Source organism: Corvus moneduloides, chromosome 1 (genome assembly GCF_009650955.1).
Source record: "Corvus moneduloides isolate bCorMon1 chromosome 1, bCorMon1.pri, whole genome shotgun sequence".
In the NCBI taxonomy this organism is placed as follows: domain Eukaryota; kingdom Metazoa; phylum Chordata; class Aves; order Passeriformes; family Corvidae; genus Corvus; species Corvus moneduloides.
This window is the reverse complement of record NC_045476.1, coordinates 143,026,305-143,302,276: the sequence shown is the minus strand read 5'-3', so window position 1 is coordinate 143,302,276 and position 275,972 is coordinate 143,026,305. Positions and strand designations below refer to the sequence as shown.

Here is a 275,972-nt window from a genome sequence, read left to right as displayed (position 1 = left end):
CACAACTGTCTATTACACTGAAGGTGGAACTTTAGTCTGAACTTAATACTTACTGAAAGGTTTCCCGGGGCCAGATTCAAATATACATTCTTGTTGACTATTTCCTTTTGTTCCAGATGGACTGGAAAATCCTGGAGTCTTAATGTGTTAGTTTAACATCAATAGATAAGGTCTGTTTTTCTTTCCAAAGGTGGCTGAGACCCTTCTGTGTTGGCATTTCTACTGTCACAACTGTTGACTGTGGCCAGTTAGCAAATATGTTTAAAAGAAATAAAAATAGTTTTGTGCATCATGCTCACTAAATACCAGAAAAGGACTGGTGCAGAACATCACCAAGTTTATAAGAATGAAGTTGAAAATGGATTTAAACAAATTCATAAAGGCTACATCAATTTCTGGATAATTTATCCAAATGATCTGAGTACAGCCTGAATTTGACAGAAACCCTGACTGAGAGAGAACATTGCAGAAGAGGGACCCTTCTAAACATACTTTGTTCTTACCCCCTCATGGCAGCAAGGTAGCCACTCTCATGATGCTTGGTTCCTGTCAGTCTGTGGCCAGCCTTTTCTAACTGGAAGTTTAATGAAAGCTGAGATTGTTCCTGCTTTTTTCATCTTTCAGTCATTCTTAAACCCCCATAACCACAGGCAGAAAAGAAGTGCCATTTGTTTATGAGCCTCCTCATTCTGTAAGTGCCCTGACTGACATGCCTGCTTTTCTTAGGAGGCAAAGGCTTTGCACAAGCTCTGTGGCATTTGCAGTATACAACTGGGGAGGGAGGAGAGTCAGACACTTCACTAAGCTATATGTTTACAAGGCAGTGATAATATCTGAAAACAGGCCTTCACTGTGACACAGTGGAACTCAGTAGACCACAGAAAGACCATCTGGCAGCTGAAGAAACGGAACCATGTACTGAACATGAATGGAACATTTCTTTTTGGCTGACAGCACCTCAACAGTGTGACAAATACTGTTCTTTTGTGGTGCAGTGATTGCATGAGCATTGAAGTTTTACTGTGATGACTGTGGTATTCTGCCTTTTGTTGTGAGTTGACCTCCTTAGTCACTGTTGTGCCTGCTCCACCTGATTCTTGACTCTGAGGGGCATGTGGCAGTATTTGCTTTTGGAAGCCCAGTGGGGAGAACTGTCTTCCTTAATAAATCACTATATCCCAGAATAAAGGAATGCAAGGCAAAAAAAAGGATTATTAGAAAATTGTGACTTTCTTTTAGTTAGATTGTAGAATTTCAACCTTCTTTCCCCTACTGAAAACCTCTGTCTGAGACAGGTGAAATGAGCCATACCTACAGAGCCCCCAGACTCCAGCTGAGCTGCAGCAGTAAGCATTGCCAGTAGCAATGAGCAGTGGGAAAGAGAGGGTTTCAGAGCTGCATTTTCAGATGGGCATTTGCCTGAATGGAGGTGGGAAGAAAGAGGATCTTGCTTGGATCTTGCAGGTTATGGCTATTAGTTTTAAAATGTGACTAAAAAGCCTAGTTCTGTTATGTCAGTCAGCTGACATGGAGCATTTGAAGGCTATTTCGCTTGCATTTGGAACTTGCCCCTGTGTTTCTTCCCTTAAGATTCTCACACTTGTATGTATCTAGAAAACAAAGCCATGGGAAATCCAGCTACAAAATAGCTCCTCTGGACAGATCCCCAGATCTGATATATTCTCAGTTGATTTGTTCTCACTGAGAACATGCCTTATGCTTAGATAGTGTGGTGTGTTTCGCCTCCATTTTTCTTCTGTGCACTTTTAAAGAAGATGGGAGAAATGCTTCTTGCTCTATGCAAATGAGAGAAAGCTCACCCAAAGCTAATCTGGGCCCTTTATCCTAAAAATAGAATTCAGATAATTTCATCTATCTATCTATCTATCTATGACACAGGAATCTCCAACTTAAATAAAAAAGCCCCAAGTTGAACACAAGCCGGAAGAGCAGTTCCTACTTGGAAACATAGTATTCAAAGAAAGCATGAATATGAGAAAGCCCCTCCTAGCTTACATCTGTTTCAGTCTGGGAGGAAAACTGATTTTGATTATGAAACCAGCATGCAGAAGGGCAGGAGTAGCCTCTTGAGCTGGGTGACCCAGCCTCACAGACTGTCCTTACTGTCAGGAGCAGCAAAGGGCCATGCCATACTTTACACAGGTTAGTAAGCTCCAGGTCAGGGTTGTAAGGTGTTGTAATGCTGGGCCAGCTCCAATGTTGTTACCATTGGACATGTGGATCAGTATTATCTCCTTTCTTCTTCCTCAGTTTTTTGGGGGGAGTTTGGTGCTAGGATACTCTTAGCTAATCCCTTGTTTTTCAAATAAATAGTAACAACATTGAAATTGCGTTGGTAACAGCCAGAAGAGACTGCTTCTGCTGCCAAACATAAATTATTAATCTGTTGACTCTCCCTCCTGACTCCCTGGATGAGTTTCTGCTGGGTGTCCAAATCTTCTCATCCATATAATCACACCATACAGCATATACCCAGGCATGAAACCTGCCACACTGCCCTTGCCTTTTGTTGCCCACCCTCATCACTAGGGATATTGGGAAGGATGGACTGATCATTTCATGGCCAGCACATCCACACAGTGTGAAGCCAGTCTGCAGTGGGCCAGGTAGAGCTTGGAATCATAATCATCTTTACTAACCTTAAAAAAAATTAGAGGAGCATTAAGAGAATCTTACATGTCATCTGTCCAAATGTATTTATTTTGCAACTGAAAACCTTAATGCCCAGCTAGATCAATGAGTGAGATAAAACAAAAAAGCAAAAGAAATGCAAGGCAGCCTTCCCTGCAGCTCCCAAAGGTTGTTTCTACAGGGAGAGGGCAGAAGGTGCACTATCTGCTTTCCATGCCTGAGTTGCCACTGCCATCCCTCCCTGACTGCCCAAACAATGATACGATATCTTGGTGATACAATATCTGTTGTCTATAGCCATATTCTAGCTTGAGAGAAAGCTTTACTGGATCTTCAGATGAGGCCATAGAGATTTAACTGGAAAGATTTTGGGGAGCTGACTTAATTATTAAGACCCAGTTCTGACCATAGAGGACCATCAGGGGCTCTAGCCTCCTGCATCCCAATATTTGTGCAGCTCAGCACAGATTCAGAAGCTACTGTTTCCTGGCTTCTAAACAAAGGTCTCAGCTTCTTAAATATGAAATATTAGCATAGTCTGTTTTTTATGAAGCCACCCAACATCATATCCTTTGTTTTATCTTTGTGTTACTTGTGAAGGGTTTAGTTGTTGCCCTGAGGGCTCTGGTGTTCACTGTTCTTCAGTATCCATTTTATTCACTCTGTTTGCTCCATCAAGAGAAGAGCAAAGTTTGCCTCTGAACTCAGCCTGAGTGCAAAGAAACTTAAGGGTCCTGGATGACTAAAGAAATAGCAGCATGGGTCTGAAAAGGAGTGGTCCCAAAGTGACAGTACAGGTATATCCTTTTATATGCAGCCTAGTGTCGCCAAAAAGGAGTGAGTGAAAGCACATCACACTTAACCAGCTTCCTGAAGCTTCCCAAAACAGGTACTGTGAATATTTTCTCTCAGTTTGTGTGAACCATTTGCCACCACCTCATAAACCATCACATCCAGAGTTTGCCAGCTGAGATAAAGGTAAATCTATCTCTCCTTGAGATGTTTTTAGCACACTATCTGGAAGATATATGGCCATCACGTGCTGCCAACAAAATATACTTCTGTACTGGCATCGCCTCCAGCAGCTTCTTTTTTTTTTTTATAACAATACAAAGAGAAAGATTTGTGTTGCACAAAGCCTTACTGTGAGATAGTGTAGTGGTTTGGGTTTTTTTAAAATTCTGTTTAGTGAAAAACAGTCAACCTTAACCATATATTCATTAATAACTGCCCACACAGCAAAAGGAATTTTAAAACTTCTCCATAACCTGCATAATGCTTATGTCCCATTTCTTAGAATGGGAGAGCACCTTCCACCCCTTTAGAAATACTAACAAATTATTTGCAGTAACAGTCTATCTCTGAGTCATTCACTGTATAACTTTGCCATGGCAGTACCTTGCTTGAAATGTATCTCAAATGCACTTTGGTCCGTAATTTATCCAAAAGGTCAAACTTGCCTGTCTAAGTATCTGATTGAGACTGTGTACATTCTTATATGCCTCCAAAAAGATTCTGGTTATAAAGAGGCCTCTCACTATTGGATGAAGGATAAAGAAACTATTTTCTTTGGATTCGATTCACTATGATATTTTTGGATCATATTTAAAGCAAGAACAAGTCAATTTAAAAAAAAAAAAAAAGGATCACTAAATAAGACTCTAATTAATGTTTCCCACTGTTCCCATTGCTATCGTGGAACAAAAGGTTTTAAAATTTCTGAAACATGTTGGGACATCTGTGCTCAGTTTCTATACACAATGCAGAAAGTCCAAAACATCATGGGAAACCTTATTCTGAAGGGATGCCAGTCCAGATCCATGCTCTGAAGAGTTTCATATGGTTCAGATCAGTTTATAAAAAAACCCTCTGAACTGTTTTATCCTTAGCTAACATGATTTTAAACTTCAAATTTTTAACCTCTATTCAAGAAAGAACTTAACAATATGCTCAATTATAACCCCCTCTGCTTTTCAGAATCGTGCTTTTCTTCACTCTCCTGGAGTTTATTATTCCTATAATAAGGAGTAAGAGGAAATAATGAAGTAATTTTTTTCAAGAGCATAGACTATGGAATTATGAGAAAACAGCAGTAGTTCAAACTTCACCATTTGGTTTTCTGACTGATTCATATGGTATACAGTCAAGTGAGGGCCAATATGTTGTGAGGAAAACCTGAATTTTGTTTTATTTGTTTTTCTTTTCAAGCTGCTGCTTTGTGGAACAATTCTGAAATTCACTGCAGTCAGAATATTACTCTAACCAGCTGCAGATCAAAGACTTCACTGAATCTAGGTCAGGTCTAATTTGTGAAGCTCACAGAGTTAGTCACTATGGCAGCTTTCTGAAAGGTACAGATGGAGAATCCATGAGCTGTGGGAACAGAATTACGGGGCTTCTTCTCACCATCAGTTTTAATACAGTTTGTTTTATTTCCTTTTCCAGGAGTTTCTTTTTTTGGAGTTCCTAGTAAAAGAGAGATTAAATGTGACAGCCACATCTGTTTTAGGAAATTCCTGTGGAGATATCAGATTGGTAGCTGGCTCAAGCGATGTTAAAAGTGAATGCTTCTGGTCTGAGCAGGTGGTCTATGAATGTCATGAAAAATCTGTAGCCTTTTATAGTGACTTTTATCTCAGGATCTCAAAGCACTCTGTAAATATCAGTTGATCAAGCCTTACAATATCCCTGGGAGGTGATCACTGTAATTGAAGGGAGGGGGTTTTATGGCTCACAAGTTTGCTGCTGGCTGTGAAATCCTATTTGTGACTCAGACAATCTGCTGCAAGTAGAGCAGATGTATTGCTGCTGTGCCTGGATATAAGAGCTGCTTGAGAGGGAGCAGCACTTTTGCCACTGGCACACAGATTTTTCTTTCTTCTGGTCTGCTTCACTGTCCCTTGTTCTCCCATTCTCATTTTCTGGTACCCTCCATCAAGTGACATCACTTTTGTAAGTCATCTTGAGCAAATATTTTCTGGAGAGCACTTGACATGGATGTGTGCTTTGCAGATTGTTTTTCTGCAGTTCCTGGGACAAAATGATGATAAGATGTACTTCAGCCAGTCTTTTCCCAGGTGTAGAGGGGGGAATGCAACCGGGATCTCCCTTTGCAGTATTGTTGGGGTTAATTTAAAGGAGTTTAAAATATAAACTTAGCACCACAGAGCCCACGCCAGTAGTCAGAGAACATCTGTCTGAATAAGGCCCAGCAGACAGGAGAAGCTGTCTTGTAAAGCATTCCTCTCTGACCTACAGATGGGCTGGAGCATAGGCATCACCAAGGGCAGGTTTGCTTCAGTGAATATTACTTCTGTAATTCACAAGAAACAATGAACACGCTTATTTCAGAGTCCAGTCATAACATGAAAAATATTTGTGTGCTTGCATCCACATATATGTGTGTGTGTAGGCACTGCTTATATGGTAACCACCAATACTTAGAATTTAGGACAGGACTTTTCTACAAAATGAATCTTCCTGTGGTCTGCTTGTTCGGTTTGGGGTTTTTTGTTTATTTTTTTCTATAGCAGTAGAGGCTATTTATGTAGAGCATACTTTGACTTGCACTGAACATACTTAAAATTCAGTCATATTCTAGTTCTAATTGTGACCTCTTGGGATTTTGGCATTTGGGCCCTCCAAACACAGTGTTACTTCCTTTAGTAAAAGCTGGGATGGAGGGCATGGACGAAGATCAGTATTTCCAGATGAAAATACATGCAGTTGCTTGGATAACAACATGAGACTTTGTTGCTTGTGTGGTAACACTCAGATTATAAATATCAACTTTGGACAATGTTGACCCACAATCCATGATGTTGGCTGGAAAATCACCATTTGTTGTTTAAGTATTCTGGAAAGTATGATTGCCATCCAAGGCTGAACACAGAGTACTCACCACTGTTAGTCTGGAACTTGTTCTGCATATTATACCTCTTAGTATAATAAGGTTAATAATACCAACTCTATCCCCAGCCAATATTTATAATACAAAGAAATTCTCAAATGCAAAGACATTTGAGGGCTTTACAGTGTTACAACAGAGGAGAACTTGACATCAGACATTCAAGTGGTTATAATTTTTCAATTTGCTTTGTAAAGGACTTTACCTTCCCATCCTCACAGCAGTCAGCACATCTGGATCTCCACCCTTACTGTGACCTCTGGATATTGCCATTTTATAAACATTAAACAAACATAATTATTGCTAAAAAGTGGGTAGGTTATTTCTTCCCTCAATTTGTTGCTTAAAAGATATCCATAGGCATGTGTTGTTCCTAATCTAGAGCTACCAACAGATTAATACAATGACCAGTGTGTGAGGATAGTGTCACAGAATTTAAAAAGCTGAGAATTCTTTCCAATAGCTAAAACAAAATGCCTTAGCTCAGCTTTTGCATTTTGGCTATATCACAACATTTGTTTTAGCAAAATGAATCAAGTGGTCAGATGGAACTGAAAACAACCTGGAAGAAACTGGAAATTTTACTGGGGGAGAGGAGGAAATTGGGAAGCTTACTATTGTAAAAGTTTGTTCTGTACCCCAAAGAGGGGAATAAGGAGAAGAGTTTCTTGGAGATTGAAATGTGTAATAGCAGGCAAACCTTTGTACACTCAGAATATCCATTTCTCAACATAGCAAACAGGAACATAGAAACATATGTGGTCAGCAATAACACTCATAAATCTTAAGAGATTATGTGTTCCTAAAGTAAGACTTCAGACTGATCTATTTTGTTAAGTGCCAAACTTCAGCATGATTCAATCAAGTTTTGCTTAATCGGAATTTATTTACTCTTTGTGATGATGAATCACTGAATATGTCTGTAGTCCAGTCTGTTGAACTAATTTATCAGGTATTTTGATGGACTGGTGATTTGCCTTCCCTGAACATTTCATGGTTTGTTTATTTATTTATATCATCTGGATTGTGTAGAACAAGAATTGGAATTCTGCTAAGAATTAAACATTCCCCAGTGGTGCCTTTAGTAAAGGAAACACTCTCTAGATAGGTAGTCTTGTTGCAATATAGCCAAACAACTAAGACAGGAAAACTCTTATCTACAGACCCAATACCACTAAATAAAGTAATTTGTTAACCTGGGTGGATTTGTATCAGACACACAACCAGGCAAAGATGGAGGGATGACGGCAGTGAGGTTCCTCTGTGCAGGACACAGGGATTTCCTGGAGGCTGGCCCAAGAATATAGGTCATCCCAAGAAGAAAGAAGACATGGGGGAGTTGCTTACATAGCCCAATTAACATGCAAGTACTATGCAGAAAAGCAGTCTCACACTAGCTGTTCCCTGGTTCTTGTGGATAATGATAGCATGAGACAGGCCAGGCTGGACTTCACCGTAAGTTGGCAATGTATGTACATTCCCAAACTGTGCTTGAATTGATGTTCTCTACTGAAACGTGTGCCACTGTGACCACACTGCTGTGGCTGCATGTTAAAGCTAACTTCAGAAGAGATGCAAGCAGCTGGCATGCCTACCTTCAGTGCAGGTACGTGGCTTTGCCTTCACTTTTCCAAGGGAATATATCTTATTGGGTATTTTTCAGAAAGACTTCCAACTCTCTACCTGTGAAAGAATGAAACAATAAACACATGGAAGCAGCAAATTATTTCCCAGAGTGGAATGTTCTGATTTTCTGTGCATACAGACGCAAAATAAGAATCCTCTGACTTACAAGGAAGTGCAGTCTGCTAGGTCTGGGCTTCCCAGTGCAAGGTTTATGGATATAACTCAAGCAAGTCCAGAGAAGGGCCATTGAGCTGTTTAAGGGACTGGATCATCTGACATATGAGAAGTTGTGAGAATTTGGGCTGTTCAGCCTGGAAAAGAGAAGGCTCCAGGGGATCTCATAAATGCACAGGGGATTGTGCATAAAGCAGCCGACTGGGTAAAGAGAAGAACAAGAGATGGAGCCAGATTCTTCTCACTGGTGCTCAGTGACAGGACTAGAGGAAGTAGGAACAAACTGAAACACAGGAAAGTTTACTAAAACATAAGAAAAGAAATATTCAATGCAAGGGTAGTCAAGTGTTGCCACAGGCTGCCCAGAGAGGTTGTGGAGATATTCAAGATCTGATTGAACATAATCACAGGCAACATGACCCTCATTTGGCCAGGGGATTGACTGGAGGCTCCCCAGAGGTACCTGCGGCCTCAACCATTCTATCAGATTAAATTAAAAAATCCTAAGTATTAGTGCAGATTTTCCTGAGAATTTATAGTGGCAAGCAGAGCATTTCAGTTTATCAAGTAGATATTAGCCCTCTAGGGTCTTGGGCACATAATGTTCTTTTGGTGAGCACTCAAACAGTGGATATAAATTAGAGATCAAACACCATTAACGCAACAATGGTACTAGAACTCATGTGGTACTAACTGTGTGCACAGGTATGTAACATGAATACCAGTTGAGGGTATAAAAAGAGGTAGAGATGTGATTATAATACCAATTAGATGTGCTTTATTAGCTCCCATTCAAGGAGGTGTTTCTGCCATAGCACTGAACTGGATCAGTGGCATCAGGTTTTGGTCTCTTCGTTTATTGTTGCTGTTTCATGGGCTTCATCAGCCCTGGTCTTTGCTGAAAGCCTTCCTTAAAGTCGTGTCACTTAGGGATTTTGCCTAGTCATTAGAAACAAAGAAATTGTCAAAATCTGATGTTACATGGATTTTTGACATATGTCACTGGAGTTGTAAGTAGCAATAGTGAGACAAAAAACTTGTCTTTTTTTCATCTTATGCTTTCTTCTGGCCTCACAGTGTACTGAATTGCTTTGTAGGCTAGCTAGTCCTAAATGACAAAAACCAATCAGTTTGTATCTGAGGATGCAGAAATGCTTCTGAGATATCCCAAACACATTTGGCATGTTTAAACATATCCTTTCAGCTTGTTGTCTTTCACACAGCTTCTGAATGATTCTTATAATAATATCCTTTATTTTGCATGATTGGTCCTGTGATTCTTGCTTGTACATCCCAAAAGCAGTAATTCCAATCTTAGTTTCTTTTCTTCTGCAGGGAAATGCATTAGACTTCTTCAGTTATTCTAGATATTTAGAGCCAGAAGACCAAGACCCATGAATATACAGGCCTAAAGTTATTAAACAACCAGAGATACTTCAGATCTAATTGCTTTATTGGTGCTTCTGTATTGACTTTATTGTGGTAAGAGATTTACACTGCCAAAAAGAAGAAGTGAGTTGGGCTTTTATGTACAGACATGTATTAGAACATTGGTGAATTTTTAACATGGGAAAACAGCCATGTTTAAATGACAAAAAATGTTTTTACAACAGTACTGTTACTTACTGGTGTTACTTACTTGAAATTAACTCTTTAGGGTAATTGGAAGTATATAAAACCTGTGGAAGGTCAGAATGAAGATCTATGCTTTCAGTCTTATTTTAGGTTCAGAAAAGCAGCACAGGAACTACACACAGTTTCAGGAAGAAGGTACTTAGCTTTCCTATCCAGTTACAAATCCACCATGGGTTGTTTGGCCCTAACATCTATGGAGACAATTGTAGCCAACTGACCCTCTTTTAACAATACGGCGTTGTGGTTTTTTATAACAGGAGGACAGCCAATATGCTGGTATACCTATAAAATTAACCAAACGTGAGGGATGAAAGCTGGAGTAAAAGCAGGAGATTAGTCTGAAAACTACCTCTTTCAAGAAAAGAAGTGCCACTGTTTTCCTGGGGAATGCACGAGTCATGTCTGAAGATATGCAACTGCTAACACCATCTGAGGATAACAGAGTATCAGTATTAGCAGCTCTGCCCCGTCTCTCCTCTCACCCGCTGAACTGGGATGAGGATACGAAAGTTCCACTCTGCTGTTTACCCAGCTGTGGAGCAGCAGGTTCCATGTGAAGAAATTTGTCTTTCCAGTTTGCTTTTGTAAAAGCCTAAGAAACTACTTGAAACAGTAAAAAAAAAAAACCCAACCCAGAAAATCCTGTAATAATTGCCAAGCAAGGTTAAGGAATGCCAGAACTAAAACTGCAATGATTCAAGTCCTTTGTACATTATCTTCCAATTTCTAATCGCATGACCACAAACTAGTGGTTTCTTTGCCTTTTTTTTCCCCTCACTGCAGAGGATGGATCTGCTGTGGGATGAATCATGGTTACCTTATTGCAGAAGCTGTGGAATTTGGAGGGTGATGGCCGAGGACTTCAAAATAGGAAAGGATTGTACTGTGGTTTGGGAAACTGAGTGTTGTCCTGGTATTGGATTTTGTTGCTATTATGGATTTTGTTGTTACTCTACTTCACCTCATTCCAAATGTAATGCTGGGCTAGTCACTGAACTCACAACTTTTCACAGATGGTAACTGATTTTCTGGAAACCCTGACAACTGGAATCTGATATGGGATATGCAGAACACTCACGATTATGGGAAATTTGATTTGAAGATATATTTTAGATGCTGAAAAAAATCTGTTCTTAAGCATCTCAAATGAGAAGCCAAAGTCTGTGGTTTCTTTTGGGAATTTTGACTCAATGACCATGAGTAAACATAGAAGAATATTTTCTTCTCAACTTCAGGAGTACCGGGAAGATAATTTGTTAGTGTTTGTAGAACACCACGATCCTGCAGAGGAGAAGACCATAAAGTGCGTGGTTTTGGAATAAGTAACTGTGTTTCAACACTGTGTGAGATGATAGGTGCCATTCCTAGAATAACAGGGTAAGATTTTTCACATATCGATGCCATTATTTTTGTGTGGTGAATCAGCACAAAACTGTGGCAAAGGCCTTGACAGTTCATTAAATCCACCCCTCTGCTTGGAGTGGAAAGCAAGATCAACTAGGCCTAATATTTTCCTGTTAGATACTTGTATAAACTCTAGTGACAGAATTTTCATGATTGCATGATTTTCCATCAGTTTACTTTCTTTACCATTAAAAAGTCTTTCTCAGTAGCTAGCTGAAATCTCCTCTTTGCTTGCCTAGTCTGCAGGGCTGACAGAGAAATGTTCATCTGTGGGACTGTCCCATAGTGCACACATAAAGGGTGCAGAACTGAGATTATCCCTTTATTTCCAAAGAGATTAAAACATTGTGCCAGACCAGTGGTCTGCAGCAGTTCAAGCTGGGGGCTGACTGCCTGGAGGGCAGCTGCAGGAAAGGCCCTGGTGGGGCTGGTGGATGTAGGCTGGCTGCGGGCCAGCACTGTGCCCTTGCAGCAGAGGCCAACAGCCGCCGGAGGTGTGCCAGACAGAGCACTGCCAGCAGGGTAAGGATGAGGAAGGTGATCCTTCCCTTCAGCTGAGCACTGGTGAGACAGGTCTGAACTGCTGGGTCCCCAGTACAAGAGAGATTTGGATATTATGGAGCTGGTCCAGTGAAGGGCCATTAAGATGTCTAAGGGACTCAAGCATCTGACATACAAGACCAGCCTGTGAGAGCTGTGGCTCAGCCTGGAGATGGAGTCTCATCCATGTGTATAAACACCTGAGGGAGGGGGTGTGAAGAAGATGGGGCTGGACTTTCCTTGATGGAAGGACTAGAGGCAATGGGAACAAATGAAACACAGGAAATTCCACTAAAACACAATAATAAATCTTTTTCATTCCAAAGGTTGTCATATACTGGCACGAGCTGCCCAGAGAGGTTGTGAGGTCTCAATCTCTGGTAGAGGATCATCATCACATGACCCTGATTTGGGCAGGAGACTGACAAGACCATCTCCAGGGGTGATTGTCAGCCTCAGCTATTGTGTGATTCGATGCCTCCAGGAGCTGTCCATAGAAAGCATGACCCTGGCACTTACCTCCTGCCTAATGAAGATATTGTCCAACCATTCTGTGCACTAAAACTGGAAATGGCTGCTTCACTCATGGACTGTCTGTATAATAAAGGGAATCAGAGTGGAAATACCTAATGTTTGAATACCTTTGATGATTCTGTATGGTGAGAGTTCTCCCTTCTCATCTGGAGTTTGGGTGTCTTCCCAGCTTTCTGAAGTAAGGAGTAATTGGTTTTGTTTGCTTGTTTCAATGATTTATTTATACCCATGTGAGGTTTTTCAAAAACACTGACTAATACCTAGGTAAAGAAATACAGCTTATTGCCAAGTCTAATGTTTGCCTCACCAGTGATTTATTAAAATGCTTCTCACTTTCACTTTTGTCCTTATCTTCTTCAGACAGCTGGGAAGCCAATTCCTGGTGTCTTATTCTTGCAGACATGTTTTTCAATAGACTTCTTTTTTCCTTCCCTTCAGCCCAAAGCATGAGATATCGTTTTATAAGGCATTATAGCTACTCCTCTGGGGAACAGAATTATCTAAATTAAGGGTGATTTTCCAGTATGTTCTGGACATTCATCTGGCACAGGAGAGAGGATTCACATCTTAAAACAGTGATCCTGTAAGAAATTGGTGCTAGATTAACTTACATTGCAACCAATACTACATCTCAAAATTCCTTGCCCTTTCCTCTCCACCCTCAGGTTGCCTAAATTCCTGAGCCATCTGCATGTCTACCAGCCAAGTTCCTCTTAATCATCAGCTTCTAGGCCTGCTTCCAGAGCCAGCCAAATCCATATTGTGCTGAGCAGTCAGCTTTAAAGTTCACCGTCCACACTGCCACCCTGCCCTTTTCTTCTGCTGAATGTTTTTTTGATTCCCTGTGCATCCTCCCTTCTCCTGGGGAAGAGAGTAAATGCATAGAAGAGAGGATTGGTAACCTTGTTCCCTCTCCCAGGCTGTGTGGCTAGGGCAGTCTTTGGGCAGCTGGAAGATGTGGGCTCAAATTCAGCCTGATGAAAGGAGCAGAGAGCTCAGGTTTCTCTTTTATCTGTGGAATAATCCAGCTCCTAAACCCTGAAGCATCCAGGTCCCTGATCTGAATCTGAATTTTTCCTAGGTGGTACCTCCTGAGAGGTCTTTCACTTTAGTTCCCTGGCCTCTCTCTTCTCATGTTTTTGCTTCAGCTATCCCCTGGATTTATGATTTTTTTTTTTTCCTTCCCAGGCAGCTGTATTGTGAGGGCAGTTTAGGAGAGAGAGGCTCACTTCTTAGGATTTTACAATGGACAGGATGCATTAGCAGAGAAACCCAGGCTGCCATTGCCCTCTACATCCATTCAGTCTCTCCTCTCAAAGACAAAAACCTGTTTCTTAGAAACTATTTTCTCACATGTTTGTGTGCAATCTACTTTTAAGGTATTCAGAGAGAGAAATGTCATACCGCTCCACAGGTAGCTGTTTCACAGGGCAGTACGGCTCACCCTGTCAATGAGTCAGCCTATATTTCTTTTAGCTTGTTTTTGACCTTTGTTCCTCCTCACTCCATAAATCAGTCCTTCTCCTCCTTTGTGATGTTTACACTGTCAAAATAGATAGACGTCCCCAGGGTATTTCCTCACCTCCAGCAGATTGTCTCAACATTAACGCCTGAGCACACTGCTCTCTTTGCTCAGCTGTCCTACAGCCAAACTCGTCTCTTTGACTTAATTCCTCATAAATCAATAGGTCCAGATACTTACCCCATTGCTTCCTTTGGGATGAGTCTGCTCCACAGGATCACAGTTTGTTGGTCTCTGCTGTTATTAGGACCTTCTGTCTCCCTTCTTTAAGCACATTTCTCCAGTTCATGTCTGCATTTGAGGTTGAGCCTCCTCCTGCGGACTATTGCTTTGTGCCCATCCACTTGGCTGTTGTTTTGTTATTTCCAGCCTGTCTTAGTTTCTTTATGTTTTGTGTCTGTCTCCATTGGTTTACACAACACCTCTCTAATTCATAGGAGTTGTTACATCAAATATAAATTGAATAATTGTGGTGTTTATTGCTTCCTTCCAGATCATAATAGACATTAAATAAAAACAGACTTAGGACAGATTTCTAGTCCTTTTTTCCTCCCCTCCCCACACCCAATCCTTGCCCCAGATATTCTCCCATCAGCTCTGTATGTTCATGTTTATCTTTTGTTCCTCTTTGTTTATGGACTTACAGCCTGTGTTCAATCTCTGTGACACTGCTCATTTCCCAGCCAACTTGCATGCATTTTTCAAGTAATTTTGTAGCTGAGACTGTCTCAGGACTGGCTGTAGGCTGCTTCTTCATTCTCTTCATCAGCTGGTTTTGTAAATCAGTAAGTGAGGAGTGACCATGTTTGTTTGGCAAGATTTAGCTTTTGTTTACTCTGGGGGATGACTTTCATGCTAGTCCTAAGCAAAAGCACGGTCGCTTGGGATGGGAGATGTACTCCCTTTTGCACAAGCAGTGAAATTTCCCTGTGCTCTTCACTTGCTGATTTTATTCATCCTGTTGTATTTATTAATCCAGTCCCTTAACAATGTAAAATATGGGTCAGCTGCTCATTGTTCAATGCTGACTCTTACCTACCTCCTACTAGCAAATATTTTATCCATCTGCTTAGGAATGTATCAAATTTATAGCAGAAGTAAAGAGATTGCCATTGAAAAATTCTGAGAAACAAATTGTGACAGATCTAGAAGAGTGGAGGCAGGAGAGAGATTCATGTGGTGAAGATGTCCTCTCCAGCAGAGCCTACATCCCTCCCACAATTGCAGTAGGACCTGTAATGTGCAGCTGCAGCTGCAGCAACCTGTTCTCTGAAGGCAGGATTGGGTAAGAGGAGTTCTTGCACCCCATCACTGATTGTTGGCACCCCACAACTCTCCACTGCTGTGGCTCAGCTGTGCAGGTTGGTGCAGAGAAGACACTGAGGAGAATCATTGAGATCTTTCAGGAGAAACAGGCACATGGGGGTAAGCATCACTGAAGCCTGATGTGGCATTATGAAGAGAAACACTGTGTAGGGTTTCCACTCCACTGTTAGGCATTTCTGTTCATTTTTCTGTAGTCCATCAGAGCTGAGAAATGCAAGTTAAAAAAACCTTGTCTTTCCACAAGAAATATTATTCTCCTGCTAGTCTCTTCTTGCTCCTTATCTTGGGGCAGAGTTCAAGCCTTTCATCACAAAGAAATAATAAAACAGTCACAGTCAACCTGATCAGTGGTAGCTCAGCCCATTAATGGGCTACTTGCTGTAAGTGTTTGCTGGGTAGAGGATTTGAAAAGACAGAGGATTTGCAAAGAGGACTTTCAAGGTGAACAGGGTACATGGATGTTTATGGATCTTGAGTAAGAAAAACCAATAGGTAGTATAGGAAAAAGTATAACCTTCCATACCAGGGGAATCAATGGGGGGATTCAGTGGGAGCAGAAGTATGAGCCAATGCCTGTTGGAGTGGGGTGGTATAACTGAATGTTTGATCCTGCATTGAGCTGGGTAGGGAGAAGGGCCAGTGACCACAGTACATGCAGGGTGATATCCAGAATTTTTTTGGTGCAGGGGCACCATGCTCAGTGGCCAAGTGAAGAGTGCAGCGCCCAGGGAAGGGTTCTGTGCCTACAGCTCGGTCAGTAAATTAAATGTGTGCAGGCTAAATCTTGGGCACTGAAACTAACTGGCAGAGGAGGGGCCTTAGGTTTGCTTAGCTTCCAAAAAAGGATGACTGCGTGCAAACTTTAACTTGAGCTACATCCCAAAGCATGCCTTCAACCTGTTTGGGAGTGTTTGTTGGCACAGACTCAGGGCACAATGAGGGTTATTCTTACTTTACAGTTACTGTGATTGGGTTCAGGTCCTAGGAACAGTCTCTGGTGCTTTTCCATTTACTTACTCAGGTGATGTTTTATACACAGACAGAGTGTAGGCCAGGGTGAGGAGCATGTCCATCCCTCACAGACACACACGTTCCCCCCCAGTCCCCTATGCACAATATGGATCCCCTGTAAGGTCAGACACCAAGCTCAGCAACTCACCCTTGCACCCTCTTGTGTCCAGCTGCCTCATGCCCAGAGACTTGCACACACATGACTCTGGGACCCCATGGTCTCTTCAAGAGTTGACCTGGACCTCCTGGTGCCTCCAGTAGCCAGTTCCTCCAGCTCTCACAGATATGCATGTACCCAGCCCAGGCTTATGGCCACTTTGGTACTTGGCTCCCAGGCCACTTCTATCTGCTGGCGTGTGCTGCTTGACAACAGCTAGCAAGGACACATTGTTGTATGGACCCTCACTTGCTGGGGTTGTTGGCACCCCAGGTACATGGACTTTGTGACTTGTAGTTCAAATCCAGTTGCTGGCACTTAGATATGTATGCATATCTACCACTCATGTATGCAGGAAAGAGTCCCCCCCACCCAGGTAAATAGAGATGGAGGTTAATAGGAAGACAAGACAGACTGTGCTGGTCAGGTGCAGGACATGACCCAACAAATATGCTGACCAGCCACAGGTTTGCATGCAACCAGCTCCTTTTATTTCCTTATCCCTCTCTTTATTCATGCTTGTTCCTCCAAAACAACCGTAGTCTATCCCTTTTCTCATCTGTGGTACTTCTAATCATCCCATAATAAGTTCCAGCCTCAGCTGGAAGGTCCTCTGGAGATACTTTCCATTGACTCACCTTACTGGGTGCTACCCCTGGCCCACGGGGCTGCTCGTGCCCTATTGTCAGCCCTCCAGAAGGTTTTGGTCAGTGGCTCTGGTTCTCTGATAATAAAACCTTAACGAACCTAAAGCAGAATTCCATGGTAAAGGTCATGTTTTAGAAATAAAATACAGAAAAAATAGTGGGAAAATGTGAAGGAGTGTATGGATGAAAAACTTACAAAAAAGCCAAAAGCTGGTTACTGATTGGTCTGTACTGACCAAGGCAGAAGGGTGATCTGTTGGGCTCTCCCCAAAAGCTTGTTGTCCAGTAGTCATGTCAACAAGACAGGCTGGGATGTAGAAGTCAGCTCTGCATTATTTTCACAAAGACAGAAACTGACTGGGTGCTTCTGGCTGAAACTAGAAGTGCCTGTCTAAACTCCAGCACAGTGTGTTCCACTTAACCCACAAACAACTGTACAGTTTTCTTATGTCTGGATTGTTGGGACCAACATATAATTTTAAAAGTTACTCAGAAGCAGACATTGACCCTTTCACCCTCTGTCACTGCTCTATGGCTGGGAAGTCAGGTTATCAGTGAACACATCTAGTGCATCAGGTTCTATGTCTCTTTCCCTCAACTGCATGAGGAGGACAGGCAGTGGACTGGTCACCTTGTGAAACACTGTTTGGGAAGATTGGGCAAGGAAGCTGCTGGGATGCACATGCATGGAAATGAATGAACAGAGCATTTCCATACCTTGCATTGCACCACTGAATGCATGGGTGGGTTGGTTTCTGTTGCCTGAGTTGTGGAGCAGAGAGATCATGGACCTCCTGTTCCTTCATTCACAGGTGTCACTGTAATGGTGGAGACATTGATTATCACAAATGAGATCTGGATCTCTTGGCCTTAACAGAATTCTCTTTGTAGAATCATATGCTTTATGTAAGGATGTTTCAAATTATAAGGGCTACAGGCTGAAGATACTGCTTTTGTGCTGAAAGTTACTGGTGATTTTGTCAGTCCTGTGTAAAAAAGCAAGTGCCAAAACAGCTGTATCTTCAGATCCACCAACTGAGGAACGAGGAGATCAGGAATTTTTGCTCTTTGGCACAGATAGCATAAATGTTGCACAGAGATCCTGGTTCTTGGATTACATAGGAATAACAGTGCATAAAAATCATACTTCCATTACTTTTAGGGAACAGATTTTCAGCTTTATTCTCCACATAAGCACATAGCATGAATAAGCATATTAAGGTAAGGGGGTGGGTGAAGTGCTCTGTCTTCTAGTGAATCCTTTAGGAGTTAAAGCATTAAATGGTATTAAGCTTCTCCAACTCAGTTTGAAGCCAGAGTATAACAGAAGATTAGAAGCCACTAACTAGTCCCTGCTGTCCCTACTCCTCAGTTTTACAAAGTAGTCTCAGCTGCTAGGGAGGATCTGGACTTTTCTGTTCACCAGGGAAATATGTTCTCAAGGACCACACTCTGTAAGGCACAGAGCATCAAGTGCACCAAGCCATGTAGCCAAAATGCCCTGTTCAAATAAGTAAAGCCAGCCATTGTTTGAGTGATATCTGCAAATGTCATTAAAATGTTACTTTTCAGCCAAAATGGTGATTCTAATGAGAGGGTCCCCAATGCAGATATACAGCATTAGTGAGCTGCCAGTGCAATTCCCAGCCCCATGCACTGTGCTGAAACCACATCTGCAGGAATGACACCAGACTTGGACTGCCGGATGTGGAGAGTTATAGCCAGCTCTGGTCTCCAGAGAGAGGAAAATGAAAGGTTTTAGAGTGACTTTGCACCTGTGAAACAATGTGCTGCTATTAGAATGCCCAGCACCAGCCAGCCTTTGCTCCAGGGAGGGCTGGAGTACTTTAGAAAGCTTTTTGCAACAGCTATGGTCGCTATAAACACATGCGGAGAAAGCAGCTATTAAAAGATTTTGAAAGGCTCTCTGTTGCTTTCTGCTGCCTTTGGAAAGGTTAAGGATGCAGTGAATGCCAAATGATAAGCTTTGCAATCCTCAGCACTGCTGAGACCTGAAAGAAATCTGCTGGCAATTGTTTTTTGCTAATGATTCCCTGCAGGTTGATTGGTGCTTATTTGCTGAGGGGTGAGAGCTGTAGCTACAGAAGTTATGAAAACAAATTGCCTCTGTGTTAAGGAATGCCAAGCTGCCTGCTCAGTCTAACCCACTTCTACATTTTTTTATTTTAAGGTCTGTTTGCAAACTCTGAGCTTGGTTTCTGCTGATTTAATAGCCCCCTGCTAGGATTTACTGGGATAAATATCTGAACCACAGTAGGACATTGAAAGCAGTATACTGTCTCTCCTAGTTAAATTAAGGGGGACCAATGTGTTGCATTTAATGCAAATCACATTGCCTATTAGGTTCTTGGGCACCTCTTTCTTTTGGAACTATATGGGAAAAGATGATTTTTTCAACATATTAGAGCTGTGTTTAGTCCCTCTCTGTGACTAATCAACTGCCTCCCAAAAGTATGAGGTTTGCATTGAAGCTGAAAAATCACCTGGTCTCCAGAAAAGCCCACAAGGAGACTTCATTCAGGGGCTGGGTTCTACAAAAGACTTGAGTACATGGATCCTGGCTGTGTCAGAGGACAAAATGCAATTCCTAAGCAGCCTGGCTCTCACTGAGATGCTTGCTGTGCAGTGAGTGCAGTAACACTGTCACCTCCCAGGACACCCCAGTTCTGAGACAGAAAGCTGACACGGCTTCTGATTTAGAGCTGGTTTTAAACAGATATGTGTGAATAAAAGCAAGGTTTGAAAGAAGGCAGGGAATCCTCTGATGGGGGAGAGTTCTTCAAAACATTTTACTGAGAGTTAAGCTTGGCAGTCCACCCAGACCAGGCAGAGAAGAGAGCTGCTCCAGTGAAGGGATTCCTGCACCCTCACACAGCCTAATGACCAGCAGTGCCATAGATGTATGTGCTTGCCAGGAACATTTTTGCCAGAGAAACCAGGTCATGCCTAAAGCAAGGCATTAGGCTGGAAGGCTAATCCAGTGACAAATCCTGTGCTCATGTGGCCACCAGCCCCAACTGAGCAGTTGCACCTTGATGTTGGTAATGCACAAGGACCCAGTTAACTCCAGAAGGCAAAGTGGGAGCAGGCGGACCTGCAGGAGATCCAGCACCAGAAATTCAGGCAGGCTAGCAAAGAAAGTCCAGGCTTGTCAGGCCATATAGGCATAATACCTGGAATTCCAGCTTCCTTTGGCAACTAGGCTTCATTTGGTCAGTTGTATTTTCAATGGTCCATCAGTAAAAGTGCTATTCCCATTATTATTTCTGTCATTATGTTTCTCATCATTACCAGCCTATGCATTAGTTTTAACATGAGCCCTGAATTTTTTTCCATCATGTGCAGGCATCAAAATAATTCTGTAAATGCCTCAGCAAATAGGACACAACCTTCGCTGGGAACCTGTACATTTTATGTAAGATGAGTATGTGATCATTTTGAACTCAGAGGCTATTTTTGTGATGTGGGGGAGAGAAAGGCAGTTAGAGCTGAGAGCCTGGATGATTTCAGAGGCGTGCTGAGCTTTACCAGGGGAGGTGAACTTTTCCCCTCTCTGGAGCTTGAGACTTTCAATGCAATTGCTGCTACATTTTCTGATGAATCCAGCTTTGGGAGAATGGTTTTTATTATCCAGTGAAGGAAGAGACACACAGATGATACCTACACACAAGAACATGTTCTTTTCCTGAAGAATTTATACTGATCAGAGTGGGAAGCAGAGTCTTGAACACAATATTATTATTCAATCTGTTGACATGAAACCTGCTCTTTCAGAATCAGCAGCACCTTCACAAATCTTGTAATAGGCAGCTGCTGCTTAAAATAATGCAACACAGACCAGCAAGGCAGTTGAAGGCAAGAACTGTAGATTGCCTATACATTCATGCTTTTCTTTAAAAATTACAAATTGATTACACCCCTCCCTGAGAAATATTCCTCCTATGGCAATGCACTCTTCATCTATATCTAGGCATAAGCTTCCAAGTCAAATAAGCTAGTAAGTGCGTACACATTTATGTTTCTCTTGGTGATCATGACCTTTCCCCAGTACTCTGCAGGCAAATGCTCTAGCTGTCAGTGACATAATACAGATGCAAGCTTCTCTGTCAAATAAAGCTGTGCAGTAGACATGCAATCTCATTGCTCTTGAAATAAAAGCAACATGGAAATATTGTTATTCCTACAGTAACTTTAATTAGCAGAAAAATTACAACTGACTATAATCCCTAAGCAACTACATGGCATGCATTTTGGACTTGCTTCTCTAGTAAATTGACTACAACAATCAATATGGTCTGCATCATCTACATAAAAACACTGCTTTCTTCCCATTCTTACAAAAAGACACATAATCTCTTCTTGCAGGCCAAGAAATCCTTTGGCAAATATACAAACAAAGAAATATAACAGCAGAGGCTTATATATATATATATAACAAACATCTGAACAATTTCAGTCAGTGATGTTTTTGATGGCATCTGTCACCTCATTTTAGATTTCATTAAGTGATATGTATCACTGATGTAAAAAAATTTAAAGTTGTCCATTCCAAGAGCACTTCTCTGCTTATTACACTTGTTAGGAGATGAGACAAAGTTTTTAGCAGCTCAGTTCATAGATGCAGGGCATTTTTAAGCCTGGAAGGGGCTGCCAGTTGAGCCTGACCTCTTGTCTGTCTCCAGATTTTCAATTACTTCCCACTGAGTTGGAGTCCAACAGCTTTTCTTTTAAACTAAAATTTAGCTTGCAGAAAAGCAAATTCAGACTTGAACGGGGGACATTAGGAGGAAATTATGGAAAATCCATCCTTTCCAATTTTTTTGCTTCCAGTGGTTAATTGTTCTCACTGCTAAGATTCTGTGCTTTATTTCCAGTGTGAATTCATTTGGCTTCATCTCCCATTCATGGTTCTCATTATGCATTTTTCTATGAAAAACGCCCCTTCAGATTGTGTATTTTCTTTCATTAACATGCCTATAAATTAGTTCTTTCTATTCTTCTTTTAAATCAGGCTGATCTCTTTAAGTCTCCCAAATTAAGGCATTTTCCCTGGCCCTTCAATATTTTCATGTTTCTTTGCGTCCTTTTCAGTTTTCCTGAAGCCTTCTAAAAAACTTGAGAAGAAGAATGTTGATGATACACAGTATTTTGGTTTTGGTGCCCACACTCAGTGTCAGACTTCAGTTAGTTTTGCTCACCATCAATTCCTCTTCATATTGCACAGGAAATTTCTGGTAAGGTATTTCTTTATTGGGACCTATTCTGAGTCACTCATCCCAGACTAGGATACCTCCTCTCTGCAAAGATTTGGTCTCCATTCCTTGTTTAGCAGTGTACAGTGTATTAAAGGGTGTTTAGATAGAATGAGCACAGTCTCAGTCTTGCATAACTTTCAGCCCACACAATTACTTACCTTTCTGTTACCAAATATCTTATTAGTAATGATTTTATGCTTCCAGATCACCAGTGGAGATATCAAACAGTGCCAGACTCAGCACTAAGCCTGACAGAGCCTTAATAAAGCCAGCCTGATTTGATAATGGATGTCACCATGATATGTTGGTTCCTCATCAGCTTAGTGTTCACTTTATTGATAATTTTTAACATTACCATCAGAGCACTGTGTAACACTAGATCTAATAACTTGCCGAAGTTGAAGTGTATTATTTATAACGATTGCCTTTACAGACAAGATGTGATGAAAAATAAAGTGGGGATGTTGGAAAAGAACTGCTCTTTACTCACATATAGTTGTGAACTTGCTGAATAAACCTTGATCAGATCTAGAAAATTAAAATGTAACATCCCCTCACTCTGTAGAGAGAATAACTGCTCAGTGTGTGTCTAGGTGGTGTGGTCCCAGCTGTGCGGTCATGGCCACCAGCAGCTCCCAGAAACTGCTGAGGCTCAGTTTCACCCTCCACAGCCCATCCCAGAGCAGCTGTACCCACCATCGTGCTCCAGCTGCTTGTCTCAGTTCACTTCAGCAGATATGGTGCTGCTGTGCAGGAGGCTTTTATTTACATTCTCTTCAGTAAGGAAAAGGACACAAAATGGGGGTTTGGGCCAGTCTTGTCCTCTGAGTGCCTGTTTAGCCCCAGGATGGTACTTTCTCATCTGTGGTTGCCTTTTGTGAAAGTCCGTATGAGTCTCCCCTGTGAAATGCCCTCTGCTTCCCTAAGAGCCAGAGAGACTTAGGCAGATTGTGGTAGCCCTCCACGTGACCTTCTCCAGTCCTCTGCAATCACAGAATCACAGAATGGTTTGGGTTGGAAGAGAATTAAGTTTGGTGTTGGAAAGGATCTCTGGAGATGATCTAGTCCAACCTCCCTTCTAAAACATGTTTACCCAAAGCAGGCTGCACTGGATTGCCTCCAGGTGGGTTTTGAATATCTCCAGAGAAGGCAACTCCACAACCTCTCTGGGCAGCCTGTTACCCAGGTTTTCTGTCACCCTCACAGTAATGATATTTTGCTTCATATTCAGATAGAACAACTGGTGTTTCATGTTGTGCCTGTTTCCTGTGCCTTACTCTGTAACTGGGCACCGCTGAAAAGTCTGTCCCCATCCTCTTAATGCCTGCCCTTATGGTACTTGGATGCATTATAAGATGCCCTCCCAGCCATCTCTTCTCCAGGCTAAACAGGCCCAGCTCCCTCAGCCATTCCTCGTAAGAGAGATGCTCCAGCTCTCTTGTCTTCTTCACAGCCCTCCACTGGACCTGGTCCAGTAGTTCCTTGTATTTCTTGAATTGGAGAATTCAGAACTTGACACAGCACTCCAGATGTGGCCTCACCAGGGTTGAGTAGAGGGATCACCTCCCTTGACCTGCTGGCCACACTCTTCCTATCACCCCAGGATATCACCCCAGTGGCCACAAGGGCACACACACTTCTGGCTCATGGACACTTCATTGTCCACCAGGACCCACAGGTCCTTCCCTGCAGAGCTACTTCCAGCAGGTCAGCCCCCATTCCGTGCTGGTGCATGGAGTTATTCCTTCCCATTTATTCCTCCCCGGGTGCAGGACTCTGCACTTGCCTTTATTGAACTTCCCTCCAGCCTGTCCAGGTGTCACTGAACAGCAGCACAACGCTCTGGGGCATCAGCCACTCCTCCCACTATTGAACCACCAGCAAAGTCGCTGAGGGTACACTCTGTCCCTTCGTCCTTCACTGTGAGTCAGGTGAACAGACTGGGCCCAGTGCTGAGCCCCGGGAACACCGTGAGCTGCAGCCTCCAACCGGACTCTGCATCCGCTCACAACGCGCTGAGCTCTGCTGTGCAGCCAGCGCCCAATCACCTCACTCTGCTCATCCAACACACGCTTCCTGAGCTCGCCTGTGAGGACGTTATGGCAGACAGTGCCAAAAGCCTTGATGAAGTCGAGGCAGACAACATCCACTGCTCTCCCCTCATCTACCCAGCCAGTTGTGCAATCACAGAAGGCAATCAGCTATGTAACCCAGCTTTAGGTTACCTTCAGAGTGTTGGACCAGTTCTGAAAGCACCAGTGGAATTTGCTGTGTAGCATTTGGCTGGCAAGTGCAACAAACTTTTGAGTGGCCAAAAAATATTTGCATGTGGGTTGCAAACCATGTGAAGACCCTTTTCTTCACTTTGAATTTTGTCCCCCACATTTGATGATTTCTCCTTGATGGTAGGCCTCTGCTCTTTTCTTTTGTAACTGAAGAAGTTTATTGCTAGTTTGTGAGTTTCTGAAGTAGTGCCACTCTTTATTGCTCATGTGCAGCCATGATATTAAAAATAAAACAGCCAGTTGTCATAGATCAGAAACATGCATATGAATTAGAAACAGACAGTAAGCAATATCTGGGAAAATCTAAATCATCAAAAGCTTACAGGGTTGTAGTCTAGTTCAGTTAGGTCACAAGTAAAACTTTTTGAAAAGGGGATCAATAAATAGGTTTGTATGAACTGTGAGTGTATTTTAGTGAAACAAATTTTAACTCAATTTAACCATTTTCCTGTAGAATCTGCAGCCAGAGTGAGCCCTGCCATGCTGGGTTACTGTGGGAAAGGCAGTGAGAGGAAATTGAGCAGAAATGAGCAATAAACAGAAATGAAACTAACTTGATTATTCTAAGTCCTGAACCTGAACATAAAATGGATGGTATTAAAATATGGAAACTTTACACCATGTTCATTTATCTTTCTCTAGGAACAGTCTGGGGAATTCAAAAAATTTGTCCCTCACAGACAGTTCAAAAGTACCGTTGCTAACAGTGAATATTCAGCATTGAGTGCTGTCTTCTCTACAGGATGTGATACCCTTGTGTTGACTATATATATATATATATATATATATACATATATATAAAAATCAGTATGGTACCTCTTCTGAGAGCTCATCTCTGCACAGAGGAACTCTGGTGCTGAGAGCTTTTCTTCAACTGGGAATGTGATGTGAGGGCTGTGGGAGAGGTTTGGAGGGGTCATGACAGGATGATGTCAGTGGGTCTTAGTGGCTCATCTGCTCAAAAATTTTGTGCACCCATGAAGCGTAGGTTCATTTTTTCTCATCCATATGACAGCCAAGGGAATTTATCTAACAATATAATAAAAGCCTGGAATAAAGGGTATTTGGCAACCAGGCTGTGCTTCTGTGAGTAAACTACATATTGTTCCATATTCTGGGTTATCAGCAAAGTTACTCTATGTCATGGAAAAACTCAACAAATGAGACTGTGCTGCCAACACTGATTTTAACATACATCTCATGAAATTTGTTTGCTGTTTTTGGGGTGTTTTTTAGACCTGCACAGGAAGGTATGTGAGCAGGAATCTTTGGCTTTATTTAAAAACGAAGGACAGTAGAGGAAGGACTCAGAATATGAAGCACACACATCCTAATGCCTCAGAAAACAGAGATGTAAAGCAATAGTGAAGGCCTTGACTGATCTGTTTAAAATCTCCTACTTAAACTAATTTAATTATTTCTATTTTTCCAGTATATCTCCTAAGTGTTTGACAGCTTAGGGTGATTCAAATGCTGTGGCAAGAATCCAAATGACAAGCAACAGGGGAACCTGAGTTAGTGAACTACATTGTCATGGGCATTCCTACCAGCCCAGGTAAGAGAGCAGTCTGGCTGTGTCTGCATGCTGTTTTTAAGCCAGCATCTGTGCTTATAGACACTCGGGGAGCAGGTCCATTCCAGCTGGGTACAGGCCAGGGTGCGGCTGCTTCAGCTGTGGCCCTGGCTGGACCCAAACCCAGCTTCTCCTTGAGCTGGCCATGGTGCATGAGTGGTATGCGGGGGACTCATGCAAGACCTCGGGGCTTGAAAATAGTGGGGAAAGTCTGAGAACATAGGCTGGGATCACACGGTCTTGCGTGTAGAAGGGCCAAGGCTCCTTGCCAGCTTGCCTGACTGTGAGCTGCTTCTGCAGGATGGGCTTGGGAAAGGCAGCAGCCCTTTCCACTGGCAGTGGGCTGTGAGTGGTATGTCTGGCCTGTGGGAAACACGAGTCCCTTGTCCCCAACTAGTGGCTGTGACGGATGTCCCCATGACAGCTGGTGGTGGTCCTGCCTACCCCGCAGGGACATCGTGGGATCTCTAATGCCCACCTCTATGGTCCCTGGGCTGCAGAGTTCTGCAGGGGCCAGAAATGACACTTGCCTGTGACAGGGGCAAGTAGGGCTGCTGGGTGAGTGTCCTCCTTTTTCACTCAGGAGGCACAGAGACACAGACTGTGGGATGCCTCTTCAAGCATTGAAATGTGATGAGCGTAGGGGATGGCTATGAACAGGCCACAGCCAGTTTGGGTAAGGAAATGAACTCACTGCCAGTAATAATATCAAAAGAACAGTAGAAAAATCACAGCTGTGAGCCTGGAATACAACACAAACACAAAATAAACCATAAAAGCCCCCAGAGAGAATTGCAGAGGTGCCTCCGCCCTTTTAGGTTGTCAGCAAATATCTCAATGGCAAAGTGAGTGGAAGGCATTGAAATGCACTCAAAATTCTGCATCCCTTCAGGCTCACAATGTATGCACCTCGTAACTCAAGAAATGCAGGCACCAGCTGAATGGGCAGACAACGTTTTTTAACCTTTTTCTATGTAATTTTGTTTTTTCAATAGGAGAAAAGAGGCAATTGGACTAATGTATTAACAGGTTTCATTAATTTGTCTCCTTGAATAGCAAGATGAATGACAAACTCATGTTCGGTTATCTTCCAAGTCAAAGAATAGATTTAAAATTTTCTTTACACAAACAAAATTAATGGGGCCAAAATTTGTCAGTTGCTGCTGGCATGTCTCTTCCAATGAAAATAGATGTCCTTCACATACCAAAACCCTGTGCAGAGCCAGAGCCTGTAAGCAGTGCCTTGCATTTCTAAGCCTTTTTGAGCATGGGCTATGATCATGAAATCAGTAACATAAGGACTGTGTTCTGATTCACAGCATGGGGAATAATTGGCAGTGACTGACTTGCCTAGTGAATACTACTGGCCTTCCAAGTAGACTTGCCCCAGCATTCCGAAATGAGTTCAATGTGAGCTGCTCATGCACAAAGCTTTGCGTCGCTCTGGCTTTGCTAACTCGGTTGGAAGCAATTAATGATGTTAGCATTTGATGCTCAAAATTCAGGCTGCAGAGGTCTCAGGAGTTTCTTTCCTCCCTAGGAGCGAGTGGTTTGTGTTGCTTTGGAGCCCAGTTACAGGAAGCATTCAAGCATGTGCTGATCAATGGATGGGGCTGAAAGCAGGCTCCCAGGATAGAAGTGTGCAAAGTTCTTCGTTTTTCCCTGTAGCATTTGCTGATGCTGCCCCATTCTGGTTCAAAAGCCTGCAAAGATACTGATTGGCCAAATTCAGTGCTCCAGGCAACTTCCTTAACAAATTTGCCAGAAATTCATGTTCCAAAAGTCTCATATTTCACTTCTGGAAAAAAAGGATGTTTATAGTCCTCATTACTGTGGAATAATGTGAAAAATGTATAAAACATATCAGTGCTGTCTTTAAATATTTGTTTTTGACAAGTGGAGCTCATTTGGTACTCTAAATGCTCAGAAGGTCATGCATAATTCCTGTCTCCCAGCTCAAACAATCTTTGAATAAAGATTTGCGTGTCTTGGACTACATTTTCCACTGTCTTGTAACAGCAATCTCACTCTCTCCCATCAAGAAGGGCTGTGCCAGCCACCCTTACTCCTACTCTCTTTGACGTGATTGGAGGTACAACCCACACATACACTCCAGGGGATATTGGAATACATGTCCAAACACAGCCACATGGTGACCAGCCAACAGAAGTGACCGGCCAGCGGTCACTATCGCAGACAGGTGACCCAGAATGCAGGGACTGCTGAGTCCATCACCCTTCAGAGCCATGTAGACACAGACTGTGAGATTAAATGCCAAAATCATGGGGAAGACAGATGAGTAATTGAGCCCATAGTCTACTGAGAATGGAGCAAAGCACTTAAGAAAAGCAGCAGCAGGGCAAGGCACTTAGCATGCACTTAACTTTAAGCCTGTAAGCAATTCATTTTTGAGTATTCATAACTATAAGGAATCAAAAGAAGAAAAGCTCTCCTATATTATACTGGTGAACAGATTCATATGCAGTATAGTGTTCTGAGGATGGCCATATATTTTCCTTCCTTATTTTGTAAAGTTAGACCTTCCAGAGCTTTAAAAATATCCTGTTAATAATTCTTAGATTGATTAGTAGTTACTGAGAAGGAAAGTAAAATGGTGATTGGGTCTCTATTCCTCAAAATCCACCAGGTAAACAGCCACTCTCCTTCCCCAGGGCTCTTATCAATGCGCCCCTATAACACTGCATACTACAAGTCTGTGAATATATAATGCTGAAAGAAACTCCAGCCCTGTGCAGTGTACAATCCATCCTTGTATCTTTATGCTGTATGAGTCACAGTGCATTTAGAGATCTCCTTCCATCTAAGTGTGATCTATTTACAAGCATGCGTAGGTTTTCATAGTTTCACAATAGCTGACAGAAGAGCATAATTTATCTAAAAAATGTTCTGGCCTATTTGCTAGTCATGTGAGCACAGCTTTTTTTTTTCTTCTTTTTTTTTTTATTCTGTGTCTGACTCTAAATGCAAAGTAAAATTTTGTTCCTGCTCTGTTTGAGGTGATTTGTTTTCAAGAAACTTTCTCCTGACAGGCCTTTGACATGGTGTTTTAACACAGAATAAATGAATAAATGTGAATTTCACCCTTGTATTTCTTGTAGAATCTGCCATCTCCATGTACTGTGCTTATTTCAGAAGTCAAGGCTATAAAGGCAAAAGCCACTGGATTGTGCCTAACACAAAGCTGGTACAGAATATAACTTTTACAAGCCTCCCAAGATTAATTTAGACTCAGAAATCTTTATTATCCTCATTCCTTTGTTGAAAGTAATAACTGAAACCACAAACTACCATCAGAAGAACCACCCAAGCAGTGAGTTGGTCCCTGGCAGATCTTTTATATTAGACAACTGGGGCTAAATTCCATTTGTGTTTCTGTGCTTGATGTTCCTATTGACTAGCTCCAGGCAGCTGCCTGCTTACTGCCTTATTTAGGTCCTATGAATCACCCTCTGAGGCTCCCCCACTGCCATAAGGAGGTAGGTGAAATTTAGTTTTTTCTACGCCTACTCAAAGACAAGGCCGGTTTCAGTGCAGCTGTGCATGAGTGTGGGGCTGGGCCCACACAGCTGCTGGCTCTCTCTTCACTGACCTGGCTGCACCTACTCCTTCTTGCAGGTTCTCCATCTGTGTGTCATAGCAGTGATGTTGTCTTAGGTTACAGCAGCAGGCAAAGGCGTCTCTCTTTGTCTTTTCCTCCTGAATTGTATCAGACTATATGAAGCAGTGAGATAAATTAGAAATATGGAAATCCCAGGGGCTATGGAAATAAAAGAGATTAGTGTTGCTTTGTGAAACATTTTGAGATGTATTGTTGGAGCATCTGGTATACAAGTTGGGTACTTTTAATCATTATCAATGACTGGTAATTCAGCAAGACAATAAATTAAAAAAATGTAGCACTATGCAGAAAAGTGGAGTTCTCATTTTTGAGGGCTTTGCAGATCCTATTTACATTCACAGACAGTGTCCCTAGAATATATGTGTCCCATAGATTGTGTTAGCATTAAATAAAGAATAACAACATAAAGCCCTGCAATGGATCATCACTAGTCATTTCTATAGGCAGTAGTGGCCAGGCTGTATGATATGACTCAGATATAGTCACTGATTATTCACACCAGGTACCTGGACACAGTGGGTTCTGCCTACACCTCTTTTGTGGATGTGTTTCTGGAGTGTGGGAGCATGCAGTAATCATCTGTAGGCAGCTCTTTGCCCAAATACAGAAGAAGGACACAGCTTGGGTGTGTCCCTGGTCCAACAACAAGTCCAGGAGTTCCCACATAACCTGTGTAATTTTTTTATCAAAAGAAGTGATTTCTGCCCTGAGGTACCTGTTCACAGCTCACACTTTGGAGTTTACTCCTGTGTATCTTATAACAGAATTTAAACGCAGCACAGATCTACCAAATGAGAAACCATGAAGAATCCCTCTCATGAGGCAGCAATCCCCAAATCCCATGAAATAGCTTAGTGAGAGCCTCCTGCAGCCAACTATGCAGATAGTCTCTGTGGATTCAGGCAAGTGAGAGCTGTGCAGTTCTCACCCTGTTGAAGTAAATAGAAAAAGCCTCAATGACTAAGTGCAGCCAAGATTTCATCCAGAAATGTAAGTGCTGCAGTGGTTTATAGGTTTCAATCCTGATAACTGAAACATGGACAACCACTTGTTTGGCCATATTTAAAAATATACTGTTGAAAGGGAACATACAAGTGTTGCTAAGACCCTTTGGGCATCTCCCTACTTGTGCCATAAAACCAGATGCTGAAAAACAAGAGGATTTGTTTCTAAAGGTTAATGCTCTTTCCTTCATATTCAGAAATAGCACCAAGCTGCTTGGAGGAGTTGCTCCATCAAGTACTTCAGTTATATTTTGCCACGAATGGGAAGGCTGATTTCTTTGCTGCTGTTGGAAGTGCCCAGTCCCTGCATATTGTTGAATCATTCTGTTGATGAGGACATATTTTCAGGGACTCTGCCTCTTGTATAGAGGCGTCTTGTGCTTTTTGGGAAGGCTCACTGTCGGGGTCCCTTCCCCCCTGCCATGTAGTCCTGGGAGAGAGGCCCTGGGGGGGGGAGGCACGGGGTTTCCCTGCCCCTGGTCAGCCTCGTTCCCCATTGGTTGTTTTGTGTTCCCCTGTGGATAAGGACCCTCAGGTCCTGTGATTGAGCAGTTCCTCGGCAGAGCTCTGGCCATGCGGCTGGAGAAATAAACATCTCTCTGAAACATTTATCAAGAATCAGTTCATAGATATTTCTTTTCCACCGGTCTTGTTGTCTGATACACGTGTTGCAGTATCCCCACTGTAACAAATGGTGGAGAAATGCTGGCAAGACACCGATCCGTAAGGACAGAAAATTCATGAGTAAAAACCACTCTAGATCTCTCTCTTCTCGCCTTGGCTGGGATATTCTCTCTGGACTATGGAAGAATCGTGGGAAATGCGGCTCTCTGAGCCACAGAAAGAAATGTATCTAGAAGTTAAAGGAATCCTTGAACAACAAAACAGGAAAGTACTTGTTCTGGGAGATCTAGAACATTTTTTTAACTGGCTTTTCAAACATTTCTTTTCTATTTCTTGAGACTTACTTTTTGATATTGATCCTCCTGGAACTAATCATGGGTGTTTTTGGTATGAGATCTGGGATGAGATAAAGGATCAAACAGAATATGCATTAGTGATAGAACCTCTCCATGCATCCTTTGTAATCAGCGAAGCTCTTGAGGAGCATTTGTATGGTCCCATTATCCCTAGAGCAGAGGATGGCCGTAATCCCGTGGCCGAGACTGCGCGGCCGCCATCCCAGGAGCGCGTGACTGCAGCCGTGCCAGTGGATGCGCCCGGCCCCCTCGGGAGCGCGCGCCTTATTGCGGACCCCATCCCTGTCTCGGGGTCCCCGGCTGCACGACCACGAGTGAGGGAGCGACGCCGCAGGCGCCGCGGGTGCCGTGGGCCACAAGCAGCAGAGAGGCAGCCCCCATGAGCAGCCAGGAACCGGGGGTCGGTGTGGAAGCCCGCTCTGAGCACACGGCTCGGAGAGCCCTGTGGAGGGAGAAGCGGCGGCTTCCACAGTGACACGAGAAGCCGCGCAGCGCCGAGCTGAAACGGGGCCGCTCTCAAAGCAGTGTGGAGTTGGCGGAGCGGAACCGCTCACAGGGATCGGGTCCAGCAGTGATGGCAACGCGGGGCCGCGCAGAGCCCAGACACGTACCGGAGCAGTGCCGCTCGGAGGGCGCGGAGCAGCCGCAATGCGAGGCCCTGGCCGAGACATTGGAGTCAGCGAGGCAGCAGCCATGCAGGAGAAGCAACCACAACAAACACGCAAGCACGTGATAGGAGAAGTTATAGCAATGAAAATCACAGGAACTGTGAAATGGTACAATGTAAAAGACAACTATGGATTTATAACACGAGATGATACAGGGGAAGATTTATTCATCCATAGAACTGCCATTAAAAGGAATAACCCTAAAAATTACCTGCAAAGTGTAGGAGATGGGGAAGTTGTACAATTTGATATAGTGCAAGGAAAAAAAGGTTTACAAGCAGCAAATGTTACTGGGCCTGGGGGTATTCCAGTCAAAGGCAGCCATTATGCACAAAATTATAAACAATATCCATCCCAGCAATTTCCCTACCCACAGCGTACTTTCCCCTTTTACCCTATACCCAATATGAACCTTTTCCTAAGTTTACCCCATCCCCAATTTATCCCTAATCCGTTTTTCACCCCATGGCTTCCCTATACAATTCTCTTTCCCTACAACTCCTCTCCAATGCTGGGGGGGGGGGGTGGGGGGGTGGGAATGAAGAGGGGGAGGGAAGAAACTACTATTGTTGTTTAGAGTTCCAACAGGTACAAATGGAAGAAACCCTCTCCTGCCTCAGTTTCCCCACAAAGCATGCCCGGAGAGTTCTGTCTCCCTTCTGTCAGCCTTAAGATGTTCCACAGAATCTGTTTGGACATTTAAAGACTCAGGAGGGTGGCTTGTTTTGTTTTGAAACTGTCCTTGTTATCTCATGTTTATCCAGTTGTTTTCAATGTTAAGTTTCAAATCTCTTTTGTTAAAAGTAAAGGGGTGAAATGTTGGGGCCCTCCCCCTGCCATGTGGTCCTGGGAGAGGGGCCCCGGGGGGGAGGCACGGGGTTTCCCTGCCCCTGGTCAGCCTCGTTCCCCAGTGGTTGGTTTGTGTTCCCCTGTGGACAAGGACCCTCGGGTCCCGTGATTGAGCAGTTCCTCGGCAGAGCTCTGGCCATGCGGCTGGAGAAATAAACATCTCTGAAACATCTACCAAGAATCGGTCCATAGATATTTCTTTTCCACGGGCCTTGTTGTCTGATACACGTGTTGCAGTATCCCCACTGTAACAGCTTGCCTATACCACATGACAAGTATTTCCAAATGGGGGTAAGGTGACCCTGAGCTTCCATTCAGGTTCCTATGAAGTCCATTTCTGCTCCTTTGCTTGTGTTCTTCATCAAGAGCATAAAACTGTTCCGTATTTATTTTGCTGATATTTCTCTACAGAAATGTATCCAACTCAAAACTTCCCAGGCACCAGAGAGGTGAGAACATTGCTGTATCTGGATCTTGAGCAAAACTTGATAACTTACCTTAAATATTTTCCTTTGGCACACCATTTTTAAAACAGATCTAACAAGGAAAACACACGCAGACACATTTGTGATACTGGGGAGCATTTAACTTTGGAGCAATTTATTTAGGGAAGTGTTTATGTTGTTCAAGCCTCTATTAGGGACATGTTCAACAAAAAGTTTGAGACATGATGCAGAGATCGGCTCCTGAGATTTTGTGTGTCACAAAAGATCCAGCTGCATGGCTTAAAAGTATCCTTCTATTCTTAGACTCTACATCTGTGTTGCCCTTGCCCCAGAGAGAAAAAAGGGTTGAACATGAAAAGAGTTGGCACACACACACTGTGGATCAAGTGGGTTGGGGCCTGAGAGAGACAGAATCCTTTATATTTATGTATGAATTAATTTTTTAATATATTTTTCCTTGTATGTTAAATACTTTTATTTTCCGGCTCCTGTGCTCTCATTGCACACCAAAAAGTGTTTTTCTTTAATTTCTTCGGTTTTGAGAACTACTGCATGGACATGAAAATTTTGCAATAATTTGGTAATATTTGTGTCATTCTCACTAAAAAGGTAGCTCCAGTCCAAATCTATTAATTTCCATTCCCATAGTCAAGCATGTAATTCATGCAAGTGCGACTCAGATGCAGTTCATAAGAAGTCTGTATATATGCCAGGGAAGGGAATAGTCTCTTTTAGGTGGCCTCTTTAGTTTGGAATAGATTCCTCATTTTAGTCCTGCAAGTCATTTAAACATGTGAGTTTTGTTGTGTCACTAGAGGTGATCCAAAACAAGAAAATCTGACCTGACAAAAAATTGTCAAATATTGTCTAGGAAAAAATTGACCCAAACCCTTTTTTCCTGCCTTTCCCACTTACATTCAGGAGCTGCAACAGTCCCACCCTCCTATCTTCCTGTGTAGACAAAGTCACTGGGGCTTGTCTCGGTCCTCCCAGATCTTGGCTGTGCAGCTGGGAATTGGGCAGCTCCACCTGGGGTGCTGTGGGATGCCAGCATCTTTGCTTGGACACAGGGAGCCAAGACCTGCTCTGAGCCAAAACTTGCAAGCTTCTCACATTTTGGAGTCACTGGGTCTCCAGGCTCAGGGCGTGCTGCCTGGCATCGCGCTCAGTCCCGCAGGCCGGGGCTGGCTGCCAGCATCGCTCACTGCACAACGTCCCTGCCTCCAGCAGAAGTCCCAGCTGCCAAGAGCCCATGGCAGACCCAGCTGTCTGGGCTGGCCCAGCATCACAGACGCAGAGAGAGGGGCCCTGCTTGTGCGTATCCTGCCCAGAATCCAGGCAGGGGTTTGCTTATTTAATTTGGTGAAAGCTTGAACGAACAAGAGATTTTGCAAACAGAAACTTTGCAGGAGTAGAAACAAAAGATTTTCCCATGAAGTATAGTTCTGTCAGGAATGTTCCTTGCCATGTTTTCTATGACTAGGGTAGCCTCTAGAGTCAGCAAGATGTTTCTTTTCAAAGAATGCACATAGAATCTAGGATATGAAGGAATGAGCCCTCCTCACTGGTGTTTCCTATTAGCCACTACAGCAATCTGTACTACCATTCTCACCTTCCACAGATCTTTGAGAGATAAACTAATCCCATCATGATGGAGCCTGCCCAGTCCAGACCAGATGCCCCTAAGAGCAAGGAGTTGGTCTAAGGATTCTTTCTGATCCTCAAAGGTTTGTAATGCAAACCTTTCATAATTGTGCTGATTTTCAAAGAAGGGATGTGAAAATTCATGATGGGAATGTCAAGTCACAAGAGTCGATATTTAAAAAAATATATCATTTGCCAGGACTGCCGGCTGCTGGCCAGACCCTGAATTAGCTGCCTTCCTCAAAGAGAGATGTCCCCCATCTGCTGAATAAAATGCTCCTTTTGTGCACATTTTCACAGCTGAGGTTTGAACTAAAAGCCTTGTGGTCTGTAGACATCAGCTTCACAAAGACAGCCAAAAAGTTTCTTGCTCTGGACTAGACAGGCAGGAAACTAAAACCTTTCTCAGCTGGAAGCATTCTTTGCCTATCTCACAACATCCCTTCCAATCATATAAAAATCTTTGAAGGAGAACATCTCCCTGCAATCCTTCACAGAGTGAATCCACTCAGGCAAGGCATATTTTGGGGAAGGAGCCAGATTTGCTTGGTGGTCCTGGCTTTTGGCATCCACCATGACTCAGTAGGGAAGAGAGAATAAATAAAATACTATTAAGAGGTACAACAATGTTACCAAATGAGATTGTGCCTTTCCCAATTAGAGTTGTTTTTTCTATCTCCATATGTTGCATATTACAGAGCCCTTTTGTTGGTAAACATATCCATGGCTCCCTGCAGGGGTGCCAGGGCCACTCACCAGCAACTTGGAGACTGAAATTGTGCATGATGTCTGATATGCCATGCAAAGACGGTCTTGTTTCCATGTGTACTCTACTATAACACAGAGAGGCTCTGAGAAGCTGGAAGCTATGGCAGCTGGCACAATGCTTCTTCCACAGGTAACTCTCCCTAAGAGAAATGAGGGAGGTTGGGAACAGTCTTAGTGATTTTTGTTTCTTTGTATGGCAGATCCACAGTAATAATAAAGCACCTAAAAAATTTCCAAACACCCCTGAGCTCTGAGCCCTTACCAAGGCCGGTGGCAGCGGTACATTTGTGAGTCAGGCAATGTCAGCACAGTTTGTAGTTGACAGATGAAGAAGCAAAGTGATTTTTCCCAGCACTTAGACACAGGAGCTGGTAACAGAGACTTAACAACTCACTGTGCATCAGCCAAGCTGTGTCTGTGTTTCTGCTCTCAGCCCACAGAAGATCTAGCTTAGCTGTCTTTCTCTATGGACCAAGTAGAGTTGTTACCTGGCCTTTAGTGGCAGACTTAGAGGTTTTAAACACATGTACAGACAATTACTGGGGCTTAGTCAGTCCATGAGTATCTGCATATGATGGTAACTTGCTTTTGTGCTAAGCTTTGAAATTACCTGGCACGTTGTTGGCAGACCATGCAATAAAATTCCCAAATCCTGGTCCTTGGAGCTGTGCTTTAAGCACTGGCCTGTCAGTTCATTTAAAGCTGCAGCAAACCAGGCACCACTTTGTAACAAAGCTTGAGCATGAACCACAGGAGACTGAATTTTCTAGTGTAGGTACAGTATGGGCTTTGAAATAGGATCTGTTTCTGACTCCAGCTGTTTCTTCATTAGCCTTTCCAGGCGGAGTAAAAGCTGATGGGCACCAGAAAATTTCTTTGTCATCTATTTCTCCAGTAATTGCTCCACATGTGTGTGGTTCAAGAGTGATGTAAATCATCATCTCCCTCACTCTATTTATCTGTTTCTTGAACAGGCTCTCATGGTAACCAACAACTACTGTATTTAAAGAATGCACTGTACCACACCTACTCGGTACAGCATTTTGCAATGGAATAGTGAGAGAAAGAGGGAAAGAAAGAGGGAAAGAAAGAGGGAAAGAAAGAGACAGAAAAAGAGAAAGACAGAAAGAGTGAGATAGAGATGAAGGTAAAAAAAAAAAAAAAGTTTAGATTTATTTCTGGAGTGACTATGAATACCAGATCAGCTAACTGCAGTTTAGGAGGTCTTTCTATATGGTCTACCCAGTCCCAGTTATTTTAATTCTGTGTTGCCAGCTGGCCTCTGCAGAAATCTATTCAGGGTTCAATTCTAAACAGTAATGTTTGGGAAAAGCACAATCTAAACCAGACAGATCTGTATGTGTTTAGGTTTTGCTTTCTTTCCACTTTTAAATATTAAAAATTGACTCCAGCTGTGGGGTAAAGTAACGCCCAACCTATAAAGACACCGACAAATAAATCACAATGCAATTTGCTGTGCATTTTCTGAGGTCTAAACACCAGCTCTTGAAAGGAATTTTCCATGATTACATCTTGGGAAGATATCTTAACTACCAGCAACTTGTTTTGGCTTTTATATTTCTTAAAAGTCATCCCATTCCAGCAGGGCCAAACCCTGCCATTACTTCTTCTCTGTCACATATCTCAGGAGTTAACTGAGCTATCTGATGCTACTTAGGACACGTGCAAAGCTTCACTCTCCCTCTCTAGCATGCTGTTAAGCAGAATAGTTACCTTGTGTGTCTATATTCCTCTTTTTACAAGGGTAAATCAGTGATCAACTGGTCACTCCTCTCAGCTGATCAATTCTGTTTGTGTCCCCATCTTTGCTGTGGCAAGTTCAGGCAGCCTTGCCTGAAGATAAAGCTTTTATTACTGTTCATCTCAAAGTCACTGAAGAGCAGAAGGTTTCCCACTTCATCGGGGCGCTGCCCAGAAAAGTCAAGTTTAGCTCCTGAATTATGATCCAGCTCACCCTGGTTCATTTTGTGGCTCACAGCAATCACTCCTGCCTGTCCTACATTTCCTCCTCAAAAATGCATTAATATTTAGTGTTTGAGAAAGGAAGGAGATGGAAATTCCATCGTAAAGGCACAGCACTTCTCTTTTTCAGGGAGCAGCCATTAATCCACAGAGTCCTGTTAATCTACACAGCCGGGGTAATAATCTAGAAATAGCTCTGATGTTGATATCATTTTTTAAATTTATAAATTAACTTACAATTGAAAAAAGCTGTCTTTGAACCCAAAGCCCTTGAACTATCCTATTTCAATTATTTACAAAACATTAAAAAAAGAAAGTTTCTGGCCATTGCCCTGTTCCTGCCAAAAGTTTGCAATGTAAATTTTTTGTGGGGAAAAAAAATTAAAGTAAAAATTCCTGACCAGTTCTGCTCTGCATGGCATTTCACTGGCGCTTACTCCGGATCTGCAAGTTGGTCTCCCCTTGAGAGCCAGCCTGTGGAATGCCTGCCCCACAAGGGAGGGGATTTAAGAGGTTCCTGCTGTTCTCTGCCTCCAGCTACGCTACCGCTGCCTTTGTGGCACTGGCTCAGTGCTTTGTGTAGTTTTGTTCTGGACCAGATCAGCAAAAAATAAAAAGAAAAGCATCTGCTAAAATATGGTTTTGTTTCTACTGGATCAGTTCCCTGATTCAGCCAGCTTTACATTGTCCTGACGAGGGCAATAGAGAAGAAATTGCTGGTGGAGATACTTGGAGCCTCTTGCACATCAGCCTGGTCACTAGAGGAACCCTGAAGTGCAACTTTATTATTAAAACACATTATTGGGCCCACAAACTGGTTTTGTTCCAACACCTTTGCCATCCCTGTTTGAACACCTATGCACAGATTCACTCCTGAGCAGTGTCAGACCATTCTTCTGAGCACCATCCTCCCTGCATTTAGCTGATTTTCTAATATATTACTGGTTACTCTCAGGAGGAGTGGTAAGACCTCTTCTTCATCTGGAATTCCAAAAAGAAGAAACAAGAGCATGTTCTTAAGATGATAAGAAAGTGCACCCATAAGAATAAGGTAACTGTGAGAAAGACTTGAAAGGTCCAAAGCTGTTGCCAACAGCAAGAGTTGCAAAAATATCCAACCAAACCAAAAAGGTTTCAGTGAATGCAGCTGATGTAGAAGGTGAAGAAATACCACCAAAAAGACTGGAAAATGCAAAGTTTTAAAATAATGCATAGTGCATTTAATAGTAACAAGGGGACAAAGCAGGGGTGATATATATGAAGTTTATTGTGATGAGTTAGATATTTCATGTTGGACAGTTTAATAAAACTTGAGAAACAAAAAGAATTATCAAAAGCAATCTCTAACCAGAAGGAATTGACTCCAAATTGTGACAATATCACAGATCTAAGAGAGATAAAAATACCTGCGCTTAAAAAGGGTGAGAGGTGGAGAGAGGGTCTGGAAATTTATAACTTAGAGAGCTTTGCAATGATTTAAAGTTATTCAAATAAATGCACATATATAGGAGCACCTAGCGAAAAAATATAAGAAACAGGAGCAGGGAATTGTCAGGAACACATCATGTTAAAGTAATGTTCTTTCCCTCTTTGAAAAGAAATTTACATCATGGAAAAGGGAAAGTAGATGTGATGTGTCTCAACTTTAGTAATATTTTTCACATTTTTCTGATGTTCTCATTCGGAAACTTAGCAGTCAGGCCTAGCTCAAACTGCTATGGGAAGGATGCACAAATACTTGGAAAATGTAATTAAAAAGGTACTCAGAAGGTAGCTCTTAAGAATTACCTGACAAACAGGAATAGTTGCATATGCTAGGTTTCATAGAAATCTGTCCTAAGCTTGGTACCATCCTGCATTTTCATAAGTGACTTGAATGATGGAAGACCAAACATACTTGTGAAATTCACACATGACCACCACATTGGCAGGCTTTGGGGGGGAGGGGGCGGGGGGGGGGGGGGCCAGGAGAGGAATTTGAAATGATATTGATAAATTTAAGAAATGGTCTGAAAGCAGTTAGGTGAAATTCAATAAGGGCAAGCACAAAGTCCTAGACTCAGGATGGGAAAATCTATTACATAAAGACAAAATAAATGCAGGAATGTCTCTTTCTAAAAATAAGACAATTTTTGAAGCAGAAAGGAATCAAAATTGCAGTCCAATTTTTGTGAATCCTGTGGGCATTGAGAGTATCAAGTAATAAATGGGCACTCCTCTAAGACTTAAGCCTTAACATTTTACCTCCATGAAAGGTCACGGAAGTTCTCACATTTCCATTTCCTAAAAGACTGGAAAGGGGCAGTAGGCTGGCTTTGTTCTTCCCTGATGCTGAAACTCTTCCTTACTGTGCTACTGCTATAAGTTAAGGTGCATTTGGAAACCCTAGGAGGAAAGAATGAGGAAAAATATATGCCTTTTGTTTGCTTCATAAATATCACTATATCAGTATCGTGATCCTCTATAGTTTGCTGGCTGATAATATCCTGCTTGCATGGAGTTAAATCAAAGCAGGCTGTGAGAAGCTAGCAGGAAATTAAACAATGTAGGGCCATAAGTAAGTATAAATATATAAGGTCCCATCATGGAGAACACCAAGAGTCCCTGAGAAAGTGATGGAATTGATCCATGAGAAACAGCCCTTTCCATGGCTCTGAGTGTGCATGAGGTTTGTCACTGGAGAGAGATTTTGTTTCCTGGTGGGTAGGCACAATGGCCGCCACAAGAAATCTTTGTTGAGCACCAGCTCTGCAAAGAATAATTCTGCCCTCATCCCAACATAAGATCAAAAGGAGAGCAGCAGGCCAGGGGGACAGTAGAAGGTGTAGAAGGAAATTTGAGCAGGAGACCTGGAAGGAGCTGCTGCAGGACAGGCCCTCCCCAGGGAGGGAAGGGGGCCACCTGTCCTCTGCCTGCGCAGGAGGAGGAAGAAGGAGCTGCTGCTCTCACCTTCTGCTCTGCAGCCTGGCAAGAATGAAGAGATGAAGCTTCGTTTTAGTGGTGTTGATGATCTTGACTCCCTCAGACTTGTTTATAGTGTCGGCATTTCAAATATCCTTATACAGATCAAGGCGAACTCGGCTTTTAGAGCAACAGGAGGGAGACACGGGAAGCTTTTTCTGCAGAGCAAGATGTGCTGCCTACAGCTTCCTCTGCTCCCCAGGGAGTGGGTGTCCTCTGCCTCCCCCACTCTGTGTGGTGGAGCTCTGCATCTGCTATAGTTTAAAAAAACCCCAAAACATTCTAGTGGATATGAAGGGCGTAGGCATTTCAGAGACCTTGGGAGTTAAGTGGGTGTAGGAGATAGCGTGTATGTCCTACACAGACCGGCAGAGAGAAAGGGAGAGACGGTGCAGTGCTGGAAAAACTGAGCAAGTGACAAATGTTCTCTCTCTTAGTAAATGAGTAAGCAATAAAAGAAAATAAATACAAATTCACTGTTTTAACTCAGAGGCAGCTTTTGCTGTCTTCAGTGTGCATGCTTGTTCCTGAGCACTGCAGCCTCCAGCATCATGCAGTTTTAATGATGTCTCCACAGGCATGCAGATGAATTTTGAGGAGATCAGTGGGACACATGGGTTGGTACTGTCTCCTTTGCAACCTATAAGAAACTGGTGGCAATTCTGCGAACAAGCTAAAGATCTCAATATTAATATGCCACTTAGAGCTACTCAGAAAATAACACCCACTTTTCCAAGGATGGCACTTGATTAAAATAAAAGTTTCCCTCAAACCCCCAAAGAATCTCAGTATTAAATCCAACTATTTTGCAAGCAGTGGCACATTTTTTTCCTTGTCATTATGCTTTAATGACAAAATAGAGACATTATTTTACCTTCCAATAATTTCTCTGGGTTTGATTACATTATTAGTCCTGTAAAGACTATCAACTGCTCCTAGAGAGAACCAGGTTCATGACAATATGACTGGCTGATATACATGAATTGTGGCTGTGTGGTCAGACGTGACAGTGTTAAACCAGTATTTGCTGCCTGAAGAGAGACTCTATTTGCAGAGGAAACTCTTTCCTGTGCAGAGGTGTTTAAATATAATTCAAGCACTTAAGATTTTGCAGACGGGTGATTTTCACTCTGTGTGTATTTACCTTCTCTTCTGCTGATAGCAGCTGAAGAGAGATCATTGCTGTCAGCTCTGAAGTGTCAAAGTGGATTGGAGAGGGAAACATCACCTGAGTCTGTCAAACCCACAGACCTGCACAGCAACACTACAGGTAATGGGGACACCTGCACCTGGGCTTTCCTTGCTGCCAGCAAACATTGCAGGAGGTGAGCTGAGGGCATCAAGCAAGGCCCACAAGGCTGTAGCAATGCTGGTAGCCTGGCAAAGAGACATTGAATTCATATAACATGTAAAGGGAATACATTTTCTTGCAGTTGTGGGTAGGACAGCACTGAAATACAACCACCAGCCTTTCCTATAGTACCCCTTTCTGGGCCCAGGTTTTCTGTGTTTCTACCATAAACACAAATATATTGCCCCTCCTAGCTGCAAAATGTGAGAAATCCAAACATAGGAGTCAGGTGGTATCAAACACTATGGAATTTATGTTTCCTAAATTCTTCAGCTGAAATCATGGTTGTATTCCAAGACCATGCTGTCTCTAGAAGTATGGGACTTCAGGTTGTGGTGCCTTTGCTTGCCAACTCTAAAAGAAAAAGGAAGGATAAATTAATCTCTTATGTGCTGAGAATGTGTTCAGCGAGCCACCTAGCTTGGAAGGGGTTTATGAAAAGGCTCAGTTCTACAAATATTTACTGCTATATTACTGTGACATTGTTCTGACAAAAAGTGTGGGCTTCCTATCAATTACCTAGGAGAGAGAGAAACATCATAAACCAGGATCTTAACTCTAGATTCTGTTTTTCTTTTGAGGAGTAAGTAATTGCAACAGCTTTGGCTTTTATTTGTTCAGGTCTAAATCAGTTGTAGCCGATTAAATTTTATGTAAGGGAAAAAATCACAAATGAGACCAAGCAGATCAGATAATCCCTTGGTCTCCCTGTGGGCAGGGTGAGGTCAGTTCTTGCTTTAACCTTGCACCATACCAATTGCAAAGTATTGTTATATAATATCTTTTTCCTCCTGCAGAATGCACCCACATGGCAAGATGCTAAGTACATCTAGGTTATTTTCAATGTTCTTTCCATGCTTCCGTTTCTGCTTCTCTGTCCCTCACCACACTGTCCTGAGACGACTTTTTGTCACATGTAAATGTTCAGTTGTATGTAAGGCTGAAGTCTTGTGATTTTGAAGTATCTGCTTTTGCCTTTGGGAAATCATTAAGCACCACTGGTCAGCTAAAGAGTTGGGGGAATGTTAGTATTTGTTGGTGTACATCTTATAAATCATAAAGTAACTCAGAGCTCTGAGACTGTGCAAGTGCCTACACTACATAGGTGAAAGTTGCTGCTAAGCTCCCTGCTCTCCCTTGCGCTGCTCACCCTTGGAGGTATTTAGTGTGAGTTTCCCATCCTCTGCATGGACAGACATCCTATTTAAGATCAGCTGTGTTGATGAAAAAGATGAAGCACCTGTTCATGTTCTTCATTCCTGTGGCTTGCTCTTGGGGATGCAGGTGAACGTGCTTTGGAGCCTGACCCAAAGATTGGCTCAGGCCAGCAATTTTAAGTGTCTTAGATCATACAGTAGGATTTGGGCTTGCCTGCTTGGAGGGACAGGAATGCTTACATCCATCCCCTTGGGTGCTTAGAGAGGGGAGGACAGCAATCACATCTGCACCCAGAAAGGCAGTCTTGAATCTGACAAGTGCTCTGGCTTAATGGAATCCATTTAACACTGCCATAATTAATGCAGATGCAGAACAGATGTGAAGTTTCACCTGGCTTTTTACAGTTGCATGAAACTGAATTTGAAGCACATGAGAAAAGAGCTTGCACCTTCCTTGCTCTGGCATCTTTGGACACTCTTGCAATACTTGCAACTGAGCCCAACGTGAATGTCGTTTGTTGGTCTTGAAACTGGAAAGAGACATTAGCGTGAGATAGTTTTCACTGGGAAATTACATCATGTTAGAACATGTTGCTCGAGACTCCTGGTGACTACTACCACAGTGCAACTTCCTGCCATAAACAAGGCCTGTGAGACAGCTGTGGGGAGGCCAAGCATCACTGAGCTGGGCTGGTCCTGCTGTTGTTTGGAGCTCCTTGGGCAGAGGGTGACTCAGCTGCCACAGGCACTGCAGCCAGGACAGGGCTGAGCCCCAGCCCTCAGCATCATTCCAATGACATGGTGCAGGCATGCTCTGCTTGCTGGCTCTAAGTGCCAACAAGCTTTTTGTTTGGTTGGTTGTTTTGGTTTTGATTTTAATAGCCTATAAAGAAGTAGATCATGCTTTCTTTTTTAATAGTCTCAAAATAAGCAAAATCTCCCCTCTTCTAAAAACTTTGCCTATGAAACCGTTAGTAAATTCAAAGTTTTTGTCTATGATTATTCTCACTGGATAAATAGGAAGCATAAACTGAGGGTAAGAGTTTAGGTCTTGTAGAGCTACAATACTTGAGCCATGTCTTTGGGAGTTTTCTCTACTTAATTTAAAAACACATCCCTTTCAATTCTCTTGTGGTGAGTATCACACACAATTTTAGTGAGAAGCAGCCCACAGTGAACCACTTCAAAGACAACACTACATTTGCAAAACAAGGAATTTCTCTCTGACAGTTCAGCATCAGCAGCATGTGCTGGAAAATAAGCATGCATCACGAGACAGTGTGCTACACATGGGGAATCCTAAACAAAAAACTGCTTATAATGACACTGCACACAGAGAGCTCACATGATTCTGAAGCAGCTGCTTTCAATGCCTTGGAGTTTTGAATTAAACTGCTGACAGCAAAGAGAAGTTGCTCTTCGGCTTCCTGTGAAAATCATTATTAGGGAAAAGAATTATCATTTTGCCATATTTGTACTGTGGAGTCTTAATCGGTGTTGCCAGAGTCAAATTTTTAACAATGACAAACACCAAGTGCCCCTTTCTTTCTTGAGAATATGGAGATTACAACTTCAGACGACATAAAATTGATCAATTGGCACTGAACTAATTTATTGCAAAAGCTTGATGTTTGCAACAGGCTGTTTAAAACCACTGACACAGGGAACACTTGCAACCCACACCTGAGGATGATGGGTGACCTACAAAAGCTAAAATACCTGGCAAATAAGTTTTCCTTTGGCATTTTTCAAATTAGATATTTACTTTTCTTCATTATCCTTTATCTTTTTTTATGGGAAGATGTTCTTTCCTGGCCAGTTTTCAAATGTTCATTTGGAAACTTGAGACTGAGTTCTGCTTTTTATTAGGTTTAATGTTAAAAAAAAAAACAAAACAAAACCATTTTACAAGCAGATTTATCAATGCTATGACTGCTAATGGTAGGAAATCTACATCTGGGGATATGCAAGACAAAAATAGCTCAAGGTTATTTCAGACCACCTAGACCTGAAGGTGTGTGCAGTGCTACAAACCCAATCAGAACCCGTCCAGCAGCCTGCCCTGACCCCCGTCCTTGCACCCTGCAGCTCTGCAGCACATCAGGCAGCCTCCCCAACAGGCTGCAGCAGAACCTGCCATGCAGCAATCCCAGCTGAAAGGCAGTGTGTCCCAAACCCCTTTTCCTCTTGCCACCAGGGATGTACATCCATATTTGGACTAGGAAGGGCTTGTGATGCTGATTGGTGCCTGCCTGGCCATTGGTTTTTCTTGTCTAACTATGTAATACTTTTCACTAGCAATTAGAATTGGTTTTTTCTTCTTCTCTTCAGTAGGCTTTGTCTACACTTGGATTTTCAAAATTAGCAACCTCAGGAGCTATATAGGCTAAAAAAAATGCTATCTCAGAAGGATGGGATTACATACAATGCTGTGATGTATAAAGGATGGCTCAGAAGCCATGTTCAGGCTTAAGGGCATAATCTCTACTTTGCCATTCCCATATCCCAGGACAGAGGGGGAAAGGGGGACGTATTCATACAAAAGATTCATCCTGACAGATAGCTAAAAATAGAAAAGACAAGGGGCTGAGACAAAACTTTACAGATATGACAAACACAGCTTGCATCCAATGTAAAAAGTTAAGGAAAGCCTGTTATACCCTGCAAACTCCAAAATACTGTTTCTCAGGGAATTAAAATCACCCTCTAGGAAAAAAGGAAAGAATAAAACCTCCTCAAAATGTCAAAGACATAAACTCCCCCTGGCTTACAGTTTCTGTGCGGATTTGAGCTATTTATAAAGCCAATCTCCACGGTTTCTGTCATACATTGCTGCTACGCATGTCCTGAGCTAGCAAACTAGTGGATACAAACGTGATCTATATAACCATGGCAATAAGTGAAGATATCTGTGCACACTCCATGTTGAACTTATTAAAATAACAGGAATTGCTGCATTTGATTTATAAAGAGATGAGTAGGTTTCTGCATGAAACTCTACTAATAGTTGAAAAAGCCTGTTCTACTATGGACTGAAAATGGTCTCTCCCCACCCACGCATGCATCTGGGATTTGATCACCAACCTTTAGGAGAAACCCACAAAACCTGTTCCACTTAGCAGAGTATATTACAGGGCAAAGCAAAACCTAGCAGGCTCAAGATTTGGGTGGAATCCATTTATTCCACATGTGCAAAGACTGGATGGGGAATTGCAGGATCCACAACACCAGAACCTCTCCATGTGCTACACACATAAGCTACTCTTGATTGAAATCCTGTAAATCTTTTCCTCATATAATATGTTTCCTTGTCTGGTATAGCTTGATTTCAATTTCAACTGCTCTTTTTTTCCTTTCCATCATGTTCAAAACTATCATAAAGAGTCTGTAAACTCTGCATCACAAACAGCTTTCTACTAATAAAAAAAGTATTTTCAAAAGAAAGATCAGTTCATCATGTCTAAGTTGAAAAAGGACAGTATCATGCAGCCAGAGGTTAAAAAAAATAATCCATTAATCTTAAAATTATTCTAATACGGCAAAAATGTAATAAATACAGAAAGGAATGTTCTGCAGACTCTATATGAGAAACCAAATTTCTGGCAAGAAAATAAATACTCCAAAGAAAGTTAAAACTCATGAAACATCCCTGATGGAGGTATTTTCTATATATATTATTTCTGAGAACTTGAGTACGTATTCTAACGAAACTGTCTATGTCTAAAAAATAACCCAAATCACAGGCAAAAGTATTTTTCTCCACCAACAAAGTAAGGCTGCTCTTCAGTGAAGTACCTAAAATCCACCATTTGCCTGAAGAAAATGTAATACACCCCCAGGACATACCCTTGCAAAATCCTGTTTACTTACATGGCCATAGTGTTCCTCACCAAAGAAAACATCTGCACTTCTGCAGCAAATGCTTCAGGGATCTCTACTTGCTCTTTCAGGAAACATCTGTGTCAATATACCTCATTGAAGATGTTCCCTGCAAAAGAATTCTATCACCATGTTCTTGATTTATTATTATTTACTGTTGTTCTATCCAAATATTTCCAAATTTTATCCCCATCTCTGAAGATCTGTATGTCCTTTGCTTGTTTGGATGGTTTTACAAGGATGAAAGCATTTCCAAAACACTACAGTGAGTATTGCTTTAGTTATAGCAAAAAAAAGGGACTTTGATCTTTGGTATTTATAAAAGCTAGTTTGTAATCAGGGTATCTTATCTGTTCTTAGAACACAAAATGGTACATTTATGAAAACAGAACTCCTGGGGAAATGAACCTATTGAATCTTAATTTAAAATGCATAGGCATATAAAGGTTTTGTCCTTTGTAATGTGAAGAAAGCTTGTTTCCAATTCTTCAAATATTTTAACAAGGAATATTGTGTATATACAAGCTTTGTGATATCAATTGACTGGTTATCAAACATATTTGAGCTCTTCCCCTGCTCCCAGCACACTCACACACTCACAGACCTATGTGATATTCATGTTAACAATTTATTTCTTGGAGGGAAGAAACCAGTGTGTTCTCAGGCCAGTTATCCTGGAGGTTGCCTCAGGTTATTTTATTCTTTATGTTTAATATTGCAGGGATTTTATGGATTTACCAAAATACCATAATTTTTATTTTTAAATCACTATTTTTTTAAAACAGATTCAATCCAGATCAGACCTTATCATACTCTGTTTCAGTTCACTGCCACCATATGTAAGTGTTGTCAAGGCTTAATACATAAGGTATCTGGCTCCAGGGCTGGTTTCAGTGTGGTTTTGGAATACAGATTTTATAATATGCAGTTTCCTTCCTCTGAAGTTAGTGGGAATAAGGTTTCTGAGGCACAGGTCATCTCTTCAAAGGCACATAGGCACCCAAATCCTGTTTAAGGATGTTCCACTGATTCAAAACAAGGTGCCCTTGGATTGCTTGGGTTTCAGTGATGTTACTGCATACACATGTGCAGTGAGCTTGCTGCACAGACCATCTGCATACACGTGCCTCTGGTGTGGACATCTGGTGCTTCTGGGAAACACCAGATTTGCTGAGCAGGAGCAAAGCAGCTGAATAGCATGCAGGCAATGGCGTTGATAGTGTCCAGAAGCACTGTGCCTTTTGTGTCTTCTCTATGAACGTGCAACCTCTGAAGTTGCCTCAAAGCACCAGATCTGCTATGTTGGTGTGTGGTGACAACAGCACGTGCCTCCAGCAGAATTTATCTGCTGCAGCACAGTAGTCACGGCTGTGAAATCTGGAGGCATGCCAGTGCACTTGGAGCTGTTGTACTGGACCTTCAACTAAAGCTGCTGTACACCCAGAAAGTCAGCCAAACATAGTAAAATCTTCAAAACGAAATTAAAACTCCACAACAGAAAAAGAGGGCAGGTTTTGGGAAACTCGGATGTATGGCTTTTTGACTCATAGCACCAAAAGTATGTCACTTTGCTCAGTTGTCCCTTGGGTTCTTACTTTCTTATTTGGACTTTCTGATAGATCAATGTTTTGTGACTTCTTGGGATGTGTGTGGACAATAGCAGATTTAGGTCAGAACTTATAGTGGCAGAATAATGGTTTCAGCTCTGTACATGTTTATTAGGGAGAACAGTTTTGAAGGGGCCTTGTGGCTTTAGCTGTTTTAAATGGTGCATATGACTGGAGGAAGAGGAAAACATACACACAAGAGTGTGTCAATGTGTATACAGAATTTAAATCATCAAGCCATCAGGATGTGGATTGGGCATGTTTGGCTGCAGTACAGGTCATGCCATAAGTCAGGTAATAAGGAGCACGGAAGAAGCCTTGCTGCAGGTTATGTTACTCTGAAGAGCTGTGTCACTGATTTCAGGAGGAGAAAATACAACCCTCAGATACCTATATTAAAGTAGAAAACTTCATTTGAGCAGCTATTAAACTGGGTCATCCAAAGAACAGCCTTGGGCTTCTGGCATTTTCCAGACTGGGAAAGAGTATGTCAGGGAATGAAAAATAGTTTTCCGGCTATTCATATTTTTTCCCTAAGTCATCACAAAACACTCTCTGTGCCCACCTCCTTGGTGAATTCTCCTGTTCATTCATAGCCAGAGCAGATACTGCTGCAGCATTTGGGGTCGAGGTGTATCTCCCCTAACTATACAGGGAAAAGCAGGGCTCTGGATCCTCAGCAAGTTCCTCTCTCTCCTCTTGTCCTGGATTTGAGGAAGATGCAGGTCTTTGGATCCATGCTAGGAAACCCCATGGAGGTATAGGTTGAGGACAGGACCAATCCAGGACACTCACAGACCTCTGGATGGGGAGAAGGGTTGAAGGCAAAGCAGATGGGCACGTCCCAAGAATGGAAAAAGTAAGCAGATATTTGAGCAAAACCTCACAGGCAATTTCTTCCAGCTAATCCCTGCCATAATTCTACCCCAGCAAAGCTGATCTGGTTCATCATTTCCATGAGACAGAAGGCATTTTCTTTTACTGCTCACTTCTCAGAGGTCTTAGACACTTGCATTTAATCATATAGTGTATGCTGACATCTGGTGGCATTCAGCAACAAAATCTTCATTAAACAAATATGTTTCAGGTCTAAGGAGTCGGCATCCTTACTTTCCCTTAGCCGGGTGCAGAAAAGAATTCCTCCCAGACCGCTTCAGACTGGGGATTACTCTAACACATGTGTATGGGACGGGCATGGCCCTGGAACTCTTGTGGGACATGTATGTGGGCACTGACCTCCAGATAAGGAGGGGACTGTCAGCCAAGGAACCATCAGCCAAGGCACCTGACTGTGTTCAAACACAGTCACAAAATGGAGCACACGGCATCTTGTCATTCCCTCTTCTGAACAAAGGGAATCAATGCACTAAAAAAAAGTGATGCAAAACTACTATGTGTTTTAGCAGGAACAGAACTACTGTAAAATCTTAGGTGGTAACTCTTCTGTAATTTATTTTCTTTATTTCAAATTGGAGAAAAAGAAACAAAACAGCATGTATGAATTGCCAGAGATATGTACCAAAACCTTGTTTCATGATATGTAATAAGTAGCATGGAATCAGCTGTCATGGTTAAAAGATACCCATGATGTAGCTGTTCCATTAAAAGCTGGATTAAAATCATGTTTAAATTTCATTTCCTTCAGTCCTTATCCTGCTTTTGATTAGTTTTAAGAGCAGTTGATGGTCTTGTGAGTTGAAGATTTTGCATTTTAAATTTTGTGTACATGGTCTGGAATTTTATGTGAAATTGTGGGTTTGATCTTTGACCTCTGTTTACTACAGTCCTGATTTGCCACTAATTTGATAGCAAGACATGAGGGCCTACTGTAAACAAGCCGCTCACTTTACATAGCTATGTTTGGCTCCTAAATGAAGAGGTATGTATGGAATATACTGTGGGTACTGTAGCCTCCTAAAGAAATAATAAAAACCACATCACTGCTTAGCTCTCCAGGTAACGTTTACATTTGGAGAAAATAAGTTGCATGCCTAATAGAGAGAGAAAATGCAGTTCTTATCCATTTTGGGTTTGTTTGCTTAAAATTATTCTTTAAAGTATTTGAAAGCTGAGGCTGTCTCTTTTGAAGTCAGCAGGAACTTTGACATTGATTTTAAAAGGATCAGGATTAAGCCTAAATTGGTAGGGTCTAAAAGGCAAAAATGAAAATGTCCAAAATCTACAAATCTCTCACTGATCCACCATACAGAAAGGAAGAACAAAAGCCTTCTCCAAGGTCTGTAATGTACATCTTGATTCCAGGGCTTCTCTTTTTTGCAATTTGTAGACTTCAAAATGGAAAGCAACTTTCCAAAGGACTAATTGCTAGCATATGAAGTAGTACATACTGCACCATGGTCTTGTAAAGCTGCTGCAGGAAGGGAGATGAAGGCTACTTGTAAAAATCAACTGACTGTTGGTACACATCTTCCACAAATTGTCTTGCACTATCCATTACACAGTATTCCCTGTCTGCAACCTGCCCTAGGCAGATTCCCCAGTTCACAGGTACAGCCTTACAGATAGTGAGTGACCCAGCAAAAGTCTGCTTGTAGACATTTAACTCAAACACATCTGATCATCCTGCTCAAGCTTAGCACTTCTTGCACTCATCTGGCACTAGCAGCCAGGTCCTCTGAACAGCAGGTAAAAGCAAGGTCTTCAACTCTCTCCTGTACCACTCAGCTAGAACCATCCATCCCAACACTGAACTTCCCATCACCTGGGCTCTATCCTCACAGTGGAACAGCTAAGTACCCTGAACGAAGGGCTGTTTTCCTATTTGGCAGAGAAGGAAACCATTACGTCTTTAATTTTCTGGCTTAGGAAGTCTCAGTAACTGACCAGAGCCCAGCAGTCAAGGATGGGTACTCTTCTCAGCTGAGAGTGTGGCTCATCTATAATAGCAAAGTGTAAGCTCGGAGAAGTGATGGGGCACGAGCAAGCAAACATGAAAAGCCCTCTTATTTCTTCTTCAGACACCCAAGTGCATTGAGTATCCCAAATGAGGCGGTGCCAGGTCAAGCTCTTCATGGATGACTTCCAGACACTAAAGCAACCAGGGGTAGGAAACTGCCTACTCTGTTGGTTTATGAGGTCCCAATGTCATACAAGCCAGGGAGACACGCAGTTCGGGCACTGTCCCAGATCAGCTGAACCTGAGGCTGACAAAGCATCCATTGCAGTCTCCAAATCCTTGTGACCAAACAGAGGAACATTATCTATTGTTAACAGAAACCAATGCTTGGCCCAAGAATATCAGATAGAAATGCAGCATTCAAGTGAGGGAATCCACTCAATTAACACCCAAAACAGTCTCTTGCACCTCCATTGCTCAGAAGTAACCCAAGTGTTAAGAATTTGATGGGAAGCGCTAGAGAAGGTGGATGTAATCTCCAAGGCTGTTAACTCCCTTCTCTTCTACCCAAAGTTGACTGGCAATTGAATGAGAGGAGTCAAAGACTGCCCCCTTGCAGATTACTCCATTTAACTAGCCCTGAGATTTTTCAACAAACCAACTGAAGCAGCATCTACTCCATCTTCACAGGTGGTACCTTTTACTGTGTGCAACTTCAAGGGAGCGAAGTCCTACTCACAGAGAGAAACAGTCCTGTTCTGATACTGATGTGCTTCAGCCACCACAGAGACACAAATCTGCACTTCTGTTGCCTTTGTCCAGGTGTAAAAACAGACAGATCCAGCAATAGCAAATCAGGTCACGTTTCTGAAGATACTTTGCTTAAGGTATTTTTTGAGCTACCGCAGTTTTCCATAACAGTTTTTCCACAATCTCAGTCTACAAGAAAACAACCAAAAATACACAGAGATTTGTACATGGTGCACTCTGCACATATCCCCAGTGATGTGAGCCTGTTAATGTGTTGTAGTACCCTCTGAGAACACCTTATATTTCCATGTTTTTGAAGTGGCTGGAGTCTATTCTGCTGGCCCAGCTGGAAGAGGACACCCCTGATTTGAAGGACCCTCAAACGGAACTTGACTTTGGGCACAAACTTTCAGCACAGCTGTGCGCCACTGAAAACTGGGAGTAATGTTCTCAGCTAAAACATCCTGCAGATCCCATCTTCTGCTTCCACTTCACAGGACATTTCCCCAGGATATTTCAGGAATCAGTCCTAAGGACTTAATACCTTTATGCCAAACATGTCAGCATCACTTTTAGCCTGAAAAAAAATGCACAAGTACAGGGACTTTTGCACATAGTTAGTCGTTTTCCCTAATGGAGGGCAGTAACTGAGCAGAAATAGTTTTTAAAATATTCTTTAATATGTTAATAGGGCTAGGTTACAATGTAAAGAAAAGTTAAACTAATCTGAATAACTGAATAGCAGTTGTATATGCAAGACTATCAGAGTTCTGTAATAACCAAAGCATGCCATAAGGGCCCCTGGCACGTTTAGACTAAGTGGGTATGTCTGGACCCAGCTGTGGAACAACGATCTGTCACTGCTAGATCAACTTCAAAAGCAATTCAACAACGGCACCATGTAGACAGCATTACAGAAAACCTGTTCCAATAGCTTTCTTATGTAAGAGAAAACCACAGTCACATTTGTATTTTAGGCAGTGAACCAACAAGAATGAAGCAAAACAACAGCAACTGTCCTCAAGAGGTATTTTGGGCTGCTCCTCTCCTCCAACTCCCCTTACACTCCTTTTCAATCTCCTGCCAATCTGGGCATTTTTGGCAACAGAGAACCATACTGCAAAGGTCGTTGGCAGGCTGGTAGGGACCACTGTGGCTTTTGGCTACCAAAGAGAATTTCTCCACTCCAGCCTGGGGGATCATCAACCTCTTTGCTCCCCATTTTGAGCTGAGGCAGAGGTGACTGTATGAAGAAAGGTGAGGAATGGGAGAACTTTCCTCAGCTCAGCAACCTTTGACAATCGTTGCTGCTTTTTCCTCTTCACCCCAGGATCTGCTATACAACAAGTGCAAATTGAGGATGACAAATAAGAACATTAGCCTGGTGTTTCTGCTCAAATGATCTGCCTTGAAGTAGCTGATGTTGACACTTAAATTGTCAGCAGACTTCCAGTTTAGTGCTCCAGTTAGAAGAATGGGTCCTTTCACACTTCCCTCTGGGCTATTGTTTCAACTCTCTCTAGACAGGGCAAATATCATTGCAGCAGTTTACACTCCAGTTTCACTGCACTGGTTTTTTTGCAACCATAACCCAGATTGCCTAGAATTTTTTTCTATAATGTAAGCTTAGACTGCAGAGAATAATTACACAACACTGTAAAAATAGTCTGCAGCAATTTACACAGCCATGAAATACTGGAGCTGTTTTTTTTCCAGTGTACCTATATATACATGGTTGCAACTAATTCCAATATTTACAAAGGACTCACTGGAGCTGTGATCACAGAAACTGGTATTTCAAGTTAGGCCACATACATGAACAAAATATTTATTGTTCTAAGGCAAGATTTTGTATTTTGGGAGGTTATACCATCATCTCACTGAAGCATTACCTTGCCACTTCTGCCTTTTCTATATCACCTTCTGTCTGGATTCAAATAACATCCTTGTGGCTAAGACGTTAAGCATTCAGGTTGGAAAGTATTAATTTAACTACAGTTTCTTTCCTGTAATTGTGTGTTTCTTCTATTTTTGACCAAATTAATCATACTGAGGGGTTATAGCCTCATTTCTTTCTTGGCAGTCAGCTTTGCTGCTCCTCATTTCTATTAGGGATCATATCTCCTTGCCTGCTGGAAGCTCTGTCCCCAGCCTGCTCTCCTACATGCTGACTTGTTCTCTCTCTTGATGCATCTTGCGGATGGTAGGACCATGGGCCCTACTGGGACTAAGCAATCGATGCCAGTTCTTCTTATGAGTAGGAGAAAACTGTTGTACCAGGGAGCAGAATAACTGCCCACTGACCCTCCTCTGCTGCAATAATTGTCAGGACTTTGGGTGTTTTCAAGCCTAGCTAAGCAATGGAATGAACTAATACAAGTCAGTTCCTCCAAGGTACAGCATGAGCTCTCTGGATTGCAGCAGTTGTATTGTCCGAAGCCTGAAGATGTGGTGTCTAAATATTCCTTTTTATGCTTCTCTAGAAGCCTGCTTCTGTCTCTTATGTAATTCTGCCAAGCTCCCACCTTGCTAGCTCTACTCTCCTTTTAATGAGCTTGTTTAGTTGTTGTTTAACCCAGAAGAACTTAAATGATTAAACCAAAACTAAAAGAATTAATGAATAAAGCCACAGACTTTACTCATGGGAACAAACCCATTGTTCGAAGTCTCTGTGAAGAAACTAATCAGGAAATAGTTATGAGAGAAAAATACAGAACATAAGAATTTGTGTAAGTGACTATCTGCCTTTGGGAACAACAACTTCTAACTTTTGCAATCTAGCAGTGAGGAATTAATTCTTAAACATTAGATTTAGGCACTGATTTGAAGGAGTTAAATTCCCAGGCTGCCTCTTTGGAGCAGGGTGGGGCATTGGGGAAGCCAGAGACAGAAAAAAAGGCACCTGAATGCACTTGGAAGGAGCAGCAAAACCTTCTGTCAAGCTCCCCTTCTCCTCGTATGCAACAACTGCTCCCCTGCTGAGGGAGTCCAGGTGCACACCAGCATTGCAGCCCTGGTGGCACATGCCTGCATGCAGAGTGACCCGTGTGTGCAGCCTTCCCCACACCAGGAAGAGAGTGCCACGTTCACATCCTGTTCGCCTCTCCTCAGAGCCACCCCTCCCCACTGGTGGGACAGTGCATGGCATGGCCAGTGGCTGGGGCCTGAGGGCAGGGACATGGACATCATCCCAGGCATCTTGGAATGCATCCTTTGGGGGACTGGGAACCGGGAGTGGGCCCCTCTCTGGCCCCTGGTACAGCACACACAAGGTAAGTGCCCACCGTGCGGCACCATGGTGGGGCCCAGGAACAAGAGGGCTTGCGGAGAGGGGGGTACTAATTTCAGCCTCTTCCCTGTGTCCTCTGGAGAGCCCCATTCCAGCACCTGTTTGCTGCTGGCGCTGCTCCTCTTCACCCCATTGTTCAGCCTGCACTGCCTGGCTTCCCCCTCTGAGCAGTCCTTTCTGCATAGGAACTGGGCAGAGCTGTGCTATCCTGTGCTAGAGCATCACTGGGTTTTGTCATCTGTGTTTCTGTCGCAGTCAGTGCTGACAATGGATTTAGGCAACTGCAAAAGAGAGGCTGAAGCAGTCCCTGAGAACTAGCAATTTGAAGCATCTGCTAACAATAAAAATGAATTGGAGGTACATTAAACCCTTTACCTTTTCCCTGCATTTTATTTCACAAACTAGAAGGCATGGAAGGATACCCACCATCCTTGATTTTCTCTGCATAAGAGGCAAACCACTTTTTCACAATGTAAAGTATTGGTATAAATTGTGCATAAAATGACTTGCAACTACCTGCTCTCCTTTCTCTAGGAGCAGCTCAGTAGCAGCTGATAGCCTGAGGAAAGTCCCAAAAACTTTCTGCTCTGGATTCTGCATTTGCTACTGGGTGGATAGCCATTTGGCAGGACACATTTTTCAGCCCCATGTTCTCAGAGCAAAGGAAACCTGAGAATTCCTGTGCATAGCTCCCTGGTGAGGAGGACTCCTGGCTGATGGCTGGTGGCAGTGCTTCCCAGGACCAGAGCTGGGTTCTCTTATTGGGAGACAAGAACGTGGAGCCAGTGGTTTTACTGTGGGTTTGTGAATTACGGTCCCAAGGCTGCGAGCTTGCACGGCTGCCAGAGGATGGCAGCAACAGGGAATTCCCTTGGCATGGGGATACTCACCCACCCTGGCATGTCAAGGTGGGGTTTTTTTTTTGCTTGGCAAACCTCCCAGCCCTGCTCCTGTACTCCTTGGGGTTGTTGCATGAGTGTTGCTGTTTTTTAAACATGGTGGTTTTCTGGGTAGACCTTAATAATTTTTTAGAGCTGCTTGGGTGTCTGTGTGTGAGACTGATATTCTGTTCTTTTTTTTACTTTAGTTGTAGCTTTGGAGCAGAAATGGGTAACTATGGGTCATGTGTTGATGCCAACCTTAATTTTTCCAACAGTTAAATTCTTCTGTCCACCCCCATTTTCACATTTTACATTTTTGGAAGCCTCAGAAACAATTTCCTCCTCCCATTCATGGCTATCCTGGCTGTGATTCAGTGGATCAGCCCAGTTTCAGGTCTTCACACAGGGGCTCTTTCCCTTCCCCTTTCCTTGAGGTCATTTTGTCCTCTTGGTTTGAAAAGGAGCTCTTTGTTTTCTCCCTCTACAAGAGACCATAACTGCACTGGTTCTGATCTGCCTGGAAACATCCCAGGACAGCTGAGGTGAGTTATTTTTCAGGGAGTATTTTTCAGCCCCTTCAACCCCATCAGGAGGTGAAAGAGTGAGATACGCTTTCAAGAGCTCCTAGACATGACTGGCTTGGCGTGGCTGCCAACTGCAGTTGCCTAGTGCCACATGGCACATCTACACAGGAGCAGCAGATCTGACACATTCCTTAGGGAAATCCATGGCACTAGAGTAAGTCTTAAATGATATTTGTAAACACTCAGCTCCCTGGAAAAGGTTAAAGTGGCTGTGACCACGTGGCTGTGTCCACGTGGCTGTGTAGTATAATGCCTCTTTGTGCTGGCTTTACATTTCTTTGTCTTTTGTTTTAATTGGGATTATTCTCCTGAAAGGTCCCTGATCAGGCTGATTGGATGCTAGCTGTTGGCATAAGGGTAGAAGGGGGCCCACACGGTCATGGGGAAAAAAAGGTGGAGATAGGATTTCTCCTTGGCATCAGCATGGATATAGCTTGGTTTATACTGCTTGAGGAACTGCATCTCTGAAATCAGCAACACCCAAGCCCGTGCTCCCACAGCCTTCCCTGTATAGGCATGGTATGTTACGGGATATGAGCGTGTTTAATGGTGCAGTAAAATCTGATGAAATATGTACTTAGTTACCTGAAGTATTTCCTGCAAACTAATATTGTAATATTTTTTGTGTCTGCTGGAGTAATGAGTGTAAGAAGCCACAACATGTGGGCTTTGTCTGCTTAATAGGAAGTGTATGTAATTGCCTCAGTGTAATACATCTTTATTTCCCTCAGGACTTCTCATAGGTTTTTGCTTATTTACAATATTGTTGTTTATGGGCAAAAACAATTTTCAGGATTAGTTGAGATTATTATCTACAGTATTGATCCTGGTTTGACTTTGTATCAGAGAAGGAGAAAACAGCTGGGTGAGAACAGTCACTGAGAGCTCAGATGTAATAGAATCATAGAATAGTTTGGATTGGAAGGGACCTTACAGGCTGGCTAGTTCCAAACACCCTGCCATGGGCAGGAACAACTTCCACTAGACCATGTTGCTCAGAGCCCCTAACAATTCTTCTGTAACTCAGCATTTCACATATCTGTTGTGTGTGGACACTGTGTGTAGTCGTTCAATTGCAGAAGCTGAGCCAGAGGTAGAAATTTATTTCACTTCTGCTTCTTTTTCCCTCTTTACCTGTCACTTCATAGACTCAGAGCTATTATTGGCTGCCCAGACACTCACCTTGAAAGATTGTCTTATTTTGTGCATTGTAGTAATAAATAATTTCTGCTCTGTATTTAGGGGTTGACAATGCTGACAGTTCCTTCAGATGGATCTGTGGCCTCTTGCCCCCTCACAGTGTATCACAGCCTGTCAAGCATGAGTATGTGCCTGATCCCTTGTGTGGTCTCATCAGCGGGTGGCTGTGGCTGATATCAGGTGTGATGAGAAATCCCACAGATTAAACACATTCTTGCAGAGGTCTTTCTACTCTGCCTTCTATCATATAGATGAAATCTAGATTTTGTGTGGAATGCCACAATTGAGGTTTTTAGCTCATTCTGTTCAAGAAGAACATCTTCAGTGCTTCAACTCACCCCTCTTTACTAGGGGCTGGATGTCTAGCCTCAGCAAGGTGAGAGCATCATTTGGTCTTGTTTTTTTCCAGTGGCAGCACAGTGCCTGCTGGTACTTCTGATGCCGTGGGGGCTGCTTCACCTGTGCTGTGAGGGACCCAAGGCAGGAGGGCAAGGAGCTGTCTCCATGGAGAGAAAGATTTTGTCTCCATGGAGAGAAAGATTTTCTCTCCATTTGCCTTGGCTTAGGAAGCACCCTAGAGACAGTGAAGGTCTCTTTAGCTGGCACCATCACCAGAGGAAAATGTTGTTGTGGTACATCCCTACAAACATTCACCAGGGTATTTTGAACACTTAAGCAATGGCATTTCCAGCCATGGCTTTCAATTAGGAAAAGCTCTAGAGCAAGTCAAGGTGTCCATAGGATGTGTGGGTGGGAGTCAAAGGGCAGCATGGCCACAGCACAGGTGGGTTTCAATCAGGACATCTTTCCTCTGCAAGAAGGAAGAGAAAGGCTGTTAAAGGTGAAGGCAAACCCTCCTAAGTTTTTTCCCCCTTCAAGTGTTTTGTAGGGGTTTTTAATGCTATTTTCTCAGTCTCTGTAGGATACCTCAGTCTCCAGTCTGCTCCCTGATGCACTGCAGATGTTAGCTTTTTCAGGTTAATCAGTAAACCAGTCCCTGAGCATGGGGAAAGTAGAGGCAAACGTCCTCACCCAGCTTTCTGCTGGTGTACTCATCTGTGAAGACTGCAGTGAAGTTTTTCCAGTTCAAAACCATCCCCCCAGCTCTTTAGTCTAAAACTGTTCACTGAAAGCAAACAAGGGTATCAAAACACTGACTCTATTTCATCCTCTTGTCCTCTACCTATCAGATTTCAGAGTTCACACAGTTTGTTTCCTTTATCTTACTGGGAAATGTGTTTGGGAGAAAATGCATACCATTTTTTAGGTATTAGGGAAATATATATTATTTTCAGCCCTAATAAATCAAAACTTGGGAAGAGGACTTTGCTCAGCCTTTAAAATGCAACCTCTTTGAATCTCTCATAGGGGAATTCAAAACTTAAATGTCACAATGAAGCACGTGATCACAGAATGGGTAAGGTTGGAAGGAATCACTGGAAATCTTCTAGTTCAATCTCCCCACTCAACCAGGGCCCCCTAGAGCACATTACTCAGGATTGTGTCCAAAAGGCTTTTGAATCATTCCAGAGAAGGAGACTCTACAACCTCTCTGGGCAGCCTGTTCCAGTGCTCTGTCAGCCTCACAGTAAAGAAGTTCTTCCTTGTGTTCAGATGGAATCACCTATATTCCCATTGCAGCTAAAAGCAAGAAGAAGCACTGCACAGTTTTCTGTTGTTCGTCTGCTGTCAAAAATCCAGCAACTTGCCAAGGTTTAGTGCCCATTTAACTAGTTTCTGCTAGAAAAGAATTTGTGGCTCTGCCTCATAAAAGCAGGACTGTCAACGGAGCCAGCTTGCACACAAGCTCTCAGGCTCTGTCAGAGCTGTAGGTCTGATCTGCTGAGGGTTGTGTTCTGATTAGCTTTAGTGTGACCAAGAAGCTGACATGAGAAGGCAAAATTGAACACTGGTTAGAAAGTGTTGCCCATATCTTTCTTCAACCTCATACACCTATTCTGCCTTGCTGAACATCAACCATCCCCGCAGATGTAAAGATCACATCTCTGGTGCGAAACGAACACACAGCTTACAGACTGCAGCCTCCAGCTTAGAGAGAGATCAGCTGCTGCTTGGGAACTTACTCATTGCTCAAAGGTAAGGGAAATAAGTAGAGGAGAGCATACCCCTTGCCTGTGCCTTTGCACAGTACTATAAACATGTCTGTATCATCCCAGCTCTCAACATCCATAGGGAAATACAGGGTTTTTTCCCTCAACCACTGCAAGCAGAGTGGGAGTAAACCATGGAGCTGTTTATACCTCTGAACACAGAAGAGGCTGGACATGGGGCAGCAGGTCTGGAACAGTGGGAAAATAGCCCAAAGACTGGAGGCAGTATGCAGTTTTGTAAGCCTGCTTGAGGAGTGACCTGCTTATCTGGTTTCTGCCAGTGTCATACATGAAATCTCTAATTGTGTTTGGTCTTTGCATATTAAGTGTTTTAATCAATTAATTCTGAGTTAAATATTTTTAAATTTGAATGTTAAAATTAACCCATCAGCCCAGGTACAAAAACCAAGTTCCATTATCAATGTTTTCAATTGTTCAAAGTAGTTTATTAAGAGAGTTGCACCATTCCCAGTTAGAAATTCCCCAGTTAAAAATCCCCAACTTATGCTCCCTTCTCAAACTTTAAACCACCTGTACACCATAAGAGTTATCTTTCCTATGTTCATTGTCTGCTTTTACAAGTGTTTTAAGATGTGTTGGATGTATTTTAATATTTTTTTAAGTGTTTTTACTTTGTACCTTAATCCAAAGGCTAACTTCAAAACCCCAGTTTCTAACAGCCAGCAGCTATTTTTAGCTCCTCAACCGTTACCCTGCAGGCAAGCTCCAGGGCAACCTTAATTTTAACGAGGGCATTTTAGCACCCTTATCTCAACTGATACCACCCCTCTGACAACGATGAGCCATTGGTGGACTGAGATGATCTATCAAAGGGAAAGCACCAATCACTTTAAACTGAAGGGGCGGGCTGTGGGCAGGCTAGGGCGGAGCAAAGACACTATAAAAACAACGAGACTGGCCTCAAGAAGTTCAGAGAGAGCGAGAGAGGGTGTTCAGAGAGGAGGGAGAGAGTTGGGAGAGTCCTCTGCAGGCTAGCTGTGGTGGACATCAGTGCTGGGCATTAAAAGCCTTACTCCTATTAAGGAGCCTTTAAAAACTCTTTTTTCTGACTTTTGGACCAGCCACAAGTCAGCTGAGCACTGCAAGTCCTTTTTCTCTACCTGAGGTCCAGTGCTGTCCCAGCCAGAAGATCTCAGATCCCTGCACTCCTGGGGCATACCATCTACCAAGCCATAGGATCCCAAATTTTTATATTTTTCTAATTTTTTGTAATTTTTAAACTTTTCTGTTTTCAATAAATTATTTTAATTTTTAATTTAATTAAGAGTTGTCTCTTTCCTCACAACCAGGCACTTCTCTGGGTCCCAGAACAGAATTTTCTGGTGTGTGTGTACTGCCCTGCTTGGGTTCCTTCTACAAGGCCTGGAAGGAGTCATGTGCCTGTGACAGTTTCCCTGCCAAGCCCAGCATGGTGCTGGGCAGCAGGTAACAGCAAACCAACCCAGCTCCACGTTCTGAGCTTGGGGCACACAGGCTCAAGCAAATGCAGATGATGGGAGAGCTCACAGTCCATCTATTCTGGACATCTCCCTCTTCAGCATTGCTGGCAGAGCTGCTTGCAGGAATGTTTCCTAGCCTGACAGACAACAGAAGCTGGTGAGCAAAACCCTTTTATTTAGGCTGATACCTTAAAATTCATTTTGAAGAAGTCTTGGTAGCTCTTCCTGGACGCCTCATCCAGGACACTGAAAATGAATGCTCTTGCAGAGCTGGGGCTGTGCTAAGCACCAGCTATAGCTTGTCTGAGTATCTGTTGCCTGATTCTCACTGGGCTATTTTTCACAAATCTTAGACTGTTTTCAATGCTTCTCTTCTCAGCAGATGCTATGGTAAAATGAGTTTTAATTTTTTTCTGAGGATGTTAACATTTGCATTTGAATTTTTTCTTTTTTTTACTGATGATTGAGGTGACAGCAAGTTAAACAGGAGCTTTGTAATTATACTAATCTTTTTTAAGAGGTTCGAGAATGTTAATTACGAAATTTCTAGGCAGTAAGGAACATTACACTACTAGTCATTTGTCAGAAAGTGGGGTGCAGAAGACAAATGCAAAGACACTTGAGTCACTAATTACACATATCCTACCTAGTGCAGAATTTAGTTTTGCTTTGGACTGCTTCAAAATGGTATGTTACAGAAAGATGGGGTGCATAGTGCAGGCTGTATCTGATATCCAGCTTAGCCACCGACTTGAGGGCTTAAACTATGGAGCCAGCAGAGCAGGTACTCCTCCTCCCTTAGTCATCATTGAGTGGGAAAGACCAGGCATGGGATGAATCTAAATCCCTATGCTGCTTTGGAGGTGCCTGGCTCAGTGTAGTGCTTTGCACTTCCTGTTCCCATCTTCTAGACTAGTCTACAACTAATGGACTTTAAATTAAATTGGCTGTGGCCACTGTGTTGATTTTCGAGTCTCATAGCATGTCTGTGAGTTGCAGTGATGTAGGGTGAAAGTCTGGCTGCTCATGCCAACACCTGTCTGCTCCTAAGATTTCATGAGATTGCTGTGTGGATCTAGGACACTGCTGTCGCACAAAGCAGTGGTGTTGCTCCCACCTTGAATCTGTGCTTCTTCTGGTTCATTTGCCCTAGCACTCATTTGGCTCCTCAATGAAGCATTTTGTCTGGGTAAACTGACAGGAAAATAGTCATTGATATAATTCTTAAAATAAAAGTTGTCTTTCATGTAAAATCACACCTGTAACTCTGGCTCATTATGATTTTGTGATCCAAAGACTTCATTGCTCTTTGGAGCTTAAGTATGATCTTTCTTTTTCTATGGTCTTGAAGTCTGCTTTGGGCATCGATAAAAAAGATGTCTGAATCTTATCCTTGCTTGTCTCCAACAGTCTGCCATATCTGATTAAGCCCTGTTTGAAGGAATCAAAAGAAAACAAATTACTCAAGTAGAAATTTGACCCAACTCAAAAAACAAGGCTTTAGAAACATGAACAAACTGCAGACTGTGAACTTCAGTCGTAAGGGAGGTGAGGACCTTTGTCTAACCTGGTAACTGGAGACTGATTATTTTATGTGGAATTTTGGTAAGATGTATAAACTGTTATGCTCATGTTTACAATGTCAACAGGGATTGTCCCAGAAGAATGGCATTCACTAATGTGAGCAGTTGGGAGATATGCTTTCCATTCTTTGACTAATACGGACTTTGAAACGTGGCCAGCAGCTTCAGAGAACAGCCCATTGATGTGTGAATCAGCACCAGGCCTGGAGCAGAGCTCTTAAGAAAGGGATGTTTGCAGTGTAGTCAAAAGTAAATAGTCAATATCAACCTAAACAGATGTGTTCTGCTTAAACTGAGGTTATACCGGTGTAACTCCCTTTCCCTCAATGACGTTCATGGTTGATTTACATCATCTAGGCTAGAAGCTTTGGCCTCGTTTGGTGATATGAACTGTTTTTCCCATAACGGGGAAATGAAGAGAGATTATGGAACTATGATAAAGAGAAATCACGGAATCGTTAGGGTTTAACTCTTGGATGAGGCACACAGCGACTCTCTGGCCATATTCCCCTTTGTATCCTGCTGTGTGTTGCAGAAACAGCCCTCTAATGCAGAGGCCTATGGTGAAGTGCAAGGTTTGGAAGAAGTCCCTCCACACACGAAAACAACGGGTCAGAGCAAAGCACATACTGGCTCCTTGGACAGGACCTCATGGTGGCTGAGGTGAAGTAGTAACATGGAAGTTCATATCCCCTTGTGGACAACTCTACCTCTGGCTGACAATTCCCTAGAACTAAATCAGCCTCATGGGAGCTGAAATCTCCAGCAGAGTCCTAGCTAACATGTTCAATGACTTGACTGCCGTCCTGCTCAAAACGAAGTAATTTTGCCAGCTGATACAGATTGCACTTGAAGCCTTTTTCTTCAACAGCCAAGGATATCTCCACTGTAAAGATGTTCCTGTGAAAAGCAACCAAAATATGGGGTTTGTGTACATAACAGGCTTGTACCCACACAGTTAACTCCCAGTTAAAACCTAGTTTAATTTTTTGGGCTCCAGCTTGGGAGTAAATAGATCGTGACTCCATTTACTTTGCTTTATGACTCTAACCTACTATTTTTTAATGTTTCTTTTCCATTTTTATTGGGGGTATTGTTGTGGTTTGGGGTTTTTTTTCCTGCTTTGTAATTGTCACAAGGTTTTTGTAGTTACTGACTTCTTATCACATTATTTTATTTCCTTTGTTTCTCTCTCTTTCAGTAACAGTCTTTTGTTTCCAGTAGTGACTAAAGCACCATGAACATTATATCATTCAGTGTCTGTGTTATCGTGAAGCAGTGACTCAGTCATCATGTCAAGATGACCAAGAGCACAGCTTGTAGTATCTGTAGAAGCTTCAGTCAAACAAATAATAGCAGCTTTCACCTGATCAAAACTCTTGCTCCGTCTCTTGACTATTGTACTGGTTTTTGCCAGAGTTAATGTTCCTCATAGTAATTTGTGTGGTCTGTGTTTTGGATTTGTGATGAAAAAAGTATTGCTAGTAATCAGGATGTTTAGTTGCTGCTGAACAGTGCTTGCATAGCATTAGGGTGTGTTTTGTTTCTCATACTGCCCCATCAGTGTAGTGTAGGCTGGGGGTGCACAAGAAGCTGGAATGGGACACAGCTGGGACAGTTGACCCCAGCTGACCAAAGGAATATTCCATACCATATGGTGTCACGCTCAGCATAAAAAGCAGGGGGAAGAAGGGAAAAAGGGGACATTTGGCATTGGTCCTCCTAGGTAGCCGTTACCCACGATGGAGTACTGCTTTCCTAGAAATGGCTGAAGACTTACACACTGATGGGAAGCAGTGAATGAATTCCTGATACTGCTTTGCTTCTCATGCAGCATTTGCTTTATCTATTGAACTGTCTCTATCTCAACCCACAATTTTTTGTGCTTTTACCCTTCCAATTTTCTCTCCCATCTTGCTGGAAGAGTGGCTCCAGCTGTGTGAGGCTGAGCTGCTGGCTGCTGTGATAACTACACATCAGAGACTGCCAGGACAAACTGAAGAGCAGTGCATGGTTTAAAAAGCATGCATGTGAGAGATAATAGCATCTGGCTCATGAAAAGAATACTCAGTTCTCCTTCATTTCTTTAATTCCTGAGAAGGAATTTAACTTCCTGACCCCATTTCCATAGTAATCCCTGTCAAGAAGAAGTTATATCATACATACCATTATATCCTATACTAATGCTAAAATACCAGAAAAAAAAAGACAGCAAGTTCTATATTGGAGAATCCACGTGAGATACAGTTGCTGAAAGACCAACAATACTCAAAACTAGGGGGAAAAGCATCATCGCCTTGTTATCTCTGTAAGTACAACAGAGCGCATTAAAAGGTGTTAAAGGTACATAGAATGGATCATTCAGCTACACTGATCTTAGTTTTCTCTTGCAGAAAGCAGCTATGAAGTAGATGCTTTGAATTTTTGTGAGCTAAACACCTACTCTTTATGTCAGCATTAGCCATGAGTTGCAAAATGCTACTAATACTTTTATACTTTAAACCAGTAAACTACAGTTTGTAGTAAAATGTCCAAATGTCCAACTGTAATGTGTCACAGGGAGACAGCTGAGCGAACACCAGCCTGCTACCTGTATCTCAAGCCCTTGCAAGAAACTTGAATGTGAGACCATTTCTTTAGAGTTTTTTTATTCAAGATTTACATCTTACAGTTTTGAACATAAGTATCTGCAAATTAAAAAGCATCCAGCAGAGTGTTTGTGTGTGTATGTACCCATCTACATACGTGTGAATATTTCAGAGTGCAGGACCTCTTGTTTTTAGATCATCACTGATAATCTAGCAGTTGTTTATATTTAAATGAATAATGCTGCTAAGCAGAAGGTTCTGCCTTCTGGAGTCCACTCATTTTTTTTGCGTTAGGAACTATCTGTAAATGATTAACACTCTCTCTGGAAATGAAACTAGGAGAGCCAAGTGCAAGAGGTGCAGGAAGGAAAGCAAGGAATGATTACAGAGCACCCCTCCTCTGCAGGAGCAGCAGACTGGAAGGGCCTTTGGGCTGCTCATTCCCCTGCCATAAAATCAAGTAATTCTTTTAACAGATGGATCCAACTTCATTCTAAATGCAGTCAGGTCTGTTCTTTTTTCCCTCCCCTGTTGTTAGTCCTGTTAGAATATTTCTGAAATGCCACTGGCTTGTAAGCATTGTGATTTCCTGCCTGTGTTTATACCTGTCTGACATATGTGACTCCGTGTTTCAACAACTGAGCATGTTCACTCAGGTTGTGACTTGGAGCAGCATTTTCTGTGAAGATCAAAGGAAGGGCTAGTTACAGCTAACAGAAGATTATTTGAGTCAGAATGGGAGACAAGCCTGCCTTTGTTTGAAAGTGATACTGGAGAGTGCATGCTGGAAGAGACATGCCATTCCTCTCAACTGGTAAAGGGAGAATTTTATATAAAAATTCTTTTGAGGATTTGGTAAATAATGTATTACATTTCTGTCAGGGTTTTCTGTTTCTGATTGAGGTAGAGTCAGAAATAGCTCATTTGTGCTTCAGTGAGACTTGTACTACAATAACAAGAGGGAATGAGCTATCTGTGCTTGGAGGCACGTTTGTGTGTACATGCAGAGAGAGACATCTCTCCAAGAGTACTCCTTGTGCCTTGCCCTGCCTGATGTAACACTTAACAGCACTATTTACTCAGTTGTTCAGATAGCTCCCTTTTGAGCTTGCCTCCATCTTCCCATAAGCCTTGTATCACCTCTTTGGCTCTCAGTTTAGGGGTCCAAGGGAGCCACATTAAGCAAGGATAGGAACAACACAGCTTCTCAATGTGAGGCAGACTGTAGCTTCTGGGGATTAATATACCTAGGCTTGGAGTGGTCTGGCTTGGACCTTACCTTGTACACCAGGAATTAGACTGGGTCAAACAGGAACATCCAGAAAGCCTGCCCCTGGAAAGCAAAAGAAGTGTATCCCCAAGCCAACTGGCCATTTTGTGGGAGAAGCTGGTCAGGCAGTGCTAGCTTGCCTCCCTGTTTCTCCTGTGGGACCTGGAAACTGACAAAAGCTTATAATCCTATTCTTGCTTTTCCTGGTATGTAATTTCTGTAGTTGCCATGGAGATGATATGTGATGGTACTTGAGAAAATCTTTTTATTAAGATGTTTTCAGATATGATTGATGTTTTTATACAGTCATTTGAGAGGTTTTTATTTGCAATCTAGCAGGCATTATTAAAAACATGAAATGGTCTTTGAGTATGCAGCAAAATATCCCAGAAACTAAAGTGTCCCAAAGTATCACAGGCTATTCACAGAAACAGTGTAAATATCCATTCTGCCCCTTCTCCATTCTCCCACTTATTTCTAGTTTTAAGATTTCATTCCTGAGAATAAGAAATTGAAATTTAGGAGTCGAGGGGTTTGGTTTTAACTCTTCAAAAAGGAAAAAAAATTGCTACTCATAGTGGTCTCTTAAAACTACCTGAAAGCAGGTTGTAGTGAGGTGGGTGAGTCTTGTCTCCCTATTAACAAGTGATAGAACAAGAAGAAATTTCCTCAGGTTGTGTCAGGGAAGGTTTAAATAGTACAGTAGGAAAAATTTCTTCACAGAAAAGGTTCTTAAACATTGGAACAGTCTGCCCAGGAAGGAGGTTGAGTCACCATTCCTGAAGGTGTTTGAAAGATGTGTAGATGTGGTCCTTAGGGTTTAGTGGTGGACTTGGCAGTACTGCATTATTGTTGGACTGAATGATCTTAGAGGTCTTTTTCAATTTAAATAACTCTATCATTCTAGGCTTGTTAACAGTACTGTGGGTGGATATGTTTGTATATAACCTTAGTAAGCATATAAAAAGTTACTTTAGTTACTTTATTTTACAGTTCATGTTCTCCAGCTTGGTTTGTTAACTGCTATGCATATTAATTAAAATAATCAGTGTGATGAATATAAATAGGATCTCATGAAAGTGGTTAAAACTCGGAGATAAATAAAAGAGTCCCACTTCCATAGTTGCTGTATCCTCTCAAGTTCCCCCACCTTTTCATAACTTACCAGGCTCTCATTCCAGCCTTTGCAATTTGTCACTTTTCTGGAAAAAGATGTATTTTAAATTTGTGAGGTAGTGTAGTTACCAAGTCTCCTCTCTCTATTCCTAACAAAGATGATGCCAAATGTTTTGATTCTCTCCTCATATATTGAACAACGTCCTTTTTCTTTTGCGTCACAAGGAACAAATCAAATGTATTTTCATTTCATGTTCCCACACTGGTAATTGCCTTTTTACTCTTATTTCAGCTGTCCTTCAGTACTTCATATGGACCTTAACCCATATCTGAGTATATGAATAGCACTATGAAAACCATTGAAATAAGGACCTTGTTTTATTTATACTTCTGTAAAGCACTGAGTACAGCCAGAGCTCTGTGAATAGTAATAGCTAAATGATAAGCCTCTCCCAATTCCACATGGTAGCTCTTTGAAAAATATGGTTTTTGTTAAGGACTCTGAATTCCTCTTGCTTCAGAGTTAACTCATAATTGGAAGTTCAGAACATGTTCCACCCCTTTCTCTTTTTTTTTTTAATGAGATCCACTGAGGTCTGACAAAATCCCAATTATTGGAAATGGTGCATAGCTTTTGAAACAGTACATGCCATTAAATTTGTTGGGAATACCTTTAGATCACAAATACATAGAGAAATCAAGAAAAAATAGGAGTAACAGTTTAACTAGCCTTGATGAGTGAGCCAACAACAGACATTTAAAGTGTTTAGGTTTTTTTCTGCTCATCAGTTCAATTTATAGCCATAGCAAGTTTCCATAAATAATGGCATATACCTTTTAGTCAATGCAAGTTAAGTTCCTTTTTCTAAGTTTTCATTTTACAGACCTGGCAACTGCAGTTTAATGTGCTTTAGGAAAATACTCATGTAATAAGGATAAATTGCATTTCACCATATAACTGAGTCTCCAATGCAGATTTTAGTCTGCAAGTGATAAACTTACTAGAATTATTGCCAAAGATACAGATTTCATTTGCCATAAACCCCTTATTTTACTTTGACAATAAATAGAGATTTTGCATGTATAATATCATTGTAAAATACTTTCAAAATGATGTGAAAAGGTGCTCTGGTAAATAAGCATCAGGTCCTGCCTGAGTGCTGGAAGCAGGACCGTACCCATTCACTTATTTTGAGTAGCAATGTGCTGCCCCTCCACGTGGCAAATGGATTTCTCCTGACTGATAGTTCAAACCTCCTTTGCCCACGCCTCAGCTTGTGCAGGACTCTCATGTGGCCGGGATGGGGATGCCAGGTGAGCACTGAAGGTGCCTTGCTTGAGGCGAATTTGCCATTTCTTGAGCTTGTTCCCTCCGGCAGCCCCTGTGCAGGTCAGTGTCACCCTTGACAAACTGCACAGGGTCACCAGCTTAAAACCCTTCCTGTAGATTGTGAATTTTGACCTACCTTTAGTGTTAAACACTGGCAGGTAGCTTATAAAGAACATAATGGTAACGGGGTATATTTTGGATGGATTATTTCAGGTGCCTAAGCAAGGCAGTGAGGGAGTGGCAGGCCAGAGGAAGGCATTCGTCAAGCCTATTTTGCCACCAAGGAAAATGTTGGCAGATCCACAATGTCAGTCCATGGTCTATGTACTCAGGGGTTATCTGGAAAGGACTTCAAAGTGGATAGGTGACTTCCATGTCTTGTTCCAAAACATATTAAGGTGAAGTAAATTAAATTTCTGTATTGTTTTTTATTTTCTGGAAAACTTAAGGGCAAGATGTTTCTGTGACAAGCCTCATGCATTTGGAAGCACTGGAAGAATGTGTCAACAGTTTGAAATCTGGGGTCTGACAAAGTGGCCTGTATGCTCAGACAGATGTTTCGGTGATGAAGAAACTTGCAATTTATGCCAACAGTTTTGAATATTTAAAGCTCTTTCCTGTAGAAGTCCTTAGTTGACTGAAGTAGTACCATGGATCTGAAGTTGTCTGCAGCTGAATTCCCCAACTGAGGTTTGTCTTGAGACTTACGTGTGGGAAGCTCTGCAGTGCTGCGGATGATATCACAACTGGATATCACAACTGGAAACTCAGAGAATATCATTTTTATTACTTATTAAACTGGCTGTTCCACCAGTCCTTTAGTCTCTGAAGGATATTAAATGGCAGACACTGCACAAATAAGGAAGCCTCTCACATGATAAGATGAGAACAGAAGGACTCTGGTGGCCTTTAGGGCGATACAGTAACCATTTTGTGATCTGTCTCCAGTTGCAGCTCATCTTTCATTTGTGTGTGGTTTTACTAGCCTGAGATATGCTATCCTATTTTTTCTCTTCCGTTTGAGTGCGGCTGTATGCGATAACCCTGGTTCCTTAGAAATTACCTGCTGATTTAGGATTCATTCTGATTTGAGATGCTTGCAATGTACTTTTCCTCTTTACTGTGTTTTCCCCTTTATTTATTTAATATAAGAATGTGTGAGTATGTACCTGCATGAGACAATTTTGCCATGCTGTAGCTGCATGGTGTTACTTTACCTTCATCTCATCTCCCTGAATGGATCCATGTGATATTTGACCTCCTTAGGGCAACGTACTCTGCTCTCAATCTTTAGGGGTCTGTTCAGCCCTGCGTTTGGAAGCCTGGTGCTATCATCATGCTAAGCAGAGCTCATTAACACCTGTCAGCCTGGAGCAGGCAGTGCAGTATGTATGCCAACAGCAACGCTCAGGTGAAACATGTGGTCATTGCAATAAAATGAGCAGAGCTATGAGGGTAAGATTTGAGCCCAGACTGCCACTACACATTTGTGTTGATCATACACATGCGCTGTTTTTTCTTGTGCACAGACTAGGAGGTTGCTTAAGTTAGGCACAGAGGAGCATCACAGGGTAATGATTGTAAGATAAAAGATGGTAGATTTAGACTAGGTACAAGGAAGAAGCTTTTCACAATGAGGGTAGTGAGGCACTGGAACAGCTTGCACAGAGAAATTTTGGATGCCCCATCCCTGGAAATGTTCAAGGCCAGGCTGGATGGGGCTTTGACCAACATGGTGTAGTAGAAGGTGTCCTTGCCCATGGCAGAGAGGCTGGAATTAAATTATATTTAAGGTCCCTTCCAACCCAAACCATTCTGTGATTCTCCAGGAAGAGAATTGACATTTGTAAGATGGTTTCTGCTCAGACACAGGCTGGTCATCATGACAGAAATCTTATGTGTCCCACAGTGATATATGAGCCAAGCTCACACATACCTGGTGAAGCAACCACTGTGGTGCAAAAGCAGTTGCTGTTCTAGGGAGGACACCCATGACGCAGGGCATTGGAAAACCCACTGCTGGAGATTTGATTCACAGCCTCTAGGGGCATGCACTCAGGTCATCATCAGTACCCACACATGGATCTGATTTAGCACATTACTTTAAATGACCAATGGAACACATGACCTCATCCTCTGCTCACCAGCTGCATTGAAGTTTTACCTCCAGAGCTGGATAGAGACCCTTTTGTGGTCTGGCTTAAGATCAGTGGTGTTTCCTTCCTGGAGTGCTGGTTGCCTACTGAGTCCTGAGCAGCGTTTGTGACCCCCAGTGGAAAATTGGGAGGAAGGAGCTGCAAGGGGTTGCATCCTGAGATGCAGCCATAACGATAGGATCAGCCTCTGGAAGAAAAAGAGCCGCAGAGAGACTGAGTTCTCTGCTGGGAGTAGTGGGGATTTGTTACAATTACTAATGTAAAAGTGCAATAAGACGATGGGGTAAATGAAGTGGCAGTTTCTGCTTTCTATTCCCTGCTGTCTCCTTTTTCTTTAACACTTCATGACGAGGCTGACAAGGCCACTTCTCCACCTCCTCACAAGGGAGCACGTTGTCATTTAAACAGTACAAGTCTTCGGGAGCAAGAAAAAAGTTTTTATTTAGTTGCTGTTTTTTGAAGCTGCTGTGTGTGCAGGATGAAGTTGTCAAACTTTGGGCAAGATCAGTGCTCAGGATTTGATGCTAGAGCATTAAGGCATAAGGAAGCAAAACCCAACCCCTCTGCTTCTGCAAGGCTGGGGTGGTGTCCATGTGACAGCACTTCCCCAGAGTGGAAGGAGGCTGCTGTGTCCCTGTAACAGTGCTGATCTCAGCAGAGACGTCTGTGCTGCGGTGTGCTGAGATGTCTCATCACACACTTCCCACTGGCTCCAGTGACATGTGTTCCCAGAGCATGAAAAACACAGTGTGTGTGTGAGCCCAGAACATGCTGCTGGAACACCCACTGGAGGATCCTGAGGAAACGATGCAAGAGGGGAAGGACCTCCAGTGGCCATGCACCAGAAGCTATGGGCTGAACTCTTGAGTAATGCTTCTCACTGAACGCTTATTGTACCCAGGTTGTGGCACTGATGCTGTAATAGTTAGCAGAGTGAGCCCTCTCACTTCCTGCATTCTTGTCTCTGAATCCCCTTGCACCCATCAGTCATGTCTTGGTGACACCTGGCAGGCAGCCAAGCACTTCACTCGGAGCAGTTCTGTTGTCTGCTTCTCCTGCCGACTCTAAGCCACTACAGAAACATACGGGCTGGAAATGGTTGGATTCTGCTGTTTGGCTTAAATAAGAATATTATAATCGATTTGTAATAAGGCTGTTGTTCCTTCACACGTTTGGGAATGCCTTTTCTTAGTCTGGGAATACCTAGCCACGGCAACAATCTCCCCCCCACGTGCTTGCTGGACAACTTGTTGCTCCTTATAAATGTTGACGGGTAACAGTCTCTGTGGCTGGTAGGCACTGCCTGTTCAGAGTTGTCCAGGCACCTTCTTGGATAAGTATCATGAAACCTGAGGCTGTGAGCATAGAGTTGGATCGTGCTTTACAGCCTGCAAACAGTTGTTATGCTGGGTTATATTACCATGACCTTGTTTATAAAAACTGATGGTATGTTTGTCTTTTCTACAAGCTAATGGGGCTCCTCATAGCTCCGTAGAAGTGACCTTGAATGGGTTTTTAATACACTTAGGATGGCTTGCAATGCGTCAGAACATTTTGAAAGTGGACAGGGAGCTCTATCAAGTACCTGTTGTTTGACCTTGCTGAAATGGCATCTTTAAATGACTGCTTTCCAAAATACTGAATCCTGCTTGAATGTTTTTAATTTCTTGGCTTCATAGAAAGTCTGCAAATCTTACTGAAAATTAGACAGTCTGATTAGGAAATTATTTGATGAAATAACACAATACATTGAAGAAACTGTCAGGAGACCTATGATCCTGGCTGCCCTGTCAAATAGTGGATATGTTAACACATAAGATAATGGTGTTCCAATAGGAATGGTTTGATTGATAATGATTTTCCTTCAGGATAATGTAAAAACCAGGCCCTTTTCTGGGGGGAAAAAAACCCTGTATGTGGTTTTCAATGCAAACCTGCCTAGTTTTTTCGTTCATGAGATTTAAGAAGGTGTTCTACTGAAGGACAGCAAAACCACTGACACGCCCTTTCCATTTCCACTTGTTTACTACTTAAGCCCTAGACAAATGTGCAGAGGTATTTCTTATCACTTTACTCACTGCAGCATGAACTCAGTGACTGAAAAGTAAAATAATTTGATTTTGATTGGGTTATAATGTGCTATGAGAAAACCACCATTATATTGTTCTTCTTAAACTAATAATTATTTTTGTATTTCTTTGTTTTGTGATTTGCAGACTCAGCTTTTGGGAGTTTTACTTGCTGCTGCTTCAAATTTTCTCATTAGTGTCTCTTTGAATATACAGGTATGATATGGTTTCTCTTTATTCAGAGTTGTTTACATTTAGCAAGTAGTTACATTGCAGTTTGGTTTTGGTGAAGTTCAAAATGCAAAATTGTTGCATTTAATAAACCTTCTCTCTTTCATTAACTGTAATCTAGCAGTGCCCTGCTGTAGTTTCTGGAAGTTGGGAGTTGTTGGGAGCTCTCAACCTGTTCTGTGCTGTGATTGTCATACAGGAATAGCAGAAATGGTTATAACTCCTCCTCCTTTGAATGTGCCAGAAGGAAATACCAGCTGCGACTCACTTGTGGTCCCACTGAACCTGGGAGGAAGGAAGGATACTATGAGAGACAGTATCAAAAGCTTTGATGAATTCCAAAAAGATTACATTAACTGGCTTTCCTAGATCAACTAGGTGGGTTACCCTATTATAGAAGGAAATCAGGTTTGACAAGCAGAACTTTCTCCTCATGAAGCTGTGCTGGCTGTGACCAATGACTATGTTGTCCTCCAGGTATTTTTCAATACGTCCCAGAATAATCTCTTCCATTATTTTACTGGCACTGAAGTGAGACTGACAGGTGTATATTTTCCAGGGTCCCCTTCTTGCCCTTCTTGAAAAGTGGGACAATGTTCACCAGCTTCCAGTCAGCTGGGACCTCTCCAGATCCCCAAGACTGCTCAAAAGCAATCGAGAGAGGCTTTGCAATTATATCAGCTAGTTCTTTGAGGATTCTTGGATGAATCCTATCAGGCCCTATAGATTTGTAGGGATCCAGCTGGAGCGGTAGATCCTGAACAAGTTCAGGGTTAGCTGGGATTTGATCATTCTCACAGCCATGGTCCTCCAGCTCAGGGTACTGAGACCCCCTTGATCTGTCATCCTTGTTGAAGACAGAGGCAAAGAATGCCTTAAACACCTCTGCCTTGTCCATGTCCCTGTTTGTGAAGTGCCCATCCTCATCCTGTAACAGGCTGATGCTATTTCTATGCTACCTTTTGCTATTATATGTCTGAAAAATCTCTTTTTATTGTCATCCACATTTCTGGCCATCTTCAACTCCAGCTGAGCTTTGGCCACACAAACTTTCTCCCTACAGTGGCAAGCTGCATCTCTGTATTCTTTCCAGGTCACCTGACCTTGCTTCCACTGGGCACACACTTTCCTTTTTTCTCTTATTTCCAAGGGAAGATCCCTGTTCAGCCAAGCCAGTCTTCTGCCTCTTCTGCTTGACTTCTGACATTGGGGAATTGCTGCTCCTGTGTTCTTAGGAGGTGATGTTTAAAAAGTGACCAGCACTGACAGACCCCAGCACTACAAAAACATTTCCCAGGGGACTTTTCTAACTAGTTCCCTGAGCAGCCTGATGTCTGCTCTCCTCATGTCCAGAGCTGAGGTTTTGCTGCACTTTTCCTCCTGTCAACAAAGATTTTAAACTCGAGCATTTTGTGGTCTCTGTGGCAAAGATGGTACCAGTCACCACACTGGTGACGAGATCTGCTCTGTTGACAAGCAGCAGATCAAAGAGGGCCTCTTTCTGAGTCTGCTCCCTGAGGACCTGTTCCATAAATGCATAAAGACATAAAGGTTTTAGGAATACTGGACCCCAAAACAACTTTGACCAATTTAGCTTTTTTTCCTGCAATTAAGATAATCTGAGTAAACACTATTTAAATCATAAAAGTAATGGGAGGTGCTGCCCTTACAACTGTGGTAAAGGGTTGTGGGATGTCATTTATAAAATCCTTTCTGTTTTAATAATTAGAATACATACTCAGTAGAAAGTTAAATTTTTCATTATAATCTTTATCTTGTAGACTTCATTGTATTTTTAGGTCTTCTAACAAAAGTTTTTAAAGCACAGAAAACATTGTTGTATAAATTGTCCAGAAGAAGTATTTTTGCTAGCTGGTATTTTAGAAGTTGTACAGGCCTCATATAAAGCTATTTCTTGCTTTTTCTGTAAAGGATGAAACAGAAAGTTGTGGAATATGAAATCTTCTATTCATAGTAACCCACTTCATTAATGGTAGAAGGTTCTTCAGTGGTTCCCTCCTATTTTAAACATCATTAGCTGGAGAATCCCATAGAAAGAAACCTGTTTAGCCAGAGGTGGTAGGCAAGTTGAGGTGACTGCTGCCTCTCCAACATGAGTTCCAACCTGCTGGTGGTGACAGCACTAGGACAGGCTCTAGGAAGACCTCTGAAGTTGAAGTGGAAAGGTAAAGGTGAAGTGAAGAAAAGTGAAGTGGAAATTCAGTCTAGCCATAATGATGAGGTTGTTCAGACTTCACATCTTTTGTCTGCTGAGGGTACTGGATGTCAAAGTAGATGCTTCGCAAGGGGATGTACTGAGGCATAAAGGCTGACTTCTGCTGACAGCCATAATCATAACAGCCCTTCCTGGATTTGAATGATCAGCTTTTTAAATGCTGGTTAGGGAAACCCAATAGCTCTCACTGCCATTTGGCAGAAAGTTTAAACTGAATTTTTTTTATCCTTTAAATTAGGTTTTTCTCCATTCTTCTAAATATGAATAATGACTTTCCCTAGATCTCAACATTTATCTTCACACTCCTATTAATGGGACAGGCCAAATTTTTTTATTCTCTGTCCCTCTCTGATCATGCAGTCCATTATCCTGCTTCTCCTCCCTCTAGCAGCTATAACTGAGTTATAAACAGCCTCCACCTAAATACCATTTGCACACATTACTGTGCAGAGAAGATGGACATCTGGAGAACGAAGGCTGTAGGGGAGTTGCTGAGCTCACCATCCTGTGTTCGCTTCACATCTTTAAATCTCACTATGCCCTCAAAAGTTAATCCTACAAGATTCTGGGGTGAAAACGCATCTCAGGATTCAGTTAAAAACTTGTCCTATTTAATTTTCGGCAGAAACTTGTATTCTTGAGTGATAATTTGAATATTATTTAATATTAATTTCATCTGTATCTTTGTTGGACTTTTTTTGTTTCCTTGTTTATAAAAATGGAAAATCCTGGATGTTACTGTGAAGAACATCTGTCTCAAGTTTGATTTCCTTTTGCTCTTTTTCTCCTTGGAGGGCTAAACTTCTTCCTAGAATTTCATCCCTTGAACAGGTTCCACAGCATGAAGCTCCAATAATGTGCTGCATCTTCTCAACAAGGGCACTGACTAGGACTATGGGGTGTTATAGACTTTGCTGTTGGCCCATACTCTATCAAGTAGCCTACAGAGAAGGATGAGAGTATGAGGAAAATTCTTTACAACCTCCCCAGGCTCTGCAGGGAGACTTCTAAAGTCAGATAGCAAGTGACGGAGAAAAAATTTCTTTTACCACCACTTGTACTGTAATAACTGTATCATTTGATTCCCACCTTTTTTGACCCATGTGCAGAGAAACTGGAGAGCAATTTAAGAAAGGAAATGATAATCTGCAGAATTAATGTGGTAAACATTGCATCATTCCCAGTTACGACACTTTCTTGATGGAGACTGCCTGGACTCTATTTCAGAAGATCAGTGTGATCAAAGACAAATTACCGTTCCATGTACAGGTTCTTGCTGTACAGCCAGAGAGAAAACAATTACAACTTGTGTCAATGACACCTTCTTCATGTACCAGGAAGTGTTGATGAAGTATTACTTGAGTATATGTTATACCTGTGCCAACTGTTTTTTCTTCAGAAAATAATGCTTTACTTGTGATCTCCTTCTAAGGTCAAACAGGAGATTGTAGCCAAATCATAAATTCTATTTAATTAATTTAGAGTCCTCCCTACAGAACATGTGATTAAGTGCTGCCTTTTCCATTTTGAAATGATATTTCTGGCGAGGATAGATTTCATGGACAGGAACACCCTGTTGTCTGTTCCTCCTGTCCCAGTTTGTTGCCACAGTTCTGATTCTGCCCTGTCTCCTGCCTTTGAGTGTTTCCAGATTCAGAGCACAACTGCTGAGCTTTGCTTTGAGACAAGAACAGATGTGTGTGGTGATAGCTAGGAAGCACTAGCTAGTACTCACTTAGCATTTTTGGGGTTTATTCAGAGGCCTGACTTTTCAGCCCTTTCCACCATGGCTGAGAAAGCACATCTGAAGCAGCACTGAGTTAACACAAAACTCTGCAGCAACAAGCTCAAAGTCATGTTTAAAAAGAAAACCTCGATGCACCTGCAACTTGAAGTTGACAACCCCCTTAATTATTCCCCTTTTGTCAGACATAAGAACACAATGGAAGTCTTTCTATTCATGCCTGTTCCTAATAATTAATTTTCTAGAAATGCGCTCATCGCCGACTGGTTTGCCAAGCACAGCAGAAGCCCTACTACACGAGCAAGCTATGGTGGTGTGGGATTGCCCTCCTAGGGCTTGGAGAGGTGGGCAATTTCACAGCCTATGGATTCGCCCCCATTGCTCTTGTCGCTCCACTGGGATGTGTTTCTGTTATAGGTGAGACGATTTGCAATTTCTTGCTTGGGTATATGCTTTAATCAAATGCTTGCTTGTGGCTAGAGGAATAATACCACAGAAACTGCAGCAGGAACAAGAGGAAAATGTTAATGTCGTGGTTTGAAAAGAAATTATTCATATAATTACATGAGCTGACAGTTTGACAAAAACTGTCTACTTAAACCAAAGACTCTTCTAATATATTTCTTTTTCCATGGTTTTGTCTTTTGCGTCACTCTGTGCTCTGCTAGTTCCTGCCCAGTGCTGTAACTGTTGCCAGCTCTGCAAGCCCCCAAAGAGGGGGACTGGCATCCTGCTGCACGCACAGAGCTGAGCTCTGATCCCGAGTACCTACAGCGTATTTGCTGTGTTACCATCACAGCAAGTGGTTTCTGCTACCTCTTCCCTGCCCATCACCATGATTCATGTTGATGTGGGTAAACTTGCTTGACTCTCTGGAGTGTGCGACAAAAAGGGCCTAGAAATTTCCAGAAATGTTTAGTACATTTACAGGCATTATTAGACATGTTCATTTGTTCCTTTATGTACAGATTAATTGGACTTTAGCTGCAGTGATATGATCTCGCTCTTTACTTCATGTGGGGTTTTTTGTTATTAAGGTGCTCAGACAGTATGAGATGTCTGTTTCTTTGACAAAGTAACACATTTAAAAATATGTCTTCATGTTGTACTAGTGTAAAGCAGGGTAGACAGGGAAATATTGTACGGAGGCAGTAAAAACAGGAGTACAGGGTGCAGCTGCATCCCTTAACCTAGACACTTCACATCCACAGCTGAAACATCCAGGACTGAGATATCTCAACAGTTCTGAATATGCTGGAGCTCATTTACTTGCTATTTGCAAGTGATAACAGTTCATGGCCAGCAGCTACCAGTTGCATGCTTGGAAGTGACATTGCAGTGAGTGATTCTCCATGGGGAGGTAGAAAAGGTGAATTATCTTCCCATGGACTGCCTGGCTGCAGTGGAAGGAAGCAGCTAACCATGTGTGGGTGCAATTTAGCAGAGAGAGAGGGGGAAGGAAACTGCAGGCAATTTACTGTAACCTTTAATGTTAAATTATTGCAGAATTTCAGATATAAAGCCATGTTAGTTCTTTATAGTAGGAAAGATTTCTCAAAGAAAGGAATGAGATATTACCTGAGTTGAAAATGTAAATTAATATGACATATCCCAGTGTGATTTTGGTGGCAGTAGTTGTATCTTTAACAATTGTAGGCATTGTCAGACATCTCTGAACATCAAAGAATATTGACCAATCTCATTTGTTGCCCAAACTGAATAAAATGCAAATAGCGAAAATGAGAAAGAAAAAGCAAAAAGCAGTGAGTAGGAAAAAAGACGTCAATATTTATTAAACTGAAAAAGATGAGATCACATTTAGGGTTGATTTTTATCCAAGCAGATTCCTTCTTTGCTTTTGCAAAATGCGAAGAAACATTGCATCTGGTGATTCCTTCATTCTCCCCTTCCCTTATTTATAACAAATACCAAAAACCATTTTCCTAACTGTTATGTCTTACCAAAATTCTCATCTGCTTTTTTTATTTTTAATGGCCCAGAATGATTATTCTGGAAGATTCCAGAAAGCACATTATCTTATATTCCATTCCCATAAATCAGCTGATAGTATCCATTTCATAGCCCAAACAATAGAAATATCTGAAATTTTATTTAGTCTAGCAGACATTCCCTTAAGGAAGGGCAAGTAAAAATTGTGTAGACAGCCAATTACAGCAATAACTTCCCAGTAACACTTCCTACTACAAGATACTTTCCTGTCTTCTGAAATTAAAGCCAGAGAGATTTTAATTTTAAAAGAGTTCATCATTTAGGGCAATGACAAACTGACCAAGTCAAATGTGTATCATCTGCTAACAACTGGGCAATGGGTAGTTTAGGCAGCAGGTCTTCCAATTTAAAAGATCAAAAATATTTTTCTCATTAAGTTGTGACCTCTTTTAAGTGGTGGAGGGTGGCCTTTGCAGAGTCTAGCTGACAGGTTTTGTTGAGGTATTGTTTGTTGGGGTTCCTCCCCCCTGGCATGGGGTCCTGTGAGAGGGGACCCTGGAGTAGAGTCACGGCCTGCAGGGTTTCCCTACTTCCTGGTCAGTCCTGTTCCCCATTGGTTGTTTTGTGTTCCCCTGCCCGAAAAGGACCCTGCTGGTCCGGTGATTGCGAGGTTCTTCCGCAGGACCCCGGCCATGCGGCTGGAAAATAAAGATCTCTGAAACATCTGTCAAGAATCGGTCCCTATTTTCTTTCCACGGGCCTCGCTGTCTATACATGTTGCAGAAATCCCAGCAGCAACAATTGTTGAATTTGTGTCTTTCATAAATTAATATTTTTTAATGAACAAATTAAGTACTGGATAACAAACTCCAAATGTGTACCTCAACCCTAAGTCCAAACTCCTGAGAAGCATTTTGTTCCCAAATTCAGTGTCAACATGTCCCCCCGTATGGTAAGGGCTGACTTTCACTGACATTGGAAATGCAGTACATACGGTGTACTGAAGAGAAATGTGCTTTGCAGTATGTCCAGTCACCTAGGGGATTCTCTGCAAATCCCTGTGACTCTGGGTTTGCAGGGAAAGTTTCCTTTGCTTGGAAAGCAGGGTTTGGAGGAGGATAAGGCAGACAAGAGTCTCTGCCCAGGATGGATTTGGGCTGTACCCGTCATATATCTCCAGACTTCTGAGACAGGAAGCATCTTAAAATAGATGGAGCCAACATCTATTATGCTCTGCTACCACATTTAACTATATTCAACTGAATTTTGCACGTAACCCGGAATCAATTAAATAGTGAAAAGTTTTTGCCTCTTTCTATTGAGCTGGATGCTTCCAGTGTTGTGTTTTAAAAAGAATACAGCACCAAAGATCATGAATTGGCATGGCACCAAGGGATTTAAATTTTTTTTTTTATAATTAAGCTAGAAAAACTATATTTTTCTTCTTACACAGTGTAAGTATTTCTGTGTGTGGTTGCAATGATGCAAGCTCTACATCTGTTCAGGGTTTTAAATAGTTTGAGAAGACAGCAGTTGTTTTCTTCAAGAGGAGAAATTAGTAAATTTTTAAGAGTGGAGGAGTAATACATGTTTGATGTGATCATTAAGAAACTTTCTATACTTAAAAAGTAAAACTCATGTTTTACACGTAGCTTGGGTAATTTTAGGTTGCAGTGGTTTTTAGCTCATCATCTTGCTTTTGCCTGCAGAAATGACTTGGGGATGGAAAAGGTGAGGAGAGGCCAGTGGTGTTGGAGATAATTTCTTCTGCAGTTTTCATCATTCTATGGGGAGTTGTTTTACACTTGACTCACTTAGCCTGACATTGTTAAGATCCCTTTGCATTTTTATGTGCTCCGTGTAAACAGTAGTGGGGTGCTTTAGGCTTTGAAAAGTTATATTCCTGATGTACTTCAGGAAGATTCTCAGATACTCTTGTAGAAATTGATTTCTCCCACTCACTGTAATGTAATATCTTTGTGGCCCAAGAACTTGAGATTTTGAGGACTCTGTTACTAATGATATCTAGGAAACATTCACCAAATTATTCTTTAAAATACTTGATTTGTACTTGTCTAGAAGATGCAACAAAAGGATTTTCAGGGTTTTTGCTTCTCTCTGCACTGTGTATTTCCTATAATCCAGGTTACAGAATTAAGCTCACCTTAATGGTCTCTCTTTTGAGCACTTTCTCAGATGGGGAAAAATTTTTCATGTTTTGTTCACTACTTTTCCAGTACTAATCTTTGATCATGTTAGAAATGTTACAGGTTCAGTGTCCAGGACAGCTATCAACAACTATCTGTAATGTCTTTCTTTATATTTAGTGTAGCATTAATATCCGTCATATAAACTAAGAATGGGTTTTAGTAGTCAATTAGATGTAATAAATTTGTTCCCAGCTGTCATTTGAGCTCCAGCAATTAAATGCACTACATAGGTCATCATCTCTCCAGATTTTCCTGACTCTGTGGCAGACTACAATAGCTTGAGTTTAGGGATGGATTGAAGCATCTGCAAGTTTTTCAGTACTGGGATGGTCCTGAATCCCTTCAGCTTGGAAGATAGGCTGAGGGTCTGTTCATATAAAGCAGACTTTGAGGTCACATCTTGAAATGTGACTGGCCACAACTGCATCCTCGTAACTCGAGCACTGCTCAACTGATTTAGGGTAAAATCAACCAGGTGAACTTAAACTGCTTGATTAAATGGAAGCACACCCTTAATTTGCACAAAACAGAGTAAATTCTTGGTCTCAAAATGAAATATTGTTGCACAAACTGAGAGAGGTGCATTAGTCTTTGAATCATGTCTAGTTCTCTTCCCTTGGTATTTCATCCAGACCAGTGGTGAAATGGGTACAAAAGTATTCTTCTGGACGGGTGAGTTTAAATGCCTTTACCTGACTGAGTCTGTTAAGCTTAAGAAAATGAACATTTGAAGCAAATATTAAATTCTGTGGTTTGTTTTTGTTTTTTTTTTTAACTATTGGAGAAGACAGAAGTAGTGCAAGCTGTCTATGCATTTATGAGGAGAGCACTAATCTTTTTAAATAGTACATAAAGCTCATCTAGGAATTGAAAAGAGGAAAAGAAAGGATATACTAATATTTGAATTTATGAACAGTTGTGACAAAAATTAGTGTAAGACTTGACAGTAAAAAAAAGAGGCAAAAAGATCATAAATAGCTTGAGAATCAGGAAAATAGCTTAATAGTGAAATATAGTGAAATAGTTCTGCATAGGAAAAATAAATCATACACCCTCACTTGAGTTTTTTATGGCTGGATTGAATGAAATACAGAGAATACATACTATGAATCAGTATGTATTTTCTATCTTTTACTACTTCTGTTGTGTATTATCCCTTTCTTAAAGAAACAAACAAAACCCAATCCTAACTGCAGCTTTCATGTCTAGGAAGCAGAGGAGTTATTTTGTGAGCTGGATTCTCACCATTCATTGTCTGCTAGTGGCAGAACCCACACATCACACTGGTCTTTATTTCTATTTGTGCTGGAGAAAACCTACATATTGAGACAATTGTAAAGGATCACTCTCCTAAGAGAATGAGCAGCTGACTGAGCTATGTGCAGCACCATTACAGCCCTTCCTCAAGGCACTTAATTGCATATCATGAAGAAACTCTGAATTTTTTATCATTTTTTCAATTTACATTGAAATTCACATGCTGCAATGAATAAAAATTCATTCAATAATGTGAGTATATGATCATTCAATATATAATGAATATATTCATTCAATAACAAATGTAAACCAGCCTGGTTTATGCTGATGTATGAAAAGATGAAGATTTTTAGATAACAATTAAGCTCCTGAACAAACCCCTTCCCCCATTTCCCACCCAACAGTTTTTATGTATCATGATTTTGATGTAGTGTCAAATAATATTTTCCATTTGAGTTTCATGAGCATTCAGAAAGGCTCTGTCATATAGATACAAGCATTTTACAGGACCTATTTACTTCTCAAATTATGGATATTCATATAAGCATGCAATCAAGGCATGGAACAACCCAAGGATTACATCAGGATATATTGGTTCTGTAATGTTTAATCCTTAACAGATCATCTCCCAGATTTTCTGCCCTTCTCTTGGTCTAGCATTGTCACTGGCCATGGGAGTTGGATCTCTGCCTACTTTTGAAAGTTTTACCTTAATAATTAGTGAAAAAACTAAAAATTATTCTGATTCACCCAAAAGTACACAAGTCTTCTCAGATGACCAGGGATGCAGTCTTTGCTTTGATGACTTGACAGCTGATAATCCAGGCCTAGGGTTGTGCATGTTCTGTGTTCCCAAAGCCAGTGATTCAAAACCAGCAAGGCTTCAGAACAGTGATAAATTGCTTGTTTTGTTGCTGAGCTATTGCCAGCTTACTCTTTGACACAATTTTTGGTCTGCATTTCTGTATTGTTGTATTGTATTGCTGACCAATAAAAAAAAATACCAAGAAGAAAACTATCCCTCACTCTGACACAGATCTCAATCTCTATAACTGTCTATAGCTTTTTTAAAAAAATAAAGCAAACAAAAAACCCATTGCAAACACGTATTAATACTTTCCAGCACAGCAATTGCCCAAGTTCCTCAGTCTATTCACTCATAGAGTTAATGTTCAATAGTTTATTAACCACATCAGTATAATGGTGGAAGAGGAGGAAGCACGGTTTCTGTGGAGGGAGAACAAGAGAACCCTGGCATGGGAAAGGGAAGATGGGGGTTGAGTGGTAGGGAGTTAAACTTACGCTGTGGTGATGGGATGAAATCAAGGTGAAGTGGACTAGGAGGAAAGTATGGGGGTATAACATCACTGGTAGAGAGGAGGAGGGGTGGGAAGATGAGAGACATCACACCTGTGATCTGAGGGAGGGTGGGAAAGGAGTGGAGAGTCTGGGGAGTTTCAGCAGGTCTGCATTTAAGAACTGAATTTAGGATAAAGTAAGGGCTTATATTCATGCATCTGGTAGGCCTAGTTATAGCCTCTGGGTGCCCACTTACTCTCTTGCAAAAAGTTCACAAGACCTAGGATAACTCAGGTTAGAAGGAACCTTCAGAAAGTGCCTAACACAACCTCCTGCTCAAAGCAGGATCAGCTTGGAGGCCATCCAACAGAGAGGAGATGGCATCGAGTGTGTGTTGGCCTTTTAGAATGTTGTTTTAAACTGCCTTTTCTGGAAGAGTTAATGTCTTAAGCAACTGAGTGCACCTGAGATTGTGAGTGGGAGCACAAAGGAGCTAAGGAAGAGGAGGAGAGCAGCTGGGAGGGCTGTGGATTTCTCACTGGGCTCCTGGGGAACACTTTGGTGTCTTTTGTCTTGCCAGCCAGAAAAAGCTGCAAAGCCAGCAGAAAGCAAAATTAGCAAACACCAGCCTGCATTCCCAGGGCTCCTTTCATACCCCTCCTCCCTGGCCCATCTCCAACAAGACAGTCAGCTCTTGGTTTCTTTGCTTTGATCTGATTCAAACCTACCTTGAAAATTGAATTATATGAAAGACAATCCCAAAGTCAAACTTGGGAGCTTAAACCCCAGGTAACTAACAAAATTAAAATTAAAATGTCATGTTCTCTTGGCTGTGCTACCATAGCTTGCTTAAAATTTAGTCCTGGAGGTAACAGCCAGAGTTTGAGGGGCTCCTGATCAGTCATGTATATTTTCTAGCATCTCATCAGGTTTGTGTAACTGTTCTCTGCTTATTCTCTTAGGTTTACCCTATTTCGTTTTCTTCTTCACTTGAATGAAAATGGAGCATTGGCAGCTTATCCACAAAGACAGTTGTCTTTTGTGTTCAGAGTACCTCCTGGGTCTCATTCTCCTCACCTTGGTACCTCACCTCTTACTTCAGTTTTTTCTCTACTCCTAGGTGGTCTAATATGTGTTCTTCAAACCTCTCCCATTTTTGGATTCCTCTACATATTACTCTACATCATAAAGAGTATTAATTATACATAGATTCTCTTGAGCTCATGATCGCTGGTGCATTACCAGCTATCTCTGGAGACAGAGCTTGCTGCATTTGAATGCATTATTAAAGCCAATGACAGGCTGAGTGACAAGTTTCATTATCTGGCTGCATTCCAGCACATCCTTGTGCCCACTGCCAGCCTCAGAGGTTGTGCCCCCCCCGCCCCCCCAGCTGACACTTGGGCGTAACTCATCTTACCCCAAATGGGATGCCAACAGTGGAATTGCATTTACTAGACCTCTGCTGAATGCAGAGAGCCCAGACATGGAGTACTCAAAACAAACAAACAAACAAACAAACAACAACAGCAAAAAAAAATCACTGAGATACCAGTCCTTTAAGCAACAGGTCTTTGCTGTGACAGAGACTGTCTAGGTGAGTGGGCTGAGGTGGGATTTGTGAAAGCTGTGAGAGCAGGGAGACAGAGCAGTAATTAATTCCTGCGCTATATTGGATGTTGCTGCTTCTTTCCTGGTTTTTGTCCCTTCTTTTTTCTCTAAACATAGGTAGCTCTGCTATTACCAGTGTTGCCTGGATACCATCAGTGTCTTCACTCCAGCAAAGTCATCACTGAAAAATTGAATAAAGAAAACCGTATCAGGCAACTTAATTTCAATGAGGCATTTTCAGTTGAAGATCCTTTTATTGCACTTACTCATTTGCACAGATCCCCATCACTCTTGATACAGTTTAATTTTATGACTTCTGCTATATCTGATTTTCTACTGAGTGGAAAACAGAGGCATGATTGTTACAGCAGGGATTACTGTAACAAGCATATATCAAACCAGGAGTCCCGTGGAAAAGAATATATATGGACAGATTCGTGGTAGATGTTTCAGAGAGATGTTTATTTCTCCAGCCGTACGGCCGGGGCTGTGCTCAGGAGCTCCCCCAGTCACGGGACCCGAGGGTCCTTGGCCACACCGGGGAACACAAACCAACCAATGGGGAATGAATCTGAGCAGGGGCAGGGGAACCCCGTGCCTCCCCCCCAGGGCCCCTCTCCCAGGGCTCCATGGCAGGGGAGGGACCCCAACACCTCACCCGTTTTATTTTAATAAAAGGAGAATGAAAACTACTGGATAAACGTAACAAGAACAGTTTCAAGACAAAACAAGCCACCCTCCTGCGTCTTTAAATATCCAAACAGATTCTGTGCAACATCTTAAGGCTGACAGAAGGGAGACAGAACTCTCCGGGCATGCTTTGTGGGGAAACTGAGGCAGGAGAGGGTTTAATTTCTTCTCTCCCTCTTTTCATCCCCCCCTCGGCATCGGAGAGGAATTGTAGGGAAATGGAATTGTATAGGGAAGCCATGGGGTGAAAAACGGATTAGGAATAAACTGGGGATGGGGTAAACTTAGGAAAGGGTTCATATTGGGTATAGGGTAAAAGGGGAAAGTACGCTGTGGGTAGGGAAATTGCTGGGATGGATATTGTTTATAATTTTGTGCATAACGGCTGCCTTTGACGGGAATACCCCCAGGCCCAGTAACATTTGCTGCTTGTAAACCCTTCTTTCCTTGCACTATATCAAATTGTACAACTTCCCCATCTCCTACACTTTGCAGGTAATTTTTAGGGTTATTCCTTTTAATGGCAGTTCTATGGATGAATAAATCTTCCCCTGTATCATCTCGTGTTATAAATCCATAGTTGTTTTTTACATTGTACCATTTCACAGTTCCTGTGATTTTCATTGCTATAACTTCTCCTATCACGTGCTCGTGTGTTTGTCGTGGTTGCTGGTCCCGCGTGGCCGCCACCTCGCCAACTCCGACGTCTCGGCCGGGCCCCCGCATTGCGGCTGCTCCGCGCCCTCCGAGCGGCACTGCTCTGCTGCGTGTCTGGGCTCTGCGCGGCCCCGCGTTGCCATCGCCACTGGCTCCGTGCCCTGTGAGCGGTTCCGCTCCGCAAACTCCACGCTGCTTTGAGAGCGGCCCCGTTTCAGCTCGGCGCTGCGCGGCTCCTCGTGTCGCTGTGGAAGCCGCCGCTTCTCCCTCTGCAGGGCTCTCCGAGCCGTGTGCTCAGAGCGGCCTGCCCCGCCGATGCCCGGTTCCTGGCTGCTCGTGGCCCACAACACCCACGGCATCTGCGGCATCGCTCCCTCACTCGCGGCCGCGTGGCCGGGGACCCCGAGACAGGGATGGGGTCCGCGATAAGGCGCGCGCTCCCGAGGGGGCCGGGCGCATCCAGCGCAGGCACCTCCGCCGGCACGGCTGCAGTCATGTGCTCCCGGGATGGCGGCCGCGCGGCCTCGGCCATGGGATAAGTATGATCTTCTGCTTTGGGGGTAATGGGACCATACAAATGCTCCTCAAGAGCTTCACTGATTACAAGGTATGCACGGAAAGCTTCTCTTTGATCCCTTGCCTTATCCCAGATCTCGTCCCAGAAACACCCCTCACAAGATCCAGGAGGTTCGATATCAAAAAGTAAGTCTCGAGAAATATAGGAGAACCTTTTGAAAAGCCAGATAAAAAAGTGTTCTAGATCTCCTGGTTGCATTACTTTTTTGTTTTGTTGTTCAAGGATTCCTTTTACTTCTAGATACATTTTTTTCTGTGGCTCAGAGAGCCCCATTTCCCACGATTCTTCCATAGTCCAGAGAGAATATCCAAACCAAGATGAGAAGAGAGAGGTCTAGAGTGGTTTTTTACTCACGAATTTCCTCAGGGATCGGTGTCGTGGCCGCATTCTCCACTGTAACACGCATATATCAAACCAGGAGTCCCGTGGAAAAGAAGTATATATGGACAGATTCGTGGTAGATGTTTCAGAGATGTTTATTTCTCCAGCCGCATGGCCGGGGCTCTGCTGAGGAACTGTTCCAGTCACGGGACCAAGGGTCCTTCTGCCTGCGCAGGGAACACAAACCAACCAATGGGAACCAGGTTGACCAGGGGCAGGGAAACCCCGTGTCTGCCCCCCAGGGCCCCTCTCCCAGGGCTCCATGGCAGGGGCGGAGACCCCAACTCATGATGGTGAATTCCAGTTCTCTGTTTGGCTCTTGGTATGAACCTCTCTAGATTTTTCTAGAGTACATTTACTAGCTAACCACAAAGTAAATTTTCCATGAGAAGAATTGAGATAATGAGGCAAAGATAGTTGTAAAAATGTTGGACTGTTATTTCAATAATAAACCATTCTGTAGACAAGTACAGAGCTCTTGTAGCAGCATCCCATGACTCTGTTTCAACACATCCCTTTGCTGTCCCTCCTGAGCAGTCTTTCTTTGAGGTTTTTGGATGAATCTAACATCACTGATGCACCTCTCACAGAGGACTTTGCTCATCTCTTTTACATAGGAGCTATCCAGCCTCTTTTTCTTCTTTTTAGAGGTAGATGTCGTGTGCTGGAATAGAGCCATGTCTCCCAGTCTCATCCATCCTAAATTCAAAGCCCTTCTTTCCTCTCTAGCACATGTCCACACTGAGCTGCTCACCACAAAACCTGCCCCAACCACTACTGCTGCTCATCTTCCCATTGCTGCCCATCCTGAAGAGGTACGACTAGGAGCTGGCAGAGGTCAGATGCAAAAGCTGAACAAGAGAAAGTGTTTCCCAGAAAAGAGGAAATAATTTCTAGGACTCACTTCCATTTTTCTCCTCCCTCAGAGCGAGTCACTCTGAAAGACCATGGACAGTGCTCCCATACGGTACCTGTGTGGGGTTTTCTCCCTCTTTGCAGAAGTCATGACCACTTAGTTCATACTAAATACTGTGTTTTTGCAGTGACTTTCATCTTCTCAATTGTACTGCTGGTACTTTACCTATAAGCCTGTACTGCTGTTTCTTTACTTCTAAGCCTCTAATACATTGAAGACTAAAGAAGCAGAACTTTATAGCTCTATGATGCAATTTGCCTTAAGCCAGTCCATACAGCAAAATGGGGGGTGAAACAGTAAGGCTGATCAGTGCCCAGTTTTCCTGTTTTAGGCAGTGTCCCTGCGTGGGAAATAGGAAGGGCATCTTTTCAACCACGTAAGAGCCTGCTGGATACGTCTGAAATCTTACAGAAACTGAGCGTTGGTTGGCTGCAGGAATGGACTGCTGGCTGTTTATATCATGGTATGGTGCAACAACACGACCCGTGAGATATATTTAAACTTGTCCCAGGGCAGGTTTTTGTTATAGCACTTGATATTCTAAAAAATATATATATATATATAAGTCTTTATATTTCTATTCTAGGTAGTGCATTTATTTCTGTCTTTTTCCTAAAGAAGACCGTGAGGACTGCTGATATATTGGGTAAGTAAGCATTTGCTAATCTAGACGTGTGCTGCCATATGCTTAGCAAGCTGTAACTCTCACGCAGCCCCCCACCTTCACACTCCCACTTTCCCAAGCAAGTGTTTCAAGGCAGATACTTTTAAAATTGGGAAGAAGTGATAGAAAGAGAGAGAATCTTCATTGCATGAGGAAAAGACTGTATTCCCAAATCCTCTGCTCTTACAACCGTAACTCATTCCTTATGTGGCCTTATTGCTCAAATTTATTTTCATTTTCTATTTTTGCCTATGAGATTGTCTTTAGTATTATATTTATGAGTACAACACAGAATTAATAAAAACGGGGAAGTTATTGAGTTACTCATTCAAATACAAGATTTTTTTTTTCTTACTGCATATATATTGCACAAAAATGCAAGCTCAATTTAAAGTGATAACTTCCCTTCTGGTTTTAGTATTATCACTTCAAAAAACAAATAATCATATTGTCAAGTGTTCAGTTGGGAAATGTGGTCTTCACTGTAAAAGCCTGTCAACTTTTTGTCTGTGTCCAAGATTTTTTTGCATATCAAAACTTCTCGCCTTGAACACAGTAATAGTGAGAGAAAAGCACATTTCAGGGTTTGGGCTTTACACCAAACCATCTCAACTGGGACAGTGCACCTGATACAGGGCACCTGATATTTCTGTGGGTTCCTAGCATCTAAGCTTGATTGTCCAAACTGTAGTGAGGACAGCTGTTCTCATGAATGTGTTGGAGAGATCTGTTCCGTATCATTCCAGGAATGCTATATACGATTTATTTAAGTTTGGAATCCAAGTTTGCCAGCTCAGCTGCTAAATTCAACCCCCCCCCCCTTCACTGATCATGTTTCCCTTATGGCCTTATACACTGTGTGTTGCTTTAACTAGTGTTCAGCTGATATATTTTATTTCTGTGAGTTTGACTTTGCAAGACGGATTTAACAATGTTGCTACATTCCATAAGAATGAGCTGTACAATGGGAAATATGGTGATGGTTTTGCAAGCACATAAATATAACACAGTTCTGTTTTTCCAAGGGAGCTGTGTGAGATAGCAGTGCCAGCAAAGCCCTCTGGATGTGCTTTGTTTTGTATTCCTGAGCCTTGCATTCTGTGCCGATTTATAGGCTTACCAAGAATTTTAAAGATTGCTTGAAGAAAAATTGATTAGCTAATATCTTCCTTAATCCAATACAGTTTATGATCTTAGGATCGGCTCACTTCTATCTTGATACTTCAGTGAACATCTGTGTTTGTCAGTTGGATGTCCACAAGGCAGAACTTGCAGATTTTTATTAGAAACATAATAATGCAAGTTCAACCTTGAAAGGGGCCCTGGCAACCTAGTGGCTGAAGAGTCTATTGCAAATCATCCTTTTCTAGAACAGTTCATAGATCTGCAAATACAACAGGGAGTGGCCAGAATGTTGACCTTATCACAGCTTTGCATGAGCACTTGACTGGCACATATGTGTTGCATCTGATGCTTCCAGGGCAGGTTGATAGCTGGAGCAGGTCTCTGTGGCCACACTGACTTTGGGACAGTTATGTTTATTTACACTGGTAAATGATCCAGCTGACTGCACTAGTAGGAAACTTGTCCTTTCAGTTTAGGCTAAGTTTGTGTGATGCACCTTTTGCCTGTGAGAAATACAAAGGATTGATTCTTCTTTTTCATAAATTTGGGTTTAGAATTGACAGTATTTGAAAATGCATTGTTGAGTTGGAACCCTAATTCACATGGCTTTACTGACAGCTTTTTTCACATTTCCAAAATTCTTTGAGTCTTTAATAAAAATTAGAATAGATAAGGCCACAAATGCAAGGCAATCCAATTGGCTAAGTACAGATCTGCTTAAATGGACTTAAATTTTCTTCTAGAAAATATTTCCAAACCAGCTGAAGATCAAGTATGACCATGATTACCAAATACTGTATTGCCAAACTAACGTGTCCTTTTTTTCAAAGGAGGAACACTGACTATAACAGGGATATACTTGTTGGTGACATTCACTCCAAGTGTACCTCAAGAGCTCACAGCACGACAAGTACAGAATTACTTAGTCAGCTGGCCTTTTTTGGTATATTCAGTGAGTATCTGCTTCACACTACTCCCTTAATCAGAAAAACTGGGGTTACTGGGCTTTTTACAGCATTATGAATTAGTGGCAGAAAAAATGCTCCTGAAGATAAATTGTGATTTTCATAGGAAAGAAAGTCCCTCATCATCCTACTGAATCCAAGCTGAAAATACGCAGCAACAAAAGATATTTTTTAACTACATATCAGGGGAAAATCATAATTGTGCAGTATCAACAAGACTGGAAAGATTTAGATGTTTGGGGAACAAGAGGGAAAACCTAAATATTGGTACTGCTTAAATTTCCTATATATGTGTTCATGCCACCCTGTCTGCCTGTACATCTAAGTTACAGGGCTTTTCTGGAATGTGATGGAATTGTGCTTTTAAAAATCAGGCTATGTGTGTTCTTGGTCCTGCTGTTGTTCTTTCATAATATTCTGTTTTATTCTTAAGCCTGGCTGAAAGGAGCTTTGCAAGGAGCTGAGATGTGAAGGGGTGGCCTACTTCACTGCCACTTAGGTTAATCCGAACCTGAGTTGGAATTCAAATACAAAAATACCATTTTGATTAAAGTATCTGTATACAAACTTCAAACACCATACATCTTCTTTGATGTGTTTAATTAACATCAGGAACAAGACCGAAGTGAGTAGGATGAACTTCTGTCCCTCTTTTCCTCTGGAAAGCTGAAAATGTTTTCCTTCAGCTGAATGTAAAAGATGCAATCTAGGAGCTTCAGAAGCAGTTAGTTTTTCCCAGAGACGTGACTCACTCAAGTTAGATTCTTAGTGCCCAGGCTTTTCTCAGTAAGATTCTCAGTTAGGAGGCCACTGAGTAGACAGTTTAAGGACCTTAATCTTTTAGCTAAACTTCAGACTTTACATGCATCTAACTATCCATGAACTACTGATTAAACACAAATGGCATCCTACCATAAAAAATATTGATCCTCCTTTTCAATTTGCTGTGCATTTTAAACTCTCTCTCTATTTTTTGTGCCCTTTAAAAGATCCTGAAAGATGGTGATAAGAGCTCAGTGGAAGAAATTAATATTCATGCTGTATAAATCACAACATGTCCTTTCAGTCAGGCAGTAGAGGGGCTTTTGAAGGCAATACCCAAGAGTTTTAGGGTACCCAGTAAGGGTAGCTTCAGCAACCACAGGAGCTTCATGCAATCAGCAGAGTAAGAGGAGGGAGTTCAAAACAGGGGTATCAGTGCTCTTTCTTTTCTACTGAACATCACCTTCTACCATTCAGTTCCACTTACAGATGATAAAGTAGCCTGACATTTTAGGCATGGTTTTTAAATTGTTGATTCACCCATTTGTGCAGAAATGGTGGAGAGAGAAATCTCCCTATCCATGCCCAGTGGCACCAGAAATTTCTGTGTGGTATACCATTCCAATTTTCTTGAAACCAACACGTTGATGGAAAAGGGCTTTTCCCCACCTCAGTACTTTTTTGACTTAATTTCAGGAAAAGTTTTCAAGAATACAACTGAATGAGTAGGAAGACTGTGCTGTATTCTTCTTAGGAGACACTGGGAGGAAGTAGTAGGTAACCCCTGAACTTTCTTTCCTCCTCTTACCTCTTTTCCTACCTCAGCTAGCATCTTATTCTACATGTAGAGCATAGGTTGTAGGGAAGCATGGAGTAAGTACACAGCAAATCTGCTTGACTCAACAGTATATCAAGTTTTAATTGTTCCTTCTGTTCCATGGATCCATCTGTGTTGAACTTCCTCTGACCAAAGAAAAGGGGAGAGTGAAAGGCTCCACAAGAGACTCTGAGATACCAGCCTGGTTACCCTGGTATGCTGCTGGAAGATCAGGCAAACCCTGCTGTAAACATTCTCTTTGGGCAGGGAACGAGCTCTTCAAAATTGTTTGTAAAATGCCTAGCACAGGTTGGCTGTTGGCATAAAAAAGTGCAGCAGAAGCTGCAGAGTTTCCAGTATAAATATACAGTGAGGAGATAGTACAGAAGTATAATGCAGTGCAACAGTCTTTCTAAAAGTAGCCCCAAAGTGTGGTCTGCTGACAAATACAATGCTCCAGTGGTACAAAATATTCTCTGTGGGTGGCAAACCATCCCCATGTGGCACTCCACTGGTATATTTTGCAGAAGTAGCCTCTAATTCCCACAAGACAACTTTGAGTCATCTTCTGAGACTCTGCAGTAGCATAATTATGTCTGAGCAAGAATGACTATCCTAGATTGTTTTTTTCTCTTTTGCTAATGCGCACTTTGAGTTTCTACAGAAGGCCTAAATCATAGATGAAGCTCTTAGGTTTCCCTAAACAGAAGCATAGTAAGAATTGGGTTGTTAATATTTAATCTCTGCAAAATCAGTCTCAAAACATTTCTGCTTTTCTTTCAAAGTGCCTAGAAGACTATCCTGTATATGCCAGAAAAACAGCTGAGGCAGACAATGTGGTATTTTGTTCTGGTGCCTTCTGGTAATGCTTAGAAACATGAAAAATATGATTATTAAAAAATGTTGATGAGATGTGAGCTTGAGGAGACCTCAGTAGAGAATAGTTATAATAGCAAAGATGATTGTAAGCAGGTGAAATTCCTTCCGTTCCTCTAAACAGAGTATGTGAAGCTGATATAATCTCTGCACTTCCCATTCCTGGACTTCATATTTATCACTACCACAGCTATCAGTGATGAGAGTAAGGTCTGTTTTGGGTAGGAAGCATCTGGGGCACCCCAGAAGGGTTCCTGGCTGTGTGAGGCCCTGTTAGGAGCTATGCACTTTGCTTGCAATGTGACTTAATTGTCACAGACTCTCCCTTGTCTTCTCATTAAAGATGACCTGTAAGTTGGTCACCAAGTGACAGAGAACCATGGAAGAATAGTTAGGCTTCTGGGCAGCACTAAGTGAGAACTAACTGTTTGAATTTCCTGCTTAGCATGTGAGATTTGACAGAGCTGAGTAAACTGAAACAGCAGCCCTGAAAGCAAACATAATTTATCTGCCTAGGTTTGTCACAGGACTGCCATCTCTGGCTCTATACCATGGCTGCTCTTGGTGTTTCCCTGGGAGGTAGAGGCAGCCACGTACACGGACCTGTGCACCTCTTCCAGAGCTGCCATCAGGGACTCCAATGTCCTTTTGATGGTTTTGCTTGGCTGTTTCCTTTCAGACATGTCTTCTTGGTGGGTTAGTTTACTTTTAAGCAGGAGGAGACCACAGTGGAGTTTTATGGTATCTTTAGCAAGAGAAGAGATCATGAAACAATGAGGACCAACAGAAGGCTGATGGACAAAGCCAGCTACGATGGTCTGGTTCAGTCAAAGCTGGTGCTGCTTGGGACTACCTGCCACTGAAGTGGAAGAGAGAGTGGAATGAGAGAGCTGCTGTGATGGAGCAGTTTGAGCCAGTGACTGTCCCTTGGCTTGTTTTTGGATGATTGTTCTTGCATAGTTTGAAATCTCAGTGACAGATGGTGATGGTGCTTCCCCCTGCTGTGATTGTCTAGAGGATATAAAATGAATCAGTGTAGGTGTAGCTGGCTGCCTGCAGTAGGGTTGTCTCATGGGTTTCTGCACACTCTGGTAACCACCCAAAGGGTCTGGAAAGGGTGTCTGGTGCTCAGGTTTGCACTGGTGAGGGAAGCAGATCTCACAGTGCTGTCACCTGGTGCCGTGGCCCAGTCCCAGTCACACCATCCTGTGTGCCAGACCTGAACTGGTGTGTCATGGAAGAGGACACCTAGGACATCTCTGGCACTCCTTTCTTAACATGAGTACCTTTCTGAGTGGGGAATATTTATTTAGCACGGATTTCTTCTATTCTGTTACCAATTGTTCACTGTCAGAATAGCAAATGAAGCTACTTGGTGGCTGTTGTAGCTGCAGCCTGATAATGTGATATTCCCCTCTGGCCCTAAGAGGGCCAGTGGCACGAAGGGCAAAGCTGCCACCTTTACTTCTCCTCTCGAGTCCCCTCAAAACCCTGTTATAGTTTTCAACAGGGAGGCCAAGATGAACTCACCTGTCTGCAGACCTTGTCGTTTATTGTGCCTTGGTTCCTGATTTAGACATACCCAGTGCTGCACTGTTGAATAAAGCTGGAGAGGCTGGCCAAATTACTTACTGTGAGACTGAGGCAAAAGCCTCTTTTTCCACCAGCTGGTGGCCCAGCACTCATGTCTGGGTGCAAGCCTAGTGGGGAGGGACATCAGTCTGGAGGAAGATGAGACCAGCGCTTCACAAGAGATTGCAAAGATTATTCAATTAGGATTAGCCCAGTAACCCAGGAAAGCTTTTGTTTGTTTTTTTTTTAACCAACAGCCAAAGGCTTTATTCTATTCAACACACGTAAAAACAAACAAACACCAACCAAACACCCCATCAACCAACCAAATTTGCTGTTTCGGTTTTTCTAATCTTGTGATAAAAATTTACAGTTTCTAAAGAAAGATGGTATAAAATCCAAATTTGTGTTCTTCATGTTTTGAAACACAGTTGTCTCTTGGTTGTCTTTGGGAGCAAGGGATCCACGTGAAGGTAAATAAAAATTAAATTAAAGCATAATTTGATTCTGCTCATATTTTTAAACACTACTGAACTGGGGAGGGTATAAGTGTGGCAGAGAATTTTAGTAACTGGGCATAGCTGACAGCTTTCCTTCTGCAGTCACTCTCCAAAATGAGAAATGGGCTACTGACATTATGTAACCATCACTAGTAACTGTGCTGTCACCTCTTTGGAAATTTCCTCAGCACAACACCCAGGTACTTTTGAGTCTACTGCTGCCATATGGTTGCTGTTGGTTTAAGAATGAAGTGGCATTATGAAACATAAAATAGTATGCTGGTGATAAAAATCAAAAAGATTAACAGGTGTTTCCATGATTTGCTTTGTTGGAAAAAAATAACAATAACGAGATTCAGTAATGATGACAATCTCATTTTCTGTCTTATTTCCCCCATTTGATTACTTTCTGACATGCACAAATGAACTTCTCTATCTTCATGCTGTCTCTAAGGCTACTGGGCTCCTGAGCACCCCTTAGGTGCAGAGGTGCGTCACTCCTGCTTTCGTAAGTCTCTGGGCTTCACAGAAGCTTTATGGCCCTTGCACTTGCTGTTTTCTTTAGGCATAGAGAGGGATATTTGGGCAACCCCTTTGGGTAGAAGGCAAAATACCCATGCTGTTGAGATGGCAAAAGGCAGGAGTTACTGAGGGAATCTGCAGAGACACATTAACAGCAAGTCAGCAAATTTAACTGTCTGTCATTTAGCTGTCACATGTTATTGAAGGAGCAAAACTGGACCATGCATGGTGTAGGTAAACCTGCTTCAGCATCTCAACATGTCCTGTGGTGTGGTCTAGTGTGTCATTGAACTTTTCAAGGTAAGCTCCTGGCAGGTACCTGTGATTTGAGAGCTATCACGTGAAATAAACGCTTTCCTCCTTATGATGTAAGGCAGAGAATTTGGACAAAATTTTGAGGGGAGTTTTTAGTAGGAATGATGACAAGGGCAAAGAGGGTAGCAAAAATAAGCTTTCACATCACAAAGAGTGAGTGGCATTAGGAATACTATAGCTAAAAGGAAAGATTGCTCTTTCTTTAGCTAGGTGCTTTACTCCATAAGAATTATAAACAGAGTTTCTGTAAGTATTATTACTGATAAATATTGGTACTTTTGCTGTCACATTAAAAAAAAGTCTTCTCAACATTACCAGTGATAAAATACAGGTAGAAGTGCAAAAATAAAAACTAAAGATATAAGAAATGCTCAACGTTTAACTTTTGCTGTAACAGGAAAGATAAATGACAACAGTTGTTAGCTCAGTCAACTGTCAATAGTTCTTTTTTAGCAGAAGATATTTTACAAAGCCATTTTTCTTTGAACAGGTGGAGCAGCAAAAATGAATATGACATCTCAAAGACTTTGAATGAAGCAGTTATTACATAGTTTCACAGCTCTAACTTTCTTCTCTTTTATTTTCAGATTTTAGAAATTATAATATTCTGCATTCTCCTCTATTTTTACAAAAGAAAGGCTGTGAAACACATCGTGGTTTTGTTAATGATGGTAGCACTACTGGGTAAGAACATATTATACAGTTAAATGTTCCTGTCTGTTACTTGATAATTCCTTGTCTCTCTGGATAGTTTAGATTAGAGCCATTTCAAAGCAGTGTGCTCTAGGAGAATCATTGAAACATTTCACATGATTTTTACTGGAGTCTCTTTGTGAAGAGAAAAGCTGATTATGAAACGTAGTTTCTATGCTTATTTCTGGGACTATTTCTTTTTACAGATACCCTCAAATTAATATGCTATGTGCAATGGTATTCTGAAACTTTTTTAAAATAACACTTTAGGTTTAGATCCTGGGAAAGTGGACTATTTGAAACTTTGTTTTGGAGAGCAGGCTGTGAAAATCACTTCTCTAAAACAGAGCAGCTGAGACCTTGTAAGTGCTCTGTAAACAAATGCAGTGATATGCTGTGACTGTACAACAACTTTAATTATCTCTGACTGTTTGCATATGCAACATTTCATATTTTACCACCTTTCCTGAAGTAGAACAAGAATGCAGTGGGCCACTGAAGTTTGTTTTCTATCATTGTCACCACAATCAATAACCAGGGAAATACGGGAGACCATTTTATCGGCAGCTTTCAATAAAGTTAAACTTGATCAGTTTTGAGAAATGTCAGGAGGTCATCTCTAAAGGTCCTATGCTTGCAGGCTTATGTGAAGAATTTTCACCACCCCGTGTGACAAATTCTCCTGTCCTTGTCTTGTCATTTCTCTGTGAAACCCTCATGGCACACCACAAGTCTTTGGTTGTAGTGAGAGGTGCTTGAACTGTGCCATTGAAGTCAAAGGTTATTTTTTTACCGAGTTCAGTGGGTGCACGTATCAGTCTGCGAAGATTTACACATTTCTAATGGAGACGACCATGAGGGTTTTGATAAAATAGAATTTCACTGAATTTTGCCAGGTACAAAATTTTGATTTAACTGAGTGTGAAAAACTCTCACAGGTTTATTAACTCTCTTCCTTCAGATCCCTCCCTGACTGGTTCCTTACTCAGCTGAAAAGCTCAGACTTTCAGAACAACTTTTTGGGGACAGTCATCCCATGTAGGTTTCCCAGCACTAGGAACGTTAGGATCTGTAGCTCTGCAGAAGCACTGAAGGATTTCCACGCTCCCTGCATGAGGCAGAGATGGAAGAGCCCCCAGAGCCTTAGGTCTAACTGGAGGAGGGAAGTGTGAGTGTGGCTATCCCCCAACTCCAGTGCTAGCACAGAGACTTGGAGCTTTGGCAAAGCTCGCCTGAGCTGCTCTACAGCTTCCAACACGGCCATGTGGAGCATGAAGCACTGTGCACTCCTGAGCAAAGGTCCAGCCTCCTTCTGCATAACTGGAAGCCTAAAGATTTCCAGATGTGTTCCTACACATCACTGCTGCAGTTCTGGGCTTGCCCCAAGCAAGCCCTGGGAGACCTGGGCAGTTGGTCTGTACAGCCCTGCTTTGCATCCTGCCAGCCCTGATGCTGCCAGTGTGAAAGGGACACACAGAGCTGATGAACAACAGCAAGGCTGCAAACCTGTGCCCTCGCAGGCACTAACTGCAGTTCGGTGGTCTGGCTGCAATCAACCAAAAATACATTTTCAGCTGGTGGCTGCTGAGGTTTTTATGAGCATATGCAGCCTGAGGAAAAATGTATCATTATTTCTGCTCTATTAAATAGACACAAACAAACAAATCCTGGTTCATGGGAACTTCTGAAATACTGACATTTCCCTTGAGCATGAAACCCAGAACCGCATCTGACTCTGGTTCCTGCAGCTGTCCTGGAGCCTGGCAATCCCCACAAATCGACATTTGAGGCACTCTGCTTGGTCTCTGACCTCTCTGCTGAGCAAAGTGATGGAGGTGCTGAAAAATTGCCCATAACTTTGCTCCCAGCTGTGTGACACAGGCACTGCCCTTGGAAGGCCCTGCCTGCCAAAGGGGTGGGTGTTCATGAAAGGTGATATATTCCTGGTGGAGTGTTCATACAGATGTAAATTAAATGTAGAAAGGTTTCTTTAAAGAGAGGGCAGCCTTGTGTTTCACTGGATAGGCAAGCTGCTTTCACCAACAAGAAAATACAGAGGTGATCACAAAACCTGATCAAGTTTTGCTTAGTAAAACTCTGCAAATTCATTTGGTGAGAATCATCTTACCTCATGTATATACTCAGTTATCATAAGTTTAGGAGGAAACATTTCAGATTATAGTGGGATTTCAGAGCTTTCTGCCGTAACAGCTGGAAAGTGACATCATTTGTCACACTAGCCTTGAGGGGAGGTCGTTCTAACAGACAAAACAACTTCCTAGGTTTGAAACTTGTTTCAGAGTTGCTTTAATGAAAAAGATCATTCCACTTCTTGAAGAATATAAACCAACCAACCAGCCAACCAAACCCCCTGGTGCTTTCATTTCTGTCTTGCTAAAATTATAAGGCATGGAAACTGCCCTTTCATCAGAAAAAAATTTTAGCAATCTTTACCCTTAGCTGGACAATTCAAAATACTCATTTTTACCTGTAAGTGTTCTTTTAAAATAATAACTTCCCCATGTTAGAGTGCAAATCTCAATTTTTATATGGATGTCTTGTTGGGGCTTGAGTGTATTTTTGACTTTGTATCATAGCATTTGCACCACTGCAGGCCAGCATTTGACCTCTGCTCTGTTTTACAGCTGTGTTTGTTAAACCACTTCACCTGTTTCCATTACAGAGAAAGAAGTGAAGTGCTTGGTGGAAAGGTTGTCATGAAAACAGTGAATTTCATGGTGATGAACGCATCACCACAGGGTGTATGCAACTCTTAAACTCCCCCTGAACTTTTGGACTTTCTATAAGAGAAATGCTTGCAATCAAACTCACAGACCTGCATTCATTCTTCTTCCCCCTCCTTTTCCCCAAACCCTTGGCCTGAACCTTTTGCACAGTGCAGGTCTCCTTGCCAATCTGAATGTTACAGGAGGATGAATCAGACCACTGAAATCCAACACTCCCAAGCTCTGCACGAGGGTGGAACTGGATCTCAGCTGGGGGACAGTGCTCCTGACAATTAATTACCTTTCTTCAGAGGTCATTTCCACATCCTGACTCTTGAAATTTTTAGGGTTTTTTGAATTTGTTACATTTTATTTGCAGTAATCACAGACTTCTTGGATTAGCTTCCATAAACTAAGAGCTCCAAAAGGAAACGTAAAATAACTCTTAGCTAAACTCTCAGCCCCTTTTCTAAAAGACTTGTCTTGCAGAACCTCTCTGAACTGGTGACATGTATTAAAACCATTGTCTGCTGTCCGAAATTTGTTTGTGGTGATGCAATGATAGTGATTAAATGGATTGACACTACTGAAATACTCTTTGTGTGGGATAAATTCAGTAAACGGTCTTAAGAGCCTGACCCCTGAAATGAAGTGCAGACCTCTGTGTTGTTTGTCTGCTTTTCATATATATATATAGCCCATGGGAAGAGTTAAGTGCTTTGGGATGTGATCCCAGAAGTCAACTCTGTCCAGTTCCTGTTGCAGAAGAGAAATCCTGAGGGTGACAAGTGTCACATGCAGGCTTCTATAAAGAGGCATCCTAACTGCTTTGAACAGATAACCAGACCTCTCAGACGTCTCCTGAATACTGTAACATGGGCTCCAAATTAGAAGTTGGAGCTAAATAAAGTCTGTGTGGAGGATGTGGAGGCTGTTGTACCACCTTCAACTGGGAGTTCAGTGTGCTGCAAGAACTTAAAGGCTAAACACAAAGCATACTTGGACCTAAGGCCACTGAGCTTAGACAGTAGCTTAGCAAGCATTTATAAAATCATACACTTGTTTTAGGTGCCCAAATCCTTCCTCAGTCTTATTTTAAGTGATCAGACCTGTGTCTCTGACCTGGATCTTTCTCCTCCCTCACTGATGTGCTGAGGTCACTGCTAATCTGAATCTTGCCCTGCTAATCTCTTCCTTTCCCTTTCAGCATCACTGACTGTCATTGCTGTTAAGGCTGTGTCCAGCATGATAGCACTTTCTGTGAAGGGAAAAATGCAGCTAACTTACTCCGTTTTCTATATGATGATTGTTTTAATGGCAGCTTCTTGTGCTTTCCAGATCAAGTAAGTGAGATTCTACTTACCTACTAATCTTTATACATATTTTTTCTGTCAGTTTTATTTGGTACTGATAATGATTCCAGATACAAGTTGCATTTTAAGGCAACAAACTCCTGGCAGAGCCTTGACAGATGCATGAATTGTCTCCAGCTGATTGTATTGTTTATTTAAGCTTTATTTCTTAGTTTGTAATTGATTGTTATGGACGCCGCCTCCTCTCATTATCACCTTCAATGAGGTCTTTCCAAATTTTCTTGCCTAGTTTTGGCACAAGTCTTAACACACTAAGTGAAATTTATGCTTGTGTAGTCATTTGGGGGTTACTTTTAGAAGCCTTTATTGCTGAATAATCAAATGGCCATGTTTACCCTCATTATTCATGTCTGTTCCCCAGCTTTATGGCCCCAGTCAGACTGAAGAAGGGAGTTTATCCCAACTTTCTCCCTGCCTCTGTTAAATCTGCATGTTGTACTTTGCTATCCTGTTTGACTGTACCTTTCAGCTTTCCCTGCAGGCCTCTGGTCTGTGAAGTGATGGGTTTATGCTGCCTTTGCAGATTGCTGGGGGTGGCAGCACGGTAAAATATGTCTTGCAGCTGAACAGAGTCTGTTCCCTTTCTGCCTGTCCCTCTGCTTCTGGTGCTGATAGCAGCCTTCAGTAATCTCATCTAGACTGCTCCAGTGTGAGCCTGAGTAGTTACTTGCATGATTATTTTCCAGTAGAAAAGCCAACCCAGCTTTTTCATGGCAGAACATACCATTCCCATGTGGAATCAGAAAGTCCATGCATTATTATGTACTGACTCTCCATGGCTGACTCAGGAACTCCCCTGTAACAGATTATAAAGTGATTTACATCCAGCTTGTCTTCACTTGGAGAACAGCTCTGGGCATTTAAAATAGGAAATAAGTGCTTGGTAAATAAGAAGATGCTGAATTAACCTCTCCATCTTGTAATTTTTTCTTTCTTTCTTTTGCTGGCCAAAATTAAAGCAGAAGTGAAATGTGCCCATTTAATTCCCTGGGCTCAGTGTCCCTTTCTCTCTACTCTTTTGGATGCATTTTCTAACAGGGACGGTGCTGTCAGTCTAAATTTTTCATTTTATTTTTTTTCCCCCTTATTTTATTTGACTGTCATTCATTAGCTCAAAACAGCCTGTGCTGCAACAATCTCCTGGATCCAACTCTGGGCCTTGGTATCACTGTTTTAGTCCCTGTGACCAAGTTTGTTGCAAATGGGAGAAAATAATGAGGTGTTTTCAATGACTTCAAAATCCTGACTATCCTGTGGATATGTAGGATTTCTTTATTTTTAAAGCACCATGGAGACTGTTCAACAGTTGCTAAAATAACCACACAATTATTTTAATGGTTAAAACAGATCCAAGCTTGGATTTTTACTGTGCACATATATTGCAGCAGTGAAATGTTCAAGTGTGGTTCTTTTTACAGGTTTGAATATACTCTGCAGACTCCTGATTTTTTTTCTCTGAAATGACCATTCACGTAACAGAATATCTACAGGTGCATCCACAATTCCAGCTCATGATTCATCACTCTATGGGTGAATGTTGATAGCTGTGGTCTCTGCACAAGTGGGTTACTTGCTTTGCCTTTTTGCAGATTGTGCAGGCTGCTCCACAGCCAATGCCTCAGTCCTGCAGGTCTGTGTGCAGTGTATGCTCCTGTGGCCCTACTCACTCTTGCCCATGATTCTGGTGAGGGTTCATGTTGCCTTTCTGAAGAGCAGGGCAGAGAGTTTCCAGCCCAAGGTGCCCAAGCTTGAAGCCACCTTCCTGGACTTTCCTGGCAGGACAGAGTGTTTCTGGGGTGTGATTGCATGGATAAACACACAAACAGGTGTTTCAGCCAAACTGGGTTGAGCCATAGCAGCAATGTGGACTTCAGCAAAGTGAAACAGTTCCTATGAGAACTCCTGTGTTCATGTCCATGATGCAAATATACCCTTACACAACCTGTTTGAGTTAGAGCAACTTGTCCCTGGCTGCTTGAAGCAGCACTGCTTCCAAGTACCAATGCAGATAACAAGCAATAATACCCTAGCATTCCTCCCTTATCTGTGGCAGACAAAATTTTTCCAGGAATGCTTCAAAAATATGTCCATTGACAGCCTATGGCTAGAAGAATCCACACTAGCCTTCCTGCTTTCACCTATTCATTTGTACTCCACAGAGTCAAAACCAGAAAGTAAATTCAGTATATGTATGCTGTCCAGGGCTACTTGCTATTGTGGTAAGAAATGGCCATACTTATTGTTAAACTGAAAAGAGGTGGCTTAACCTGGCTTAAAGTGCAAGGAACCTCCTGTAGGCATGAATTGCAATGATGCTTATCTTGCAGGTTCTTGAATCAAGCAATGCATCTGTATGAAGCAACAGCAGTTGTCCCCATTAATTTTGTGTTCTTCACCACCAGTGCCACCATTTCAGGTTTGTTTCTGACCTTCTTCCTCTGCAGAAAGGTTTTCTAAACATCAGGTTTTTAAGAATAGGAACCTTGTGGATAGGAACCCAAACCAGTCATATTTGTCTTCACAGAAAGAAACTTTTCCTAAGTCATAGGTGTTTAAGTTCTGAAAAATAAATAAGTTCACAACTTCTGAAACAAAATAAATGGCAGGGGTGTTAGAACTAGATCATCTTTAAGGTCCATCCCAACCCAAATCATTCTATAATTCTATAAAAAATAATCAAATTCTAACCTTTCCAAAATAGATATGTGTGATTTACTATGCCTTTCTGGCTTACTAGAAGTACCTGCATTTATCCTAGCCTCTTACTGACACCCAGTAAATGAATTTACCATGTGCACACCAGCCTCTCCCTATACGAACTGGTAGAGTAATTTTAACAGCCTGGCAAACTGCTCAAATGACAACCAGCTGTGCTTCATAGTAGTTAGCGTATATTCCATTTCAAAAGTGGAATTCTGGGTTAAGTGAAGGAAATAAAATGACTACAAAAACTTTTTAAGCATTTAACATTTTATTCTGGGTGAGAACTTTGAACTCAGCATTGTTAAAGAGGGACTGCAAATCTTGGTACGCAGTGTAAGAACATGAGCTGGGAGGACGACTAAGATGCTGTATCAGCAGTGAGCCAAAATGATCATGTTGTTAGAACATTTATGACTCATTTTAACACACGCTGGGGGCTTTCCTGTCATTGCTGTGCAGGAGTTTCTCATGCAGAGCTGCCATTAATGAGGAGGGGAGTTAGCTTCATGCGCAGATTGCCTCAGCACCTGTGTTAGAAGAGACCTACACTTTGTGACCAAGAGGAAACTTTTGCCAAAAGGGGGTTGTGTTCCTGTGACCATATGGGGAATTTGGCCTGGTGCCTCCTTAAAAGATCAAGTACCTATTCAGGAATGGTTTAATAGCTTTGAGAGTGGATACACATGCATTTGCACCAGGTTAGTTAAACCAGTGTAGAGCTTAAAAGAACAACCTCTGCTGAATCTTGCTGGGGTGCTCGTAGAAGGTGCCTTGTCTCATGATTCCCCCATCCACAGTTACGGCCTTTGAAGACACAGTCACACTTGAGCTGCACTGGTTCCCTCTCTGGCGTTTCTAAGCAGAACTGTGCTCATCAGTGGTTTAAAGCTAATATACCTGGCTGTTAATAGGGGCAGCTGAGATCCAGATACACATCTGGTTCTGTCACCTCCACTACAGAGGTGCTAATTCCTGGAAGAGGGGTGACCAGAAAGAGTTAGTGATCCCTACAGCTAGAAAGATTTGGCAAACCTGGCTGCTGGAGCTCTTCACTTGGTGTAAACGTCAGGGACACAGTTAGTTATTGAAAATCTGTTCCCAATTGGAGTTAAGATGTCCACATGGTCTGTTGGAGTAGCTTAATGAAGTCCATGAAGAACCTCTTAGCTGTATTGGTGTGTCTCTGCTTGTGAATAGGACCTCGAGTTTGACCTGCATAGAAATTGTTGCTGACAATGCAAAAAATATGTGCATCTGTGCAATTACCAACCCAGCACATGTTCCAACCTGATTGACTAAATCTTCTCCAGTCCTATGCAGTATCTTGAGAAAGCCTAGATTATGGAATATAGGACATAAAGTGAACACATCACAATGTGTATTAATACCTTATTTGGGATTTTTTTTGCTCTGTTTAAGCATGACACTTCTCCTGACCCTCCCAGCTGTAATTCATATCACTTGGAAGCCAGTCAAGATCTGCAATTCTTGTTTCTGTCACATTCCAGGGGTCATATTTTATCGGGAATTCCAAAGTGCAGCTTTACTGAGTGTGTTCATGTTTCTGTTCGGGTAAGTGTATCAGCCTAAAATCTGCACTAAGATTTGTACTGAAACAGCATTGCCTTGTGGAATCTCTTCTCAGTAAGAAGAAACCCACCTTCTTATTAAAGTATTATGGAATAGCCATTATAGTAGGATAAAAAAAACATTAAAGGAAAGATTGATGTTTGTGCTTTGGGAGTTTGGAGGCCTGGGTTTGAATCCAAATATGTAAAAATGTGAGACACTTGTGAACTACTAATCTCATAATGGAATGAAAAACCAGCATCATGTGTTCTTCCAGCAGGAAGGAGAAGTCATTGCTCTCCACCAAATATCAAATTATAGGGATGCTTTCACAGCTGTGAGACTTCTCCTCCCATGTTACCTTCCACTGGTGCGTCTGGCTGGTCTTTGCTGCCTGTGAGCACGGGCAAATTATATGAGCTGCTTGCCTACAAGGCAGTACTGTAATGACTCTCCCCCATCTTCCTGAGTCAAGAAAGACAGTGTGCCTGCAGAAAAATTCAGAGCACACTAAATAAGTTTTTGAAGGATGGCCTAGGTGTTGTGAGAGCAGAAACCTTCTGCTAGCTATCAGCACCATAACAACTTTTGGGAGAGGTGACAATTATAATAATGGGCATGAAATAGTTAAAAGATCTCCTAGAACTGCTGGAGGTGTCTTGCCACAGTGCTGTCAAATAAATGGGGCTGATAGCTGCAGACATCTTCATCTTGTGCCGTTGGGCTGGAGTAGGTGCACACAGCCGCTATCTTGTCTGACTGCTGGAAAAGAGACAAAAAATGGAGATGAGCAGCCATGTATTTGGCAGATAGGAACTGGGGGTTGTGTGTCCAACACGCAGCGGATAGATGATGTGTCCAACCACTGCAGTTTTTCATTGTTCCTGGCTTGCAGCCTGCCCCTGAGACACACAATCAAATGAGAAAAACAACAGAGATGTCGATTGTCCGCAGCTAGACTGAGTTGTTAATGAAATTGCACATGCTAGAATGCTAGCTTGGATGCTCTGTGAAGATTTGCTCAGGGATTCGAATGTTGTGGTCTCACACTCACAGGCATCTGATTAGGTATATATTGCTGGAAGTGTCATTTTGGCTGTGGAGCCTTTGGAACTGATAATAAAGCTTCAGGAGGCAAAATCTAGACTGAAAGAGGCCCAGAATAAATTTATAGAGCTGCCAGGAAGATGTGTTTCTTTATAAACTCAGCAACTTGGGTTTGGAAATCCTTAAAAAAGAAACATGGAAAGAAATTCTCATCTCCGATGCAGTGAACTGTTTCTAATGATACTATGCCACTGTTATTTTGCAGGTGTCTCTTATCTTTCCTTGGTGTGATTATAATGGCAAGAAATAAAAAAGAGGAGCATTTACAAATTCCTTTTATTGACTGTGGACATATTCCTGGTAAGTAGGGCTTTTTTCTGACTCCGTTTAAATGAGGTATCATAATGGGATGACCTAGGAGAATTGAGTCACAAATGTGCTCTAGTCATATTTAATAAATATACTGTTCCCTTAATTTCTATTCCTGTTCCCAACAGATTTTTCAAAGAAATTTTCAGGGTTTTTCCAAGCTATTGTTACAACCAGTCAAATGAAAACAATGATTACTGGAGCAAAGAATGTTTAAATGATGGATTGGTGGGGCATTTGTTGTATTAAAATTCTTCACAGAGTTGTTGTTTTTTCCTTCTCTCACCACATTTCCTTAGGACAAAAATTGACAGGCAAAATACAACCAGATTCTCACAGTTCATGCTATGGCACCCAGAATAAGGAAGATGATTCGGTGAAAAGGCAAAGCTGAAAGAAGAAAGCACTTTACATGCCAGTTAGCAGGAGGAACGCCACTGGAACAAGGATCAGTAGCACCTTTTTGTTGAACCTATTCAAGTATACATTAAACGCCTGTATGTTGATGAGTCATAGTATTATTTGATCCTAATTAATTTATCCCATGATTGTACCAAATGTATTCTAAAGATAAAGGAAGCCTTAACAAAAATGAAATAACCGTTAATGAAATGGAATGTTCTCCTAGTATCAATGCCTCTTGAGGACATTTTTAGAGTTTTAACTGCTTTTAAATACAGTAAGCACAGAACAGGATTATAAAAATTCCCCTTTGGAACCCCTCAGATTTGTGTAAATGTTTAAAGACAAAGGTGAGAAATGAGAATTTTCCTAAGTGATTTCAAAGTATTCTCCTACATGTATAATCCCTTTTAAACCTGTTCCTTCCTGTTCAGGAGTGAAAACTGTGAGCACATATGCAGTAGACACAAATAGGTACACAAAAAGGATTTTGTATTATGTGTAGAGGAACAATCCTAATTATCTCCTACCATCAGATTAATTCTCTTATCTTCCAAGGAAGTAAGTATTTGTGTGGGGAGCAGGAAGATAGTATTTGCCATAAACACAGGCACGTGGGCACACGCACACACTTGAGGTGCCCAGCCAAGGCAGGACAAGGGTACTATACTTGACATGTTTCATCCTTCCAGAGGAGTCCTGTGCACTGGGCTGGACTGGGCTGGGCTCTACAATCTGTTAGCATAGTCTGGTCTGAGTTTTAGCTTCTCCTTTCAGCAAAAGAAGGTCTTAGTGAAGAAAATGCATAGTTCTTCAGAGGAAGGGGGGTAGCCAGGATCCCTCTCTTGGTATGGCTTGGAAAAATACCCGTAAAAAAAGAAAAGTAGGGCAAATCCTGTTACCACTGGTAATTTTGCATGAGAAAAGGCTGTAGAAAACAGGATCACAAAGAGTCACAGTAACTGTACAGTTTCCCCTTCATTAAATGGTAGTGTCTCCACTCTGATTCGAAGAGCAAGCAGTGATGGGAGCCATGGCAGTACAGGCTTTGTGTTCAGATTTGGGACATCTTGGTGTCCCTCCATCCCAGTGTCCCATCAGAAAAGCTTCTTCTAGGCATTCATCTTGGGTCCACTTAACCCTGCCTGGTAGTACTGATCCACCTCAGGCAGCACTGTGGGGGTCAGACACATCCTCTGCATAAACAAGTGAAAGCACTCTTGAAAAATGTTCATATCTTGTTTAGGATTGAGTTAATCTGCAGTAATCGGTAGGGGCCATAGATCATGTGTATTTTGTTTCAAGTCTCCTTTTTTTCCCTCAAATATTTGTTTATTTATTTTTAAAATAGGTACAGCTGAAGATCCATAAGACAGTTTTATTTCAAATGCTGCAAAGCACACACAGAGCTGCAGTATTTCATGTGCAGCAATGTCCCAGGAACTATGGCATCTGGGGACTTGTAAAGCTGTTTTTTAATATGGGTCTTTTCCAGCTGACACAGGACAAGACTCTGTGTCTGCACCTTCCTTGTACCAGCTGCCTGGCTTGGCCTTCCTTTCCTGTCTTACATCTTGAGTTCAAGTTTCTAAAACTTAAAATAAAAAAAAAAAGCACATGACTTTCCCAAGCTTTCTTGAGGGAGTAAGGGCATGCGTCTCTCTTTCTTTTGCAAGTCAAATTTAAGCTGCTTTCTAAGTCTCAAGTGAGAGTATGTGCTAAAATTGGAAATAAGAGGTCTACAGGTTTTCATTCTGTGACCTGGGAAACAAATGGGTGAAAGAATTTAGTATTGTTGCTTTTTTAAATTATTGGCCTTGGGCATCTTTCCGAAATCTGTTTCCATGGCTCAGGAGGGCTGCAGGAGGTAATAAAGGTTACCGAGTACAGGATTTTCTCTTTAAAGCAAGAAATCAAATGTAAAAATCTGTGGCAAAAGTTATTACTTATTTTAAATCACTGTATTTCTTCTTGAACAATATTTTTTTCTTCCTATGGGTTTATTTAAAAATTAGAAGGGTTAAAATGTTTTATTTTAACTCTAGTGTATTTCAAAATAATTTGTGGACCAAAACACTGGTAGAAATTATGTGCAATTAAAAGTTGTGATTTGACATGATATTTGAGATGTGGATATGTTCCAACTAATTAATGTATTACAGGATTGGAAAAACTCAGTGATGAGAATCCATTACTGCTCTGCCAAGAAACGGACATGACTTGTTTCAAGAATCAGTTTGTAATCAGTGTTATTTTCAGATTCTGCTTGCCGTACTTAGGTTGCAAACACCACAGACAAATGCCTGCTAAAAGAAAAGCCTTTGCACTGGAACAAAAAGCCGTCTCTGGAGCCCTTCTCCTTAATAATGAGTTATTTTCTTGCAGTGGTTTTCCTGACATCAAAAATGTGGGCCAGATAATAAGCTGCAAAACTTGTGCCTGCAGACTGACTTTTCCTGAGCAGGTTCTCCATGGGATCTGCAGAAATCAAACCAGGAGAAGGTGTGGTAGGCAGGCAGTGTCTCACGTGGTCCCTCATGCTCCAGCTTGGGATTTTTGACAGACCAGGACCAGCAGGACTCATTTAGCGCTTGTTCCACTGCTGGTCACGCTGCAGCAAGAGATGAAGTATTAACTGGCCTTGGGCCTGGAAATGGGAGCTCTGGCGTAGAGCGAGACTGTTTAATATTTGCTGTAAAATATCAGGATGCATTTACCAACAGTTTCAGCTGGCAAAAAATAAATGAAGTTTGGACTAGATTTGTCTGTTTGCCCCTGGGAGGGGTCTGGTGTTCACCTGGCAGGCTGATTGCCTGCTACTTGCTCCAGCCCAGCTTTTGGCAGACACGTGTTTTTGGCAGTGCGTGTAAGGGCACTGGTCACCTAAAACCAAAGCAAAGAGGCCGAACTTTATAAGGATTTGAGTTTCTGTGCTTTGAAGCTGTGGTTTCATGCACCTGGCAAGCTGCTTGAATGGATCAGCACTGCCAAAAGGCTCATCTTCTTTTTCCCAGCTGTGAGGTCCTGTGGCTTTCTGTGGCCAGTTCAGCTCACCCATCCTGCAGAAGGCATCTGCATCCTTCTCCTTGCTGGGATGGCTCTCTGAACTGAGCCAAGCAGGCTGACTAGAGCATATGGTGGGATGGATGTGAAAAGGGGGAGAGGGAGTGAGACCTCTCTTGCTTTGGCGGAACTGTAATATTGTTTCTCTCCTTCTGAGGCAATTCTCTATATAGCAAACATTCTGCTAAGATCACTCTTCTTGTATCACGATGCCCCAAATGCAGCTGAGAGCTTCTTGAAGCACTTTTAAGTGCCAGAGTCACTGGCTTGTGTATACTGAGTGATGAGTGGCCCCAAGTGGGACCAGGATAGGCAGCTTGTGACAACCAGCAGTGTCCCAAGGTCAGCTAAAAGCCTGGACCCACGTCTGACTACGAATGATTCTAAGGACTAATTTTTTTATTTTCAATGACTGTTTGCAATAAGGTGTGTAAACAGTGCTGGAAGAATGGACTGAAAAGTCTTCTATACTCAAAATATTCTCACCCTTGCAATGTCTCCTTCCAGCTCTCTTTATGTAGGATCGATGGCTGCTTGCAGAGAAAAATGTTGCCTTTTATAATACTGGGGTGCAGCTGATTAGACTGAGCTGCCTGTCAGTATGCCCTTTTGTTACTGTCCTCTGAGGCTTGACATTTTTCTTGTTCAAATTTGTTTGTTCATTCCTTCTGCAGAAATCAGCTGGACTGTGTTAGCAACTAGCTGAAAGGAGACAGAGGCTAGGTACCATAATTGGAGAGCCAAGCTGGAAGATTTACAAACCTAGGCCACTTCAGGAGCAAAAGACAGAGAAATGTTTAGTGCTCTTGATTCTCAGGAGTTTGAGAAATCCTGAGTTTGCAATGTTTTTGGGCTCTGGGAAAGAGCCAGGGACATCAGTGAATAAATAGTGATTTGTTGTGGTTTTAGTTTGGGGTTTGTTTTTTTTTATTTATTTCCCACCAATTTGGAAGTGAAGGATGACAGTTCTCTGCCTAGAGAAGCAGAGAGGAAATACAACATTCCCTTGGCAGATGGGAGATGTTTCAACCTTTTGAAGCTGGGAAATTTGTAGAGGCACCTCCCAAGCACCTGGCTGATGTAACCCTCGAGTTATAACATAAAAGGAGGCAGCACTGGCAAATACATCACTACATATTAAGCACTCCTGGCCATGTAGGAAGGATCCCTGTCCTTTTGCCATGTGTTAAATCTGTTCAGACCACATGTAGCCAGTCTGGCCCTTGAGGCTGCACATAAAAGTATTTTTGAAACATGTTAAATGGGATGCCTTGAGCATCATATCAATGCCTCTTGGGCACGTACTGTGTTTCATGCAGAGCTCTTGCTGGGTCTTCCCCATAGGGAAATTAGATGGTGTGGTAGCTATACAATGCAGGATTGCTCTGATAAGAAGATACAGTTCCTCCAGGATATTCCCATGATCAGGGAAGCATTTATAGAGAGTAGTGCCCTACAAGGAAGTTGTGTAAACCTGCAGTCTTGGGTTACATTCCCTTTACTTTCTGATTCCCACTAGAGTAAGCATGGACAGTATTGGTATCCACAGAAGCAGAATTATTAGTACCTCAAGAATCTCCAGGCCTAAGTAAAAGGTTAGGTGGCTGCTGAGTAGGTTTTTTATTTAATCTAAATCCCAGTTTTGCACTTAGGCCCCTAAAGCTTGTCCAAGACTTTCAAAGTACATTTTGTATTACAAATCTCCATCAGTGTTTTGGTTGCTAATTGACCCAGGCATCAGTCCCAGGCGAATGTGTGTCAGTTCACAAGGTAGCAATGAGAGGGACACTGGGCAGGAGACTCAGAAATGTATCATGGTCACAGGAGAGTTTTGCATGAGCACACAGAAATTACTCCAGGGGACCAGTAATTTACAGTGGTCTCCTGGGCTCCTTTTTGACAGTGTCAACAAGGCACTTGTTGACAGTTTTCAAACTACAGCTACTGTAAAGGAATGATTAAACAGGTGGTGCTAACACTGACTGCTTTACATGAAGTCAATATATCACTCTGGTCCATGGCACTAATACCTTAAACATGAAAAGTGGCCTGGGGCCATTGATAAAGGAGCCAATTTCTGTACTTTGCTAAATCGCTTTGGGAAAAATAGAAATGATTGATTTAAGCTTCCAGCACAAACATGCACTTGCCAGCTCTCCAGTGGAAGATTTGCACTCTTGGAATAGACATTGCCTTGCCTAGATGAAATCTTTGGAGTCTGCTGCCAGGTCTTTTGCCAGAATCATTAAACTGGTTGAAATAACAGCACTGTCATTTGTCTTCCATTCGATAGCTTGTGGGCACAAATCCAGAGCAGCATGAGCACAAGATCAGGAGCTTTCTCTCCATTTGAAAGAAAATGTGGAAGTTTTTCTTGAGTTTCAATAGCATGTGTACCAGGTGCAGAGATTTATGCTGTCTAATGCTCTCCAATGGCCTCAGCCAAGAGTAGGAGAGAATGCTTGCATGGCACAGAGGCTGCCAATTAAGCAGCTCTTACCTGTCATGAGTAAGGTCATGGCTGGTAACACATTGTACAGCAATAGGATACAACAACAAACTGGAGCTTCTATTGATTTTTCAATAACTGCTGTTCTGTGTTTTACAAGGCAGAAGAGCTGAGGAATGTAATTTACTGTGACTAAGCATCGCAGTTACCCTTGTGTTTATTTCTTCCTGACAATATTTAACAGTTAACTAACAACATGTCCGACAACACTGACTGGATTCTGGGTGCATGGATGTGTTGCAGGACTTGATTCAGTGCTGTGAATAATGGAGGTTGTTGATATAAGAAGGCAGCTTTATGTCAGCTGGCCTGGCCTCCTTTACAGTTCAAATCAGGCAACCTCCTCCAAGCACTTGTGTGAACCCTTAGACCCATCTACAGAAGAAGACAGCCCATCGTCTCCTACTAGTCAAAGCAGAGGAACCACCAATGCCATTAGTAATTTTTACTAGCAATGAGTCATTGTTTGCTTTTAAACTCTGCCTTATGTCTATTTTAACTTGTTTAGTTTGCAGCTATTTGTCTTTTGCCAGTGGTTTAAAGCACTTGGTAAGTTCCTCTAGCAAAATACAGTATGACGGAATTTTCACTAAGCCAGAGAGAAACCTTCTAAGCCTCTCACCATCAGATATTTGTCAGCCCTCAAATTGTTTTCTGTGGTTGTTTGCTACTTTCTATCCATTTTTCCAGTGTCTGCATTTGGCCAAACACAAAGTAAAAATCAGATCCTAGCAGCACTGAAGAAGTAGTGCAGAACAGGACAAGACCCAGCATGCCGTGGTTGGGTGCCTGGCTTCTGCCCTTCCCACAGCTGCAGCACTGCCACCTCTCCAGGGAGGTGCATACGCTTTGTTTTGACACTGTAATTTATCGTCAGCTGTTTTGCACGGCCAGAGATGCAGCAGCCTCTGTTATTTTCAGTGATTTGATTTCTGACTCATTGCTGAGTTTGGTGGTGGTCCAAAGAGTAGGTGCCCCTGCTCAGAGGTGTCCAGTAAGTCCAGCACAGCAGGAGACTTTGAAAGCCTCTGGCCCAGGGTCTGACACAGATATGGTGGCACCTGGCAGTGGCAACAAGCAACATCACAGAGCTGCCCTTTCTTCAGCACCTGAGAAATTTGAGAGCTCAGCCCAGATTTGGGAGGAGGATGACTGATTCAGTGACTGTTTGAGGTGTGGTAAGTAAATAGGCTCTGGGAGGAGTGCCTGGATGTGGGGAGACCCTGCCCAGGTCAGTTGGTCTTTTCTCAAGGAGGGAGATGGTGCACCAGAGAGAAAAGATGCTGATATTTGACAGATGCTAATATATGACATAAAGGTTTCTGCTCTCTCTGTTCCTCACTGCTCACAGCCTCACAGTGAGCCTGTGTTCTTAAAGCAGCAGTTTGGGCGTCTTCCCTCCAAGAGGACACAAGCATCTGGCAATACTGATTGGGACATCCAAACCCCAAAGAGTAGCAGGATGTGCATACCAGTCCTGGCATCTTTGGGTCACCATTCAGGTGATCAGCCATTTACTCAGGCTGTGGATCTCCCCACCCTGAGGTTCCCAAGGCTCCTCACAGGGTCCAGCTCCTGAGTGGACTCTGTGCTTCAGGTCCTGCCTCTCCCTGAGCAAGGAATGAGTGTCCCCAGACATTTGGGGATATAGAATTTGAAATACGTTTGCATTGGAGGAAATATTGTGGTGCTTTTACAGCCCGAGGTGCTATGTTAAGCCACAGAACAGACACAGCTATTTCGCTGGCAGCTTTACTTCATGAATAGTTTGGATCCAGTGCTCCTCAGAGTGTTTGGGGTGTTTTTTCTTGGTAATTTCAAATGAACAGATCCCTAATGTCACCTCAATTAGCCTGAGATAATTTGTGGTGGAGTTTTTCATTAAAAAAAAAAAAAAATCTTATAATAGTGAAGTTTTTGCAAGCAAAAGACCATCAGAGCACTTTGAAAGTGATTACAGTGACTCACATTTTTAATGGCTTTTTTTTTAATCTCAAAAATGGCTTTTTTCCAAATAAAATCCTACAAGGCCTCATATAACAAACAAGGGTTACTGCTCTTTTCCACACATAACATGAAAAATATCCTTGAGCGGAGCAAACTGCAGCCCATCTGCTGTAGCTTGGCCGGAGTGCGGCACAGCTCCCTGGCCATTATGCATGGCTCTGGGTAAAGCAAACCACCTGCTTCCTGCACAAGGTCCCACAGCCTCCCCCATGCTTCTCCGAGGAGGAAACCCATCCAAAGTGCTGATGGGGGATGACAACCTTGGCATTCCCTTTCTCTGCATTTGTTCTTATGCCATTTGTTGTTCACTCAAGTGCTCCGTGGACTTTCGTCTTCTTTTCCATCTAAACTAGAAAAAGGCAGGCTTTTCCAGGGATAAATAGACTCTTGGTTTCCTGTCTATTGTGCTCCCTTAATCTCCAGCTGCAGTCAGCAAAGTCTTCATTTGGGAACCCAAAAGGGCACCCTTGAAAGGGCAGTGAAAGGACAGAAGTCTTGGGGTAATTTTGCCAAGGAGCAATCTGAACATCAGCCCCTCCTCCCTGATTCAGGGTCTGATGCTGCACATGCTTAACTGAGCTGAGCATTTCATGTTTCCCACTTATGTCAAACAAGTACTCACTTTAATTCCAGAAGCATCCCTGACATGTACTTCCCAGACACATTTCCTAAACACAGCACAGACAAAATGTAATTTTGCAAAGACTGTGCTGAGTAAAAAATGGCATTTCCCCCAAGCTGCTTGCCACCATGCTGCAGAGCTCTGCCAGCTAAACAGACCAAAGCCAGCACCATCAGACTTCACATGCTGAGCACCCTCTCATGGCCATCATTGTCCATGAAGGGAAACCTCTGCTCATCTCAATCACTGCTCAAAGCAGATGAGGGACCATCTACATCACCTATCCACCACCTACACTGGGAGGGTGCCCTGCAGCCCTGGGCCCAAGAGGTGGGCATGGCTCAAAGGATGCAGCACTTTACAAAACAAATGGCTTTCTATGGCCTAAGTGAGGTCAGGGTCCACACTGCTCCAGGTACCTCTTAGTGGTCAAAACATTAATGTGAGGTTTAAAAGTCCGGGTTGAAATCCTTTCTCAGTCTGAACTGGAGACTATTAGGCTGTCTTCAGGAACTGGAAGAACTGGACTATTGGGAAAAGAGGACTTCTGCTCAGCCTTCACCCTGCTGTAGTGGTCTGGAGGGTGCTCTGGCAGCAATTCATATGGCCACCAGGACAAGACACTTCTTTTCCTTCTGCATTAAAAAGAAGTTAAATCCACTGCTGTTGTTTTTCTAAGAAATAAACAGTTTTCACTACCTTCTTCACTGAAGTTAAACCATACTGTTAAATTCACTGACTATAAATAGCCATCAGTGGCACTCTGAGGTAAACTCCTATGAAAAGTTTGCTGTCTGATGGGAAAAATTTGGTACTTTTATGATTAGCTCAAAATGTGATCTTACACAGAACAAAGACAGTGCTGCCAGTGTGCCCCAGACCAGGACGTTTGCCTTCTCAAAATAGTGTTATTGGAGAAAAAAATGTTTGTGGGTATGTGTAGTTAACGGCATACTTATGTGGCACTGATCAATGTCTCACTTGTACCAGTCCCATCGTGTGTTTGTTAGAGTGCCATGTTCCATGCCACTCAGTGCTCAGAGTGCACCTTTTTATTATTTCTTTCTTAGAACTAAGGTTGTGCAACATGCAGCGAGTATCATTAAAACTCAGAAAAAGTAGTTACTTACGATGCATAAATAAGTTTTCTAATGCAAAGTAATATCACGTTTTCAAACATGTCATTAACCATTGGCCAAAACAAAATGTATTATGTTTATCTGGCCAAAACTCAAGCCTATGTTAATTCATTTTTGTTATGCTAAATGGTGGCTTTAAACACACCAAACCACTGGCAGAGTGAGGTGGCAGCTGGGCTGCATGAAACAGGGTAAAATGTGCAACACGCACTTCAGCAAAGCACAGGTTAAGATTATCTTGACATCAAACTACAAGAATAGAGTCCAAAACATTACAGGAATGGTCCTAAATCTGTTTCAGCAAATGCTGATGCTCACAGACTGCAGAAGCCACAGCAGATACCAGAGTTCCTATGCTTTCCTTCAGCTGTTTGATAACTAATAGCCAGACTGCTGGGGTTAGCTGAGGGGTTACAGGGAGGCATTCAGACTCTTGCCTGAGCCTGCACTAACAAAATACTGTGTCCCAGTACAGGTAAGAGACTTTCCTGAATTCCTGGCTGCTTATGGGTAGGGCAATGTTCTGGTTCCCTTTTCCAAAAACATTTAAATTACGTTAAGTAAGTATAGCTCTAAAACCTGGCCTCCTCCTTTCTGGAGCAACTCTCCTGTTGACTCTTCCCCATGCCCTCCATTTGCCTTTCACAGCAGGACCTTGGGTTATTTTCGTGTCCCTGGTGAAGAAAGAGGCACCAGAGCTGTCAGCAGTCAGGGCACCAGTCTGAGTCCTCTGTACACATTTGTGTTTGACATCTTCTGCTTACTTCTTCTGAATCCTTTTGGGTCAGCCCCATATGCAGCGTGTTTGAGTGCTCGGAGGCATCTGGGTAGGGCCCCTGGGTGTGTCTGCAGTACAAATAATTCACTTAGATAAAAGGCAGCTGTAGAAGCCAGAAGATAAGGGGCTAATCTGTATGTCTCAAACGCTGATAGCCAACGAGGGATTGTTGGTAATAACCATACCTGCGAGAGAGAACAGGATGTGGCTGGACAAGGGTGGCATACAGAGGTGGGGCAGCACTCTTCTGGGACAAATGTTCTTCCCCTGGCTCTGGGAAATAAGCACAGCACAGCAGACTGCAAGCACAGGAATGAGGCTGAGAAGTGGGCATGGACTGTCAACCAAAGGTCAGTCCAGTAGAAGTGGATCAAGACCACCTAAGCCCCCCAAAGCACTCTGGCTCATTTCCAGAAAGGTCAGAAAGAACAGACTGCTCACAATAAGTAATTTGCCTAAAAAGTAATAAATTTACATATTTACATTCAGGGTGGGAAAAAAAATTTCTATAAAAAGGCACCCCAGGACCCTGGACAACCCATCAGCTGGATCATCTCTGGAGCCAGGACTGGCCAGCCTGCCTTCCTTCCTTCCTTCCTTTCTCTCTTTCTCCCCCTCACTTTCTCTCTCTTACACTCTATTACTCTCTCTCTCTTTCTTTCTCTTTCTTTCTTCTTTCCTCTCCCTCACTTTAGTCTCTTTCTCTCCCTAGTCTCATTCACCCTACCCCTTATTCAAAATCCACCACAGTGTGTTTATACCAGACTAACTGGGAGTAACACAGCAATTTCCATGCCAAGTGTATAATTTACTAATAAAACATTGGAAGTTTTTGTGGACCCTCTGACTTCTGTTGTTCCTTTTCGAACACAGGCATCTAGGAATCTTGAGTGCTGCCTTTCCCTTAAGGTGGCACACCACAGCAGCATGAACGGAAGAATAAAATGGCTTACATGTGCTATTAAAAAGTGTCTGGAATTATAAAGTTACCAGCAAGTTCTGGGAGAAGTAAGCAATGGAAAAGGCTCCAACAAGCTTTACAGTTAAAATAGCAGGAGCAAGACACCTAACTAGTCTTAGGACGGAGCCTGCAAAATGGATGGTGTGTTTATATGCAACAGCCCAGGAGCCCCTGATGAGGAGGTCACTCCCTGCCCTATGCTCTGCAGGCTGACGGAGCTGTTAGATTCAGTCTTGGCTTCCTGCAGTCACAAAGCTGTAATGTGAACTTCTGACCATAGCAACAACCACCTCTTCTGTTTATAGAGGAGCTCTGAGGAAAGAAAAAGGCTTGCATTTGACTGGAGGCTATGCAGTAGCTGAGATATTCCAGGAGTGACATTTATATTGGGAATGCCAACCTGGCCTACTGCAACAGTGGTAGTAAGGGCTTCAGCAATATCTGAGGTGGTGTCCAGCAGACAAAAAGAGTGCAATAAAGTAATATTAACCCTGGTTTTATTAGTAGTACTGTTGCATCTAGTATGCTTCATCCATGAGTATTAAGCACCTATGGAAGATGTAAGCCTGATACAACAATCTGTCATTGACTCTAAAGAGGACAGGCAACACATTAAGCAGGTATTTTGTGTCTTCACAAAAAAATGAAGTAGAGGACAGACTTCTCCAAAGCAGTGTTTATCCATGCTCCTTAATCCAAAGTTCCACCAACTTTTTTGAGGATTAAGATGCAGACTGCTTGAGCAGTCTTATTGCAGCAGTTTTCATGAATAACCAACTGATGCTTAGGCTGCCCTTTGAAAGTCGTGACAGCATGTGTGAGAGTTTGGGCAGTTTTGGGATGGGGGAGATAGTGGGGATAGTTGCTTTGGTTTAGAGTTATCTCAGAAACCATTCTCTGAAGTCTTGCAGAAAGGAATGGTCCCCAGAGCAGAGGTGGAGAAATGTTCTCACAGGGCAGGGACACAATAACATCTGAGAGCAGAACTGCATTTTTCTCTAAAGCTGCCAAGTTGGTCAAGGATTGCTTGGACAGCAGGGGGTGTTTAGACCTCTCCATTGTTATTCACAGCTTTAACTTAGAACAGAATAGAAAATAGCACTCTAATTGTTGTCATAGGGAAGGAAATGTTTAAACTCAACGCAAGTATAACCCATGCTGGTCTGCTGCAAGCATTCATGGAAAGTCAAAGATCAAGGATCTCCTGGGTAGTCCCATGAAGTAGAGTATAAAATCAGAACTGATAAAGTCAATACCTCATACTTTCTGACTGATGTCCATGGTGTTCAGAACACACAAGAACTGAAGGCAGTGTAGATTTTAAGGACAGTTGCATCAGCAGTCACGAATGTAAGACCATCCCAAGGGAAAAAGGTGGGGGGCTCTAGATGATAAGGACAGTAAATGTATGGATCCCTGAAAAGAGCCAGAGTTCCAATGGGTTTCTTTAATTTTCTGGATTGAGGGGTAGTCTTTTAAGAGTCTGGCAACATTTTCTTAGTGTAGAAGAGGTACTTCAGAAATGAGACATACAAGGATGTTCTGACTAAAAGCAGAACTCTCTCCTCCATCAAATTTCCTTTCAAGTAGTAATAAAATGTAAATATTGAAGTCTCCTCTATTACAACAGTCCTGCTTTTCTGTTCTGTTTGAGGAGCACTTAAGAAAGACATGTCTTCTTCCTTTGTCTGTAGGAAAGCAATAAAATTGCAGTCATCTGAAAAATTCTGGCATTAGGTCAAAAAAGGATTACGCAGAAATATGTCAGAGAAAAAAAGAAAATTAAATATTTGTTACAGTTTAAGATAATTTCTCTAAATGAGTAGTACATTTATTACGAATGTCAAAATTTTCAAAGGTAACCTCTTAAAAAGTTGATGACCAACACTCACATGGTTCAGAGTCTGTAAAGAGAAAAACAGTAATAAAACTTGGAGGTATAATAATCACTGCTCTTCTCTCTGCCCATTGCTTTTTTTCTTTAAATAAGAGTACATGCATATGTGTGTGTGTGTGTGTGTGTGTGTGTGTGTGCAAAACAACATAAATCTATCAAAGAGCAGGAGTTGCCTGTCCCTGTATTTATCATGCTTTGCTGACTCCAAAATATATAATTCTGAAAAATGAAGATGTCTTGCTTCTCCTCTACAGGAAGAACTTTCTTTTTCCTGCCTAAATCATCACTTAAAGCATTTTAGGATTAAAACATGACTAAACCTAATCATTTTCATTTGGAGCTAGCATTTTCCAGTAGGTTTGGGTGGTCAGCTGTGATCATTTGGCTTCTATGAAGCCATTTGCAAAGAAGAAAAAAGGGTTGTTGTAAGTGATTTCAGTTTTTTTTAAAGATTGCTTTCTTGATAATGTTATACAATAAATCCCTAAAAGCTGGTTTATGGGCCTGCTCCACAAGACAAACAGTGAACAAATTGGCCTGGGCTAGGAAAGGTTTCCTAAGATAATTAAAAACAACTTGTGCCTGCACTGTGAGAAAGAAGACAGCTTTCAAAATGTTTATCTTCGTGCTAAAATACAAGTCCCAAGTCTGAGTTTGAAAAGCAACTGAAAAATTGTTGTCCCTGGTGAGGAGCTGATGCACAGTGGGGGCTAGATGGGCCAGGCTGTGAGCACAACCAGGTGGGATTGGGGCCAGCAGGTCAGCTGCAATGGCCCCAGGAGGAGCTGGACAGGGACCTCCTTCCTCTGACACATTCCCCTGGTCTCAGAGGCACATCCTCTGCCAGCTGTGTCACAGGCCCTCCTCACACCCTCACCCAGCACCCTTCGCCTCAGTTTGTTTCTCCCTTTTGGTCCCTCCATCTATTAGCACCTATGGATGATCATGCTGTACAAGTCCTTTGCCTCTCTCGCATTTTCTGTGGACCACCCCACTGCTGGGACATCCAAAATACCCTTTTCTTTGCCAACATATCCTTCTCCTGTTGCTTCACTTCATGTCAGCTTCATGCTACTTATTTAGGAGGCCTAAATAATTTTAATGTAATGATTTACATTGAAACCTAGGGTGAGAACAGAGGCCAACATGGTGAAAAGGCTTTGGTTGAAACCTCACTTCCAGTCCCTAACCAGAAACTGCTGCATCCTGATTCCAGATTTCCTAGTGTTGCAGTTGCCTGCAATGTGGTGGTTTTGTGTATTTTGAAACATTTCCTTCACAAGAACAAAGGAAGCAAATTTCAGCCATTACTACATGAGCAAGAAGTGGAGAAAAAAACCGCTCTCCTCTTTTAAAAAAAATAGACCTTTTCCTTGCCTTCCCCCACAGTCCAAGCAGGACTTCAAGCAGAAGGCAGTTTCAGGCAGTGACATTTGCTATGGAAGTATATCCGTGGAATGCAGCACAGGGCCAGGTCCTGGAGGAAACTTCTGTTGTTGATTGGGTAGTTACAGGGATTTGGATATCACCTAAGCAGTGTGTGAGGTCGGGGGTTACTGTCTCAGTCACTCATTAAACCTGCACCTGGTACATTTCTGTGCAGCAAACACCAGGTACAGAACTGTCATCTCCAGAAATAAACAATCTGAGGAAGCCAAGGGTCTGGAGAGGAGGACAAACCCCATGCCCGGCGTGAGCTCTTGCTATGACAAAACTGTTAGTAGAGGTCTCCTCTATAAGGCTCAGCCCTGCATGTTCAGCTGTTTGCTGGCTGCAGACGAGAGTTTGGACGAAGCTTGTGGGCTGCCTCCTGTTCACTGTGTAAGTTCTTCTGCTGTGTCACCTGCAGAGGCTGTTGGGCTACAAAAAATGTACCATGCTCCAAAAATGCAAACAAGTTGGACATCTAACTGGAGAACATGGTCACAGTGGATTTAGTTCTGAAGATTGATTTCTTTGAGAACTAGGGAATAATAGAGCCAAATAAACTACACTAGGGTACAGTAAATATTGGCCATCTCTTCAGAGACCTCCACAGAAGACTGACATCTTTGCACAGGAATCATCTCTAACTTCTGTCTCTTACTTTTTTTTGGTTAAGAGTGGCATCTCTACTTAGTAAATACCTGATCAGTCCTCAGTGCATATTGTGCTACTGAACAGCTTTATTGCCACAGGAGATGGCACAGCAGCACAGAAGCCAGAATCTCTTTAGGGCTTCTGAGATATCACAATAGCTGCATCAGGAATAGCATATAACATCCAAGGGGAAAAGATTAAAACACCATACTTGTAAAAAACATTGTTAAGAACAAGTTTCAGACTTGCCTTGTTTGTTGCATGGTTAGCAGCTACAGCTTAGGCAGAGCCGTTACTGGTACAGCAGCTCTGCAGCCCTTCCTTGCAGACAGAGCAAACACAAATATTGAAGTATGTTAGAGGTCTGTAGCAATACGGGAAAGGGCCAAAATGGATGGTGGCAAATAGTGGGGGAAAGGTCATGAGAAAAAAAATGAGGGAAGTAAGTTGTATTAAGCAGAAAAACAGGGCATGACCCCTACCATTTGGCAAAGTTACAGAAATGTTAACCTTTGGAAATGCTATTAGTTCATTGCTGTTGGAAAGTTGGCTAGAAAGGCAACACTCAGGACTGACTCAGTTCTAGGGTTTCTGCTGTGCTAAGCACAGTAACACATGAACACACCTCCTCCCCTCTTGCAGGCACGCTCATAAGGAACAGCCACTAAATACTGTGTTATTCCTAATATTTTGCTACCCTAGGCAACCAACCATCAACTCCACTCAGCATGACATAGCCTGCAAGAACTAGATAGTCTAGAATCAATTTGCTACTCCAGTTGAGTTTGATTTTATGATCTTAACACTTGTCATTTTGGGAAGGAACAAAACATTCACTGTTCCCAGGGTATGTAATGCTACTGGGAAGCCATAAATTTTAATTCAGGGCTTTATTTCCCTCGTGAAGAGATGTTGTTCATATGTGCTGTCACAGTTGGGGGTTCCTCTTTTTTTCCTTGTCCCTTCATTAAGTTGGAACACACTCAGAAACACGACAGCTTTTGTTTCTGTCAATGATGGATGTTAAAGTGAGAGTTTTGGTCTGGTTTCCTTGGACTAGGAATTGTTCTGCATGAAATTTTCTGCTGGATGAGCTGGCACTCCTGGCTGCCTCTCCAAGATCTGCCAACCACTATTTTTTTTTTCTCTTCAGCATTCGGCTTGAATTTGAAGTGGCAGGATATAGAGATTGATGGTTTTATTCTTTAGAGGAATCAATTCTGAGTGCATGCTGGAGCACAAAAGAGACTTGGGGAAGAGAAATGCTTTGCCAGTTTATCCAAGTGTATTTCAGGGATTGAAAGTGGAAACAGAAAACCTATTAAAAATATTTGTATTTTTTATTTTAATGAATATTTTAATTTATTGGAAAACCCATACTCTATGGAGTCTGCTGTAAGAGATACTGCTTCAGATTTGGGAAAAAATACCTGGATGTCTTGAAGTTTAGAAAAAGTATCCACTTTTCATTCTTTCCCATAGTATTTTCCACTTGAAAAAACATTACCATGACAAAAAATGAAGGTACATACAGCAGAAGGCTCAGTTAATAGAAGGATGCCTACAGCAGTCTGGGAAAGAAGACAGGTGTTACACCAAAGGAAATTTTAATGACAGAAACCAAAGTTCAAAGGACAGTCTTTTAAGGGTTTTCTACAATTTCATGTTATGGGATAAAAGTATATCCTGTCTGTGAGGTCAGAAACCCTGTTTAGCTCCTGTTTGAGAAGGAGACTCAAGCTTCAGTCAGGAGATTGGCTGAAGCTTTTAGTATTTTTCAATACTCAGTGGTCTTAGCATTTTGATGACTGAAAAGGAGGAAACATACTTGTATGTTTTTCTCTAAGTCCCTACAGAGTAATTTATGTCCTTGAAAATATGCAAATTAATTTTACAAATGGATTTGGATAAGAATCAAGTTTTAATGGTCATCAATTTCATGACCTTGCAGATAGAAGAGGTGACCTCTCTTACTGCTTAATAGACTCTGAAATCCGGCTTACATGTGGAGTTCACTATTTTCAGTGGTGAAAGGAAGTTATTATTTTTGGTGGGGTTTTTGGTTCCCATCCCTGAAGACCACATGAAACCTGGCTACTGTCCTGGGACTTGTAGTTCAAGTTATTGTCTTTACAGTCCCTGGAGTTAATCTAATAGCCTGGGATTTTGACTGCAGAAAACATTTGGAGAAAAATGAATTTAGGTTGTATTTCCTGCATTTTTTTGATAGCTGTTTGGCCAAACTAACAGCATCCCTCCTTGTACTGTGGGACAGTAATCTTTCAGATTTTGATGGTCTTTTACAGAAGGAAATCTGAATAAAAAATACAGTGTTTCAAAGTAAAGGTCAATATTTACTCAGAATAGGATCAAAGTGGAATTTAAAAGACAGATGCAGCACAGACGCAGCTGTTTCCTCTTCTGTGGTCTTTACTACACTTCTAGAGGAAAGTTATCAAAAAATGAACTCTTCCACACCAAATGGTGAGGACACAGAGTAAGAAATCATGAAGGGAGCCAGGCTGGATGGGGCTTTGAGCAAACTGGTCTAGTGGGAGGTGTCCTTGCCCATGGCAGGGGGATTGGAACTAGGCAATCTTTAAGGTTCCTTCCAACCCAAACCATTCTATGATCTTAAAGATGTATGAAGCCTCTTCTGCTCCTCAGGCAATCAAAGAAAATTATTTGCTCCAAGGGAAGCAGAGATTTAAATGTCGGTTCATTAGGAAGCCTCTTACCCCGTGTGTCATGTATATTAGCCCATGTGCAAACACTTGCACAACAACATCTTGTACCATTGGTGAGCTCTGGTTTTACACAGCATGTTGTACCACAGAAAGGGGTTGGCAGCCTACAGCGCCACAAACAGGCCTTCAGGCAAAGAAGGAATTGCTCTTTTCTGGGTATTTCTGCTTTTGTTTGATAATCCAAAAAGGAGTAAAACTAATCTTCTACATGACTACTAACCTAAAAAAGGAAAGGTTTTTTTCTTCCCCCTTCTCCCCCCACCAAATTAACAGAGAATGCCAGGTTCAGGATCTCCGAGCTATTTATTAGACTTACCCTTCCTTCTCCAACATCAAAGAACTCCAGAGTTTTGCATGGGAAGGACTGGCTTCCACAGCTTTTGACAGAGGGTGCTGTCACACTGCTCCAAGAGCAACTTCTACTGGAGTTGTTTTCTCAGGCTCCAGGGCGTGTGTCCCGCTGGCTGCTGCTGGACACCTGCAACACCCCATAAACCTCCTCTGTCCCAGCTTCAGGTGTGGGGAGACTTCAGGGGATACAGAAATCTTTAGTTTTGGGGTTGCAGTTTTAGAAATTGTGCCACTGTGCTGCCTATTGGCATAAAAGTAAGTTCTTAAAGACACCAACAGAAACTACACCTATTTTATTTAATAATTAACTCTAATGAATACAAATAATTAATGCCTCAAAATACAGTAGCTCAGTGAAAGCCCTAAAAAGACTAAGAGAAACAACAATTAATTCTTTTTTAAGACATTCCTCAGACTGCTATGTACTAATGCTCATTTTCATCTGCTTCTCTTTGAAAAAACAAGAACAACTGGTTACAGTTCTTAACCAATTTCATAAATTTTTGTGCCTTCATTTGGAACCCCCTTCATGTATTTGCCAACTAATTTAAAAGAATTATTTCATTGCAAAAATATTCAGAAAACCTGGATGCAATTGATTCCTGTAAGACACTCTGTCCTGCAGGAAAATAAATTATCTATTGTTAACCCTTTAATCCCTCCTGGTATGTACCAAAACTACTTCCACATGCATCTTAAAAAGAAATCAAAAATCACTGCATTAAGCTGCTGCCCCTCTGAAAAGTGTATTTTTAATCGCAGGTTTACAATTTGTTTTTCTGTGCATGCACTCTTCTTTTTTCAGGTTTTTTTTCAGTGCTAAGGAACAGTTAACAGACCTCAATGCGTATGATCCCTCTTTCCACCCAACCCAACTCATTCTGAGCAATGGGCTTTGCCTGTGGGTTGGAGCTTTCTTGGGTGACGGCTGGTACAACCCAGGTACGATTTTTAGAAGTATATGTATGGTATTCATAAATAATTACAACTGTAGACACACAGCATTCATCACTAGAGCCACAGTTAAAACAACTGGGGTGTCTCTAGTGGGGAGAAGGAGTGGGCTTATTCCTGAGGTGGCGTTTAAAGTCATTTCTGAGTAATAAAGCTCTAGATAACTCAGGTTTTGCCTGTCCCCATTTGTTTTTATTTCATCCTTCTGTTAAAGACAAAAGAATAAAAAGCCTTTAATATTACCTAATATGAAAAAAGAGAGCAAACCCAGAAGAGATGTGAGAGCAAGCTTTGATGGACACATGGGTTTGCAGGTGCTTGAGCTCTTCCATCCATCACAACCATTTTGGTCTTTTTTAAAACAACACATTTTCTGGGCTAAGAAACAGGATGCTGAGAGAAGGATTGAGCTGAAACAGCTTTCTCATCCTGGCTACTTATTTGATCCTGAGATGAAATGAAATATTGAATTGCACCATCCCTTCTACAAATTGCAGAAAATCCGCACATATTTGGATCACGAAATTTGAGTCACTCTGTTCCCTCAGACTGCTTTTTCATTCTCTGCTTTACTTTGCTGTGTCCTGAATGTCGTTTTGATTTTATTTCTTAAGAATTGGACTTAGCTGGGCAAAGCTGTCAGAATAGCAGCACTGCTGTAAGCCCATGACAAAAAGACAGCTAAAATGTGTCAAGCAAGCTGATGCTGGTAGATGTTACACACATCTTGGAGCATCTAAAAAAATGTTTAAAAAAATCATTCTGTGCAAGCATGTTCCTACTGTAGAAGAAACTGAATTTCTTTAAGAGACCCAATGCAATAAATAAAAGCTGTGTTTTGTCTTTTGTCACTCCACCTACTTTGCAACCTAGCTTGAACTCATTAGTTTGTCCAGTGTCAAGCTGGCTCTGACTCTCAAAGCTGCCACAAAATGGTTTCAGCCCATATCCTCTGTCCTTTCCGAGTTCTCATTGTTCCATACAAGTTTACTTGCTCTTGCTGGGATTTGACAAGACCAGTGTTTGCAAAGAACTCTAGTACAGCTGAGTTGAATTTGCAAGAGGTAAACTGTGGGTGCTGTTTACATTGCTCACCTCTGGGAAGATCATATAGAAGCATGGGATTTTGGGTTGGGGTTTTCTGTATGTTGTACTCTTGGAAAATAGAACAATGCTATTGCTTATCTGCTTCTCTCAGTCTGAGAGCTTCAGAAATCTGCCTTTGGTGGTTTACTCCCCCAAGCTCTGTTCCTACTACCTACCTCACATGGACATGAGAATGGATCAGGTTTGACACATCTGGCTCTTCCAGATTTAGAGCACTGAAAGAAAACTGTCATGCTGCATTTGACAACTCTTCGTCTGTGTATGCCAGGATCCCCCAAGGCATCTATCTCCATTGAACAGTCTGACACCCTGTCAATTATTTTCCCAGATTTGTTTCAACAACCCCAACTGCCTTTCTGCCAGGTAATTTCTTCCATTACCTACAGGCTGCTAAACAGATTGCCCTGAACATCTTTAACAAACACACAACAATCTTGCCCCAGTCCCACCTCACTTCATCCCAGAGAGTAATCACCACCCTCCTCTGCAACCTCATTTTCTGGGTTTGCAATGGTAAAGAATGTGTATCTTGGAGACCCTCAGCTTGGTAGGTGCATTAGTCACTGCGCCTGTCAACAGAGCAGGCAACTGCCACGGGAGTCATGGTTCAGACTGGGAAAAGACCCTTCACAAGGTGAGTCAAATGCAGCATTTACACAGCTGCTCTGAGGGAGCCACAGAAAGAGCTACAGCGCAATGTGTTACCATTCAACCTCCTCACCGTGCTACACAGAATGCCAAAATTGCCTTCTGTGCTTCATTTTAGCTTCCAAAAGCTCTTGCCAAGCACAGGATGAGAGCTAAGGGTTTGTTCTGGCATCCATTTTGAGAAAGTTATCTGGAGGACAGCATGAGAGCCGGAGAGCTTGTGAGAGCTGCTCTCACTAGGCCAGAGCTTCCTAGGTTCCCAAAAATGCTCATGTATCGCAGCCCACAGGAGCTGATCCAGATGCTCTGAGGTAGTTAACCAACATATAGCAACTGCAGTAAGAGCAGATGTGTGCTGTAAGCTACACCTGATTCAACGTGATGAGCACAGACGTACTGTACAGCTGATGCACAGATAACACAGGTTTAATTATCCACAGTTCGATTATCCGGTGTTGACATGGTTTTTATGACTAAGTCACCCTTGAGACACTTGGAATCTGGAAATCGCAACCACAGATAAAAATTTCCTTGCAGCTACATAAAGTCACAGTACTTTTCTGACAAATTTTGGCTGAGAGTTTTGAGCATTTTTAACTTATCTGGTTTGCAGTGTATTTTACAAGGAGTGAAGTCTTAAGGCATAAATCATTGACTTAAAGGAAAATAACTGTGTAACAATATTACAAGATATACAGAACAGGATGCACTTGGGTTCCAGTTTCTGTTCATTGGCTCACCAGAGACAAGGATCATAAATCAAAAATAGAGAATGGAAATCAAAGAAAAGTAACAGGAAGTGTCAAAATGAAAACCTGGCAGAAATTACCAATAGGAAGAAAAAAAAAGGAAAGACTCCAGATGTTTTTTTTAAAAAATAAAAACCTGGGAAAGACTCAGTGAACAAAAGATCTACAAGCAGAAAAGAAAAAATGATAGCTTGGGTGGGGCCTTCTTTTTCTTTCTCACATACAAGCCAGGTCTATTGAGGCAAGAAAATATGTATCTATTAAGAAGATGAGGGAGGTGACGAGGGAGAAAACCATATAAACATCACTTCCCCTCCTTTCTTCCCATGAAGCACAGCTCTGGAAACTGTGATCCTAGAAATATTTCAATCGGGCTTACAATTCAAAAGGTTCATTAAATCCAGGATTATTACCATGAGAGAACTTGATCAGAGCAGCCAGGCTGTAAAGTTTAAGGGGCTCCTTATTCACACATACCTACAGGCTGCAGCACTCACAGTCACACGCCAGGAGCGTGTGAATCCCAGCCCTGCCAGCACCAAGCTCTTTCCTCTGGGGCCATCTGCTGGCTTTCCAGCGATGCTTCCCAGGACCTGTCTGGGACCATGATTGCTTTATCAGGTGCATCAAAGGTGAGCAGTGAGGAGCCATTCAGCATGATTTCTCAGGCAGCTGCAATCCAAGCTGTGCTGGAAACTGCATCTTTCTTTCCCACATGCCATCACAGCTCCCATTGCTGGTGCACATTCTACAATCCATCTTCTGAAGACTTTTTAAAAAAGAATCCAGCCCCACTTCCAATACTTCCCTTGCAATCAGATGTTCCTCCTCCTTCCCCATGTGTGTGCCATATTTAAATGGTCCTAAATTTTAATAATTTTGGGGGTAAGGCACACTGAATCTTTTCTCCAACAACTCCAGCCAACATTAATAAATTTGCCTAAGACTTTCAAACAAAACTGTGAAAGAGGAAATTAAGTTGAATAGTGACATGTAGAAAGAAAAAGCCATTAACTAATCCATGTTTATTTTCTCTAAGAATCAAACTTTGTCAATAGACTACTGACTCAAGAATACATTACATTTTTATTTGTACATGATCATTTCAGGATAATTTTACCAACTGACATATATTTGTATCATGCTGCTACTAAACTACAGTGTATTACTGTAAACTCCTTTTCAAGTTCCATAACTCAGGAATGGCTAGATGCTTAAGGCTATTTTTAAAAAAAAACCCCAACAAAATACCAAACACAAGCAACCTACCCACACTGTCCCAGGCAAATCAAACACCTTTCTCTCTTTACCCCCAGCATATTTTACAAGTTTTATGATTGTTTGAACAATATTCATGAACCGTACTGTAACATGAAGAAACCTTCAATTCTAACACATTCCATACAAAAATAAATTCATGTTTTAAGGAACAAAAATATCCCCTATTATTAACAGAAAATGTATGCTGACCCACCACTAGCAATTTGCATCTGAAAGGCTTATTATGTTTCAGACTAGGGAGACAGACTGATATGCTTTCCAGTTTAAAAGCTCCAGTTGCTATAATTCAAAATTACATAGCTGGGCTATATTTTATTTGCATTTCATTTAAGCATTCAGCTTTCTGTACCAGGTTTCTCTACGTAGCTCTGCTGCACTGCAGCCACATGTACTCAGATACGAGGAATCAGGAAAGCCACTTGCTATATACACTGGATCAGATTGCATGCAGTTACATGTGAAAGTGCACTGTAAAGTTACAGTCCATCTGAGCAAAGACTTCTAAAATGAAAATGATGATTTCCTGTACATTGTTATAGCATCCACTGCTTTGAGGAGAAAAAAATGAAGAATATGCTTCTTTAGAGATAAAGAAGATCATGATAATGATCTCTTAAAAATCCTTAGCAATGCAGACATCAAAAGTAATTCTAGTCTGTTTATGCATTAGTTATTTTCTTGAATAATGCTAAAAAGCTTTTTAATTATTTCATAATCTTAGAGCTGTTTGGGCTCAGAATAACCTCAAATTTGAGACAAGTCAGAAAGGCCACAGAATACAAAACAGAATTCTTTGGTATTTTTGGCATTCTACTGCACTGCAATGATACTTAAACTTCAATATTAAGTCTTGCAAATCTGTACTGCAGAGATGCTGGAGTCCTTAACAAAACAAGCCCTTTTTTATCTGCTGGCTGGTTGTGTAACATATAAATTAACCCAGTCAAGCTAACAAAACCCAGTGCTTCTCCACAGCCTGCAGCCAATGAAAAATCCCCTCGAGTGACATACCCCAAGACAGTCCTGGAGCAGTGGGAAGTAACATCTGGGAGAGCATCTGACCAAAGACCAAGAATGAGATCTTCATGGTCCTCAGTTGCTTCTTCATCTGGAATGCCTGGAAGGTCACTCTCTAGAGACTTCACATTATCCTTTTTCTTCTTCTTCTTCTCTTTTTGCTTCTGAACCTTGTCCTTGAATATGTCACGATGTTTGGGTTCCTGTGGACCACAGAAGAGTTTATCTTTGCTTAGATGCAGCAAGTCATCTTCTGTTGGGATGCAGATCATGGCATGTAATTCAGGGTTCCCCTTTCTCAAGAGTGACAAGTTAACCCAAACGAGAGCCCTTGGGTAGCTCATCAACATTGGCAAAAAAGCATCTTCAGTCATTGCCTTCTGTCCCAGTCGAGAAATAAGGCGGATTCGCCGATCTTTCCCAGCAGTGGGATAACACCAGGCTGATAACTGCATTAGTAGTTTCTCACTCCTATTAAAAATTTTCAAAAATAAACATCACAGATAATTATTAACAAGCAGTACAACAGAAATCCAGCACCCCACATATTTGCAAGAGCACAATTTAAAAAAGCCCTGGGGCTTTCTGTAACTTTCCAAAAGCTGGTACATGTATCACTCTTAGCATAAAATCATCGGTGAGTGGAAATCATGAGTCTTCTTAAGAAGGAAGGAGACATTACTTGTTAAAACCCTCAAAGCTTGATAAAACCACAAACACTCTAAAATTTCCAGTGACACTAATGCAGTCCAGAACTTTCGATGTTTTCTTCCCCTGGTAACCACACAAAAATGAAAGACCTGTGTTCAGGCACTTTCCAGTACTGTTGCTGCCCTCATGTGTTGCATTGGAATGCAGGGGATTCTCTATTTTCTAGACCTTGTTAAGGAGTGCAAGAACCACCTGTGGTGATGTATTAGAGAAGAGAATGCAAGATGATTTTCACAGCAACAGTCTTAAAGTCACAAATATGAGCCTCCAAAAGCTCCACTGACCTGGAAGCAGACAGAATACACCAACTCTAAGAACACAGTAAACTCCAGAGTGTTAAATTTAAGATAATTTAGGAGTTTTCTTTATGTAGTCACCAAGTTTGCTGGAGAAAAGCAGAAGGACTTCCACTCAACAGCAGATTCTGATTCATGAGAAAACTATTTAATCTCACTGTATTTGGATCAAATAATTCTCTCATCTTAATAACCAAGGCTGAGCTCTTCCTTTCCCCAATTCAATAAATACCAATAAAGAAATAAAATGTGTGTATCATTTTGACATACCTGAGAACAATAAAGTCACTTGTCTTAGTTTCTCTCTCACCAAAATCTTGGATGCTTGTACCATCTTCTGTCTTTGGGGCACCTTCAGAATTTGTTATTTCCATGGTCTCCTCTACCTCACCAGTCTCAGGGGAAGCTTCTCTGACCTCTTCTGCTTTGGGGTCACAAAAGGTCTGCCCTTCAGTTGTGCAGCACTCAGGATGTGTGGAGGAAGGACAAAAAAATCCTCCTGAAGCTTTCATTCTTCCTTCCCAGTTCTTTGTCAGCTGCCCCCAAGGACAGATGAAAGGAGACAGAGTGCCCAGCTTGACATAATTTGCCCTTTTTGCAGGTGGACGTCTAAATGATAAATCAAGTGAGTAGGTAAGAATATGTTCAAAAACAAGTATTTAAAACAGAACGGAATGCACAGTTAACTTTCTAATCTCATTGAACAAGAATTTTAAAATTACAATCTACAAAATGCTGCTGTACTTCTATATCCTTTCAGCCATGCTGGAAACATCTACCTGCTGTGACTGACACCACCACCACCTTTCCCTCTGAACTTCTACTTGCCCCTCCTACCTGGAAGGGGAACCAACACCAGTTGTGCATAGGACATTTTCAGCTACTCCAAACTCGTGGGTAAGAGTTCTGTTTGTTGCAGTAAAAATGAAGGCAAACTTCAGAACAGCTGATATTTAAAATTAGACCCCAAAATGTACCTCTTAATTTACTTTATTCTTTAACACTTGGTACATACTTTGACATACTCCTTTATATTGTCTTACTTCCTCCCCCATTTGCTGCTTAAGAATCTCAAAATAGTTTTGTTTATTTTATTGCTATGCAGCCTTGTAACAGCTCTATAACTGAGCATATCTCTGGGAATAGAAGGGTTTAATTCATATGCCCTGTTTAGCTGAGTTAAATATATCTAGGATTCCTTTCTTTTTCATAATACTAAGATTTAAAACACTAGTGAAAGATCTCAATAAAGTCCAATGAACACAACAACAGATAATTAATGGAATATTTTAAGCAGTATTCATTTTTGTCATTCTTGCTGTCAATTTTTAAGTTAATGTTACCGTTTGAATTTTTCAAGAAGACTGGTTTCCAGTTCTTTGGCAAACTGCATTCCTGCTTGGCAGTCTGGGAAATCATTTGGAGTGTGAGGTGTTCTTTGGTATTCAGAATGCTTTAATGCCTCTTGCAAGCCACCAACTCGTACACCTCGATATATCTGTTATAAAAACCAAATGCCCAAAAAATAATGTTTGAACCAATTATAGGTTCCTAGCTGAAACAAAACATTAATGCCCAGAGGGTACCTCCTTAGAAAATTGGAAGTCTATCACTTTAGCTTTAAAAATAAACTTAAGCATGGTTTCTACAGTTCTAGATGCTAATTTTAACAAATAAGTTAGTCATGCTCTTTAAATTTAATTCTGCAAAACTATCAACAAAACCAAAGAGAATTTTACAGGTTCTGATCTTGCACATTGCCAGGAATGTTGTATTACTTCGACAGGCACTGCCCAATGTATTTTAACCATACAATAGGTATCACTGCAACTAAATCCCCTGCACATTCAAAAGCATAACTGTAACTTGCAGAAAGATATTAAAACTACCACCTAAACACTCAAAGCAGGATACTTCAAACAGCACCAAAGGAGTATTCAAGGTTAACTTGAACTTTGTTTCAAGCTCTCCCCCAAATCACAGGCAACCAATTTGGTGACAAGGTGTAGACAGCCAAGCTGGAAACTGATTAGCAGCAGGCACCAAATGATTTCTCTTTAGAGACATATGCTTGTAGAAACACAGAGGTATAGCTTCAGTTTTCTCTCCTGACTCCCCACTGATTTGCTGCTTTTAGACTGCTGTGTGGGCATAGTTGTACCCAACAGAAGACATGGAAAGCTATTGTTGAAGTTTCAAGACCAAGCTTCTGTCATGAACCAGTTCATATGCCATTTTTTAAAGTGAGATTTTGATCCTGTAATTGGGAATTGGTAATACAATATGAAGTACACTCTCTAAAATCGATTAATTTAAACTAAATTATATAAATTATTAAATTTACTTGCAATTTGCCATCAAAGTTACTTACAAAAGGAATCCAGAAAGCCATGCCCCAGCCCTTTGGGAGATAGATATCCCAGCCACTTCCCCATCCTGGTCGATCTTCTCCAGCCATTTTCCCTGGCTGCTGCACCAACAGTATGGGAATCTTAGATTCACAAGGACCCAAATCAAGGTGTGATCCAGGTACCAGTAACTGAGCTCTCATATGGTTTAAATCCTGAGAAGAAGGAGACATTTCCCGTAAGTTAATAACCATTCTTCTTCCCTCTTCCAGATATCCTTTCAAGATACAGAGAGAAGGTGAGTTTACAGCTAGGAGAAATATAGTAATACACTATACATTTGAACAGAACTTCATCAAGGCATGAAAAATTATTCTAAAAAAGAGTATTAAGCACTCTTTTTCTCCCGTTCTTACTTCCATAGCCCTTGATAAAGGGCGGGTACAAGGCACAACATAGATGAAGGAGGAAAAGCAAGTTTTGCAACTTTGTATTTATAGATTTATGCACAAGACTAGATTGAACAGGTGCTTTCAGTCTGTCACGATATGGAGCAAATCTGAACTACGTCCAAGTAGATGAGAAGATCTGGTCATCAGTTTTACATAAAGCATGCTGGCACTGAGGTTTTGTCAATCACCAGTTGTTATATTCCATTGTACCACATTAAGAATACATTTATTTAAAAAACAGACCATCAGACTCCCTCTGTTTTATCAGGTAAACATTAAATTTCATGACAGCATGAAGAACACTGTCATACACAAAAAGATTGTGCTGATAACTCATGTGCCAGAGTAATATTTTCTAAATACTATACTTTTTTACACTATGTCAGACAGTTTGAAAGGGTAAAAAATTAATTTTCAGAAAGACAATATTTAGAAAGATGTTTCTGCCATACAAATGTTTACTCTTTCTGATTACAATGGTGCCAAAAGTTTATCACGTCTTGGGACTAAATCACCTTTTATCCATGCACTTTATGGGCTGCCCTCCATTGTCAATGAAAATGTCAAGATAGGAGATTTCAAACCTGCAACAGCAAATTTGAAGTTCTCTACGAATTACAAGTTATTGCCCAGCACACCCACAGCATAGTGTGCTGCAGTTCAGAAACACAGGACTTTTTTTCCTTCCAACTTCCACAGTTCTTTTATCAGAAGAATCACCCTGACTACAGCTAAAGGCCAGAACCTTCCTGTGTCAGTCTTTTCTGCTGCACGAGTCAAGGTGATATATGAAAATCCAATTCCAAACCCTTCTGTTAAATAAATCTACAACTATAGTCCTGCAGACAATCCAATAAAGCTTTATTTTAATTGAATCATGGTCAATAGCTGTGCAAGAACATTATGCAAAGGCTACAAAAAACCACTTCAAGTCAGCAGCTGGATACTATGACATTAAGGAAGCCATTGATTAATCTTAGATTTATACAAATTCCAAGAGTCTCTTTCTATGGACTCTATGAACCATTAGCCATTTCCTCCATGGCAACCCATCTACTTAGTTACCTGCTCTGAGATTTTATTTTCAGTGACGTTCTTACGGATGTCATGGTCCCAGATAAAGCTGTGAGCACAGTCTACAGGTACACCCTTCAGGTACAGCTGCCTAACTTTATCATTATCTACAAAAGAAAAGAACCTTTAAACAAAATTCAAACTATTTTTGTGGTTTAAGTACCAAATTACCAAAGCCACTTCTGTATCGTAAGTATAATGAGCAGACAACCAAGAAAAGACTATTAAAAGCTTAACAAGCATCACTGCTTGCGGATCTTACTGTCACATGTTTTTTCCCAATACAAAATATGAAATAAACTACTAGTGTTAGAAGGACTAACATGGTATTTTCGCACCAGCATTTCTCATTAACAAAAGACATGACCATTGGCGATGTAAATAAGATCTTTACATACCACCTTTAATATTCTGGAATCTGGCCTTTCTGGCAGAGTGTGAAGCTCAACAGATTTGGTGAAAATCAGAAAGAGGAACGTTACAAAGCCTGAAATAAGTCTGCCCAAGTAAACTTGTAAGAGAAGCAAGGGTTACCTTCGAGAAATGTACATACAGGAAATATTTGTATGGCTATGACTAGCATGCAACTACTTATTTAGTATTAGTTTCCTGCTCTGGATCTTCTCAGGCTGTGTGCTTCAAGGAAGGGACTATTCTTGCTTATGTCTGCACAAATCAACAGTTGTGTACATTTCTGAAAATAAACAACACTTGTAGCTTTAAAATGGATTGTTGAAGTATTAAATAACCCATCTCTTTTTCAATTTTACAATCTAAGCAAAGCAAAGAAAATGTGTACCTACCTTTAGTGATCAGAGGATTAACAGCCTTCAGTGTACAGTACAGTATGTAGCGAATGCTGATCCATATTTTAAGTAAAATAACTCTTATCAAGAAACAATACAGTGAACCTATTAATAGTTCTGTGATTAAAAACTTTGAAGGATTGCTTCTCATTTCATCATCCACAAGGTCTTACATATTAAAGGAACATAACATGTCAGGGTTTGTTTTGTTTTTTAAAACTATTTAAGTCTTTTAAAAAAAGGTTCTGCTAATTTTTCCAGGTAATGTGGACAAAGACTCAAAGACAGAAGATTCAGATTATTCAGTGGTACTAACAGCACCTAGCAAACTGGATATTGGATGGGTGTACTGCCAAACGTAACTGCAATAATTATTTATTTTAAATCCACAGTCTTTAAGACATACCCATTACTAAAAGTTGCAAAATCCTTTCCAAGAAATATTAACTATGGCAGCACTTGCGACAGTTTGATGATGTTACTGATACTTGCCATGCATTCTTGCTAATGAAATAGATTTATGTGAGGAGAAGAAATGCAAAAGAAATTATCAGATTATGGTGGCATTCCTTCAAATTAAGAACAATAAAACTAAAAAGGGAATCCTTGCCAATTAAGCAGAATTCCTTCTCTGACCAAAAATTAAGAACAGGAAACTGAGGAGGAACCTAAGAGAGCTCAACACTCCTATAGGCAAAGCACATTCTGTCTGGAGATAAAGCAAGTATTAATGCCTCAAAAGAAGGAGAAAAATAGCAACAACACTGTGTCTGGTGGTGGTAGGGAATTCCTTCCTGACTCTTACAGATAACCAAGGGGGAAGGGCACATAATTACAAGCATAAGGTAAGGAAAGTACCTTTTTCATCTTCTGTACAGAAAGCATTTGTGAACACCAGAATCTCTTTATGTTAAATTATTTAAATATGTTCTAGTTCCTTCAACTGCAAATTATTCACTGCAACTTTCTCTGCTTTTTTTAACACTTCTTTCTATTATCACAGTTCAGGCAGCCTATCCTTGTCATATTCTCAGAGTTCTTTGCAATTCCTATATTCTATAACGGCATGAATACTTGTTTCCCCACTATAGAAAGACCTTATAAGTCAGTTTCTTTTCATCACCACCACCCATCCAATATCCTCCTTATTAGCCTAAAATATTCTTCTCTAACTTGGTACATTCCTTCTCTTTGATCCTCACTGAACCTGGAGAATTTATTCTTTCTACTAAGCACACTATAATTCAAATCATAATCCCAAATCCTCACACCAGTTCTTACCTCTCTCCTGTTTTCTTCAGTCCACATTTTAAGATTTCTGGGGAAATAACCTTACTGATGAATAAGTTGCTGATAATCGTGAAAGTAAGATGTTAGGGCTAGTATAGGAAATAGGAAGTTGCATTACTAAGCACATGAAGCTCATCAACAATCTACTTCTGCTGGTGTCAGTGGTTGGTGCTTAGACGATACAGGCAGATAGAGGAAGGCTTTGTTCCATTTCAAGCTACTGATCTGATTTGCACAGCTGATTATCTTAGAAGACAGGCCTAAGAGTTCTATTTGAAAATTTTCCTTCCTCTATTTTGCAAAAAAAAAAAAAAAGGCAAGCAAAAAATATAAACACTGCCAAGGAGCAGTTTGAGAGTCCTATGTATGTAGGGAAGGTGTGTATCAGGACAACTGGGAACAGACACCTAAACCTCTGCAAGAGGTGTGTTTACAGCCATGGACCCAGGCTCTGTGTCTCCAGAAGGAACTTTAGTTCACGTATCTTTCATGGTGTATTCTCCTTCCATGCATCTCATTCACTGATTAGGTAGAAGTTTCGGCATACTCCATGTTGAGTGTTTTTTAAGGCAGTGGAATTTGTTTTCTCCCATACAAGACAGTTACAACATATCAAAATGTCAGAAGTGTACTTTAAACTAGATAAAAGAACAGTACTAATTTGCAGTCATGTGAGAACTGACTGCTTACTGGGAGTCTTGACTCCAGCCTGAAGAAATAATGACAGTTGATTTGATTAAATCCGATCAGCCCATGTTCATAATACACATGCATAAGCATTGAAAAGATAAAGTAACTGGGAAAGACTGAAATTACATTTGATTTATCAGTGTGTTACTCACAGTGTGCTACTCACAGGGAAAAGCTACACAGGCATATCTCAGAACAGCATTTCGGAAAAAAAAGCAGTATGAACAGATGTGTATCATTCCACAGACTGCATGTATGACAATCCCCAAGCAAAGGTGATGGCCATAACTTACCTAAACTAGTCACTCATTTGACAAACAATGCATCTTTAAATTAGTAAAGTTTATCTAAGACAATCAGTTGTCTTTTATACAATACTGAAGAACAAGAGAGGCTAAAATATGTAATCTATGTGCCATTTCAATCTTACTAATACTAATCCTAAGAGTATTTGAATGGCCAAGAAGCCAAAAAGGGGAAAAAAGTGTGGAATACACCAGTGGTTCCCTTTTACTGCTCAATAAACAAGATGTGATTAAGACAAATAAATTACTATTAACATTTTTTTAATAGAGGTCAGCTCACAGTATTACTACATCTGAGTAAGGTTACAACACAATCAAGGCTCAGAAAGTTTATGTAATTCTAATGCTCATAAAAGGAATTTTTTTTCTTTTCAGGAGGGGGAAATTAACAGTACTAAAATGGAATTACAGATCTTAGAGAAGTCTTTTTATTGGGCAACTTCTACTGGAAGACAGTGGTATTGTCTGTCTGCTTTCATCTTTCTGCCTACTCAACTTTTTCAGTCACGTTTAACAGTGAGTTATTCAGCAGAACCTAAATTAGAAGGTATTATGCTATTTACCTTTCCTTGCTAGCTGAAGGACCTCCTCCTTCTCCTAAATAAAAGTCAGAGAGGACAGAAGCAGTTTTAAGTTCATGATGAATAAAAAAAAGACTCAGAAAGAAACCAAAAAGCATCACCAGCTTTTCTGAGTATTTGTGGTATGAAAGATATTTTGCATGTGAAGGATAACCCCAGGTAGAAAGATTTTGAAGATGGATATTTCTATCCAGCCAAAGGAAAAAACACATGGGTGCTCTTGACTCCCTATCTTACACCGTTACCTCTTTACCATGGCCATCCTTCCTGAGGGACAACCAGCTCCAGCAGTGGGAGAGAAACTACTATGAGACATTTAAAATACCTAGATGCCTTCTGTTGATCTTGCCTTCTTGAACCCATCCTCACAGACATGACAGGCAGAATGAAGGGCGCCAAATTACTTTCTGTAGTTGCTAACTCCTTTACCAGCTCAAACCAATGTCTGTAAACAAGTGCTACATAGCTCACCTTACTTCTCAGGAGGAAGGAACCAAAGTAGAGGTCATGTATGCTGCAGCATTTCCAACAGGAACACTAATGATGAGAAAGTTAGCTGAGCAGAACTAATTAACAGAAAGGCTGTTCTAGATACAGAGGGTAGAATAGGAGGATGTAAGAAAATGAAAATAGCAGAATTATGCAAAGAGCTAAAAGACAGTAACTGAAGTAGGTGTTCAACCTGATTTACATGATATGCAAGACCAAGTTATTCTAGCATCTTACAAACAGAGCACCAGGGAAACTTGGTATTTTCAAGTCTCTGGAACTTTCGACTTGTCCTATTTGCTACTGCTTGCTAGCTAGCTATCACATTTCTCCTATTAGGTGAGGCAGCCTGTGTGCAGTCAACCTAATTGGGAATGCCTACACTGTACACAAACCCCATTGTATACTGTACATATTCTTGCACATTTTTAGAGGACATTCACATCCATCTGAATTTGAATTTTGCACTGCAACATTGTGTAAGTCAGCACTGAAATGAAAATTTCAGAAGTTATGCTTGCATCGCTCATTTTGTATCATAACCAGCATCTTGGCCATCTGAAATACTAATCCTGCAAAGGTAATAATTTTTCCCAGTGGAATTGCAACTTTCAACACCGTAGGCCTATAAACCAGAAATAGCAGATATCTTCTTGGAGAGGTAAACAGCATCAGGAAGACTAAACACCAAACAGAACCTTACTATGGAGCTTTTAGCACCTGGTTGGCCTTGCCAGGATTCGAACCTGGATCATCTGTATGGTCAGACAGAGGCTTCCACTGAGCACAAGACCAGCTTTGGTGCATGTCCCTCCCTCACAACCACTGTTCTAAAACCTATGCAACTTTCAAGCTGTTTCTCTTCTGCTGGGGGCTCTGGAATTGGGAACTATTGTGAACAAAAACCTAGAGGAAAACAGCAAGAGACAATCCATAGAAGATGACAGTTAATGAAAACAAAAGCGTAGAGAGAAACTGAATCTCTTCATAATACAGGCAAGGGATTTTACCTTGGTATTTTTCAAAGTCTGGCATGGCTTTTGTCTTCTTTTTTGGCAAATTGACTCGAGGATCTCCAACAGTGAGGCCAAGTATTGTACCTGGTGGCATATCTGATGGTGAGCTCATCCCTTTAAAAACACACAGATGAACATTGCCATGAAACCACCAATTAAGTTGTGATCTTTCTGCACTAGTATTTTGTGTGGTTTTGCCTGCAGGGATATGACACCACTATAAGCCAGTGAAGCAATCCAGAATACTCTATTTTACATGTCTTGAAAACCCACCAATGCTTGTTAAATGTCCAATAATAAAAAAAATCAACAACAGCAGTGTAAGACCTGGTTTGCAATTAAATTTACATTCAGCAATGATGTGAGGTCACTGTCACAGACTCAATTCATCCTTTCTATTTGACAAATTTCAAAGAACCATCAACTTTTGTTCTACACTTGTCTTCAAGAGAAAGGAAATTTGGAAGTGTTTTGTAAAGGTTTTACCTTATCTCTGCTTAACTGCCTCACATTAGATAGATAGCTTGAGTACAGTGTGGGATCTACTAAAGCCAGTTCCTTACCTGTTTCAGTGCTAGAAAATGAGGAGATGCTGTCAACTTTATGATACTTTACAATTCAGCCAAATACACAACTGTTAATTTAGAAACAAACATACATAAACAAAGTATAATACTTTCACTTTGGATTGGAGGCTACCATTTTATCTGTGGAGGTATTGTACAACTTACTGTCTTAATTTGAAGTGTATGGAGGGAGAGAGTGAGAGTATGCATCAGACTGTATATCCCTTCAGCAATCTCAAAACCAAGTTCATGAACATAACAAACAAGATTTGGTTTATCTATTAAGAGTTTGAACTACACAGAGGATTTAAATTCCCTTAAAACCCCCAATGTAACATTTTTCAATTCTTTGCCATGCCCTGGCAAGTATCTAAATATATTCTCAAAGGCATCACTCTCTTGATTATGGAAAAAATAAGCATGTCCAAACTGAAGTCAACTTTATTAGCATGCCAGTGTTGACCTCTAGATTTTAAGTTTCCCCCCTTCCACCCACAGCACCCACGTGCCCAAATACCTTCCAATAGCTCAAAGATAGCACTTTGACATTGATGATGAGATACTTTTTCAGAGTCCTTGCAGTTTTCTACCCACCAGTTATTCAGTTCTGTCTCTGAACCTGCCATCTCCTGGAAAACAACATATCTAATTAAACTCAAATGGTTATTCATTATTTTCTATCAGTATGAATTCGCTCTCAGTTTGTCTTAAGCACTATAGTCACTTTCTTCCTCCTCAAGTTTTAAACTAAAATATTTTTTCCTGATGAAGTGTAGTCCTATACTTTACAATAATCCCTAATAAGCTGTTCAATTTAACCTGTGTTCCAAAAATAAATAAAGCAATCCACTATACTTCCTAATTTTGTCATTAATTATTTCTTACAGAAAACCAGAGATTTCATGGCTTCATCATGTTTGCTTCAAGAGACAAAAACACCCCCACTAAACCACAGTGATGCTATATGCCAAGAAGTGGACGAAAAACCTAAATCCTGGAGAAACTGCATATTTTATTGAAAACACTTAAGTTTTCTGTACCTTACATGTCTTGATCCCTAGTTCTAGATGCTCTAGCTCATTGCTTGAGAAACAGGATCTATGGTTTGTCAAAGAGAATATGCATTATTCTGGACCTCTCGGCAGAAACTACACAGCCTGCTCAACAGCACCACTGTTTTTATTTTCTTCCTATTCCCACTTAAAATCCAGGTGGGAGTTCTTCCTGAGATCAGTGTTAGTCAAGAGGCTCAATACAGAGAAGCCACCGGAGTAATACCTAGGTTAGTCTTTATTAAAAGTAAAGCTAGATAATTCATGGGTCTTTCTAGCAAAAAAGAAGCTTGCACATTCTAAGAACACTACCAAAATTACACTAACATCCAAAGTGCCAATTTCCTTACTGTTTGGACAGAAGCTGCTTTCAGGGTCTCTGTAAGGACGGAGTGTGATAATGGGCCGATCAGGCGGTATCTGAGAATCTCCATGCTTCTGTCACTGAAACAGGAAAGTTTCAGGTGAATGTACAATTGTACAACACACATTATTTTCCCCAGTACTGTTAAGCCAGAATGCAGCTGTGTTATGTGGTTATGGGCCACAGTTTCTGACTCTGCTGCGAACAAACCTGATTGCAATGCCAGTAGTCTGTGCGATCCAAGAGTAGGACTGGAATGGATCTCTAGTGCCATCACCAATTATTTTTTTCACAGGCACAGCTTTTTCTCCTTCTTTATCCTCCTTCTTTCTTTTATTGCCAAGGCTTGTAACAACTTCCACTTGTTTTTCCTCTTGAACTGATGTTGTAACATGCTCAGTAACACACATTTCTTCAGGCTCTGTACATTGAAAAATTGCTTTTAACTCCCTCAGTATGTCCTTAAGAAAAACGAAGTTTGGATTAGGATGATATGCAGTGCACTACAAAGCTTAAGTACACTTTTAAAAATTATACTCCATTATTTAATTTTCCAATATGGATTTCAAGGAAAATTTAATTCTGCTGAAGTCAAGGGCTTGCTAAGAAAAGCTGAAAGTAATATTGAAAGTTGCTAAGAATTTTTTCTCTTTCAAACTAACATAATAAAAACTGCCTGTGCAAACATTTTACTTTGTTCATTTTCGTTTTTGTAAAGCTGGTAGCCAAGTATCAGATTATGACTATCTGTGATGATACCGAACTTAGCCTGTTGGGGGTGCCAGTGGAAAGGACGTGACTCAAGCAACATCATATTGCACATGTATCCTGAAGCAAGTGACACTACAGAAGTTTGTAGAAGCTCTAACACTGAACACCTCAGCAGCACGCACTTTCTGTACAAGCTTTATAAAAACAAGTTGCAGAACATGAATATTGTTAGAGTGGAAATAGTCTTCCAACTTTTAATTCCTAAAGTCAAGTATTATACCCAGTTCTTCCGTACTTTTCAGATGACCTCCTCAGCATTAATAATGCACAATACATAAAGAAATAAGAGTTCAACTATATAGGAAAAAGCACCTGCTTGAGAGCTGGATGCACCCAGATCCACAGCTGTCTGTTCTCAGACCCATCCCTGGGTTTCCAAATAAATGTAACAGGACCAAGCATATCCTCAGGATAGCGATCTGCTCGGTAAAGATACAGGGAACCCTCGAATCTTCCAGACAGACAACAAGCCTCTTGAAATGTCAATCCTAAAAAAGAAGATACTTATTGAAGAACAAAATAATATGTTGTTTAATAAACAAAGTAAAATTGAAATTCAGTCTGGCTGCTGGGTAGCTAATTTTGTACCATAATTACCTTATTAACAAGCAACTGAAATGAGAATGCCTAGTCCTACTATGACATATTTTAATTACATTTTTCACCCAAAATCACAACTCAGTATCAACTCTGTTACTACTATTGAGACTGATACATTACTAAAAAAGGAAAAGGATGGGTCATCCTTTAGTCTATTCAGAATCTTTATTTGAACAACGTAAATGTTACCTGTGTCAATGCTACACATTCGAGCAAGTTGCTTCAGCAGCTCATTCTCTTTACCCTTCAACTCCAGACAACAATAATATGATAAGTCCTGAAACAATATGATAGTGGCAAAGTGAGAATAACTCTTTAAAGTGAGCCTGGAAAGAAAGGACCACACAGAGCTTCACAACTTACACTTAAGTAGTAATTTTTCATTCTCTAAAATTTGCCAAAGTGAAATGAGTTTCTTTTTAACTTAAAATTAATAGCTGTAGGAGAGCAGTGAGGCATTTCTCATTTGAGGGCCAACCTGCCTATCAAACCAACAGATCAAAAAGGACATGGAACAAAGTATCTCTCCTCAATAGCATCCTGCTCAGGTAGGTGATATAAGAATTCATGTAATCTCTCAGCTCTTGAGAAAACTGAAAATGTAGTATTTCAGTCATAGTTAGCATAACACTCTTCTAAAGGTTCATCTTGTTCTCTCTGAAACTTGCCACCCTGAATTACAATTATAAAATTATTCATTTCATATTTAGCAGTCTTATTAAAAGCTGACACAACAGTACTTCAAAGACACATAGATACTCATTATAACTAAGCAGCTGATTACTTCACCTTAGCAAAATATCAAACAAAACATGTAAATGTGGTACCTGAAGAAGGCAGTGCTTTGTCATGGCTCGGTAACAAGCCCTGTAGCTCTTCTCTGTAGGGCTGTTTCCTAAACAGTATCCCCATTTCTTTACCATATGAAATCTCTTTGCATGCCAAATATGGGTTTCCAGCCAAATATTCTTTCTTTGCCTATGATTAAACTCTGCTACCAAATTTATGTGGCGTCTTCTAGCTTTGCGGCATTTAGTCTTTGACTGTTCTTTTTTCTGATGTACAGCTTTCTCTGCCTGTTTTTTAAAAGAGAGGATATTGAAGCAAATCTCAAGAGAAAAAAATTCTGAAAAGAAAAAGGCTGAAATATAAGGATACAGGAAGCACTAACATTAAGTTACACCATGTTGGATAATTCTTGAGGGTAACTAACACTTTGAAATTTTCTATGCAAGTCACATCCACTTAAGTGCATCAAGGTTTGACTGAAATCCACACATAAAACAAAATCCCTACACATTCAGAAAGTTAACAGTGAACAGTAAGCTGCTACTTCTTGTTGGAAGTTTTTGCCACACATCAATACATTCACATGAACAAATCAATGTGACATGAAAAACACCTGGAGATTTGAGCTCATACAGACAGAAAGCTCAAACTGACAGAAAGGACCCTATCGGTTCTACAACATGTAGAAGTGGATGAGAGTGGACTGTGGTAATATCTTGACCAAATTCTTGATAACCAGACCTAGTCAAGGTCAGAATTATTACATGTGAATGCATGGCTAGAGAGGAAGGCTTGATTCAATTAATGTTTAATTTTTCTTTTTATGAAGAAAAGTGGTACAAAGAAATAGGACTATAAGACATCCAAAAAGATTCTTAGAATATCCTTTGTAAGCTCACCAAGAAACACTTGACAACAGACACAGGTTATAAGAATAACAAAGGAAAGAGAAAATGATAGATCAGTGCCAAGAACACTTAAAACACTGAAGCAGCCCATGAAATCAAAATAGAGATAAAAAAAAAAAAAAAAAAAAAAAAAAAAAGGAAGTATCTTCCCATGAGACCCATCATTCCATCACAGAGAAGGAAATACAAGCCACTGGATCAATGGCAGGCCTCAGAAAGGCAGTTAGAGAAAAAGGGATGTGGCATTGTAGGTGAAAAACATACATCTTTAAGCTTAATGAAGAGATAAGAGATAGTCCAGGTAAATGTTTCAATGAAAAATGGTCATGATAAAGGATCTAAGACAAATTAAGAAAATGCAGCAGAATTGAAACAGATAACTTTGAAGATGTAGATCAAACACTGAAAAGTAATAGACAGAACCTTTACAAAAACAAGTAACAGAGATATGACAAGCTGCAAGAATATGTGAGCCTGTGCAAACACATAAGCCACACCAAAAGACCTGAAGACAGAAAATGTAGCAGAAGAAATACAGCTGCACCAGGGCCAATTAAATAATCTCAAAAATCCAAGAGTCGTATGTGGAGTGGAAACATGGATGGGAGGGTATGTGTGAGCATGTACAAAGAAGTTAGATAGGCTGTCATGCGAAAGGAGTTAAAAAAGCAGGACACAAAAGAACCAAACATAAACATTAGAGAAATCTAGATTTAACAAGGACAGAGCACATAACTAACTATGCAAAACAGCCCATGCCTTCTTCCTTCAGTTCCCAGAAAACACGCCAAACTGCATCTCTTGTCACGTCTGACAAAACAAAAAGAATGTGAACCAAAACAGTAAAATAAGGTACAGGTTGTGAAGATCCAATAAAACACCCTAAGAAACGTGTAGGTGGTGTGTGGCAGGGAAGTACCCAAAGCAATTTCTGAACCACGAACAATTATCTTCAGGAGCTCAGGGTGGAGGAGGCAAGGTCTCAACTCAAAGATAATGCAAGGGAAAAAAAGAATGCAATAAATAAATTTATCAGGCAACCTTAATACATAGAAAATTTACCAAGAAAACTCAACTGATCACTTTAAGAATTCTCAGAGATGACAAAGTGATCAATGCCAAACATTGGGAAGATCATTTCCCAGTAACATCCTGCTAAACCAATTTTTAATTATCCTTTTTAAACACTCAGGAAGGCCACAGTGAATAAGGAGCAAGTAACCCCCATAGGCATATTCTGACTAAATGCTGAGATACTGCCACAAAATGAGTTTCATGAGCTGTTAGGACTAGTCAATTAGTAAGTCTTAAGCTGCATGCAGTCTGCCAATAACCCCAGTGTACCTCCCACATTTGAGCTGTAACACTCGAACCATCGCATCCGCTGTGCGGGCTTGAGGCTGGCACGGTCACATCCCAAAGCCGGGGTGGGGTGAAAAGGCAGACAGGTCTTACTGAGGATTCTTGGACCACCTGGGACCAATGCACCACCTGAACAACCTCTCCTGCAGTGAACTTTTTTATCACTACTCTAATAACTTTCCACGTAATGTCCAGTAATCACAAAGCCAGGTGGTTAGCGAGACCTGCTTGAGCGACCACCTGAAGCTGAGGTGTTCCTGCATTTTGAATCCAAATGTCAGCCAAAGTTTAGGGTACTCAGGGAAGTCTGGCAGAAGTTCAGGTCTGAACATTAATAACTATAGAGTTGAACACTGTACTTTGGCTATGCCCACTATATGGAACGCTGTAAAACACACTTATACCTCTTTCCTGGCCATCTCTTGGAGCCGCCTGGGGAGGCGTTTAATATTGTGACTCATTGCTCGCCTTCGCATGTGCCTAGGGAGGGTCTGGAAAACCAGAGAGTTGGAAGACTTCTGCGAAACTGCTTTCAACATGGCATTGATCTCAGCAGCACGAGCCTGAGCAAAGGTAGACACTGGAATGAAAAGAACTGCATCAGAGCATGACAAAAAGCAAAAAAACCAGAGGAGGATACTGTATGTAAATTATGGCATTACTCCTAGTACAGCAGTCCAGTATCTTCTTGACATAAAAGTAAGTATTGTACACTATCACTGAAGAAATTTCAATTCTTTACATATCCTGAAGTTTACAGATATGGTCAAGCAAATATTTATACATTAATGAATCTGAAAGTTGTTTAACCAACAATTCCTATTTGCATTAAACGCTTCTTTGTTAAATTAGAATAGACATCTTTTTAGGTGGTATTTAGGGAGGTGAAAAAAACTGTAGCATGGAAAAAAACCCCGTAAGCAGTAATATATTACAGACTGTTTTAAAACAACCAAATAAAAATCCAGAGCTTGGTCCAATTTCATGCTTATGGAAGTGTATCTACTATCAGAGCACTGCCACATTTTGCAATGCTAATTTGCTCTCCTAAATAAACGTTCTGTTAGAGGAAAAGTTGCCTTTAACTTACATCATGAGTAAAATCGGTTTCACTGGCTACATTAAAAGCAGATGACTGTCAATACTCATTTTGCTGGCAAACAGAAACCAAAATGCATATCCCCCACTACAAGCAGGTGCAACTTTTTCAGTCAGAAGTCTGAAAGGACCCATTGAACAACAGCTGGTCATTCATTCCAGTTCACAACTACTTCTGTGTTTTGGAGAAAATCAGGAAAAACAGAAGAACATAGCATCAGTTCTAATTTTTGCTCCTGCACAAAGACAGGCAGCAAACTTAATCACCAGCAAATTGCCCTGGACATATAAATTATGACCTTTCCGCATATGCAAACCTGTTATGTATTTTGGCATTTCCTCAGAAACACTCTGGTGTCCTCCTTGCCATCCTCCTCTTCCTCTGCCTCTCTCTCCTCTACTTTGCCCCTTTGAAAAATATTGGTCTTTTCTGTAAGAAGGCCCAGATGACTGATTTGAAAACTTCTGCTGCTGCTCCTCAGAACAAACATCTCCTGGAAGGTTTAGAGATGAAAAGAGGTTAGAAAAATACAAAACAGTCTGAGTAACTGACAACTCTATTAGTCTTTCCTCATAAAACTACATTGCAGACTCCTCCTATTATATTTAATACATGTAACTGAAAAAGCCACCAGAAATCAGAAGAATTAAGTTCTTTCTTATAGGAATAAATAAGAATTTTACACTGCCTTGCAGCAAACTTGCAGTAGATTAAATAACTTTTGCATGCTCTGAAAATGGTACCAAATCCAGAGTCTGCCTCCAAGAGCCAGTGAAATTAGTCCATGCAACATCAGTAGTGATTTTTATTATTGTCTAGTCAGAGTTTTAGTAACAAAACAGCAAAGTTATTTTTTACTCTTGCCCCTTGAATTTTTTTCCTATAAGCACGTGTATTCTTGCCTGACATATATTTCTGTTTTAGTACTAATTAAGGCAAGCATGATACGTGTATGACGGTGCAGTAAGTTACTTGTCTGGTACAAGCATTTAAACCAATGCTGAAATTAAATAACTAAAGCCTACAGTAAAGCTTCCTCAGGTACAGACATACCTTTCAGGAGTGCTAAGCACCTAAGCAAGCACCTAAAGTTTCAGAGGGCCCTGAAGTCCTCATTCAATGACTGGTGTATATTCAGCCTAACTAATATTATATATTAGTTTAGATTACTTTATAGTCAGTTAAGCCTTAGTTAGGATTTCTACTACAACTTGAGATATGGTTCTCAGGCAGTTCATGCCGGACAATCTGACTAAGTAAGATCCAGCCATTCCTATCACCCCATCCACTACATCAAAACAAGTGCTTGAGAGAACAAGAGGCCATAGCATTCAGCGAGCTTCTCTAGTGAAAGTTAACCTGTGTGTCCAGAGAAATGAAGAGATTAAAAAAAAGTTTTCAGGTTGATCAGCTTCTTAAACAAGTCTGTCCCTTTGTCCCAAAAATGGCATGAAGACCAGCCAGGAGGAGATTCACATTCAGCAGCATCTCAATGGATGAGAACTTAAAAAGGCAAAGAACCTCCCTTTTCCATTTCAAATAAGCAAGAAACAGAAGTTTTATGTTCAGCAGCAGTGGTGTTGTAGCCTCCTGCAACCACACATCATGCAGAACTGCAGTAATAGTGCAGAAAAAATAGTTTGGTGTAGAAACAGAAATTAGCTTTCATATGGAACAATTCCCTGACCAGGCTTTCCATTTGCCTGAGAGCAGCATTGCCCAGACACTGAGGTGAAGGCGAGAAGGAAATAGCTGGGGAAGAGGGGTGGAAGCTGTCTCAGTCAGCAAATCTGTGTAGGCCTACAGCCCAAAATTAACTCATATCACAAACACATCCTCTTCATGAAAGAAGTAAAAAATTGTAATCAGAAGACAGAAGGCTGTTTGGAAGAACTGACTTAATGCCTAAAAAACCCTTAAATTATTTCAGCTACTACATAGATCCATAGTTTTGTAACTCCTGTTTAGAATTTTTCTTTCTTGTTTCTACAAAACAGCTCTGTAAAACTGCGACACGCTACAGAAGAATGTTACATGGATGAAAATCCATGCTATTTAACAGAACAGAAAGACATAACCACGTAATCTTAGAAGTTCCCTGCTACAAATAAAGTTAGAAAAATATGTTTAATCTGGCAGTACTCCTGTAATGACATTCCAAAATCTTCAGACATGGCTGAGCACAACTTGCTGTGTCATTCTGTCTGCTCAGGAACTCTTCAGTCACCTAAATACACAGTGACACTTAAGGATTTTTTCATTCAATCACAAAGATATCATTTGTCAACTTCTGAAGGCCTCACAGTAACAAGCCCTTTTATGTGTGGGGTTCTTCCCAGAAATAATGTAGGTAACAAAATATCTAAATGTTAGGTGGGGGTGGAAATGGAGGTCCAATTGGAAGCATAGAGGATGCAGGTCAAAACACATAAACGAAAAAAGCATCCAGCATACAAGCTGACAGGATCCTTCAGTCTTCAGCTGCCAAGGTTACCTGTGTACAAAATGCTCCAGCAACGACCCAGGACACTGCCATTTTAGGGACATGCCCTGCTGCCTCCTGCTAATACCCTTCCACAGGTACAGGAACCACGAGCCCCAGGAGGTGAACTGGCTGGGCATGCAGATCTGAAGGAAAACCAGTGCATTTATCACAGCACCAGAAGGCTAAATCAGCCCCTCCTGCAGGTACCAGGTCTGGCAGAAAAGCAACGGAGAAACTGGATGGGGTATAACATCCAAATTCATTTTACGACTAGGAACCGTAGGGATTCGTTGTGTAATCGAAAGGAGGATAGAGAGAAGTGCATATTCACAGGATACAGAATAGTTCGGGTTGGAAAGGGGCTCTGGAGACCATCCAGTCCAACCCCCCCGCCAAGGCAGGGTCACATAGAGCAGGTTACATAGGAACGCGTCCAGGTGGGTTTCGAATGACTCCAGAAAGTGAGACTTCACGAGTCTCCCATGTTAAAGAGAATCCCGTATTTAAGGGACTTACGGCAGCACCAGGACTAAAGGAGTCTACGGCAGGGGACGAAGCCCTGAGTACTCCCACGGCGAGCACGCTGCGGGCTGGGGAGAGGGGGACACTTGGCCCTGAGGGGGGTCGCCCTGCCAGCCCCGGGAGGGGCTCCCACAGCCGTACCTGGGGGCGGGCAGGCTCTGCTCCCGCCGCCGGCGAAGGGCCCCGGCTCTGCAGGGAGCGTGACGCTGGCTGGCTGGTTCCTCATCTTCTTGGCTCGCTTCTTCTCCCGCGCCCCAGACATCTCCGGCGGGGTTGCGGAGCCTCTCCGTAGCGAGGGAAGGAGGGGAGAGGTTGGGGGGCGGTGCAGCCACGGCCCCGGCACCAGCACCGGCCCGGCGCTCACTCGCAGCGCGGCCTCCACCGGCACACGTGGACACCCACGCCCCGACACAGCGCATGCGCACTCCCCCAGCACAGCCCTCAGGGACTACATTTCCCAGAAGCCCCGCGGGCGGCGGTGGGCGGGGTGTGCGCTGGCCGAACGCTCAGGGAAGGGAGTGGAGGAGGGGCAGGTTGGCAGGAGGGTCAGTTGTTACTGCAGCTTCAGCACCGATTCCAGCTATGGCCTCGCTCGTGAAGAAAATAATCAGCACTACAAAGGCCCCTGCGCTGGGTCCCTACAGGTAATGCCTTAGCTAACAAAGATCTGGGAGTGTTGGTGGATAACAAGTTGACCATGAGCTGGCAGTGCCCTTACAGACAATGCTTTCCTGGGGTGCATCGGGAAAGTGTGGCCTGTCGCTCTGCTCGGCTCTAGTGAGGCCACATCTGGAGTGTTCTGTTCAGTTCTGGGTTCCTCAGTACAAGAAAGACAAGGAGCTGCTGGAGAGGGTCAGCAGAGGGGCACAAAGATGATGAGGGATCTGGAGCATCTTTTATGAGGAGAGACTGTGGGAGCTGGGCCTGTTTAGAGAAGACAGAGGGGATCTCATCAACACCTATAAATACCTCAAAGGCAGGTGACGAGATGACTGCCAGACTCTCTTCAGTGGTGCCCAGTGTCAGGACAAGGAGCAGTGGCCATAAACTAAAACCCAAGAAGTTTCAGCTCAACATGAGGAAGAACTTCTTTACATTGAGGGTGGCAGAGCACTGGCGCAGGCTGCCCAGGGAGGTTGTAGAGGGTCCGACTTTGGAGACGTTCAAAACCCAGATGGATGTGTTCCTGTCTAACCTGCTCTAGGGGCGTTGAACTATATGATCTCCAGAGGTCCCTTCCAACCCTAACAATTCTGTGATTTTGGGAGTGGGAGGTCTCTCGGGAGATGCAGGAGCAGGTTTTGCTGGCAGGGTTTTGGCAGGTCCTTGGGGGGTCTGTTAGGCAGGCCTGGAGCTGAGGTGAGGGCAGGACCCCCTGGGCAGGGGCCAGTACTGGTACCCCCTTCCCCCAGTAACCTGCAGGGACACCTGGAGTCCCAAAGCACGAGTGGGGCTGTGGTGCCATGGCAAACTGCAGCCCAATAAGGGAAGGGGATATGCTTCAAAAAGTTTATTTGGGAAAATAATTCTGAAATTAGTGGTAAGCAGTGAATTTAAAAAAAAAAATGAAAGAAGAATGATTGTTCCTCAGAAAAAAAGTGCTTGACTAGAGACAAGCATGTTGTGTAGGGAAGCTAGAGATGCTGACTATGGAGGTGATGGAGAATGAAGGCTGAGCCCAATCCAGGGTGAGCTTGGTTAGATGGAGAGCTCAGTGCCTGGGAATTGAAAATTCTTTCTTATTTTGAATAGTTATAAATGTTTTTCAGTCTAAAAACTTGACTGCTGTAAAAATATGTAAGATGTTCAACATTTTCACAAGTATGTTGTTGCAGCAGATCTGTATGTAATTAAAATAAAAGAAAAATCCCAGTTTTAATTGGGGAAAGGTTTCTCTTTGCAATTTGGATATGAAAATATGTTCAGTCAGTATAGTGGATTCTTACAGCTAAAGTACTGAGAGGTATTTACCAGGATGTTTTCTAAGAATTTTTAATTCTGTATTCAGGCTTTGTTTTCACAATAGCATCTTCATGCCTTCCAGGTTCATTTTTGTCTCCGTTACTTTGTGTCCTTAGCTTTCTAAGCTTCAAACTGTGTGTTTCTTATAGGCATTATAAAGATGGGAAAATACAAAGTATAGAAGCAGAGAGACATGACATGAAGGTTAACTTCTGTAAACAATAAACTCTTGGTGGATTACAGCCAGGGGCCTGGCATTGCTTGGCATCAGGAGAACATCTAAGACACGGGAAGGCAACAATTCTTTGGCTGCACACACACACACACACCACTGTCCCAGCCTTCAACATAGCTCTCCACTCCAAAATTTTGTGTTTATTGGTAGTTCTTGATGAAATACTGCTTACTATGCAGCCTGTTAAATATATGACTGGTCTAACATCAATAAGTTTATCACTAACTTAGTTTATCAGATTTTAGTAAACTTGTCAAAGTCCAGAGAGCAAAAGTTGCACAAGAAATAACTGCCCCATCTCTGCTGTGAAGTCTGAGCTTGGTTACACAGGAATGAGGGTTTAATGTGGAATGGAGAACTGGATGTATGGGCTGCATTCCTGGTTCTGCTACAGCCCTTCAGTAGGCTTTTGGTGACCTATTTTTACTGTATTTTTCTATTTCCTTTACTGCATCCATTTGCCAGTACTTTGAGATAGGTAGGTAGATAGATACATAAAGACACATATATCTGTGTATGTATATATATATCTCATTAATGTTATTAACCTTTTAAAAGACACTGCAGAGGTACTTCTCTTGTATTAATCCACAATCATTTGTGTGAAGAAGATCTGTTAACATTGCAGTCTAAAGAGCATGGTTCCTAACACCATCTCTCTGATAAACATTGTTGTTCTTAGGTCACAGTGTCTGTCCAGTTTTGCATTTAGGTACACTGAAACCTGAATGACATTAGACACACATTCACATCTCTGCTGATTAATGAGTAGCTACGATTGGCCCTAGTTACAAGGTACATCTGCAGTTAAAGAATGATTGAGGTTTGTGGAGTTGAAGTTTCCCTTAGCTTCACTCGTGCATTTGAGTGCAGTAGAAGTGTATTCCTTGGCTGGTAAATTGTTCCTAGTCTCAGTGAATGGAGGATTCCATTGGTAAGCGCACCAAGAGGCAAAGTTGAGGAGCAGAGGAGGGGATCCAATAAGGCTGCTGCAGGTGTTGATCTGGCAGGTATCAGAAGGCTTCAGCTTGTTCTTTCCCAAGTTATTCATGATTTAGGACTCTCCAAAGGCCTCTGTTGAGATAAACGTTTCACTTCCATTTGCTTTGTGATAAGCAGTACAAGTCAATCTCTTTTACTGGAGAGCCCTTACTTTCTTGTTGCAGAGTTCTCTGTGCTTCAAACAGAAACAGAAGTTTGTGCTCTGATGGCCTGTGCCTCAAACACAGCAGGAGTGGTAGGAAAGAAAATCAAAGAAGCCTGTGTGTACATGCACATATTTCTATCAACAAGACTGTATCACCTAGAAAACTACTTTATTCACTGGTTTCTCTTCTTTAAATGGTGTAGTTTTATGATTTACTCCAGTTTTATTAGTTCATGATAGAATAAATAATCCCCATGAAAGATAGTTTACCATATCTGACAAGTTACTGGCTATTTTTTCCCCTTATGAAATTACAGGAGAATGTAGGACAGGGGTAAAAGGAAAGACAATGATGGCATTGTTCAAACTGCCTAACCCAGATCATTTGACCGAGTCCCTAAATTAGTTTGGTCCCCTGTGAGGTGAATGGATTAAGACAATCCAACTGAGTCAATTTCAGTTGAGAGATGTACTAAAAATATTCTTTAAATATGTCCCTCTTTTTCCATCAACATTAAAGGGAAGCTAACCTCCTATTCCACATACTTCAGGGAGGTTCCTAACTCTAGTTTGTGTAGTTTAAGAGACTTGTTGAATGGTCAAAACAATACATTTTCTTGTGGAATGGGAAGAGATAAGAAAAATGGTGTTGACACACCATAAGCTCTTCCAAAGGAATCTTTCTATAATTTGTTTGCAAAATATTTGTAATTATTGACTGAAGAGAATTAAATTATGTCTCTTGCATAATGTTTGCTAGGTAGTTTAAATCTTTGTTTTCAACTTTTAAGCTCTTTGTGGTAGAGACATTAATAATTGCCAACTCAACTTCAGCAAAAACACACCTGACATTTTTATATAAATGTTTTGCAAATAGCTTGAATTTTGCATTCTTTTGAATTAACCCAGCCAAGAAGTCACTCAGGTTACTTGGTGAGAGCAGAATGTTTGTTCTGGGGATGGAGTGATCAAGGTGTTTTGCTGACTGGCCAAATTCATGATTCTGGAGGAATACTGCCAGAGAACCGGGGTGCAGGGTGTCACCTGACAGCCGTAACTCATTATTGTGGTGCCTGTTTGAGAAGAAAAATGTTAAATTTCTTCTGATTTTTCTTTTTTTTTTTCTTTTATTGCTCTGCAGCTGAGATGTAGTTGAAAGGTATTGTCTGCTTCTCAAACTAAGATGGAATATCAATTTTCAGGTGCAAAAAATGTGTTTATTTACTCTGCCTTCCCTCTGTGCTATGTGCTGTGTGGAATCTGTAGCTCAGTTTAGTGTTGTGTTGCTGTATTCATACCTTGTGCCTTTGCAAGAAACAAGGTTTATCTCCTCAAAGGCAGAGCTATGCACTTCCATAGATGATGTAATCCCAGCTCTTCCAAAAGCATAAGCAGATTAAATGTATGACTGCATGTACAGACTTGCATCTGCATAACCTCAGTCTTCTTTCTCATACATTGTAAAGTACTGTAGAAAATTTGAAATGTGCTTTCAGATTTGGAATTTGAAATGTTTTCTTGTTTTAAACCTAAAATGTCACTTGTGTTTTCAGCCAAGCCGTGCTGGTGGACCGGACAATGTACATCGCAGGGCAGATAGGGCTGGAACCTTCCACTGGGCAGCTTGTCTCTGGAGGGGCAAAGGAGGAAGCCAAGCAGGTAAGAAGTCTTCCAGCAATGAACTTGTTGGCATGTGTCTAATTAAACATGGAATTGTGAGAAGTTGAGGAGACTAGAAAGCCCATTTCACATCCTCCAGATGAGGAAAAAGCAGGAGGAAGTAATTCCATCTTAACTAAAGCCATCATTTTTCCACTTTAGCAACCTGGAGGTCAGGGAGGAACTGTGTTTCTTGTAGGAGGGTAAGAAAGAATCAGTGTTTGAAGCAGAGGTTCACACCCCAATAAAAACTCTGGCTTGAGTCAGGGAAAGTTTTGTTCCCCTGGCAGCAAAGAGATGGAGTGAGGTAATAGGATGAGATGGAGCCGCATCATGCATTTACATCTAATGAATGGATGGTTTAATATTGATTAGATGCTTCCTTTTATTAATTTTTATTTAGGTCAGTCTTTTTTTTGACATTTGAGGTTTTGCTGGTTGAACTTACAGTAAAACTTGGATTCAGCCAAGTCACAAGTCATATTTACATACTTACATAAATATAACCCAGCTGATAGCTAAAAGATTTTTGTTTCATTTTTCTTTAGGCTCTAAAAAACATGGGAGAAATCCTGAAAGCTGCAGGCTGTGACTATGGCAATGGTAAGTGCTGCTGTGACAGTGGCAAACAGGTGGTTGATTTTACCTGAATTAAAATATAAAAAAATCAAGCGACCTTTAAAAAAAAAAAAGCTATTTGCTGAACATTCAGTTGTTACCAATAGCTGGAAGAAACAAAATAAATTATGAATTTGGGCTAAAAAATAAAAGAAATACATCTACATGCAAGTCTTTGCAATGGGTATCAATGGAACACTGCCTTTCACCAAAAATTTCTGGCAGTGGTACTAATATTTTAATTCCAACTGGGGAAGCTCAGGTGCAGCCAGTGCTGCAGTGACTGTAGACATTTTAAGCATCCTGGGCTTTGCTCCAGGTAAAAGCAGGTTTGTGTCTGTGGTGTTAATATTCTAGACACTTTCAATACTTTTTGGGTGGAGGACTCTAATGGTGGAGCTGCACCAGGATTAATGCTGGCAGTCCTAGGTAAAATATTCTAGCACAGACTATATTTTCAGACCTTTTATGAACTTTGTTTTTGGCAGCAGATATTATATATAAGTTGTTGGCAGCAGTTGACTTACAACAGCTATTTTAATTGATTTGCTTATCAGTTCAACCTCTTGGAAGAATTTGGCTTTTTCAGAGCTAGTCAGAAATGGCTTCATTCCTTAAAGTTTTACTATATACTAGGTGCTCAGAACTTTTAGGTGGTTCCCTAAGTTGTAGCTCTAATGGTCAATATCTGTTTGCAAAACTTTTCAACGTGTTTAGAATACTTAGGAGAAATGTATTAAATAAAAGCAAGAAATGCAGTAAAGTTTTTCAATCTTTGTGTGCAAGTCAGAGGTCTAAAATAACTGCAGGTGTATGATCTCTAGTTGTGAAGACTACGGTTTTGATGGCAGACATGAAGGACTACAATGATATTAACGATGTTTATAAACAATGTAAGTAGATATTTTGCTTGAGTTTTACCATTATGGCTTGTGGAACAAATTATGTTCATGCTAATCAAAGGGTTTTAATGACTCAGATGATGTCATTCCATATGCTTTGAAATTCCAGCAGAAATTTTAAAAATATATAATTTTCAAGTATCAGATCAAGCACAGCCTAATTTAATGTGGATTTGTGTTCCACCATCCTACTAACTCACTCTCCTATGAAGATCAACTCCTGCTATCCCTACAGGTTGATCTTCCTTGCCTCTTTATCTTGCTTGATGCTCTGCTGTCCTGGATATAATTCTACTGTAGGCAGCCTTCAAATGCTGAATTTCAGATTTTGTAACTCCGTTTCTTTAAGGTCTGTATCTTTGACCAACTTGAGGGTTATTGTTATGGGACAGGGCTTGTTCTTTATACAAGGATGAGCCATGCTGCTCCATTTGAAGAAAAAAGAGAACAATGTGTGATCAACAAAACTGAGTATAGACTGAAACAGGTGATTCCAGCGAGCCATGTTGTGCAGAATAATTTGGGAGAATTTGCATGAGCTCCTTATTTATATGGCTTTAGCTTTTAATTAGATAGCAACATCTGGTCTTGAATGGAGTCTTATTGATGAGCAAGCAGCACAGTCTCCTGCTTGTCAAAATGTACTGGGAGTGTGTGTGCTTAAGCAGGGTAAAACCAGACCAGCTGCGTGATTAGTTACTTGTGGCCTCCAGCCTGGAGTTTGAGAAAACAGTTGTTGCTGTTCTTTGATTGTGACTTATTATCTCAATACAGGACCCTGAAATTGCCATTATTGACAGTTCTGTGATAACTGTCACTAGTAAAACTTCCACTTCATTATGCAAATTCCTTGGAAGTGTTCAAAGTCAGGTTGAATGGGGCTTTGAGCAACCTGATCTGGTGAAAGATGTTCTTGGCTGTGGCATGGTGGTGAATTGGACTATGTGGTCTTTAAAGGTCCCTATATATCTAATACTCTAATATATATATATATATATATATATATATAAAAATATATAAATAATTATATATTCTAATACTCTACGAATTCACCGCTTGTATCTTTACCAGTACTCTTCCCCATTCCTCACCCCTGTTCTAGTATCTGTGATTGCCAGTTCTAAATGGGCACAGAGAAATAAGTCAAGGGCCTATTTTTCCTCTGTTTTCCTATGATATGAGTAAGGTTGGACTCCTGTTGATTTTATGTGAATCTGGGATCTTTATCTTTGCTCATGATTCTTTTAGCAGGGTCCTGTTTCTCTCCTGCTCTTTCTGTGAAAGAGCCATCTCCCACTCCCTGGTGTTTGAAATTGGATGATCACCATTCTGATTTAATTTTTCTTTTCCAGCCAAGTTGGTGTTAAGGCCCTGCAGTGTCAGCAGAGTGCAAGTTATCACTGGCTACTAGATCACAACTGCAGCTGACTGCTTGGTGATGAGTGGTGGCTTGCTGAGATTGAGAGCAGTCAGTCACCAAAACAAAACAACAAGGGGGAAATGATAGCTGGCATAGAAGTCTTGTAGCCTTGAATCTGAAACTGTTCCAATGATTGCATTTTATATAGATTACTTTGAACTGTGTTTTATCAAGCAAAGTTTAGTTATTACTGTATGTTTCTGTTTAAATTACAGTTTTCAAGGCAAACTTCCCAGCCAGAGCAGCCTATCAAGTTGCTGCTTTGCCCAGAGTAAGTGTCACTTTTCTGTCTACAAAAAACACCCAAATTTTCTGAAATACCTTACTACTGAAGCATTCTGACAGCTTTTCTTATTCTGAAATAGCTTTGATTGCAATTATTTTAATGAAGACTCTTAATTAGTTTTTTTCTTAAGTATACTAGTATTATTCCCACACACTATCAGAGATCTGAATATGATATACACATTTCTTGATGGTGGAAGGTGGATACAACATTAGAAATAAGGGGTTATGGTACTTGAGTAAACATAAATTGAATTTACAATATTACTGAATATTGCTAAATCAGTAATACAACTGTCAGAAATATAATCTCTCTCAAATGTCACTCTGTTCTTAAAAAGTTGTGTTGTTCATCCAATTGCTTCATAAAATAGATAAATTAATTTCCTAATATGTTTCTTCATTGTTTTGTCACAGGGAGCCAGAGTTGAGATTGAAGCTATTGCCATTCAGGGACCTCTCCAAGATGCTTCAGCCTGACTATAAGTAGAAACTGGATATCTTACAATGACAGTTTTAGATTTAGTTAATACTTCTCCCTTATATCTGATTCCTACAGCTGACTAACAGCAGTTACATACAGTTGAAATCAGTAAACTTACTGAGGAAAGGTGCTTTCTTCAGGACTTACAGTGACTACTCTGCTGGCAAACCCTGAAACGTGCCTGAGTCCTGCTAAAATCAGGTGAGCCAGATTGCAGGACAGGGTCTGCCCTTTGTGGTGGTGAGTGGATAGTCAGGTATTGAGGTACATACCTGGGTGAACATATTAGAGTTATACTATGGGTGATCTGGACATGGAAAACTATACTGATTTGTAATATTTGTAACAATTTTAAATCAGAAAAAATGACAGAAATGAGAAAACAGAACACTCGAATTGCTTAGCATACATCACTTCTGAGGAATTTTTCTGTATTTGTTTCTGAATTTTCTTATTCTCTTTCTTCACATAATAGATTACTCTTGGGACTTAGGTTTTTTCATATGTAAGCAATTACTTAAGAAAGTTAATGTTCATTTCAGAAAGAAAATTATGCTTTTCTGAAGTAAAGTGGTACCTTTATAAATCAGATGAAAATTAATATCTACCTGTAACCTTTTTCATAATCTTTTTCATAGCAATTAAATTTTGACTATGTTTTGATTAAAAAACAAAAAAAAAACCCTTAAAAATGTTTAATGAGAATAAAATATAATTGCAACTGCAAAAATGTGCTTGTCTATTCTGGGAATGAACAAACTTTTCTTTTTCTGATTGTCCTTTGGTAATCCATTAAAAAAATGTCTCCAGCTTGCTTATTCAATAAGAAATAATTTTAACCAAAAGAACAGGCTTATTATTTGCATCCTAATAGCTAAGGATTCAATGCTCCAGGACAAGAAGCTTTCAGCTACAATGTCATTACAGTTCTTGTAATTTTTTTCTTTGCCATTAAGGTCAGAAGCATCAGTTTGAAGGGGTGATTAAGCAATATTGAGAAGTCCAACTGTTGATGCTAGTAACTTATTCCATCCTTCTGTACTGATCTTCTGTCAGGTAGAAATGGACACTGTGTTTTTAAGTATCTCATTGAAGGTCAGCCACCTCATGGCAGAGTTGATTCCCTGTCTTCCCCACAGCCATATGACTAAGCACAGTATTGGTTTGTTCAGACGGAAATGAGCAAAAATTCTTTCCTGTTGTAGTCTGTCCACCTCAATGTCTTTGTTTTGCTCTCTTCTGTGAAGATGCCGTCCAATTACATATGGATGCTACTGTCACTGTGTCTTCACTGACTTTGTGTAGAAAGTAAAACTAGCTGTATACTGCAGCTTGGAGAATGTACCATTTCAGTGGTGGAAATATGTACCTGCTTTATCAAATGTCCTGCCCGAGGGAATCCCGTAGGCTGTTCCTTCCAGGGCAGCTATTTGTATGCCAGAGAGCTGTGACTGTGTCAGTTTCTTGGTTTGAGACAAATTAAGGGGAAATGTGTGAAATGAATGTGTCCTCCAATAGAAGGCAGGTTTCAGCAGCCCCTCCCCCACCCAGGTTCAGAAAGAAATTTCTTGGAGGAAAGTGAAAAAAGCTGTTTATTTAACAAGCAGGGTGCACGCAGGCACAAAAAAGAATGAATAATGTTAAATAATAAAACCTCTCGCTGTGGAGAAGACCTGGTAGATTCAGAGTCCTTTCTGTAGGTGTGTCTCTGCTCTCTCCAGAGCTGGGTGTGGCGTGGGCCCTCCAGGCTGCGGTGTGGGGCCTCCCGGTGATGGGGTTCTGGACTGGAGCAAAGCTGAACAGTTCCAGGAGAAGAAGAAGAAGCCACAGTCCCAGAAAAAATTTCTTGCCTCAGCTAATAAACGAGAAGCTAGCTAAAAAGCAAAGGAATGCAACTCTCTTCCCTGCTGTGGAGTTGAGAGCTGGGGGGAGACCGCTGGAGGAATTCCACCGCCTTTTCCCCCTCCGTGGTCTCAGATCTGGCTTAAAGGCACAGAAGGGCACAGGATTCATGTCTGGGCAATAAGCAGGCAATAGGGGATGCAGCATCATAAAGTCACCCCAAGACATTCCACCCAATGAAAGCTCTTTCCAGTCCCCCCTTGTGTGATCACACTCTCTTCGTATTGGTAAGCCGCAGAAGCCGTGAGGGGAGGCCATAACGCTGCTTTGTCACAGGTCAAGTCCCAATACTGTGGGTTCAGCTCTCTGACAGTTCAACGCCAAAGTTCAGTTCTCCTGTGTGTGCATTTCTGTGCATAAAGCCTATTGATGCTCCTCTTGCATACTTCCACCTGGTTCATGACTTTCATATGGTAAGCATGCAAGAAGAATCCAATCTGGCAGCATCGTGTTAATGTCAATCTTTCCATGGCACATACAGATGTTGCCTTGTCTGAATATCCCCCTCCATTCAATATCACAGCCACACTGCATGAATCATCTTCCATCCTTGAATAAACTGTAGGTGTTGCACTTGGGCGTTCTTACCTTCCTGCTCACCAGCCATGCTTTCCAGCTCTTGTTACCTCAGCTGCACTATTGCAGTAAGTATATTTTGTATTTTTTCTGCATTCCCGGTATCCCTTTAGCATACGCCAGAAGAGCCATTGGAAAGTTGTGAGAACAGTCAGCCCTACTTAGCCATCCTAGATTTGATGTGAAACAGCCATTTCTGCTTTTCACTGAGCTTATGGATTGTACCTTTATAGAAAAAAGGTTCATAATGAGGTTCTCACAGCAAATATGTGCAGATGTATGTTTTTTGGTTTTTGTTTTTTTTTTTTGTAGTATTATCTTGCTTTCTTTGGGAGATAATTACTTTTATTAGAAGCAAGATAATGCTTTTCGTATTTCAAACAGCAAACTTCCAAACAGCCTTTGAAAAATGCCTGACTTTTCTCTAAATAAACTTCCTATACATGAACTTTTATTAGTTTTGGCTTCTGCTCTTGTTCTGCCTCCTTGGCTGTACTAATAATGTATCTTATGCTCTACAGCTCTGACTCCATAAGCAATCCCACCTAAGAAAAAACACACTCAGACTTGTTAGGAAGGAGCTAGTACCAATATGGCAATGACTTTCTAGGAAACACAAAGCAGATGTTGCTTCATTTTGTCAATAATAATTAAGAATAATGTAACTGAATGGAGTCACATTTAAACTTTTAAACGGAGATTAATTCCTAATTTATATTTAGGTTTCTCTGTTACAGCTTTGTTGAGGTGTAATTACTTGATTGGGATTTATTTCACTGATTTGTAGCAGATTTAGTTCAAGTTCGCTGTAAATCAGCTGATTTCAAGAGTCTTGAACGTGATCTAAGTTCAGCCTTTTATAACCACAGTGGTTATTCCTTCTTACTGCTTCCGTTCTTCCCCACTACCTACCTTACCTGTGTCGTGCAGCCTCTCTGCCCACCTCGTACCCAACACTAGATGGCAGTTTCGATATTTTTTTGGCGTGCTGACCTGTGCATTGCCGGTATAAGTCCATTATAGCACTCCTTGGGAGACTTCGGTGGTAGGAGATTAAATATACCATTGCTTTCCACAGTAAGGGACAGTCTGAGACTGAAATGTAAATGAAACACCTGGAAAAAGTTGCATGTTGGATGCAGCTAACAAGGCAGAACACACTGCTTTCATTAAGTGTTTTTATCAGTAAGTAGGTGCCATTCTGCAAAAACTCAGGAACTGAAATTCACTTTTAGCTTTATGATTCTTCAGGTGAAGACAGTTGCAGTTTTTAGACTACGTATTTAAATCAAGGCCATTCAAGACATTTTCTTGATATGTATTCTTCTGGTACAGAAAGTCTGTAATAACTGAAATAAACTCTCCTATTTACAGCTATAACATAGTGGTTCTCAAAAGAAAAAATCAGCCTTCACAGAGAAGTTTAAAACATTTATTTTATTTAAGCAGTGTTATATTATTTGATTCTATTCTTTAAAACAAAAAGGCTAACACCCATGATTCTCCAATATGAAAAGCTTATCTCTTAGGTCTTAATTTGCAAACTACCCTGTATGTGGGCATTTAATAAATCCAGTTTTAAATAGAGGTAAGTTAAATACGGCTTTTTTTTTCCTTTGCTAGACTGAGATACATGCAGAATACAAAGTTGCAATTCAGCTCGTGGCATCCTGATTTCACCCTTTAAAATTTGTTTCTATCACGTTTAACTAAAAAAACACAGCAAAACAGGTCTTCTCTTTCTGTGAAAGTAAAGCAATATATAAAGTACCAAAATGTGTATGTTCTATCAAGTGTTTCTTTTAGTAAGACTCTTTATTCTTAAAATGATTATATTCTCTACAGAGGAAACAGTGCAAAAAATAAATTTAATAAATCTGTGTTCTCTTAAAGCACATAAACTGCCCCAATCTTCTTCTACCAGCACTTGTTCTTGCTGCAGTGTTTACCTCAAAGCAGTTCCTCACTGAGTGAAAGAGCCAACCCGGGCCAGCCAGGTGGCCAGGTATCATCTAAGATCCTACAGCGTGGGTATGTGTCTGCACAGAGCTGACAGGGTGTAAATTTAACCTTTTCTAGGGCTGTGTTTATTGGTAATTAGAAAAAAAATTCTGCCAGAACTTTCTTGTTAGCTTGGAAATTAAGTTTGTTCGTTCAAAGTTTACTGCCCAGCACTCCTCGCAGCGAGAAATGATTACTTCCACCTTGGATGAAGTTGAGGGCTGAAGTTTGTTTAGCTTTTCACAAAATGCAAAACAATCATCAAAAATTCTTGACTGTATAAAAAAAAATAAAAAAAATATGTTGCTTTAGATCTGAAGGTGTATCCTGTAAACTCAAATATTGGAGCATATCCTTTTCCAAGCTTTTAACATGAGAAAGCTCTTTGACAGAACAATTTCTGCTCCTTGCAACCTCCGTGTAGTCCCAGGTTTGCAGAGGCAAAAAACTGCAGGCACTGTTCCTTTATCCACAGTATGTGCTTTAGTAGCTCCCAGACCACGAGTACTAGATCTCAATGAAATTTGCATGGAAGGGACATCTTTCATTTCTCAGGGCAGGATGTTCAGCATATTTCTAGCAGGCACATTGTGATAATTTAGGTGATTTAACTTTTCATGTTTAACACAGTATCAAGCATATTTCCTCTTTAGGAAAGGAAGAATAGATTTCTTCTGTTGTGATTATAGAATATGTAAGGGTGAAGATGATTAAGAAAGACTGCTACCATTCAGTCACTGACTGGTTTATATTCCTCTTGTTTTCATCTGCGTTGTTAATGATGTGAAGAAGCTGAACAGCGAGGTAAGAACATAGTCACCTGTCTTCCTTGTTACAACAGTGGTAGAAAGAGAGACTCTGAGGTGAGCAGGTCATTTTGACACCCTTGTATCTTCACGTTTTATTTCCAAATGCTGTCTCCTCTGTTGCTATGAATACTACTGATTTCTGTCACAGAGCTCTTGTTGGTTTATGCTTAAAAATGGTTTAATGCTTGCCAGACTGCAATTCATGATCTTGCAAGTAGTCAGCCTGTCTCTGCCAATTTAATCTCCTGTGTTTTGGAGTGGGGCTGTGCTGGCACATGTGCTGCTGGCTGAACTGAATTCCCAGCTCACAGGAGGAAATCAGCCATGAGATGCAGCTGAAGATGGAAGTGCTTGGGGTTTCCTGGAACGTGGCTGTACACCCAGCCCAGTCCTATGTCACTGCGGGGTGTTCTCATTCTTCTCAGTACCTGTTCCCCCACTCCTCAGCTCTCCAAAGTGCATGGTGTTGTTTTTCATGGCTTTTTTTCATGGAATGGTTTGAGTATGTGGATAAAAAGTTTGACTACTTCTGTTTGAATTTTTAATGCTCACTTTAATGTCAATAGATTTTTTAATAGAACTAGCAGCTCATTTTAGCTTCTCTATTACAGAAGGCTAGAAAAACTAAAAAATAAATTAAAAATTACATCCACCTAGCAAAAGTTCCCTAAAAAAAAAAGTATGCTAGTTCTAAAAGTTTATGGTCTTGCCTACAGGAAGTTGATATTAAATGAAGCTGACAAGTTCATAAGAGTGCTGCTAAACAGAAAACCTTAGATTTAGTGATACAGCCAAGAACTATCAGCTTACACAAAAGGTTAATAGGCCAAGGATAGCAATTAGGTTATTTAATACAAACCGGAGTCAGCTGGAGTCAGACATGTACATGCAGTATGAAATTATCTCTTAGAGGTGATCTGTATAATTTGCTGGTGACAGTTAGGATTTTTTAAAGTCCTTTCATACAATAAAGCTAATAAAAGAGCAATATTGTGTTCTCCATGCTCTCCATGTCCTACATCCTTATGCCAGAGAATCCTGTAAACACAGTCCCCAGCAATATATTATAGATAGGCCCTTTGGACAGGACATAGCCTCAAGCTGTGCCAGCAGAGGTTCAGGCTGAACATCAGGAGGAATTTCTTCACAGAAAGGGTTGTTAAACTTTGGAATGGACTGCCTAGGGAAGGGGTGGAGTCACCATCCCTGAATGAGAAATGACTGGACATGGCACTTACTGCCATGGTCTAGTTGACAAGGTGGTGTTCAGTCAGCATTTGGACTCAAGTATTTTAGAGGTGTTTTCCAACCTAGTTGATTCTGTGATTCTGCAACATTCACCATCAGAATGAATTTCTACTCTTTATCTGACCCAAAACACAAATCATATTCAGGGCCTGTTTTCACAGGAAATTTGTTTGAAAGTCTGTCCATTCAGTTTCATCTCCAAAATGCTTTTTTAGCATTTTGGAAAATAACCCAGACAGTCCTGATAGCATATTTCTCCAGGAGGACAGCACTGCAGGGAAATATAATAGACAACCTCTTCTTTGGGAACAGGCTTATATTTGTCTCTTAGACAGGCTTGTGTTTTCTCTCTTAGAAATCCGTTTTAAAAGCCACAAATGCATATGAGGAGAGCTACGCAGCTAAAGACAGGTTATTACTCACCATGAATGTTAGCAGCTGTGATCTTCTAGGATTTATACAACTAAAACATCCCACTCAGTTAAAAATGGCCTCTTCTCCCTGCTTCTGCAGAAGTCATCACATATATTGTACTATGATGCCTTCAATAAATTTGTGTTTAAAAATGGGGAGCGAGCAGCACTCAGACAGTTGAGTCCTGGACACTGCATTCTGTTATCTTCTATTTTCTGGAAAACTCACCTCTGCATTTAGTTATAGGCTGGTAAATGGGCACTTTCCTTTCCCAGTCCTCTATGTGCTGTACACTTCAGCAGCTCCATACATTGCAAGTCCAGGCATTCAGAGGAACTGCCCACATACAGTCATTTAAAGAGAAAAAAGCTACACTGTATTCTTTATCCTAAATAATGTTGGTTGAAGGTTTCCACCATTTGAAGTCAGTTTTCTGAACCTGGGAAAAACTCCTAATTGAAAAATGAACGATTATACTCCCGTTGAAATATTATCCTGCTATGTATAGAAGGCACTCTGTGGCAGGGAGATGGAAGTTCAGGTATTTCAAACACTTGAAGTCTTGGCAGCTTGACTTCAAAATATCTGTATTACATAAAACTTTTTCTTTTGCCTCCTATTCATGTGTTTGTAGTTTGTGGTTCAATCCATAAAAGCCTTTCTATTTTCCCAGCCCAATAAAATTTTAAAATGTTCATATGAACAGAAGAGCAGGCCCAAGAAGAGGACATTCATTGAAACATAACTTCTATTCCTTGTTATTAGCTGTCTCTGAAACACATGGAAAAAAATTAATTTAGCAATTAATGGAAGGTATAACTCGATATTCACTAAATCTTATGGGAGCTCAAAGGGAAAGTTCCCTGGAGGCATCACAGAATGAAGGGGATGTCTCCTCCCACATCTGTAAGAATGTTCTGTGTGGACCTAAAAGCAGCCACTGGTTCTGCTTCCTCTTCCCCCATCTCATTCCTGCACAGTCTTCCTGTTACAGACATTAACACCACTTCTGTGTGTCACTGCAACAGTCTCGAGCTCCTTCTCACCCTGCTGCCTTTTCTCTTAACATCTTTTGAAATCACTACATCATTCCAGTCAGATTTGACATAGAGGCAGGCATTTTATGGACAGTAAATCCTAAATAAGGACAAGGGACAAAGGGCATAAATTGACGTATAGGGTATTACCCTTAAATACAGGAATTTTTTTCTGTAAGGACAGGTAAGTTACAGGAATAGGCTGCCCACAATTGATGGAGTCTCCATCCCTGGAGATTCAAAACTCAGCAGGACAACCTGTTCCTGCTTTGAGCAGGACTAGACAAGCTCCAGCAGTATTCCTCTACCTCAGCTATTCCATGACAAAGTATGGCTGAGGAACTGTCCCCAGCCCCTGAAGCTGCTGTTGGCCATCAGCAGCTGAGAAGCTCTGGGGCTCACTTCATAGCTAATAGATAGTGCCCTAGGGGATGATTGGCTGAAATCACAGTGTCAGGCCATCTCAGCTCAAAGTACTTCTTTCCCAGCTAGAAGACTCTGAAAGGATAGGGAACATGGGAATGTGGGACTTGTCACGCTGAATTGTGGTGTTCCATGAGGGTGGGTAGGGAACACAGGAAAGGTAGGAAATTTGCATGGAAGTGAAGGTAACCAACAAAAGATATCCAACTGCAGTGACTCTGTGGCTAAGATTGTTAATATAACATGAAAAAAGCCAACTCCCTTTAAGGGTTTCAAATTCCACACACTTAGCATGTCACTGAGCATTCCCTTGCTCTTAAGTGGACATCAGCTACCTTTAGAGCCCTATTTTTTTTTTTTTAACTAGGATCAGCTTGTATCCTCTTAGTCATACCCTCCTAGAGACAAATCCCTGAATGTTTTTGATGTGTCTCAAAGTAAGAATTTTTCCATTCCCTTAAGCAGGCTTGCTTTCCTACCCAGAATCTTGCTTTATTTCTTCAATATCCTTTCAAGATGGAAGAATTGCTCCCTTACACAACAGAATCCCAGGTTTAAATGGTCACTGTTCCGTTCTTAGCATTGTTTGTTTCTCTTGCCTGCAGCTGTTCTCTGAGCTGTGTCAGTGCACTCCCATCATCTGAAATCCATTACAGACATAGAAGCAGGGCTGCTCTTTCTGCTCCCTTACAAAACTGTTGGGGAGAATACTGTCAAAGCAGGAAAATGGAGGAAGAATTTCAATAAAGCTGTAATCATCGCTGGGTGAAATTTCTGGAAATGTTCAAGGTCAGGTTGGATGGGGCCCCAAGCAACCTGTTCTAATGTGTGGCATCCCTGCCCATGGCAGGAGGGTTGAAACTAGGTGTTTTTAAGGTCCATTCCCACCCAAGCTTTTCTATGATTCTCTTGCTCTTCAGGAGTAGGAAGATGTTCTTTGAGGTTTCCTACAATCAAGTTAAGTGCTTCGCTGAATTCACAGCACAGAGAGATGATTCCTTGCAAAAGCATAGGAGCTTTTAGAAAAGACATAATTTTAAGACATTAGAAACAAGTTGATTGATTAAACTTGTTTTGACTTCATAGGCAAAGCTATCTGGCATAAATTTAAAGATCCTGCAAAAGAACAGTTGTCAATGGCCAACAACTGCTTGTCTTCACAGACTAGCTTAAAAAGTAACAATCTTTATAAAGATGAGCAACCGTCAAATATGAAAATTAAAGGGATCTGAGCATTAGCATTTTTTTTTATCACTGATCTAAAGAAGCATAAGCATTGACCAAACTGCTTGACCACCAGCCTACTAGTCTTTCAGACTGTAGTGCTTATGCTGAAAACCTTTTCCCCTTAGCCCTCTAGCAGAAACATAAGCAGCAGTGCAACACGCTGGCTTGCCGCTGGCAGCCCTAAGGCTGTGACACATACTAGCATTGGGAAGGAACCAAAGACTGCTCACCCCAGGTGCAAGAGGTTCCTTTGGAAGTCATGAAAAGCACTGGTGTAAGGTATCTACCACCCTTTCTGCTGAAGCTGTTATCTTCTGAATTACATAAATACTCCCTAGCCCAGAGAGATTCCAAGCATGACTCAGTACACCAGTGATTAGGAGGGAGGAGAGAGAGAGAGGTGGTTCCAGCTATTGCAGTAACATTCGCTGGGGGAAAGGAGGAGTTGTCTGTATTGCCTGATCATCCTTTTCTACATTCCAGCAATACCATAGAGTAACCTGTGGTGGTGGAATCACCATTTCTGGAGGCGTTCAAAAAACGTGTGGATGTGGCACTTAGGGACAGGATTTAGTGATGGACCTGGCAGTTCTGGGTTAACAGTTGGACTCAGTGATCTTAAAGGTCTTTTCCAACCTAAATGATTCTATGATTCTAATTCTGCCTTCTGGGGCATATGAACACCTTACATGATAGACTTAAGTGTGAGGTTCTTAGTCAATGTGGAGGAAGAAAAAGAAAGAACTTTTGTAGAAAGACTGTGGTGACAGAATTTTGACCATAATCTCAAAGTCTGCCAGAGGGATATCTTATCCCCTTAAATTTTTCTCTTCACTGGCGTAACAGTTTTCCAGAGTTACTTTATTTGGCCTGTGACTTTTCCTTCCCACCATGTGACTGAATATGCTATGCAACGTGCTTTCACCACAGTACCACACTGCTGATTTCAGCTGATAAGGAGAACAAGGGGATCTAAAATGGCTGGCATAGAATGGTAATCACAAAGCAGCATTAAGGCTTAGCTTACAAAAACAAGCCTGCAAATAATAATGAGCAAAGTAATGATTTTAACAAAGGCTTTTATTTTCCAAGACTGCATGTTACAGTCCATCATTCTCCCCAAAGAGGGAAAAGTTATCACTGGTAAGGCTCATGTGTTATATAAAGATGACCCATGTAAAAAGCATGACTTCCAATTGATTGTTCCAAAAATGTCTTTTAATGTAAAGTATTTTTGACTCTCTCTTGTGTAAAAATGCAGAAAGCAGCTGTATGCCAACAGGGGATTAAGGACAGCACAGTCTTTGCTGTCTCTTAAACAATAACCCATATGGTACTTCCCTCCTCTGTCAACATACCTATCTCTGTCGCTGCTGCACTATCCACAGCTTCTCCTGTTTCCTCTTCTTTTGTTTCAGGCCCTTCACTTACTGTCTCACTGACCAGCTCAGTTTCCACCTGTTCTCTCGTCTCACCTGGGAAGGGTAACCACGGAGATCAAATTAGGATCCACTGAGAAAAAGCACCAAGTGCCCCAGCTCCTTTCTGTAAACAGTTTTGCTTTGTCAGCTCTCCAAAGCCCCTTACCAAGGTACCCCCTGAATGAACCCATAGAGAACAAGATGATCCCAAACACTTTTCATCATCCAGCTATACGGTTGCCTCATGCCTATGGAGTTCTCCTAATGCTTTCACAAAATCCTGTTGATGCTGTATCCAAAGTAAATAATGAGTACTATTTCTGTTCAAATTATTTTTCCTGGATTTTATTTCATGTATGTGCAATTTTATTTGCAACTGGAATGAAACAGAAATAGAAAACATAGTAACATGCAAGTCTGGCTGAAACCCTGCTTTCTGAGGGAAGCTGCTGCCTTACTCATTTCCTCATATAGCTATGGAAGCATAAAGGAAAGCAAAACAAATGCTAAGTATCATATATACCATAGCATAAAAATAGAAAAGCCCTTCTTCATCAGATGCGTCACAGAAAGAGAATTCACGCAAGTTAAGATATTACTTACACCTTGTAAGTAATAGGAGCAAAACATTTTTCCCCAAAAGCCTTGTTCACTCACCCTGCACACATCACTTGGTGCTTAAAGCTTTACAACTCATCTTCAGCCAGACACACAACTGTAAACATGTTTCCACTGATGAGAGGTGACAAGACAAGGTCCAGGACATGCTGCTCTGCCTCCGGCACTGCCCTGAGGCTTAGAAATGGTGAATAATAAAATTGGAGTTTGCAGCTGGGCAGGATGTGTGTTTAACAGGTGAACAGCCTGTCATTTATTGCTTACATAAAACGAGGCTTTATTCCAAAGGATAGATGCCCATTTTATGTAGAGGACAAAATTCTTTTGTGAAGGGACACAGGAGAGGACAAAGCATTGCAACAACTATGCTCAGCTACTGGGATGCAAAGAATGAGATTCATATAGCCAGTTCAGTGACGTGCAAAGCAAAGCCACAGGATTAGTGGTAGTGTGTGTAAGTGGCTCTGGACTTCCACAGATCAGTCCTTCTGCATCTTGCACTTCTTCAAGGCAAAAGTGGAGTGAGGAAACCTGCTGATACCATGTCTCCCTCATGTGCTTCACCTGCTTAATCCCTGAAGAAGAGCTACCCCAGGATGTATCTGATTCTTTACTGAGCTAGTTTGTACCATTTAGGAGAAATTTGATTCCTCCTGTGAAATGTTCATCTTCTGCAAGTGCAGTCTATGTCCTCTGGGCACTAACCCAAAGATGAACACAGCCTGCAATTTCCAGGAAGGAGCCCACCTCCAGCTAAAGGTCCCTCCACAGCACATGGAAATACCTGTCATTGCAGACACCACTGCTTCCTCACACAGCCTCTCTCCCCACCCAGTCACCCCCAAGCATTTGTGGAAAGACAGCCCCATGTCTCTCCACTACTACTTCTATTCTGCTTGTCTTATAGCCAAGCTTCTAGGACAGACTGGACATGCCAAGCATGCATCAAAGAGATGCTTTTTCTTCTACATCCAAACATGCACCCTCCAGCTTTATGTGTGCAAGGGTAGTTGCTTTGTAATTAATACATGTGACTAAGTAATTGAGCCTTTGGGCTGTGCAAATACTAAGGAATGTGTCTGAGCTACCCAGAGACACAATGTTTTAAGTGAGAGGTATGGTGGGACATTTTACCTGCTAAGAACAAAAAGGACATGAAATGAAGTAGCAGAGGTGGAAATGCTGACTAAATTTATTACAGCTTGGACTTGTAAATCTGAGGCTTCCCCAGCCACATTCTTCTATGCCTCACATCATACAGACTCCCTGGACCAAATTCTGACTCCAGAAGCTCATTTGAGGCTCTTAGTAAAGTCAAAAGAACCCACGCAGGAGTCCCTGGAGGCAAATTTTGGTCTCCTGAATTTATGAAAGCACAAATATTACCCTCAATGAAGTGGTCCTCTTCAGTAACATGTACTTTCTCGACGACTTCCACTACAGAGCTGTCGCTGTCCTCTACCAGCCCACTGTCCTCTGCTGGTCCTGGTGAAGGTGCCCCAGCATCTTCTCCTGGTGCTGGCGGTGAAGGCCCCCTGCTCTCCTCTCGCCACGCAGAGGGCAGCTCAGAGCTCTTCTCTTCTCCTGCAGGCAGGGGCTCGGTGCCCTCTGGCTCCTCCCTTTTACTGACCGAATCTGTCTTCCCCTCCACATCCAGGATCATGGCTGAAGCCTCCTCTCCCGGCCGGTGCTTGCCTGGGTTGGTCTCCTCAGAGGCAAGGCTCACACATTCTGCTGGGTCCAACTGTGTTTGGTCAGCTACAGTTTCATGGTCATCTGCAGTCCGGGTGTTTGCACCTGATGATGCTTTTAGTTACAGTAGGGCAAGGAAAGGGAAAAGATAATTACAGATAATCGGTGAATGGGCACATGAACTGGATAACAACTAAATTCACAGTGAACCACACTTGTCTCTTTGACAAGTGTGTCTCTGAACACTTGTCTCTTTGACAAGCACTGCCTGGCTATGGATAATACTCCCTCACAGGTCTGCTGCACATATCCAGTAGAGGATATTAATAATTAATAATTTTTTACATTAAAATTTTTTACATTAAAAATAAGTTTTCATTTGAAGCACCTAATATATTTTTATATGAAGAGAGCAGACCTGTTTGCAAGTCAATGTTCTACTACATTTTGCCTTATGAATCTGCAGTGTGCAGGTGGTTTGCTGGTGACAAGACACTGCAAGGAAGCACCTTTTCCTGCCCCAAATCAAGCACAGGATCAATGTGGGGAGTGTGAGGGAGCTGCTGTCCTGGGCTTCGTGTGAGAAGCCACATGGTGGTACCTTCAGGTGGGCTGAAAAAAAACCCTGAGAACCCAAAGGATGAGCAGTGCCCACTTCTTAAAGCAAAAACCACTTTGTCTGTCTTTTTCAGTACTAAACTACCATTCATAGTATGATTTGTCTAATAAAAAATTCAACAACAGGAAGCCTAAACAAGTTAAAACGTCTGCTTCTTTCATCTTTCATCAACTTATTGGCTAGTAAAGCAAATGGCTTTGGCAGAAAAAAATTATGAATAAAGAACTGACAAAATTGCTTTGACAGGTATTTAAGGATAAAAGCTGAAGACTCAAAATGAGCTATACTACTTATCAGACTGACTTACTAACATTCTAATTAAATTCAGTTTGACAGGATCTTGTACTTAACCTTTTCCTAACGAATGTCAGGATGAAACCCGTGGTAATTCATGCATGAAATCCGTTTATATAATAATTAAAAAACTGGAAAAACTATTTTCTGAGAAAATTGTGATTGCAGTGTCAAAGCCAGCAAGCAGAACCACATGATACTGTTCGTAGATGAACACATCTATATATGTTTACACAGACATAGATGAACAGAAAAAAAATGTAATACACCCTGCTCTTAAAACATCTGCTTGAATACTGCTGCCCTTAAAGTAAGTTTACAGTTCTTTTGAGACGTTCAAACAAAACACTTCCCCAGCAAGTGTCACCTAGTCAGCATGTGCCTACAGACCCAGGGAAGGATGGCTAAGCCAGAAGAACAAGAACTGGGAATCTGGACTGCTGAGACAGACAGAAGGCAACTTCGACTATGAGACAGATAAAATCTCATTTGTCTCAGGAACTGTCAAACCATCCAAGTTCCAACCAACCCCTCCAAATCCACAGTGGTATGGCAATTCATAATGCAACTTAAACAACAGGAGGTAAACTCAGCTACACGTCTTGGACCACAGAACCCCCCTCAGCTGCCTCTGACAGCTGCTGAGGGGCAGGGGAAAGGGCAGAGGGCCCCAGCCCACGGGGCTGAGTGTCAATCCATCAGTGGAATTCCTTTGTCAACCTGTTCAAGCCCCTTTTCAGACTGTTCACACTCAGTCTCCACGATGACCAATGGCAATGAGGGCTGCAGCCCACTTACATCCCCTGTAAAACACATCCTGGCTGTTTTTAAGCCTGCTGCTGGTCATTTCATCAAGTGGAAGTTCCTGCATTACGAGAAACAGCAAATGTATTTCCCCGATTACTTTCTCTAGATCTCTATCACACCTTGTCTTCCAAGCATTCTTTTTCCTAAAATGAAGCTCAAGGTGAAACAGATATCCAATCAGAATAACAGTGAGTAAATCTTAAGCTATTCTAAGCAGTGATTAAAAAAGCAATGTATGCTCAGAGACCAGACATTCAATCTTTTCACATTTTTATTTTTCGTCCCTTTAGACACTTTTCATGCCTTCACCTTGCTCAGTGCCAGATGGACAGGGAGCATTTAAAACCTACAGACAGAAACAAATGAGCTGTGAAAATTAGCATATTATACAGAGTTTTAATTTGTGTTAGCAGTAAAAGAAATAATTCAAATGTACTATTACTAGGAATCTCCTGCAGCTCCTATAAACATCAGTCCTATAACTTCCAGCTAGCCCTCTCTTCATCAAAATGTTTCATACAAATTGGATTATAAAATACTGCCATGCAACACAAATCCGCGCTGCTGGAGACCCTGGAAGCATTCCTCTTTTCTCATCTGAAATGCAAAAAAATCCCTAATATGGAAAAAATAAATCCTCTCAGTAATCTGTTCAATACCTTTATCCCCAAGAAAAATGAACATCATGTGGCAGTCAGCATTCCTAGGATTCCTTCTAGTTTTGTTTTATTTTTAAATTTAAAATTTTTATTTTCCCTGCTGTAGACTATTTCAGCTAGAGAAACAAAGAAAAACACAGTGAATGTAAGTGGGCCATGGCTACAGTATTTTCCCTTTGCCTTCTTTCTTTCCTTTTGGAAAAGCCTCAAAGTTTTGTGAGTTACACATCAACAGAAGGAAATGAAATACATTTTCCTCTATTAACATATTTAGATAAGTTTTTTTTCAAATTATCTTTTCTTATCAAAGTAAATTAGAAAATTGTTAACATACCTGGTTAGTAATTGCCCAATTAATGCAGATCTTTCTGCTGTAATTACAAACTGCATTTTATCCTTACCATGACGTTAGTGTATGTATTTAAGACATTTCATAACCTATCCTGCCTTGAACGTGCTTTTATATTTAAAATAAGAATACCTAAAATACTCAGAATAAATTACTTCCATTGTTTCTTTGAGCCCTTCAGTGTTCCTGTGCAAGTATCTTTCAGTGGAGGATGGAAAGACAGAGGAATTGGTACACTGACCATGTGAACGAGATAGCAGGTAGAGTATAAAGAGTTTTTTGCTGATACTTTCAGCAGGGCTCCTTGGTTTGCAGATGTGTGCTGGCTCTGCAGTGGCACAGACAACGTTCAACCCATACAACCTGCTCTCCTCTCTGCAGTCACAAGACACAGCACCTCAACACATCACACAGGGTATAAACCCATACAAAAACCATGGATGCTGCAGGCAGAGTAACAACAATAGATCATAACTCAAGAATATAGGAAAGAAATGCAGTAAAATGAAATGCAAACAACTTTTATCTATCTGCCTTCAAGATGTATCTTTCTGGAGACGCCAATTCCTGTAACTGCAACATTCGGGTTCTTACAGAAGTGTTTCCAAACCTTCCTTGGAGCAAAGAGATAAATATGATAAATATGGAAACAGTTTTGTTTTACTTCCACTGAATAGCGAGGATATTCTTACAGAACATCCTACAAATATACCTTCCTCACAAAATTAGTCTGCTGTGACTTGAGCCGATTAAAGCCACAGGAACATTGCCAATGCTGCACGCTGTGTCGGGGCGGATTTTGTAAGAAAAAGGAAGGATAGTGGGGTCAGGTATTGCTAGTTCAGTATTCTTTTAAAGGGGGGAAGAAAGGGCAGTAGACTGACAAGGTACTACACAATAGGACCAACAGCAGGACCTGTCTGGAAATTAAACAAACAAAAAAAGCCTGCGGAGCGGAATGGACTTAGGCATTCATTCACAAGAAACACCAGTTTCGAAGCCATCGCTCACGGGGCGCAGTTCCCTCCGCTGCGCGGGCAGAATTAAAAGCCGAGAGAAGCCCGACGGGCTTCTGCCCCCGCGTGATTTCTGCGGGACGCGCACCCGCAGCGCCTTCCCCGCGACGGGACGGGACGGGACGGGACCACCCTGAGAGCAGCGCGGCCCCGCACCCCCGGAGAGCTCCGCAGGCAGCCCCCGCCCGGCTCCCCCGGCCCCGCTCACCCCGCAGCGGCGGCGGCTCCTGGGGGCGGCTGCGGGCGCTGCTGGAGCAGCCCATGGCGGGGCCGGAGGGCTCTGCCGCCGCTCCCGACGGCCGGGTCGGCTCGGAGCGAGGCGAGGCGAGGCGCGGCTGGCGGGGCCGCCGGTCAGCACCGACCTACGGAGCCGGGAGGGTGGCGGGGCGGCCCCGGCGATGGAGCCTTAAACACTCCCCCGCCGCTCAGCCGGCGCCACCGCCACGGCCGTCCCTGCCCCGGGGCGGATTTCTGCGCTGTGTGCGGATGCCACAAGGTGTGAGTGGCAGCAGGCGGGAAGGGACTGCAGGTCCGTGTGCCCCAGAGTTGAACCCTGCGGGTGTGCACGTAAACCTCGTCAGCAAGCTTTGGGCCGCGTTAGCATCGAGTAGAGGAGACCCACAGCCCGGGATACAGCGTCCAGGTCTGTTAGACGGACTTGGAGGCCACGCCGATGTTTGGCGGTCCGTGAATGGGGCTGAGCTTATGAACCTGAGACTGAGGGTGTGGGGTTTCTTTAGGGAACCCCAGTCCGGACCAGGGAAGAGGAGCAGCAGGGCTGGGTTATCTGCACTGACTGTATGTGGCATGGGCATCCCGAGGGCTGTGCTCGAACACACACAGGAGCCGTGGCCTCGCTGCCAGCCCTCCCTGCACACAGGAACAGCTGCAGGATGCATCCGTGGGACTGGGAGGGACAGACCTCTGGGGTCTCAGCAACTCGGAGGCAAGAAGCAATCCCTGGTTTGCAGAGTCCTCTGGGTTCAGCAGCCACCTGTAACATCCTTACCATCAGCCTGAAAGGTAAAATAAAGACAATGTTATTTTTATACTTGCATATAGGCAAATCAGCAGATGTCCAGGAAAGCCAAGGTGGCCTAAAAAGTCCCCAGAGATTAGAAATGAAGAATCTTTGCCACACAATTTCTTGCATAAACAGATAATGTATTTATTGCTCCCAAGATATATTTGATTAAGTCAAATTTAGACTAATCACACATTCTTCTAAATTAACTTTTTTTATCCACCCAGAAATTTATCCAGACAAATCATACTGTCTTTGGACATTTGTCCAGGGTTTGTGATGTTCCACAGCCAAGGTAGAGCAGTAGCAATAACTCCAATAATTTTGCAATAGTTCCTGCTTCCTCAGTTTGACACTTTTAAAAAATAACAGAAAAAAAATCCACAGTAGGCTCTATAGATTTCTCTGTGCCTATATATATGAGACACTAGACACTGCAATGCTGGTAACTTTAGGATTAGCAAAACAGGTTGATGTGTGACAACAAAAGCAGAGTGCAACAAAGGGCTTAGCAACTTTAAAATTAATTTCAGAAATATTTAACATTCATGCTGCTGGTGTGAAATCCTGACTGCTGTAGTGGGAATGAGGTCAGTTCCCTACACAGCATGTGGGGGTTCCCTGTACAGCACAGATGAAGACACCCAGGGATCCCACTGCTCTGCTGCCACAGCTAGGAAAGTAGAAGTGTCTGTGACTGTGAAGGAGTACTGACAGCTGAGGACGCCTGACATGCCAGGAAACATACCTGATATCCCACCTTTCTTCTGTGATCTTTCAGGGAACAAAGTAAGGAGGATGGGCCACCAGGACAGATTCATCAAACACCAGGCACTGAGGAAAATAAAAAAGGGAAGGCAACATTCAGTTCATTCTCTTGCCTGCAGAGCTTTGTACCTGCTTCCCTCCCTGTCCTAGCCAAAGGGTGAGTTGTGCAGAGTTCACCTACCATCCAGCCTACTTAAACAGCAGAGAAGGGAATTCAAGGTTTACAAGGCCAGGGAGAGGGATCACATGTGAGCGTGTATTGGCAGCAAGGCTCACCAGGGGCTGCTCTGTACTTCATGTTTTTTAAACAGGCCTTGGATAGGATACAGAAATAGAAATGAGAACCCAAGGGCCATTTGGCAGGTGACTCCCACAAACGCTAAACAATGTCATGGTCTTCCCTCCTCCCACGACTGAAGGAGAAGTTGCATCTTTTCAGCAGGAAGTCTGGACACAACACAGTGTTCCAGTGCTGGAACTGGACGACAGGGCCTGGATTGCCCCAGACCAGGCCAGGTTTGGACAACGTGTGCCCACTGCAGAGCATTCAGCACAAACACATTCCCCCAGGATAACGACAAGCTGCCTCTCTGCCACTGCCCGACCTTCTGGGAGCACAGGATTGTACAGAGCTTGTACAGTGTCCCAAAGAAATTCCTGCAAGTGATACAGTGGCTGCAGCATGATGTTGGCAGATGAAAATCCTTGGTAGGCTTCCCATCCTGTTCCTTCCTCTCAGCAGGGCACCTCTCCATGGACTCTCTGCCTCCTCTAATCCGAACCACCCTGGTACTGCCCCAAATGAAGGCAGTACCAAAGGAGCTAAAAAATAAAGAACCCTTTAAAAGCAAATCAACTAAACGATTATATTAAACTAGTCGTTTTTAAAAGGAAAACTATTTTATTCAGGAACACAAATTGGGAATTTAAAACTGAATGTAAACCATGAGTGTTCAGGGATAGCTGTATTTCCAGAGATAAAGCAACAAATACCTATGACCTCTTATATACAATCAGCAATACACTTCCAAAAGCAAACTTCACAAAGATTTCTCTAAGGCCCTGACGATTTTTAAGTTCTCCAGGCCAGTAGTATATGAGCAAACTTGTTGCACTCACTCCAGAGCTCACTAGCTGTTAAAATTTTTGAATATTTTAGATATTATTCCTACTGCAGCTATTAAATTTATATCTCTTTTCTGGTAGTCCCAAATCCTGGGACTTTCCAAATCACAGTGATTTTTCAAAATATTATGTTAATCAAGAGCTTTCTTTTTTGTGACTTCTTTTCTCAGCTCTTTGGGTGTTCTGTACAGAATGACCAGTACCTAAACAAGTAATAAAATATTCTAAATTGTTTATTGTGTCAAATAATTCAGGCCAAATGTTCCACTGATCCAAATGCTCCACTGAAGGCTGTTCTGTGATGCTGATTTATGAACTGCAGAGAGCTGCCTTCTGAAACAGCTATTTTTGTTTTGCAATGACCTTGTAACTTAGCTCCTAGTACATGCCTTGTAATTCCCTGGAAAGGAGGCAATCTGAAGAACTTCTTATCAAACTAATTACCATCTTTAGAAATCCACACCTGTGGATTTCTACAAAATTTGACCCTTAGAAAATGCAGTTTCTCATGGTACTGGCACTGGATTTAAGCTGGCTACACACATAGGTATACAAATGTATGTATTTATACAGGTATATATTTATGTATGTGCATACACACATACTTAGCATGCCTTTACTGGCTGAAAATCTATCCAGGTCTGCAGATATTCAGGTATTCACAACAGACAGTATTTAACCTCAAGGTTTTCCCTGTTCCCTAATGTAGATACAAATATGCTGCTAGCAAGGATTTTCTTGCTATTTTCTAAGTCCATGAGAGATTTTTCTCTCTCACAGAAGAGGTAGCAGTTATGTAAACAACTAAACCACCTGCAATCTTGAAAAGTCTTGTTTATGGTACAGTAGAAAAATATTTTGACAATGGATGTTTTAGGATTTTAGCCAATCACCCCAGGGAGTGGCTGATCCTTTGTCCAATTAGACTATGAAGGAAAAAGTCTATAAAAGAGTTTGTAAAATAATTAAATAAATCAATCTTGCTGCACAATTCCTGCCTGCTGGATCTTCTCTCCTCCTCCCTACAGCTATGGGACACGGTGATATACCCTAGGGCCTAGGCCAGCAGTAATACCCTAATGAGATAACTTTTCTGCACTTGACCCATTTTCCTCCACAACTCCTTTCTTTCTTTCCTTCCTTTCTCATAGTAAAGCTGCTGCAAGGGTGGGTGGGGAGAGGTTTTAGTTCAGATCTAGTGGACCTGTGCCTTACTGGGATCGTAAATGCCCAGTGATCTGAAACAAAGAGCTGCATTTGTCTGCCTGACAATACAGGGGATAGTCCGGTGCACAACCCTGTGAAAATCAGATGATCATATTTGCATTTGCTGTAAATGCAATGATTATCAGGGAACACAATCTGTCACTTTTAATAGCCCTGATGTGCAAAACTAGAGAGTAATGGCTGCAGGTGTTCACACAACATTGTTGTGTAATTGTGCAGAGACTTGACCAGACTATAAATCAAAGCAGGACTGTATTTTTGCACATTTTCCATCCTATAAAAATAGTATGTTCTGTTTGTATTGGTAAAATAAAGATATAGGCCTAGCTTGTCAAAAGATCAGTCTTTTTTTTTTGAATCTCGTCATTTAAGGTTAGCATGTGACCTGTGGCACCTGAAGGATGGCTATAGACATGCTGTCCCTGTTGCAGCGGCTTTAGCAGACGTTACAATTTGAAACCCCCCCCAGTCACACCACACATTTTCTGGAGCTTTCCTGGTAGTGGGTCAGTACCTGTTACCATCTCAGGCACCTGGCAGCCCTGACAAGGAGCAAGTCCTGAGTTCTACGCATTGCCTACTGACACTCAGGGAAAGGGGCTAAGCAGGGGTACAGCTTCAGATGTTCCTCTGCACCCCTGGCTGCCAGAGTGGTCCCCACTTCTTCTCAGGATCAGCAGTGCTGCCACTTCAGCTTTATAAAGACATCAGAAGTTCAGAGAATTTAACAGAATGATCCATCCCAGGCTGTACCGTAGGGTGCCCATGTACCGCTCATTTTTCAGACTTCAGAATGATTTTTTCTCATTCTTCTCTTTATCTTCTTTCCAACCTTTTCTCTCAGTTAACTATACACTGTCTACAACAGCACACATAATTAGCACACATACCTGTTTTCTTAGTACCTCATTTTACTGTTCATTGGATTTTCTGATGAGTAATGAGAAAACTTGATATTATTACCACTGCATTTGTGGGGGCAGTGCTTGGGGTTCTGTAACACAGAGAAGAAGTTGCTTTGGGATTTCTCTGCAGAAAGGCATGCTGCATGGATGAGCCCACATCTGCAGTATGTCCAGTGCTGACTCCTTGCAGCCAAATGGCTGCAAGAGACCCCATGGGTGATCCTGGCCAGCTCCACCTGTGAGGGAAAACACATGAACTTGCTTGTCTGTCCTCAGGTATGTGTAACCCAGCCGCCACAGCTTGTTTGCTAATACAGTGGCATTGGTGTCAGTGCTGCTGCAGGAGATTCCCTGACTTCCCTTTTTAAGATACACTGAGTTAGTTTCATTCACCCAAAATTATGAAGTTGCTTTCTAATTTTTGGGATAGGTCAGTGTTCCACCAGTGATTTTTCTTGCAGTGTTCTCATTCCCTAATTCATACCTCTAACTGGTGCTTTCTTACACAACCTTGTCAGCATTTTAGTGGGGAAAAGTGGTGAAAGAACTTCAAGACCACTGCTCTCTGAATTAAGTTCTCTCTCTTTGTTGGAAACCTTGCTCCTACCCTCTCTTCAGGCAAGCACAGAGTTAGGCCAGGGTGAGGAGTGGTCCTGCTTTCCCCAAGTACTCTGCATTCCCTGCATGCTCATCTTCACTGCCAAACTGAGCATCAGCCTGCAGAGCCCTTGAGCCAGAGTAACACTGACTCAGCCCGAAAGCAGTTGACTTCCCTGGCTGAGCATGGTGGGGCAGGCAGCGGGGACCACAGTGCCTGCTCGTAGTGCTGGGAGGGGTGCCACTGCTTTTTCTGAGGTTTTCAGCTGCTCCCTGGATTGCTCTGGCTTGAGACTTGTTTGTTGGAGACGAGACATTGTCTGCTGCTTCCCTGCCTTTCTTCCATCTCTGCTGTATCACGGCCTCATTGTGGAGGGGAGCTCAAGATCCCGTGCTGAGGGTGCCTGGGTGCCAAACTTTCCCTGATGTGCCTTCCCTCATTCCTTAATTCTCAAACAGCTGCTGTAAAGGCCCATCCACTCCCAGCTGCTGTTTTTAACAAAACAGTGGCTGTATAATATTGTTTAAGGAATTTTAGTGGGGCCAAAGCCTTTTCTTTCTTCTAGTGTAATTTTCATCTGATTTGGACTGGCCCTTTGTCTTTATAAAGGACATTTTATGGACCACAGAGCCCCAGGAGAGGCCTTCACAGAAGGGAGATTTGGGGGGTGAGAGACAATAGTGCCCATTTCTGCATGTATTCCCACCGCCCCCAGCCTAATCCTTATTCACTCTAGATTTAGGGACAGAATTTGGGGTCCAGTGCCAAAAGTGTCTGTCAGAAAGTTCTTTCCGAAATGCAGAGATTTTTAAAAAGCACATTACTGGAAATAACTAGTTTTATAAACTGCTAAGGGAAGTACTTTGTTCTCTCCTAACCTGAGTAGAGGTTGCAGGGTACCCTTGGAAACAGCTCCCTCTCCCGGAGACATGCATGGCTCCCACATCTTGCAAGGCGTCCTAAATCCTGGAATAGTCAAAAGGAATGGCACCGAGGACTTCAACAAGAACGAGAATTTCAACAAGAACAAAAGACGAATGTTTCACCAGACCACAACCAACCGAGTAAAAGAATAAAGAGTTAAAAGCAAAGTCAGAGTTTGATGGGGAATAACAGCAATGCACCTGAGGGATGGGACAAGGGGAAAAAGAGGAACAGGAAAAGAAAAAGACATAGAACAGAGTTTTCTTTTCAGTTGCCAAAGAAAAGTTTGAAGTATACTTCAAAATTAATTTAATCATACTCTGTAAAGGACGAAATTATTTTGTTTCAATAAAAGAAATTGGACTATAGAGACACATCAAAATGCAACATTTTTATATTATTATTTATATACTACATGGATAATTTATGTCCTTTATAGAGACATTATTCCCAAAGAATTTCACCTTAAGAGATGGAGTTAGTCTGAGTTCGTTTCACTTGGGATATTTCAACTCCACTTAAGTTTGGTGACATACCTTTCTAACATACCTTTATCTCAGTGTTAGCAGTTTAGATGTTAATCTAGGTGCTTAAACTGATCAGTCAAAACCTAAGGTTGTTACCCAGAAAAAAAAAGTTTGGGATGATGGTTTGCATTTTGACCAAAGGATGCCTGTCACTGAGAAGGCCATCCTGTTGGAAATATTTTGGTAAGGTCTGTGATCATACACCAGGAAGAGGTTACCAAGGAGGTAGCCATACCTCCAGGAGAAGGGCATAGTAGTATATTGCTATAAATTATTTCCCTTATTTGAAACAAGATCTATTAATATAAGCATACTAAAATAATTGAATGCAATGTTTTGTCTCATCTTTTTAGTTTGTTGCTCCATATTCCATATTGATAAAGGCATCAAACTTCCAACAAGCACAATACATTCCCATGCTTGTGCTAACCTGGGCGAGTCTAACAAAGCTCCTACGCTAGTTTTGCAATTTCATAAGAAACATACACGCTGGGATGCCTTTCCGGTGCAGTGCGTTAAGAGCACAAAGTCACACCAGCCAGCAGACCTGCTGTCTTGTGGCTGGATCCCTGAGCATCCTCTAGAGGGATGTCACAGGCAACCCCCGCAGCTCACACTCTGAGCATCCACACTGCTCATCCCTGCAGGCGCCAGCTGAACTGGTGCTCTCTGCTCCTCCCTGCGCCAGCCTGGGGTGCTTGTTCTAGGGTGGACAGCACTGTGGGATCGAGCACAAATGTCCTTGGCCTGAAAATGGGAGCTTCATGTCACGGCCGTGTTCCCAAACAGTGCAGTGCGTGTGTGCTCAGCGAGATGGTTTTCAAGCTGGTGGTTTCCATAGTGCACGGGGAGGCAGGAGGAGGCTTCCCTGCACTGTAACTCCGGCAGAGCCATGGCCTGAGCTGCATGGGGATGGGATGTTCTGGTGATACTCTGCCTGAAGTACTGTATTCAGCTCTGGGGTGCCCAGCACAGGAAGGACATCGACCTGTTGGACTGAGTCCACAGCAGGCCATCAAGAGGATTAGAGGGGTGGAGCACTTCTCCTATGAGGAAAGGCTGAGAGAATTGGGATTGTTTAGCCTGGAAAAGAGAAGGCTTTGGGATGACCTGATTGTGGTCTTCCAGTACCTGAAGGGAACCTACAGGAAAGATGGAGAGAGACTTTTTTTCCACAAGAGCATGTAGTGGTAGTGACAGGAAAAAGGGAATGGCTTCAAACTGAAAAGAGATTAGACACTGGGAGGAAGCTTTTTACTGTGAAGGTGGTGAAGACACTGGTACAGGTGCTGTGGATGCCCCCCAATCCCCGGGAGGTGTTCAAGGTCAGGTTGGATGGGGCTCTGAGCAATCTGGTCTAGCGGAAGATGGCACGGCAGCGGGGCTGGAACTAGATGAGCTTTAAGGCCCGTAGCAACCCAGGCTATTCTATGATTCCATAATGGGAGGCTCAGGCCGCTACGGCTCTTCCCTCATGAGCGCCTGAAACCTTCCGCTAGGCTGTGATGTGAAACACGCGTTCAAAGCCGCTCTGCTTTTGGGAGGGAGACGGCGGAGATGCGAAAAGGCAGAAACAGTCAGCCAGCCGGACACACCAGCCGAGCCCGCGCCGCAGCCGAGCCCGCCCCTCAGCTGAGCCCGCCCCTCAGCCCAGCCCCGCCCCGCAGCCGAGCCCCGTCCCGCAGCCGAGCCCCGCCCCTCAGCCGAGCCCGCCCCGCAGCCGAGCCCCGCCCCGCAGCCGAGCCCGCCCCTCAGCCGAGCCCGCCCCTCAGCTGAGCCCGCCCCGCAGCCGAGCCCGCCCCTCAGCCGAGCCCGCCCCTCAGCCGAGCCCGCCCCGCAGCCGAGCCCCGTCCCGCAGCCGAGCCCCGCCCCGCAGCCCAGCCCCGCCCCGCAGCCGAGCCCCGCCCCGCAGCCGAGCCCGCCCCGCAGCCGAGCCCCGCCCCGCAGCCGAGCCCGCCCCGCAGCCCAGCCCCGCCCCGCAGCCGAGCCCGCCCCTCAGCCGAGCCCCGCCCCGCAGCCGAGCCCGCCCCGCAGCCCAGCCCCGCCCCGCAGCCCAGCCCCGCCCCGCAGCCGAGCCCCGCCCACACAGGCCAGGCCTCCTCCCTCGTTCAGCCAGGCCCCGCCCACATGCACACAGTGCCCGCCCCCGTTCAGCCAGGCCCCGCCCACATGCACACAGTGCCCGCCCCCGGTCAGCCAGGCCCCGCCCACATGCACACAGTGCCCGCCCCCGTTCAGCCAGGCCCCGCCCACATGCACACAGTGCCCGCCCCCGTTCAGCCAGGCCCCGCCCACATGCACACAGTGCCCGCCCCCGTTCAGCCAGGCCCCGCCCCGCCCCGCGGCCGACGTGAGCCGGGGCCGGGAGTGTGCGCGCGGCTCTCGCGAGAGCTGCTGTGGGGTTCGCGCGGTGCTTGCTGGGAGCTCGCTCCTTTCTGGCGGCCCGGCCATCTTGGCGGCGCGTCTGCGGTGAGCGGGGTCGGGCCGGGGGCGCGGGGGCCGCTGCGGGCGCTGCTGCCGGGTTCTGACCGCTCCCCTCCATCCCCCTGTGTTCCAGGTACCGCCCGACCCCGCGCGAGGCAGCAACATGGTGGCCGCGAAGAAGACGGTGAGTGAGAGCGGGGCCGCGCCGGGCGCACGTGGTGGCGGGGGGGTCCGGACAGCGCCGTGGTGCGGTGGGGGGACCCCGGCATGGCCTGGGTTGGAGGCCGGGGGTGCTGGGGGGCCCTTGGGCACAGCTCGTCGCGTCCCTCAGAGCTCGGATCGTGCCCTCCTGACACTGGCCGCGCCCCTCGGCCGCTTCCCGACGGGCTCGCTGTTCTCGGGTCTCTCCCGTGCGGTGTCCCGGGGTGCTTGCAGAGCCCCTGAGGTGGTGCCGAGTTCCTAGTGCGGGTGGAGTTCAGGTTTTGCCTTTCGTGCCATGTTCTGGCCTTTCTTTAGAGTGGCTCTGACAGATCTGGGTTTGTTGTTCAAAGGTGGTGGCCTCGTCCGTGCAAATGCGCCTAATCTGTTGTGAGCATCACGCTCACGTGTTGTAATATCAATTTAGTATTGTACAGAATCACTTCTTTCTGCTGCCCCATATAACGTTGTCAGTGTGCACCCTGGGGAGAGACAGATTAAACCTGTCTTAGATTTGCAAGGCAGAAGTGGTATTTACTTGGCCTTGACCAACTGAGCTTGACAAGAGCCTGTCCGATATACGCAGATGTCACTGACTGATGTAGATAGCAGCAACAGTGCTTTGAGATGTATTTTCCTATTGTGAGAGATGGGGGTAAGAAAGAACTTTCTGAACTTGTGAAAACACAGTATCAACAACGCCCTTATCCATAAGCTTTCTTATACTCAAGTAACTGATTGGCTTTTCTTATTCCATGTTTCAGATTATAGGGAGATTATGAAAAATGCATATATTTGAAATTTCTTTAACTTTTAATGTTCTCCATTGTTTTGAAAATTGTGAAGTAACACAATAATGCTTTTTTACTTCTTCTTCAGAAAAAGTCCCTGGAGTCCATCAACTCCAGGCTTCAGCTGGTTATGAAAAGTGGCAAATATGTGCTTGGGTACAAACAGACCCTGAAAATGATTCGTCAGGGCAAGGCCAAGTTGGTCATCCTTGCCAACAACTGTCCTGCTTTGAGGTAAGCAGATGTGCGAGAAAATAATTCTAAAATGGGCTCTTTGTACAAATGCATTTTGTGCTTTATGCTAATTTCTCCAATGACTTAAAACAGAGGACTTTGCTGGCATATTCTAGAGTGCTCTGAAATAAAAGTGACAGGTAATTTGCTGTGTAATGATTTCATGTCTAGAAGTGTCAAAATGCTTGCTGGTATTTTTCTAGCTTTCTAATTCAAAGAGTTTGGACTAGATAAAGTACTGGAAGCTTTTCACACTTGATAACATTCACTAAGGGTGTAATGAGGCTGAATTCCCATGTTTTTCCAAAGTAGTATATTGGAAAATAATTTTACAGCTAGGAAAACTGATAATTTATTTAAAATATTTGAAGCACATAAAATTTGCTATTGAAGTTAGTTATAAATGTGGGGTCCTGGCCAGTGAAACTGTTTTTTTGAGAATGTAATCTCTACTAATACCATGACATTTTCCTCATTGAATATCTGGGCCCTTTCTGTTGTCAAGGGATATTGACAGGCTCAAGAAAATGTGAATGTGAAACCCAGGAATTAGATACTTGAGAAATAGTAGGGCTGTTACAGTAGGCAGCAATCCCAAATATTAGTGGGGATCCCAAAAGCGCTTAGGAAACATTGACTGCTAGACTCTCCTAATGGAAGTCAGAAGAGAGGGCAGTATAGATGGACTTTTTGTTTTAAATTAAAATACACAGTTCCTTTCTCAGCTAGCAACAGCTGTATCTGTTCAGCATCTGGCCACCACTGGGCATCAACATTAACTCTCTTAGTTTATGCACTTTGGCACAGCTCCTATGGCCTTACAGAGGTCTGCAAGTGCTGAAACTTTTTACCGTGTCGAAATGAGCCTGTGTAGGAGCAGCCTGAAGGGTTTGTTGTTACAAACCTTCAGCAGACGTCTGAGTAAAGGTTCCTGAGCCACAACCCCAGGGTGATTTTGCCTCGCAAGGAACAGATGTGTTTCTCTGGGTGGGAAGGAGAAGCATCTTAAGGTTTAAGTGTGGTAGGGGTTAAAGTTGCTCTCTCTGTATTGCAGTCAATCAGAATTGTTTGTGGGTACTGCTAACACCCAGTTTTTGGATTTCAGAAAATCAGAGATTGAGTACTACGCTATGCTTGCCAAGACTGGTGTCCATCATTATAGTGGGAACAACATTGAATTGGGCACAGCATGCGGAAAATACTACAGAGTGTGCACACTGGCCATCATCGACCCAGGTAATTCCCACCTACAGTGTAGGGACCAAATGAGGAGGTGTCTGTGGATCCTCCCTTCTCCTGTGAGTGGCAGCACTGAGCAAGGAACGAGTAGGAGTGATGACACATTTTACTGCCTTTTTCCATCAGGTTTAACACTTAATTATAATTTCCTCTGACCAAGATCCTGTTCTTCTTTTGTGAGTCTTAGGTTCTTAGAACCTGGAAGGACTGCTGCTTCTCTTTTATTGCTGAGCCCTGTGAGCATTTTGTCCACTTGTCAGTCTGTAGGGAGGTTTCTGTGTCTGAGAAGTAACTGTATGGGACCTGTTTCTGAACCCCTAAGCTAGGACATGAGCTTGCACAACATGCTGTTTACAACAGCCCTGTTTTACTGTTCTTAATCTAAGAAAAAGGATTATGACTTGTCCTGTTTCCCAGAATAATGCATAGAAAAATAACCAATAGGCAGGTGAATATTCATCAAGGGATGAAAATTATATTAAACACTTCATTTTAAAACAGTAAGTTTGTATGTAGTTACTGTGGTTTGGTAGCAGTCTCTGTCCCAGAGAGTTGCTCAGATTCCTTATATAGAATGCTAAGTAGGTGACTTCCCATCCTCTTTCCAGAATGTTTTAAGAGAAGAATCAATCCCATGTTCTGTTGACCAGAATGCATACAGATGGGTTTAATGATTTCTGTAATAACTTAAACCAAATAATAGCTGTTCCCTAAGTCACAATGATTTGAATTTCCTAGTTCTTCAGAAAACTTCATTTAGCTTGCTTGTATTCAACTAGTAGCTGTAAACTTAGTTTTCAAATGTCACTTTAAGGTGTGGTTTTGGGTGGGGTGAGAGCTGCAAGTAAATCCTAATGCTCCGTATCTAACAATGCGAATATTCTCGCTGTCCTGATATTTCTGTGATCAGGGGAGGCTAGACATTCGCTATAGTAAAACTATGCATTGTGTCCTCCAGGACTAGATTGTTGTTCTAGTACTGGCTTGGTAAATGCTGGTGACAGGTGCATAATTACTGGAAAATACTCTATTTGGATTAGAAGAACACAGTTACAAGTATTTTTTTATCAATCCATCAAAATTACTTGCTTTTTTCCTAAGCAGGCTATCTGTTGCTTTTAAGTTGTTTTCTTTTTCTAGAATCACTGTGGTGGTTTTATGGGTGGGTTTTTTTCTTATTTTTATTCCTAAAATCATCTTTCTGTGGGACCTCTTTTAACTGTACATTTTTGTTTTACAGGTGACTCTGACATCATTAGAAGCATGCCAGAACAAACCAGTGAGAAGTAAATGCTGTAAAGGTGTTATTTCTACAATAAAACTGGTTACAGATCTCTTTTAAGAAAAATTTGTATTATACCTTTGTTGGTTTTAGGGAACAAACTTTATAAATTAAGATTCATTACCGCTGCTGTGTTTCCTGTTCTGTTAAGAAACAACTTTCACGTGGCAAAATTTGCCTTTCATTCTGTAGGAGTTGTGGATCTTGAGAGGTAAGTGAAGGAAGGCTTGATCATGGCAAGTACGGTGCCAAATCCCAACTGGCTAGGGCTTCCTTTGTGTTTGCTTTTGGAGTGCTAATGCAAACACAAGGCATAATGTGAGGGACAGTAGCAAATTTGGGATGTTGGTGGGGGTTCCTAAAGGGTTTACTTAAATTAAAATAATTCACACTATTTTTACCAAGTGAATCAAGTACTAATGTGCATTATTCCCTTTGTCTTTTCCTTCCAAGAGTACATATCTGTAAAAGGGCAAACAGGATATAGCTTCTAGATGTGTAGGTGTGTAACATACACTTTCAGTAAGATACCAATTAACTTCATAAAGCAGTTTTTAAATTAGTAGCCTTTTTTTTTTTTTTTTAGTTTTCTGAAGATGCTGAAGACAGATAAGCTGGTGTTCTCGAGTCACAATTGCTGAGAGCATCAGTATCTTAAGAGATTTGTGCCTGTTCTGTGTGAGACCATGACTGCAGGATGTTCCTTATTACTAGGGATTGTTAAATGAAGTGCCAGTGCTTTTCTGACATGTGGTGAAAGAAACACCTCATGAAAATCAGAAGGCACCTGTAACCTCACAATTCCAAAGTACGAGGTACCTGTCAAAGCTTGCTGTTGGGTATCCATGCACGCTCATCAGCTTATCTGAGATCACTTAATCACTTCAGTTCTGTTGCAACTACTTCTGTTATAAAATGGATGAAGCTGTGTGTTGCCATTTGGAGATAGTCAAGAGGCAAACTCCAGTGTGTGTCAAAGCAAAAGAGGAAGTGCTGGTCTCTTTACCTATTAAACCACAAATCCAGATGAGTTGCAGCCAGGGGGAGGGAGTGAGACTTAAAGACACTTCAGTTGGCGACAATAGAAGCAATTTGCTGGGTTTGGTTGTGTTTTAGTGTTTGACAAACAGGTGTGCAGCTAGGTGAATTGACCAAACAATGCTTTCAGAATTAATATATTACTTGCATTCAGGAAAGAGAATCTGAATACTGACCAAAGGACAGCAGGGAGAAGTTGGATAGTCTGGTCATGATAAGAAAAAGTTCTTGAAACCTCAGGTTGTGATGCCCTGATAATCCAGCAGACTTCCCACTTTAAACATTTACTTTCATCACAGTTTAAACACAGAATTTGTATTTTTACTTCCTCCTGATTTCAGTACTGATTTCAAACTCTTGTTTGAAGAATCCAAGTCAAGCCTAATGGCTGTGAATGCTGTCCCACTTGTTCTGTGTATTTATGTATACATAAAACTATATATATACACACAGACTGTGCTTAAAATACTAAGAGGGGAGGAGGGAAATACAGAAAAGAAAGCCAAATAAATTCATTCCCTAAAACTACTTCAAAACATGGGAGGTTTCACTTCAAAAAATAACAGCATTTTATTATTTTGCATAGCTTATTTCAGTTGTTCTGCTTAATTAGAACTTTTGCTAGTTACTAAATTGTTTATATAAAATTTTCAACATTTCTTATTTGCTCAATGCAAGACAGAACACATGGTGTATAGATGCAAGGATCCAAAATATTCTTTTCAACTTCAGACACAAAGATTTGTTATTTTACTTTGAACCAGTTTACGAAAATAGCTCTGACAGGTCTGTATGTATAAATATACAGTGTAGCATACACTTAAAATTCTGATCAGTATTTTAGCCTGTTTTCCAAGTCTTCCATTCTCTTCGTCATTTCTTCCAGTAGATAAAAGTTAAGGAAAGAGAGCTACTGATAGGATGCACTAACAGAAAAAGTCAGCTGCCTGATTGCTATGGTCCATAAGCATTTTCTTGTTTCTCCTCTGACTCCCAGTAGTTTCTTATATGATATTCCCCTGTATTTTGTTATGATTTGATGAGCTGAGTTGAGAAAGCTGTGTGAAGCCCCATTCCTTAACAGGCATATCTTAACATGGAGTTCAGACTGCAGCTTATTAAAAAGGCTGGTTCTGAAAATGGATTGCTTTTCTCTCTTTTACAGGGAAGATTAATATTTACCTAGTTAATGCTGTTTAAAAAATGTTTCACTTAATCACAGGGAAAACTGCATGTAACTAACAGTAGATCATAAAACTATGGGGCTCTGAGACCCCAGTAAGAAGTCTGTCTGCTCCTCATGATCTGCTTCTGCCCACATTTGTGATGGTGGTTTCCAGACAAATGTGGAATAGAATGCAACAAACTCCATGGCATCTAGGGCTGGTTCCATTTCCAGTAAGAAGCTGTAGCAAAGCAAAGTAGTGTACAGCATCCCTTTCCTGATCAGCACTCCCAGTTGGCAGGAATTCTGTCTGCTGCAGGAAGAGGTTGGACCAATAGCATTTACTTCAGCATCTCTCTCCGAGTGCCATGGAAAGGCTGCAGCCAGGGGAAGCTGAGAGGAAGAGGAGGCCTGTCATCAAGGGAAAACTGAAGGCACTGAGATCTACCTCAGAAGGATGAATTTGCTGCATCCCATTCCTTGCTTGTTTGACTAGGGTCTTGATTTCAACATCTTAAGGTCTTACATAAGGGAAGATAGAGAACTGGGCATATAAATTGGGATCTTGTCATGTTGCTGTTAGGAATTTTTTGGGGCAGACAGGCAAACTGGCCTCTTGAGTTTGGCCAGAACAGCCACATGTACTATGTCCCCCCACTGACAGCAGGAGAATCTCTTGCTAGTAAGAGTGGGTATCCTGCTTCTGTGGGTGTCCAGTCTGCCTGGACATGGGGTTTGGTAATTTCTCATCTGTCTGCTGCAGCAAGGATTACTCTGTGCATAGGAGCACCATGTGAACAGCATTCTCTTCAACAACTGTATTTCTCAAGTGTTCACAGAGGCAAAGTTCAAGCAGTGAAACTGCACTCAACCACTGATAGAAGTTAATGTGGTTGGACACAAAACAGTTTGGACTGGTCCCTCTAAATTTGTATTGTGTAACTGGAGCTACTTTTGTAGCCAGTTCTTGGTCCCCCACCTCTCAGATATCTGGATGAGGGGTCTGCAGTTATCAAGAACTAATGTATCATCTCCCACTTGAGCTGCTCTTGAAATAAGGCAGAGAAATGATGTTTCTAATAAAGAGGAAACTGGATGGTTCATACTCTGTTCAAAGCAGTGCCTGCACAGCGCTCTGAGAAAGTGCTTAGCACTGTTCCTATCAGAATTCCTAGTCTCTGGCTCAGTGTTGACAGGTTTTCATCACCTTGAGTCCTTGGAGTAGAAATCACAGGGTTGCCTGGTCAAATGGTAAAGCAAAAAACCACATGTTGATAAGCTGCTAAGCTTAGCAACTAAATTCTTTGATTCTGAGTAAGCCCGGAGTTCCTCATAGCCCAGCTGCAGGAGATTACAGTAAAGTGCTTCTCCTGAAGGGGCAAGAATTGGTCTCCTTTCTTGTTGGCATGCAGGTTGGAACTCTGTCATGCAACAAGGGTGTGGGAAATTACCTAGAATGTTTTCTCTGAAGTCGTCTGGAGAAGTCCTGTCAGAGAAGTATGTATGTTGATGAGAATTTGAAACGCCTAGCAATAACCTTACATGACAGCTTTCTCCTCCTTTATGAAATCTGCTTTGCATGGAGTAATTTAATCAAGTTAGAACATAATTCTTTAAAGTGTCTACCAAAGGATTCACTTGGGAAGGTGAGAGAGGCTGGCTGCTGCAGGGAAGGTCTGAACTGGTAGGCAATGTATCTGCATCAGGTTACCAGCCACCAGGGCTCTGCTTGCCTTACTCTGGACAGACTGTTCACAGGTACCTCGGTCTGAAGCTGTGCTTGTCTAGGAAGCACACAGCTACGAGCTGTTGACATCACTCTTCTGTACAGATAATGAGGGCTTACTGCTCTCGTACAGTTACAGAACTCAGGTAGAAGATGGGATGTCGTACTATTTATTTGATCAGAAGCAGCTTTCATGAAGAAATCAGGAATTTGCTGCATAAATACTGCATGATGAGTTGTATTGCCAGTTTGCTGCTGTTGTTTCCTGAGATGTGGTGGATGTTACAGGTAGTGTAAAGGCTGCTGTACTAACATCTCCCTTGAAAAAAACAGACTAACTGGGGGGCAGAAGCTATTGATTTGCACTTTGTTAAGTTTTATCTGCATTTCTTTTAATGCAAAATCAACCAAACCTGAGTACTCTTGATTTTCTCTTGATCTGGAGTATGGTTATAAATGATTCACTGCATCTGGTGCCTTACCAAGTAGTTCAGAAGGGAAACATCTTCTGTACTCTGACACCTGTAGCCAGTAAATGCTATTTCAGTACCATCTGAAGAAGTAACCCAAAGCAAAGTGTGTTAGTCTTGAATTTGACCAGCCCTTTCTTTGCTGTCCCTGAATGTGTTTTACTGTTAGGGGTTATTAAAATTCAAGATCCTTATTAATATTTTGCTCCCTTCTATGAAGCAGAAGCAGATTAAAAGTCTTAAAGGCCTTGCTTCTTGGAAACTATCTATTATGTAGTTTAGATTTTCATTACAATGAACTCATTTTAGCTATGGACACAGTTCAGACGATGCAAAAAAATTTAGTTTGTTTTAACCTGTCTTTCTTATCTTACATGTAAAAAGCCAGTTACTCAGAAAGGATATATCGCTGGGTGAGTTTTCTTACTTCACTGGTTGCATAGTTCTGGAATGTCACAAGGTTTTCACATTTGCACTGGTCGTTATCTTTTGAAGCTTTTGCTGAAAAACAGAAACACTTAGGCATAGGCTAAATGCTGAACAAATTGAATAGAATGGGGAAGAAATGACAAGGAATTATAAATGCAGAGCAGGTTTAATACAGCTTCCTGTTCTCAAAACAGGTCGACATCCAAAGGGTGAGGCAGATTCTGTCAGTACTGGAAAACAGTACACAATGTGTAGTCCCATATATTCAAAGAACAGTCTGGATTATTCTAAACAAAGGTAACACGATTACCTGTTGTTGAGTGAATGTGACTGTCTTCAAAAAGATACTTGTGGTGTACTGCAAGATGTGGACAGTCAATGACATCTGTGATGGCTATTGTGGTTGATTCAGGTCCTGCAGGAAACCCCCCAAAAGTCTAAAAATCAAACCCACTAAATTATAATTTTGTTTTCTACTCACATGCAGAGTTCTCCTTAATTAGTAAATAATCTCACTAATTGCAGTGAGGATCATTCAAGGAAAGGACTAGGGATACAAAGATGTGAAGGAACCAAGCTGTTAGGCTGTATTTACTGTATACGTGATTTAAGTTGTGGGTTGCAGAACTGAAAGGGAATTGTGAAGGTTTCTGTGAGAAACAGAAGTGATTGAAAGCTAAACATGCTTAAAGTGTCAAGCACAGTGTTGAACTACAAGGTTCCCCATGAAGCATTTCATTTGGATGGTGTAAGAAGCATGCAGCCATGCTTTTGTTACAGTGAATCTCTGTTCTTTGTGCTGCAGAAAGGAGAGTGACTGGGAGGGGTGAGGAGACAGGAACGTGGGATGAACCACTTTGGCTGAATCATGAGGGTTCTCTACAGAAGGCAGCATGAAGAGGCAACTTAGCAGTGACTGGGGACACAGCAGGACAGGACACTTGAGTTAAAACAGCCAACCTGAAGGCTGTGGACCAGTCTTACGAAGCCTCCCAGATGATGCATCCTGCTGGTGAGGTGACTCTTTCAAGGCTGGTAGATAGAAATCGCCAAAGGAAATGATATCATAAAAGGAGCAATAAAAATATTCACATTCTGTAGAAATGGAGATGTTTCTTGCCAGTAACTTGGTGTTTGTCTCTCATAACACATGGAGAATGCCTCATACCTGTGCAATTTAGAAGAGGTCCGGTGTTGATGGAAACTCCAGGACTTGCCCTTCAACTCAGACTATCAGAGGAACTCTTCCAAAACCAGAAGTGATTATTTAATAATAGTGAAGCAATCTGAAATGACAGCAATCTACTTTGTGTCCTATAGTGAAAATTCTTTCATGTTTCATTATAATCCATCATCCTTTGGGATGAACTGAATAAGAATAAGAACTGCTTGGAGAAAGAAAAAGTTTCTTCAGTTTTCTTCTTTATGATCAGAAACCTTGATCAGGGAGTTGGGAGTTTCTAGATGAGAAGTGTGCAGTAGAGTCTATTTGATACACTACAGTTTTAAGCAAAAATATACATTTCTAATTCATGAAGCACCGCCTTTAAAAGGTAAGGATTTATTTCAGAGTCCAGCCCCCGATCTTTTTAGTCAAGAGATTGAGAAGAAACAAACAACTGTTTGATTTGAGGTAGAACGTCAGTCGTTGTGTGCCCTGTCCCTTTCTTGCCGCCAGAGGGCAGTGTGGGGGCAGCTTCGGTTCCTTAGGAATGGGTCTTTTCCTAGGAAATGAACACCTTCGACTGACTGGAGCCCTTCATGGCCCAGATAAGCTGAAGAGGAGGTATTTAACAACTGCACGACTTGACCGATGGTGCAGGGTGGATGGAGCATCTAGGACACGCTCCCTGCTCTGGAACCCAGAGCTCTTTCCCTGAAAGTGAATGCATGAGGGTAGAAGGTGACAGTGCAAACTCTCCTGATATTGCATGAATATGCAGCAGGGAGATGGAAGATGCTTCTGTGACATCCAGGTTTGCTATAACTATTAGGATGGCTGCTGGTTTACTCAGTTTTGATAGATGCACAATAATATACAGCTGTGCTAAGTTGCACTGGGAAGGAGATGAGGCTCTCTTGAGTGGAGGTTGGAATTAGTGAGCATGAATATCAGGGAAAAACAGATGAGTGGTTGAATAAGACCAGAGATCAGGCAGCAGAACTACAACCTTTATCTGTATATAGATATAGATATATATATCTCAGTCTGCATGGGAACCAGCTGCTGGAAGGAACTCAGATTTTGGACAAGAGTTCAGGGCAGAGAGGTGTGGGATGAGATCACAAGGGAATGAAACAAACTAGAAGTGGAGTCTAGCTGAAGGATGATCAGGTGGGAACATGGATGGTGAAGATTTCTGTTGTAGGAGAGATGAAACAGGTAAGATGAATCTTGAGTGTTTGACCCTGGGTAATGACTTGCTCTAGAAGTTGTTCAGGAGCTGCAAGCTAATGAGGGGGTTGTTTAGGAAGGGCAGAGGAACTGACCTGAAATGTTTGAGCTTTGGACACATGGCAGATATGGACAGAAAGTTAGGGACAGAAAAAAACAGAGATGCACTGGTAGAGGTGTGGCAGGAGGTCTCCAGTATAGGGTGGGAATTGGGCATTTCAGAAACTGCTCTTCAGGCTTCAGAAGCTGGTGTTGGGGCTCTAAGATTTGTAATCTCATTGCCTCTGTGCAGCTGAATAAACACACAAGTGGTGACAGAGACTGATCACCCTGAATCCCTTGGTGTAGTCAGTGCAATGAATAAATTTGTTCGGGAACAAGGCTGAAGTTGGATGTTCGTTTTTAGTGTTCTGTTTCATAACAAAACACAAGTAATTTGTTAGAAGGAGCCTGTGAGAAAGTGTCATCAAAAGCAGTGTCTGAATATTTGCTGAACTGATAACAATCTGCAATTTGGAAGGAAAACGGAATGTTAACCAGCTGGCTGCTGAGTACTGTCATCTGATCAGGGCTGGGGTCTTGTGACAAAAATAGTATATGACCATGTAATTAAAAGCTCCCATAATGCACATGCTCAGAACAGGGGTGAAGCTGCAATCATATTGAGTGCATATTATGTATGACATTGCCAGAGCCTCGTTAGTGCTTCCAGTCAGATGAGAAATTAACATTAACCAAGGCAATGAATGGGAGCCTTCCGACTGAATTCCTCTTAATAAGAGGCAAGAGAGAAAAAACCCCTCCTTTTTTTGCCTTTACTACTAGTCATCAAGAATAATTAATAGTAATCAACAGCTATTCTACAAGGCAGATGCTTTCTTGCAGAATGAAAGAAAAAGGCCTTACCCCCAAAAAAACATTTGGAGGGCTCCTGCTTTAGTTGGAAACATGCATTACATCCACAGCTGGGACTAAGGATGAGAGGCTTTGTCAGTGGAGTCCATGAGGTTCACAGGATCTCCCACTGTCCTCACAGGCTGGAGCGTCAGAAGACCTCAGCTAAGGATGAAGGCTGGAGTAAATATAAAGGTTACTGCTATTGCAAAGGAAGAGAAAAATTGGGCTGTAGACAACAGAAGGTATAAAAAAAAACCCCAACTTTCAGATTTTGTAACAGGTTTGGAGGCAGAATTTCCAGTGGAGTGAGTTGATGAGTAATAGGCAGTCCTGGAGTGTCCAGAAAAACAAGGCTTTGTCAGTCCTCAGTTGACAGGTGTGAGGCATTCACTGCCTGTTGTTGAGAGAGGGGGAGGACAGTGCTGCCCAGTTACCAGCGGTGTAGACAAGAAACTGCCACAGAGGGGCAGGATTTACTTATTTTTTCATGTTGTAAATAATGTAGTTAAAAGGAAAAAAAAAATGGTGATTTCTAACCACTGTTGTGGGTACCTGAAGGATGCATTTCCATCGCTGAGCTCTGGGGTTTGCTAATCAGCGAGAATTATTATACTGGGGTTTGCTAATGAGTGAGAATTATTGTTCTGGCTGCTGGATAGTTTTGGCTTTGGCATCTCCAAAAGCTTTTAAGATGACATGCTGTCATCAGAAGATTATCTGCCTGATAAGGTTAATTGAACTGACTTGGTTTTATGTTATCATAGTATTAATTATTTCAGAAAGATGAAACTAGGACTTCTTAGGACTGAAAGACAAAGAGTATGCAAGAAGAAGCTAAGAAACATCCTCAAAGTCTTTTACAGATTTTTCTTTGAGATCTGTATAAAGAAATGTCCTGCAGCTAATTTTATATAGTAATGTTAAAGAAGAAAAAAGAGCAAAACTTGTTTGCATTTAATTCCGAGAAAAACAACCAGATAAAAGCTAGTGAAAATTAAATAATCTTGCATAATTCTAGTCCCATGACTAACATCATTCCATGTGTTGTTTCTGAATTTTGCTTCAGTTTGAATGTACAAAAACTACTGAGTCTTGGGAATGTGTGAGTGGCAGAGATATGCTGTTCTCTCTCTGGCTGAATAGCTTTCATCCCATCTCAAATTCCCCCTTCCCCTTGCAAAACTTCATCTGGGAATGTTTATATACAAGCTGTTTGCTCCAGAGTGAAGAAGGGTACTTTCTGAAAAAAACCTTCCACATTTGTGTAGCAAAACTCAGAGCTTATGCATAACTGAAATCCACTCTTTGTAGGTGTGAATATATGTTCAATGAACTATTTTTCATTTTCTATAACTACACACAACAGCTCTTGATGATTTATTTTGCTGTGGTTTAGGTTTTTGCTGTTGGTCTTGGGAATTTTTTTTTATTCTCATTAAGGTATTACAAATCCCTGCTTATTTTCCCACATTCCTAATGAAATAGATCACGTTTATTTGGTGGAGTGGGGTTCACTGCATGGCTAACTTAACTGTAGAAACAGAAAAGAGAAGGAGCAATTGATTCTTCTAGGCATAGAATTGTACATCTTATGCAACCTTTATGAAAATAAAGGGAAGATAATCACTAATACATTTACCCACTGATGGATTAATGGTATATATTCTTCACATATTAAAGGGCAGAAAAATCCAAAAAGCAAAACACCTGTAAACATTCAGTTCTCGTCTATCTCAAGGGATATGGAATTTTGTTACCTGCACAGATTTGAGCTCTTAGCTCTTCACTTATGTCCTCCAGAGCTGTGAAATCCTCAGCATAGAAGAGATGTTTATATGATGGCTCAGAAGCAATTTCCAGCAGTTCTTCCTCAATTGCTTTTCCTATTCCAATGGCATAGATGATTATACCTAGATTCAAAAGAAATTGCACATATTTATTATTCAGCAGTTCTAATTCTAAGCACTTGTTAATCCATGAAAGGAAAATATGAGAGAAAGGGAGACCATAAGAAATGCATATTCTATGTAACTTCAAAATAAGTGAAGAGGCTTAATATGCTTTAATTACTCGTTGTTTGCTGTAATTACACTATAACACAGTTTTTGTGTTAAAGAGATGACACTTGCCTGGCCACTACTGATAGTAAATGGTCCCAGAAGGAGTATTACAATCCAAGAGAATCGCACAGCTCAGCCTCACAATTGCACTGCAAGTCCCTGGTTTGTGTGTGTCTGTAGGGTCTATGCAATGCAGCAAATTACTGGGCTGATGGGAACACCTGCCACATATTAGCAGATGGGGCAGAATCTTGAAAGATGGCAGTAATTTTTCAGAAAAATGCTTAAGTGTTTCATTGAAATCCTCAGAGCACATTGAGACTCAATTCTTGCTCTCTAAGGGGCACTAACAGGCTGGAAGGCCCACTCAAGAGGGTAAGAATAGGAAAACAAACAATTTGTGGGGCTAGGAAAGAAAGAGCCTTACAACAGGGATGCTCAGGACAAGTATTTCCACAGCAGAGGTGCTAGGGAGAAGGTAAGTGAGGATGTGTAGTTTTCTTAACCCTGAAAGCCAGAAGAAGGAAGTGGTTCAGAGCCCTCTCACCAGATAGATTTTAAACAAGCAATAACTACAAAGCAGAAATCTTCAATAACTTCTTTTTCAGCAGTTATTTTTTTATGCTCATGAGCATATGATCTGATATAACATTTCTCTTTACATCAGTTCTGGCTTAGAAAGTGTCCACTACTAGTACTGATTTTGTGATTCATAATACAGCTATGAGGTTCACAGGTCTTTTATACAATTCAAGAGAAGAAGATGCCTTCTCTGGTTGGTTTCAGATAAAACTTGGGATGAGGAGGTTTGATATCTTTATTTAACATAGGGCAATAGCTGCTGCACAGTTACTCAGTCACAACTTTTAACCTTTTTGCTGAAGAATCATGGGCCTGATAATATTACAAAATACACATTTAACAAGTTTTTAACTTTTAACATAAATATCTCCTTACTTTTCTTCATGAATCTGCCTACCATTGCACTTTAGCCAGGAAAGGAAAATGTTCAACAGAAGCTGATTCAATGTAATGAATGCACCAGTCAATGCTGAAGTTTGTTGCTATTTAAAGACTTGGGGATATCAGTGATAAAGTCAAGGTCCGTTTCATATTGAGCTTTACTCTATCAGCTATGCTGCAATTACACAGGGGATGAGTTTGGCTTGTAGCATTGCAGAGCCAGTGTAAGCAGTCCAGAGCTGAGGTTTCATTCAGCAAATAAGAAAGCTGGCTTGTACTTCGTTCCTACTTCTGTAAATCCTCCATGCAATTTCAAACATCCCACTAGTAAGCCTCTAAATGTTTTTGGGGTTTTTAAAGTTATTTTAAAACCCACTTTATCTTTCATTGTAATGACACTCTTGTTAGCACATGCCCTTCTCATATCCTTGGATGTTTTTCCCATTTCTCCTTACAGAGAGGTATTGGTCCTAAATAATGCTCTACTAATCATGCAACAAATTCTGATTGATAGGTCATATCAATAAAATGAGCACAGAAAAAAGGACGTGCAGAATCTTTTAAAGTCTGGCTATTTTCTCTGTGGTGTGGCCCATCAGCCATGGTTCTTAAAGCAGTTTCTAATAAAATTTAAAAAAAAAATTTTGCGAAGAAGAAGGGGATAGTTTATTTTCTTGACAAGTTTTGAAAATTTTCAGTTGACTCGGCTAAACAGATGAAAAGTTTCTGATTTGTGGTACAGGTGTCCTAGAGGATGGATTTCTGCCCAAACATATTAGAAATTAAAAATCACCAGTTTTCAGTCACATTTCAGCATATAGGCATGTAGAAACAGTAGGATAGACAGCACTACAGCTATATTCTTTCAAAAAGAGTCATCTTCCTTCCAGAACACCATTAGCACTATAAAACTGGTTAAAAGTAAAGAATATGCCCTGTAAACAAAAATATAGCCAATTATTACCCTAGTATTTCTCACAAGAATAGATTTCTGTATTTTGAAGAGACAGCTTAGGGTTTCTTTTATTGTTTTCCTAGAATTTTTGATGAAGTTCCCAGGTCTCTGTATCAAATGTCTACCCTTAGTGGATACGTTCAGGGCACTCAGGGCATGCCAGGTGGGTGGCACCACTACCTCTGGTGAGACATTCCCTATGGGTCCTGCTCTAGGGATGATGCACATCCACAAGGGCAGCAAAGGCCCTTGTGAACACAGAGGTCTGATGTGCAGGACAGTGGTCACTGTACTGGCCAGACTGCTGTGGCAAACACTCTCTCGATTAGCACACACCATAGCACATCCAAACTGTTACTACATCTTATTTCTAACAATTTTTGCCTTTTAGAATGAGACACCAAAAACATCTCCACTTACCACGTTGCTTTGCTCTGGTAGCCCACTCAGAGACCTCATCCTGGGCTCGTCCATCCGTAAACACAATGGAGATTCGAGGGACATTTGCTGAAAACGGTCTTGCTCCTTCTGTTTCTGTGAAGCTTCTCTCACACATTTGCCTCAGCGCCAGTCCTGTCATGGAACCTCGACCCATGTATTTCATTTGTGACACAGCTTTCTTCATGTCTTTGGCTGAGCTGAACTGCTTTAATGTAAACTCTGTACGAACCTCAGTGGAATACTGAAGCAAACCAACTCGAGCAGCTTTGGGTGAAATCTCAAGTGTATCCAAGATTCCTGAGACAAATTGTTTTACACTTTCAAAATTATCCTCTCCAAGACTTTTTGATCCATCAATCACAAACACCAGGTCAACTGGGCCTTCAGTGCATCCTGTGAAATGAGCAGCAGAGTGTTCAGATCAAGAAAAAACTCCACTAAGCTGGGAAAGGGATCCAGATACCCTGGAAAAAGCTCAGAGATCGTCTAAAGTACCCTGATCCTGGCTCATCCTACTGTGCCAGTGTGTCTAAAGATGTTGTGTACAGGCTGTATCAAAAGCTAAGAGTGTGCCTGTGACTGAGAATTTAACAAAAATATCATCACAGTGAATATTTACTGAGATTTTTCTGCTTTGCAGAATACTACAACTTTTAAAAATGCAGCAACAATCAGTAGATGTTAGGAATTACTCTTAAGTGGAGAGAACTGAAGAACATAGCTAGCATATAGACACAGTTGTCAGAATTTTCTTCCAGGGATAAGCCCATATACTAACTTTGCATTTGTCAAATTTGTCAGCACTGAGAGACACGGAAGAGAATCATTGAAGCTGCATTTGTGTTGCAGGAGTTATAAAATAGTTAAAAAACTAATTATTGAGAGAATCAGAATTGGCTAGATAAGGGGTTTTTTGCTTGTAACTGTCTACCAATTTTGTAATTAGAAGGCTTATGTATTGCTGCAATTAACCTTTTCCAGTTTACCCATTAGAGCTGGGAGTTTGTCAGAAGAATTTGTATTTCCCATACTTTTTGGCAAATGCACATGCAAAAATCAAAGCAGTTTCTAGGCACTGGGCATCAGTAATGAGGTTAGGGAATTTAGAGATTGGAGAATGCCTTCCTAGCTGCAGACTGCTTCTGCCAGGTGGGTTGTTTTGGTTTGGTTTTTTTTTTATTCTGGAAAGGAATTGCCTTCAGCAGGCAAATATTAGTGTGCTTTGTGCAAAGGCTAGCTGTACAGATACTCAGCTCCTATTGGATCAATGTAGTTTCCAGAAGAATATGCCACCCTAAGGAATGTAAGATTTGCTTCTTAGTCTGGACCAAATAAACTTTGACCTCCACTCATCTCTGATCTTTGTACAGGAAGAATGCTGTAAGCACTACACAAAAGAGAACTGTGCAGCAGAAATTACTCTGCAGAAATTACTGGAGATGTTTTTTACCAAGCCACTATACGAATAAGGGATTTTCAGCTTTACAGCCTGGACTTTTCTTCTTACAAAATATCTATTTTAAAACTGTTCAAGAATTCCTTTCTGCAGTCCGCTGAGAAAAAGACACCTCACATGTACTAAGGTGACGAAAATGCCATGAATATACATATCACAACCACCTCAATACTACTGCGTAAGTCAAGAAAGGGCAGCAGTTCATGGTGCATGGTGTTTGTTAGGATTGAGAACAGTGAGAACTTGTTACCGTTCTTTTGGTAATCACAGTCTCCTCAACTAAGGCATCCATTTTTAGCAGAATAAATGTTTTTACTCAGTTCCAGTAGAATTTCTCCTCCAAGTATTAAGAGATTATGAGATAAATGCATGTCATGTTGAAAGATAAGCAAATAGAATTAATGATATTTTAAGATAAAAGATCCACAGTATATGAACCTGATTAAAATGCACATTCCTTGATAATAAGATTCCCCTTTGGCTTTCTCCTGATGTTTCAAAAGAATTATTATTTTACTCAACACTGTGCCAAAACAACTCCTCCAATTTGATAGATTTTTGTTTAGGAGGGCATCAAGTTAATGGTTTGAGACATTTTCTGCCACACACATATGCTCTTAGCTTTCAAATATTATATCATGTTTGAAATAAGAAGTTGCAGCAGTATTCGAAGCCAGTTGCATGGGGCTTGGAGACACCTGGTCTAGTAGAAGGTGTTCTTGCCCACAGCAGGGAGATGGAACTAGATGATCTTCAATAAGGTTCATTCCAATGCTAACCATTCTATGATTCTATAATTTTTTGGAAGTGAAGTAAATTAATTTTAGAAATCAAAGAAACAAATGTGTTCTAAATAAAATGTACTTACTTCTGCATGTTTTCTGATCCTCTTTTAGTACATATCCCTCCTGGCATTTGCAGATATAGGAATCATCATTATTAACACAAGCATATTCACAGCCGTGGTCAACTGATTTGCAGACATCTTTATCTAGGAAAAATTGAAGTATTTATCTGTATTCTATTTAACATTTTATAAATTCAAAGACTCCAAACATGATATCTGAAGAACAGATGACAAAGGAGTATGAGATCTTTGCTTATTTATGTAGCAGTGCCAGAGAAGAGTGGCTGACAGACATGATGAGTTACTTACATCGACATGTCTTCCCATCTCGTCGCAGAACAAAGCCCTCATGGCACTGACAGCTGTATGAGTTGTTATTATTAATGCACATATGTTCGCAGCCATGCTCAATGGATTTACACAGGTCTTTATCTGAGAATTGTTAAGAGAATTCCCTTATTAGACCATTTTTCAAATACAAAACTGTCATGAACAAGCCTTGAGTGAAATTAGTCTGTTATTTCTTTTAAGACTCAAAAACGTATTCCCCATGAAAGTTTCAGCTACTCCTGGATGTTTTCCTGTCTTGCCTCAATATAAATCCCTTGTGGCACTGATACATGTATGAATCGCCAGTTGGAACACAGACATGTTCACAACCATGGGTGACTGTTTTGCAGACATTTTAAACTTGGAATAATGAAAATTGTATTTAGCACAGTTAGCTAAGTAAATAACTTTCACTAAATATAAAAAATTTGGCAATAGTTCTTCATGAAGGAGCTCACTTACATGAAGCTGATTCTATAATAAAGACACAAATAACACACTACTGTTGTGTAGTGTGTTTCATTAACAGATCAGGAAGTACAAACCAAAGATTAAATAACTTACTCCTGCAAGTTTTTCCATCTTCTCTCAGTACGAAGTCTTCATGACACTTGCAGACATAGGAATCATCAGTATTAACACAAATATGTTCACAGCCATGGTCAACCAAGTTGCAAGCATCTTTATCTGAGAAGAGTGGACAGGGTTTGTGAGGTGAGGCTTGTTAGGGAGACATGGTATCATTTTAAGAAGCCCAAATAGTTGGAAGTCACAAACATACACATGTGTACTTGCACCCACAACACTTGAAAGCCTCAAATAAAATCATACTTTTATAGCTCAGGTTACTCACATCTACATGTCTTTCCATCTTCCTTCAGTATGAATTTTTCACGACACTGGCAGATGTAGGAATCTCCAGTATTCACACAAACTTGTTCACAGCCATGGTCAACTGAGTTGCAAATGTCCTTGTCTGCAAACAGGAGAGTTGGCAGTCAGCACACATCAGCAGAGGCCTTCATTATTATATGTGTAATTCATCCAATCAAGTTCTTGTGCTACTTACTTCTGCAGGTTTTCCCATCTTCTCTCAGTAGGAACCCATCATGGCATTTGCAGGTATATGAATCACCAGAATTAACACAAACATGTTCACAGCCATGGTTGACTGATTTGCAGAAATCTTTATCTAAAAACAGATGACAGCTTTTGCTGGTTAGTGCACTTCTACACAAGCATGAGCTGCAGATAAGTATGTTGATAAATATCAGACTACTTACTTTTGCAAGTTTTTCCATCTTCTCTTAGCAGGAATCCCTCTTGGCACTTACAAACAAATGAATCACCAGCACCAGCACACACATGTTCACAGCCATGGCTGACTGATTTGCAAATATCCTTGCCTAGGAACAGTTAGATAATATTTATGTGGCTTGCTAGTTAAACTTTTTTTTTATAAATGCAAAGACTGGGGGGTTAATCCTACAAGCAAAAAAAGATGGAAGCTTGTAACTGAAAGCAAATCTCTGGCTAGTTAAATGGTGGACATCCTATCTTACATTGCATATGAATTCTTTATCATCTGACCAGAACTTCATGGTTTGGATGACCTCCAACTGAAAATAAACCATTTTAGGATTAATCTGACTAGATCAAGGAGGAGGAGGACTTTACATTAAGAGCACTAAGAGTGAAAGGAGGGAATAATTTAGTACAGTCATTTAGCACAAATTCATGCTGGTAAAAACAAAACTAAAAAAAACACCACAGGACATGATTTAACCATTGTCTTAAAATCCTTATATCAGTGCCAAGAGTCTACATAAACAAAACCTGAAAGACTAGGAAGTACTTATTTAAGACGATAAATAAAATCTAACTGGATTGCTGAAAATTTATGCGAGGACTTTGTATGACTGCAATGTTAAACCAGTTGGTTAAAACCTCTTCAAAAAGGACAGATGGAGAGAAAGTGCAGAAGAAAGTGGAGCAATCTATCAGCATTCTCTTTTTCTTCTTTATGCAGCACAAAAGAAAATATCAGTTCCTAAGGGAGAACTACCTTTACACAAAAAGTGGAAGAGTCCTGACAGCCAAGTTCGACTTGAGGCTTATATTTTTACAAGAACTTCAATCTGAGCCAAATTTCATGGGGATCTCCTGCTACCAAAACAAAAATTCCAAAAACTACTACGTAAGACAATTTTTTAACTCAAAAATAATTATATTTAAGATGTGGCAATCTAAACTAGATCCCGTCATAGTGGATAAAAGAGAAATTATAATGTAAATAAAAATTAGCATCTGCTTATACACAGCTGTGTACAACTTGGACATACTTGTTTATAAACAGAATCAAATACCCACCTTCTATTACTTCAGAAGGATGAATTTTGCATAGCTGAAAGCAAATATGAGCCAGACGATTTTGGGATGGGGGGGGGGAGAATAATAATAATAATAAAAAGCATCAATGATTGCACTATTTAAGGTTATTTTACTAGACACCCCCCAAAAATGTAGTCTCACAATCTAAAAAGAATGCCAGGGTAGTTAAAAATTTAGAAATTGAAGTTGAAAACAGCTATAAGATTTTAAAAATGACTGAAAGAAAAAAACATTCACAGTATTTACTGAATGTGAAAATATAAGGAATTTGAAAACACTGAAATAATAAGAAAAAGGACAAGGGAGTACATAGCCAACTAAATAAAGGGTAGTATGAATACATTATTTAAATACTTCTAGGAACAAAAAGCATTCAAACAATGTATTATTAATTAATAGACAGAAAGGACAGAGAGTTGCCAATCTCAATGCAGAAATATAAAAAATTCTAGTGTATTCAGATCTGACGATACGAAATAGGTTACTGATGATTCTGTTGGAGTGAAGAGTTTCACACTGTGTGAAGTAGGTCACACAGCACCTACTGAACACACACACACACACACACACATACACACACACATATTCTTGAATCGGTAACTCCAGATAACTTGCAGCAGAGAGTTGTAAAAGAGGTTTCTGAAGGATGTCTTGGATGCTTAGTGTTAATTTTCAGTAACTCCTAGAACTCTGAGGAAGACCCAAAACACTGAGCTATCTCCATTCCCAGTGTATGCACACACACTGAAAATAGTACTATGGTTCCAGTGTTTCAAATATGAGTAGTTCACTGTAAGCCTGTCAGCTTGACATTGATCTGCACTAAAATAATGCAATAGATAATGTGGAACTTGAGTCAGAGTAAAATCAAAGGAAGAGGACTAACATCAGTCAGCTTGGTGTTACAGAAAAATAAATCCTGGAAAATTATATAAATATCTTAATTGATGATGAGGTTGGTTCTTAAAGCTTATGCTGTTCATACAGTGGAACATTCAGAAAGGCAGCAGTCTTGGTATTTATTTTGATTAAGGAAACAGACTACAACATTATATTGGTTAACACTGGCTAGAAAGGTCCTCACAACCAATTGCAAATGGGCGACTATCAAGTAGCTTTCTTTCTAAGAATTTGCCTTGCTCCTCTACTACTTAATATTTTTATGGACAGCCCAGGATAAAACACAAAATAACCAAAGTTTGTAGATTACTCCGCTTTTGAGAGAATGGCAAATAAAGATAAAGCAGCTGCTGACAGAAGGTAACATGAATCTTTTTGAGTAACAGCAAATCATATATATTTTAAAATAGCCAGAATTAAGGATATACATTTAGAAACAAAAAATGAAGGCTGTACTTACAGGACATGGGACACCTGTAATACTGAGAATCTTAAACAACTTTTGATCATGGTAGATAACTAACTGAACACAAGTGCTAGCAGAATATTTTGGTCAGAGACTATCTTTTGTCAAAAAAAAAAAGATTAAACAAAAGATAAATGATTTAAAAAAAAGATAGGTACATTCAAATAAGAATTAAATGGGTTATTATTCCTCTGCCCTGGACCCTGCTATGTCTTCTCTTAGAAGACTTTCTTTCACTGCGGTGCACCCACAAGGACGCTGATAAATAGCAGAGGTTTAGGGGAGCAAGATTTATAAAAAGATTAGAAAACATAAAAAGCCTGAAGGAGTTTCATTTGCTTATCATTTGCAAAAGAACATGCTAAGAGGTTAAGGAACAAGTTAAGTCATGATCTGCATGAATATAGACAGAAGAACACAGTGGTAATTAGAACTTCAACCCATTACAGTAAAATGCAGCAACATCCTATGCTCAAGATTAAAACTTAACATTCATAATTTGGAAATGAAGTTCACATTTTAAAACCTACATTCAAACCTTAAAATTGGCTGATTTTTCTGAAATGTAGCTTTAGTTCAAACAATACTTAATTCATATTTAAGTCTTGTGATCTATAGAGAAAAATATTCCATTCTGGCCACTATGAATCAGTGAATAATATTCTAACAAGACAGAAATTAAATTCCTTCTTTCATCAATAAACTACTTACTTCGGCATGTTTTCCCATCTTGCCTTAGTACAAATCCATCATGGCATTGGCAAGTGTATGAATCATTGTTATTAACACAAAGATGTTCACAGCCATGACTGACTGATTTGCAGATGTCCTTATCTAGAAATAATCAGATTTTATTTACTACAGTTTGATGAATCAGAACATTTCCAAAACTTTAAAGACTAACAGTAGTAATGTCCTAGTAAATAAAGAATTTATTCTCCTTTTTGTAGGCAAAATCTCCTATAAGAAGAACTGCCTCTAAATAATATGTTTCTTCTGTAGGTGTCTAAATATAAAAAATATAGTAACATTAAAATAACTTACTTTTGCATGTTTTCTTATCATCTCTTAATACAAAACCCTCATAGCACTGGCAAATGTATGAACTATCAGTATTCACACAAATATGCTCACAGCCATGGTCAACAGAATTGCAAACATCTTTATCTGTTAAAAAAAATAAGGTTGCCATATTTAAAATACATCTACAAATTCACAGATTATAAAGAAAATCTTCGACTAAAGAGAAGGATACTTACTTCTACACGTTCTTCCATCTTCCCTTAGTGCAAATCCTTCATAACACTGGCAGATGTAGGACTCATCAGCATTAACACAAACATGTTCACAGCCATGGTGAACTGAACTGCAAATGTCTTTATCTGAGAACAGTTGACGATATTTGGTTAAAGCACATCTACAGTAAATGTATCATGCAGGGAGAAGTAACAGCTTTCATTAGGTCTACTGATAGCACTGGAATAAATTCCACGTAATATTTTAGGCAGCAAACACTTAACTCTTGATACCTGAAAATTTCTGAGTATTTTCTGTTTCCAGTCTGTCAGCTGATCTATTAAAATATGCTATTTTTGTCCACAGAGTCTCTCACAAACATTTGGTAGGTCTAAATGTATAAAAATATAAATGCTACTCCTATATTATACATATGAGGACTACTCCTTTATTATGACAGTAAACTGTTGCATTTGTTTGAATGCTTCTCAGATATACATACAGTAGATAAAATTCTGTGAGTAATTCTCAGAGTACTTACTTCTGCATGTTTTCCCATCTTCTCTCAGAAGAAAACCCTCATGACACTTGCAAACATACGAGTCATCTTCGTTAACACAGATATGCTCACAGCCATGGCTGACTGATTTGCAGATGTCCTGTCCTGGGAATGATTGATATAAATGTAGGTTTTGAATGAAAATATGTTAAAGAAATGTAGCTATCAAAAGGCAGTTTGTTGCTTCTTTTCCACTAAGAAGTGAAAAATACCCCTTTCCTTCCTTGCCTGCTGTACATGCAAAAGTGGACAATAGATACCAGTCACTCACTTGTGCAGGTCTTGCCATCTTCTCTCAGTATGAATCCCTCACGACATTTGCAGATGTAGGAATTGTCAGAATTAACACAAACATGCTCACAGCCATGGTTGACTGATTTGCAGACATTTTTACCTGGGAATAATTTCATATATAAAAAATTCTGTTAGTTAAGGGAAGCATGTTCAAAGTTGACTTGCTTTTAGTGTATCCTAACTTTTTCAGACAGGCAGAATTTGTTTCTGTTTGTGCAGAATAGCAAAAGAGGGTTATGTTGTGAAACACCAGCTAAGAACAAGGAGCTTTTCATTCATCATGGTAATATCTGGATGCCTTTAATTTTTTTTCTGTAAACGTTTTTGAACAGCAGATGTTCATGTTAGATATTATGGGGATTGCAGTTACAAAATACTGAATGCTTATTCATGATTCTTCTCTGATCACTTAGTGACTTATGCTATAAAAGTTGAGAAAAATTTACTATTAGGTTTTTTCTTGATATCTGCCACTCCTCATAACTGTGTAATGTAGTCAAATTTGTAATATAACTATGATATTTCTTTTGCAATCATCCTCATCCCATGCTGGACAAAATGAACTTTTCATTAATAATGTTGCAAGCTTCATGCTGGGTAAGACTCTATGAACATTATATATTTTTACCTTGAAATTTTAGAAGAAAATTACAGTCATCCCAGCTCTGGATAGTTTTGGATCCACAGCTGTCCAATTTCAGGGCTACTTTTTAAATGGCACAGATGTTTAGGGTGTGATTCAGGTGCCTAAAAGTATGCATTCAGTACCATTATAGATGCCTTAGCATATCCAAGATATTGGCATACTGCTGGCAAATATGACAACAAAGAGGAAATACGACCTCTTGAAATCCTTGAACACTTAAAATTACATTGCACTGCAGCATTTAGGCAATCCAATCCTACCTTACAGATTTCTTCTATGTGTGTAATATTAGACTCTGAGATGCTCAATAATAACTTACGTTTACATGTTTTCCCGTCGTTACGAAGCCTGTATCCTTCAAAACACTGACAAGTATAAGATCTGTCACCATTTACACACAAATGTTCACAGCCATGATCACTTAGAGCACAATGGTCAACTCCTGTAGGAGCAATCAAAATTATTAAAACATTTAACCAATAATGACTCGATTATTTTTCATCTCTAGTATTTGCATTCCATATGAGCAAGTAAATGTAAGTATATTGAACTGCTTAAACAATAATTCAGTTTCTCATCTGATTATATAGCTTCAATAAACTGTAAGAGGTCCTAGTGATGTACTTTTCATTGACTGCTTTAAGCAGAGTTGAGAAATCATACTTTTCTGTGCTTAACATAGCTGAAGAGAGTCCATGTCTGGATTGGATTAAAGTGGATTAAAACAAAACAAAATACTTTGGCAAAGATTTTATATAAGACACTGGCAAAGACATAAAAGCTACCTTGTGAACATTCTTTAAATAGTTTCTAAATGGCCTAAAGTGAAGGTGGCAGTCCCCAGAACTCACTTGTGGACCTGACCCAGTTCCTGTGGCAGCAAGAAGAAAACCTCTCAGATGTCAGTGGGATTTGGCTTGGGCTATTCAAGCTTTTACAAAGAATTGCAAATGACAAGTACTGTCAAATATGGTTCACTTTTCATCTCAAATTTCCAAGTGTTTCTTCTCTGTAATATAAAGACATAGGGCTCCTGGGACTTTGCAAGCAGCACTTCTACTGTCTGTTGGCTACACACACTTACTTTTTTGTGATGACTTGTTAGGGTACAGATTTGGTTACCATTCAGGTATTCCCATAGCTTTCTTAAGATACTTGAGCCAGTGTATATGACAGTAAACGTCCCAGATGTTTTCTCACTAGGAGAGGTATATGTTAAATGCTTCCATTCAGCTGCTCATTCAGGATATTACAAAGTGTCAAAACTCTCTTCATGGTAGCCTAAAAATGTTCACGAGGTTTCAACACCTCACCTAGAGCTCAGGAACAGGACAGATCTTTCCTAAATAGATATGAGGACAAGGTTATGAGAAGAGGAGCTATTGAAAAAAGCTCAGTTTCATTGCACTCAGCACCATTTTCATAGAATCATAGAATATCCTGAGTTGGATGGGACTCACTAGGACCAGTCAACATCCTACTACCTGCCTTGCACAGAGCAGCCCCAAAACTCACACTATCTGCCAAAGAATGTTGTCCAAATGCTTCTTGAACTCTGCTGCTGATAGGCTTCCAAGTACAGCCTGGAGGAAAATAACTCAGGAATGAAAATTATCTCTTGTTACTACAAAGGAAAAGGGATTTTCCATTTGCAAGTTGATAAAACTCCATTATTTGGCTGTTTCTAAATTTTCAGTGGTACTACAGATAAATATCTAAAAAAATTGGTTTTAGTAGACCCTATTGTTGTTACACATACACTAATTATACTTTTGTGTTACTGTCTGCCCCTTTTTAGAGAGCTGCAGTGGCAGACAGAAGCAAAGTCTGTCAAGGTATTGGATGCGGCTAAAAAGGTTACTATGGAGGCAAACACGAGGATAAATACAAAGGCAAACTGCCTTTGCTGATTTGCCTCAATTCTGTTTAGATAATTTTTGTGATGGAGGACTTGCAGTTTGACTTCTCTTAAAACTGTGTTGCCTGAGAGCAAGAAAAAGGATGAACTCTGGAGCTGCTCCAACACTCTACAAGCTTGAAAAATAATGTACCTCCAAAATTTGTGGAAAAAGTGGACAGAAGACTCTCTCCAAAGAGGTCTAAAAAGTCAACAGGTAAAATGCACTCATATCCTTCTTTTTCTCGCCCTTTCTATACATTATTTTTCCAGTGAAGGAGGCAATTCAACTGTTTGTGAAATTGTATCAATTCTCAATGATCCTTAGATTTATAAAAAGCAGAGAGCTGCCAGGACAACTTCTGCTCACTTATTAAGGATTCCCATGCTAAATTTAAAGCTCAGTGTGGGGCTATCAGTTCTCCTCTTGCCCCAGGTAAAGCGGTGCAGTCTGCCTGGGGGACACTGCTGTCCAGATGACCTGTCAGACACATTTATCATGTGACTGAAAAATTATCCTCAACACCTGGGGATGAAGAGGTCTCCCAAACCTTCTCTGAATATGTGAGGAGTAAGAGTTATCTTGACAAGTATTCTTTCCTAAATACTTTTTCTGTTTCTGCTTTCAAATAATTATTAAAGTATTACTGAAATGCAGACTGTAAGAATAAATTGAAGACGAGTCCTCTACCCTGTATGGAAACAGAAACCATTCCCAAGGGAACTGAAATGAAGTTCTTGCAAGACTTACGTGTGCAGGTTTTTAGATCCTCATTGATGACAAATCCTTCAGAGCACTGACAGACATAGGAGTCACCTGTATTTAGGCACAGTTGCTCGCAGCCATGATTGCTTTCAACACAGTGGTCCACTCCTATTGATTTGTGTTAATGATTGAAGAAATCACATTGGTGTCTTAGATACATAAACTATGACACTGTAGTTAGTACCTGATACATTTGCAGAGCAAGGGGAAAAGATCAGTACAGCTTTTTACTTACGCAAGTATCTCCGACTACTTGAGAAACCTGAGTTAACAACACCTAAGTGAAATTAATTCAACAACCCCACTTGGCAGATAGCAAACTTGGTGAAGAGCAGATTTCCCTTGCCAAAAATTGCGATGTGGTTGAACTATCATGAAGTGGAGAGAAGGGAGAACCCTGAAGTCCAGTCTGGTCTTACCCACAGAATCATGCTTTCCTTCTTTAAAAAACAAGACAGTCTCTTATGTTCACCATTAAATTTTCTCAGCAAATATGAGTATTAGTAATTTTTGAAATAGAAATTATGGCTTTCAGATTGTTTCATAAAGACTAAATTCTTTTTTCAACAAGATGAGAAATCACCAATTTAAAACTTTAACCTGCCAACAAGTTCAAGCAGTTAAAGCCTAGTGAGGGATAGGTAGAAATTATGAGAGTGAGAGTGTCTTAACATATTCAATTTCTTTGATTTCCCTATTCCTACTCCAAGTAAGATAAAATGGAATATGTCTTCTAAGTCTTGTATGCAACTAGTGTGAAAGACAAAAGGTGGGGGAAGGGAGAGGGGTGTGAACTGGGTTTAAAAAATATATTTCCTCACAGTAGACAGCAAAGCTGTAGGGTGAGATACGTGCGCTTGCAGATGTACTATGCAATTTGCTGACTCTGTGAGTATAGAAGAAGGACATTTTAGGAAAAAAGCTTTGAACTTCCTCATAGTGTTTTCCTGCTGGTTTGTTAATGTCTAGTTTTAGTTATATAGGCCCAAATCACTTTAGCATAACTTGATCAAAAGTATTGGAGTTCCCTCAGACACAAACACAGTCTCGCATGTCTCCAGTTGCAAATAGTTTACAGATGTGAACAGATGTGTCTGCAGCAATTTGTTTACATTAAAAATAAATCTGTACTTAATGCTAAATCACTTATTCTAAATATTTCTGTTTATTGGTTTATTTAACTAAGCAACGAGTTTGCAGTAACTGGTCCAGATTTACCATTGTATATAGAGAGACATCGTAGGCTTGAACAAATGAAGCTGAGGTGTCAGTTTTTACTAGCTAAAGCAAGTTCCAGCTGGAACCTTCTCCTTTTTCCAAGAGTTCACATCATCATGAAGAAGCTTGTGTAACTTCTCAGAGCACAAAAAAAAGTGGAAAAAAAAAAAGAAAATACCCATATTCTCTGTGAAAAATTACATCTGTTTGGCTCCATCTTTTCAATACAAACACCCACATAACAACATGAATTTTTAACATTTAAGTACTTGGGGATCTCATGCAGAATTTTGTAACACACTCTTTCAAAGAGTGCAATAATCACAAAGGTGATGATTACCAGGCTTTGGAAATCACTATAATTGTAAATTTTGTGATCACATGTGCTTTATTACATGTGTAAAAAAAAAAAAAAATGCAAACAGGGAAAATGACTGGGGAAAGCTCACCCTTTTTACAGACAAGAAATGTCTTAGGATACTAACTTTTAGATATCCAGCTTGAGAAAGTCTTAAACTATAATTGTCAAAAAGTTGCAACACATCTAGATTACCTTAAACACGGCTTTACCACAGTTTATTTAAAAATGATTATTCCCGCTCCTATCAAGTTTTTTAAAAATTTCAGTGACTTCAGTGATTTTTTTTTTAATTCGGGTATTCCTTTGGAAAAGTATGTTTTAAGTACATTGGGGAAAAATGCTGCCAATATTTTAGGTGATATGTAAAATGGTTCTCTGCAACAAAACTATCTTCTAAAACTGGGTGATGCCAAGTGGGCAGTGCTGTTGGGTTTCTCTGGGCCAACACCAATCCTTTGTTTAGCAAGATTCTTCTGAAAAGAGGACATTTCATTGAATGGATCACTGAAGGTGTAAACATACAGAAGAGATGGGTCTCTTCATATCCCCACATATCAGCATACAGCAATATGAGGTGTGCTGCGTGTTACACAGCCCATAGCAACAATACAGATGTTCAGCAGCAAGCACTGTCCTTGTGTCAGACAGTGCCTTTGTGTGAAATGGCCGAACACATTTCCCCAGTTATTTGGATAGGAGAAAATGATGCTTTAGTTCTCTGTTGGATCAGGGATCTCACTATCACATTACTTCACTAGGCCTGGCTTGTGGTGGACTTTGCAGTAACATAGGTTTGCATGACTCAAATATCTCAAAAGGGACCCAGGAGTGTTTTCTCACTCTGTTCACACCTCTGCCTTGCAGTAAACTAGTCACTGCAGTTCATGAGGCACACTCATTGCTGCACGTATCGCCATGGTGTTGTTGGGCGTATCTGAGATGACATTTGCACACAAACAACTCTTCCATGTTAACACATTCATGCTCACAGTCATGCTGACCTAAAGCACAGAAGTTTACTTCTGTGAAGAGAAAAACTGAAGCCAGCCATAAGGGTTTCTGAAGTAAAACAGCTTAGAAAAGCTCACTTAAACAATACTGGATTCCGTGCTTTGGACACCTACTAAAGCTGACACTGAGATGAGGATCTGAGACCAGACTGCAAACACTCAGCTATGTAATGCTTCACTTTGACCCCCTAGATCTCCTCCTGTAGTCATCAGAAGTCACACGTGGTGGCGGAGGAAGAATGCCTGGTTCTTGTCACCATTCATCTATTGACCCTGATTTCTGAAAAGGCCATATATGCAAATATTCTGCTTTATTTTACAAGCTTAGCTTAGCTAACATGACCCTTGTTACAACAAGATTTGGAATAGGAGCTTCATCTTGGAAACATCACCAGATTTGCAGCCAAATCCAAAGTCCTATAAGGAAAAATACCCCCAATGGGAATTACAATTTGCCTTTAATTTGCAATTACATCCTCGGCAATAAGTATTTTATACAATGCTGCTCTTTTGCTTACCAAGGCTTTTGAATCTATAAAAATCTGAATGTATTAGAATACCATATAGATAATAAAAAGCAGAATAGCATGGATTACTGCAAAAACAGCACTGTGCAAACGAAAATGCTTTGTGAGATTGTATCTTTAAGACTGAACAAAAATACCAGATACAAAACCAGAAACAAAACCAGATAAATTTTATGAGTGTCTAGAAATAGAATTAGATTGCTCCAGAAAGTTTATAATATTCATGAAATACCAGTAGTACGATTTTCTCCCCCCAACAAATGAGTCACAGGATCAGGCTATTTCATTTTGCTGAATATATTCTCCCTAAACTTGAACACATTACATTAAAAATCTGCTGTGATTCCAGGCCCCACTCAAGAAGAGCTGTAGCACTAAATCTTTCTAAAGTAAATATTATGTGTGATTGGTTTATAACACTGACACTGCTCATGCTGTTTTTACAATTTTTTTAGGAAACTGTGAAGTTTTGTGTCTGACTCTAAGTTGATTTTGATAGCTATGTTGCCTGTTCAACACATTTCCAAGCTGATTAAATGTATCTGTCCTTGGCTAAACCAACTGGGCGAAATAAGCTGCTTGTGTTTTTACAAGCCAAGGCCAGAAAGTATCAAATAAGTAATGAACTTATTTTAAGTCATTTTGGTTCCTACATTAATCCTCAGGTTTCCATAAAAGTCTTCAAAAATGTCTAATATACAAAGTAATCTACAAGGCAGCAAAATGTATATTTTCCCAGCATGATTCATTCAATTAAAATTCAAGTTTATAAAGAAACATTTGTTTCAACCTTAATTACAGAGAAAACTTCCATCCTTTCAGAAGGGAAACGATTCACTGCAGGTTCAAGAAATAAAAGCAGATGAACTTTATTATGTCTAAAGGATTACTCACTTTTGCATGTTTTCTTATCTGGATTAAGTCTAAACCCTCCTCGGCATTGACAAAAATAGGAATCATCTGTATTAACACATTCCTGTTCACAACCATGGTCCTGAAGAGAACAATAATCTGGTTCTAAACAAAAAAAAAAGCGTCTGTGTCAGTGAGTAATATAATTTCTCAGAAATAAACTAGGTAAAAATGAGTTACTTTGTTTTCTTTTCTTTTCTTCTGCCTTTTTTTCCTTAGGCACCATTTTGGTGTTTTACCATATTGTTTCAAACCATGAAAATAAAATGTTTCTTTTTTTCCAAATATCTGCGATACTGAGGTACACCTGACAAATACTACAAAGAATTCTTCAAGAACAGAAGTTCATGTGGTAGAGAAGTTAGAATCTTAAATATTTCTTAATATTTTGCAGCTAAGCCTTAAACATTGTCTCATCAAAATTGCCTCTATTCACTCAGAGCATGTTAGACATGATCTGTAATACACACACAAACATGCTTTTGAATGCCATTCATTGTATCACAGCAAGCCAACCAAGTCATCAGGAGTGTGGATGCTTTTAACAGCTCTGAGTGCTTGCTTCACAATTCTTCCATTTAATATACCCATGGAAGAGAAGATAAGCAGTCTAGAAACAGCTACCACTACTGGATAAAGTACCTTAGAAAGGAAAGCAACTGTGCACTGAGCACTGAGATATTTCCATATAGAGTTTATCATTATTGATGAAGTCAAAGAATCTGACATTCACTTAGATGCAGTGTGTGCCCATCACTTAGTTTTGTGTCAGTGTGGTTAATTTATACTAGTGAAAAATTGTCCTAACCCCTCAGCACGGCTAGAAGTAGATAAACAAGTCACAAATTACATAAATCACACTTCACAAAATATCCAGGCACTTTTGAACACCTCATTATTGAACAACTTGAAAACTCAGGGGGTTTTGTTCCCAGAAGTTAATTATTTCCAGAGGTGATTTGCTTTAAGAGGCATGGACAGTTCTTTCTTTGGATCTGTGGCAGGTTAATTGAATTGAGTCTTCATATATGATGAAAGCCCTTAGTGATAATAAACCATCTATATTTACTGAATAAACAAAGTGGAATGTGACTATCTAAGAAAACTCGGAAGGACTATTTTATAATTTATGAACACCACTCTGTATATTAATTAACATTAATAACATTAATTAACATTTCCTTTACCAAAGCTTTTTTTGACAGCGTATGCACATAGATATATACATAACATGGGGATATCTTATCTGTTCACTAAAATGAAGATTAGAAAATATAGGTTGTTGAAGAGTGCACTGAAGAGACAGAACCCAAAAAGCCACATGTGTGCACCAGAGGAATATAGCTGTATGCCTTCTGGACTTACTCAGTGCTGTGATGCATTTAGCTGCTCAAATCCTTGCTCACTCAAGTGTGCAGGAGAGACTTTTCTTGGGTAACTGACTCTGAAGATGACCACAAGGGTTTAAAAATAGGTATTGTTATTTCTGTTGAAACCTTGAGGCTATTCTGTTTGGGACACTAAAAATACACTTCACAGGGCTTCATTAACACAGCCCAGATTAATGATGTTAACAGAGCCTTGCCCAGCTACAAATTAGGTGAACCCATCCAGAATTCAAACGGGCCATTCGTAAAGAGCAACAGGTGAGGCTCAATACCCCCTAGTACAAGGAGAAGCTGCCATCTGTTCTCTTGAAGGGAGCAGCAAGAGTGGCAGAAGTCTCCTTAATAGTAGCTTGAATGTCCTCCACCTGCCTCACTGATAAACCAAATTTGCTGTGCTCTTCCAGCCATAGGGCACTGTGATGGTGTTGGCAAGGCTGCCTTCATGAGCATTGCTCCTTGTGTTTCATTCTGAGAACTTTGGAATAGTTCCCAGAGAAACCATTTGTCAGATATGCATGACCATACTGACACCACTTACATTTCCAAGCATTTCTTTGTAGCCATGAGCATAAAGGCTTACTTTCTGTTTTTGAAAGGGAAGTCAGGATTCTGAGACAATCATGAGATCTCGGGAGTGGGCGCCTCAGGCCTGCTTGCTGATGCAGAGAACTTGTCTGGCATGGGTGTGGGTCTTGGCTAGTTGGCCATTATCCCTGAGACTCAGTACATAAGACAAATATGTAGAAATTTATGTTAAAAGTTTTAAAGTCACAAACATTTTAAATCCAGTGATCTGTAGTTTGTTTGTTCGCAACGTTTATGCTGACTCAAACGCAGTGTGATTCATAACATGGGAACTAGGGGACACTTTTGCTCTGAAGAGCTCTCATGCTGTTTTGACTTGCACAGCATTAAGAGCTACACAGTTCTTTCATTCATGCTTTAATTTATTAGCAAGGCTCAGAAGATATCAAGGGTAAGGAAAAGTGGCTTAGTAAGTTTTATTTACGCTTATTTATGCCCAATATACTGTCTCAAGCAACAGATAGAGGATAGAGAAAGGGCAAGCCTGAAATACTAGTTTCCCAGAACATTCCCTCAGATGTCAGCATTCTGTGGATCATCAATTCAAACATCTTAAAATAATGCATACAGTTAGGCCATAAACTAAAAATCAGTCAAGGTATAAGAAACGTTTATGCAGTTTTAAGGACTTTCTTCAGTTCAAACTGGAAGGCAAAACACTGCTTAAAATCCACATTCTTAAATCAAAGAAATTAACAAAAACTTACGCTTGGGCAGTGGAAGCACATTAAAGTAAGATTTCAAATATATATGGATGTGGAAGTACATGTGGAAGTATAATTAGCCAGCCCTTAGCTGACAGATACTTGACAAATGGGAGTATTAATACAATCTACACTTTATGTTAACCACTACAAACCATACTCTGACCCTTGGGAAGCAGAAATTTCATCTTCCCTGACTCTGACCATCTAAAAATTATGTGTCCAGTCTAACAAGTCATCCAGGCCCCCTGCATGCTCAAGGAAAATACAGGCAATTCCATAAATTTGTGTCAGAATTGGGAGCAATCACCTTTGAGAAGTGTACGTCTCTTTCCCTTGATCGTAAGAACACATGTACAGCCTGGATTACATGTTTTCTTCCCAAGTGTTAAATTTAAGTGAAATAGATACCAAGCATAGTACACAATACAGATACAGTCTATAGGCTAACCAAGTCTCTCATCAGAAGGACTGAAATGCCCCAAAGCCTGTGAAAACAACATATATTGATGCATTTTTTCAGAAATAATGTTTGAATACATTATTCAGTGATATGGGTTAAATTCACCACTGGCAGCCACAATCATCTAAAACTAACGGAGCTTGCCTGCTTATAGGTACAGTAGTATTATTTCTTTATCAAAGCCCACATTTATGAAGAAAGGTAACTAGAAAGGTACATTAAGGTTTTCCCTTGACATTTCCTGAAAGGGAGTTATGACATTAAACACTGTGGAGGTATTAGCTTTTTTTCCCAATTACAGGAAGCCTTGGCATGAGTATTTTCTGGTCAGTTCCCCTCCACTTTATGTCCATTCTAACTCCAGTAATTTTTGATCTTTTTAGCCTGGTATCAAATTTGACGAACAACAAACAAGCAAAGCCATGAAGTTTTTATAAGCTGGAGGTAATATGGAAGCTTAGCAGAAGATACTGATGTTACCAGAACTTTGTCACACTATCAGTGAACTCACTCTGCAGAAAAATCCACAGAAAAATAGACTGTAATGTTTCTTCTGATTGGGAAACTACTCATAATTTAAATCATTTTACAAAGGAAACTGATTACAAATTGTCTTGTGCAGACTTGTTTGTTTACCTAGCTAGGGAGATTACATTCTAACTGAAAAAAGGCGAATAATCAAGGAGAAATCCAAGACAAAGCTTTGGCTTTTTGCTGTTGAAAAGGAGCTGGATTTCATGTTAAAAGTTTCCTGTTCACAGGAGGAACCCCTACCCTTAGGCTCTACCCTCAAAACAGCTTGCTTTGCTCTCAAGACCTTTGGCTTCCAGAGCACTCCGACATTTTCTATACCTGATGCATTACTCAGCATTCCCAGGAGCAGTGGGAGTATTACTGCTGACAGCTGGAAGACAGAATAAGTGCAAATTGTTAATAATTAAACTTTATCACAACTTACTTCTGCAAGTTCTTTTGTCTAGATTTAAAATGAAGCCTGGGTGGCATCTACAGTAATAGGAGTCTTCAGTGTTAACACATTCGTGTTGGCAGCCTTGGTTATCCAAAGCACAGTAGTCTACAACTGAAAAAGAACAAGACCAACATGTGCAATTAGAAAAAAAAAATCAGAACTATTATGCATAGATATTATGGTACTAGTGACACACAGTAGCTATAAAAAAAAAGGAAAAGCCGATGTAATTTCTGTCTGCAAAAAGTAGTGCACTTACAACACCAGTTGGTAAATCAGATTTTAAATGAGTCCTGAATCATTTCTCAACTTTGAACATTTATCAACTCTCAGATTGTCAGGAGCCTTCTCAACATGTTTTCTCAGATCTGGAAACCATGCCTCAGTAACTCTGTCCAGATGTTCACACTGTAGGCCAGGACATAGCAAAGTTTGTTTGATTTAGTTCTGTCTTCTGTCTCTCAAGTTCCAGTCCTGGAATTGCTCTACTTTTCCTTTGTTCCCTCCCAGCTGTATTAATTCTCAAGAGCTGTTCCTGTAGCCTGAGTATATAGGAGAATCTTGGCATAATCTTCTACACTGAGGACTGTCCCAGTACATTCATTCCCTCTAATGTGCTCCAGATTTATTCTGTACAAAGCAGCTGCAACTACAAAGCCTGAGAGCTTCAGGCTGACATTCACCACTGATATTTTGTTTATATAATGCCTTTTAAAAAAAAAAAAAAAAAAAAAAAAAAAGAAAAAAAAATCACAGGCAGTCCAGTCACTTATTTCATAAGTCTGGTCATTTATTACACAAATCCATATTTAGAAGTTAGATTGACAAACAGTAATACTTCAGAGTTTACTCTGTCAAGCCCATTCAAAGTTGCTAAAGAAATTAAAGGATTTTTAAAATTTCTTGCTTCATCTTCACAACAAAAGTCTTAGAAGAAATTAAAGATAAGTCACAAAGCTGGTGCTCTGCCTGCAAAGAGCAGCCAGGCCTACATTAGGAAAGTATATCTGATTCTTTCCGCAGAAGACAGTAATGTGCTTCGTTTCATACCAAGACAGGTTCCTCTTTGCCAGCTGAGTAAATTTTTTCATTACTTTATACTGCTGAGCCTCACAAATTTCTTTAAGAAGCAGTAATTTGTTTTAATGAAATCAATTCTTTCTTCAAGTGCCCCACCTATGTAAATAATGCACACTCAGGTGTGCTACTATGTTTAGTCAAGATCATCTAGTCAGGAAAGCAAATAATCTATTCAGTTAATTTGAAAGAATTTCTTTTAACCCTTCAGAATATTTGTGTTGAATCAAGTCAAATTAAACTACTTACTGGCTACCATGTGATACCATTTTCCTGGCAAGCACCTTCCTGTTTCCAGAGTGAATCGATTCATACTAAAACCTATTTACTGAGTACATGTTTCAGGGATATAATGTGTCATACAATTAGCTTTCCTCTTATATTAATTCTAACCACATGCACATTTTCAAGTGTGTAAAAGACACATTAAGAAATAGGTAGGCCAAAGAATATATTCTATTTAGCATCATGCCTGGGAAATAGCCCATATGAATGTCTCTGTAAAGTCACCTCCTCCTCTGCATTTAAACCTTAACAAAATTAATTTCTATTGCAATACCTACAACTGCCCAACTAATGATTATAACAGTGAGAATAGAAAACTCAGTTGGAAGAGACACACAATGACCATTTAGTCCAACTGCTTGACCAATTCAGAGTTGGCTTTGTCCAAATGCCTCTCACACACTGACAGGCTTGGAGCATCCACCTCTTGCAGGAAGCCTGTTTCAGAGTTTGACCACCCTCAGTAAAGAAATGCCTCCTAATGTCCAGTCTAAACCTCCCCTGGTGCAGCTTTGAACCTTTCCCACATGCCCTATCCCTGGGAGAAGAGCTCAGAATGGAGCTCCCTCTCCACATCCCCTCCACATTAAGCTGTACAGAGAGATAAGGTTGCCCATTTAGCCTTTTCACCAAACTAGACAAACCCAGAGTCCTCAGATACTTCTCACAGAACACTTCTTCCAGCTCTTTCACCAGTTTTGTTGTTTTAGAGACAACTGAACAAGGCTCAGAATGCTTTATTATGAGCATCTGAGCAACTCTGACCCTAAGCACTTTCAGATTACAATCTCTAGAGGGAAGAACTGTACCTTCTCATGGCTATGCAGTTGCTAACATACCTTAGACAGAAAGTAAAAAAACAAAATTAATAACTAATTTTTTAAGGCTTGCTTTTTAGCCTTTGTAGCCTTCTGAGCTCTGACTCTCAGAAGCAGGTCTGTTGGCCTGTAAGAACAATGAGCATATTAATTTAAGTAATGCCTTTCTATTAACACAGTGAAGAAATAAGACCATTCACTTGACAGTTGCTTTTGGAGATAAGTATTATTCCCTTTTTTCCAAATATTTTTATATACAAATTGCACTATTTACAGGCAGGCTTAGCCTTGCAGACTGACAGTAGTCATTGATCTATAAATTCATTTCAATTTCAGCTTTGTGCTTCGTTTTGGTGATACTTGTTTAGAAGGGAAACTTGTCAATAGCATTCCTGTCAGCAAGTAGGTAAGTTGTCCACGGAGTTAAATCGTCCTAAAAACTCTGAGAAAATTCATAAACTTGTGTGTCTTATACTGAAGTACTGTAATCCTTTAGTTGGTATACAGAAAATATACAGGTTGTATAAGAGCAAAGCAGAATAATATTTTCTTAATTAATAGAAGTTTCACTACTTTCATATTTCTATGCTGAGTCACAAGATATACATTAAAATGTGAACACTTAAGAAACTTCACTGTTCTTAATTTTATCTCATGTCTATTTCAATAAGAAATTTTTCCAAATTATTAGTGTCCTTTTTAGTGAGCAAACCATTAATTGAGTTGTCATCTCTGCGTATTTGTTCCGTATTTGTTTTTCTCAAACTTACTTAGTAAGTGATGAGAACCATCTTTTACTTCCAGTTACCAGTTCTGCACTCTGGGTGCTTACATTGTCCTCTCTGAACCATGGACTGCATGGGTCACCTTTCTCTTGAATGGTTGTTTTACCCCCATGATGTTTATACAGATTATTCAAGCCTGGGAGAATGAAGTAAGTTAAGGAGAAGGGTAGGAGAAAAAGGGGACAGAGTAAGTAAAGGCATAAGGAGGATGAAAAAGAAGATGGGGGAAGATAGAGGAGACTCATGGAAGACTCGTAAGAATCTAAAAACCAGCCAAAAAAATCCAGCAGTGCCAGCACTGCAGAGAGGTGCCAGCACTGCAGAGAATGCCAGCAGCCAAACCACTGGCAGAAAAAGAGGACTCAAGCCCAGCAGCTGCAGCAATATGGAGACAGTCTAGCATTACTGCCAGGAAAGAGAGGACAGCATGTCCAGCAACACCAACGTGGAGAGACTGAGTGTCCAGCAGCATGATGGAGAAAGGATGGCTCATTACCACCAAACTTCAACTGACATAACTTTGTCCATGTGAAAAACAGCTCAAAAAAAGGCAAAATTATAGTGCCCTGCCATCCATACTTACTGCTGAGCTGACAGTTTCAAATACTGTTTAGCCTACAAATTTGTGCATAAACTGTGCATTACAAACTCTCAGAGTGGTTGGTTGTTCAGCGGTCAGCTTGAATGGATACATTGTGAGTTCTGGCTGTGAGATTTCATATAATTATTGCCATTCAGGTAACTGGCTGGCACATATCAGTAAAGCAATTAGTATCACCACTGATCCTTAAATTAGCCCATCAGAAAAATCTTAACAAACATGCCTGTGAAAAGAATTTTCGGCACTTTCTCCTTCGCTTTTGCTGGAGTTCAAACTTTAGAAGCCTTAGATATCTTAGATGGAAACCTTTGACTCTTTGCAAGAATACCACAAAGTGTATTTCCCACTGAAATTCTCTTTTCATTCTCTGGAAGGGGAGGAGACAGTAACCTTAATGAAGTCACTGCTTTTTGCAAAATTGTTATTGTTCTCAATGATCTCTAGTATAGGTGTACATCAAGATCTTTCTTCTGATCCTGCTCATTTGATAATAAATACTTCACAGAAAGGAAGGGTTAACTAGCTTAAGAGTAATGAAAACTGAGAGTTATCACTGCTGATTCAGTACTATACATAGTCTCCCTTATAAAATTTTCCAGGAAGGATGATTATTTGTTGGTGATCACATCTGCAGAAGCTGTACATTCTTAGTAGTAGCATATTCCTCAAAAATCTCAAATTGTTCAAACCTGAAAAGTCAAATCCTGGAGGCTGACAATAGGATTGGCAGACAAATTAGCATCGAAATCATAAGTTACCCAGACACGCTTTTCCTGTTCAAGAAATATAGAGAAACTAAGTTCTGCATAGATCAAATATAATTAATATACATTGAACCATTCTTGTACGTCAGTAAGAAATTAAAAAGTTAAGTGGCCAAATACGCAAATGCAAAAGAAAACTAAAAAAAAATAGAGATGTTAATAATGTGCTTTAAAATCCCAATTAATACTGCTAATTATTGCACTGGTATGAATCGCATGTATTCATGCTTTGTTGCTAAAAGGTACAAATGAATAGAAATCAAGTGGAGAAGAAAAACTGCTATAAAATTCAAGATAGTGAACCATGCATGCTGTAATTTGAAAATAACTGAAGAGAGAATATGATATCTTTAAATGTCAACAATAGAGCTTATAATAAACCTGTATCTCTTCATGCCAAAGAGAGTCAGTGAGGAGGTAGAAAAAAAAAGGTCAAAGATGTATCACACCTCCAAGCAGCCCTCTCCCCAGACTTTGCAGATAAGTTATTAACAGGCAAAAAACACATACCAATGCAAAAAATTTAATAAATGGCATAGAAATATTTTGAAGCTTTAAATAACAAAAATAGACTTTGTATTTATTACAGAGGATAATACTAGACTTGACATACTAAGAATTTCACCAGAATGATGCTCTGGTAGCTACCCTCCTGGTAAGAATATCTTGGCTGTCAAGGAACTTCAACTTAATGGAAAATAGTAACAACAGCTGATGACACTAAGCGTGAATATTTTGGATTAGATTATATAGTAGGAAAGAACTGGGGATGAAAGAATCTACCAACAGAAGTCACAAATTTTCTGTCTCAGGATACAGTCAAATAAACAGCAGAGAAGTATATCCTTTATCCTAATACAAGTAAAGGTCAAGAGGGTCAGCTAAGGTTGTTAGATGAATATTAGATATAGAAATTTGGGCCAGAACATAAAAACTTGCCTAAATAATCAGTATTATCTGCATTTTCAAAACAATTTGGCTTCAAAAAGCAGGTTCTTAAAATGATACAAGAGAGGCAAAATTATTCTGGAGACAAATTATGTTGAGACCTTTAAATACCCCTATACTGAAATCATGAAGCTACAAGTAAAGGAAACATTTCTGAAGAATGTTCTTCAAAACCTCATGTTATCCCAGACCTAAAATACCCCAAAACCTTATTTGTATGTCCTATGTGAAGCTACATGCAGAAAGTTCCATAAATTGTCACCTATTTTGCATCTCAAAACAGGGTTATCCTGCAAGCCAATAGCTCTTTGAAGGCAATAAGAGAAAGATATTTTAGAGCTGTCTTAAAACGACAAGAAAGTGTAGGGTGTTGGACAAAACCATTGTGATGGCCTGTGGCAGATTTGAGGCCACGGATTCACTTGGATTCATTTCCACGGGACTTCAATATGTGTTTGAAATTCAGCATGCATCTAAGTGCTTGCCTGAAGATAATACCTCACAAATATCCAGATCTCACTGGGGTTTTTTTTTGCAGTGGAAACCAGAAGACAGTATTTTCTCAAAAGGTAGCACGGTATGAAAAGTTTACAAGAATAGGTGCATAGGCTTGTAAAAGAGATTATACTAGAAGTATTTACCATGTAAAAACAGGGAAGAAGAGTGAGATACTTACAGAGTAATAGGTAGGGAAGTATGTTTTGTGTTAAAAAATTATTGTGCCATATTTTCACACTCTCTCTTTTGAGCTGTAATTCTTGGAGCTGATATTGACTTCCTTACTGCCAACAGTGAAAATTAAAGGTACATAGTAGATGGATCCTTAACGTGGCTAAACTTTCCTTAAAGTCGTCTTCCCAAAAAGGGGTTGAAATCTCTCCTCACATGACCATGAAATCAAGTGAAAAAACATCAAGAAATTGTCAATTTTCAAGTTTTTCCATGCATAACTTCTGTCTGAAGAGGAGTTACCGAGTTTGTCCGGCTTTGTTTTTTTAATGGCCACGTATGTCATGCCAGTACATTGCTGGCCAGCTAAAAAGATCTCAAAAACATTGGGTGCGTTGTTTCAAAACAGAAAATTACTTTCTGTGTGAAGTTGGTTGGAACAATTTTCCCAAGACACCATTCATTATTAGTAAAGGCCTACAAACATGTCAATTATGTGCTCTTTCTCATCTACCACTCACGCAGGAGAACATCATTGTCTATGGCTAAAGTGGATACTAATTTATATTGAATTTTCCTTTGGTTTGTGTCAAGAGATAAATGTGAATTGCTGAATTGCTACTCACCAACACAATTCTTTCCATTTGCATCAAGTTCATACCCTTCATAACACTGACAGACGTAGGACCCAGGTGTGTTCACACAAATCTGCTCACAGGCATGTTTCTCCACAGCACAAAGGTCCTGAGCTACAACACATAATTGCATGAGTATGAAATTCTTTGACCTTCTACAATGCACAGGTAGACTATAGATCAAAAATAAATTGCAGGAAGCTATGGACAGCTCTTTTGAGATGAGCTCATTTTAACACAGATCATGCTAATATTCCATCAAACACTGAAAGCCAATAGGATCAGTCACTCAAAGCTGAAGCACTTGTCCCTTCAGCTGAAGGCAATGACTATTAATGGATCAATGGTGCCTAGTAGAGTTGCTTGATGTATGTTTCTCTAAAAAGTTCAAAGGGCATTCTTCAGGGATTTTTTTTGAAAAAGAGAAATAATTGGGTTTATTTGTGTATATTTAGGGTTTTTTTTTGCATAACCAGATAAATGATGACAAGGTTGGAAAAGGAAAGAAAAGGAAAACACAATAGCAAAAAACTTGGGGATATTTCATTTCTGAGTTTTAGAATTTTTCAGTTTTATGTAAATACCATAGCAAGTTACCCCTTCCATGCAAAAGATCTCATAAAAAAAAATTACCATTACAAAAGAGGGCAGTTCAGCACCTAGCCAAATCAAGCACACTGGGCTTTCTCTTTAACGGACCAAAGCTTTATGAGAACCCCAAGTTTCCCCAGCGAAAGCTCTGGAAAGCAGAGTACTTTGTGTTGCTCAAAGACTGCTCAACACATAATGGTCATTTACATCTACAAAATAGGCTTTTTGAACATGTTTGAGGAAATCAGCCAAGCAAAACCAAATTTTCTTTTATAGCTGTCTGCTTCATATCAAGCGGCATGATGAACAGCACAAACAGTCGCTTAACTCTTTTGTTCCAGTGTAAACAGCCACAAACAGATAATTTTCCAGCTTGTTTCAGCTACATTCCTCTTTTGTATTATTTTGTTTATTAATGTAAGATTTGAGCATCTCTAGAGAAGAATGGGAGAGATTAGTTAAACAAACAAATACAGTGTAATAAGTAAAGAACACCCATTATCTGACACAAACACTCTTCTCTAGAAAAGTTAGACCACAGTACACGAAAGGAGCATCCTTTCATGGATGCAAAAGCATCATAATTAAACAAATGTAAGAATATTTTATGTTGAACACACAAACCATTTCCCAGCCTGAAGCAAAGTTGTCAGTTCATTACTGATTGAAGCCATTTGGTTAAGGGCTTTTAAGAACTGCGTACTGATAGCATTTATTCTCACAACATTAAAAAAAAAAGGGAGCAGAAGAATAAAAACGGAGTCTAACTTTAGGTACAAAAAGAATGAAAAGAGAGTATAACACTAGGTACATACCACTCATCTTTTCTGCATTATTTAATTCAGAAAGTGTTAAATTATGTATATAAGGAAAGTATTTGTTCATGGAAGAGCTGCTGAAGACATCCAAACCTTAGATAAATAAATCTGGTTTATGTTGATCATGTATTGTACTTTGCATAAACATGATGAAGATTTATTTTACTTAGATGTCAAGTGAGGAATCTATTGTCTCTGTGCATTTGTGGGCATTTAACAGCCAGTGAAGGTAACTAAAATACTCACAGACTGTGCATTTTTCTTTTGCTGTGGTTCCCCTACCTCCGGAACTAAGGTGTCCCCTTTGTCCAGGCTTGGCTCCCTAACCTCATGAATTCTGTTACGTCTCTGTGCGGGTTTTAGATGTAATGGTTTGACCTTCTCTAGACTGATACTGCATCATCTCTCTCCTTCACCAATGATTTGCACCATCCTAGCACATTTAAGGCCATTTTGATGACTCTCAGATTTCCAGTGCTAATTGCTAGAATTAGTTTATAGTTTAGTGATGTAAAAAACCCAAAGGCTACAAACACATTGAAGGACTAATTTCCCTTTCATATTGCTTAAACTGCAATCTGGTATCATCTGACTGATGATCAAAGCAGGTACACAAAGAAATCATGTGTGACGGGTAAGTGGGAAAAACTAATAGAAATCATAGCTAAAAAAGAAGGTAAAGCAATGCAGGAAAGGGCTTTGAAAAATTGTAGGAAGGGAGCATATTGAGGGCTACTGTGCATGGGTCACCAGCAGAAAAATTACACACAATTCAAAAGCTCTTGGAAATTAACCTGTATTTGAAGCAGTGCAGTGCCCAAATGCTAAACTACTGGCTGAGAAAAACTATGGAAATGTAACAGAGTAAAAAGAAGAAGAGACAATGAAGAATTTTTCATACTTGTAATTAATTTTTAAAAATCTATTCACAAAAAAAAAAAAAAAAAGCCAGAATTGATGTTAGGGATGAGAATTGGGACAATGTGTGAGAGACAATTAAAAAAGAAGAAAAATTTTGAATTTCAAATAAATTTCAAAAAAATTCTTTGTTAAAATTCTTTAAGATATTTAACTGCATGTGGAGGGTTTAAAAGAATACAAAAGTTTTAAATAAGAAGCATTTTAAGAAGGACACAATGAAGAGAAAAGGTTAGACAATAACAATACTACTGAAATGTGATTACATAGTTGGAGCCATCATTTGTAATGATGATTACATCATATGACCACCTTCTTTCTGACGAGTTATAGCAAACATGCAGAAGTAGAGAAAATAGGCTCTACGAAAAATGTCCTGGTCAGTATTCTTGTCTTGGCTGAGTTACTAAACCAAATAATTATTAGGAAATATTCCAGATTGGACTCTTTTTTTTTTTTTTCTTTGTTTGGTGCATCTTCTACAGGAAACAAAACCACTGAAGTGTTAAAGTTTTTTCACTGAAGTGAAAAAATAAAGTGTTACATTTGTTCCATTTAATGCAACACATTGCCTTGTAATTCACAGAAATGCTTATGACAAATGTCTACATTTGGTGAAGGATGTGGTGAGAAGGAATAGAAAACAGATTCTCACAGCTCAACAGCATAGAAGGTGAACAGCTCAAAAGTGGTTTTCCTGCTGTAGCCCAAAGGGTCTGAAGATGCTTCCATGCAGGAGTGAGAATATCCTGATCTCTCCAGAGCTGACATTATTTAGATCCCACTCCTATTTACTGAGGCTCTGAAACCATGTATCCCACTACACATGTAAAGAGTCCAATCCCCAGGCTGCAGAATCACCTTCTGAGGTGACATACTGACATACCCTCACTTGTTCATTTGTGCTTAGTATTTGATATGAAATACAGCTCTAAGCAAGAGAGACTAAGAATCCACTAATCTCAAGATACCTGATAGTTTTATGGTACTCTCCTGAGATACAGAACATCAAACACAAGAACAGGATTTGAGCCTGCAGTCTTCACCTTAGTTCTAAATTAGAGATTGTAAGAGGTACATCCTATGCTCTCACGATGACTGTCTCCCACAGCTTCTTGAATAGACGTTTTCTAAAATTTTTCTTCTGTCTAAAATCAGTTTAGCAACTTTAATTTGAATCTATGCACTTCCACTTGAATCCATGCACTGCTGTGTGATAAAAACCTGAACTTTTAGCAAATACATCTTCCACAAGTAAAGATAGCGTTACATAATTTCTTTAAAGTAAGGTGAATACAGAAATAATTTGGGCATATCCCTCTAATGTAAATTGCTGTTACTTACTAGGAAGCAAGTTAAAATGGACTAACAAAATACCGATCATGAAGATCAAAATTAAAGTGAAATAAAGTTTGTTATTAAAAACTATACAGCTAATTGCTAAAAACTGAAAAAAGTCAACACTTTTAAAGAGAGGAATGAGAGCATAAGCAAGACTTCTGAAACGTTGCAAACCCTTCTATTTCCAGCAGCAGTTCAGAAGAGCTTTTCAGAATGTCAAGTTATTTCACAGCTTTCTAGTATGGGGCTTATTGCACCCTTCTGTACTATTTAGTACTGTTGCTAGCTGGACAAGTTCGTAAAGTATCTAAATTCACTTCATTTGCGATGATAAAGTTATTTATTTGGTTGTTGTTTCATTGTTGAACTTAATATACCAATAAAATTCAAATGCAATTTCATATAGTTACAGTGTACCTCTGCAGAGCTGTGTATAAAATTTAGCTTGATGTATCTCAGAAAGATTTGTAAGAACTTCACTTACACAAAGCAAGAAAAAGAATTACAACTTCACCTTTCCAGACACTTTCTGATGATTAACATTAATTATTTACTGAGCTCAGTTCTTTATGAGCCCAACAGAAAGGGTAAGTGATGTTAAGCACTTTTCGGGAGCATGAAAGAAAAAAGAAAGATAACGCACTGCTGCAAGTCTTCTGGTCAGCATTCAGAATGTATCCTTGTTTACATCTGCACAGGTAGGAGCCAGGGGTGTTTATGCAGAAGTGATCACAGTGGTGCTCAACTATACTGCACATATGAGGCACTGAAAGAAAAAAGGAAAACATTACTAAGTGCTGGTCTTAATTACTTGTGGCCACTGGAAAAAAAAACTGGTGTAGAAAATTTTACTGAAGTAACTTAGAAATTTCAAATTCAGTATTGCTAGTAAAGACAAAAATGAGAGCTTAAGAAAATAAAAATATACAAGACAGTATGTGAAAAAACGAATTATTTGGTGATCCTACAAAGACAATGAAATAAACCTATCATATTCAAATTAAGAAAATAAGTGTAATTTAAGTGTAAGCTGATTTAGAGGACATTCAATTTCTTGCCTGAAGAAAATCACCACGCAGCACCCAATAATAAAGAAGAAGAATGACTAAAAACAACTGAATGAAGAGACTATTTTGCTTGCTTAGTTATTAATGTTGAGGAATGTGCAAATAATACATGATGACACTGAGGACATGTATCTCCAAGATTCATTAAGCAGGAGCTGGGCTGAGCTACACTCCAGATTGTAAGTCTTTCTATTTTTGTTCTGTTTGTATTTTATGTCTCTAATAGCAAGTATTAAAATGCAGCAGACTGAGACAATAAAAGAGAAAAAGAATAGAGGCTCATTCAGTCAAATTCATTGTTGAACTAATTTTCTCCAGGTCAGTGTTTGGGGATTAAGAAATCTTGATGTTTTCTTTCCACTGCAGCATTGCTTGTATGTAATCTCTATAAAATATAGGTGAATTACTTCTCAGAGAACACTGTGTGGAAAATTATCTATTTTGCAACAGCAATTAGGGATTGATGTGCTCCTTAATGTGCTAGGTCGACAAAGCTCAAAATTTATGGAATAGATATTAAAAGTAATCTTTTAGAAGCCACAACAGAAGCCTGCTAAATAACTTAATGTGGTAGGTGTGGTACTTGTGGAAAAAACCCACATATGATTTTAAGATATATACACTATGTATCTGCTCTTTGGCATGTTTACAAGAGTTAGGTATTTATTGCTAACACACAAAGCACCACAATTCCCTAATCTCTTAATCAGCTTGTTGGATCTCACAAATTTCTGCCATAATAAAACTTCTCAAGTACTTTTATTTATGTGAATACAGACCTACTTCAACTTCTTGTTTTTTCATCTTTCTGTCATTCTGAAAAGGAAAGCATTCAATGACAGGAGACCCAGTAATTCAAGTTCCTTCTGAGAATACGTTTTTACCGTCTGTTACCAATCTTCCCATCTACTACGCAAGTATAGTGTACATGTTCTGACGTGTTTCTGTCACACCCATTTACAAGCAGTGATACTCTGGTCATCAGTCCGATTTCTGTAGTGGAGTCTGCTCTCTGAATGATTTCTGCAGCCTCATCTGTTACAGGAGCTGTTTGGTGGTCACAGGCAGGACTGAAGTAATAGAAAGAGTGATCTCATAGTTAAGGAATCTGAACACAAGCCTTGTTGTGAATTAGATTTTATCTTGATATCACAGGGTCCTTATTGGATTTTGGGCAAGCCAACAATATCAGTATCTTCAAGAAAACATCAATCAGCCTTCACACTGTATCTGTTCAGATAGAGACACCTGACTCTGTATTTGCAAGCAATCAAGTGATGGCTGTAGAACTGTGAATAACATGTTGTATTAGTCCAAAAACATTCAGTGCCCCCGAAAATCACACGAGGGATTGCACTGAGTCAAATATCTAAAGTCAGTGGGTGGTTTTGACAAACTTAACCCTGTTTCTGTGCCTCCATTCTCCCAATGTAAAATGGGGATGACACCACTATCTACTTTACAGGAATATAATAAAGACTTTATTTGCCCCTGACTGCTCCATCCCAAGTTTGGTCTTTCTCACGCTTCTTCTAATCTCCACCTCCTTTCCTGGATTCTGTTCCCATTTTCACCGATATTTTTCTGGGTTTTCAACTCTTGTCTTATTCTTCATGCCTCTCATCCCTCAGAATACTCTTTGCTTCTGTTTCACCTTGCTGACTAGTAATAAGAAGAGGTCCTGGCTTCAACTGGTGTTTCTGACATCCCCAAATCTTTAGCAGCCAGGGGCAGCAACTGTAGGGAACCTCTGACTTAATGGAATGGAGCACATCCAGTTTACAGGGATTCTTTTGAGAATACAGGTACTAGGTACTTAGTAGTCTCTACCACCCAGTAGTAAATAGTGGTTAATTTGGCTTACTTTTCATTTCCCCCACAGAGCTTCATCATCTGGCCATGGTTTTCTACTGTCATCACAGGAACCATGAAGACACATTCCCACAGACATAAGAGTGATTCAGACACAAGGACAGCTCAGGGGCCAAGGTCTTCTCCCACAGCATGAAGCCCAGCAGACAGCATTCCAGGAGACTTGACCAGAGGGGTGACTTCAATTGCTTTAGCAAAGCAACAAGGTGTCCAGATGTTCCATTCAGCTACAATGATATTTCCTCTGGGTCCACAAGTGGGAGGACTTAAACTAACCACATTTCCTAGGAGGAATGTAGGTGCTCTAGGAAGCAGGGGCTATGATTACTCTCCTGAAATTCAGCAAGCTGAATGCTGCTTCACAGTTGAGAACAAATAAAATGGTATGGATCCTATCTGCAATTTAGTACCTTATGTTGAAATCCATATGAATCTAACAGCTTAAACTCTCTGTTGAATCTGGGTCTGGATTTTTAAATATGTCTAAGGATCTCACTTCGAATTTCCAGCACAGCAAATCCTGGGGAGGCATTCCCTGGAGCAGGAGGCAACCGCTACCCTTGTCACCTCCATACTCCTCCATCTGCAGTGGGAGGTTGGCTTTACTGAAGAACACATGTATTTGATTAAAAGTGAGCTAAAAAACTCTAATAAATTTCTTGGACACTGCCCAGTCAGAAAAAAAACAAACCAAAAAGCAAAAAACAAAACAACCCAAAAAAACCAACCAACAAACAAACAAAAAACCAAAAACAGAAAAAAAAACCCAAACCCCAAAAAACCCCAAACCAACCATAACATAAAGAAATGGTATTTTGACTGGATTTGTTTCTAAAACATGACTTTAAAAATCAGCATTTGCTGTTCATTCCATTTAAACTCTGAATCCATTATTAGTTTACTCTTTCTTGGTTTTTAAATATATCCTACTACACCAGCTAACAATACAGCAAGGAAGAAACAGGAAAAAAATCTATTATCGATGAATGTCTGTGTTGTTGTGTTTTGTGCTGAGGCAGTTCAGCTGCTCTTTGAAACAATTTTGGAAAAGATCAAGTAAGGAAAATTCTCCAGACTACCCTTACAATAAGCTTCAGTTCTTTTCTGGCAAAAGCATTCCTAGAGATGAGTGAGCATTTAATCTCACCATGCATTCTTTTTCTGGACTCTATTGAAAATTCATCAGCTAAACACCAAATTTTTATGAAATACTTTCCTACTTACCTCAGGAATAAATAAAAAACAAAAGTCTACTAAGTACACAGATTAATATAAAATTAATTACAAATGCCACAATATTTGCAAAAGGTAATTCGTTATCAGGGAATTACAGATGGAAGTGATATCTCTATTGTGAATTAATACCTATTAAAATATTTACTTTATAGTATGAATGAATAATATCACTGTAATTGCTTTTCATAACTTTCTGTATTTAAAATAGATGGAATACAAACACTACCATGTCTGTGTTTCACTTTCAGTCACAAGGCATGTACAGAAATTATTCTTTGCCTAGAATTAGTATGTAAGTTTCGGAAGAGGAATCTATGGACTCTCAAGAATGTTTAAATAGCCAAAAGACTGTTAAGCAGTTTAAAGTTTCACTACTAAGGGAGATCACATTTAAAATGAATAGATGAAACAACTTATCTAATATTCAAAGAGAAGAGATCGTAAATTTAATGCTATTATGCAATAAATAGGAAAATCATGATACGTGTGTTTGCCTAACTGCTTATGAGCACGAGGAATTACGTCACATTTTATAGCACTTAACTGTAGCATGAGTTTTCCCCACGTGTGAATGCTGTTCTGGATATTATCTAGCTAGTATATAGCCAATATATACTTCAATATATATTTTCTAACAGATAAGGTTTCATGTAAAAAAAAAAAGTTTAATTATAATGTATATTTTTTCTGTTTCACTTTCATCTGTGTATTCAAATCTATAGATAAAAATCTTACCACAAAGTTTAGTCTGGAAGGCAGAGGTCAGTGTTTCAATCTGACTGAAATTAGCAACCAGAAACACATGTTCTTCATGTGGTTCGCTCCCAATGGACTTCAGAGTGTTCATATCCACTCTTCCCACTCCAATGGCAAAAATTAGGATTCCTGAGTTACGTGCTTTAGCAGCAATCTCTGCCACAGGATCCTGAGGTCTCCCATCTGTCACTATCATGATAATTCGGGGCACATTCTGCCTCAGAGGTCGAGCCCCTTCTGTCTCTGAAAATGCGATGTTCACTGCATACTGCAGAGCCAGCCCAGTCATGGTGCCCGTCGCCAGGTGCATCATCCTCCTCACCGCTCGTTCGATATCCTGCTTCCGCCTGAAGGTCTTCAGCGAAAACTCCTGTTTGACGGTGCTGCCGTACTGAATCAGACCCACGCGCGTGGTGTCAGGGCTGATGTCCAGAAACTGCAAGATGGTCAAAATGAACTCCTTCACTTTTTCAAAGTCGTAATGGTGCACACTGCGAGAGCTGTCAATGATGAAAACAAGGTCCAGATGTTTGTTGTTGCAAGGGTTTTCTAAAAGGAAAATGCAAACAAAAATACTTTACAATTTCAAAATGCAAATAGGTTCAGGTTTACTGCCTAAACAAACACTCTGACAAGTGCTGGGAAAATTCAGGAAAAACAGAAGATACCAGAACTAAGGCTACTTGGGCAATATAAGTTTGTTCTCCAGTAAATAACAGAAGCTGCCTGTTACTTGATCCTTATATGTACTTTTTTGCATGCATGCGTGAAATAAGTGCCCAAAATGATTAATGGCAGTGGAATGGGGAGATAGAATCATAGAATCAGAGAATACCGTGGGTTGGAAAGGACATTAAAGATCATTGTAGTTCAACACCCCTGCCATGAACAAGGTCACCTTCAACTAAACCAGGTTGCTCAAAGCCAAATCCAACCTGGCCTTAAACACTGCCAGGGCTGGGACATCCACAACTTCTCTGGGCAACGCGTTTGAGTAAAGAATTTCTTCCCTATACCTAATCTAAACCTGGCCTCTTCTAGTTTATTATTAGTTCATTACTTGTTGTCCTACCACTACATGCCCTTGTCAAATGTCACTCTTCAGGTACTTGTGCGTTACCCTGTTGTGCCATTGTTGAGATTTTGACCTCATTCCCCACGAAGGGTGGAAATCCCCTCTGAATGACATAGTTAACTATTTAAGTGGGCTGCACTGTGATGCTTTGTGTGGCAGTGCCTAAGAATTTAGAAATCTAATACTGTGACAAGTCAGAGGGGTATTTCATTAGAAACAGGGAAAACAGAACACAAAGAAATACAGGTCAAAAGCATCTGTTAATTGCACTGAGTGATAAGAGACCTGAAGGGACTGATTTTTCAAGGAAGTTGGCAGTAAGCAGCACTTTGCATGTACAAAGTACAGGTCTCAGTGATGTCAACTGCAGTTGTGAGTGCTTAGCAGTCCTGCAATTCAAATGCCATGATTTCAAACATGTAATTAATACTCATCTGGGGAAAGTTTCATGTATTGGACTAGCTCAGCATCAGAGAGAAAATCCTGTTGTCAACAGTGGCACTCCACTTGGCCAAAGAAACACTCATACTGAACACTCCATGAAATCTATGTCAGCCATCAGAAGTCTTTTTTTCCAAGAGCCACTGAAGCAGAAGTATTACGGACAGAGTATATGTCTATATCTGACAATTGCACAGCTGGGCCAAGCTAGGATAACAGCAGAAGTGAAGGCTGGCTGCCTTCTAGGCATCCTACGAGCTTTCTGGGACCACAGCTACGTCCTCTGGCTTCTGCTCATCATCTTTTTCTAACAGAATATGAGAAACATGAGACATATGTGTGAGTTGGATGATGAGAATAGGGGATAGGGACTGACCATTCACAGGAAGCCAGCACATGGCAGGCTTAAGGCAAGCCTGTGAGGTGACCTATCATCAGACTTGCCACAGAAGAAGACAGCATATGGAAAAAGATTAAAAGGACTTTGATGGGATGCTGATGAAAAGAAATCAACAGAGGTTTAATGTGTATATTAAAGACTCCTTCAATTTAGGAAATCCCCGAGTCACAAAAGCACGGCAAAAAATAGCTGCAGGTGGCATTTTCTTGTCCTTAAACTATTTCACATGCATCTACTTTTGACCTCTGTCAGAGACAAAACACAGGGTTAGATAGACCTATGGCTTCAATCATTGTATCTGCTCATCTTCTCAAATGCCTGTGGCTATGAATAAACCTGTGAGGTTGTTAGTTGTGTTTGTATGCATGGCTTGAAAGATTAAAGATGGCAAGAATGTTCATCAGACCTCAGTGGCATCCTCATTTTACTAAGATGAAACACCCCTAATCAGTAGTTTCCCTTACCGCCGAACCCAATTCAATGCCCAGTGCACTGTCATTCATCTTGTGCAGTGAATGAGGCAAATGTTTGGTGGAAAAGTAGTGTTTGACTGTATAATCAAAGGTCATGTCATACTGCACCAGAACAAGTGGGCCAATCAAAGACTCAATTGGAAAAACGTCTGTCTGTAGACTGGCCTTTAAACAAGTTCACTTGTGACTGCTGATGAACACTCATCATGCACTTCTGCCAAGGCAGGGGGTGAGAAAGATGCCTGTTTTCACTCATTAACTCAGAAGCCTCTTTCATAGATTACGAAGAACAGTTGTTGGCATAGAATAAAAATGCTCTTTAATGACAATAAAAATGACTGCCTGGATTTATTCATGTGCAGTACAGCTTTATTCATAAGCGTAGGAATATGCTCGGGTTGCTTATTCTTTCAAAATCAGAGCAGGTTGAATATAAGCCAAGCTGACCAGAAACAAAATTCCAGTTCTAATGGGATACAGATATCCTGACATAACTATTTTCAACTTTATTATCTTAATTATAATTATCCTTATATATATATAAAATTACAAATTATCTTTACTAATATAACATGAATGATTCCAGCAATACAAAGATAATTCTAAGTTATCATTTGTAGGAGCAAAGCAAGAGGAAAGGAGGATAATTACAGAAAAAAAGGCTAAGAATATGTGTGTACATAGGAGGGGAACGACAGACAAGGGAGAAGGGTAAAATGGCTGCTATTTTATTTCCCTTAAAACATTTCAGCATGGATTCACTAAAGGTAAGACATGCTTGACCAGCCTGAGTGCCTTCTGTGATGAAACAACTGCCTGGATGGATGAGGGAAGAGCAGGGGATACTGTCTACCTCGACTTCAGCAAGGCTTTTGACACTGTCACAACCTCCTCACAGGCACACTCAGGAAGTGTGGACTGGGTGAGTGGACAGAGAGGTGGTTTGAGAACTGGATGAACAGCAGATCCCAGAGTCCTAATTAGTGGTACAGTTGGAGGCCTGTTACTAGTGGCATCTACCAAGGTTCAGTACTGGTAACAGGATTGTTTAACTTTTCATCAGTGACTTGGATGAAGGGGCAGAGGCCTCCTCAGCAAGTTCCCCAACAACACAGAGCTGGGAGGAGCGGCTGATACCCCAGAGTGCTGTGCAGCCCTTCAGAAGGACCTCGACAGGCTGGAGAGATGGGCAGAGAAGAACTGCCTGAAATTCAACAAAGGCAACTGCAGGGTCCTGCACCGGGGGAGGAATAACCCCAGGCACCAGTACAGGCTGGGGTGACCTGCTGGAAGCAGCTCTGGAGAGAAGGACCTGGGGGTCCTGGAGGACAATGAAATATCCATGAGCCAGCCATGTGTTCTTGTGGCCAGTAAGGCCAAAGGTATCCTGGGGTGCACTGCTAGCAGGCTGAGGGAGGTGATCCTATCCCTCTGCTCAGCCCTAGTGAGGCATCATCTGGAGTGCTGTGTCCAGTTCTGGGCTCCTCAGTACAAGAGAGACATGGAGCTACTGGACTGGGTCCAGAGGAGGGCTACAAAGATGATGGGGGGACTGCAGCATTTCTCTTATGAGGAAATGCTGAGGGTGCTGGGCCTGTTCAGCCACAAGAAGAGGCAACTGGGAGGGGACCTCATCACTGTCTATCAGTCTCTGAAGGGAGGGTGTCAAGAGGATGGAGCCAGGCTCTTGTCAGTGGTGCCAAGCAATAGGACAAGAGGCAATGGGCAGAAACTGATGCACAGGAAGCTCCACCTGAACATGAGGAAAAACTCCTTTACTGTGCAGGTGCACCTGAACAGGCTGCCCAGAGAGGTGGTGGAGTCTCCCGCACTGGAGATATTCAAGAACCATTTGGACACAACCCTGTGCCATGTGCTCTGGGATGACCCTGCTTGAGCAGGGAGGCTGGACCAGATGACCGATCCACTGTGCTCCCTTCCAACATGACACATTCTGTGATTCTGTGAAAACAAGTCAAAACTACAGCCATGGTGTTGAATCCTTTTAACTGGAACATAAAGATTTGGATCCCAGTCTGAAGAGACTCATTTTTCTCTATTCTGAAGTCTGGAATGAATCTTGGTGGGAAAAAGCCTGGAGAGCGTTGGTGGATAGTACTACCAGAAACACATGACATTGTGTTGAATTACTTCAGAAAAATCTATTCATCTGAATGAAACACAGTATATTTCAAAGTTCTATTTATAGAAATACCACACATTTCCAATCACGATGTATTTAAAATCTTTGTCTTCTTATTTGGTATGAATTTTTTTAAAACTCTGTAACTATTAAAGTAGGTTTAACTTGGGCTCAGTGAAAAATAAAATGTAACTCTTCTAAAGATAAAAAATCTAGCTTGGTGGTATTTTGAGGAGTGGCAATCAGTAGTAATGACTAACAGATCTAAACACTCATCCCCTCAGATATATTTTCAGTGATAGCTTTTTAGCAGTTACATGCTTCTCCATTTGTCCTGTGAATTATAACCTCTTCCTCTGACCAGCTCTCATTTTAAACAGGGAACTTTCTCACAACTTTGGCAAACATCTTCATAACTAAAAGTAATTCCCCTTCACTCTTATGAAAATTGACATACTCATTGAAAAGAGCTACTCATCCATAAACCTACTTCTAAGTCAGCAGAGGTCTTGTACTGCCAACACAAAAGTTAAAAAAACCCTCTCAGTGTGGGTTGTATTATCCAAAGGGGAAGCCAAGAGAGGCAAGACAAAGACAGAAGGAAAGATCAATTCAGTAGTAAATATGTTCTCCTTCTCTACTCAATATCCACTTTGTAAATGACAGTTACAGTGATGCCACCTTTGGACAACTAACAATGCAAGGAAATTTCAGTTCTACTGGGAAGAATCCAGCTGGGATCAAATTACTGAGAGATACACAAAACAAAGCTTAAAGTAATATTGAGCATCTTAATTTCCTCTAAAGTTGAAAATTCTGTTAAGTCATTTTATCGGATGACTGCAGGTTTCCTTCTACTCCTTTCTCAAAGCAAATTATGCTCAGCCTATTTTGGCTTTGACAAAGCTGGCTCTGTTTTGATTTTGCTCACCCACACAGGGTCTGTGTCCGAGAGTGTGTTTCTATCTTCTCGTCTTATTTTTCAGTAATGCTACATTCCCTTAATACAACTAAAGTAGCACTAGGGAGCTTTCTTGGGCATTGGAATTGACTCTTCTAGGCTGTTAAATCATTAGAACTGTTCCTGATACTCTTGTCTGACGACAATTCACATTTTCTCAAGCAGTTCTCAGGCATGATATGGGAAGCAGCATGAGCCAGGGATCCATCCTATGTGGATGGAACTGGTCTGTGAGCTCAGGGTGTTCCCCAGCACAGAAGCAGGCCACGTTGTACCACTGGTCTCAGTGCCACAGAGCAGTCTAAGGTACCAGCTAAGCTCAGAGGCCAGCTGGCCTGCATCCACGGTGTTAAACTCACCTTTCTGCTCAGAGTGGTTGTATGCAAGAGGCCTCCTGGGAATAATCCCTGTAGGGATTATTGTCTGTACCTTCTGAACGACGCATGGAGATTGCTAGTCACTGTGGGCCAGAGACAGTTCCAGCCATTTAACAGCAACAGTAAGGGTGGAGTTCCAATGCCCAAGAATGTTCCCAGCACTGTTTCATTTCCTCAAACATTTCCATCTGCGGATATTCAAACTGAACACATTCAAAGGACACAAGTTTTAGATGATGATTTTTCAAAAGTTTTTGCAAGCTGGTTCTCTTGAAAAAACTGCTTGTTTAAAAATGAGTTAGCTATTTTCTGGTTTTGTCCTACATCTTTATGACTCCTTAATACTTTCTTTTTTTTTTAATCTAGATATTACTTATTTGGTTATGTAGGTCCTTATCCTAATAGATGAGAATGGATAAATGTTAAAGAAGGTTAGCTCAATTTGGTAAACACTACAGCAAAGTTTAGACATTGAAAGAGTAATTTACAACAAGTAAATATTAGCTCCATGAAAAAGATGTTTGTTATAGAGTATAACAATTCAAGCAAAAAGGAAGGATTAAATCAGTTAAGAAAAAATGAGATCATAGAAAAATTATTGCCTGAGCAGGCTTTAATGGCAATTTTCATGTTTTGTGTTTCTTAGCTCACTCCCCAGTAATGCATACACAAAAATTACATGTTCTGTGACAGTGCCAGCAGCAACACCAGGTTTATTTTTAGATTTTATCTTTGAGTAACAGAACAAGTCTTCACTCAACATTAAATAAAAGGGGGAGAAAACTATTCTCCCAGTTATCATATTTTACTTCTTCCTAAATGTATCTTTTTTCTTTGCCATTTTATTATTTCATTTTCCATCAAGCCCTCAATATTACTTGCCCGTCTTCTTTTTACAGCTTCTTGGCTTATAAATCTCTGCGTAAGTCCTACAAAATTTGTTAAAAGACGTATGAACTTGCTGGGTGTCAAATATTTTTTTCTTAAGGTCCAGAATTCTGGTTTTTCCTAGCTAAATATCCAGCCAGAAAGATTTTGTTTGACAGGTTCTCAGATAACTCTGAAGGATTTCTTAGGTCATCAAGAAGATTTAATCTTCTTGCCACACAATTATGCAAGTGAAGAATAGCTAAATTTCCAATTCATTCATAAACATACCAAGCACAAAATGCTTTGGAAAACACATTTTGTGGTTATGATTGTTACAAAGAATAAATGAAGAAGAGCCGTAATTCCAAGAACTTCTTGTCTCTAGTGAGACATTTTGAGCAAGTTAGCTTCCACTCCTTTTGGGTTTTTTCTCATTTTAAGTCAAAGATGGACAAAGTATGGTATGGTACATTTCAGATATAATATAGTTCCTGAAGGAAATGTTAGAAACTGCTCAATACCCCTTTCCTATCACACATACATGCTGCACTTGGTTCTGCAGGTGACGCCACCTCTTCCCAGCTCTGGGACAGGCCCTGGATCCAAGGCTTGCCCTGTACTCTCTGGCCCCATCCTTGCTCTGAATCTTTCCCCAAACACACAGGCCTATGGCCCTAACCCAAACATTCATTATGAGTTTGGCAGCTCACCCACCTTTCCTTACAAATTTCTTCATCTGGGAACAATCACTAAATGGAACACAGCCTGCAGACATTTCTTTATTGCCTCTGACAAAATCTTTTCTGAACTTCAAAAATTGCTGGGAGAACTGTACAGCAGGAGGCTCTTGTCCAGAGATTTACATTTCCTTCTACATGCAAATACTTCATTATTAATCACTGCAGGGGGGTATATTACTTTGTTCTCATTTCACGTCACTATTCCTACTCCTTCCCTGTCATGCTTTTCCAAATAACAAGGTCATTATTAACACCGAATCTCTCTAAATCCAGAGTCCCAGAACTGACTCCTAGTATTTCTTCATTTCTTTACCAATACTGGTGCTGTCTCTGGTATGAAGCCAAAGCATGGTGTAGGGATAGCCTCAAGTTTCTTAGCTCTTTCTGGTTATTTCAGCTGTTCTGAGATAGAAACTTGCATTTCCTGACAGCAGTCAAACCTGCTTTCATGGTCAGGAGGACCAGGGAGCAGGTTGTTTTCCTTGCAGGCAGTGGAACACCTGGACAGAGGGATAAAGTATCCTGATATCCTCAGGCACATGGCAACATGAACATCTACCCACCACTTCCTGACAGAAACAAATGTTATGTGCTCTCGGCTAAGGATAGCTTACACCCATAAGAGATGAGGAATTAATTTTCTGAGCCATGATGGGGAAACTTGTGGTACACACACTAATCCTACTTCGCATCCTGTTCCCACAGGCAGCCTGGAAGCACTTACTCTAATTGTGATTGTCTTTTCCTGCACTCACCTGCAAAACATCAAATCACAACCAACATGAAAAAGGTGATTGTATGGGAGAAGGTGATCTTTTTATTTTTCTCCTTGAAGATCTGAGACTCCTATCTTGCCTAAGCTACTTGGGGTGCCATTGGAAGGACACAGAAATTATTAGAGAAGGAATAGATACAGAAAGTAAACAATTGTTAGTAGCAGCAGAGAAAATTTAGGGGGAAAATGTGACTTTAGTGAGTTTGTGGTGTCTTGCTTTCACAACATTAGCTTAACATTTTAAAAACTCCTATCCATACTTTTTTTTAAAGTTGCCCATGTCTTTGTTTACAGGGAAAGCTGTTAGCAACCTCAACATTACTCATTGATCAGCTGACCTGAAACCACCTATTTCTATCTATTGGTAACGGTCTAAGTATTAGATTCTTTTCCAGAACAAATTCAGAAACAGCATGCTGGGATTGCGCTATATACCATTCCCCATGTCTCCCAAAACATGTGGGACATCATGTCCACTGGCGAACTAGTAGTTCTACCACTTCAGTAGTACTTAAATAAGATGGTGTCTTCAAGGTTCCAGAGCAATTTAAGGTGTGTTTTCTTCATCCACAATAATGTCTGATTACCTATTCATGCCTATAAAATGAGATGTTCCTTAAGTCATGCAAATGCTGTTTCCAAGATTTTCAAGTTAATTTTGCACATACGTGCTTTTTAAATTAAGCTAAAGTGCTCAAAGTGAAGTCAAAACCAGCACACTGCTGAACATCAGGGTTCTTTCTTTTGGCCTGATTTTTCTTCAAGACATAATACACAGAGGAGGCTTTGAGCTCCTTGAGAATATACACATAACAACAGTTTTTTTACTCACAGTAATTTTCCTCACTGAATTATTGTCAAGGCAAACTCTTTTTCAAACAGAAATGGCATTTCACAGTAATTCGTGGGGGTTGTAACAAACAAATTCAGAAATACAAAGATCACTTGATGTTTAGTTCATGACTCAGTTTTTTCTGTAACAGCAGATTTCTTTCATCCTGTGGAAAAATTACAAATTACCTTTAAAAAAAAGGGAAAAGAAGAAAAAAAGGGAGAGGGCAAATTAAAAGAATAAGAAAACAAAACAAAGAAAGAAGGAAGGAAGGAGGAAAGAGGAAAAGACTTTGTTAGAGGGAATACACATTAAAGAAATACAAAACAATTCCTTGTGATGCTGGAAATTGAATTATATTCCGTATAACTTAAATTACAGAAGTACCCTGTAGGTGGCTTAAAAGTGAATGTGATTTTGACACATGAAAATTAATAATGAATACTAAATACAAGAGTTGGCAAGCACAATGTTGTTCTGTGGTTAAAAACTGCTAGCACAAACCAAAATGCAAACTTTCTGATCTCCATGATAATTGCCTGCAGATGAGCATACTCAGATTAGGACATAAATCCCTGAGGTCTGTCATGGTCACAGCTAGTCCTCATGGCTCATTAGCTGGGGCTGTTTAAGGGATAACAGCTGCTGCAGGGAACAACTGGCTGGGCAGGGATATGACTGCTGATTAGATCCCTCTTTCTCAGACTCCAGGACCTCTGTTAGGGGCTGAGGAGCCTCAGCACAAACCAAGCCACAGAGAGAGGGTGTTCTACTGTTCTACCTCAGAATCTGAAAAAGCGGCTCCTATGGAGGAGGGGCCAACAGCTCAGAGATTAAGATGAAAGTTGAAGTTTTGAGAGTCAGCATAAAGTTCATGAGTGACCTCTCAACTATTGAAACAAGCACTACTGGGAAGCAAAACACACCATTACTAATATTGCTTGAGGCACAAAGATTGCAGTATGTATCTACACACTTCAGAAGGAAGAAACAGGTGATTTTGCAGACTGTAAAATGCTTTGCTTGCTTTCTTTCAAAACATAATATGTTTCTATTTATATGGCAACTTCAGGTTTTGAATAGAGAGTTGATAGGTAAATAAATGGATAGGTATTTGATTACCCCGTACCCTTACAAAAGTTTGGCTAGGATTGTGCTTATATTTTAACTACTTATGTGGTAATTGAAAAGATGTAATTTGCAACTACTTCCTACCTTCATCTGCTGCACAGAAGAGCTTTCATCTCCCCTAGTACTATACCAGTACAGTATGTCTAATACATGATATAGTTACTGTGACACAATTCTGATTTCAATTGCAGTTCAGTTACAATGATTCTACTTTCCGACAGGATTATGTCTGAGGACGTAAAACTTGGCAGGGTTGCATTTATGTGAAGAAATAATATACATGCACATACATTGAGGCTGTGACTGAGTTTCTTACAGCAGAAAGCATCCCACATTGGCTTAACAGTCCACATCAGAAAAATTTAGAGATCTCTGGCCAGCTCTTACTGTATAAATATACAACGAATTAAACAAAACTAAACAGGAATCTTATCTGCGCTCCACAGAAGCATCATGGGTTGGGCTTACTTTTGTCACATACTTTCCCCTCTGATTTGCTGCTAAAATAACTCAGAATGTTTAACCTGATAATGTCTTAAGCCCTAAAGTTAACTCAAGTTTAAGAACTGGGTTGGATGTAAGAATCTTTCGATTAATTTTAAGTGGCTGTAGCAAGTGATTCATAAATTTAGTGAGTGCTCCATGTAGTTCCTATTACTTCCCTTCATATTATTAGTGGAATCACACATATACAACCAAGAGACAAATAATTGTTTATTTTGTTGTAAAATGTAATTTAACACAGACAGGGATATTCATGTTTTGCAGCAGCTTCCACTGAACAGGAGCCAAGTACATTTCCTTCTTGGCCTCCTTTCCCCTCTGTTTTAATTTTGTGCAGTATCAGTTAATTTTTTGTAGTTTCTACTGGTATCATGTATTAGCTAAAGGAATGCCCCCTAAACTAGCTTTTCTCCTTACATAGTTATTTTCAAAATCATGTAGCTGCATGTTTTATATTCCTAAGGAACAGAAGGAATGCTATTGCTTTGAATAGTATTCTACAGCCTTCACTGTATTCACTACAGCTTTCATGCATTCACTTCATATCTTTCCAAAGAAGTATGCCCATGTGAAATGAAATACATGCCCAGTTTACAAGAACAGAGGTCATCAAGAAAAAAAGCAAACACAAAAACTTGTGGGTTATTTTTAATAATGTAGGAATTTTGATTTGCTTTGTTTTATAATAAATGATTAAGATGCAGTAGGGCCTAAGTCCAAAATCCGCTTCAATAAAAACCCCACAACTTCAAACACCAAAAAAGCACCATATCTTGCAAGGACTGGTCACATGTTGCTTCTAGATATGGAACCTGAAGGGTGCTGTGGTACCCTGACTGCCCTCGCAAACATGGTATGGAAACCACCACTCTGGACAACTGACCCAGCTCTTCATCAGGTACAGAAGCTCTTTAGGTACAGAAGTCCACTTCATTATATCTGAAGGGAATCAGCTAATCTAAGAGAAATAATTTTATCTTTATAACCATGTAGCAAGTATATTACTGCTTTTCCTTAGAAGAAAACAAAATATTATTTTCCTTTCACAAATCAGGATAAGGCAAATTTGATCCAAATTCTGGATCAAAGTACTGATGAGGGGAAAAAGAAGGCAAAATTTAGTTCATATGTCACATAAGGGGAGAGGCAACTGGTGTCTGCTACAGAAAAGAAAAACTGACCATCCTATTTCTTTCTGTTGTTTCACAAGATCTTGCACAACTATGGAAACAAGCCTTTAAAACATAAATACACCTGCATGAAAACAGTATCTTCTAGCAATATAATACAATTTCTTTTATTACTTGAAGTACATGCATATCTAATATGCTGCAAGAAAGATTTAAGAAAATGTTAAAAGTTAATTAATTTGGCACAACTGACAAGTTTTTAATACTTGGAAGTCTGACTCAGTGTTTAATAAAAGAAAAACCTGCAAAGCAGTTTGGCTTTCAAGGGCCACATAGTGAGAGTTCCAAAAACTATTTTCGATAGATCCTTGAACAAAATATTTCAGCTCTTTAAGAGAAGTTATTAGCTATAGCAATAATGGTTCAAACAGCATAAGCAATGCAAAGACCTGCCAAATTAAAACAGCGTACATTGAGATTCAGTTGAAAAATTGAGGAATAAGAAAAACATGTCTTTTCAGACATAGCTCATTCCTTCAGAAGACTTTGTTAAAATGTATAGGCAACTAGACCTAACAAGACTTAAGAAATCTATAAAGTATTAGTGCATGGCTGATGAAAAATTAAATCCTCCTAAACCTGGATCTCAAAGTACCTTTCTCTCTATATGGACAATCCCATAGAATTTTTCATCCATTTCATTTTACTTATTTAACTTGTCAGTTTCCTAGAGCAATGACTTTTACTTCTGTACATGGACACTACTGGTATTTTACCAGTAAAGAGTTATCACAGCAGTACAGTTTTGTTTTAAAAATGGTGAAATTAAGAAAAAAGGAATAAAATTATTTTCATACTACTATACTTACATAGCATAAATCTTCATTTTAGTCCTGAAAAGACTTCCATCCAAAAAAACCCCAACCCCCAACCTTAACTTTTAATACTTTTCCAGGTACCTGTTGGTTCTTCACAGCTATTTTGCTCCCTTTTGTCTGCCAAGCAAGTCTTTACACAACAGCAGCAATTATCATCACCACCACTACTTATAATACACATACTATATAGAATGTGACAACTTCTAATCCCTGTGAAATTGCTGGAATTCCCGAGGGATTTTATTAAGTCTATTGACTTGATGTCACTGAGATCATGTTTTGGCCCTGTTCTTTCTCATGCCATTTAAGGAACACTCAGCTTTCCAGCACAGTGGCATTTTACATTCTGTTCTTCACAGAGAGGGATGTTTTTACCATGCCGCTGTTTCTATCCATTGCTGAACCTGAAGCAAGTGGCCTAATTTCTTGAAACAGAATGCAAGGCCCAAGAGTCTGACTCCAAACTGCCACGTACTTTTACGGGCTGGATCACAGAATGTTCCAAGTTTTTTGCATCATTTAATGTCTTGAAAAGGTTCCTTTAGCCAGAACTGTTTGCATCCTGCACATGCCAAATTGAGTAGGGATCCAGAGGTTTCCAAATACAGGGACCAGAAATATCTTGGCTTTTGAAAGAAGAAATAAATAATTTAATCTACAAATTTTGATTTATACTGAGTGCTAATACCTTTCATATATTTTCCACTATTTAGATTTGAAAAAGAGGCTATAAAAGGAATTTTAAAAAATCACAGGTAAAATGGCAACTGAGAAATGTGACACTTTCAGTTTCTCCACATAACACCTTGCCTTTGCACTCATTTTCTAGAGGGACAGGCAGTTTCTTTCTTAAAATAATAAGCTCACTTAGGGTATTTGCTAGGAACCCTAAAATTTTCGGGAAGAGTTGCTATAAATCACATTTCAGAATTCAGGATTTTAGAAAGTTTGAGATTCGTAAGTAAGGTGTGAATGTGGGCATTTCTCTTTGTTGTTCTATATCTGTGGTTTTTTTGTGAATTACATCTCCAGAGCTGTGGTTTTCGGCCTTCAGTGGCAGAACTCCAAGTGTTTCAAGACCGCATCTATTAGTTTTGGGGAAGATGAATAAGAAATGGAAATCTGTTGTCTTTTGTTTTAAATTTGTCCTATTGGAACTGAAAACTGGTGTTTTTAAGTTAACACATGTGAATGGTACTTTATGGAATTTTACATTATTTAAAGGATTACATTTTGTTTAGAGAAATGTTTCACTGATAAAACTTGGTGCTCTCCTCTCTGTCACCCATTCTCCCATATTATTTCCTTCTTCTTCTTTCTTTCCAATATATCTTCTGCAGGACATTTCACATTCCTCATGTTCACTTAGGTTAGATGACCTTTATGGAGTCCACTTACCATCTCCCAGTGGCTGGAGAAAGGTATCTGATGAAATCTACAACTGATGTCAATCATTAATCCCTAGTGACAGGCTGTGTCCAAACCCCATCCACACTGTGTTTTCATAACCTGGCAATTACTTTAAACAATTAGCAAAAGACAGTTATTCTAAGTCACAAACTGTTAGGAGATGAAAAAGTTGACTTCTAGGTGATGCATAGGTGATGACCCACAAGAGAGAGATGAACCTTATGTTTTAAAATATGACAGCCCACAATATGAAACTTATACACCCTGTCCTAAGATTTTTGGCAAAAGAGAAAAAAATTAGCTCATTATAAAAAAACTACTCATTATAAAATAAGCTACTCATTATAAATAAATCTGAAAAAATGAAAGGATTAGCATCAAGTACTGTAATGAGAAGCCTCATTTCAATAGCCACAGATTTCCAGTCAATCATCTTTATGCACATTACATACATATCGACAGCTAAAACTTTCTGGCATGGTAAAAGGCACATTTGACAGAACCTCTATGGACCAGCAAGTATTTTCTCTAAACACTGAAAATGAAGTTGTTTCCTTTTTTCAGGCCAACAGTCCTGTAGCAAATATTTATTTCATACCACTTACATAAAGTAAATCTGGTACCCCAAAAGTAAACACCTTCTTTTAACAGCTGCTACCTGGTCAACAAACTTTATCACATACCTGCTGGCAAATAAAAATCTCCTTTTTATTATAAATGAATTCAGCCAAGGTTTGGCCAGCTTCTTATGCCTTTTATCATTTGTATTTGAGACAGCTTTTGGTAGTGGTGTTTGGGGTATTTTGTGTGTAACTTACCCAGTAGAGACTGTGTGTTAACATCCCTTTTTCGGGTGAAATGTCTTCCAGGGAGATCTTTTGCCATGACAGTGGAAAGCAGAGCATGTGCAAATAGCAGAAAGAAACATGCAACCATTTTCTTCATCTTCAAGAAACAGAAGGACACACAAGGATGTAAAACTGCAATACAAGAGAGAAGGAGATAAGTTCTCTGATTACATAAAAGGATGAACTCCAACCACATCAGCCACCCAGAGGCATTGCTTCCCTTCCACCACAAACATGCAGACACACTGGCACGGAATAATGCGTATAACTTCAAGAAATAAGGTCTACATAATAATGTAGCAATTGGCAGTCCCTGTATAGAATCTGTAAGTATTGTTAGTTGAAGTCCATAGTTAACACCGACAACAATTCATAATAATCAAGTATTTTTAAAGCAAGAAAAGGAACTTTGTTTCACTCAGCCTGTCTGCATTAAAAGGTTTGAGGAGGACACAAATTTTTTTTGTTATTCCACTCAGTAGTTCTTTGCTTTTTTTTTCAGAAGTTTAATGGTTCCTGTAGTCTGAGGGATTTTTGCTTCAGAAAATCTTGGAGAATTAAAATAGAAAGAAGAAAATGTATTTCAGAAACAGCAACTCTAAATGTGAGCTGGTGAAAACTCATGCTTCCTTTTCAGAAGACAGTCCATAGTTGCTAACATGAAGATAACAGTGAAAGATTAATCTTTTTTTACAGGAATAGACTCCTGAGGACTGGCAAGGAGTCTGCCACAGGTTCTGGAGAAATTTTATCACACAGAAGAACAAACTGACAGGCAAAATTCTTACATTAAGAGATGATTCCTGACCAGGAACTAGTTAATGCATCATGAAAAGCCATGGCTGACTCTGAGTCTGCCACAAAACAAAGATTGACATGCTAGAGACTCATTTTCTGGCTGTGTTCCCCATTGGTGGCTTCCTCAGATGGAGACTCCTTCTACCCTCCCCCAAAACTTTATTGTTGTGGTTGAGAGCATCCCACAGGAGCTAGATTCAGTCTTGGAGTGGGTGATACGATGAAACTTAGGAAAGAGCTCCCCTAGGTGTGGAAGAGATGGATAAAACTTCCCACTTTCACAAGAAAGAACTGTTCTGAGTGGAACTTCTGGAGCAGTGCAAATTTTAACAGTAATTCTTGTGAAGTAACTAAGACATTGAAAACAATTTTAACAGGGCCCTAAACCTGATAAGCAGATATGTAACAGAAGGCAACTAAATGCTTCAGTTCTGAACGGTAATTTATTTTCTTTCCCACCATGAGGTGTTCACTTGCAGAAAGGAAAATTCTGAATAAATATTTTCTCTCTAATAAAGATATGTTGTTCATTACTTTTCAGTCTGTCCCATACAACCATTATACATAATGTATTTTTCTGACTATCAATCTATTTTCCCTTTTGTGTATCCTAGTCAGCAACCCCAAATGCAAACAGAATGTTCTGGTACATATGCCAAAATGAGTCTTTGCTCTCAAAATGCCCAGCCTTACTTCAATGTTCAATATTATCCAGTAATAGGCAATACATGATTTAAGGACATTCAGACTTGGAAAGAGATGGAAATAGCTGGTGTTTATTAAACTGGCCACAAAACAAATTAAATTTCTGGGCATCTGGATGGTATTATTGCTAGAGTTTTTCTAGTCAGAAACAGATGAACACTGGAAACAGCACACACCACTGGAAATGGGACTAAGTTTCGCTGGAGGCAACAGGCAGCAGTTGTTACAGTGGAGATTACCAAGCCCAGGTTGTCTCTTCACTCCTCAAAACATCAACACACACAGGGCTGTGCTGGAGGGTCTCCTCTCGCTCAGGCCTGTTCCTTCAGCACACAAGGCAAACAGACTTCAAGGATACATGCCAATTCTAGCACCAATGTTTTAGAAAAACAGTAGCCATGCTCTCAGGGCTAAGGAGAGTAGAGAAATATCCTCCTTGAAAGGCTGTTACAGGAACTAGGCATGAACAGAATGCTCAAGAGGGCTTCCTGGCTCTCACCTACTTATCAGAGGCCTAACTCATCCCTCCTTTCCATCCACCCTAAACAGCTGTGAAGATGTCACTAAACTCTAAGTAAAACCATTTTAGCAGTGCCTGATGGTGTTAAAGGAGAACCAAGGACAGTGCAGCAGAGCCTTCACAACACATTGCTAAATGACCCAGTAACAGCATGATGCCAAAGAAAATGGTGATAAAGCAGTGTCTTCAGGACAGTCCCACCCCAAACTAAACCCTCCCACATTCTGACACTTAAAGTATTTTATACCTTTGTAGGAATTTTTGATATTTGGTCAGAGTTTCAAATCACTACACTCACAGCCGTCCATAAGCAACTCCAGAATTAAGAAAAAAAAAGTGTTTATTTGTTGTGATTGGAAGTCTTTGAATTCTGTTAGGAAAACATTTACATAGCATGCAAATATTATATGATTAACTAACCATATAAACTGAAATGTCTCCATAAACATTCATTAGCTGTCATTGAATTCTGAAATACATTAAAGCAGTACATTTTCAATTGAGTGCAATTTTTACCAGCCCCTTTGAAAAGTAAGGTTGGGGTACTAAAGAAACAGAACCACTGAATAACATATTGTTCAATAGTATTTATGTATGATTCAGAAACCTTAGTCCTCAGATCTCAATATCTCTACTAGTCTGATAATCAGAAAATAAATCTACTCAGAGATCCACCAAAAAGAATCCAACTCTTGCTAAAGAAAAATCTACTATGAACATACTCCCACCCACACAAAATACTGTTTTAAATTAAAGTGATACTTAACAGAGAAGAGCTTTAGTTGCCTCATCTTAAAAAACGATACATATAATCTAAAATAAAAATATAAGTGAAATTACAACCATTTTCAGTGAGGAGAAAAAAACAAAAAAAACCCCAAACCCAAATTCCCAAAGCCAAAGGCTGTGTATGTGATAACGTATATGGATCCAAGCCTGCTGTCACTTTCATCCACACTGAAAGCTTCTGTGCTGCTTTCCTGAGGTGATGACATCCCAGATTTGTGTGCTTTGCTCTAGTTCCAGGTACATATTTGTGTCCACTGTCCATTTTTACATGACCAATCTGTATTGTGGTTGCATGGCTGCTCCACATACAGTCCTCCCATTGTTCTCTGTTTATCTTCTGGGTCTTCTGCAAGTTCTCCTGTCTTCACTCTAGAAGCTAGATGGTGTTTACTGCACCACATTTGGAATTTAACACCTCCTCTTCCCAGCAGGCTAAGCCCTTCTGCCACAGACCTCTATATCTTCCCACTGTTGGTTAACCCTTGCTCTACCAGCTGAGAACACATTCCCAAAGTACCAAACTTACAAAGTCTTATTTTTGTGGCTACCTGGAGATTACGTTTGGGCACTTTGATTCCAGCTGTCAGCACTCCCCTGGGCAGACCCAAGACCAAGTCCCTGCAACACAAACATCCTGAACAGCTCAAAAGAAAAAAACAGCAAGAGGAGGTGTGGCAACCCATGGGGCTCTACCAGGCTGGGCACCAGATTCACCAGCTTCCACTGCTCCACTCCTCTACCCATGGTGAGAGGAACAAGAGTAGGGCTTTCACAGCAGCCTTGGAGCACTCAGTGCAGCACAGTGCTGTGCTGTACATGTGAAGGAGCTGCTAACAGAGAAGAGACAACTGCTGCTCACAGAGGTACAATCTGATGAGGGCTGCTTGCTGTATCTGCAGCTGTCTAGAAGAAGTTTGGCATAAAAGGAGATTCCCCTAGAAGATGGCAAGTAAACAGACAGGCTCTCTGTTCTTTTAAGACTTCCCTCGCTCCCTAACTGGCTGCTAGTCAAGACCTGAATATTGCCACGGTGGGTTCTCATCAATTTTACCTGTGCTTGCTTAGCCATATACCAATCCATAAGAGTAATTTTTCTGATGCACTGTTATGGATTTTCATGAACTACAGTGTAGGAATACTGAAATATAAAATTGAGATTTCATCTTTAAAATACCTATTTCCTTTGCTGGACAGAAGTGAAACAATACAAGCCTGTTTCTATGCTTTCAAATATCTTCCCATGGAAGTCTCCTCATAAGGTATTGATGGCTATTTTGGACAGAGACACTACTGAATATTCAGTGTCAATGGTGATAAATCAGTGACCTTCTCCTGCATGGTGCAGGTTATTAATATTTGTCCTCTTCACTCTGATAACTCTTAAATAGTAACAAGGGAAAAGAGATGCTCTGTGGCTTATGCTGAAGTCCGTGTCCTTTCATCTTTTACTCCTCTCCAGGAAAATTTCTTTTACAGAGAATCAGGAAACTCCTCCACTGGCCTGGAAGACCACCTTTTTTTCATTCAAGTACCTTAAAAATGTACCTGTCTTTGCTGAGCAGATCATGCTGAAAAAGAAATTAGAAAACTAGGGTAGTAATATGTTCCAGCTCATGCCTTCTGTTCCTCTGTATGGTCTCCCTCCTTGTCTTGCAGTATAAGTTTCCTTCCAAGGCTAGATCAGAAACATAAACTCCACAAATCCCTACCTCTCCACCTTCTCCAGCTACCACCAAAACTGGCACAATGCACAGAAGGGGAAATTCTCAGTAGTTACATGGAACATCAACACCTGCAAATCCCCTCTCTTAAACACTACATAATTTCTCATCATAGATGGGAGGGAAAGAGAAAACAAAAAAGCACCAGAGGCAGCAGTTACCACTAAAGAGGTTGCCTTCAGCTTTTCTTGTTTCGTAGTTAAAAGAGACAACCATTTACTTTCATTAAGCTGCCAGCAGACCTAACCTCAGCATTTTTAAGTTATAAAGAACATAAGTGCATAGAAGAGAACCATTCTGAAGTTCTTTCAGCATTCCTTATTATCCATCCATTTCTAAGATAACAAGAAACTGTGATCAAATCAAAAGCTTTTACTGAAGGTAAATGAACTGCAAGCAATCTATGTAAGTCAATAAAATCAGAGTCTGTGTCCCCAAATCAGCAAGCACAGTGAGTTACTTTGAAAAAGAAATGAGGTCTTATTGCATGAAAGCCACAAAATACCTCCTTCTCAACCCACCATCTCAGAAATTAAAAAAAAAAAAATGGACTGCAGATACTGTAAAGCCCTTTTAACTATCAGTTACAATATGTTCCGAAGTACTTCACTATCCACAAGCCAATACATGCATTACTAGTTCACTACTCATTAAAATCACTCTGTGTGGCATGGGCATCAGGACATAGAGTATTAGCAATTTCCTCTGTCTTTCTGGACCAGTTGCTGACACAGGCATTTTCCAGTTCTAAAAAACAACTACAGTGGCCCACAGAGTCCAACATCATAAAACATCTGTCCCTAGCCATGCAGGTGTTGTATGAGGGCAGGTAGCCACGACTGGAAGGGTGATATTTAGCATACCAGCAAGAAGCACCATCTTGCCTTCATCATTACAAAGGAGCACTCTACTGTCATCCTGTTCCACCAAGTGATGGACTGGATTTTCTGTGACTCCTTGCTGCATGAGGAGGGCTTCTCTAGACTTAGCAGCACAGGACAGGACCTTTTCTAAATCATGACTGTCAACTGCATTTCACCAATAGGGTTAAATCACCAAGAGGAAATGAGGTCGCAGGTGCTGTAAGTTTGTAAATTCCTCACATGCTGCTCAACCCTGATGGCAGGCACTAGGTGCACATGAACCTACCCACAATTGCACCATGTCCTGCAAAGCAGCAGAGCAGTACTCATTTGTTACTACATTCTTTAGCTCCTTTTAAGAGGCTAACTTTGACCATTCGTGCTGTCAGTAGTATGAGATAAATCAGGGAAACTCATTATCTGAAAGTCAATTAGTAATTCTGGTGTATTCTGAGACAGCCAACCCAATTACAAACAGCTTTCACAGTAGCGCAGCAAGCCACCACAGTAACAAAAGTAACTGTTGACCTGGCAACATCAGTCTTCTATCAGTCTGAAATAATGAGCGTCCAGACAGTGCAAGTAACCTGAATCTGCAATGGATTTAGGACCAGAAGTTGTGTACTACAGTGCAAGAAGACTGGGACAAATTATTTGCATGGGTCCATGAAGCTTCATGGCTAGCAGCTGTTGTTTCATGTCTGCAGAAGGGCATGTGATAGCAACATGTCTGTTCCAGATGTGTCTGCATAGTGGTGGGGACAGGGTGACAACCAGAGACTCACAAAGTCTTTCACCTTTGTCTCCTATGCTTCCATACAGTCCTCCTCATCCAGCACATATCCCTACCCCGGCAACTAAAAGGATATTCCAATGCTTTCTGTACTGAGAGATTCCCCTCCCTTGGTTAAGAATTAGGCTGTGGCTGAATCTCCACCAGTACCTATTTATTCCAGCTGCTGCTACAAAATCCCACAGTGGAGTTGTAACTTGGACTAATAAAATCAAATGTGACAGTAGAGTAAATTAACTTAGATTTTGAAACAGTACAGGGAAGACCCAAAATGCATTACAGAGCAGTTCCTAGAAGGGGAGGTGAACGACATTTGGTAGTCAGCCAAATATTCCCACAAACCCAACACTGTACATGATACCCATGTGCAGAGCACAGCTGAAGGTGCTACGGGATACAGGAGGGCAACCATATTCTGAAAGCTGTCCAAAGAGTGCTGAGGATGGGGAAAGGAGTTGTCCTTTCCCTATCCAAGCACAGAGGACAGATATGCACACACATGAATTGATGAGTACAGACACCAAAACATATCAGAAAGAGCAGAGATCAGTATTCAATTTTATTGTCAGGTGTAAATACCATGGTAGGACTTCTACACAACAGACTGTTATCTAAAGGGCTTAGAGTAAATGTACTACATATATAATTTAGTTTTTTACAGTTCTAATGAAATGAAGAAGACTAAGGGATCTGTTACTTAATTTAAGTCGTCCATCTAAATGACATACAGACTTCCTGGTATCACTGCTGAAAAATGAATAACTATTAAATCACATAATCATAGAATGATTTAGGTGAGAAAGGACCTCTGCAAGCCATCAGGTCCAACCCCTGCTCAGAGATGAAGCTGACAACCATTTCAGTAACTTCAGAAACTCACCACATAAAAGTTAATAGTGGTGCTATAGAACAGTACACCCATAATATGGTTTACTCGGCATAGTTTCCAGTGGTCAGACAGCAAGCTCTAGCAGTGGGAATTCTTATTTTATGACAGCACCAATCTCCATGCTATGATTTTCTTCAGTTGCCACTTGGACAATAGACCTTTTCATTATCTTGTTCTTTTGAGGAAGACTCATTTGCACTTTCTGGTACTGAATCTCATCTAGACATCAGAGTTTCCACAATGTTTCCAGAAGAGTAGCTTGGGAAAACTGAGAAAATTCACTTTTAGCATGCAGAGCAGGTATTTAAATGAAAGCATATATTATATGACATATGATATACATGTAGGCTGCTTAGTTTTGTCTCTGAAACAGTCACAAACCATAAAAGACTCTTAACTGCAAACAGAAAGGTTTGAGAAAAAACAGGATACAACAGTTCTGAAACTTACTTGCAAAGTCACACTGACCCCATTACCAGCACCACTGTAAACCAATAATTTGGGGATTAAACCCACTCCATGCCAAATACTCTATGCTCATAATGAAAGCACTAACAATGAGTACACTGTATAAAAAGAGCTTGTTAATGATACCCATATTATAATTAAATGGTACTTACTGTTTTACCCTCCTATCGAGATGGTTTATAAGTCACAAGAGAGTATTTAGATCTGATTAGCCTTTCCCTAGTTTGCCTGGACTGACTAAAACATCTTTTTCCATCACAGCTGGGTCCCCGAGTCCCAGCTCATAAGCAGTAGAATGTGCATTCCCCTGTTCATGAGAAATCCCAGTGAAGTCAATGGAGAGACTCACATAGAGTAATTAGGTGTGAATACTGAGTGCAGGATTAAGGATCTTAAGTGCAGCTTTGTGTAACTGAGTGCTGCATTTTCTGAAGATATAAAATAAATCTAATTTGATGAATATCACAGTGATATGCAGCACATGAGGAAAAGTTTAGAAAATCTCATGCTTAAAGCTGAGCATCTACAGGAGAAGTGTAATACTCCAAAATTATTTTGTAGATTCTGTAGGATTTAATGGAAAAGCCATATGTGTATTTTATTAAGCTCTTGATTTAAGGAGAATTTTTGACGGGATACAGTTCAATAATTTCTTCTGAAGCAGTCAGCCGTCTGACAGAAGTACAGATATAACATGTAACCCAACATGCCACCTTTTCAGACCTCAGTCAGGATCATTCACCCTTTGAATGATGGTCCCACAAGCAAACCCAAGCATTTAGGAAGTATTACATAAATCAGCAGGTTACATTCTTCTCAGTCAACAATATTCTACAGCTTAGCAGTGATAGAGGCCAGTTTGACACAGAAAGAACTGTCTTCTGAAATAGGAATATGTAGTCATTAAAGATACCATGATAATTTTTGTCAGACTAATGAGCACCATTTCAGTTGGGTTTCCAGGGCAAACACATTCAGAAAACCGTCCCTCACTCCTTCCACCTCCAGCAAACGCAGGGCTCTCAGGAAGCTCGGGTAGCCCCTACCCATCAGGTCAGAGGTGATTCCTGCAGCGCAAAGCTACCTGGGGCTGTAGCTCTTCTACTCTGGCACGGGGAGAAGCCGCCGCCCGCCCTGCTGCAAGCTGCTAAAGACACCTGCAGGCTAGTCTCGAACACGTTTCTAAGCAAAGTTTGGTTCCGATTCTACACTGATCTTACAACACAGTGGGGGGTTTTCCTTACACTGCTAAATGAGTTACTGCGGCATGCACGGGGAAGAGGGTACATGAAGAGTTTGCTCAGACCCACCCAATCCAGAGGAAAGGGAAACCCTTCTCCTGCGGGCTGCACCACGAGCGGCAAACCGTTCCAGCGGGACCCAGCAAGCGAATTCCCAACCCAGCCCCAGACGCCGCGGCGGCCCCTCGTCTCGGCCTCCCGCTCCCCGCCGGGCCCCGCCGCCCGCGCTGCAGCCCCCGCCGCCCGCGGGGCCTTCCCGGCTGCCCCCCACCCGAAGAAGCCCCCCGGGGCAGGGCCATCCCTCCGCCGAGCCGGGGCCCTGGGGCGGGGGTGGCCGCCGGCAGTGCCGTGACTCGGGGTGGCAGCGATGCCGAGCCCCGCCGGGCGGCGCGGGACGCGGCGGGGTGCGCTGTCCCCGGGCGGGGCGCCGCGGACCCGCCTGGCGGGCGGAAGAGGCGAGACGAGGCGGGGCAGGGCAGGCGGCAGAGCCGGGCTTACCTGAGGGGCTGGCGGGGCCGTTCCGCTCGGCGCGAGCGGCGGCGGCGGCCGAGAGCGAGCGCGAGCCTCCTCCCCTCGGCGCGGCCCCGGACAGCGCTCCCCCGCCCGCCCCCTGGGAGCAGCCACCTCCCGCCAGCCCCGTCCCCGGCGGCAGGGGCCCGGCTCAACCATACCGAGGGGAGGGAAAGCGGGGAGTCCCGCTAGGGAGACACGGGCTGCCCTGCCCAGACCTCCAGAGCCGGCGCGGCCCCGGGAGGCCGCGGGAGGACCCGTGGAGGGCCGGGTTCCTCTCTCCTCAGCCGCTTCTGCCGTCAGGGACGCGGTCCTGGTCCTTCCCTCCTGCACACCGAAGGGGTACGACCTGTCGTCCCGCTCCTTCCCGCCCGCCACGTGTGAGGGACGCGGTCCCGCTGTTGTCCCGCTCCCTCCCGCTTGACCCGTCTATGAGACGGGGGTTGTTCTCCGGCTCCTTCCCGCCTGCCGTGAGGAAAGAGAGGGAATCGACGGCTCTCGCAGGACACGGGCCATCGGTCCCAGGCTCCCACCCGCTCCCTCCCGCCAGCCCCGTCAGGGACAGGGGCTGCCGGCCCCTCTGGGCTCCCGCCGCGGTGGCCCCGGCCCGGCCCCGCCGCCCCCCGCACCTCGGCCCCGCTGCCGGTTCCTCCCTGTCAGAGCTGTCCCTGCGCTGTGGCGGGCGGCGAGGAGAGCTCCCGCAGCCCCACGAGCAGCGCCTGCTCCGGCCGAGGGGGCTCTCCCGGAGGGGGCCGTGAGGTGTCTGCGAGAGAAAAGCGGTGCGGTTTCGGTCTGGCGGCTCAGCGCATCCTTCCCGGCCAGAGCCGTGCTCCCCGGGTAGGGCCCGCGCAGCCTTCCAGGGAAGTCGACCAAGGGAAACGTCGGGGAATGGAAATCCCATTCCCCGAGCGCAGGACCCGCGGGCCAAGGCAAACAGCCCCTGGTGATTCATGCGGTGTCTGCCACCGCGGCGAGCCGGTGGAGTCTCCGTCGGGGAAAACGCTGAGGGAAGCGTGAAATAAGTTGGCCAAGTATCAGGGACCGTCGTTTCTTAGCTGACACAACAGCGGCGCAGTCAGTAATCCAGGTGGAAAAACTAAGTGTGGGGTTTATATCAACACTTACGGTATCATGTATGAAGAAGAAAAAGTAAAATTCCTGCTTTGTTCCCAAGCAATTGTGATTTCTGTTTCCTGGGAGAAAAACAACAGTGAAAGCCATTTAAATGGCAGAAGTGAGCCGGTCTCACTGTCACTGTCCAACAGGAAAGACATAAATCGCCAAGCCATGCTAATTGCAGTACATCAGGTGCCAGAGGAGTCTGACAGAGGAGACTCATACCCCTCAGGGTTGCTGGGATAGTGAGTAACTCTGGCAATCAGCAGAGCTACTTTATGCAAGTTTTGTAAGACACAGTTAATTGTCTGGGATGTGAGTGTACAAAATTTAATCTCTAAAAAGACGCGTATAGATAACAAGCAAATCTCAGACTGAAAGGGGTTGGATTCACCTTATCTTTAATTCTGAGCACTGGCTCCTGAACCTTTCTTGTAGCCAGAGAAAAGGGGAAAAATAAAAATGCAACTGAGCACTGATAGACGTTATAGCAAACCCAGCAGAGCCAAGTGCAGAACAATTCACCCATTCTGTTTCATGCTGGTAATGTAGCATAGGATGAGGCCCCAGTCACAGTCCTAATTAATGCTCTGCCATCTTGAAATACAGAAACCGTACTTTCGTTTCACTGTACTGTGACTTCAGGCCTCAGCTGAGTTGCCAGAGGAAGACAAAAGTCAGGAGGAGAAAATGTTGTAGTGCCAAGATCATGTGAGTGCCCAGAGTAACTGTGGTGGCTTTAGCTCCAGTTTATGCATAAGAGATCCCAACACTAGCACTCTTCCCAGAGGCCACACCGCCTGCTGCTGTTGGCAGGTTGAACACATGGAAGGTATCCCTGCGGGACACTGGAGGAAAGGGTATGATGCAGTGAGTCAGCACAAAGCATCTCTTTGTTTCATAAGGTGGGGGATTTTTATTTGACTTTATTTGACTTTGGTATTTATTTAATACCACACCAGAAGTACCGTGTAATCCCCACATTACAAAGTCTCAGTCTCTTTGCTGTTTGTTATTTCTCAAATGACGAGTTTCTGTCCTCCACTCCCATCGTGTGATTTCTTTTTAATTTGGGAGAGACATTGTTCAGTCTGTCAACATTGGAGACAATGGGTTGGAAGTTGTAAGAAAAAGCTGGAGGCTTCTATCAAGCCATGCTTCAATTTGCAAAGAATCAAAAATGTGGCCAAAAAAAAAAAAAAAATCAGGCAATTATTAAGCTTCTTGAAGATTGTTAACTAGATACCTGAGGCTTTGAGTCCTTTCATTCCTTCCCTGTCTTCTTAGTGCTTGGAAGGATTGTTCTCAGTCTGGAAGAAACTCCCAGTGATGCTTTTCAGTTATCACAGGCAACCACATAATGTAAAAACCACATTTCAAAAAGTAGGTTTCATATTATAAACAGGTGCTTTAAGTAAAACAGCAGTGAATTTATTTTCCTCCTGCAGTTAAAGGACTGTTTCAGACCTTCCTGGTAGTTAGACACTTCTTAATTTCCAGTCTAAATGTATTCATGGCCATTTTGTATTTGTTTCCTAGTATCAGCGTTGTCTTTTAACCTAAACAACTCATTTTATTGTCCAAGGCTTGCCTAGCTAGGGCATTTAGTGACAGCAATCATTTTCTTTTTCACCTTTCACTCCTGTTTCGCTCAGCAAGTTCTTGCTCTGTATGTGGCTCCTGAGAGAGTGTGTGGCAGAACTAAACATGATACGCCACACAAGCCCTATCCACATAATTTCTATTTACTGAAAATATTTCTTATGTGGTCAAGGATTTCATTATCAGTTTCAGTGGCCACAGTGCCACTGATGGCTGATGGTTACTTTTGTGTTCAGTTTATATATGCACCTGCACCTGTTTGCCAGTGGATAAATCCTCTCTAATACATATCTTGAGGGTTTCTTCCAACCTGGACAATTCAGTAATTCTGTGATTTTATACTATGGTATTTAATCTCTCTTTTAGTTCTTTAATTTTTTAGTTTCTAACTAGCATTCCTAGTTGTACTTATTGTAGATAACAAAGTAGATAATTGATTTTTCTATCTTCTGAAGTGAAAAGTTTGTTTATCTTACTGTGAGTGAAACTTTTCCTTTGTGTTGGGTTCAGTGTCAGTATTAGAAGCATCCTTTCACCACCTAACCAGGTTTAACTTAGCTACAAACCATACCAAGAATACTACAGATCTTCTTTGCTTCTACTGCAGTTTTGCTTTTATGCCTTTTTCTGTGAAATATCATCTTACATTTGGATGGATTTTCCAGATATTATGGGGCAGGGAGGGTTGAGGAGGTTTTTTTTTTTCCCAACATTACTAGGTACATATTAAATTAAGGTGTTCTATACCTACAATATCATATCTATTACTTTCTAGTAGTATTTTCAAGAAGCCTTTCATCTTTTGCCCTTTTATTACAACTTCTTTTTCAAAGTTTTCTTCCTCTTCAGTCTTTTAAGACACAGTGATTGGTGCAGAGCCAAAATATTAGCAAATGCCACCACCACCACCAGTGATTGTACTAAAATAATCATGTTTTGGAGAGTTCCTAAGTTAAAGTTTTTTGGCTTCAGGTAAAACAGAAGATTCATCATATGAGGCTATAACTTAGAGATGCTGAACACCATCCTTGGGGATTTTTTTTGGTCACTTCCTACCTAAATTTTTCCATAATACTGTCATTCAGTACATTACTCACAAAACTGATAATAGAACACAGGACTGCTTAAGGAAACATATTTTGTCAAAATATCCTTTTTTTGTTTCTTTTTAACAGGCTATGAAATGGATCAATATGGGATTGAGTGTAAACATGATACACTTGGACATTTCCTAGGCACTTACATAACACAATATTTTGACCAGGGAACTATAATGCTTCAGCAACAGCTTTGCACATATGAAATAGATTCCAAAACAGATGATAAATCTCAGCTGTATGTGAGCAAAGAATACTCAGTAAGTGAGTGTGTTTCAAGAGAAACTGCAAGGATAAATTTTTGACTCCATAGTGCTTTAAATTCTTTATACACAACATTAAAGAAAGCATATTCTATTTTGGCTACAACTTAAAGGTCTGAATAATTCAAGCAGAATGTTTAAAAAACCTTGCAGTGGGATAGCAAAGAACTGAAAGAACCATTAGAGAACTGGTAAATATGCCATCAAGTGAAAAACTCTGGAAATGCAATGCCTTTAATAACCCAGATTTAGGAGGTGACTTAAGGACACCATATAAGTAAGTATATAAGGGACAAAACTTCAATGAAAGATGTCTTCAATGCAGCCAACAGAAATGTAATAGCACTTAATGATAGAAACTTGCAGATAGAAAAATCAGACTAGAAACAGGCTGGTTTATCTACATCTCCATCCTTCATATTTGATAACATTTTGTAAGGGATTTTTTTTCTCCTTTGTAATTTTCTGAGTAATAAAGGACTGCTGTTATAAAGCAATTAATACATTAATGCAGAAATTAACCAGTTTGGGGTACTTCTTTATCTTCTTGTATATTGAATGCTCAAAAAAGGTCTTGTCTTTTTAATTCAAAAACTGATGCCTAGACAGCATGTCCAGTGGTTGCTCAACCTTCAACTTGCTCAGTTTCACTGCTCCCTTGGTGCCTGCAGTTCTGTGTTGCGGACCACGTTTTCTCCAACCTGTGGAGCTTGGCATTCACCTCCTGCCTTGGCCCCAGGGGGATCTGGTATGGAGAAAGACCCCAGTTTGCACAAGGCTGAGCAGGCTGGTGCCCAGCTCATGCACAAGCTCCCTGCAGCTGTTTGGCTGCCTGAGTTCCCCTGTGTGCTCTTACGTCACACCCAACACAAACCAGCAGAAATCTACTCCTCACAAAGCACAGAAGTGGCTCCTAGTGTCCTCTGCAGGACAGTCTGAGGTGCAGGTGTGGCTTGACTGCTGCTAACTGCTGTTTGCACAGAGGGTTGGAGCATCTGTCCTGGAAGTGTGCCTGAGAGTGAGCACAGGGTGACCAGCACAAGGTCTCAAGGAGAGCTGGACAGACCTGCCAACCCTCCTTGGCTCCCGAGGTCCTCTGCACAGCCCTGGCAGCAAGAACCAGACTCCTTGTTTTCTGGATGTTATAACAGGATTGGCAACGAATGGAATAACATTTACATTTCCTTATGAACTTCATGAACCACCAAGTTACTGCGGTGATTGCCACAAACCTAGGTGTTGCAGGGCCAAACTTTCAGGAGTCAAACACTTTTTAAGGTTATGGTTTTTTTGAGAAACCACCAAAACCTCTGAACATATATTTAATTTGAAGACCATGAGTAATCTCTCTTAAATCTAAATTCAGTGCAGGGTTTGGTGCCTCCTGTTAGCTCTTCAAGATGGTTCATGAGTCAGGCTTAATTGGGGCTCAGCGTAACAGCTATGCCATAGCCAAAAGAAAAGATGGTTCCAGTACACAACATTTATTCAACACCAAGGTTTTTGTATATATACATATATATGTACATATATATTCTGTATAATAATGCATATAATGTATATAATGTATATTAATTATCATAATAGCCTTTTAACAGAACATATTTCATCTGGGACATCCAGAGCCAGGCAACTTTAATTAATTATAATTTTTGTATTAACTTTTTCTTTTAAATATGTACTTATGAGTTTAAGTACCACACTCTTGTTGATGTGTGCTACAAGACAGTCTCTTTCCTCATCACTAAAGAGGAAATCAGAGTAAATCTCAAGCCAGGAGCCACCGCAATGACAGGTCAGGCAGATATTTCTGCTGCAAACGTTGACACAAAAGCCCCCACGGATCTGACTGGCCTGGCTACCCTTTGGTTGCTGGGCATCTGAAACACCAAATGCTAAATGTTGATGTAATTTTCTTTTTTTAGTCTTTAATCTATATAGTTCTGTACAAACACCATTAGGTCAAGAGCAGTGCTGCCTAAATTCTGCCAAAGTTGTAGTTCAGATGATATTTGGGTGCTTATTTGAGCACAACAGAGACATTACATAAGATTCATGAATAACCTTGTTATTTCATTTAAGATCCAGATACGTGAAAATCCAAAGACGTTACTACGTTTAGGATATTTTTCATTGTGCAAGGGCTGATTTAGAGTTAGCAATTTGCATGCTTTCTGAAACATGTTGTAAGATCTAAGCTGAGCTTCTTGTGTGTGTGATGTCAATTTTGTCCCAGAACTGAGTAAAACGTTGTCTTGGATTTTGAAGGAAAGGAGAGTTGAATTTAACATTGTCTTGGATTTTGAAGAAGAGTTGAATTTAAGCATGGCATGGCTTAAATTACCAAGGGAAATGCTGGAAATGCAATTTTACTGATCACATGCTCAAAGTTACAGCAGAAGTAAAGCCTGCGAATATACTTGGCAGAGTAGCAATCCCAGGACAATTTTTCAGCTAGCTAAAGTAGGTGAATGCTGTCTGCAGATGAATTCAGTATGTATGTATGTATTTTATTGACAGTATATAACTTCATTGAGTCCTGCCTCTGATGATATATCAACTTTTTTTTCACAGTAAACATTATCCAGTCTGGATGGTAATCATAAGCTTGCCACACAGTTCTGAGGAAAATTAAGAAAAGATGTAACCTATGTGTAAGGCAAATGCTTACTTTTCAGTTGCCATCTGCAAGAGTTCTGATTTTCTTCTTCCAAAACATTTTGAAGAGTCAAATGATGTTTCCAAGAGAATTTCAGTAGGAAGAACTTTATTAATTGCAGTATCTGGGCCTCAACAATCAAAATTTTGCCTTCTGTCCATTTCTCTGAGCCACTGTGGCTGACCTCAGCTGCTATCCATGGCAACCAGAAAGATGGAAGTCTGCAGTGGTACAGAGATAGCAAAGCAAAAGAGGCCTGAGCTTGTATGTCCAGCCAAGCACATCAGGGAGATACTTGCCTTTTTCTTTTGCCTTAAGAATGTGAAATTATTCTTAGAATTAGGTACAAAGCCAGTCAGGAGAAGATTCTAATCCTCAAACATCTGGAAATGAAACACAGCAAGATGACCACTGAAGTGTGGGAGAGAAGTCCAAGCTCTTTACATATTCATACTTCTTCAAATCCTTTGATCTGTTTCAGTTCCCCTGGTTTTATATGTATGTAATGAAGATCACAAACCTTGAACAGTGAACAGAACCATGTAATTCAAGTATCATTGGTCTATCAATAACACTCAGGATAGTCCTTTTTACCACAAGTGAGAAATAAACACTTTTCATTACAAGTGTTTGAGTCTTTACTGAATTTGTTTTTAACCAGCAGCATGTTCCTGGAATTATGGAAAATGTCAGCTGAATGCAAAAGATTCAAGTAAGAAAACAGTATGGGTTTTCAAAATATCTGTCTCTTAATTTCTTTTTAGAGGTGGTATAGTGTTCCGTGTACAAATTAGAATCATGTAAGCATCAAGCAGGTGGCTATCTATAGGAACAGATGCTCAAAACAGCAAAGAAAAAAGTGAAGTGCACATCTAAAGTAGAATTTGTGGATGTAGCAAAAGGATGATTTTTTTCTGGAGGGATGATGAAATAGAGAAAATTATTTACTTACTTCTTCAGGAAAACAGATTACATTTAGCCTTGAATCCTATATCCTATATTCTGATTTTTAAGTGATAAAAACGGAAAATCATAAGGTAATTGACAAACTGTGCCAGTACTGGTTTGTCAGAGCGTTACTGACCAACTGTGACATACCTGCTTTAAATGCCAGTAGTTTGAACCACAGTAGATATCAAAACGAAACAAAACAAAACAAAACAAAAAAGTCTTGTCATTATTTAGGAAGAATAGTAGAGAAAGAAAAGATGGATGAAGTTTTACTTTCAAGATATTGTAGGAATTAAAAAAACCCCACTGTAACTAGTAGGAACTTGTGTTCTTTTTTTAAGATACCAAACACGTGCTCATGTGGGGCTTCAGAATTCAATGGAGACAGTTTCATTTCAGTAAGCACTGGACCCAGGAAAGGGTGTCTCTTCTAATTATACAATTAAGACTGGTGCTTCCATTGATAGACTCAAATTTGCATCTGCATTGCAAACTGCTTGATTAATTGCAGTACAGTGTGATTATAAACCCAATGACCTAGCATTACACATACATTTTACATTTCCAGTCATAAGTCTGTCAGATACAAACATTTTAAGTGATTTAGAAATTATGGTTTGATTTCTCTGTAGACTAATAAAGACACTTAATAGTACAACAACGTTATAATCTAGTTTATATAGCATTTTAAACCTTGCATGTCAATAAATAAGAAGCTGAATTTCTCCACTGGCAAAAGCCATGGACTTTTATTGCACTAACAATGATTTTAATTTATTTATTTCAAACCACTTTTTACTAAGATCTCAATTTTTCTTGTTTGCAACAGAAACTAAAACAAATTTTATCTAGGTACTTGGTTCTGTTTGTCTATCCAATGCTGAAGACTTTGCTGTCTCTAAATATTTTATTGCAGTCAACACAGACAAAGGCAGGATAATAAGTGAGAGCTGCAGCAACTACAGACAAGGGAGACATGAACCTTAAAACACATTCACATCAAGGGCAGGAGACAGTTTCCATCCCAGCAGAGGTATACCAAATTGAAAAGCAATAAATAGCTTAGACCATCATGATTTTTACAAATGCCACCTCAGCTTCTATTCTGACCCAAATAATACTAAAGACTTCAGAACAAAATTTGAACGGAAAAAAAAAAAGAAAAAGAATTACAGATATTTCAGAACATCAACTGGTGATAAATACAGAATTAGTTTTTCAACATTAGGTTATGCTCATCCAACCGGTTTTTCTTTTTTTAGACAAAGGAAATGTAATAGTTCTAATCAGTCTGCATTTCAGAAAAGCATTGCCACAGAGGGAATTTATAACTGAAAAATGAACTAGCAGAAGGAATGTGAGCTAAGTATGGACCTAGCTCATGGCGAGAAAATACACTGTATGTTGGGTGCATGTAGATATCACAAATATGATCAGGGATCACATCTTGAAACTTTCCCAGCTTGTGACTCTATCCGTTCTCAGAACCCCTGAGACAAAGCTGTATTTCCTCAAACATCCACCTCCCTCCTTTTCTTAGACACCCCATTTTGTAGCTCATCCTCAAGCTGGTCATGTAAAATGGACTGGTCCCAGCTAAACTGGGACTGTGCTGCTGGTGCAGGCTTTTTCACAAGAGCCACAGATAAGGCAGCTCACATTTCAATTTTGCTGCTCTACACCTGCACAGTAGCAATTATGGAACCATGTATGTTCTGCTGCTTGGTGCTAATAGGAGTGCAACAGCTGACAGAGGAGTTCTTCTGAGGGTCCCTTTTTTACCATAGGCTACTTTTCTAGACCCCTGGATGTTTACAGTGTCTGTTGAGTGTAATGATACACTACCTTTATTTGAACCTTATTTGTCCAAATTACAATGTAAGGACTTTTTATCCAGGCTGAAAAACTGAATTGCAGACAAGAAAAAGTAACCAAAAGGTAATGATGTATTATGTTGTACTTGGGGCTTTTTTTTTGCTGACAATTCACATGATAAAAAACCACAAAGAAAATAGACATTTGAAACAGAAACCAGTCAGTTCCAGATGAATATATGGCCACAGACACCTTGACTAAATATCTATGTATTTAAAAGGAAAACATTTGCAATAAAAAATAATAAAAGTTCAATTTCTTTTAAGAAAAAACCCTATGAAACTAGTAGATCAAATAGTCTGGTTTTTTAAGAGCATTTTGAACATTTTTAGCTGCTTTTTTTAATGAGAAGCAAAGCAACAGGATCACAGAATAGCAGGAAATTTAAGCTGTTCTGTCCAACTGATAAAGCTAATTTCATCCTCTGCTCTAATGCAATGAAAGAAAAAAACTCATCCCATTTTTCTAATGACTTGATCGGCAGAAGACTTTATAAATTCTCAAAAGATAAAATATTTTTAACTAATTGCCAGCTCTTGCCTTTGTTCCTTTATTTTCATTGCCCTTGCTGCTCCAGGTGAGTGCATCTGATACTGCCAAGAATGACCACATTCATGTAAATAGTATCAATCTCCCAGAGTGTCCCACTAATTTATTTTTTTATCTGTTGATCTTAAATTGGTGTACTGGTGATACACAAAATAAAACCATGTAAGTACTTGCATATCCAGACACCTTTTCTCCGTAAGGGACAGGATGCCTGTTTTGTGCTTGCCTCTGGCACAGAATGAAGGATGAAGTATCTGCCATCCATAAAGTAGAACATATCTCATCTTAGGATGGTATCTGTATTTTGAAGAACACTTTGCCCATCCTGGCATTGAATGGGATCAGAAGATTTGATGCTAAAAGTTTACCCAGGTTGGACCTGTAATTTCATGCTTGCCTCTGCTGTCATAGGAGGGTCCTGAAATGGGGAGCTTTGGAGGGGGAAACAGATTCAATATTACATGAAAAAAGGGGACTCTTAACAAAAAACTCAACCTTTCAAAAACCACAAGTATTTGCGTACTTAGGGCAAGTTTATATGAAACAGAAGCCTGTTAGAGTTATTAGCAGGATGCACACAGGTATTGTAATGGAGCCCGGGTTCAGGGCTAAAGAGCTGTATGTGGCTCATCCCTGCTATTGCTGGTCGTGTTGACCTCCAAGAGCAAAGAGAAGTCCTCTGAAATGTCTGCAGGCTCTGCAGTGCTGCAGCTCCCTCCCTCAGGGCAGCTTCACAGCTTTTTTGTCTCTGCTGGCTAGCAAAGCTTCTCATGTAAGCCAAGTAGCCAGCCCTGCTGCAGGCCTGATTCATCTCCTTGCTGCTTATTCAGCTTTCCAAGTGACCCTGTGTCCTCCACTCAGACTAATTAGTTAAGTCCAGCTCTGGCTACAAACAAAACATTTCATTACTTCCTAAAAACTCTCCTGTCTGAAACGTTTAAATAATCTGTGTCCTGGTTTCAGCTAGGATAGAGTTAATTTCTCTGAAGAAAAAGAAAGCAATTTACTGCATTAAATTTCATTAAGGTTCTTCACTAAAATAAACTACTGTTGTAGCTCATTGTCTAGGGTATAGCTGTAGAACTGCCTTTTTGCTTTGAAATAACTTTGTATCTGCTGGCTGGATGACAATGAGGCTTTCACTC

General features: G+C 41.0%; 6 protein-coding genes and 1 non-coding gene across 10 annotated transcripts; 4 read left to right on the top strand and 3 right to left on the bottom strand.

Moving 5' to 3' along the window:
• The first annotated feature begins 55,612 nt into the window (after positions 1–55,612).
• NIPAL2 (NIPA like domain containing 2) lies at positions 55,613–111,967 on the top strand. Its single transcript, XM_032130078.1, has 11 exons — positions 55,613–56,085; positions 74,598–74,666; positions 78,907–79,078; positions 90,796–90,855; positions 92,829–92,950; positions 98,915–99,011; positions 102,954–103,089; positions 105,447–105,535; positions 107,331–107,394; positions 108,704–108,798; positions 109,107–111,967. The coding sequence occupies exons 1-11, from the start codon at positions 55,720–55,722 to the stop codon at positions 109,199–109,201; spliced, it is 1,365 nt and encodes a 454-aa protein (XP_031985969.1). The 5' UTR covers positions 55,613–55,719; the 3' UTR covers positions 109,202–111,967.
• Positions 111,968–131,825: 19,858 nt separating this feature from the next.
• POP1 (POP1 homolog, ribonuclease P/MRP subunit) lies at positions 131,826–154,084 on the bottom strand. Its single transcript, XM_032130062.1, has 15 exons — positions 153,836–154,084; positions 151,004–151,180; positions 149,993–150,168; positions 147,357–147,605; positions 146,719–146,806; positions 146,242–146,417; positions 145,369–145,619; positions 145,145–145,238; positions 144,260–144,371; positions 143,171–143,290; positions 137,991–138,106; positions 136,497–136,688; positions 135,469–135,623; positions 134,396–134,734; positions 131,826–133,589 (listed from the first exon to the last, which is right to left on the bottom strand). Exons 1-15 carry the CDS (start codon positions 153,954–153,956, stop codon positions 132,932–132,934), a joined length of 3,024 nt encoding a protein of 1,007 aa, XP_031985953.1. The 5' UTR covers positions 153,957–154,084; the 3' UTR covers positions 131,826–132,931.
• Positions 154,085–154,189: 105 nt separating this feature from the next.
• On the top strand, positions 154,190–163,215 carry RIDA (reactive intermediate imine deaminase A homolog). Of its 2 annotated transcripts, XM_032130041.1 has the most exons (6): positions 154,190–154,338; positions 158,592–158,697; positions 159,246–159,300; positions 160,140–160,208; positions 161,853–161,908; positions 162,340–163,215. In XM_032130041.1, exons 1-6 carry the CDS (start codon positions 154,277–154,279, stop codon positions 162,400–162,402), a joined length of 411 nt encoding a protein of 136 aa, XP_031985932.1. In that variant the 5' UTR covers positions 154,190–154,276; the 3' UTR covers positions 162,403–163,215. The 2 variants fall into 2 exon arrangements, with proteins under 2 accessions (XP_031985932.1, XP_031985940.1); XM_032130049.1 differs by lacking the exon at positions 160,140–160,208.
• Positions 163,216–165,343: 2,128 nt separating this feature from the next.
• On the bottom strand, positions 165,344–176,034 carry ERICH5 (glutamate rich 5). The gene is made up of 3 exons (XM_032130029.1): positions 175,469–176,034; positions 173,402–173,518; positions 165,344–170,127 (listed from the first exon to the last, which is right to left on the bottom strand). Exons 1-3 carry the CDS (start codon positions 175,743–175,745, stop codon positions 170,105–170,107), a joined length of 417 nt encoding a protein of 138 aa, XP_031985920.1. The 5' UTR covers positions 175,746–176,034; the 3' UTR covers positions 165,344–170,104.
• Positions 176,035–188,957: 12,923 nt separating this feature from the next.
• Positions 188,958–192,912, top strand: RPL30 (ribosomal protein L30). The gene is made up of 5 exons (XM_032130007.1): positions 188,958–189,085; positions 189,174–189,224; positions 190,118–190,263; positions 191,369–191,499; positions 192,743–192,912. The coding sequence occupies exons 2-5, from the start codon at positions 189,204–189,206 to the stop codon at positions 192,790–192,792; spliced, it is 348 nt and encodes a 115-aa protein (XP_031985898.1). The 5' UTR covers positions 188,958–189,085; positions 189,174–189,203; the 3' UTR covers positions 192,793–192,912.
• LOC116436082 lies at positions 192,374–192,508 on the top strand. Its single transcript, XR_004236927.1, has one exon. It is a non-coding gene; the product is annotated as a small nucleolar RNA SNORA72 (small nucleolar RNA).
• A 1,455-nt stretch (positions 192,913–194,367) lies between the features above and the next one.
• Positions 194,368–265,603, bottom strand: MATN2 (matrilin 2). 3 transcript variants are annotated; one of them, XM_032129962.1, is made up of 26 exons: positions 265,345–265,603; positions 255,389–255,550; positions 240,410–240,979; positions 236,143–236,265; positions 231,823–231,945; positions 225,238–225,360; positions 221,122–221,244; positions 217,097–217,219; positions 214,768–214,890; positions 213,780–213,902; positions 213,491–213,613; positions 212,973–213,095; positions 212,758–212,880; positions 212,425–212,547; positions 209,240–209,362; positions 209,026–209,148; positions 208,810–208,932; positions 208,521–208,643; positions 207,936–208,058; positions 207,648–207,770; positions 205,303–205,716; positions 202,662–202,814; positions 198,573–198,644; positions 197,923–198,027; positions 197,589–197,684; positions 194,368–194,707 (listed from the first exon to the last, which is right to left on the bottom strand). In XM_032129962.1, the coding sequence occupies exons 2-26, from the start codon at positions 255,513–255,515 to the stop codon at positions 194,655–194,657; spliced, it is 3,681 nt and encodes a 1,226-aa protein (XP_031985853.1). In that variant the 5' UTR covers positions 255,516–255,550; positions 265,345–265,603; the 3' UTR covers positions 194,368–194,654. The 3 variants fall into 3 exon arrangements, with proteins under 3 accessions (XP_031985853.1, XP_031985862.1, XP_031985843.1); XM_032129971.1 differs by lacking the exon at positions 265,345–265,603 and adding an exon at positions 264,704–264,804; XM_032129952.1 differs by lacking the exons at positions 197,923–198,027; positions 198,573–198,644; positions 265,345–265,603 and adding an exon at positions 264,704–264,782.
• Positions 265,604–275,972: the final 10,369 nt, after the last annotated feature.

Bases quoted from the DNA above. Each gene is read 5' to 3' on its own strand.
- NIPAL2 (XM_032130078.1), top strand. From the start codon at position 55,720: ATGCACTTGGAAGGAGCAGCAAAACCTTCTGTCAAGCTCCCCTTCTCC. The intron at 79,079-90,795 runs GTGAGACGATTT...TTTCTATTCTAG, and splicing joins GGGATGTGTTTCTGTTATAG to GTAGTGCATTTATTTCTGTC. The intron at 105,536-107,330 runs GTTTGTTTCTGA...GTCACATTCCAG, and splicing joins CACCAGTGCCACCATTTCAG to GGGTCATATTTTATCGGGAA.
- POP1 (XM_032130062.1), bottom strand. From the start codon at position 153,956: ATGTCTGGGGCGCGGGAGAAGAAGCGAGCCAAGAAGATGAGGAACCAG. The intron at 145,620-146,241 runs GTGCTTTTTCCT...GTTTTTCTTAAG, and splicing joins TGCATCCAGCTCTCAAGCAG to GACATACTGAGGGAGTTAAA. The intron at 145,239-145,368 runs GTTTGTTCGCAG...TTCCTGTTTCAG, and splicing joins ACTACTGGCATTGCAATCAG to TGACAGAAGCATGGAGATTC.
- RIDA (XM_032130041.1), top strand. From the start codon at position 154,277: ATGGCCTCGCTCGTGAAGAAAATAATCAGCACTACAAAGGCCCCTGCG. The intron at 159,301-160,139 runs GTAAGTGCTGCT...TATGATCTCTAG, and splicing joins AGGCTGTGACTATGGCAATG to TTGTGAAGACTACGGTTTTG. The intron at 161,909-162,339 runs GTAAGTGTCACT...GTTTTGTCACAG, and splicing joins AAGTTGCTGCTTTGCCCAGA to GGAGCCAGAGTTGAGATTGA.
- ERICH5 (XM_032130029.1), bottom strand. From the start codon at position 175,745: ATGATCCTGGATGTGGAGGGGAAGACAGATTCGGTCAGTAAAAGGGAG. The intron at 173,519-175,468 runs GTAATATTTGTG...TACCCTTCCCAG, and splicing joins AGAGGACCACTTCATTGAGG to GTGAGACGAGAGAACAGGTG. The intron at 170,128-173,401 runs GTATGTTGACAG...CATGTGTTTCAG, and splicing joins TGCAGCAGCGACAGAGATAG to AGACAGCTAATAACAAGGAA.
- RPL30 (XM_032130007.1), top strand. From the start codon at position 189,204: ATGGTGGCCGCGAAGAAGACG. The intron at 189,225-190,117 runs GTGAGTGAGAGC...CTTCTTCTTCAG, and splicing joins TGGTGGCCGCGAAGAAGACG to AAAAAGTCCCTGGAGTCCAT. The intron at 190,264-191,368 runs GTAAGCAGATGT...TTTGGATTTCAG, and splicing joins AACAACTGTCCTGCTTTGAG to AAAATCAGAGATTGAGTACT.
- MATN2 (XM_032129962.1), bottom strand. From the start codon at position 255,515: ATGAAGAAAATGGTTGCATGTTTCTTTCTGCTATTTGCACATGCTCTG. The intron at 236,266-240,409 runs GTAAGATTTTTA...TTTTTCTTTCAG, and splicing joins CTTCCAGACTAAACTTTGTG to TGCCTCATATGTGCAGTATA. The intron at 198,028-198,572 runs GTTGGCTGTTTT...GGTTTCCTGCAG, and splicing joins GACTGGTCCACAGCCTTCAG to GACCTGAATCAACCACAATA.